This window comes from Dryobates pubescens, chromosome 25 (assembly GCF_014839835.1).
Source record: "Dryobates pubescens isolate bDryPub1 chromosome 25, bDryPub1.pri, whole genome shotgun sequence".
Taxonomy (NCBI): domain Eukaryota; kingdom Metazoa; phylum Chordata; class Aves; order Piciformes; family Picidae; genus Dryobates; species Dryobates pubescens.
In genome coordinates this window covers 14,953,351-15,197,451 of record NC_071636.1, presented here as the reverse complement: position 1 = coordinate 15,197,451, position 244,101 = coordinate 14,953,351, and the positions used below count along the sequence as shown (strand labels likewise).

Here is a 244,101-nt window from a genome sequence, read left to right as displayed (position 1 = left end):
GAACTGTCTTAGTGGGTTTAATTCTCTACTGAAGGCTGTAAAAAAAAAAAAAGAGAAAAAAAAAAAAAAAAAGGTGAGTGATAGAGAAATAACTGAAAATTGCAGGGTTAAGGAGGTAATGTTAGGTAATGTTTTTCAAAGGGTTTTGGTGAAGTAGTCTGATGTCCCAAACCAGTGAAGGGGCAGAAACAAAGAAAACGCCAAACCCAAAGGAAATCCACAAACAAAACCCCAAACAAACGCACACCCCCTAAAGAAAAAAAGACCCACCAACACAAACAAACAAACCAAAACAACAACCAAACAACTAAAAACCCCCAGCAACCTAACGGACTACTTGAAAGGGCTCTAATTTAAACCTGCCCTCAGAGTCGTTAAGGTTTGGAAGGGCCATGGCTGACCTGCCCCTTCCCTCAATAGGGAAACCGGCTCGGCTGACAGTAGCGCACACAACCTCCGATACTGAGAACTGCTCGAAGCTGCGAAGTTACAACTACCCTTCTCTCTTCCAAACAAAAGCGAGAGGATCGATCACAGGCGCCCTGTCCCGCCAGCGCGCCGCCGCCTCAGCCTCTGGCGCTCCGCAACTCGCGTCCGCGTGCTCTCGTTGCCACAGCAACCCGCTCTTTGCGTACGCACCGTTCCGTGAATAAAAGCTACGCAGCCAAGCAGACTGAGTCCGGCTCTGCGTCAACAGCGTAAGTACCGCGTTTAGCGTGGCTGGTGTGAGGGATCAGCGTTAACATCGCAGTTCATGAATTGGAAGCTGGAGCCGCTGCGGGCGCGGGGCGTTGCTGTGGAGCCCCTCGGGCGGGAGAACTGAGGCGCAGCCCCTCGGGCGGGAGAACTGAGGCGCAGCCCCTCGGGCGGGAGCGTGCCGGGGGACGGGGAAACCGCCCCGCGGCTTGCAGGCCGCTTTACCTCTTTTCTCTGCTAAATCAGGGAGGGGAGGCTTTCTTATCACCCTCTGTTTTTAAAGTCATTTCTGTTAAACGAAATTGCAGAAGATTAAAAATTGAACAAAATGGTGGTGGAGTTAATGACAGAGATCTAGCAGGTGAGTGCCTTGAGGTGCAGTGGGTGAAAGGAGTGCAGTAGTTCTAGACTAGGTTTCCCTTCCTGGTCCTCTCTGGACTGTCACTATAAACGGCTAAAACGTGTGGTAAGGGTTTCCTTATCATGATGTAGTTTCATGTAACTGTATTCAAGATGTGGCCATCTTTTTCAGTATGATTCTGCTAAAAGGCACAGTGGTGTTCAGAGGCCAACATTACCACCGCAGTGCTATTGGCACAGCCCTGACTTGTCAATTGTCATCTGGCATCGGGAGAAAACCAACTGTGACCAACCTCTTCTGTAAAAGGTTAGTTCTCTGTGCAAATAGAGAAGTCATGGAGATGTTTTTCATTATGTTTGAGTAACAATTACAATAATCAAAGTTCTTAAACTGGATTTTTCAGGGCCAAAGTATTTCAGATCAGCCAGATTAAAATGCAACACAAGAACAGATTCTGGTTTGTGGATCTTCAGAATCCATAAAAAGAAAAATTGCTACTTTAGAGAATATTTTCTGGAATGGAAAGTTTTTTTTCTGCAACATTTTAGAGCAGATTATTTGAAGCAGAGATTGTTTTCCTGAATTAGATTACACTTTGTTAACTATAAATTTGTGAATTTTCACCCTATTTCAACAGGAAGAGTGCAAACTTTTCTTAATGTAGAAGGGAAAGGAGACCAGAGACTTCTCTTGTCCTGCAGTGTTAACTCTGCTCCTGTCCTTTTGGTATGAGTTGTTTTGTCTTGTCCTACACTGTAGCCTGGAATACTTGTGGTCAGTGGTCATGATGTTACCTTATTTTATGTAGAGCTTCTAAAGGCCTTCCTCAAATACTTGCAGTGCACAGAATCTGCTGGTGATGCTGTTCCTGGAACATTGCTGGAAGGGGGATTGTGATGCCATGCAAACACTTTATTTCCAGTCCTCCTTGGTGACTGAATCCCCTTCACCTCTGTTAAAAGAGTAAATCTGAATCTCAGCACCAGTCAATCTCAGTATTTTTAGCAGCTTTGTATTTCTTAAATTGTTGGTCTTCTGAAGGTGTGACTAATTTGGTGGCTATTTGGGTTATGTTCATGCGTGTGAGAGATTCAAGAAATGTAAGTGAAGATGGCCTCTCAATTTAAAATTGTTTCTGTTTGCCTTGGTCCCTCCCATACTTTGGAGTCACTGGGGTTGTTGAATATTTTTTTAAAATTTTTTGGTAGCTTCATTTGTGAAAGAGCTCTAGAAGATGAGAGTGAGTCAGCATAAGTACACATAACAGAGTTTTCCATGCTTAGGAGGTGTTGAACTAGAACTAGGAGAATATGGAGGAAGCAAGTTAGTGCTTGAAACTGGCAGGGTTTTTCTTGTATTTTCAGAACTATTATTTTAAGATGTTAACACTGCCATAAAGTAGTACCAATCTGCCAAAATGGCAGAAGCACACCAAAAAGGGGTCTGGATCCCTTTAGATTTATACAGTCACAAGTAGCATGATAAATAGAACTGTGCATATGATAATAAATAAATACAATAGTGTCTTTTTGGTGAGTAACCCATCAGCTGCAAATTTGGATTCCTTGAGGGGAAGTGGCTGTTTTCAGTATGGTTGGGATCACTTCAATGTCTGGAGTGATTTAAAAGCTATTTCTCACAAAAGAGAATAAAACATTAAGTAATGCACTGGTGATTTTGTTGAGCATTATTCTTAGTGTGGGGTTATAAAACACAACTGTATTTTTTTTTTCTTATTGTTTGAAATTACTAGTCCACTGTCCACATTAATTAGCCCTTTAACATTCTTAGTCAGCTGTGGGAATGGGAGAGGCTTGTCTCCTGGATGTTAAGAGGTCCAAGCTCATTTCAGCACTATCAAAGTATGACTGCTAGAATGTGAGAGCCTTCTTTTGTCCTGAAATTTGGAAATGTAAATCCTAATGAAATAAATAGCAACATCTTTTAGCATCTTAAATTACAGCCTATCATACTAAATGCTGTCTAAACTAAGGAGGTGATTAACATTACTTAGGCAATACAAAAGAGCTCTGTGATTTCTTATTCCTTGTCTTTAGTGTTCAGTGCCTTAGAAAGCAAGATTGCTAATGACTAGAAAGACATTTATATAATTCAGAATGTCTCATTACTGGCATGCACATTCTGACTCTTAAGCTGAGATGAAATTCTGAAAAAATCCCTTAGGAGTTTCTTTATAATTGCTACTATGCTTAATATTAGCACTGGAACGGTTCCCCACTCCATTCCTCTGCTGGCTTAATCCTGCTCTCTGTATCCACATATACAGACTATATTTGCAGAAAATGGAACAGGACTTCGGGACCATTTGTTTTTTAAGGAGCAGTTCTGATCAAAGGAATCTATATGGTCGCTAAAACCAGTTTGTTCTTTTAAAACTAGGGCCCTATGTGTAGCTGAATTACTCCAACCCTGCCTTCCCAATCTGTAAGAGAAGAGGAGGAAGGGAAGTGTTGCAAGCCTGTTGCTACTGTCACGCAGCAGCAGACTGAGCTGTTTGTGTGGCTGGAATCCTGCCGCATCAGCTGCTGCACGGTGAGTCCTTCCTTAAACTTTGCTACATGATGAATGTTCTTGCTAGAAACATTCTTTTGAATGCCATAAGAAATTGGTATCCTATTAAGGGTCCCCTCCCGCAACAACCCACGAGGTTTCATTGCATAACCAAATTGATATGTCTCAAGTGGGATATCTAAATGCATTTGTGATTTTCATGTGAACATTATTCATTTTCCAAGTCAGACTTTCTACTGATTTTGTTCTTTCTGAGCTGATCTTGGATGAAAGTCTGATCTTGTGCCAAGAAATGTGGCAGCTTAATCTGTTCTCCTTTCTTCTTCTGACCAAATGAAATCTGGTATCCCCTGGCATTTATTAACGTGCTTAGGGCAGAGGCATTTCAATGATGGGCAGGATTTGTAAATTAAACACTGCAAAATCCTTTCAGGGTTAAACGGCAAGCACTTAGGTTGAATTAAGTGAAGAGTTCTCTGCCCTCCCACAGAATTAGTGTTGGGGCCTGGTAGTTTCAGAAAACCACTGTTGGCTACTGCAGCTATCCACACTGAAGTGGTCCCTTTTAACACAAATAAAGAACTGCCAATAGTACTGAAAGGGAAAAAAGATGATGAGTCTGTAAAATCTGTTAGGTGGGTTTTTTTTTAACCATGTTTTCCCTCTTTTGAGGCAATTCCTGAATACTCTGTTTCTCTTTATGTAGAAAACTCTCTTTACATAGAATAATCTGTTTCTCTTTACATATTTCCTGTCTAGTAGAGTTTAATTGAATTTGGAGGATGAAGTCCAGCCTAATGCATCTGGTTCCCCCAGTGAGTAGGTACAGAGTAATCTCCCAGTTTCCCAAGGTAAGCATTCTTTATCCTTCTGGTTACAGTACATAGCACCTGCCACACTGAGCTATCTTTCCCTTGTGCTAATTAGTATTTTAATTTAATGTACATATTTTGTCTTCTGCTAGAATTACCAACTATTTAAGGATTTCTTACAAATATGAATGTGACCTCATGTTCCTATCTAATACTGATATCTTTAATAACAATCTTTATTTCTTCTTTTAACTTTTACAGAAAATTACTGTTGCCACAAAATTGTTCCCTTACAATATCTATCTTATTTCAGCCAAACATTAATAATTACATGCTTAAAGAGTTCCTACACCAAGGGGTAATAAGAACTGTAGCTCATATTAAATATGCAAAGAGTCTAATTAGATCTTTGTGGAGGTTTTGGTTGAAGAATTGGAGGCAGTTGTAATTTTCTGTTTGTAGCACCCTTAGTCATATGGTAGATCAAATGCAGTAGGCACTGTAGAAACACAGGCAGAAGAGATCACTGAGATCCCCAAAGAGTTTTGTACTTCAAGTATAATGGAAGAAGTTAAAGACAGGGAAGGACAATGAATTGCCATTCTGTTTTTTCAGTTGTTCAAAAGATCTTTTTAAGGGAGTTAGCATTTTTGCCATGCTTGATCTCAGCTGTATATTTTGCTTTTAACTTGCTGAAAACTATCAACCAATTTGAAGCAAATAGAAGGTAATGTACATTTTCTTCATTTTTAACTAATAAAAACAGTGCTTCACCTCATAAGAGATCCAAAAGGCTTCATAGAAATAATGACTTGCTGGTGATGTGCTCCCACCCGTGTTTGTCTGATGTGTCCCTTGTGGGCACTGGGATAATTTAAGGTACTTAGTATTGTACAGAATGATGAACAAATGTGAGTGTGGAAATGTAGCTAGTGCTGGGACACTGCCACTCAGCAAGGTAGTTGAGTGAGGGGGCCGTGCAAAGGAGTTTTCAGTGACATGGCTGGCTGGAAGTCTTACTGCACTGTCACCCAAGCAATTGCTTTTCTTATGCCAGACTGTCCCTGTGCCTGACAAACTCTTTGAATTAATCTTCTTAGCTATTTTTTTTCCTTGCTCATTGGACTTCTGCAAAGTAGCCAGTTTATCCCAGTAACTGTTCTCTCCTGCCTTCAGTGGTATACACCTGAGGCCTGTCTGCAGTTCAAAGAGCACTTCCATGCCCAGGTCAGGGCTGCTTGTCAGCAGAGCGCTGGAACAGCAGGGTAAGTTTGTAATAAACCAAATATGCAATGAAGAAAGTATTTTAAATTCTTTATAACCTGGTTCCTTCCTAGACTTTTCCTCTCTCCTTCCTCATCTTCCTTACTCCCATACGTTTCAAAGCAGCTGGCAGCTAAGCTTGTGCGGATGGCATTTTTTTGACCTTTTTGACAGTGACCTGAGGGCACTTCCAACCCCTACTATTCTGTGATCTATGAATAAAGTGCCTCCTCTTCACACAAGTGTCAAAGATACTTTTTCTACTGACATAAGTAGCATTGAGAGTTGTTTACCAACAAATGGCTGCAATTTTGAACTTAGCTCTTAGTTCAAGAGATTAATTGACTGTTTAAAATGTGTTGAATTTTGCACATACAAGTCAGCATGGCAAACAAATTTTAGAGCAGTCAGATGGAATCAGGCAGATCCAGCCTTGCTGTATTCTCTGCTGGTATTCTAAATGAACAGCTAATAAATGCTTTGAGGAAAATAAACATACCGCTGTTCTAAGTTGCTTAGAGCATGTAAGAATTTACCTTTAGTCTTTTAGAAGTATACATGCTAAGAAGTTCTCTTTTAGTGTTTCCTCAAAACTGCGCCGAAATTCTGATAAATATATATCACTGAAAAATCCAAATAAACCACTTTATGCCCTAGTAATAATCTTTTAATTAGTTTGATTTTTCACATCATCTCTCTCTCAGAACTGTTATTAGTACTGATTTAATTCCTGAAGCAAGGTAAGAAAGCTAAAGTGTGTTAGAAATCACCACCATTCAATTAAATGTATGTATGTTTTAGTGATTAATGCTTCTGTGTTCCAGTGTGAAGTGGAGCTTCAATGAAGACAAGTAGCTCACTATTCTTTCAAATGTAGAGTTGTTACTAGCCATGAGATTAGTCATAATACCCATCTTTAAATGCAACTTTGTGTTCATTTCACTAAGGAGTCAAGATAAACAAAACAAAAAAGAAATTGAAGAGGCATCAGTGAGTTTATTGTTTTTTAGAAGCACAGTCACTGTCTAGTTTCACATAGATTTGTCAGAAGTGTCTGGACAATTTTGTTAGTAAGACATGCTTTAGTGGATTGAGGGGTTTTTCCCCCCTCCATAAACAAGTATTTGTTCTTTTTATTTCCAGAGCAAACCAACTCTCCAGTTAATTTGCTCTAGTAACAGAGTGTAGCTGAAAAGCTTTACTTTGGGGCTTTGTAAATAAAATTACTTTCTTGTCACTGCTCTCTAGATATGATTATTGTTAGGTCTTTTTTTTTTTTTGATGGGATTGGGGTAGAAGGAGTAGGCAACTGAGTGTTTTGTAGAGTAATTGCAAAGCTTGACAAGAATAAACATTATCTTCTGTTGCCAATACCCCAAGTAATGGAATATCTCTTTGTCAGTTAGAAAAATAGTCAGAGAAATTCAGTAGCTAATGGCTGCATTTAAGAGTCTATTGATATTTCATCAATGTGTTAAATTGTCTAATCTAGAGAAATTTGGTTGTTTTTCCCCCCAATATGAACACTTCCAAACCATCACTTCACTAACGTTTCGGCTTTTTCCTTAAGGATGTTGATTGTATTCAATATTTTATCACTAACAGTATTGACTAGCACACCAAATGCTGCTGCCTTTTTTTTTTGTTGTTGTTAATATTAGGCTCTTTACCAGTCAAGATTTGGATTTTTTAGAATAGATAACTTCAAATCAGCATCACATAGAACCTTGATATAAACGGAAATAGTATTCAGTAGAAGATTAATGCCTTCCTTTAAAAAGTATTCCTTGACAGAAAAGAGCACCAAATTTCCTAAGCCATTTTTGTAGCATGTGCATGGAACACTTCTATTCACCTCTCTACCTGTGTCTCCTAAAGGATAGAATACATTTCAATTTTATGAATACAGTCTGAGTCACCTTAAGCCCATCTGCTGCATCCTGTGGGAGGACCCAGAGCAAAGAGGATTACTTGCATGAAGCCAGATTCAGATTAATATTATTCCAAAATATATTGGCTCTAACCATGTGGTTTTGTTTTGGTTTTGGTTTTTGGTTTTTTTTTTACCTGAGACAAACTCTGCAAGTGGGTTATTTTATTGTCAGCAATTTCTTGTTTCTGCAGTTAGGACTTGATCTGTGCTATTAAAGTCAATGAGAAATTTGTGGTTAACGTTTATGAAACAGACACAGACACTGTGTGGTCTTATGTGCAAACTGCCAGATGTATATACTGCCAGATGTATATACTTGAAGTCAAAGCAATTTTAATAAAACAGAATTTATGTCCCACTTGGATTATATTTAACAAAAAATATGCAGAGGAAGAACTTTCTGCTCCAGACGGGTTTGAATTTATTTTTTTTTGGTGACCACCTTTTTCTTCCTTACAATTTAAGACTCTTATCCTGCAGTACTGTGGTATTTAGGTCATTTGGAGTCATAGGTACACATGCTCATCACTTGAAATTTAAGGACCTAAACCAGTATTTTTAAAGAGAGAGAATATTGAAATTGCTACTACAAACATGTTGTGTTTTCAAACATTTATAACAGGCTGAAAGTAGCCAAAGTGGTTGTGGTAGGAGACCTGTATGTTGGGAAAACCAGCCTTATCAACAGGTACAGTGTATCTCAACATGTGCTTTGATTGTGCTGTTTATCAAATAAATGTTATAATATCTCCCTGTCTGTTCATGATGGTGGTTGGTGGTGGTTGTTACTGTTTTTCCTTCCATGTTCTTAGGTAGATATGCTAAATTTTTAACCTCACTGATTTATCACTTGGGTCATTATTTATCACCCAGGACACATTGCCTTGTAACTAAGACTGTATCTGTATCTTCCTTGGTAGTCAAAGGAAAGTTCATTGTGATTCTCATCTCATCCCTAGAGCTTCCTAGATGTCTCTGCTTTCTTGTTTGCTATATTGTATTTTCTTTTTTCAATTTATATATGCTTCTGCAATATTGAGCCACTACACAGTTACTTAATTCTTTTCTTCCTAACTTACCTGAGATAGTGTTAGTTTTGTGGCTGGGTGTTACTAGTCTTTAATATTTATTATTTTTTTTTTTAATTGCAGATTTTGTAAAGATAATTTTGACCGGGACTACAAGGCCACCATTGGTGTGGATTTTGAAATGGAACGTTTTGAAATAATGGGAATTCCCTTTAATCTCCAGATGTAAGATGAAACAGCATGGCTAAGCATTGCACAGAGTACAGCCTCAGCAGAGCCTGAATTGCTGTGTGCTAGTGGAATAGAGATTTTAAAGAAAACATAACGTTGCACAAAGAATAATGGAATCTGAAACCCAGATTCTGTACCTGGAGTTGCAGTTTTAGTAACAGTGCAACTATCCTGGATTACTTATCACTAAAAATGTTGCAAGTCTGCCCTGAAAATTCATCTTGGATGTCTCGCACAGTTTCAGTGAAGTTCTGCTTTGTTTTACTCCATTTTCTTGGAAGAGAAGTAGAAGCTTTTGCCACAGACTTTCTCCAGTTCTGCTATTACACTATTCTGTCATTTGAGTTGCACTGAATTGGGCTTGCCTGGGAATTCTATTTCTGCAGCCATTGAAATTAATAGTCCAGTGATTTCAGCATTTCTTAATTAGGGACTAAGTGATTTTCTCCAAATCATAGAAAAACTGGAGTGCTTTTGTTAGAATGTGAACCTAAAATCTTGATTTGATTTTTTTTTTTTTTTAGCTTGGTTAGGAAACTAGTGGGAATCTTGGTCTTCTCTCATCTGCTTTGGTTCTACTGATGTATGCCCTTTGGCATTTTTCATGGTTATCAGTACTGTTCTGTAGGGGGTATTGTTGAATCACAGAATGTTAGGGGCTGCACGAGACCTTGAAAGATCATGTAGTTCAACTCCCCCTGCCAGAGCAGGATCACCTATACCAGATCACACAGGAATGCATCCAGGTGGGAATCATCTATGCTGTAGTGTGACCTAGAGCAGAAATAAGGTACTTTGCACTAAGCATTTTAGTGCATGAATCTTAAAAACATTGTCACTTATGACACATTTTTTTCTGAGATATCCCTGATGTCAATATATATCTAATGGGATTTATTGAAGAATCATTAGAAATCCAGTTCCCACTGATTTCAGTGCCATTGTTTTTTTGACTATTCTGCCAAGCCTTTGAAACTTGAGTCTCTCTAAAATCTTGACTGAAACATCAGTATTTCACCTGCTGAAGCAAGAAGGTTCATGAGCTACCAAATGTCAGGTTGCTTTATCTGCAGGATCTTCAGGGTCTGAGTAGAACATTTTCATGTGATAAGCACTAGTGCCCCCTTTTGCTGGGAGATTTCCATACAAGATGAATATGCAAGTATCCAGGGCTGGCACTATTAGGCTATAACAAAAACCCAAACCTCTGCAGTGCTGGCAGTAGTTAAGAGGACTGCATATCATGTTGACTAATCAAGCAGCACTGTCTTGATTTTCTTCAGTGGTGTCATTAGAACCTGGTTAACTGAGCTCTGTATGGACAGATACCGTATCTAGCAGTTGTAAGATTCTAACGTGAACTAACCTATGATTTAGCTAGCATTAGCACAGAAAATGTTCAGAATTGGATTTCCCTAGACATACATGCAAGTGGCATGGATGAGGCAAAAATGTTTTAAGAAAAGTGTGTTACCATGCAGCATACAAACATTTGAACTATAGGCAAAACAACCAGTATTAAAAAAAGGAAAAAAATAATAATGATAGAACCAGAGTTAAAATGTCTACATTAAATAATAGAGCTTTGCTGTCTTTCTGTCAGTAGTTAATGAATAACATGTTCCAGATGGTAACACTTCTCTAGTATCACATTCTTTTCCAACTTGTACCAGTCTGCTGCTTCATTAGCATGTTTGCTCTGGTTACACAGCGTTTCATTAACCTGAAATTTCTGTTTTCCCTCCATTGCACAGATGGGACACAGCAGGTCAGGAAAAGTTCAAGTGCATTGCATCTGCTTACTACCGAGGAGCAGAGGGTGAGAACAATATTAATTTGATCCTGGCTGTGACAGGAGGTTGTACTTCATACAGAAATGTATATGCATATATGCTCCTTGGAAAGCAACCTGTAGACACAGTGTGGTGGAATGGCTTGTCCATTATTGGAGAGAAGGGACTAAAATTCTCATGAATTAATACTTTGTCACATCTGCAAGCTCTGAATGTTCTGATGATGCAGTGATAAAAATTGGCTTTTATGTCAAGGTGGAAAAGAATTTGGTTTTGGGGTAAGATTATTGCTGAAGTTAGAAGTGGATACTTCTGGCATTCCTTTTGGTAAGAGAATTTCTGCAGGAATTAAAGTGATCCCAAAAAATAGGAGTAACAGCACAATAGGCTGCAGACTACAGGTAAATAAGGCTGATGCCTGATGACTTCGGTCTTAGTGGGTGCTAGAGAAGGAAGAGGAACGAACTAATGGGTAGTTTTCCATCTTTTCTACGTTAAATCTGCTCTTGCAATTTGTGTAAACATTCTCTTTGTTTAATAAGATGAGTTGGAGAGACTTCTGCTGCACTATCTCTAACTTAATATTTTTATGTTTTTTTAATTGCAGTTATAATAACAGTGTTTGATCTGGCTGATATCCAGACTTTGGATCACACCAAGTAGGTTTCTGTATTTTGGCTTAGCCTTTAAATCTTTTACAATGTAAGCTTTTATGGTTTAATTGCCTTGGATAGCCTGTACTTGCTGAGAACTTGCTGGATTGTGAGTGTATTTTCTGTTGAGCTAGGAAATGAAGAATGACAGTCACTTGTTTGGTTTATGTAGGGTGGGGTTTTTTTGAAGAAAATGCAGAGCAGACATGTGAAGTACTTACCCATAGAACAGAACTAACCAGGTTGGAAAAGACCTTCAAGATCATCAAGTCCAACCTATCACCCAACACCATCTAATCAACTAAACCATGGCACCAAGTGCCCCATCCAGTCTCTTCTTAAACACCTCCAGTGATGAGGACTCCACCGCAGCCCTTTCCAATGGCCAATCACTCTTTCTATGAAGAAATTCTTCCTAACATCCAGCCTAAACCTCCCCTAGCACAGCTTGAGACTGTGTCTTCTAGTTCTGTTCTCGTTGCCAACCCCCACCTGGCTACAACCTCCCTTCAGGTGTGGTAGACAGCCATAAGGTCTCCTCTGAGCCTCCTGTTCTCCAGGCTAAGCAATCCCAGCTCCCTCAGCCTCTCCTCGTAGGGCTTGTGCTCCAAACCCCTCACCAGCTTTGTTGCCCTTCTCTGGACATGTTCTAGCAACTCAACATCTTTCCTAAACTGAGGGGCCAGAACTGGACACAGTACTCAAGGTGTGGCCTAACCCTTGACTTCTGTTATACTAAAGGAGAGAAAAGGCACTTCAGCAAGGGCTTGATCCTTCCAAAACTAGATATGCAAAAAGAGGTGAAGTGCATCCCAAAACCATCCCTTTTCCCCTCCATTTGCTGTAAACAGAGTAAGAGGCTGGCATCTGATATAATGGTGAAAATGATGAAATACATCTCATGCATAATGTCTCAAGAGCCTCTCATTTTCTAGGTGCAGTTCCCAGCCTGAAATGACTTCCTTTCTGTTGTGAGATAGGCTGTCAAAAAGAGGAGAGTATATGTAGCTAAACTTACTGCTTCAGATACTTTTAATAGTTTGGTCATAACAGCACAGTAATTGTTAGGAGCAATTGTTCTACTTTCAGTGCAGGCCGCAAAGCCCCCCGGGCTATGATGCACATAGCTCAGAGCATGTGTATTTCTAACATGCTGTTGAGACTACAATGCAGGGACATGTTCCGTTACAACCCATACTCTGCCTTTAGACTATTTCCTTAGACTACTGCTATGGTACTTAGCTCATTTACATAGGACTTTGTAAAATAATATATATATTAGTGTCTTTGCTTGGCTGAAAATAATTGAAGCCTGTGAACCTGATTTCCCACACACGCACACACTCCCTTCCCTCCTTTACTTTTGTTGGATGACTCAAGAGGAACTTGATTGCCAGAGTAACAAAAATATGTAAAAGCTTATGAGACAAGAATCATGCAGCCTTCACAGGGAGCTGTTTTATAATTCTGAATAGATTATTTCATTCTTCATTCCCTTTTGCATCTAATCTGTTGTGTTGTTAAAATCTTTTTCTCTGCTTTTTGTTTTCTTCTCTCGATCAGAACTTTGCCCCTTCCATTATACTGATAAATATCCTTTCTGGGTACTAAAGTAATTATTGAATTTACACTGTGCACTGGGCATGTTTGAACTTTTCCCTAGTGGAAGGCATGTATTCAAAGGAGTTAGAACAGCTCCTGGCCTCTTTCTGTCTAGAAAAAGGGCTTTTGATAGTCTCATGTAAGTTTATCCTTTCACCTTCCTTGTGACCTTGTTATCCATCTTTCTCCTATATTCCTCAGTGCTTCTGACTGATCCTCTCATTTCTGTTTGTATTTCAGACAGTGGCTAGAAGATACATTGAGGGAGAATGAGCCAGATTCCAGTTTCATCTTTCTAGTTGGAACAAAAAAAGATTTGGTGGTAAGCAAATTGAATGCAGATAGGAAAATCAGAGTTCCTCAAGTGATATCCTTTACAAATTGTACATGATGTTACTGGAATAAAGAGCTTGAGGGAAAAATCATAACCAAAAGAAAGATCACAGGTAAATAGAATAGCATGCTTGGAACAAATTAAGATGCTTTCAGGAAAGATGGGCAGTTAGTGAAGTATCTCGATTTCTATTCTTTGCATGACATCTTTCAACCATGTACAAGTACTTGAAAAGGCAGAGGAAAGTTGTGTGCAGCAAAGAATGGAGTACCTGATGATCTTGAGGGGTGTGTTGGTTTGGGATTTAGAGACTGTTCTTTATTCAGAAACAGGGAAGAATTCTTGCTTAATTGAATGTGACATCATTTGAAGAAGAATAGGATATGATGCATGCAGTCTATACCATTCTGAGTCTTGTATTTGTCTCTCTCTAGCTATCAATATTTAATTTCTAGAGATTTTAAACCAAAATTGCTTCTCACTGTTCAGCTTTTGGATACATTTTATTTCCCACCCTCCCCAGCTTCCACAGTACCACTCATATACTTTGTATAGTACCCTTCACTAAAAACAAGTCCCAGAAACTGCATGTTCTAAGGCAAGGCCAGGCAGGCCACTGTGAAAACTGAAAGTGTCACAGTGCAGGTGCTAACAGTGCCTCTATGTTACTGCTAGCCCAGGTATGCTCTGATGTTGTTCCACGTCATTTGCTCAGTCAGATGCTGTGTGTGAAAGGACAGAGCTAGATGCCATCCGCTTTGCCAATGAGATGCATGCAGAATACTGGTCGGTTTCAGCCAGAACAGGTGAGTTACTGCAAAGGATGTAAAAATAGCATATGGTAAGGTGGAAGTTGAAATTCCTTACTCCCCCATTCCCACACTGCTGCTATGCAGTGCCTAAGCATCTTTAACTCATAGGTAGTTACATAAACACACATGTGCACTGCTACTTAACATAAACAGTGAGAAAAGATTATACCACAGACCAGATTCTCTGTTGCTGACTGAAAATAAAGGGACAGTTCAGGGTACAGTATTTCAGAGTAAAAAAATGGGAAATTATTTCTGCAGTGATCAGAATGGAGGACAGATTGTTGGAGAGGCCTATTCTGTCCCACTGTTGAGCACACATCTGCTCATAAATGTGCTTGCTGTCCTTCATCATATGTTGATCATTTCTGTCCTGTTCCCTAGGGGAAAATGTCAAAGAGTTCTTTTCCCGAGTTGCTGCCTTGGCCTTTGAGCAGTCCATGATAAAGGAGCTGGGGAAAACTGCTGGGCATGTGGCCCAAATTGGGACGGGAAACCTCATCAGTACGTTAAGTTTGTGTTTTCCTTGTTTACAGTCTGCAATATTGGGTAGGGTTTTCAAGCCCGTTTCAAACACCTGCAAGCATATTCATGTCACTGCCTGAGTTCTAGCATATCCGAGTGACTAGAACTTCATTCAGCAGTGGCTATTGAATGGTGTAGTTTCCTCTGATTTTATTTTATAATTATTTTTATATTTTTTTCTGCAGAACTTGAAAAGAGTATGATGGGAACCCCAGAAAGCACTGCTCAAGTTAACCGGAGTTGCTGTTAGTTGGCAACTCTTTCTGCAAGCACCATGCTTCTCTGTTGCCCAGCACAGAGCACCTGCAACAATGAAAGCTCCCAAATGAAAAATAGAAAGTTTTATTTCAGGAAATGAAAGAGGGGAAAATGCACTTTGGTTTCTTTTTTTTTTCTTTTTTTTCTTCTTTTTTTTTTTTTTTTTTGTGATGGTTTGTTTGTTTGGATTGTGTTTGTTTGCATTTTGTTTTTTGGTTGGTAGGTTTGGGGTTTTGTTGGTTTGGGGAGGGAGGGCAAGGGGTTTAGTCCTACTGAGACTTTCCCGTAGAAGAACTCAGTATTAATAACTGAGCATCTAAAATGAATCTTGGATCATGTTGCAAATGATGAATTGCTTAGGAAAGCACAAAGGAAACTTAACTTTGTTAGAAAAATAAATGTAAATGTGCAAGTTCTTAAATGTTTCTATCTGATCTGTGTTTTATTCATGCATGTTAATTCATCCTATCAGCAACTTAACTGGCTTAGAAGAAACTTTGATATGGTGGAAAACAGCATTGGAACAGCTGTATTAACTCTAAACACAGGAAGTCTCTGACATGATTTTTATACCAGTTGAAGTCCTGACTGTAATCATAGCAACAGTTGCAGTGCCAACTTGTGGAATGTGCAGCTGAGAAAGGGAAGAAGTGGAATTGGAAGGCAGTCTAAAGGCAGAGAGCAGCTGTAATGATGTTTCCCAAGGAACTACCAATGTTCCTTGTCTTAATAAGCAGAAGCTATGGTATTAGTGAGTTCCTCTTTAAATGGGCTTCTCGAGCAAAACAACTGCTAATGTTCACTTCTCCCTATAAAAGCCTTCCTTTTAAATTTTAATGATGTTTCTGCCTTTTGAGTGACTATTTGACAACTTAGATTATTATTATTTATATTCTGATAGGACATGTGATTCAGATCTTTCAGAATCATGCTGGTTCCCAGTTCAGGCTCATCTTGTGGTACAACAGCCAGATTCCAAGCTTCATAAATACATCTGGCTCCTTTTCTTTCTTTTTTTTTTTTTTTTTTTTTTTAATAGTTGGAGGCTGTTCTTGGGAGTACAATGTATGACACTGGTGAGTGCAGGCCCTATTGCACCCTCTGAGCATTTGAGGGTATTTGACAAGTTGAAGGTGTACCAAGATCTACATTTGGTAGTGGAGATGGTTGATCAGCTTCTTGCATCCTCAGCCATAAGGCTGTTCTCACAGCAAGAAATTGCTGTTTACTGAATTCTGAGGAGAGTTTCCACTTTTCTGGATTCACAGAATGATTTAGACCAGATGGGACTTCACTGGCCACGTCGAAGTACCACAGAGAGCTGGTTTGCACTTCAAAAATACGATTTCATCGCTTCAGCCACAGATTAATCAGTAATAACGTTTATCTCCCTTTAGAAAGATTATGCTTATGTCATACCGTTTGTTTTTTCGTTCTTACAGAGCCTCTGTTTCTCTCGGGTGGGATCATGCTGCAGGAACAGCATGAGACAGCTCAGGAACTGTTAAGCTTGAGCCTACTGGCTCCCCTTTCCCACAAGAGGGAGCGCTATGGTCGCTGTACTACCGGCTCTGTTTCCGCCGGGAAGGGCTTTGCAATCTCTTGCAGACCAGCAGAGGGTATTTGCTGGACAGTCTGTCTGGAATTCAGCCCTCTCATCACAAGGTTCCGAGTCTCAAATCACAGGCATGTGTCTGCCATCATGGCCTTAATGAAATTTGTTTCCTATTAAACAATACTCTGTTGGGTGCATAAAGCATTGGCAAAAATTCAGATATTCCGACTGAAATTTCTGATGTTGCAGTACCTTAATAGATAAAGAGGGTGCAGTTTTTAGTGTCATTATTCACTACAATTGAAGTGTGCATACAGGAATCCGTCCTCTGACTCATCAGACCTCTTATTCTCTCCAGAAATGGTGCAGATGTCACAAAAGTGAACCCCAATAGAAAAGACTCTAGACATAGAATCAATAACATTGGAAGAGACCTCAAGGATCATCAAGTCTGACCTGTCACCCAAGACCTCATGACTACTCAACCATGGCACAAGTGTGAGACTTCAGTAGAAGTGACGTATGAACCCAGAACATATGGCAGTGACATATACCTGTCATTAGAACCATGGCAGCACAGGCTTAAACCTGGCACTAGAAATAGATCATGCGCCAGAATTCTGTTGTTCAAACTGACACTAAGGCAATCGAACAGGACACAGCATCTATGATGAGAAGCCAATTAATTTTATTTCTGTGCAAGAGTGAGGTTACTTGAAAGGTTTATAGAGGTATTATTTATCTAGATTTTATTGTGATTTGAATTATAATCTGTTTTCCATATAGGTCAGATGATGCTTGTATGTGTTAAAAGCTGAGGAAACAAGTGCAGGAAAGAGGTTACAGCCAGGAAACAAAACTCAAGAAGGATGAACAGTGCACAGTTGAATGCATGATTAGCCATGTGTGATGTGTCTGAAAATACCAATCACATTTTTTTGGCCTGTAAAAAGCATAAAGAGAAACTGCAATGGATTAGGAGATACATATTTCAAAGGTAAGAAAGCCACTTCTGTGGACTTGAGCTTTTCATTCTTAGTGGATTTGATTAGCTCTTCTTGGAGCTATATCCTACCCTCTTTACCCATAAGATACAAGAGAAGATGCACCTCACAGCAGACATGAAAAGAGCAGGCTGATCTGGGATGAGAAGCCTCTCTCTCACTTTTTTCCCTATCATCCAAACAGGCACAGCAGAACTTCAGGTGTATTGCCACTTTTCCCGAGGTTGAAATAGTGCACGGGCAGCATAGAGGGGTGTGGTTTCGGAAGGGGTATGGCTCAGTAGCTGTTGTTTAAATCATTTGTCAACCTTCACCCAGAGCCAAGACAGGGGACTGAGCTCTTTGGGCCAGGGTAATATGTGGGAGAGAATATAAGTAAGCCTACTGCCTGAACAAACCAGCCTTTATTGTTAATATCAATGATTTTGGAGTGAAAGTTGCCCATCTTGGAAATCCAGCTTGTCCTTTATTGGCATGGAAGAAAGGATTGAGTCAAGGACAAGCCTGCCACCAAACAGTGCTTACATTAATGGGGGAAACTGTGACCTTTGAAGGTGAACTGCATCAGTGCCTGGGGGGAGAGCGTTGCTGTGAACACACGAGACGGAGCAGAGCCGTGCCGGTGTTTATACATAATATATGAGAGTGTGGATGTATGGACGAGAACAGCAGCTCTCTCTGCGCACAAGGGTAGATGTGTCTGCTATGTTCTTGCCCAGGCTTAGGTATAGTTACGTATGCCTGTGGTGATGTCCGGGCCTGTGGCTGCAGGCGTGAGCGGTCGCCAATGTACCCGAGTTCGCCTTTGTCTCTCCGGCAGCCGCCTCCAAGCGCAGGGCTGGGTCCCGCGGGCACGGCCTCCCGCCGTCGGCCCGGGCTGCCCCTTTAAGAGGCCCCAGCGCCTGGTTCCTTCCCTCTCCTCCCCTTCCGCAGCGCTGCGATTCGGGCCGCCGCCGTCAGAGCCGGGCCGCGCGATGGGCAGCCGCGGGCAGTCGCTGCCGCGCCGAGGGAGCTCCCGCGGGGTCGCGGGGCGCTCGGGCTCCGACGGGTAGCGGCAGAGCTCGACGCGGGACACGCCGCGCCGAGGCTCCGGAGAGCGTGTGCGCCCGGAGGACAGCACAATAGCCAGGAGGAGGAGACAGGGAGAGGGGCAGGGGGAGAGGAGGAGAGAGAAAGAGAAAGCACAACACGGGGGCTGGCGAGGGGAGGACAGAGCGGAGGACTCCCGAGCGTGGCTGCGTTGAGGATTTTGCTCAGGACGGCAGCGACAGGAGGTAGGTGGGTGGGGGGCGATATTTGCCTTCCCTCCCCCGCTCCGAGCCTTCTCCTTTGTCCAGCCACTTTGAAGTGCTCTGAGCTCGCTGGATTGGGAGCATTGTTGTTCGCTAGCAAAAGATAGGTCATGCCGGGGAGAGAGTAGCCAGCGTACGGCGGGGCTCGGGCGGCAAAAGCTGAAGGAGACGGGGACGAGAGACTGCTCTGACGACTGCCGTTTGCTTCCCAGTTTCCCTGCCTGCATGGATCGTGAAAGAGACGCGTTGAGTTGACCCTGCCGGAGCTGTTTCTGCTTCTACATGTGAGATCCGGTTGTTTTAGTCTCTCCACCTATCTCTTTCTCCAGCCTCCTTCCTGTATTCTCCACTTAGCCCTGTATGCAAAATGGTGGACCCTGTGGGGTTTGTGGAGGCTTGGAAAGCACAATTTGCCGACTCTGAGCCTCCTAAGATGGAGCTGAAATCTGTTGGAGACATTGAACAGGAGCTGGAGATGTGCAAAGCATCTATCCGGAGACTGGAGATGGAGGTCAACAAGGAGAGGTTCCGCATGATTTACCTGCAGACTCTTCTGGCAAAGGAGAAGAAAAGCTATGATAGGCAGAGATGGGGTTTTAAACGTGTTTCTCAGTTGCCTGAAGGGGGTGCAGAGCAGCAGATCCAAGACCTGCATCATCACCAGTCTGCTGACCAAGATGAATATGAAAAAAGCAAGTCACACCATGAGGAGGAAAAGTTCAAACCCAGGATACCCTCTCTGCGGAAGCTGTCTACCCAGAGCGATGGGTCAGACCTATCACCTTCAGACAGCCCACACCATGGAGAGGGAGAGCAGGACAGGTGTAAGTACTATGGTGAAGAGAAACTGAAGAGAGTTGTAGAAGATATGGAAAATCGCTGTGATACAGATGGTTCTCCTTCCAAACACAGATCATCTTCCAGTCGCAGGCTAGTGGGGTCTGCCGAGAAGGAGGGTTCATTTGAGCCTCTTACTAAGGAGAGAGGTAATAGTACCAGCGTGGCAGCCCTAAGGTCCAATTTTGAGAGGATTAAAAAGGTTAATTCCCATTCTTCTGGAGATAACAAGGATGTTGTTGAAAAGCCCTTTTACGTCAACATGGAGTATCATCATGAGAAGGGTTTAGTAAAGGTCAATGACAAAGATGTCTCTGATAAAATAAGCTCCCTTGGTAGTCAAGCCATGCAAATGGAACGCAAAAAGTCTTTGCACTCCTTCCCTTCTAACATGGTACCAAGCTTCAGCGAGTTCCAGAGGCCTGCTTACAGGGGAAGGTCCTCAGAGAGCAGCTTTGGCTATGATGGAGAGTATGAGGATGCTGAACTGAACCCCAGGTTTCTGAAAGATAACCTGATTAATGCCAATGGTAGCAACCGCTCACCTTGGCAGCCCATGGACTTTCAACCCTATCAAAGTATCTACGTTGGTGGAATGATGGAAGGAGAAGGGAAAGGACCTGTGCTGCGAAGTCAGGGCACGACTGACCAGGAAAAGCATCTCACATGGCCAAGGAGATCTTACTCCCCCAGAAGTTTTGAAGATATTGGAGGAGGATATACTCCTGACTGTAGCTCTAATGAGAACCTTACCTCTAGTGAGGAAGACTTCTCCTCAGGGCAGTCCAGCCACGTCTCCCCCAGCCCCACCACGTACCGCATGTATCGGGACAAGAGCCGTTCTCCCTCCCAGAACTCACAGCAGTCCTTTGACAGCAGCAGTCCACCAACACCCCAGTCTCAGAAGCGGCACAGGCAGCAGCAGGTCATTGTGTCTGAGGCTACCATTGTGGGTGTAAGAAAAACAGGACAGATCTGGCCAAGTGATGGAGATTTGCCTTCTGGGAGATGTCACCAGGACAGCTGCTTCCATGGGGATACAGGTGTGTACCAGCTTTTTGTTTAGTCTTTAGAATGTATGGAGCAAGAAATAGAATCATGGACATGAATGGGAGAGGTTTCCCAGGTGACCCTGAGTGAATTGCTCTTATGGGGACAACTGTGTAACGTGAGAAGTCTGCATTTACTTTGTAGCTGTCCTGTTTCAGGATGGTCCTGCACAAGTACATGCCAGACTGCATTTTGGGAATACAGATTGGATTCCCAGGATTAATTCAGGCTCCTCTTGAGAGGATCAGTGGAGTCCCACGTTAATCAGTTCTTAAAGTTTCATTGTGAACACTGAGGTAAAAAGGGGCCAAAATTATTCACCATTCAGAATTGTTCCCTCCCTCCTGTTCTTGCACTGAGGAGTAGTTAAACTCTTCCTCAGCACTGATGGTGTGCCAACATGCTACAACCTGAGGGTTTTGCTAGAGCTGTACCAGGAATGATGCTGCTCCCACAATCTTGTTTTTTCCTGTCTGCCTTAACTGGAGTGCTAGTTTCTCGTTCTGCCTCATGTCATCCTTCAGTTAGAGCTGATTAGAGATGATGATTGTGCAATGCTGTTCTTGAAGGTTTCTGTTATCATGAAGAGGAGGAAGAACTTGGAATATCAGGAAGCCCTGAGGGAGAGCTGTTGATTTAATTTCAGCAGTCCAAATTTGTGTTTGGGGAGGAATGGGCAATGTTTGAACCCGTTTTTGTGTAAGCCATCAAGGCATCCAGGTGTGTTTGTGGAATTGCAGTGAATTTGTTGGTGGTGGAAGAGATAAATAGTGAACTGTGTTGGTTCAGAGAATTTATTGAGTGTAGGTGGATGTCTGAATGTGTTTAGCAAGGCACATAATGTAAATTGTATCATGTGCTAACATCAGTAGTCGCCTGTGCAGTAAATGGAAAACCATCAAAACCACAAATAAGAAAAACGCCTTTATGAGTGCTTTGATAGACTTTCATAATTCTAGATCTTTGAGTTGTCTTGTGGGTTTTCTTTGTCTCTTTGAATCTGTCATTTTAATAAAGGGTTAACCTGTTATTTGTCAAAGTGATGAATTCCTGAAGCAGCAGATGAATTGAAAGGCCTGTCAGACATGCTTCACTTTCTCAGGCTGTGTGAGTTCAGTGTATTAATTGTCAGAATAGTAACTTTGCTGGAAGGAGATCCCTGATTTTACTTTCCCTGCTGATTGTATTTTTTTGCCAGCAATACTTTAGCAAGCAACAATGGAGGGAGAATTCTTCCTTTCTACGCCACCCCCCTCCATTCCATCCTTGCATCTCATTGTATTATTGGAAGGCTGTATGGTTGTAATGGGTGTACACTGTAGATGAAACCTCAGCAGCCTGCCCTCACAGTGACTTCTTCCTTACCAGATTGAACATCCAGGCTCATTTTCTATCTGGGCCTACTGCGTTCTTGTTCGGTTTGATGCTTATGTTTGGATCTTATGGGTAGTACTTGCAATACAAGGGAGAGGCTGAATCTTGTGCTGGTTTAAACTGAGCTGCAGCCATCTGTCTCTGCTCTTGTTTACTGATGCTCTTTAGATGACAGGGAAGTCTCTTGGCAGTTGCATTTTTTGCAGAAGGAAACAAAGGGGCAAAAATAACAAAAGTTTGGTAAAGCCTGGGGAGAATTCACCTTTCAGAAACCCGACAGATAATTTTTGTTTTAAATAATTTAGCTGGGATGCAGTGATTAAAAAAAAACCACTGCTGGAAAGTCAGAACAGTTCCAATTCAGGGTTGTGCTGGAAAGCTTTGTGTCTAGTTCCAAAGGATGACCACACAATTGCAGGCAAGGACAGAATGTAACTGATCCACCTTCTGCTTTCCTCAGCATAGGGGGTAACATGGCAAGCTTAGCAGGAACCTTCACCAGATGGCTAATCATTAGTGTCTTGCACATTAGCTGGTGGCAACTTTTCACTTAACCCAAAAGGCTTACGCTTACAGGAGGACCATGCTTCCCCGTGAGTCCCACTGAGCAGCATTGTAGATGGGTTTGTTACTTTCCTGATTAGTATGAATTTTGATGTGAAACCAATTGGCAGACCCTCTATGTTTATAAACCAAACAAAAGGCATGAAGAATCACTGTGTGTTTAGCTGCCTGGCTACCATTCCCAGCTCTCATGCTCTGATGCAGACTGTTCTCCATCAGCACATGGTGTGAAAGCAGTTTACAGATGCAGGCAGCTTTTCCTGCACCTGTGGTTCAGTCACTGGTTCTGCCAGGCATCCCTGAAGTTTTGCTTGAACAGAGTGTCCAAGTTTGAATCCCAGCAGGGTCTGGGCAGGGTTAATGTTAATTGGCATCCAATGGAGTTTGCTCAATAGTATTTGGCTTCTTTGAGCTCTCAGATTTTTGTGTGGCTGCTGGCTTTGCCATCCTAATGCTGGTGTGGTGTGGGCAGGTGCGATGCAAAGTTCTGTGTGGATCTGCTGTCCCAGTGCATCTTCAGCTTGGCCAGTGGACATGTGCTATTTGGTCCCATTTCTTTCCTGAGTTCACAGCTGAGTGATAATTTCCTACTGTTGTACTACAAAAAAGGACTAGAAAGAGGTCACCTAACTCACAAGTGAATGGGATCCAAGCCAAAATGTGAATCTGGAGCTGGGTTATCAAAACCCTTAAATCAACCTGAGGCTTTCAGTGTTTTTCCAAGGAGCAGAATGAGAGCTTCAGGGGTTGAGATTGGGTTATAACTGTACTTTCTATTAAATGTACTTAACAGAGCCTGGCAAAGATATTTATGTTAGGATTAATTATGTATCACAAATTTCCTGTGGTGGAAATAGAACAAAAACACTTCTTACCTCTGCATTAAGCTTGAATATTTTTACTCTGATCATGGAGGAGGAACAAGATTTTTAAAATTGTGTCTGCTGTTAACCATTAGATGCAAAGACAGGCACAAGAGAAGCCACCATTGTGCATTTCTGCTTATGAGAGGGAGGCTTGCACAGTGCAATGACACAGTGGTGAGCCCTTGCATGGCCTCAGTTGGGCCAGGTTTATTACCAGTAAGTTTGTTAACTGAGAAATCCACTGGAGTGGTTGCTTGGCTTTGTAGCTTGCTTCATAAAATCAGTGTGTGCTCTCTCTCAGCTCCATCTGTGAAGTGATTTTTATCTGTCTGCATAAGAGCAGGGAACTTTTTATCTGGAGTCCATATAGATAAAGTTCACCTGCAAAGCTGCTTCCTTTAAATACCGCAATAGTGACTTCTGTTCACTTGAGAACATGTGATAGTGCTCTTAGAAGGGTACCAACACCCTTAGTACTCAATAGAAGGTCAGTTTGGGGATACGTGTAATTTAATTCCACTGGAGTAAAGTTTTACTTATTTTAGCTTCCCCTAAGTGTGGGAGTGCTGACTGTCCCTTTCTGAAGAGCATGGGAGTGTTCTATATATTTTTAGTGAGTTTGATGTAGACTGAGGAAAGAGTGCTGTAATTCATCTGTGTATGTGAACTGAAAGATTCAAAATTGCTGTTATCTCAGCTGAGCAGAATGCCATTTTGAAGTGCATGCTTACTCAGAGCTGTGGATTCTTCAGTTTGTGCAAGCCTGCTTGCCCAGATAGGCAAGCATCTGAATTTCCTGTTCATAAGGTAATCCTGGACACCACTTAACTTTAAAGCCCCAAGGAAACACAAAATGTGTGGAGCCACCGTCCCTAGAAGTGTTTAAAATAAGACTGGATAAGGGACTTAGTGCTGTGGTTTAGTTGATGAGATGGTGTTGGGTGATAAGTTGGCCTTGATGATCTCAAAGGTCTTTTCCAACCTGATTAATTCTGTGATTCTATGGTCATGGAAGGACATTGTTCTGTAGCAGCTTCCACAGAGGTCTGTTCCTGAGTCACTTGTGCATTCTGAGCCCTTGGACAAGTCTTTTTGTTCTGCACTTCTTCCACTTGGACTTTACAAGATGTAGTTTGAAAAGTGCTTTGCAGTGTTTCAGTGGTACAGAGGACTCATGAGAGTACATGCCAGTGGTACTGCAGCTTCGAAACATAACTGCCCTGTCAGCCACTGATGCAGACCTCAAACCCCACTTCCTTCTGACATCTGAAATGTAGGAATACTCATAAGGTGTAGCTCACTTGTCAAGGGCTGCTGGCCATGGCTCCTGCTAGCAGTTTGTGACTTATATTGAGTCAAGAATAAGGTTTAAACAGTCTCTGGCAGGTGTTTAGTTCATTCTGCTATTACTTTTAAAAAGTTTTAATCCTTTGCATGATGATCAGTGGATTTCCCAGGAGCACTGGTGACAAGATACTGTTTAAATATCTCCCCACTCCTTGCTTTCCAGTGATTAAGTGGCTTTTGAGATTATCAGGCTGCCTGTGCTACCACACCCCTCTTAGTCTGGGGGAGTGAAGAGCTCCCTCTCTTTCTCTGCCAGATTTCCCTTTTCCCTCCAGCTCAGTTTGGTGGAATCTATGGAACCTTTTCTTTGTCCTCTGTGACTAGAGCGGATGCTGCAGTCCTGTTTTGTTTGGTTTGTTCCTTCTTCCAGAAGCTTTTACCTCAGCCCTGCTGTAAGTAATGGCATCCAGGCAGATTTTGCATTTGCTTTTCTTAGGTTCACCCTAAATCCCAGAATTTCCCCTGCCCCAACTTTCAGGTTCTCCTGCAATCACAAAGCACCTGTTTTTGAAATGAGAGTTTAAACCAACACATACAGTAATTGGCTGATGCTGGGAAGCCTTGGGGAGTGCTGAGGGCACATGGCCTGTCTGTGTAAAGCTCATTCTTGTGATCCAGCATTGAGATACTAAAGGGGGGGCTGGCTTTCCTATGGAGTAAGCAGACAGAGAGCTATGAATTCTGCAAGTGATGGATTAGGTAGAATACTGCTTGTCATCCCTTCATAGTTACAAACAGTTTAAAAGCAGCCTGTCTGGCAGTAGAGAGGAGCCCACTTTGTGCAGCTGCCATTGCTGTGTGCGGGCCTCGCAGGCAGTGAGCTGTGGCAGGGCAGGTGAAATGTAATACCAGTGCACACTTAAAGTTAGGGAGTGCTGTAGGAACTCAAGATTAGGACCAAGTTGCAATAGAGCCATATGGGTATCCATGCAGCATCTATACTGTGATGACCACAGACTAGAATGTGTTCTGTGTGCCAAAACAATTGGACCCAAGTGATTTCGGCATGGTGATTTCACAGAGCCAGGGGCTAGGGCCCTAAAGCAGTGCAGTGAATGCCACACAAGATGATAATGCCTTTCATTTGAGCAGGAAATGTGTAGGCAAGTGCAACCACAGTATTAAAGCTGTGGTTCAGTGAGCTGCTCCTCTGGTCCTTTCTGCCGCTGTTCAAAGTACTGAATAAGTGCTGGTTTGTGGCCAAAGCAGCTGGACTGGCAGATGTGAATGAAGTGTGCATCCCTGCTGCTTCACAGTTGTCAGCCTCTGTCCAAATAGTTTCAGAAGAAAACCACAAAAAGGTTGTGTACAAAATGTTGGTCCTGCCCTGAGCAGTGGTGGAATGGTGAGTAGGCATCCTGAGTAACAGACGTGGGGTGAGGGGAAATAAGGTCTAACTATAAAATTAGCCAAACTTTAAAGTGTGGGAAGTGCTTATTTAAATGCTGGGCAGCACACTATAGCTAAGGACACTGACTCTTTAAAGATGTGTTGAGGGAGATGGGAGGTGGTTTGTAACCCAGGTTTGGCTTTGCAGACTGTCTGAAAGGTGGGCCAGTAAAGGATGAAGCCTGTGAAGGTTGGGGCCCCAGTAATAGCCTGGAGACAGGTCTCTATCTTCTAGCATGTTTAGCAGTTTATTCTCCAGACCTCCCTCTCTCTCCAGTCTCTTGGGGATAAACAGTTATTGTGCAGGAGCAAGGGGGACCAGTATTTCAGCTTCAAGGAATTTTGGAGGTCGGTCTGTAAAGGTTAATGAGGTGAGGCTTGGCAAGCTGAGGAGAATCACTCCATTTCAATTACCATAAAGAAGCACAATGCTGTTCATGGAAACCAGACTGTTGATTGATGCAGGCACAGCTTATCTGGAGCTTGCTTTCCCTCAGAGAAACCAAGACTAGCAGGGTTTTTGTTTCTTAGTATCTTCTCTTTGATTTGTTCTGCCCAGTCAGATAAGCATGGAAAGAATAATAAGGACCTGATCCTGTTCTTTCCTTGGTGAAATATCACTGACTTGAGTCATTTCTTGCTGGCACATGTAGGAAAAGAAGTGGTGTTCTGGGAAAGGCTGAATGGCAACATTGCTGTGCAGGTAGAGGAGTAGACTGCAAGTGACAACAGAGATGGTGGCATAGGTTAGCTTGGGTGAACTGCCTGTGAGTGAAATGCTTCCAGAACAACAACCTGAGTGTCTTAGTTGCAAAGCAGGTTTTGGGCAGCTCACTGATAACAGTGGATTGCTTTCCTGATCCTATCTTTAAATTACATGTGATGTGAAAGTAGCCATAAACCACAAGGAAGTCCTTCACTGTCGGTCTGTCTCTCAAATCCACAGCTTCTCTAAAGTTGTTTTGAGTTTTGCTGTATGCGTTTTGAACAGGAAAACTAATCTAGCATGGTACATTTCTGTCGCAAAATCTGACTGTGGTCTGCAGGTCTTCCTGTTACTAAAATAACAAAAGCATGTCTCCCTTTTGTCTTCTGCCCAGCTGCCAAAATGGTATCTCAGACCCTTTCTTAACCAGGTTATAGCTGAGGTAGTAATCAGATTATTGCAAATGTAATTGGGATCTCTGCTTCAGAGAAAGCTCTTCCCAAATGTGGCAGCTGGAGCCAAGTTAGTTGCTCATGGCTACAGGAATACATGAGGAGCATGTGTGTGGGAATCCACAGTGATGGGCTTCTAGGAAGAGTCAACTGGTGAAGTTCTGTCTGTTGGGTTATACCACTGAATTGTGCCTCCTGGTGTTGCCCTTTGCCTAGGGTTTATATTCTGTCATTTGTTACTTGTGGTCGTTTCACCAGGTTCTGTTGCTTCTGGTTGTGGGTTTGGTTTGGTGTTTAAGAATACATATTTTGCAGAGGGAGGAATTCTTTTCTGTGGACAGTAAATCCACCTTTCTTCTTTTAAAAATAACATTAAAGAAACCCTCATTCTCTTTTGGAGCTTTCACATAGTTAGGTCTTGCTCTGAAGTGTCCCAAAACCCTGAATTACTTTGCAGATTGACCTGTGACAAGAGGGCAGATGGAGTCAGGGAGCAGTGTAATTCCCCTGTAATCCAGGAGTAAGCAGTTAGAGACCTGCTCAGCCACTTGGATCCCCACAAGACCATGGGACCGGATGGGATCCATCCTAGGGTACTGAGAAAGCAGGCAGATGAGCTGGCCAAGCTGCTCTCCATCATTTTTCAACAGTCCTGGCTCACTGGAGAGGTCCCAGAAGACTGGAAGCTGGCCAATGTGATACCCATCCACAAGAAGGGCCAGAAGGAGAAGCCAGGGAATTACAGGCCTGTCAGCCTGACCTCAGTGCCAGGCAAGATTATGGATCAGGTCACCTTGAGTGCAATCACACAGCACTTACAGGATGGCCAAGGGATCAGGCCCAGCCAGCATGGATTTAGGAAGGGCAGGTCCTGCCTTACCAATCTGATCTCCTTCTATGATCGGGTGACTGCCAGGTGGATGTGGGGAGGCCTGTGGATGTAGTCTACCTGGACTTCAGGAAGGCCTTTGACACTGTCCCCCACAGCAAACTCCTGGCCAAGCTGTCAGCCCCTGGCTTGGACAGCAGCACACTGCGATGGGATAGGAACTGGCTGGAGGGCCGAGTCCAGAGAGTGGTGGTGAATGGTGCCACATCCAGCTGGCAGCCAGTCACTAGTGGTGTGCCCCAAGGATCAGTGTTGGGCCCAATCCTGTTCAATATCTTTATTGATGATCTGGACGAGGGGATTGAGTCCATCATCAGTAGATTTGCAGATGACACCAAGCTAGGGACAGGTGTTGTTCTGTTTGTTAGAGGGCAGGAGAGCTCTGCAGGGGGTCCTTGACAGGCTGGACAGGTGGGCGGAGTCCAAGGGCGTGAGATTGAACACATCCAAGTGCCAGGTTCTGCACTTTGGTTACAACAACCCCATGCAGTGCTACAGGCTGGGGTCAGAGTGGCTGGAGAGCAGCCAGGAAGAAAGGGACCTGGGGGTACTGGTTGACAGTAGGCTGAACATGAGCCAGCAGTGTGCCCAGGTGCCCAAGAAGGCCAATGGCATCCTGGCCTGTATCAGGAACAGTGTGGCCAGCAGGAGCAGGGAAGTCATTGTGCCCCTGTACTCAGCACTGGTTAGGCCACACCTTAAGTCCTGTGTCCAGTTCTGGGCTCCTCAGTTTAGGAAAGATGTTGAGTTGCTGGAACATGTCCAGAGAAGAGCAACAAAGCTGGGGAAGGGGTCTGGAGCACAGCCCAGGAGAGGCTGAGGGAGCTGGGGTTGCTTATCCTGGAGAAGAAGAGGCTCAGAGGAGACCTTATTGCTCTCTACAACTACCTGAAGGGAGGTTGTACCCAGGTGGGGGTTGGTCTCTTCTCCCAGTCAACCAGCAACAGAACAAGAGGACAGAGTCTCAAGCTGCACCAGGGGAGGTTTAGGCTGAATGTTAGGAAGAAGTTCTTCACAGAAAGAGAGATTGGCCATTGAAATGAGCTGCCCAGGGAGGTGGTGGAGTCACCATCCCTGGAGGTGTTTAGGAAGAGACTGGATGGGGTGCTTGGTGCCATGGTTTAGTTGATTAGATGGTGTTGGGTGATAGGTTGGACTCGTTGATCTCAAAGGTCTTTTCCAACCTGGTTAATTCTGTATTCTGTCCTTTCTGTAAGTGTAGCAGGCTGCTGTGGGTCGTGTAGTGTTAGCCAAAATCTAAGACAGCTTTTGCAGTAGTTAATAATGAGCAGCTTGTGGGTTTGGACTCAGCTGCTCTTCTGCGTTTGTGACCAGTCCTTGATGTGTTGAGAAGTGCACTGGGCTGCCTTGGCTCACTCTGTTTGCTTCTGAAGGTCTTTAGAGTAATCTACCCTCAGCACTGAAATGCAGCTACTTCTCTGATGGGATCTGTTCCAGCTATTATGTTATCAAAAATTATGTACTCCCTTGGCTGCAAAGCTAGGTAAGGAGTGCCCATTTTGGACACACAATATGGGTGAGGCTGCAGCAGGCTGCAATTGTTAGGATAGTTAAAAAACCCCACACAATAAAAACCCAACAAAACCCTCAGTCACCTGCAGTGCTGTCTGTGTATTCTTTTAAAATGGGCCAGCAGCTTCCTGGAATAATCTGTTCTGAAGAAAAATACCTTGTTGCCTGGAGTATCAGGCTTGAAACTTGGCTGAACTGCTGTAAAGTAACTGTGCTTGGTGTGTTGACACCAGGGAGGTGTAGTCACACACCAGCACAGGGAACTCTGTCTGCTGCACTCTGCAATTACACAGCAGGGTGTGATTTTGCCCAGGAAGATAGCAATGACCTGTCAGCCTGGCTGTGCTCAGGACTCCCCAGAAGAGATTAGATTGTGCTGCTTGGTATGAGGCAAGACACAGGAAAGCAGGTTTGTGTGGCTGGCACCATCCAACTGCCTCTCTCTTATCCTGATTTTTGTTTTTTTTTTTTTTTTTCTCCAAATTATGGTCAGCAAGGGCATTGCCACATGAAGTTCCAGAAAAAAACATGTCCCTGCCTTTGTCCTTCTTTCCTGCAGACTGTCCCCTTTCTCTGAGTCTTTATATGATGAATGTTGAAGTGGAAGAGCTCTTCCCAACTTGTTTGAACAACCATCACTCTGTTCCTACAAGCACGCTCCTCACAGGCCATCAAGAGCTGCTTCTAGCTGGGACAGCAAGCTAGTACACTTCACACAGGCATTGCAAGGGGCTGACAGGCACTTGAGGAAGTGTGCAGGTGAACCTTTTGTTCAGCCTTTTCTCCACTAGCTTCTTTCCCAAAGAACTTGCCCACAGGAACGAAGTATGCTGGAAATCATGTACCTAGTTTGGATGCTCCGTGGTCTGCTGTTGCCCTCTTTCTTAAAAGACCATTGATTGTAGTGAGACCAAAAGGCAGATGTTGCTAACAGAACTGCATGGGCTTGTATCTGATCAGGTGGAGGGATCTGGTGTGGGAGTTTAGTTCTCAAGTATCTTCAGAAAAGTCAACTGTGCTCTCCTCAATGGGGAGCCTGGGAACCATTTCATAGAATCATAGAATTGTTAGGGTTTGAAGTGACCTCAAGGATCATCTAGTTCCAACCCTCCTGCCATGGGTGGGGACACCTTACACCAGATCAGGTTCCTCAGAGCCACATCCAGCCTGGCCTTAAAAACCTCCAGGGATGAGGTTTCCACCACCTCCCTGGGCAACCTGTGCCAGTGCCTCACCATCCTCATGATGAAGAACTTCTTCCTAACATCCAATCTGAATCTACCCCTTTTTTTTTTTTTTCATTCCCCCTAGTCCTATCACTCCCTGACACCCTAAAAAAAATTCCTCCCCAGCTTTCTTGTAGGCCCCCTTAAGATACTAGAAGGCCACAATTGGGTCTCCTCGGAGCCTTCTCTTCTCCAGACTGAACAGCCCCAACTCCTTCAGTCTGTCTTCATAGGAGAGATGCTCCAGCCCTCTGATCATCCTCGTGGCCCTTCTCTGGACACCTTCCAGCAGTGTGCCCAGGCAGCCAAGAGGGCCAGTGGCATCCTGGCCTGCATCAAGAACAGTGTGGCCAGCAGGAGCAGGGATGTCATTCTGCCTCTGTACACTGCACTGGTTAGGCCGCACCTCGAGTCCTGTGTCCAGTTCTGGGCCCCTCAGTTTAGGAAGGAGGTTGACTTGCTGGAACGAGTCCAGAGAAGGGCAATAAAGTTGATGAGGGGTTTGGAACACAAGTCCTATGAGGAGAGGCTGAGGGAGCTGGGGTTGCTTAGCCTGGAGAGGAGGAGACTCAGGGGTGACCTTATTGCTCTCTACAACTACCTGAAGGGAGGTTGCAGCCAGGTGGGGATTGGTCTCTTCTCCCAGGCAACCAGTACCAGAACAAGAGGACACAGTCTCAGGCTGCGCCAGGGGAGGTTTAGGCTGGATGTTAGGAAGAAGTTCTATACAGAGAGAGTGATTGCCCATTGGAATGGGCTGCCCGGGGAGGTGGTAGAGTCACCGTCATTGGAGGTGTTCAGGAGGAGACTTGATGGGGTGCTTGGTGCCATGGGTTAGTTGTTTAGGTGGGTTGGATTGGTTGATGGGTTGGACGTGATGATCTTAAAGGTCTCTTCCAACCTGGTCTGGTTTATTCTATTCTATTCTATCACCTCCAGATCCTTCCTGTAATTGGGGCTCCAGAACTGGACACAGTACTCCACGTGGGGTCTCACCAGAGTAGAGGGGGAGAATCACCTCCCTCCACCTGCTGGCTATGCTTCTCTTGATGCAGCCCAGGAGGTGGTCGGCTTGCTGGGCTGCAAGTGCACACTGCTGGCTCATGTTGAGCATCTCATCCACCAGCACCCCCAGTGCCTTTTCTTCAGGGCTGCTCTCAAGCCAGTCTCTGCTCAGCCTATATTGATGCCTGGGATTGCCCTGACTCAAATGCAGGACCTTGCACTTGGTCTTGTTGAACCTCATGAGGCTGTCATGGGCCCAGCTCTGCAGCCTGTCCAGGTCCCTCTGGATGGCCTCCCTTCCCTCCAGCGTGCCTGCTGCACCACACAGCTTGGTGTCGTCAGCAAACTTGCTGAGGGTGCACTCAATGCCACTGTCCATGTTGCCAACAAAGATGTTAAACAAAACTGGTCCCAGTACTGATCCCTGAGGGACTCCACTTGGCACTGGTCTCCACTTGGACATGGAGCCATTGACAGCCACCCTTTGGGTGCAGCCATCAAGCCAGTTCTGTATCCTCTGAATGGTCCATCCATCAAACCCATACTGCACCAGCCTGGAGTTCAGGATGGGACCATGTTGAAGGCTTTGCTGAGGTCCAGGTAAATGAGGTCAGTTGCTCAGCCTTCATCTATTAATGTTGTGACCTTGTCATAGAAGGCCACCAGGTTTGTCAGGCAGGATTTGCCCTTGGTGAAGCTGTGCTGATTGTGCCAAATCACCTCTTCATTGCTCTTTTGCCTCAGCAGTGCTTCCAGGAGGATCTGCTCCATGATCTTACTGGGCACAGAGGTGAGACTGTCTGGCCTACAGTTCCCTGGGTCATCCCTCTTTCCCTTCTTGAAAATGGGAGCTATGTTTCCCCTTTTCCAGTCAGTGGGGACTTCCCCGAACTGCCATGACTTACACTTGAGAACCAGTTCCTTTTTTTTCCAGCACAAGAACCTTTGGCAGGCCTGAATGATAATCCCCGTGCTCTTTTCTCATAGCATCAAGAAAATTCTCTGACTTTTCTTTGCTATTTCAGGTGGAGGAGTATTGAGCTCCAGGCCTGGCTGCCTTCTTGAATTGATCTGTACTGAATGCCAGTAACAAGAGGCTGATTGCAGTTTGGAGATTGTTTACATGGTCTGATGCTCTTGTCACTCAGATGAGTTCTGCTTCATGGGAGTGCAGGAGCTCTCATAGATTGTGAATTCAGATCAGGGCATACTGAAGAAAACTCTTTTTCACTCTTCTGTATTCCTAAGAGATGTTTAAACAAATAGCCCAGAGACTGTAGACCTGTCCCTGCAAAATTTAGTGTTTGGAGAGGCCCTTCCTCAGTGTGATTTGCTGAATTTCTTGAAGGCCCTCCTAGACATAGCAGTTCCATAAACCCATCAGGCCTGCTCTTTGCAGCTGAGAAACCACACTGCTTTGTATAGAGATTTGTCTGGAAAGCATTTTTACTTAGTAACTCTTTTAGTGCCACTCTGCCTCTGCAGTCTTAAGAGGCAAAAAGGCAAGAGAAAGCGAGAAAGTGGTGTTTGCACCAAAACATTCAAAAATGCTTTTTACAGTTTGTCCAGTCCTCTGAGGTATGATTGTCAAAAGGAACTCCAGGGAATTTTGATGAAAAATAATTGGCTAGGTAGGTGGAATTTTATTTATTTTGTTTCCTTTTTAGTATGCATGGAGAGAATAATACTTGGATTTTGGAGTATCTGAGGCATCAGAGGTATTCCTGTCAGCTCTGCAGTCACTGACACTAACTTCAGTTCTATTACACCATGGTGTGATCTTAATTGCCTGAATGTGACTGACCTGTCATGTTTGTGTTCAGCAAACATGCCCTAGCCCTGACCTTGACTACCCCAAATTTATTCAGGCTTGAGCACTGACCTATATATAATTTGTTGTGGTCTCACGGTCTGGTCACACTGAAACACACCCTGATGTCAGCTAAGCCCTGCTTTGTTTGGTGTTCAATATGTGAAGGTAATAAAGTGCATACTGCAGATAAAGGCTTAGGCAGAGCCTGTCCTCCACTTCAGCACTTGGTGAAATCTCAATGTTTTCACTTAGAGCAAAGAAGGAGACTTGATTATCTCTTCTGTAAATGCATTCTGCATATGTGTGCACCAGAAAAGTCTGAAGGGGAAGCATTTTTTTAAAACGAAATCTTTTGTTCTGTATGTAAGTGTTTCAGAGTAGGTTCAGTGTCTGTGCAGGTATGCCCTGATGCAAAGGTAAAAGTTCCCTTACCCTTACAAAGTTCCACCTAGACTTTGGTACAAGCTTTGCCTTGCAATGGCATCTACTTTCCTTAACAGCTGGTTAAGAAAACATTCTGATGCTAAAACTTCTTTTTCCTGTTATTGGGTACTTGCCATGTAGGGGTGTTGCATGTTGCAAATAGACTTGTTCAGCGGTACTTGATAGCTGGTGGTTGTGTGGTTGTGCTTTTTGCTTTGTAAGGAAACCAGTCATTTGCAAGTTTTGGTTTTATTCAAGCACATGTAAAGAATGAAATGGGAGCTCTAAAAGAACAGTAGCCTTGGGTGTAGAACAGACTCTTATCTTACACAGTAATTTGCATAAATAAATTTCCAAGTGTTTTAAGAGGAAATATGTAGCTCAGTCTTTAGAGATGCTGAAACTCAACCTTCCAGCAGTGTGCCCAGGTGGCCAAGAGGGCCAATGGCATCTTGGCCTGCATTAGGAATAGTGTGGCCAGCAGGAGCAGGGAAGTCATTGTGCCCCTGTACTCTGCATTGGTTAGGCCACACCTTGAGTACTGTGTCCAGTTCTGGGCCCCTCAGTTTAAGAAGGACATCGAGACACTTGAACGTGTCCAGAGAAGGGCAACAAGGCTGGGGAGAGGCCTTGAGCACAAGCCCTATGAGGAGAGGCTGAGGGAGCTGGGATTGTTTAGCTTGGAGAAGAGGAGGCTCAGGGGTGACCTCATTGCCCTCTACAACTACCTGAAAGGTGGTTGTAGCCAGGAAGGGGTTGGTCTCTTCTCCCAGACAACCAGCACCAGAACAAGGGGACACAGTCTCAAGCTGTGCCAGGGGAGGTTTAGACTTGAGGTGAGGAGAAAGTTCTTCACCGAGAGAGTCATTCGTCATTGTAATGTGCTGCCCAGGGAGGTGGTGGAGTCACCATCCCTGGAGGTGTTCAAGATGAGATTGGACATGGCACTTGGTGCCATGGTCTAGTCATGAAGTCTGTGGTGACAGGTTGGACTCGATGATCCTCGAGGTCTCTTCCAACCTTAGTCATACTGTGTAATTTTGGTGAGCCCCAGAGTCCTAGAATCCAGTTTGGTGCATTTCTCCTGGACCACACTTCTTTTAGCTGGAAAATGGTTTAACATCCTCTCTGTGTACCTCTTTAGAAATTAGTTTATATCTGTATATATGACTTTTATATATAGCATATATATAACTTCTAAAGGAAAATATGGTAAAAAAGGAAACCCAAAACATGTTGAAAACACCTCACTTCTGTTGCTGGAGCCCTGCTCTTTCACAGATTTATTTATTTCTTCTTAATTTTGTGCTCCTATTTAACTCATTTTTTCCTTTCTAAATAATTAAGTTCACAATCTGGGTTGTATTTATCTGCCTGTGGTTGTGATTGGTTTTGTTTCTGGGTTGACCTCTGTTTCTTCCACATTTTACTTCTGTTTTATCCTGGTTGTTAATTTACAGTTTGAAGCAGGAGCTGCCTTCTCTTGCACCCTGTGTTTGTATACGTCTTCCAGTATTTTCATATTCTGCTCCTTGAGGCTAAGTCTTGATTTAAATGGTCCTTGGTGATAATGCTTCATGCTGTGGCATGCTGCCCCGTCAGTAGTGCCAACAGCTGTTCATTTGTAGGCTCATGCAGAGAGCTGGATCAGGGTTTTTTGGGTTTTGTTGTAATTTCCAAGCCAAACCCAAACAAAAATCACAAAAGGCCCCAAGTGCAAACACAAGCCCCCTCTAAGTATCGCGCTATCCACCACTACCCCCCATAAATGTTTGTGTTGGAGCAGCAACTGATTGGTTGGTGTTGGAGGGAGTATAGTGCATGAAAGACAAAGTATGCTTAAACCCCAGTCTGCTGGGACTGGAAAGCTGTTAATTCCAATAACAATGGGAACATGAATGCTGAGAAGTTGTGTTTAACTTCATCATTTTCCATTCTGAGTAGCCAGCTACTTTGGGGCTTCAGGAAGAGTATCCTTTGAGCAGAGAACCTCTTCTCTGGTCAGAGGCTTTGTTTCTGCTGTTGAGAGACAGGGGCGGGGAAAAAAAGCATCCTAAGGGCTTGCTGTTGTTTGAAAGTAGAAATCTAAGTAGAATACTAGGACTGGAAATGGGGGGAAAGATATATTTACATCAGTATTGTTTGCAGGACAGAGCAGATGAGATCCTAGTCCATGTGGCTAGCTCCCCTACATAAATACTCTGTCTTCAATCACCACATCAGTAAATATTTTGATTGTTTGTAACCAGGAGAAAATGGAAAAGAAGGTACAATTATTCTTTTTTTATGACCCAAAAAAGTCTCCTGCTAAAAGTTTTCTGCTAAAAAGATTGATGAGGTTGTGGAAGGAGGACTTAGAGTGACTTGCATTTGGTTTCTCGGAGTGTGTGTGTTCATGGCTTAGGATTCCATAGTCATTTTTATGATGTAATTACTGTAATGAGACATCTACAATGTTACATCTTACCACTATGTAATGTCTGACTGTTTCCCCTGGATGAGCGTCTTTGAGGAAGGGGAGTTTTAGAGGTGGTTCCTAGAGCTTCTTACACTTGTTTGCTTTGAAATACTTGAAAATATGATTGCCCTGGCCTAACAGTGCAGCTCAGGCTTTGGTCAAAGAGTGTGATTTGCTTCAAAAGCTTCATATAGGACAAGGAGGGGGCAAGGGTCACCAGAAGAAAACAGAGGTAGCTTACATCACTGAAACATCTTTACAGTTTGTCCTTTAGGCTCTATTTAGGATGCTAACTTGACTCCCAGATAAGACTTCTATTTATACTTGTGAGTGCTGGCTCTGCACAGATTGGTGAACTCTTGGGACTTAACCCTGCTGAATTCCTGCCTGTATAGCAGCTAGGTGCTACACTTCTGGCTTCCAGCTTCTTTTGCTCTTTCTGTTCCTGTTCAGTCCACAAACACGGGGAAAAAAAATGCTCCACCCTGCTGACTCATTGTATCCAGAGCACTCTCTGTATTCCTGAAAACAGGATTAATATTTGAAGCAGTTTGAACAGCTCAACAGAGATGGGTCTGGTTTTCTTCTTCCAGCTCTCTTTGTAAAATAGCTGGTTTCTTCTCTGAGGCCCATTAAAATACCTGCTCCACCAGGCCTCAGCCCCAACCTCCTTATCTCCTATTCATTTAAAGGGCTTTTGCAACAAATACAACTGTTGTAGAAACCAACTCATGTGTAGAATAATCCTTTTAACAGGTTTATTCTGATACTCCATTGGGTATTTAAGTGGATTTAACTGCATCATTTAGTATGTCCTTGAAGATGGTTCCAAATGAAACCTGCTGCTGTCATATTCTGTCATATCTCTGTATGCATACCAAGTGTGCCTGGGAGATGTCAGGCAGTGCTGTAGGCAGTGGGGAGAGGTTGCTATTTATAGGGGGAAACTAGGAGAAACAAACCACTTCTGCTGTTTACCATCATACTGTCTGCAGCTTGGTCTCTCAGATAATACTCAGTCTCATTGCTCTGCGAGGACTCAGAAGTTGTTTCCCTGTTACATGGGCAGACTCCTTGTGCCTGTCCTTCTCCACCACACACAGTGTATGGTTGTCTAGTGGCTCACCCCAGGGGCAGCTGTGCAGCTGTAGGTATTCCTTTAGCTTGTTTTGCTTTGGGATCAAAGGACTGCATGAAGCAAATGTCAGGTATTAATTCTTGGTTTTAAAAATACACAGTGACACACTTTTTCTCTTTGGTTGGACTGAACAGCAGCCTGCTGCTTCCCATCAGCATGCTGTGCAGCCCAGCTGTACTTTCTCAGCTTCTGAGCTCCTGCAAACAAGTGCATCCTGCAAAGGGCTGTAGTTGGCAGTCAAGAGTGAACAAAATGCCTGGAAAAGAACACCACAACCGTGAGCACAGACCTGTGGAATGCAGCAGGTTCCTGATAAGGCAAAAATTGGGTGGGGAATGTTTTTTGGAGAAGCAGGCCAGTGGAAGGGAATAGTGCTTAAGGTGTTGGGAGTCCTGTCTTCATCAAATCTTGGGTTGTGTTTTAAGCATATTGAAATGCAGTTTTATATTGCATTGCTGTGAAATTTTTGAGTAGTTGCTGTGTGAAACTTTTGAGTAGGGTCAGTTATTTACTTGTAGATGGATAACTTGTCATTCTAACATTACACATGACTGGTTTGGAGGTTGGCTTAAAAAAAGCTGCATACAAGGATCCTCTATCAGTCTGGGGAGTGGGGAGGAAGAAGCTCAGTTTACAAGGAAGGATGCACACAATTGGAACTGGATTTTTCTTTCCAAACCTTCACTTGCAGTATTGTAATGATACAGCTCTTGAGATGTGCAGGTGTTTCAGCTGCCAATAGCTCATTCATCCAGGGAAAATGAGGTGTGGATAATTCCAAATGAAATATCTGAGGTCATCTACAGACAGGTTTGGGATCTCAGTTCAAAGCTTTTGTTCTCAGGTCTAGAGAACAAAACCTGTCTTAACCTCTTAAGACAGTGTCTACTACATGTATCTCACCTGTGAAGTGATGCTATATAAGCCTTATTCTGGCTCATCTCTGTGGTGGTTAGATAAGTATGGTTTCACCTCTGTTGTGTTCACCAGTTCTGCTAGAGCCCTGCAGTGGACAGGGCCTGGAGAGAAAAGCCATTGAAATGCACATAGCCATCTTGTCTTTCCATTAATGTTGGCCTATTTCATAGTTACTCGAATGATAAAGAAACATCCTGGTGACCACAGCCTCTTTTATGTAACCAACCAAACAGCTGTTTTTAATTACTAATGCATGTCAATGGACTGAAGCTATGAAGCAGCTTATGGCTCACTACCAGACTTCTTACTAGAGAGCTCCTCTGTCTTGGTCTTTGTCTCCAAATCTGGGGAGTTGACTTTTATCCACTTGCTGCAGTGCAAGCAACACTGCTTTTGCATGTGATTGCAATACAGCAATTCTGTGGAGGAGACTGTTTCAGGGAAGTCCAGGCTATTATTCCCCTGAGTTTGCTTAAGAAATTAACTCAGCTTCTAGCTGGCAACAATAAAGGTGATGGGAATTAAAGAAATTCCAGTTTTCCTGTGCTTCAGGATTGACTTCTTGACCAACCAGCTTTGCTTATTTACATTTTTCCAAAGGTAAAGCTGTATGTTGGCCTTTTTGGGGGGAGTGGGTTCATGTTTCATTTCTTGGTGGGTGTTTTGTGTGTGTGGTGGTTATTTTTTAACTGCTTGCAAGGCACACTTACAGTAAAGGTCATTTGTGTTTCAGATTAAGTCAGTAACCAGCAAGTTCCTCCACAACAGTACTAGCCCTAAATTTTCAAGCCATCCAGGTAGGTCTCATTAACAGTTAGGTCACTTGAAAATTGGTGAGAGAAGCTGGTGTAACACCCAGCAAAGGAAGGGAGCTGCATTGAGACACTGGTGTGCTAACAAAGCCTGGAAACTGTCAATATTTTCCTTGTAGCAGCTTTGCCCAGTTTTTCACTGGTGGTCTCTTTATGCTCTTTGTACCTGTTGTTTTGGTATGGTTTTTTGTTGTGTTTGTGTTTCTGTGTTTTGGTCATTGGTTTGTTTTTATTATTATTTCCAAAGCTTCTTTACTGGGTGCTCTTTTTGTTTTGACTCTTAAGGAGAACTTTAAGATCTTAAGTTGCTAATGCTCTGAGTCAGCGGCTCTGCAAACCAGTCTTTGTGGTGAGTGTTTGCACTGTATCAAGAAATAAGTTGACAGTGGTCAAAGGCAAAAGAAATACCCAGCCCCTGGAGAATGTATCATCTGAGGGGGCAGTCCCTAAACAGCTTTCTTGGCTTTCTGGTGCAGAACCCTGCAGTTTTAAGCCCTCCTGTATGTGCACTCATCATAGGCTTCCATCATCAGAGTGAACTCTAATGTGCAGGCATCAGTGTGATAGCCTTTCACAGAGGCACAGTTGGTTGGAGATGACTAGAGTCCTGTTTGGAGCTGTAGAATTCCTGCCCTTCCCAATGCAGTGGAAGGAAGAACTTATTTTCTGCATTGGGAAACTGCTTTGATCTTGAGAGTTATTCTCCCTTTTGCCCAGCTGTGCAACCTGAGCTGTCAGGTACTGAGATGAGGACCTCCTGATCCTTTGTTATAATTTTAGTTGCCTTCTTCTTGACTACTGAGCTATGTTAATTCTTGCAGTCCCATAAAGTTAAGATTACTCCTGCCCTGCCCCTGGAAGCAGACACATGTCTTCCTCAGATGTGCCTGTGCTCACCTCAGATGCTGACTTCTCTCTTTGTGGACAGACATTTTGATTGTAGTGCTTTTTCTCTGTGCCCTTTACCACTCTTGTCTCCCCTAGTCTCTTGTCTGTACATCGATCCATGGTTCAGTTTCACGTGATTAGTTTCCTCTTTGGTGGGGATCTTTCTGTCTTAAGCCTAATTAAACCTTAATTGCTATCTGATACCCAGAAAGGCTTCTTACCCAGGTTATGATTTGCTGCTGCGTCAACTCACATGGCTTATTAACCTGGTTTAGCTGTATAATTGAGCCATAGCCTCAGCTGTCTTCAACAAGCAAATCCATTTGTTTCTGAGTCTTTGTGTTCCCGTGCTAACATTTTGCTTTCCAGTCATTCCTTTCCCTCCATCCCCTGGCTGTCAGCTGCTGCTGTTACAAGGCATTGTCACCTTTGGGGCAGCTCTGCGATGTGACTGGGAGGGAGGAGAATAGGAAGGTGGCAACTGTAGCAGCAGCCCCGCAGAGGCTGTGGAGCCTGCCAGCTGCTGGAGGGGGCCCATGGAGTTGGTGTGGATACTTTCAGCTCCACTCCTGCTGAACTGCTTGTTGCATATCCTTCTCAGGTAGCACGTGTTTGAGAGTCTCAGGTGTCTGACAGGAGTTGAGCTGTAGTAAAGAAGGGAGGGCAAATAGCTTGAGATACCTGGAAAGGTGGTAAAAAAGTCAAACTGCCTTTTCAGTCCTCAGAATCAGTTGTTGTGTTACCTTTCACCTTTGATACCCCCAGTGCTTATTGTCCCCAGGAGTCTCTGCACTTCTGTAGGCTGCAGAAGAGTTGCAACTGTACTGAGTAGCAGCACAGTTGTAGCCATTGTAATAACATGTAATAACAACTCAGCTCCTCAGCAAGAGCAACCTTCATCGAGAAGCTTTGAGAGACTTCTGTCAGGGAGTGGATAAGCAAAGGCAAGAGAAAGGCAGAGGTCCTGTGGATTGCATCCTGCTAAATTGTTGCCAGCACTTTGGTGGGTGTTTGGGGTGGGTTTTGCTGGTGGTTTTGTTTGTTTGTTTTTTCCTAGACTGCATTTTCCTGAAAGTTGGCCACTCAGTACTGAGGTGGTGAGGAGACAATGTCTGCAGATCACCAGCATCTGGGTTATACTGTGCTACTTTCCCAAAAGCTGCTGTGGCACCATTTCCAGATACAAGATACAAGCAGGGGGATTCCAGAACAAGTTGTTCACAATCCAGAGTGGAGCAGCCAGAGGGAGGATAAACCAGGCTGAACAAGCTGCCAGTTCCATCCAGCCTGAAATGTGTGACCTGTCAGAGCTGGCAGAACCTGGGTGTATGCTGGAGGATGAGCCATATTTACATCACATCTTGGAGGCTGTGCAGAGAGAGGGGAAGCTAAGCTGGGGAGAGATGACATTTAGTCCCTTGCTTACTGAACTGTAAAGGTTTGCTTTGTGTTGGTCTGCCCCCCTGGCTTCCCTCCTCATTTAACGGCTGTGATGAATGACAAATAGAGGCAGAGCAGTGAAAACAGGAAACATAATCCCTCAAAAATAACTGCTGGGAAAGGGAGGGAAGAGACTGTCAATAAAGGAACTCCTGCTTTCATGGGGCAGCCCCCCACAGGAGCTAGTGGCTTGTCAAGGAGAAGGAGCTGCTGCTGTCTAAGGTTACCAGGAGGGCATCCTGAACTCCTGTTAGTGAAAGGAAAGCCTCCTGTTGATCCAAGAGTTTAGTGCTCAAAATTCTGCTTCCTGGTCTTGCCTCTTACGTTTGCAAGGGCACATGCAGCAAACAGCTGGTAGCCCAGCTGCCAGCACTAAAATCCAGAAGGTGCTGTCAAAGCTGAACTGTTGTTAGTTACCTGACTTGTGCTGCAGAGTAGAACTGTTCTTAGCAGGGTGGGCCAGTGCCCTGGAGGAATGTGGGGTGTCTACCTTTGAGCTTCACTGCATACTTGAGTTTTGGAGGGATGGTGATTATTTAGAGGAACACAGAGAACCAGAGGAAGGTGCAGGAAAATGTCAAAAGGGAACACTCACTCAGATTGTGTTACCACTGAATGTGGCAATTGTTATCTGAGCATGTTACATTGACTCTCTCGTGGTCCCTCCCACAGCTACCAGACTAGTTTTGCCTTATGTTTTAAGGACTGGCCTTGGAGGCCTGTCTCTGGGTGAAATTGTAGTTTTTCCTGCTGTTTAGATTCACTCCCTGCTGCTGCCACCAGACTCCTGACTTGCTGCATCCAGTTCCAGCTGGGTTCTGCTGGGAGCTTTCACCTGTTCAGCTGCTGCTCCCCTTCTGTGGCTTTTTAACTTGCCACTTGTTCTGATCCACCTGTTGCCTGTGGTATGGGAGCCTGCTGCACACCCTAGTATGGTATCTGCTTGCTGGCTGCGTGGCAAGACTGAGCTCCTCCAGCAGTGTGCTGGTGCTGGTGTAGTGCCCCATGGTACTTCTGCTTTGCTCCAGTCACCTGGTTTTTGCCAAGGGCTGGCTGATGGAAGCTGTGGTTAACTGTGGCTAAGATGCTCTGTCAGACAGACTCTTCTCCTCTGCTTATGCCTGAAAGGCTGCAGGCAGGCAAGGGTGTGTTGTGCTTTGCTTTTTCTAAATTCTCCAGCCTTAGGTAGACTTGGAATTTCCCCAGTGTTACAAATTAGCCCTCAGAAGAAGTAACTGCAAGCTGAGAGGAAGGAGAGAACATCAATACATGGGCATTTCTGTGCTTGTTCTACTGCCTCCCTCATTGTCTCGAGCCTTTTTTTTCCATGCTTGCTGATGCTGACCTCTGGGTGTGTTAGGGGGAGAACAGCCTCCTCCCAGCCCCCCCAGTTCTCCCCTGCAGCTGCCAAATGAAAGGGGCACAAAAGATGTCTGTATTCTTGCTTGGTGGGCACAGCTGATGGCTCAGCAGTGCTTTAGAAACTTATGCTCTGTTACAGGTGCAGGGAAGGGGAGGGAGTGGGGGTGAGGGGGATGAACATTCTGGTGCTGTTTTCTTGGGACCTGGGGGAATTCCTGAATTTTTATCTGCTGCAGTGAGAAAGAAAAGGAAGGGTTCCTCCTGCCACATACACACTGTGAAGCCTTTGGATCTTCAGCCCTTTCCTCCCTGTAGCAAGATGAGATTTCCTCTAGCAGCCACACAGATCTGCCTGTGAATGACCTGCAGTTTGCTTTTTGGGTGCAAGTGCCTTTGTCCAGGATGTTTTGCATGTCTGGAGCAAGAGTTGTTTCTTTTGTAAGGGAAGGGTTTGGGCGTCTGGTTTGTTTTTCAATAGCTCTGTGTGTTGTCTCAGTAGTACTATACCACTTGTGAAAATGCATCACCTAGCTCAGAATTAGATGTGTTTTTAAATACATGTTCTGAACAAGAACACTGCAAATTCTTCTACACAAGAGAGTCTGTGGGGTTTTTTGTTTGTTTTTCTGGACAGCAGATGCTTTGGTGGATGCAAGTTCAGCTCTGAATAACAGCCACTTGGAGCAGTTTGGAATCTACTGTGAATTAAAATGTGCAGGAAGACTGTTCCTCCATGTTTGTTTAGATAGGGAAGGCTGAAGGTAGTGAGGCATAGGGAAGACAAAATACTATTTTTGACTCTGATAGCAGAGAAGCCCGTTGTGTAGAGGCTGGGGTAAAGGAGCAGACTTTGCTTCTAGTCCATGTGTTTAGGTGCTGTGAAGTGTGCTGTTTCCAGCTACAAAGGAGAGAGCTGAGGATGGCCTAGAAAGTGTAACAGAATTTTCTGCTTGTATTGTGCTTGTACTGTCCCCTTATTAGGTTAACAGAGCTTGGATTTATAAAGCTGGAGAAAATCACTGCTTGGAGAGACATGCATTGAAAGCTCTGAAGATGAAACAGAAGTGAATTTTTCTTCAGCTGTGTTTGGTTTTGCTGCTAACTTCATGCATTATCAGAAATGACTAATCAACAGCAGCAGAGTGCTGGCTGGCTGTGCTCGCGTGCACAGGCAGGGCTGGAACTTGAGCACATTGAAGGCAGTGCCACTCAAGGTGACAACTAGGATCTCTTATCACAGTCTCTGGGTTTAATTTAGTTTTGTTTGTATCTCCCTGGCAAAACATGAGGAGGTTCTTGCATTGGCTTGTTTCTTTCCTTCAGTTTGGTGGTAACCACACCCAAAGTTCAAGTCCTAGCACACTTTACATTCCCAATTCTTTAACTGCTGAAATACTGGCCAAAAAATGCTAGTGATTTTTTTTTTGATGGGGAGTGTGGGGTTATTTTGGTTTTGTGTTTTGTTTTTTTTTTTGGTGTTTTGTTTTGGTTTTTTGTGGGTGGGGTGTTGTGGTTTGGTTGGTTGGGTTTTGTTTTGTTTTGTTTTTTTAGTTTGAAGTATCTGGGTATGTCTTACAACCTCAGAAATAGAAATGTCCTGGACACCTATGAAACCCTGAAAAAGCAAACTCTTCAAGGCCCTGCCTGTCATATTTGAAGCATTGCCTAGGCAACACTCAGGGATTTAGAAAAGCCTTGCAGCATCAGCTCTGAAATCCTGGTCATGTTTCCTGTGTTGATTTGTGCATGTGCACGTAAGAGAAATACACTCCTCTTTCCGAAGAAGAGGGTGGGCGAGTATGACACCATTTATTTAAGTCTGATTGCAGAATGGTTTAAAGCTGAATTCTTGCAACTCGGTCAGTGTGTCCCCTTATGATGGTGGATAATCAGGGTCCCCTTTTCATGGAGGACTGTGTCCTCTTCCAGCTGCAAAGCTGGATTTAGAAATGAAAATTAATGGAATAGCTTCTGTCTTTGGGTTACTTTTCTCTAGCATTTCTTTGCCAGTCCAATCTTACAGATTAATGAAAGTGAATCTGAAAACTGGTATGAGATGGGGGACTTATTAAATTAATTGACTTTGGGAAGACCTCAGGAACATGATTTGTCTCTGAGCAAGCCAGCAGACTCCCTGTGCCTGGTACAGCCCTGATGCTCCCACAGTGCTGTCCAACTGGGCTGGCAAGCTGTGGTCTCTTCTGCCAGGAGCTGCTCCTTTTGGTGTCCACTCCTCTCTGAAATGCACTTCTGCAGTAGTCAGAACTAAGGCTGTGGAAATGCCTACAGAGTTTCTCATCTGCACATGTCAGAAGCAGCATATAAAGCAGAAAATGGTGCCTCTTCTTTTCCAGTAGCAGTTTGTCATTTGTGAACCTATCAGCAGCCAGGTTCCTCATCTGAACTGGCACCCACCCCTTCTGCTCTGTGCCGCCTCGGGGGGTAACAGCTTTCAGAACACCTCCGTCACCCTCACACTCCATGGATGTCTACTTAACCATACTCAAGGCTTGGCCATTGCCCCTTCAACTTGATGCCCTTACTGTCGCTGTAAGATGATGTAGAGGGAAAGAGGATTTTCATCACTGCAGTGATCCTCAGGCAGCAGGTTCTTCTGGTGGTGACAAACTGCTTCATGCTCTCCAGGAGGCTAATGCCTGAAGAATTTGTTGAATAGCTGTGTTATGACTGCAGCCCTAATAAGCTGTAATTGCAGACAAATGTGTGTACAAGTTGGTGGCTGACACCATTTTTGTGCATGCATAATGTCCTTGTCTGTGTTCTTTGGGATGGCTGTTGCAGTCTGGTCTTGCTGTAGCGTGGCAGTGTTGAGAGGTTCTGTGATGCTCTAAAAGCAGGACAGCTCCACTCCTTTAGCTGTGCTATAAAAGGTGTGGTTGTGATGTTGCAGTTTGCTGTGCACATACTATCAAAGGTGTTATGTGCCTTACCATGTGAATTTTTGTTCTGTAGCAGTGTGCAGCACACATGGTGTGTTTCTCCTCATTTGTGCAGTAGATTGCACTGGAGCTCCTCCAAAGGTCCTGTTTCAGGAGAAGATCCTGGGTCTGATTCATTGACTACCAATGTTTTGGCATCTGGTATTGGCCATTAGCATATGGTGTGAGTTTATCTAGTCAGCAAAAGAGAGCTGACCCTGTAAGACTTTGGGACATCTCCTCTGCCACAACTACCCTTGAGAACGTGGCCATGAAGGTGAAAGGGATCCTTACTCAGGGCAGCATCTGCACAAAGGCTGGTGTTTCCCTTCTCTTCCAGAGGCAGTGTAAGGAGGCAGGGGCTCCTGCAGAGCTCTGTGCAGGCCCCGATTTCCCTAAATGTTAAATTGCATGCCGGATGTTGCCCACTGATGTGTGTGTGTGTGGTGTGGTCCTCCTTCTCTGCCTGTGCTGCACGGAGCATGCTGCTTGTGGAGCCCCTCAGCACACTGTGTAGCTTGTCAAATCACAACCAGTGTTCAATCACTTGCCTCAGGGTTACTCCTTCTCTTCACTGAAGGCGACTTTTCTGCTTATTTTAATTACAAGTCTTTCTTCATTCTAGTTTAAATGAAATGCTGTTGGTTTTTTTTGGGTTTGGGTTTGGGGTTTTTTCCTTCTTTTTTTTTTGTTCTCTCCCCTAAATTGACAATCTTGCAGCACACTGGGGGGGGGGGGGGGGAGGGGAGGGGCACTGATTAAACAAAATATTTGGTTTGCTTACCTAAGTGCTTTATTTTAGAGAAACATTATAATGCATCCAAAATAGGTCAAATGATCTGCAGGCCCTAGCTGTGCCTGCTTGTACATAATGACAGCATCTTGCTTTGTGTCTTTGTGTTTCTAGAGGAGTGGGTTTGTTGTGTTTTCAATTGGATTACTTTCAAATTTATTTTCTTGCCTTTTGAGGAGCACATGCTCCAAAGCTCTACAGTGTTTGACTTCAGTGTCTTCTAATGATGTGTTCTGACATACAGTCCCCTTGGCTTCTGTAAAGAGAGCTTTCTCAAGTGAATTAAACGACTCTCTTTTTTAGTAACAATCTCCTTTCTATTTCTTTGTCCTGGCCTACAAATATCACAAAATTTTCATCAGGGAAAAGACCCAAACAACCAAAAAACCCAACATGGTTTTCTGAGGGAGAGACCAGGCCTGGCAATTTTAAGCCCACAGTAAATATTTCTGTGCATTATGTGTAGGGATCACCCCAGGAGTTCAGGTTAGAAATGTCTGTGAAATGCAAATGATCAGTGCTGACAAGTATCCACACAGGATTTAATTTAGCAGGAGAAAGCAGCTTGGAAGCGATAGCATAGAAAAAATCCACATGAAGTCCGAGGCAGCATTTTGATAAACAGCATACATTCTTCCAGTGTAGAAATGTTGTCTCAGCTGTTTGACTAAGAATTTCCAAGGGTTTGGGAGTACAGACTTGTTCTCCTGCAGCTCATTTCTGAGACCTTGTTTTGTCTGAAGTCTAAAGATGGAACTCCACTTTCACAGCCATGCTGATAGCTGTCCTTGGGGTTGTGCTGGAGGATGCAGCGCCTGAGCACAAATGAGAAGCATAGCTGCTGAAAGGGGTTTAGGAGCTCGGTTAATCTGCGTGTGTTCTTCTCGATGTGGTGGTGTTGGTTTTTTTGGGGTTTGTAAATTCCAGGGGACAAGTTTTTCTCCAGCAAGATCTGCAGGGTGTTGTAGGTACAAGATCTAAAACAAATGCAAATTGTAGCTGTGCATCTGTTCCCCTATAGCCTGAGGTGAAATCAAGACTTCACACCACCTTGCTGCTTGGAGTACAGTTTTTCTGCCTGTGGGCAACAGCATGCTCAGTTAAGGTGCACCAAATAACTTTTTAGACACCCTTAAGTCATACCATTGTATCTGGGGACAAAATAAGAGGCAGGACTTTGGAATTTCCAGGCATTTGCTGAAGTACTAAAACTGTGATGCATTTTTTAATTCTTCCCTCAATTTCTTTGCTCTTGGATACTTAAGTGTTGCTCTGCCTCCCTGCAAAGGATGAGATGGCAAAACTTTCTCATCTGTTAGACTGTGGTCTTCAAATTCCTTTGTGTTAAAGGGAATTATTGTGGCTAAAGGCTGCCTTACAAAGCTGCTTTACTCCCCAAAGAAGGGTTATGCACATCGGCTATTTGCCCCCAGTTCTGCAAGGGAGAACTGATTTTCATTCCTGCAGGACTACAAGATTTGATTACTTCCTGAGTCTAAACTAAGGGACCTTGTTGCTTAAACCTTGTTAGCAAGCTGAGACTTGCTGAGGAAGCATTTGCTTCTTCCACTTCAAAACCTGTTTTGAGGAGTCTTCAGATTATCCTTGCTTGTATTCTGCTGGTAGGGACCAGGTGAAAAATAACGAAGCCTCTGTGCTTATCTGTGGTCAGCACTGACTGAAAGGGAAGGCTTATCTCTCATCCCCATGTGTCCTAGAGGAAGCCAGGCTGAAGCAGTGAATCCCCGTTCTTAACAACAGGAAAAACAAGAATTTGACTTAAAGGGCATGATAGATTGGAGAAAACAAACCAAAGAAGAGACAGCAAATCATTGAGACTGATGTTGTTTACCCAGCATGGCAAGGAAAGTCCCGCAGCCCAAGGAGGTGTTGGGGTATTTCTTCATGTTGGTGCTGGACATCTCGGGGATCACTCTGCCTACATGTGCCCAAGTCAGTAAAATCCAGAGCATGTTTGCTTACATCTCAGACATCATCATCTCTGTTCTAAGCAGTGATTAACACATTCATATTTGTTGATGTAAATCTCCTGCACACATGCTCATTACGTACTGGGGAGGGTGTTCTCTGGAGGTTGTGGCCGTGAGTTCTGGAGGACCATTGGCTTGTTGGATCTGTATTTTTGCCCTGCTGTTAAGGCAAGAATTCACCCAGGTACATTAAGTTTGGGCTGGGGGTGTGGAAGTTGATCTTCTTGCTGCATCAAACCTTGGATGGTGCAGCTGCCAGCTGGCTCCAGCACCAACCACAAGGGCCACCATCAACAGCCAGAACCAACTTTGCTCCCTGGCTGTTGGGAATTATGAAGAGAAAAATGAAACCCAGGTACTGGGGCTAACAGGTTGGATTGGGATGGCTTCTGGTGGACCTTCTGTCTCACTTTGAAAATGGAGGAAATCAAGGCATTATCATCTACTAATCTGGCTCTTCCAGAGTCCAACTGTTCATCTCCTTAGCTGCTATATGTCTTGTGTCTTGATGGCAGTGAAGGAAATAACAAATTTACCACATCTGTATATTTTAGGAAGAGAAAAAGTAATGGAAAAACTTCAGTGTTGGACACAGGGATACAGCCACTGTTCTAAATCCTGGGGCTCACCCCTGCTAAATGACAAGAGCTGGTCTCAGATGGTTAAACACAAAGGGACTTTGTGCCTTGTATTGTTTCAGTAACCACAGTGCCACACTGTCAAACCCTGCAAGTGAGTCTCCTAGACATTTTTTCAGAGATTACTGGGAATCACTGACTTTTTAAAATTCAGTCACACTCTGTACATATTCAAGATCCAGTGAAGTACAAGTTCGTGGTGCCACCTCTCATGACTAGTGAACTGCCCAAGTGACACTGAAAGCAGTGAGAGTTTTGCCAGTTTCTGATTGTGTTCAGAGTGGTCATGTTAGAAGCAACTGAACTGAAGTTACTAGAATATTCCTGGTTTCTAGCATTCCTGGAGGCCTGGAAAGTGCTTTCTGCCTTGGGTTTCCTGCGTGCCAGGATGTCCTTTCTCCAGCTGTCATTCTTAGAGAAGCCACCTTCTCTTTGCCATCCTGTCTGTTTGGGTTGGATTCTATGTTTGTCACCAGCTCTGCTACTCTTCTTTTTCTTCTCAGTTTACATTTTGTTCCTACCCTTTCAGACCTATCTAAATTAAGCTTGAGTCCTCCTGATTTGCAGCTCTAGCTCTCTCAATGCAAAGCCCTTTTCCTGTGAGTTAGTTTTATCCTTTGTGGTGGAATTTTGATACAATTCTTATGTTACCAGGATGATCCATTAACTACTGCCAGGAGAGGCATTAACCCACATGCACATGTAATCTATTACACAGCTGACATTAAATGTGTTTCCCATGTAAGGGGAAAATGTTTCAGTTCCTCTAATACAGTAAAAATCTCTACGGCTGGGAATTGCTGACCCTTTGGATGGAATACTGAGGGAGCATTCAGAATTACTTGGATTGTTTGCTTGTACAGAAAGAAGTTGTTTGAGGGGTTTCTGCTTAAAGCAACTGCTCTTTTAGAGCTTCTATTTCAAGCCTTTTCTTCAGTATTCCATTTCTTCTGGACAGTGCTGCAGGATGTCTGTGCTCCATTTCTTGCAAGTGACAACATCCCAAGAAATCCCACTGCTTTTTCCATCATCTGAGTGAGAGCCTTGCTCTGTAGGATCACTCTCATGGGCTCTGCTGTTGAAAGAATGGAAGTGTTTTGGCATTGGATGAAATTGTGTAAGATGCTTCTTGTGTCCAGCATGAGAATAGAGAGAATGACTAGCACTGGGAACAAGAAAATAGGTTGGACTAGACCTGTTGTTGTGTTGCAAGTAGTTTACTACAGCTTCTTCTTTGATATAGTTAGTGGTTATCCCAGTTCTCAGTTACACATGCTGAAGCTAAATGGGAGCCTGTTACCATTTAAAGAAAATAAGCAGGAGGGCTTCTCCAAAGTGCTTGCCTCCTTCATTTATATTGAAGTCAACAGCCATGGGCAGTGGAGAGGGAGAGATTAAAATACCCAGCAGTCAAATGGGGAGTAGCTCCTACCATGAAGGCTTCTAGTCATGGCTTATTTTCTTCTCCCCCTTCACTTAAATGTATGTTTTATACACAGTGTTTGGACCTATTAGTTGAGCTGGTTTTGGTAGGTTCAAAGGGGGAACATGGTGTTTTGAGGCTAGGCACTAAACCACATAACTAGCTGAGCTGACTGCATGGTGCCTATGGCTTCCTGGCACATGATGCAGCCTTGGCCTCCCCTTGTTTGGAGGCCTCCAGATGTGGAGGGCTGTGTGCATGACCCATGTTTCTGCATTCTGCAGATCAGTCATATATGGACAACATGCCATAGGAAAAGTGGATTCCTAACAGCATTTGAAGGAGGTGAGACACTTTTACTAGATGTGTCTGCCCTCTTCAAACTTTCTTTCCAAGCTGCATAGGGCAGCCTGCTCTGTTCTAGGCCAGGTATGGTGGTATCAGTACAGCTTTAGGATGTGGCATTCTTCTGGTGTTACAAAACTGCTTGGGACAGTGAAATGGCAGTATTCACAGACACAAACCTTTCCAGCCTTCCCTTCTTTACAGACCTTTTGGCCAAGCAAGAGAAGTCTGAGGCCTTTGGAGGATACCAGGCAAGAAGAATCTTTGCATTCTGTTCAGAGAGAAGCAATGGGGAGAGGCAAATCTGACCTGTCTAGAGGGCACATTAGGGAGAAAAGAGCCTTACTGGGAGAGAGGGACATCTTAGTTCTGGACTGCTCATATGCCTGAAAGGTGAGTTGGGTAGGAAATTGTATGTCCACAGGAGGGCTCATTTTGCAATATGACCATTCCAAGTTTTTGCTAAGAGGTGGGTTGTCAACACCCATCTTTTGAATGCAAGAGCTTCCTTAGTGCCTGCCAGTGCACATCTCTCCTTATTCCCCACACTAAGGTAAAACATGATGGTCCATGCTCCTGTGTGCCAGCAGTGTCTGCTGGCTGTTTACCTGTGCCTGTGAAAGGTAACATTGATCAGTAATGTCCTTGTGAGGCTAGTAAATGGCATGCCAAGATGTGATGGGCTCTGGTTAAACACTGATTCCACTTGTGCCATTTGCACTGGCATGAAGGAGGAGGACCTAAGCTCCTGTGTTTAAGGGGTGCTCTGGGTTAAGCAGTTTGGGCACTGCTAGTAGCCACAGAGTTAATGCTGTTGCCTGACCCCCTGTTGCAGTGACTGCTTTTCCCTGCTCCTCAGAGGGACTTCATCCATAGTGTGTGCATGCTGGGCTGTTACGCTTCTGTTACCTACTGTCTATGCTATCCCCTGACACCTTCTCTGGGAGAAGTGCCAGCCTCACAGAAAGAGCCCCCTCTGAGGGTGGCTGATAGCCAGTAATCCCTTCAGAAAACCGTGCTGCTGCGAGGCTGCCATGCTGCAGATCCTGCTGCTGCTGAAGCCTGCATTTCACCCTTGGCTTTCTGCCAAGTCCCACAGGGAGCCAGGTTTCCAAGAAGCAGCTATAGCAAAGGAATAGTGGCTGCTCTTTGCTAGAGATCTGTCAGGCAGTGCTTATCTCTTTCTATGGGAGAGAGGCAGTCATGGAAGCCAGCTCACACGTTAGGCTCAAATGCTAATAACCAAGGCACAAAGCAGCAGCAGTACTTAGTGGTGCTTGATTAAAATAGTCCTTGGTGTGAACATTCCAGGCCCTGAGACTCTGACTGTCTCTTGTCCTGTGACACCTTGTGCCTCTCTGAGGCAGAACAGCTGGTGTACATGACTGCAAGTCAAGATTAAATCTTCAGGCTTTGGAATAGGGACCTGCCAGTTGTAAGGTCCTGTAGTGACTAGCAGAGAACGAGGATAGTGACTAGGCTGAGCAACTAAGAACTTTGGTTTGCACCCAGCTGATGTGTTGTCCAGGCCATCATATCACCACCCTTTGACAAGGCTCAGCTGTGTTGTTTGTTTTTTTCTTTTTCCCTTTCTTATTCCCCTCCCATTTGACATCATCAGATGCTAACCATAGAGCAGATACTGCACCTGACCTTACAGTGGGGTTGGACAGTGTGTGGCTCATCTGCTTCTCTTGAAGAGAGGCACACTAATGAAAGGCAAGGGATAACATCTGCTTGACATAAACCTGAGTACCTTATCTTGACTTCACACAGGGAGTTCTCACCTTGCTCACTGAATTCAGCATTCAGCTTGGTGAAACTTTGTGGTAGGATTCATTAATAGACATGGATTACCAGTGCAGGTGCTTAGGCAACTTCCCATTTTATCTTGGCTGTTCCATTCAGGAGTGATATGCAAAAGGAGTGAGTTATGCTGGGTTTGTTTCTCTTCTCCTCTCATTCCCATCTGTTAGAAACAAACCCATAAACAAAAATGAGGCTACTCCATCAGTTTTCATCTCTAGCAGGCTGCTATTAAAAGACAGCTTGCCCTTTCTGAAATGCTCAGTTGGTACTGATCTCCAGCCCAGTTTTATTTTAGGAAAGAAGCAGCATGCTTCACTTCCTGCAGCTCCTTCTGTGTCTAGCCACTTGCGGTCCACAAGCCCTCTGTTGCTGATGTGAAACTAACAACTTAAACGGTTGTGATTATTAAGAGGAAGAAAGTGCCTGAGGATATTTGTCATCTCCTTTGTGTGAACTGTGTTTCTTCCACTACTGTTTGATGCCATTCTCTCTGGCATCTTTGACACCTGCTGGTTTTATAGTCCACACTTTGTTGATTGAAAGCTTCTTGGCCAAGGATCTAGGCTAAAATTTGCTCAAATAGCTTGAGTGTAGGTCTTCTTTTCGTTAATTACTTGGGCTTATGAAGTACCAATGTGGTCTCCAAAATTCAGCCCTGTGTCCTGTACCAGTAATCACCTTTTATTTCACCTTCACAAGTACCTTCTTCCTTTTCTTTTTTTTTTTTTGATGCTTTTGGTATTAGGAGGAGAAATGAGTGTTTGGGACAGAAAAGTAGCCTCTTGAAGATGGTGGCTGTTTCATGGTAGTGAAGTTCTGAACAAGACTTCCATACAGGCTGTGGGAGGATGAAACTGAGAGCAGCCCTGCAGAAAAGGACTTGGGGGTGCTAGTGGGTGAGAAGCTGGACGTGAGCCAACAGTGTGAGCTTGCAGCCCAGAGGGCCAATGGCAGCCTGGACTGCATCAAAGCCAGGGTGGAGACAGGGGATTCTGCCATTCTGTTCTGCTCTGGTGAGACCTCACATGGAGTGCTGCATCCAGCTCTGGAGCCCTCAACATAGGAAGGACAGGACCTGATGGATTGGGTCCAGAGGAGGGGCACAGAAATGATCAGGTGGCTGAAGCACCTCTGCTATGAGGACAGGCTGAGGGGAGCTGGGGGTGTTCAGCCTGGAGAAGAGAAGACTCCAGGGAGACCTTGGAGCAGCCTTCCAGTACCTGAAGGGGGCTAGAAGAAGGTTACAGAGGGAGTCTTTGCAAAGGCCTGCAGTGACAGGATGAGGGACAGTGGTTTGAAATGAGAGAAGAGCAGATTTAGATTGGATGTTAGGAACAAGTTCTTTGGCACAAGGTTGCTGGAATGCTGGAGCAGGTTGCCCAGGGGGGTAGTTGAGGCCCCATCCCTAGGGATATTCAAGGACGGGCTGAACAAGGCTCTGAGCAGCCTGCTCTTGTGGAGGATGCCCCTGCTGACTGCAGAAGGTTTGGACTAGATGACCTTCAGAAGTTCCTTCCAACCCAAACCACTCTATGATTGGGTTATTTTGTGTCTGTCTTCTGTTCTGGCCCAGCCCTACTCTTGGTGCAGGACCCAGCTTTCTGCTTGGCACATCAGATAGCTAGTCCCAGACAGTTTCATCCCAGGCAGTTTTGTCCCAGTCCTATTTCTGTCTTTCTGCTGTAGTAACATTGTCAGGAATCTTGTCCTATCCCGCTAATTCTTCTCAAACCTATCAAAGTGTGTGAGTCTGCCAGACAGTGCAGTTGTTGTTTAAAATGGTGCTGAAAATCGAAGCGAGGCCTTAATCCAGGAAACCTAGCAGCATCCAGAGGTTTTGTGGAGAGCAGTCAGTGTGCTGCTGAACAGTGTCTGCTCTGTGCAGCTTGCAGGCCAAAACGTCACAACATCTATTTCAGGGCTGTGGCAAATTGCTTGAAGCTTTTTAGGGCTGGACCAAGCATCAACACAAACATGTCTTCCAAGTTTCTGTACAAGTCCTCGTAAAGCAGTATGTAAATTTAGTTCTGCTATACAAGCGCTCCTTTATTTTTCCCCTGGATGTGTTTTTACTTGCTGCTGGTTGTGCATTTGTGCTGTTTAAAGAGGGTTAGGTTTTGCTCTGAAGTTTTCACTCAAAATATTTGACTGCCTACAAACACAAAATGAAAGACAAGAGATTAAAATAAATAAATAAATAAATATGTGGTCTATAAAGGGAATGAAGATGTGAGGCAGCTGAGCTTTGGAGCAGCCAGCAAGCCACAGCTGTGTTGCATGGAGGAGTGCAGCCATGCTCCTGGGTGTGTGCTCTGTTGCTGACACACAGATTGCTGTACATACAATTTACTCTCTTCAGAGTAAGCTTCCGTGCCTGGCACATCTTTGTCCATTCCAAAATGGTCTGGTCGAGTCACAAACCATGTCCTGGCTCTGCTCCCTCTGATAGGGGGAACATAACTGAGGATTTCTGCTGTTGTCAAGTGATTGATCCCCTTCCAGTAAGCAGTTTATCCCATCTAAGACATTTGTCTGCTTCCGGACATGCCTCTGGACTGTGTAAGGCGTTTAGGTTGATGCCATCCCTAAATCAGTTGTGGGAGGGTAGGTGGGGTGAAAGCAGTTTCCAGTGCATCAGCTTGTGTTTCCCTACCTCTGTTAACTTTAACTGACCATGGCCAAAGAATAATTTAGATCTCCATTTGTCCTAAGGCAGCTGGTCAAGATGTGTATTTGTAATGCATCTGGGCACAAAGTTCCATCTCTTGCCCCACACAAAGGGCTTTGGAAAGCCTTGTGTCTGCAGCTTGAAGATTATGGGCTTCATTTTCATATGTGGCCCTCCTTCGAGTTTTCTCTTAGCAGTTTGTGGATTTGTAGATTCTTCTTCCTGTCAAAAGACAACTTCAGTGTCAGTTCGTGCAGAGCATCCAGTAGCCAGGGACTCCACAGTCACTCTTTAGGTGCCAGTTGCAGGCGTTCAGACTTCTTCGACTGAGGGCAGGATGCTTTGAAGCTCCGTGTTTGAGCGCTGCAGTGAGCAACGCAGTAGTTCGGTGCTCTGGACACAGTGAGCATGGTTCCATTCACCACCTGCCTGCTGGATCTGCCGGGGCTGCCCGGGGTGGTGGCCGTGGCGGGCCTGGCAGTGGCTGACCGCCCCTGCGACACAGCCCCTGCTACAGCGACTGCCCCTCACCTTCCCTTTTGATGCTTTGTTCTCTAGCAAAATGCTGCTTATACACGGGGAGGGAGGAGATCCCAGACTATTATCTGCTAAGTGGGTCGTAATTCTGGTGAATAATTGATTTATTTGTTCATGCTTGAAATCAGAAGCAGACCTTAAGTGCCAGTGTCAGAACACTGTGATTATCACTCCGTCTCGAACTGCAGTGCTTCATCTTGGGGAATCGTTGTCTGGCTCTTCAGGGAAAGGGATGCCGCTTGAAATGAAAGGAGAAAGTAACTCTAAACCCACTTGGAGCAAATGTTTGGTTTGCTGCAGTATTGTTTTTACAATTGTCTTGCTTTGAAATGGCTCCTCTGGGGTAAACTTCCTGCTTCTGTTACACTCCAGAGTAGCTGCTCAGACTCTCTACTTGTTTTTATTAAGCAGTGGAATTTGGGAATGGAAGAGTTAACAGCAGCAAGCATCATCACTGGCTGTGTCTGCTCTGTCTGTGAGTGTCCATGCTGCACTGCTTAATCTTTTCAAATCTTGCTCTGCTGTACTGACTGCTCAGTGGGAGGCTGCTGTGGATTCCTTGGGTTCAGTCTGCACTTTGGCATACCAAAATCCTGTTCCCAGGCAGTCTGGAACAACTGATTGCCCTTCTGCTCAGCGCATGTGGAGAGATGTATACATGTGTGTATGTACACACACCAGGGGGATGTACTTTGTATTTCCTGATACTTTGCTTCCAGAATGTTTGCCTAAAAAGCTTCCTTTACCACTTGGGAAAAGGAAGGTCTTGTGCAGGAAGGTGGCAGGTGGGGACACCTGCCCTGAAAATTCATTTGTTTTGTGACTTGCCTAGGAATGAGTCCTCACTGGTGACAATCCTTAGCTACGCTTGGAGTGCAGCAACAGTGCAAAGGCTTCTTTAGGGCCTGCAGCACAGAGCTGTTTTCACAGATAAGCTTTGCTCTATTCTTCTGTTGAGCTGTTACAGCTTCTGAGTGCCCTTGAAGTCTGTCTGTGTGGCAGTCACAGCTGCCTGCACAGGCAGCTGGGCTCTGATCCTGCCTTTGCAATCCACAGCTCTCCTTCAAGTATTAGGGAGCCACAAGACCTCAGTTCTTGGCCTTGGTGCAAAGTTACTGTTTGAAAATACTTTGTGACTATCTTGGCTTGGGGACTAGAATCATTTGCATGGAGGGCTGCTGTCAGAACAGGAGCTCTGTTTTGCATGTGCAAGTCTGGGTACAGAAGAGAGCTGTTGGGGTGCACTCTCATCAGCGTAGGCTCTTGCATCTCCCTTGGGACTGGTGTGGTCCTGTTTTCCTTTGGATGAAATTCGTTGGCATTTTAGTGTTTCCCTTTGGCATGACTTCAAAATCACTTGTTGGCTCATTCATGCTGTGGGATGGCAAGGCTTAATGGAATGATGGTGTAACACATCTGCGTTACCAAAATAAGCTCCCTCTTATCCCATGTTTTAATGAAATCTGAGCAGCAGTGAATCACTCAATGATGCTGAAGTGTAAACCAGCATTAATGGTGTCTGTTGGAGTACACCATGTACTCAGACTGAGAGGTCTTTCCTCTCATCTGCTTTCAGCTTCTTGGAGAGCTCTGACCAGCACCACAGTGCTGCTTGTTCTTGAATCATCTTTTTCTAAATGTATTCTTCACAGCCATGATGATTAGGAGAGGACTTCCACTGCTATAGGCAGATTCTGCAGAAGCAGCATATGGTTTGAGGGGAGAGCTACTGTGGTGTCAGGTGAGAACTTACTAGCTCAGAACAAACCTTGCAGTGTGACCCCAGCTACCTCCATCTTCTCTAGTAATTTCCAGGGACAAGAGATGGGAAATAAGTGGTATTTGTTAATGCTGATATGGAGCTGTGTTCTACCTTCAGCATCTTTCATTAAAAAAAAAAGCTTCTATAACTACTTTGCCACAGTTATGAATGGCACAAAACTGTTGTTTTTTCTTCTCCAGCCAGAAGACAGGAAGACACCGAGCTTGGGCAGCAGCTGTGTGCAGAAGAAGTTGTTAGGGATGTAGGCAGAGCCATCTGCCTAGCAAGGCATTTAGCTTGGGTTGCTAGTTCTAGGCCAAGATGGTAAATCAATAGCTGATTTTTTACAGTGTAACAAGTAAGATGTCAATGGGTAGATTTACAGTGTAAACAGGAAAGCGGTGCTGGCTTTATTAGCTTCCTGCTGTCCCTGCTGCACTAGTGAGAAAACAAAACAATATGGGGGGGAGGAAAAAAAGCCAAAGAAACTCATGCTGAAAGAGGCAGAAGATCTAGAAACAGAGCAGTGTTCTTATCAGACATATTTACTGGGGTTTTCTTGAATAGGCTTTAATACCCACTGTGGCCCGGGGCTGGTCCTCCCTTCCCTTCCCACAAAACTGTCAGCTCAGTGAAACTCTTGTTTGAACAGGCGCTTTCCTCTCTGCGTGGCAGGACTTTTGGTCTGCTCTAGTCAAATACAGGAAATGGAATATATACATTGTGGGGGTTCTGTTAGCAGATCGTGCTGTGGCAATTGGGCCATTTTGTTTCTAGCAATTTTCTAATCTCTCCCACTTCTCTGGAGCTAAACCTGTTTGAAGTGGCTGCAAAACTCCCAGACAACTGTGAAGAACAAAATAGTAAATAGTGTGCTGCTTGTGGTTGGATTTTTCATCCATTCACTTGACAAATGATAGAGCCACCCTAGGTGTGAGAGAAGCAGCCCTCCTGATGCATTTAGTACCTGCAGTTTCCTTCCAGGCTTTGTGGCTGAGGTTGTTTTTAGAAATGAAATGAAGGGTGCGGTTTGAGCAAAGCAGGAGTGCTGACCTGAGCAGTCGCAGTTCCTCCAGCCCACCTCTGTGCTGTTATGCTGATGCATTGTGTGGAAATGATCATTGCAATAGAATAGGGAGCAGCTCTGGTTTATAAAAAAAAACACTCCTGCCAGTTATTTTTGTCTTAGTCAGCTCCTGCTGTGGTTTGCTGTGCTCCCTGCAAGTATGTCTGTTATGGGACAGCGGTGGAGACATGGACAGGAACCTACTAAGAGAGTGGAAACGGCCTGAATCCTGCCTGCTCTCATAATGCAGCCTTTGAGTTGTTGGGAAACAGTCTGGTTTTCTGCGTGCTTCACCTTACAGCTCTGTGTGGTTCACTGCTCTCTACCTGTTTTGTTTTGGTTTACCTTCTCTTTTGTGAAAGCATTTTGTCTATTTCACCTCTGATACAGTCAATGCCAGACTTCTGGTGCCTTTGGTGCAAGGCCATATGTACTCATGAGTCGGTGTTCCTGCCCATGGATTTTGGTAGTTGAAAAGATCTCTAATTCTGGACAACCAGGCCTAAAACTTACTTTCTGACTGCGAGACTTGCAGTGAATGAGAAGACCTAAACTTAGTGCAGGATCCTGCGTAAGGAATGGAAAACTGGAGAAGTGTTCCAGTTTGCTCTGGGGTATACTTTGCCAAGAACATCCCATGGCCTGACTGCCAATGTGAACTGAACATGGAAACCTTTCCAGCCTGCCTGGGAAAACAAGGGGAGAGGAATCTAACGATACTGACCCTGGATGAAAAGAAACTGATTTGGCTGTCTCCAAGGCATGAGTCTGAGAGGTATTGATTCTTTTATGGGGTGCTACATTGTGCTACGTGTAGTGGTAAACACTTGGGAGAAATAGTGAAAAAAGGAAGGGGGGGTGGGGAGGAAGGGAAAAAAGGAGAAAAAGAAAAAGAGCAACAGGAGTTTCTCTGGTCTGGGCACTGCTCTGTGCTGTGTGTTAAGTGTTCTGACATTGATCCTTTCCTGTATGGTGCCTCTATAATTCAGGCCTGACCAGAATTTCTGTCTTTACCTGTTGGCAGCATGTTTGCAGCCAGTCATGCAGGGAACATACTTTAGCCATGTATGCCTGTTTACTCACCAATGTCTAGGGCTCCAGGTGATGGTGATTAAATCTTTGAAGTGCCTTGGAAGGCAGGCAGCAGCCAGCAGGACACCGGCATTGTCAGCCAGCAGAGAGAAATGTTTAGGTCCTGTCTTCTGCAGTAACAAGGGAGAACTTTCTTCCCTGATGTGTTACTTATAGTGTGCTTGTAGCACACCGTACAATTTAGAGCTGATGTGGAGACACCCTGTATTTATTTGAAAGGCCACATCTTCTAAACATGTAACATATTTTCCTCTTAATCACAGCTGTTATCATCAGTTGGAGTCTTCTGTCTAGTTTGTGGTGTGCAATGGTTGTGCCTCCCTCCCAGTATTTCAGTTTGATTGAAACTGATCCAAGTGTCAGATGTCTTAGATGGGAATTTACACCTCTGCTGCTCTTCCCTTGCCGGCCTCTGTGGCATGCACTGTGTCAGAGCCTGGCTGAGTGTTAAGTGTGGATGACAGCTTGGCCTGCACTCCTTAGCATGTAGCACTTCATGGTTTCTAAGCCAGAGTTGTCTGAAGCAAAGATGAGCAGCAGGAAATTTGTGCTGGCTGTCAGAAGGGAAATCTTTGGAATTTGCATGCTGCAGTGCAGTCTTGTCTGGTAAAAGATGGACTCTCCTGGATAATTATGATAGCTTCCTGAGTATTTTTCTCATGCAAATGACTCTCAGTAGCCCTAGTGAGCAGTTCTGTCCTGTGTGAGGCTGTCTTTGCCTTCCTTGAACTAGAGAATGGTCTCAGTAGTCACGGAACTTGACTCTGCATAGGTATTAGATCTGTGTGAATATTAAATCTGTCCCCAGGAGAATGGCAATTGGAGCAAAATGCAACAGCATGTCTCAGGAGCAGGCTGCTACAAATAGATCAGACCTGTCCTCTGGTCTCTGCATGAACCCTTCATGGGGTTTACCCTTATGGGCAGATCAGAAAACTCTGCTCTCCTTTTTTGGATGTTGCATTATCTGGATTTGACACACCTAAAAGATTAAAAGTGGACTGCAGTTAATTCATCTCCTAAAGATTTAAGGGTGCTGTCTGCTACAAGGATAAAGCTCTTCTGTGGTAGAGACAGAAGTTTCTTGGAGGCTGCTTATTGTCTATGGCCTGAGATCCCTTGGGGGAGGGAGGGTACAGGGAGCCACCAGCTGTCTTGCTGCTTCCATATGCAAGGCACATTACTTTTTTCCTCCTTCCATCTCAGGAGTAAGACAGACACGCCAGTTTCTACATGCACACATAGACTGCACTCACGTGGACACAAACTTCAAAGACATGAAACTTGGTACAATTTGTGTATGACAAATGCTTGTTTCTGCAGCCACCTAACATGCTGCAGGAGGATGCCCAGATACAGTGGGAGAGGACAAGATGCAAACCTGAAATGGATACAGTGCATTTAGAAGCCTCTCTTCCTGGGGTGCTGTTCCCCCGTTGTCCTATTCCCTGACGAGTGATTTGCTGCAAGCTGTCAACAGACAGCGTTCTTCCAGAGCCTGTTGTATGGCTGCCTACAAAGCTGCTTGGCATTGTGTGCTGCTGGGTGCTTCCTCTGGGTGGGCTGCATTATGTATTTCCCTAGAATCCTACCTCTGCAGTCCATGATCCCAAGCACCTTGTTCAGCAGTGGTAAGCAAGATCATCTTCTGTGCCCTTTTTTTCTTCTACATGATGGGGCCTTGTCCATCAGGTAGCACTGATAGTTGGATTCTCTGAATGTGCTTAATGGAGAGTTTGAGGCCATAGCAGCTTTCTGTTTTAATGCTCCTCTAATACTAAATAACAAATTTGCAAACTAATGGAATTTTTTAAATTGATGAATGAATTTGGTTTGTATTGGAGTGGGGGCTTCAGGTTTCCCTAAACATCTTTGCATGCAGAGGTACTGTCTTCACACAGAGACAAGTGCAGAGCACCAAGAACATAGTTTGCTTTGAATCTGTTTAGCACACACTTGCAGCCTTTTCTTAATCATTCTGAGAAGAATAAAGCCACAGGGATTTTATATAGTAAAACATGTTTGTTTGTTTGTTTGTTCAGTTGTTCTCCCCCCTTCTGATGCTTAATCTTTATTCTGGGTCAGGCTCCTGCCATCGGCAGACAGCATAATTACTGCTCACGGAGCTCAGCTCTGTGCAAAAGTGTACAAAGTAGGGAGTGCACTGTTTCCTGGGTCTGGAGATGATGATTCAGAAGGTGTCAAGGAAATAAGCAAGATGTTTAGTTTTCCACGGTTTAACTCTTCTGGTGTTTTTTTAGAAAGTGCTGCTGTATTCCCTAGGCAACTGCATTCACAGTCCATCCACACTGAGGTACTTCTGCAAGTGTTCAGCACTGGGCCCAAATCCCTGATCCTTCTCCAAGTAGCAGGGCCAGCACGAGGAGACAAATGCCCTGATTCTGTGTGGTCATGAGCAGGCAAATAGCAGCATGTGAAAACTGGAGCAAAGGGCACTAAGGTGTGTTGGTAACGAAAGGTTACAAAACCCCAGGTGTTGCATTCTGGTACCTGGTCCCCAAACCACCCCTGTGTAAATCCCAGGAGGTGACTGATCTTCAGCCTAAAGGAAACTCCAGCAGTGTTTTCTGCTGTGCTGTCTTTGGTTGCACTGCAGGCTTTCAAGCACATGCACTCCTGAGCTGCTGCGCGTGTATCCCTTCGGTTTGGATTTCTGTGCCATGAACTAGATCAGAGAGATGATCCAGCTTAGAAGGAAATCGTCAAAGATGTTTTCCTTTGAGCTGGCTGAGTTCTTTATCTGGACCAGAGGGTTGCAGAACTAAGGGGATAAGAGGGAAAAGGGCTGTGCAGTGGTCTGTGACTTGGTGGGGGAAGCCTTAAACCCTTGTTGCTACCAGGCAACACATTGACGAATGATGGCATTGGAGCACACAGTCAGAGGGTGCAAGCTGCCTCAGCTCCCTTCTGCTCTGCAGCTGCAGGAATGTTTCTGGAGTGACTGTAGACGTTACAAACTTGTGCTAGCCTTGGTAGCATTCACAATGAAGCCACAGTGATGTGGGGCTTTGGCAGGAGGTGCAGCTCCCCTCCCCTTCCAGGATTCTAGGTGTTTACTTAGGCAGGCAGGCCAAAGCTGCTGTGGCTGCAGTGCTTTTAGCAGGATTAGCTGGAGCACAGCTAGCTTGGAAGCTTCTCTGCATGCTGCTGCTAAGGTTCTCAAGCAACTATGGATATTGTGATGCTGTGAAAGTATGACACATGCATTTGAACCATTGTGTAGCCCTGGACTAGACACAGCTGATCTTTCTTCTTACTTTAGAAGTTATTTTTTTTCCCCCTTCCTGCTTCCAAGTTAGATCTATGACTTGATTTCATATTCCCCAAGAATGAACGTGGCACCCTGCAGGAAGGGTGTAGGCAGCAGGACAAGGGAACAGTGTTCTGGGCTGTCTCTGAGTGCCAGTGCATTTGTGACTGGCTGTAAATTTCTTAGATTCTTCCTTGCCCTCCAGCCAGGTGAAATTTGAGGCAGAGTGGGAGAGGAGCAGTTTAGAAGAATGGAGGAAAAGGAAAATAAAGAAAAGAAATGTTAAATTTGAGAAAACCAAAAGAAAATGGAAAGGGGACAGGGATGAGAAAGGAAGTAAGAGGATGGAAACTGTGACTGAGGAGGGGGATGATGGAGCAGACCCATAAGCTGAGCAAAGCAAGGCCAGGGAGGCCACTGCTGTCGGAACCTAAGGTGAAAGTAAATGTTTGACGATTTTAGCAGAATGTGTGAGTTGATGCTGAGCCTTTGTAGTTCACTGCACCTGAAGCTCTCACTGGTGCAGGAGAAGAGAACATCAAAGGTCCAGTGCTAGAAATAGCTACTCTCAGGTGCTGAGTGGGCTCATTTCTGTAAGACACAGCTGCTGCTCTTCTCTGTGGGATGGACTCTCTTACAGATTACTGAAGGAGAAAGGGGGCCTGCTGGTGAGGGAAGCATGACACATGTGGCATAGTGTCCTCAGTCTCTCTCTGTGATGCTCTCAGTACAGCATGTCTGGGCCCCTCATCCTTGTACACCCATGCTTGTGCCTTAGCTGTCCCTTGCCTGCCCTTGTCTGTTGTTTGTGTGTTTCACCTTCCTCTGGCATTGATGATTTTCTTGCTGATCACTTACTGGCTGCCCCTAAATGAAGAGTAAGGGCCTCTTAATGCTCACCCTACCCAAGACCCTGGCCAAGAAACTGAATGCTTTTGCTGGGGCCCAGCTGCTGTCTCCACTTGGCATCTACAACAGGAGCACCCAGCGCAGCTGGCAGTGTCTGAGCAGGTGAGCTCCTGGCTCTGATCTGTGCTTTAGGCTTTTTGCTCCCAGGTAGAGCCTGAGCAGCCCATGGTGTGCTGGGTTAAGGAGATCTGCCTAACCCAGTTTCCCTAGCAACAGTGCTCTCTAATCGCAGAGACAGGTCTGCCTCACATGGTCTCTGGCTACAGCAGTGCTGTGCTCCTGGTGGGGAAGCATAGTGGAATAAGAGCAAGAAGGTCCTCCTGCCCTGTGGATGATGAACGTTGCCATAGGTGGATTTTGGTGCTGTATGCAACAATAACAGAAAGAAGAGGGATTATAACTGCTTCTAAGCTCTTTAATATGTGAAGGATCCCTAGAGGACACAGAAATGAAGTTTTAAATTCTGTGTGGACCTTTCTACACCCAGATCTCCTGGCAGTCTTTGACCAGGATAGGTTTGTTCTTTGTTGGGATTATTAATTTTTGTGATTCAAAGACAGACTTGTTGCAAAGCTAGGAATGAATCTCCTCTTCTGAGCTCAAATCCTCCACCTGCCTTTTCCTTCAGTTTCAGATAAAGGTTTCCCTGTGTAGTAAGTAGGAAGGAGAAGGTGCTGTGGAAGGTAGAAGTGTGAAGCCTGCTTTTTAGCAGGAGTGAGTGAGGAAAGTGAAAGCTCTGTGATTCACTGCAAGCCTTTCTGCTTATATATTGCAGTCTGTGCTCACTCCCTCATTAACAAAAGTGCAACAAAATATACATTTTAAAAATCAGCATTGGGTTTGAAAGAAATATTCTTGCTTTAGCTTCTGCACAGCAATGTGGTCCTGTTTCTGCATGTGTGCAGGAGAAACTGCTTTGGATAAGTGTGGTTTGAACAAACCTTTGAAGGAGAAAGGCTCACTTTATCAGAGGCATGAAGCCTACAGAAGCTCGGCTCAGTAATGCTGTTCTTCTTTGGGTGATGCCAAGGGATGGTAATGTTAAATTGCCATTAATATCTTGCAGGTTTCTTAGGTTGGAGAGTGCACAAAGGACAGCTGAATGGGAGACAGATGTGTGCACTGCTCCACTGAGTTTATACAGTGTTAGGGGCTTGTCTGGTCTGGTTTTCTTTAGTTTTTAGTATAGCATAAATAGTGCAGAAATGGAAGGAGACCCTCATCCTTCTTCCAGTTTAGCACTCTGGTTTGTAGAGTCAAGCAAGCCTCTTAACCTTCTTGCTGAGCAAGACCATCTTGTGTGTGAGGAGAGGATGTTTACTTTTCAGTGTTACCCCTCCTGTTTGGGTAGTGCAAGGTGCAGGCCATGCTGTCTTCTCTTCCACATTCTTTTAGCGAAAGAGCTTCAGTAAATTCCACCCTGAGATTTATTTGGCTTGTGTGTGTTGTAGACATTATCCAGCTTTGGGATACCTAAAAGTCTCTTTTGTGATTAAGCATCCATATTTCAGCAACTCCCTTTCAAGCCTCTGTTTGCCAAATCAACTTAACAGGGTGACTTCTGAATGCCTGGGGAGCTCTGGGAACCTCAAACATTTCATCCCTTCCAGAGAACATAGACCACCTTGCCATCTGTTTTTTTTTTCCCTCCCCTCCCATCCCTGTGCTCTTGCACAATCTAATGAGTCTTTGAGGAACTCTGAGAGCTGGAGCACAAGGAGGTGATGCCGTAAGTGAGGAGGTGACCTAAAACTCATTGAGCTTGTTTGAAATAATATTGCCAGGGTCCTTCAGCAGCCCAACAGCCTCATAGGGAGCTGTTGTTCAGCTGGGTGGTATTTGGCATGAGCCGAGACAGAGGCTCACTTCTACAGGGAGTTTATTGTTGAATTTTCAGTGTATTGTTTACCTAAATTCCCTAGACCAGCTCTCCCCCCTCAGTGAGCCACACAAAGTTCACATCCTTTGCTGGAATGAGTCATGCTTTAGCCGAGTTTACTGTGAGGGAGGAAAGTGGGCTTGAAAATGTTCCTCCTCCAGCCTGCCTTAGTGATGTGTAACAGGATTATTAGTATGCCTGGCAGCTGCTGCTGATTATCTTCACAGAACCTGGGTATTTGTGAAAACAAGTCAAAAGTGGCTCTACTTGTATTCAAGCGAGAATTTAATGCGTATTTTTAAACTTATAAGACAGAAAAGCTGTCGGTTTTGGTGGGGGTTTTTGGTGGCTTTGTCTTCCATTGATCTTGCCTGCTGCTGGAGAAGTGGCCCTAGCTTGGTTGTTTTTCACATTTGGGAGTAGAGTGGCATTTTGTGAGTTGGAACTGAAAGAGGAGGAGAAACTCTACCATTTTGTTTTCAGTGCCCATGCGTGGCTGTTACTTGGACATTTGTGGGCACTGACAGGTGACAGTGCTTCACAGACCCAGGTAACTCCTATTTAAGGTTGTCCCCAGCTTCTCTCAGGGGCATCATCTGTCCTTGTTCTGGAGAATCCCTGGGGTCTGTTACTCTAACCCACTGCATTCCTGAACCCAGACTGCATTGCTTTCACGGAGCCTGCTAAAGGAGTTCTTCTGCTGGTAATGCTTTTGAAGGAGAACTCAAAGGAAAGAATTGACAAAGGAAAGAATTGACTTTACCTTTTAGGACTTAGAATAAGTGAAGTGAAGGTTGGTGACAACCTGAGATAAATTCAGTTTATGCCTCCACCTGATCTGTATTTACCACAGACTCTGGATTACTGATAAGTGATGATAATAGGTGGGAGGCCTGCAATGCTGTGGCTCACCAGCCTGTCTCCTGTCCAGCTTGACTCTGACCAGGCAGATGTTTCTCCTGTGTTTTCCAGATGCTTCATTCAGTGGCACACCACCTAGCTATGCGTACGATGCCGACCGTGCTGAAGAGCAAAGGCGACATCATGATATGATGCCCTACATCGATGACTCGCCATCCTCCTCACCTCAGCTCAGTTCCAAGAGCCGGGGCAGCCGGGACACTCTGTCTTCAGGGTCTCTGGAATCTACAAAATCAGTGAGTCCTTTCCTGCCTTTTTGGAGCCAGCAAGGCATCCTAGCTTTGCAAGGTGTGGTCTGCTTTAACAGGGACTACCAGCTTTGGTAAACAGCTATTGGCTCTGCTGTCTTGCCAGTCAAAAATGTCTTTGTTTCAATTTGAACGTTTGACTTTCAACCTTTATTTCTCTTTATCCTTTTACTTCCTAGCTTGCAGAGCTCTTCAATCTCAAGTTGCTGTTTCTCTGAATATCTTTGTAATTTCAAATTCCTGGTGTCCCCAGGTCATTCATAAAAATGCTTAGTAGCACAAAGACAACTGTCACTTCCTTCCTACTGTATTGCCAAGACAGTGTGGCCCAACAACCTTGAATTTCCACACTGTCAATGACACTCTGAAATCTGTCAGTTGAGTGTTTAACATACATGCTGGCTTTACATTGTTCTGCTCTTTTGGTTAAGATGTCATGGTAGAAGAAGATGGGTCTTGTACAGATAGCAGTGTACATGAAAATCAGCACCATTGCCTTTATCAGACAGTGTTTATCTTACCTTAAAATGATTTCAAGAGTGTGACAGGCTCCACAACCTATTGCTACTTAGCATTCATTATATGTACCCTTCTATTGCTCTTTATTGGTTGATGCTTTACTCTTTCTAGACTGAACCTTAAATGAAGAAGCCTTCTTGAGACAGCATTCTGGTTCTTTATTTATAAAAATACATTGTCAAGATCTCTTACAGCATGATCAAGTGCATATATTGTTGATGTTTGCTTAATTTTACTTGACTATGAAGTAGGGAGTCTAGATGGCTGCTTATGCTTTAGCTCCTTAATTTTGAGATGGGTTTTTATCTCTCATCCTGAGAGTTCTTGTGATATGCAAGAGGCCTTTGGATGAGGAAATGATCATTAATAAATTCAAAAGCTCCAAGCACGTTTTAATACTGGCTTGAGATTTCCAGGTTATGTTTCTCAGGACTGAGGAAGAGTGCTATGGAACTGCATATGGCTGAGACTTATCTTCAAAGAAGCAGTTGTCGTAGAGCCTGTGGCTGGAGGCCTGCAAGAGGCACTGCCTAACATTTCATCTTGTTCTTTATTTGTTTGAATATTGTCTCATAAGCATTTAACAGTGGCACATTTCCAGGTTAACCTTAATAATGCCAGAAGACTGCCTTTAAAAAAATATTTTTTAACATAAATGAGTGCTTCCTTCTCTCTGACTATAAAAAGATGTTTTATGGCTTCCAGTGGAAGAGGTGCCCTGATACAGATTAGGTTTTGATGGTAAAGCCCAAGGGTTTCAGCTGATCCTTTCTGTAATTATTCCACAATAGAAAATGCTGCTTATGAAGGACAGTCTGTGACATCAATATTTGGGTGCAGTATTCCCCAGACAAGTCAAGTTTTCTGTAACTGTGAGTTGTTGGATGGCTTCTACTGTGGTGGAAAAGACGTAAGTGACAAAATTGTCAACTGTGCAGTGATGGATTGAGCACATAAAGTATGTTGGAGCAGAAACACCAGGATGGATGAGGACTTTCCTAGTTCTGCTAATCAGGTGCAGGGGAAACATGTGTTTGCTTTTATAGTTGTCTCCTTGGCCTTTTGACTTAGGTGCCTGCAATTGCTTCTGAAAATTGTAGATCCTCTTTATGACCAGCCTAGCAATCAAAAACTAACTGCAGGTAACAAGCTGACACTGTCTTGCACAGGATATTGAGGGTGTGAAGGCATTCAGAAGCTTGAAGTGACTATAGTTCTCCAGCCTTGCCTTGTACCTGTGGCCTTGCCTTGAATCTTTCTGATACTATCAGTTACAGTCATGTCCTATTTTCAGAGGGGCTCCTGCCCTGTTCAGTCTGTAGTGAAGGATGTTCCATGGGTTTGGTGTTTTTTCTCTCAAGTTGTGTGTACACCTTCATTACAGGAGAACTCTGAGTACAGGAGTACTCATTTCCTTTTGTCTTGACTGTTGACTCCAAGTACAGTTGGAATGCTACACAGGCCCTAATTATCCTTGCAAGGTTCCTGTGAGATAAGAGGATGGTATGTTCACTACCTACAGGTAATCAAGGCAGACAGAGGGCAGGAAAAGCATTTGCTAATTTTGGGTGCTTTGTGAGCCACATAATGTTCTGCAAAGCCAGGTTCTGACTCCTAATGCAGTTTTCTTTACATCTGAAATGAAATCCCTGTAATTTCACTTGCAGCCAAGAATGAACACTCCAGGCAGACAGGCACCCAGGGAATGGAAAACAATGGAAACAACGATTGATTGATTGATTTAAAATAAATTTATTTCTAAGTAATGTGCTTAGCATCACACAGACATGGCAGCATTCTGGAGTGATGTTCATCTGCCTTAGCCATGAGGCCAGCCTTCCTCTTGGAGCCTGGGTTGTTGCTTTCTGGATATTGAGGGCATTTTGCTTTGATTTATTTTGTGGGCTTGCTCTAAACTTGTAGTTTTCTGCCAAGTGTTTGACTAAGTCCTTCCATCTGCTTATAGCAGCTATAACCCTTGTTGGATAGCATATCAGAGTTCCACCTGGGCTACCCAGCTACTGTACAGACTGGCAAAAGCAGTGTCTCTCTCTAAAAGAATTAAGTGATACCTTCTGCACCTCTGGGTGCAGGGTTTCATGTAGTTTCCTCAGTGTGTAAGTTAAGCAGCTCCCGGCACCTCAAATTCTGTGTTCCAGGAAGTGAGGATTGCAACCGACTTCTGGAAGGCTGATTCTACACCTTGCTGTTTGGAATCTGTTTTCCAATCCCACCTACCACCTGCCGACTAAGAGACCCTGGCTGATCTGCCTCCGAACTCTCCCACTGTGGCCACCTCTTAAGATTCATATTCCACCTTCTGTGTATCCACTACACAAACAGCTGTTGCTCTGAGGAGAGTAACGAGAGGGACCCCAGCAGCAGTTCTGTCACTCAGAGAGCACATAACAAGCATGGGTGTTTGTAGTGTGGATCTCAGTATCTCCTGAGTTGTCATTTTTGTGGTAAGGAGGCTTTAGCAAATGTTTTTGCATTGAGCAATCTGGGTTGTACCCCCTGGTCTGGCTTTTCCAGAATCTCGTGCTGAGCTGCTGACATGTCCTGCCGTGAAGCCAGGCTGCTGCCAAACTTGGGCTATTGCTTTGAAGCAAACCTACAGGGGAAAGAGGGAAAAGGAGAAAGGTTCCACTAATGCTGAAGTTGTTTGTTTAGTTAAGTTGAGAAGTGATGTAATTTTCCTGTAGCTTGTTTTCTGCAGCAGTTGAACTCCCCAGTGCTGGCCACTTCAGAAGGTGTCAGAGTTTGTAATATATGGTGAAAAGTCACTCCCAGAAAATGTGTTTGACTTCCCCCTCAGCTGGGAAGAGAAATAGAGGAGATACCTGGATAGAGTTAGCTTACTACAGCATTCCTGGGACACAGGAGAGCATTGAGACATCTGGGAAGTTAGTGACTGGCCCCCTTCACTAGAGAAGAGTTATTGCCAAAGAGTGTTGGAGTGGGTGGCTTGCAGCCTGGAGGCTAATAAGACAGGATGGGAAATGTCAGTCATCATGCTCCCATTGCTGCTGTTCACGTGGGGAGAGATGACAGTGATGGGAAGAGGAGAAATAAGAAAGGCCTTTCAACATCTCACCAGCAAAGCCAGGCTCAAAGACTTGGATCTGAGGGTGTGGGGCTCTGGAGGTGGGTGCAGGGCAGCCAGTGGGAATGCAAAGCTGGTTGCACCCCACCAGGAAATGAGGGGAGTCACTTTTCTAGAGTTTAGATGAGTTTTTTTCCCAAAATAGATCTCTCCAATTGTTTTATCTATCACACCCAGGGAGTGCGAAAGCTGAGCAGCCAGCTCCTACTTTCTGTTCTGTTGCAGGGGAAATTGGCCTTTACTTGGACAGAATTTCTCTGTCCTTTTCCACTGCACAGCCCATGGGTGGTGCAGCATTGGCAGACGTTGGTGGTCCTCAGACCAGATTCTTTTGTTCTCAGTGTCTGCCAGCTATGTGGAAAGTAGGGCTGTGGCAGAGCAGGTTGTGGATTTTTTTCCTAGCTTGGTCCCAAGGGAGTCCAAAGCTGCTGCCCTCTGAAGCTGCAGCAGTACACGGGATTACTTCTCTGCTTGGTAGTGCATTGCTAGCTTGTCCTTCCATCTCCAGCACTTCCAAATCCTTCTCCCTCTGTTGCCTCAGTATTTGGTTTGGGTTGTTTGACTGTCATTTTCCCCTCACCACCCCCAACAGATGCAACTTTTCCTTTTTGCTCTCCAGATCTTTGCTCCTTAAGGGCTCTGCCTGGCTGTACAGCCCTTCCTGAGGAGAGCTGGCACACCAGTACTGATGTTATAAATAATGCTGGCTCCTCTCCTGCTCCTTCCCCTCCATGCACAGAGCACGATTGGCTTGGTTAGAGAATTTGCCCTGTTTAATACCATCCAAGACAATGAGACACCTCCAGCCTGTTTAGCAGAACTTTCAAAGATATTTACCCTTGGAAAATGGAAATAAGTGGTTTGCCATAGGCTGTCAGCTCCTCTATGCAATTCTGAGCTGTCCTTATGAGAAACCTCTGCTCTGAGCACATTCACTGCACACCATCTGAACACACTGTACCAGAGGAAGGGCTGAGAGTTGAAGTGCCTTTCATACGCCCACTTGGAATCACTGATTCTCCTTTCAGAGCTGTGTTGGCAGCAGCCACTTTGCAAAAACCTTACATGTGTGGTTCCTGGGTTCTTAATCTGTGTTTGTGTAACGTGCAAGAAAACAATTACTGCTGTTAATTGCAACAACAACCAGAGAGCCCCAGTTCTCTGAACAGAGCCAGGAAGGGACGAGTCTGTCTAATCCTTGGAGCTGCTGAATCTCAAGCTTGCAGTAATTGACTCCAAGGTGCATTGCCAGCCTGGTTAGCAAACTGGAGTGCTGGGGCTGATGAGCTGTAAACACTCAGAGCCGCTGTGGCTCGGGGCCAGCGGATGCACTCCCTGGCATCTCCACAGCCTCGCGCCACTCCGGCTGGCCTTGGGTTAGCTCCCAGGACTGCCCTTATGCCTGTGACTCAGTCGTTTGGGGTTTAAGTCTTTGGAATAGCAAGAAGCACCACCCAGTTGAAAAGAGAAAAACCAGAACCTTATAGGCATGGGACACCCGTGAAACTTCCTTTCTGCTGCTTTCCATCATTCTGTTTGTTTGTTTTTCTTACAAAATGTATTTCATGAGGACTGCAAGCAGAACACTGATTTCTTGCTTCCTCACCACTGGCTAGATGTTGGGTCCTCATGGCAGACGGACAGGAATGCTCTGGCTGCTGTCCTGTGATAGTCTTGTAAAACAGATTTATTCTGAAACGTGTGGGCAGAGAGGGATCCAAAAGATAGAAGGGCAATGGAGAAAGGGGAGAAATGGATGCTGGCATTAAGGGGGTATGGACGGAGTCAGAACATGAAATACTGGTCTGACTTATACAAGCAAAAAGTGGGCTAACCAAGCTGGGTAGGAAGCAGGGGATGGACTGCTGACCACCTGGCACTCCCTGCTGAGTGCTTACTTTGCCAATCCAGGCAGCTCCCACATCCTGCTGGAACAGCCCATCTGCACTTTGGGTAATAGGTGTATTTTGCCCTAACTGGTGTGGTCTGGTAGATGTGGTACCAGCTCCTCCCCTTGCCACATCCAGCTCAAAGATTTCTCACTGCTTCCTTTTTCCCAGGGTAGGGGAAAGGAGTCCTCAGCCTTGGCAGATCTCCCTGCACTGGTGGGGAGCTCAATACTTATTCCCAGGATGTTCCCTCTCTAAATGCCCTTCTGCCTGTCAGTGGGGCTGTTGTGGTCACAGTGTTGCTCTTTGTTTCCCTTCTTTGTCAGATATGGGCGAAGCAGAAAATGCCCTTGGCACTGTGTGCATCCCTTCTTGGCGTGCTGTAAGGGGACAGTGGAGGGATGGCCTGGCAGTATCACTGCCTGCTAATTGCTCTGCCCTGTTTGGGGTGAGCAGCTGAGCCTGTTCCCCTGCTGGAAGTGAGGAATGTTGTACTGCTAAAGAATAACTTGCTCCCCTTCTTCCTGACCTTGGCACCAGCTCCCAGTGAATTTCTCAGTCCTGGAGTATGTATTAGAACAAGTGTGACTTTAAAAGCAATCTGAGGCTCTCAGCATTACAGGGGCTGTTTTCCAGATGTTTCTCTTGCTGCAAGAGGTGCTGCTCAGTGCTTCCCTAGATGCCATTGTTAGCAAAGGTTTCCCTCAGCAGGACACTTGTCAGGGCTCTGGCTCTTAGGAGGAGATGCAGAGTGGCAGCACAATGCAGACAGTGGAACTACGGTGTCCTATTGATCCCTGACACAGCAGGAGCAGCAGGAGATCATCTTTACACATATGAGGCAACTCTGTGTAAATCTGAGGTGCAGCATTGGAAACCTTGTCATATTCTGTATGGTCGTTGGATAAACTCCCCTGAGGGTTCTTCAGCAATTGCTGCAGTGTAGCTTGAAGCAACCAGGCCCTGCCCTGGCTGGCTGCATCTGAGGCTAGAGTTCTGCAAGCACTGCACTTGGAAAATGCTCCTGTTCAAAAAGGTTTAGGACAATGCTTTAGGCTTTGCAAAGTGACCTTGTGGTACTGCCCAGGAAGGAAGGCCTCCAGTGTGTCCTGGGAGATGTTTGTCTCTCTGAAAGCACATCTCTTTTAAAGAGAGGAAATTAACATTCAGGCAGAAAATGCTGTCTCTGTCAGCTGATGGTGCCCAGCAAGAACTGGCTTCTAAGTTAAAGCTTTTATTTGTGAAGAGGAAAACTGTTGTGCCACTGTGGTGATGGGGAAGTTTGAATCATTTCAATAACTTGCCATTGTGTGCTGCTCTTTACAGATGTTACAAACATACCCAGCTGGTTTTCAGATCCTCACCTCCTCCAAGAGAACCTGCTAAAGAGCATTATAGCGCTGTGTCAATATTGAGCAGTTACCTCAGCCCCAGCAGTGGGCACTTTGGAGCACTGTTAGTTTTTCTCAATGCTTCTTTGTGAAGCTGCATTTTTATGTTTGAAGTGTGGTAAGAAATCTTTGGAAAGCAGGAAGTGGTGTGGTGTTCTTGCAGCAGGGCTGCTGCATCCCTGCTTCTTTGGATGAAGGCAGTCTTTGTGAAACATCTCGGGGCTGTCTCTCTTGGTTACATCTCTGTATTGTGCCTTACAAGGTGGTGCACAAGGTGGACACCCAGGCTGCTGGTGGTACAAAAACCCTGAGGAACGGTCACAGCCTTGGTGCACATTGCTGTCTGAGCCGCGGCAGGCAGGCGCACACCTGTGTGTGCCGCAGAGATGCGCAGCATCGGTTGCAGCATTCACGTCACCAGGTAGTTTGATGCTGGTGGTGTTCTAAAATCTTCTGAACACAGCTGCTGAATTACAGATTCCTGGCGTCTCTGAGCTACCCTGCAAGGATTTTTAAAAGGCACTGTGGTTGTTACTGAGCCTCTCTGAAGGGGGGAGGTGAAGACAAGCTCTTTTTCCCATGTAGTACCTGAGGGGAGTGTAAATCTTACCCGTTTCCTTGGCACAGTTTCTGTCTGACACTTTAATGCAGCAGGTGACTGTGGTGTTTGACACAGCACTACTTTTTTTCTTATCTTTTTTTTTTTTTTTTTTTTGAAAACACAGTATTTGCAGCGAGATCTCTTAGCCTAGAAAATAACATGTGCAATTTACTGGAAGTGTTCAAAAATCAGGATGTTTACCATAGAATCAATAAGGTTGGAAAAGACCTCAAAGATCATCAAGTCCAACCTGTCATCCAAGACCTCATGACTACTAAACCATGGCATCAAGTGCCACGTCCAATCCCCTCTTGAACCCCTCCAGGGATGGTGACTCCACCACCTCCCTGGGCAGCACATTCCAATGGCTAACAACTCTCTCTGTGAAGAACTTTCTCCTCACCTCAAGCCTAAACTTCCCCTGGTGCAGCTTGAGACTGTGTCCTCTTGTTCTGGTGCTGGTTGCTTGGGAGAAGAGACCAACCTGGCTACAATCTCCCTTCAGGTAGTTGTAGACAGCAATAAGGTCTCCCCTGAGCCATCTCTTCTCCAGGCTAAACAATCCCAGCTCCCTCAGCCTCTCTTTGTAGGGCTTATGCTTGAGGCCTCTCCCCAGCCTCGTTGCCCTTCTCTGGACACATTCAAGAGTCTCAATGTCCTTCTTAAATTGAGGGGCCCAGCACTGGACACAGTACTCAAGGTGTGGCCTAACCAGTGCTGAGTACAGGGGCACAATGATTTCCCTGCTCCTGCTGGCCACACTATTCTTGATGCAGGCCAGGATGCCATTGGCCTTCTTGACTACCAGTGGGCACACTGCTGGCTCATGTTCAGCCAGCTGTCAATCAGTACCCCTAGGTCCCTTTCTGTTTGGCTGCTCTCCAGCCACCCTGACCCCAGTCTGTAGCACTGCATGGGGTTGTTGTGACCAAAGTGCAGCACCTGGCACTTGGACTTGTTGAATGCCATCATGCTGGACTGTCCAGCCTATTGAGGTCCCTCTGCAGAGCCCTTCTACCCTCCAGCAGATCAACATGTGCTCCCAACTTGGTGTCATCTGCAAATTTACTGATGATGGACTCAATCCCCTCATCCAGATCATCAATAAAGACATTGAACAGGATGGGGTGCAGAACTGATCCCTGGGGGACACCACTAGTGACTGGCTTCCAGCTGGATGTGGCACCATTCACCACCACTCTCTGGGCATGGCCCTCCAGCCAGTTCCTAACCCAGCACAGAGTGCTATGGATGAAGCTGAGTCCAGAAATATCTGGGAGCGTGAAGATCAGTTTCCCTCTTTGTGTGGTGCGTGGGCTCAGCGTCACACTCTGAGTGGGACAATCACTGTGAGCTTACCTATAGCCACCTTCTGTCCTTAATAAACCTCACTGAGAGATCTGCAGGACCTGAACTAAATGGGGCTTTGTCGATCAGCTATAGGGCTTTATGTTCAGTCAAGAGAAGGGAGCATGCTGCTGTGTTTCCTGATCTTCCTGCTGCTGAAATCAATAGCTGAAGATTCCCTTGGTGACTGAGTAGGATGGAGCCCCAACCAGCCTACTCAAAGCTGTGGAAAAGTATCCTCTGACTATTCTTGGAGACATTTAACAAAACAGAAAGGTTGTAAGAATTGTGAAAAGCCATTTCTGTGAAGGAGTGAAATAGAAAGAAAGGGAAGTAAGGCTCTCTGAAAGGAGGGTGTCTCATTAGTGATAACTGCCATTATTTGGCCACACTTTGTCAGAGTTTCTGGAAATACTCAGTTCCACTTAATCAGGTTAAATATTTTTCAGGTCATCATTTTGAGAGGAAGCACTCAGCAGGGAGGGGATTCCTGCCTCTCCTAATACTTGATGTCTGACTCCCCTTGATGTGTACACTGGCCCAGGAATTTATTTATTTATTTGTTTGTTTTCCTCTCTAATTGTTTTGGCTGAGAACTCCTTTGTGAAATCACAATAAGAAAATCAGCATGTGCATTCCCAGCAGTGCTGATTATTCCATCTTCTAACTAAAAATAGACATTGTGCAAGATGGCACTGCAAAATAACTTAGTGAGCAGTAGAGAGGGGGAGAAAGAGCAGCTGGAGCAGCAGTGCCAGGCGGTGACCACTGGGTACCACACACCCCTGTGCGGGTGAAGGGCAAAGGGTCCTGTCTATACAGAGAAACAATGCTTTAGAGTAACATCATGGAGAACCCTTGTGGGAGGAGGGAGGGAATTGCACATGACCAAGGGTCCCTAAGATTTGTCTAGGAGGAGAAATTCAGAATTTTTAAGTTCTGTGTTTTGAATTTTGTGAAGAGGCCTGGCCGTGTCATCGAGGCACCAAATGTGGCTGACTTGACTAAAGCTGGTTGCTGGTAAACAAGAATTCATTTAATGCTTTATGTCTGTGTGTTTCTAGAAACAAGATAATGAGCACAAGTGGGGTTTTTGATTATTTGGGGATTTTTTGGTCTGAAAGTAACCCAGAAAGCCCAAGTATGCTCTGTTCAGCTGAATGATATCTTTTACTCTCCATCCTCAGACTTGGTTTTTTTCTCTCTCCCCACCCTCCTGTAGAGTGAGCCAGACCTGGAGAAAGGCCTGGAGATGAGAAAATGGGTCCTGTCAGGAATCCTGGCCAGTGAAGAAACATACCTGAGCCACCTGGAGGCTCTGCTGCTGGTAAGTGCTGGTAGCAGATACCATTTCAAAGACTGGTACTTGTGTTTTCACTTCTGCCTCCATCCAAAGTTTCCCAGAACCTCACACACCACAGGTTATAAGTTGCTGGGTATAAAGATACCTGTTTACTCCTCCAGCAGAGAAAGAGGCTTAAAGAAAGGACTGGATATGGCACACCCAGGGAGTTAGTAGTGTGGCAGCATCCAGTAGCCCTGTCTTTCAGTATCCTGTGCTGCTTATTAGACACATTGCTGTACAGTTGGACAGAGATTAAGGGAAGAGAGTGCAAAGGGATTTTAATTGCACAATTAATGTCCTGGGAAAATCCACCTACCAAAGGTGGCAGATCCCCACCAGAAAACTTATTAGTGTCTAGCTTTCAGGAGCTGTGTGAATGCAAATATCTCTTATTAACAGGATGGAAAACAGTTCTCTGGAGGGATGGGTTGTAGTGTGGCAAGGGTGAATGTACTTGGTTTGCATGAGCCTGATTTCCTCCTTTACTGATTTCAGCCTATGAAGCCTTTGAAAGCAGCTGCCACCACCTCTCAGCCTGTGCTGACTAGTCAGCAGATTGAGACAATATTCTTCAAAGTGCCTGAGCTCTATGAGATCCACAAAGAATTCTATGATGGGCTCTTTCCCCGAGTGCAGCAGTGGAGTCACCAGCAACGTGTAGGGGACCTCTTCCAAAAGCTGGTGAGTCAGTTTGTTACCTCTTGTTTGTCTCACAGCTGCTGGTGGGATCCCCCTGGGATACTGCTGCAGAGGCTGAAGGGATGAAAGCCTACAGTGGGTTAGAGGAGATGAGTGACACTGCCACTGCAGAGAAGGACCTCCAGCAGAAGTGGCTTTAATTAGAGACTGCAGCAAGCCATGCTGCTAATACAGACACAGCTTCACAGAGGTGCTGAATCTCCAGGGCGTTGCAGTGCTGTCAATCCATCTGCTTTAGAGGAAGGTGGGAGAGTGCAGCATTCATCAGCACACTTTTGAACACAACAGCTGAGTGGTGCTACTCATCTCCCTCACACACACTTCCTTCTCTGTGGTGCTTTGCTCTGTCTTGGGCTGATTTTCTGGTTTATGGTCATCACCTTTGGCTCTGCTCTTCTGCCACCATCTGGCCTTGATATTCCCCTTGCTGCTCTGCTGATGCAGTCAACTTGCTGCTGAGAATCCTCCAAGCAGGCTCAACAAAATTCCCTGAGTGCAGGACACAGCAAAGACATACACAGCATATTCCTGAGGCTGAATGAAAATTGCTGAGTTTCTGAGCCAGATGACAAATTGTTTGCATTCTAGGAGATTCCTTTGGCCCCTTTAGCCTCTCCCCTAGCATGTGCAGGGAGCAAAGGATTAAAGGAGCTGTTTTTTCCTTTTTAGAAAAGAATCTCTGCATTCCTGAGGTGCCTTTGATTCTCAGGGTAGGAGTGACATTCCACTGAGGGGTTTATTGGATGAGGAGTGTGCTTTACCAGGGTCACTCGATTGTTAGCAGCTGTGTAGTCCAGCACCAGCCCTATCCCCTGTGGATCAGGGAGAGATGGGCCTGGAAGATGATGTTTTCCATGCATGCCAGCAGCTCAAGATCAAAATATGGGAATCAGCTTTTGACTGTGAGCGTGTTTTAACCAGGAGGGGCCAAGCTGGTGCCTTGGTGAGTAGTTCCTGGTATGCAACTGGAGCAACTGGTTTAAGAAGACAAAACCACCTGCTGCTGGTTGTCGAAGCAAAGCTACAGAAGGCTGCTGAAGCCTTACCAACTGCTATGGAAGTGTAGTGCAGCAGTGAAGATAGCACTGACAGAAGAGGATCTAAATGTACTCTGTACCACTGCTGGCTGTCAAGCCAACCTTGACTCACTGCACAGCTACTCAGACCTTTGCTTAAGACCATTTCTTGCTGATGGTGATCACAGGTGCAGGAGTGAAGTCCTTCCTGCACTCTGTTTTTTACGTTCCCTTGGTTTTCCTGCATTTGTGACAGAATTGTTGATTGTGCTGCATTAGTATTGGATGCAAAGGAGCAAATTGCCCCAGAGCAGGAGGCTTTGGAGCTAGCTCAGCAGTTTCAGTGGCTGGTGCTTTGCTCCAGTATCAGCGGGAATTGTGAGCTCTCTGGATGACATAGAGCTAATAATTGTTGGCAGGCAGTGGGAAGCAGCTAAATGGGAGAGACAGCCAGAACATCAGGCATTGCAAGACATCTCTACTGGTTGTACATCAAACCTTTGGAGCAGGCTCTGTTTACTTGTGGGTCTGTCACGCAATCTGATGATGACCACTGGAGTCTCTGTCACTATTCTGAGATCCCTGGGGACATTAATCTTCTTTAATGTCACACAGAACAAAGCACTGTGGAATGAAGTTAAAGGTAGTTTTAGAATTTCATGTGGTCTGGCACAAAGTATGACCACCAGTGACTGTTAGTGCACCTTGTTCCTGTTGAAACTTAAGGAAAAGAGAACAAAAGGTGGCAGGCATATGGGAGTGAAATATGCTTCTCATTTTGGGGGAGTATTTTGTAGGTATTTTTCATAAGTGGAAAGGAAACACTTCAGAGCTGCTTGTAGAAATGCAGAAATGTTTAGCAAATGTTGTCACTGATAGATTTCAGGAATTAAAAATAAATTAATGAGCCAAAAGCCAGTTCTTTTTACCAAAGTTTGTTTCGGTTTTAGTGTGTTCAGATTAATTGAAAGAGAGAAAATTCACACCAGCTTGAGAGCTGTGTGAGGACATTATTGCTTGGATTGGAAGCTCAGGTTCTTCCTGAAACAAGATGTTTTCACAGTGGCGTGTTTAGAGGAGCGAAATGAAAGACTGTTCAGGAGTAACAGGAAATGAAAGAGCCACACAGGAATGGGAAAACTGTAAAACTCTGCCATGTTAGCTGGCATCATCTGCACCCAAATGTCATGAGCCCTGCAGTGATCAGTAATCCTGACAGCAGCTTCCTCACAGGATGGTGCCCCTCTGGCAAACTCCTGGGACCAGGTCATCCTTGGTGTGAGTGAACACAGTTTGCTTCAGTCCTTACCATGGGATTTTGTATGAGGCTTGAAATAGATTCCTCATTTTTCAGTAAAAACTGCCCTAGGAAACAGCTCACTGTCCTTTAAAGACATCTGTACAGGGAATGCTTTCCTGAGAGGGGCTTTTCCTTGTCCAGCATCTCTTGCACGGAGCTCCATAGAGAACGGGGAACACAATTGGTTGTGAGAGAGCAGGGGAGGAATAGAGCCCTGTCTGTGGGAAAGTTACCTGCTCTGCCTTGCAGATCTCAGGCAGAAGTGTCCAGGGCAGCTGCAGAAATTATAAGATGAGAGGAGGCTCCTTGGTAACAAACTTCTGCTTGATGGAGCCTTTCCCAGCACTCCACCTGTTGGCTCACTGCTGGCCACGCACTTTGCAAGCATGCTTAGGCTGCTGAGATGTTTACAAGCATAGCCTGAGCAGCTCTGCAACACCAACCCAGCTCTGCAATTCAGACAAACTGGGAAGCTACCCAGGGATTCCCCAGGCTGGATCTTACGTTCTCTGGCACAAATGTGGTTGCCATTCTGAAGTCAGCAAACAAGATCAGTGCTAAGAGCAGTGGTGGTAACGGCTTGTCACTGCACTCTGAGGCCTGCTCCATCTTCTTCTGGACCCATTTCATACTCCTCCTGCTGCATAAAATTGCCTTGTTCTGTTGCCTGGTGCTGCAGTCACTGCCTTCCAAGCAGATTGTGCTCTGGATCTCTTTTCTGTATTTTCAGCACTCTGCTGCTGATATTCACCAGTGCAGATAGGGGTTGATATCTGGGTTTGGTTTGGTGGCTCCATCATGCGAATGCCAACAAGTAGCTTCCTGGGGTCACATTTGTGCTGTTGGCCTGAATCATGCCTGCCTGATTCATATTTTGTGGGAAACAGCCAGCAGCTCCAGTTACATCAGTGAGCTAAAATGTTAATAGATACTTATCTGGCAGTTCAGAAGGGAAAAATAGATGACAGCAATGAGGATGTGTCATTCTTGCAGGCTTCCACATCCTTCACAAGTGAGCTAGTTCGGCATAGATGGAACTGGGTGGATGGGGGGCACGGGTGGAGCTTAAGCCAAGCTATCAGGGCCTGCTCACTGTTCCCTGCAATTCTCTGCTGTGAAGAAACATGATCTGATCATTTGATCCCGAGGCTGGCCATCCCAAACTGTCTTCTTCCCCAGCCTTCATTGTGTTTTGTTTTGCTTCCTGCAGGCCAGCCAGCTGGGAGTGTACCGGGCCTTTGTGGATAACTATGAAGTTGCCATGGAGACAGCAGAGAAATGCTGCCAAGCCAACGCTCAGTTTGCTGAGATCTCAGAGGTAATGTCATGTTATTCAGACACACGAGCTGTCTGCATCTGACTAATGCCCTGCCATGGCACTCCTCTCTATTCCTGAAGTATCACTGCAGCCCTGACTTCTGCAGGAGTTGTGAGCTGCTTCTGCTCGTGTTCTGACAGCAGTTCATACTTGAGGCTAGTAGAGATTATCACCCTGGCAGTCGCTCCGTGCTGCCCCACCCTGGCGGTGCTCTGTGCCCCCTTCATGCATTCCCGGAAGGGAAAGCTGTATCTGAGTTTCTCAGCTCATTCTCTTGCTAATGATGATGCTGGCTGGGGTGTAAAAGCCATCCTTAATGGCCTGCATTATGGCAGTAGGGGAAATTGCAGGCTTCACTGGTGTGGAAAGGAGAAGATGGCTCTGTTTGAAAAGGCAAGTGTGTCAGCTGCAATATTATTCACTAGGCTGCTCTGATTTCTCTTCTTTAAGAGGAGTACCTTGAGTCAAAGCTTTGTGAATCCTTGTTTTCAGGGTTCCCAGGCCACCAGTGTTGCCTGCAGTGCCATGGGCTCATTGACTCTTTGTACTCTGGTGATTACATCTTGAAGAACTCAGTTGCCAAGAAAATGTGAACTTCATATGCATGTCTTTAGAAACAAGCAGATAAATAATCTGTGCTGAACAATACCAAGGGTGTTCATTGCTCTGTAACAGCTCTCAAATACCTTTAATATTGCATATTCCTTTGGATTTTTATGATAAAGAACTGTTTCCAAGGAGGAAAAAACATTTTTCCCTTCATGACTTGAACTGTGCTAGGGCTGTCCTCCACTCGCACCCTTGGAGGGGCAGAGAGGCTCTAACATTGCCATGTGATGTTTCAAGGTGATTGACCATCTGCTACGTGGGTTTTCTTTTTCTTTTAGAATCTAAAGGCTAGAAGCACAAAGGAATCTAAAGATCAGACGACGAAAAATTCCTTGGAAAGTGAGTGACCCATGCAGAGGAGACTGTGGTTTGTTAGGATTGTGTGGAGGCTGTTGCCAAACCTCCACTCTCTTGTTTAGCCTTTTTTAATGCTGGAAGGTTGTGGACTCTTCTGGCTCTACCTGGGAAGTCAGTTCCCTTTTGCTGAGGAGCAGAGCTTGTGCATACTAAGCTGCACACATGCATGGGGAAGCCCCCTGTCCAGCTTAAAACTCATCACCCCAACCAAAGCGCTGCTGTGCTTGAGAGAACATCTGCTACCTGCAATCCCAGTAGTTATTGTTATATGGTAGGATCTAGAGAGCCCGGTTCCAATTTCCGTAACCAAAGTTCCATGGTGCTTGTCTCTAGGCACATCAGTAGAAGACAACCTGTGTCATAAGAAGCTTCCATGTTCACTAATATAAAAACCCAATCCCCTTCTTGTTTTGGCTTGTTATCAGTATTTGGAAGCACTCTATGTGTTATGCTGAGCTCTAGAAGAGAGGGATGCACTGCCAGCCTTGCAGGGTCCTCCTTGAAAACTTTAAACAAGCAAGGCCTGAGTCTGAGCTGTGGGAGCAGGCAGTTTGGCAGGGCATGTTTGGAAGCATGCCATGCTGTGTGCCATTGTTCTGTTCCACCTTGTGTGCTCCTTGTCCCTTGGCTGGCAAGGTGTGCTCACAAGTGGGCATCTGTTTGCTGTGGAGCATGTTTGCTTTCTTTGTGTGTGTCCATGTGTGTGCTGCTGGCTGTGCAGCACGTGAGCTTAAGAGAAGGAGATTTGCCAGGAGTTCTTTGGTTGCCAAAGCTGTGCCTACACACTCAGTTGCAAGGGACAGGTTGCTCTGCAGGGGCTGTATTTAGCTGCCTCTTCCTTATCCTCCTGCTGCTCTTTCTCCACAGCTCTGCTGTACAAGCCGGTGGATCGAGTGACTCGCAGCACTCTTGTCCTGCATGTAAGTATCTGAAGGGTACTTTGCAAATTTTAGGCTTCTATCCTGTTTTCTTCACCCTTCAAATCATCCATGGAGCTGCAAGATTGCAAAAATAAACCTGGTATGCTGCATAGGAGCCTCTTAACTTTACACTAAGGGGAGGGAATCCATAGGGAGGACTCTGCCTCCTCTTCAGTGGTGTTACCAAGAAGTGCAGAGATCTCTTCCTGTGGAGATAACAGCCTTGCTCTAATCTGTACAGAGAAGCTGGAGCGCCTTGTCCTACAGCTCTAGTTAGGAGCTCTTAGACCCTTCTGCTTTCCAGTGCTGCTCATGGTTCTGTTCTTTGTGTTCCTGATGTCAGGATTTGCTCAAGCACACTCCAGTGAGCCACCCTGATCACCCACTCCTGCAGGATGCTCTGCGGATCTCTCAGAACTTCCTCTCCAGCATCAATGAAGAGATCACTCCTCGCCGGCAGTCCATGACTGTGAAGAAGGGGGAGGTCAGGCTTCCTGTTCTCCTTATTTTCTCTGTTTCTAAATGCTGGTTGTGCCCTTTTCTGCAGAGCAGACTAGGAATTTGTGCTATTAATTCCTTTGTTGCTAAGAAACAGTTTATGCAGTGTCCTTGCTCTCAAAAGGATGTGGAACAGCTCCCTCTGATTTCTGCTCAGAAAACAGTTTGGAAGCCCAGAGAAAAAGTGTGCTCAGAGTGTTGTCCTTAACAGTGTTGAATCATTTGTAACACACAATTTCTATGCTATGCACTAAATGGATTTGTATTTTACCCACACACTGAAACCAAACAGGAAGCCTGGGAGGAGAAAAAGCTGAGGCAAGATCAGAATTCATAAAAGATTAGGAACAGTTGTTTTCCAGAACCTTCACCCTTGCCTTAAAACTCACATTTTGCATCCTCATTTCTAAAGAAGAATGATGTAAATGGGACTATGAAGCAAAACAAATGGAATGGTTTGGGGAAGTGAAAGGAAGTGCTTGACTCCTATGGGTGTAATAGAACTCTTCTCAGCTCTGCTAGGAGCTGGACTAAACCCAGAAAGATCCAAGATGTCCAGTTCCTTTATCTGCATACCAGGAGGGCATGGAGCTACTCAGTGATGAAGTCCTGCATGCCTCAGTGGGCTCGATTTATCTGCCTCCTAGTTTCATTAGAAAGCAATTCCTTCCTTCCTGATGAGGAAAAGCCAGGACTGACAGAAGTATTAAGAGGGAGAAGGATGTAGGAGATTGGAGAAAAGAGAGGTGCAGCTCAGACAGTGTATGCATAAGAGCAATTGTGGCAGCATGCCAGAGATACTGACTGATCAAAAATGTCCCAAATTACCCTGTGCAAAAACCTCTCTTGCAAAGCCCAGGAGACTGTTAAGATACCAGGAACCTTCCTGAGGTGTTCCCAAATTCTGCCAGCTAAATGTGCTTGCTTTTAGCTGTTAAACTGATTTGCAGCTGACAAAGATTTGCTGGAAGCTGCAGTACTGGGAATTCGATGCACTTTGTCCTGCAAGTCTTGCTCATTGTCTCATTTTGTCAACTGAGGAAGTCTGCAGCTGAGAAAAGGAGGGGCTGAGCAACTGGAGGCTGAGGAAGAGGCTCAGCCATCAGTCAGCAGGGCCTCGGTGATAGTAGCTGGCCTTGTTATGGGGGATGCTGATTGAGGTGCTGCAGAAATCACAGGCTAGGATGCCCCTACACAGGGGAGGGAGCATTTGGTGTTCTCTGGCTGTCTGTCAGCATCTCAATGAGGGATTCAGGCTTTGAAAAGTGTCATGCAGAATCCTAATGAGGTGCCAGAGCCCAGGCAGAGGGGCAGGCTCGGGGGATAATCCTGATGATCTCTTTTTGGAGTGGTGCATTTGTCAGATCTCAGAAAGCAGGAAGGGGAGGCTTGTCAGGATTGGGCTCTCACTGATCCTCCAGTGACTCTGTGTATGATGTGGAGAGGGAAAGAAGAGGGCTCACCCAAGGAAAAGGCTGTGTGTGTGCTGAAGGGGACTGAACCCTTTGTGCTCTCTCTCATTGCACACAGCTTGCACCGAGCCCAGGGAAGAGAAGGACTTGCTTCTAATGCTTCACAGAGTTTGCATTCCACTCTGGAACTCTGGTGGTGAATAATTTTGTTAGCCATTTGACACCAAGATCTCACTTCTTTCAAAGTGGTGATGCTGCAGTTGCCACCACTCTGTCTGGAGAATAGGTATCGTCACTCTGCATAGTAATCCAGAGACACAAGGCTGCTCCCAGCTCCTCTGTGTGGGTTAGCAGTGGCTGCTCAGCTTGGGGTCGTAGCTGGGTTTTGTTTATGCCTGTAAATCTTTCCTTTTCTGCTTATCCTTTCCTCCCACTCATCTTGCTTGTGCTTCCCCCAGGGTGACAGGACAGTGTGGAGTTTGCCTCTCCTAATTGACTGCTCCCAATGCATAATGCATTTTTTATTTTAATGAATCACCAGCTTGCTTTGATGGCTTTTTTTCATTATTTGCCTTCCTCCCATTGAAATTTCCTTGGTGGAAAGGAAGGAGGGAAAACAGCCCTTTCCCCTCATGGACTGCTTAGGTGCTGATCTCGGTTATCTTTTTTTCCAAGTCCTTGCCTTTTATGTGGAATATTCTTTCCCTTTGAGTGTGTCATAGGGAGGAGTCAAATCTCCTCTGCCAGCCTCTCGCTCCAGCTCTTTTTTTCCAGGATTGCTTTGAACTGGGGAAAGCAGCCGGTTGTTAATCTCCCTAGTGACAGGCTGCTGAGCAGAGAAGTACAGGTCAGGAGAGAGTGCAGGCTCCTCAGCACAGCCTTCCTCCCTTCTGCAGGAGGAGATTCTCTGTTCTGGGAGTGTCCCCTCAGTCTGACCTGCCTGCTGTCCCCTTGTATCGTTGCAGGTGTCCTTCCTACGCACCAGCCCCCTGGTTCTGCTTGGCTCAGTGGGCTTTTAGGGTTTTTTTTTTAGCTCTAGCCTTATGCATTTAAATGAAAGTTTTCTGTGATGTGTGGATCTGGTTTAATTTGATTTTTTTTTTTTGTAGTGCAAGGGGTTGGGAACAAAGAGAGTAAAACCCTTCACCAGAGGGACAGGCTTTAGCCAGGAAGGTGTCACTGGTGGGTTAAACCTGCACACACATGGTTTGGCTGTAGTATTCTTTGCTTTGTGGTTTGCTGAGGGCTGCCATATGAAGGAGCCAGGAGATACCAACCCCAGCTAGGCAACTCTGCTCAGGATGTTGTTTTGGGATGGTTCAGACCAGCCTTAGTGGTGGCCATTTCTGCCTTGGCCCTGGCCATTGGATCTCATCCTTTCTGAAGTGTTAATGTCATGTGATGAGCCCAACATGGCATGGAGGGGTGGAGCTGCCTTAAAGCCGTTTTGATCTTTGGGTTGCTCCACTGGCTGTTAAGTGTCTGGCCTCACCAGCACCAGTTCAGACAGGAGGGGCTGACAGGCAGCTCCTTGGGATCAAGCCCATTGGATCAGATGGTGGATCAGATTACGCTACTGTACATCCTTTCACCCTGGAGAGAGGAGGCTGCTTGGCAAGCAACTCTACTGTGCTCCTGAATGGGATTTTAAATTGCAGTCAGGGGACTCGGTGTCATTGCCTTAGGCTCCTGTTTAACTTGGTGGAGACCAAGTGTGATGAGGAGGGAGTAGGACAGAGGACACTTGCAAAGGAGCAGAAATGCAGACTAAAGCCTTTGAAAAGCTGGGAGCTAAGCCTAGGCTCAGGCAACCATGCACAGCTTGAGGCCTGGTGCCTATCGCTGCTGGAGGCCTTGGGCAGATGTTGGCAACAGAGCAATTAAAAATGGTCATGGATGCTTCACTCTGTCTTGCAGCTGGAGTCAGAGAGCTGCTGGTGATGGAAGCTTTGGAAAGAAGTAGGCTGTTGAGATGCTGAGGGAGCAGCCAGCTGAGCTCCCTAGGCAGAGCAGCCCCTTTCTGCAGTGCTGCTCTCCCAGCACGCACACAAGGAATCGTTTTCTTCCCACGCTCTGCAGAAAGCCAAACCACCTCTTCCTCACTGACATGTGCCAATACCCATCTCCTGCCTCTACCCTCCTCCTGCCTCACACATGTGCCAGGCCTTCCTGGGGCTGTCACCCACACATGCTGCAGGCCTCTGCTGTCACCACATTGGCCGAGCTCTTCCCTCAGCACACAAGTGATGAGATGGCCTTTTGTACAGCTGTGCTTCTGGGTGGGTGCATTTTCAAATCCTACTCTTTGGAATCTGTCTCAGACAAGCTGGTCTTCTGCCACACTTCCTGGAGTGAAGCAGTACTTGACAGCAGCAGGATTGATCATATGCAATCAGCACAAAAACACTGTGGGATGAATAGATGAGCATGCAGGTAGTCGTGAGATTGGAAACAGAGGAGGGGGAGATGCTCACTGACTGTGGTAAGAGGAGGAGGAAAGCAGGATGCAATCAAAAGAGGATATCCAAGTACTGAAGAATGCACAGGGAGAGCTCTTTTGTCCAGAGCACTGAGGTGGGTGGAAGAAGCAGGTGAAAGCAGGGCCTAGAAAGAAGACTTGGGACAGTATCAGTACAGCTTTACAAGAGCTAGCCCAGGCCCTGTTTGAGGGATTGGAGGTGATCCTGATTCACTCTGTGGTGATACATTATGAACAGATGCTCCTGGAATGTCTTCTGTAGCTGAGCTCTTGTGCTGGGCAACTGACAGTCTTGGGACTGTCTGTGGAAAAGAGGGTGTCACTTGGTCACTGTTCTGCTCTGATCCCATAGATGTGTTTTCTTGGATGTTTGTTTGCTGTATTTTAGGAAAACTGCAGTACCTAGGGTAACCTTAGCAGGCAGAGTAGCTTTGACACACAATGAAGAGGTGGTTTCCCATACATAGGCTGTTGTATGCCAGGCACAGTAGGATCACCGAGCCAAAAGACCTCTTGTTTAACAGAAGGCCACCAAAGGAATAGCTGTTCCTGGCCCTGGCTGGGAGGAGTTGACCCAAATGAGCTTTGGTTCCCAAATTGCTGGAGGAGGCCTGTGGAGCTGCAATGGCACAAGCATCTGACTAGCACGAGTCCTGTCTGAGGAGGCTGCTGGCTCCCCCAGGGTGGGGTAGGTGGGTTGACTCATGTCAGGAGGTCTGGGAAGGTGCCCTGTGCTCCCTCACTGTGGGGGTTGGCAGGGATCGGGTAAGCCAGTTGGGAAATCCTTTTATTGTCTCCCTCTGACCTGCTGAACCCTCCCAGCAAGATGAATCATTGGCAGAAAGGATGTGACCCTTTGCTGGAAGCGCTCCTGCTCTGCTCTGCTGGTGCTGGGCAGCCTGGGGCATGCCTGTTGTGCCCAGCCCCAGCAGCAGCTCTGCTTACTGGGAGAAGCTGGTAGTTAGGTCTAATACCACCTCCACACTGCTGTGAGGAGAGACTTCCTGACTTGATCCACAAATGTGTTCTCCTGTCCTCTCCTCTTTATCTACCTGATTGCTTTTGTGGCCGTTTACCCCTGCTGCTTGCTTCAGGGAGGCCTCCCCTCCCCTTGAGGGTGCACTTGTCTTCAGAATGCTCTGGTCTAGATGATGGCCCTGTGGCACTAGAGCTGGGAAGTTGTTCCTCATAATCCTCCAGCAGCTCTCTTGTTCCCTCCATTGCCAGTGAAGAAGCATGTTGCTGAGCGTGTTGGCCTGCCTCTGCCACATCTTCCCTGGCTGAGATGATGACTTTCTGCCTGAACTAGCCTGGGGTCATTTTTCAGCTGTGAACTCCCAGCAGTGTGCTGGGCTGGGGTCTTGGCTCAGCTCAACACTGCTGGTGCCTGGCAGAGTGGGTCAGAAAGCCAGCTCAGGACCATGCCATGTCCCTGCCAGGTAGGGAAGGGCCAGTGCTGCATCATGCTGGGTAGCAAAGATGACTGAGCTGTAAAGAACATCCTTACACCTCCAAGCAGTGAGCAGAGGTTGAGCTGGCAATAGGCAGCTCTCCTCATTGCCCTGGAGGAGCTGAGCTGTATTTGCAGCATAATTAATATGCATCAGATTTAGAAACCTGAGAGGAGGGCTTTGGCTTGCTCACAAAACACCCTTCCCTGCTTTGTTATTGTTCCCAAATGAAATTCTTTACAGCTATGGAGAGTGTTTTTGCTGCTGACAACACACCTCCTGTCCTTCAGTTCTTTCTTTTTCCAGCTGTTTCTGGTCCCCTGCCTGGGCTGTGTGGCCAGGCAGGAGCAGGAGGCACACAAATGCACATCATTAGCAGAGGTGTTGCTGCAGGCAGGCGTCCTCTCCAAAACCACTGAGGAGAAGCCAGGAGGATTGTGCCCACCTGAAAATAAACATTAAGATATGCAGAGGCCTTTCCGAGCCTGAATCACTGCTGGATACCAGATCTCCACAGGCTCCTGCCCAGGGATGGTGCAACAGCCTGCTGGGGGAGCAGCCTTGCTTCCCACCACTAGGAGAACGGTGCAGCTTTTGCTGCTGTTGCTCACAGGTTTCTTGGACCTTTGTGTAAGCTGGGCTGCTGACACTGCTCTCTGTGCTCTAGCAGCTAGCTGTGGTGCTTGTGCAGCTGCAGGCAGGAGAACGCAGCCTCCCAGTCTGTATCCACAAGGTTAGGGTGCCAGAGTGTGGAAACAAGGATTATGTCTGCAAGGGCATTTCTCGGTCTTGTGATCCTTACCATGGTGCTACTGGGCTTAGGACTGGTATGGTTTGTTTTCATTCTGCAGAGCCACGATGGGAAGAGTGGCAGGCAGCAGGAGAGGCAGGGTGGGGGTTTGCACTCCCACACTCTCTGCAGTAAATGTGTTCAGGACTCGTTAAGTCACGCAGCAAACGAAACCCATGGGGCATAACCTGAGAAAGTCAAGCCCCAGTTCGTGCTCAGGTTGGCTGCTTTCCTGCTGCATGCTGCTGCAGAGCCCATCCAAGCACTCTCTGGGAAGTGGATGTTTTCCTGTCTGGCTTTCTCAGCCTGGGGATCAGAGATGGAGAGGTTGGAGTGAGGGGCACTGGCGTGTCTGGAACATGGGCTGGGAGCAGGCTGGCAGTGAGCAGCAGTGGGAGGTGTTGGTGAACACTGGGTAGAGTTAGCAGAGCTCTGCCAGCCCCAGACACCCTGCTATATAAGCACGGGTGGTATGTGTTGGGTCACTCTTTGGTGTCACAGGAGCATCCTCTCAGCTGGAATAGCAGGGAAACAGCACTGGTCAGGAAAAAGCACCTTAGCAAACTTGTGTGGAGAAGCTGCTGGCTCCTGCTTGCACTGCCTCTGAAGCCAGGCAGTGCTGACAGTTGTACACATTGGTGGGAAGAAAACTTTCTCAAAGCTGAATGCCCCTGACTTTGAACATCAGTGGGAGCTATCTGTTCCAGGTGTGCACCCAGAGTCCTGCTGCTCCTGACATTAGAGCAGAAGGCTGAGCATAGAACAGGGCTTGAAACTCATGGCTTGGTCACTGGTAACAGCACAGAGCCACCTGCTCAGTGCCACTGCTCCAGCATTTTTGTCTTTTAGCTCTGAAGCCCTCATAAGGAAATTAGGAAAGCAATGCTTTTGCCCACCAACCTCTGACTCCTGTTTAGGGGGTTGTAAAGCTCCACAGGACTAGAATACAGAAATAAATGCAACAGGGTTGGGGTTGTGCAGCTTCTTTCCTTTTCCTAGGTTTGGGACATGTTTGTATGGTACAGAAAAGGAACTCAAGTGGGCATGGGTTGGGGGCATATTCAGGTGGCCCTGTTTAAACAGGCTGGTAAGAGATTGCTGGGAAGTCTGTGAGATACACGTTTGTTCAGGAATTATCCGTTAACAGCACTTGCAATAAGCAGTAGCAGTGACATTGAGTTGTTAATGTTGACAGTTGCTGTTGTGAATGGGAGTGGGGGGTGTCTGTGGGGGTGTTTGCTCCTCTTGCAGCTGGGTGGGAGGCTGCTGCACAAGCTGGTCTGTGCTGCCCTCTGCTGGTGAGTGAGGGGTGAGACGCTGCCAGCCAGTCGGGCCCCGGGGTGCTCGGAAGCTGTGCGGTGCCTCGCAGTAAATTACATTTGGGCTCAGGAACGAGTGATGGAGAGACGCCTGAAGTCTGACCCCGAAGCAGATCATAAAGGAGACACATGGCTATTGCTGTCCCTGGAGAGAGAGAGCAGAGCTTACAGTAGAGGACATTTAATAACCTCCTTCCTTTTTTCTGCGTGAGACCTTTTGTAGGAGACATGCCTAAGGAATGTGTTGTCCCAGCCCCAAACCTGGGGCTCATGCAGTAACTGAAACATTTTCCCTGTGTTTTTTCCCCAGCACCGGCAGCTACTGAAGGACAGTTTCATGGTGGAGCTGGTGGAGGGGGCTCGCAAGCTGCGCCATGTCTTTCTTTTCACTGATCTCTTCCTGTGTGCCAAGCTCAAGAAGCAGATTGGAGGGTGAGCTTTTCCTTCTGGCCTGTGTGCTTTGCAGCTTGTCTGTGGCAGCATCCTGGGTATAGCCAGCAATTTCAGTTGAAAGTGGATGTCCTAAACCTGAGTAACCATAACCCAGTCAGGCAGGGGATAATCAGTGGGGTAGCACTGTCTGTTACTTGAGACCTTGCCCAGGGCTTGATCTCTCAGGAAAGGTTAATTCCTCCTATCCCTGCCCTGAGCCTTCCTAGAAAAATGGGATGTGCTGTAGCTGCTGATGTCCTGGACAGCTGCCATCCAAGTTTCTACTTCCTCATTCTTTTACTGGGTGCCATTATTCACTTTTTTGTTGTTACTGAGGTTGTTCATAGTGGCTTTGCAGCTACAGTCAGAAAACTGGAGAAGGTACAATGAGCAGACTGTATATGAGCCACAGGTGCAGTTATACAGACAGCTCTGCTGACTTTTTTCACAAACAAGGTGGAAACCTTTACCAACCAACCTGCCTCAAACAGGGCTGCTCTTTGTTTGGTAAAAGTTCTGCTCCAGGAGACCCTTCTCATCTTCTTGCCCTTCTCAGACAACAACTAGTCCCTGCCTGTTTTGAAGCACGTGCTTGTGAACAAAGAACCTTCAAAAGAGTGAGACATTCCCAAGAGTGAATGTTTTTGACAGTAGTGGTGAAAAGGGAATAAATCCCACAAAACTTTAAAAAAGTGAGCAGCTTATCCTGCAGAAATCCCTGGAGTTAGGAGCTGTGGTTTCTCTCTTCAGGGATGTTTATCCATGTTAGCTTATCTGCACCACTTGACTCTCCTATCTATGACAGGAGAGATCCAGGTCAGAGGCTTGGCATGGCTATGGGACTGCAGGGGGTTGGAGAAGATCCTTGTGGTTTCTTAGGCTGAAGAACTAGAGAATAAAGCAAGTTACTTGCTGTGTGCTGTCCTGGCTATTGGAAGCTAGAAGCTTTCTAGGTTTTCTTGCTGTTAAGCAGCCCTTTACCAGAGTTTTTCCACATGGCAGTTGCAATGAGGTTGTGCCCCTTTCTGTATTTTATGTGTTATAGTGTGGAAGGACTTGTGGGAAGGAGGAGTAAGTGTTGCCAAACACCAGTAGGAGATTTGGCCCTTGTGTCTTTCAGGAAAAGCCAGCAGTATGACTGTAAATGGTACATCCCACTCACTGACCTTAGCTTCCAAATGGTGGATGAGTCTGAAGCAGTGCCCAATATCCCACTGGTACCTGATGAGGAACTGGATGCCATGAAAATCAAGATATCCCAGATCAAGAGTGACATCCAGCGTGAAAAGGTAAAGGAGGCTGAGCCACTCCGTGCCAAGTACAGACTCAGTGTCTCTGCTGAGGGTGAGGTGTTGAGAGAAGCAGCATTCAGAGGTGCACAGCGTGGGAAGTCATGCTCAAACAGACTGTTCAGCAGAGGCTGTGCTGCAGCTCTGGGATCCAGGCCTACTTACCTGTTCTGCAGCCCAGTGCTGCTCATCCTAGTGTATGGCCTGGATGGGGGTGTCCTTTAAGGGGCAGAATCAAGACCCCAGTTGTACCCAGTAGCTCCTCTACTTGCATACAGTACCTGATCATCCATGTGGAGGGTGGGATTCTTGTGCTGTGTGATGTGCCAGCTTCTGGCTGTTCAGGTATGGTCCTGCAAGTGGTTTTGGTCAGAGGATGTGTACTGCTGAATTTGTACAGGCTCAGTTATGCTCTGGAAACTTCCTGACCACCGGTGTCAAAGCACCACCTGAAGGACTCCAATTGTGCTGACTGGACAGTCTAACATAGACATGGTGTCTCTGGCCCAGGCTTCCCTTTGCTGGCCCAGGCTTCTTAGAGCTGTTAGACTCCAAGAGGTTGGAAGCTTGCTGGGGTGTGGAACAGAATGTGAATAACCCTGCTTGTACCCTGAGAAGGCTTGTCCCTGTGCTTCCAAGTAACGTGCTTCTGCCTCTCAGTTCTGATTGGCTTTCAGAGAGGGCCTCCTGGAAAATGTGAGCTGTTAGGAGGAACACCGTGTGGAAGCCTCTGACTCATAAGGAGCAGGTGTCTGAGATACAGGCTCTGGTGCATCTCTCTCTGGCTGGGAGAGAGCTAAACCCTTGGGTTTAACTGACTTCTTTTGGAAGTGGATTGGTGGGTGGTGAGTGGGAGGCAATTCTGGCAAGAGAGTTCAGGGTAGCTTCTATTGAAGTTCCTTACAGCTTCCTTAGTTAATGATGTTTGTGGAGGACCTGGCAGTGCTGTAGCTACCCAATGGGATGCTGCTGCAGCCTCTGGAACACAAAGTACAGGGTATAGCTGGGACAGTGCCCTGCACTTCTGCACATTCATCTGGGGCAGCTGCAACTGGGAAACAGCCAAGTCTGGGTGTAGGTACTGCAGGTAAAAATCTTCCTGAGCAGCAGGGAGCCCTGTGGATTCTGCTGAGCCATTTGCCACTCACAGGGGGAAGGAAATGTGAATCTTGAAAATGTCTGTGAGTGTAAATGGAGGCAGAAGTTGGAAGATGACCCATGGCCTCTGTCTCTCTCTCCCACCCTTCAGAGGGCCAATAAAGGCAGCAAGGTGATCGAGAGGTTGAAAAAGAAGCTCTCAGAGCAGGAGTCCCTCCTCCTGCTGATGTCTCCCAGCATGGCCTTCAGGGTACACAATCGCAATGGCAAGGTGAGTGGCTCTCTGGTCTCCTGCATGGCACAACACAGAGGTCAGGGGAAGGTGTTTGTATCTGGCTGTTGTACAAGGTCTTCATGCCCTCTACTGTCTGTCCTGAAAGCACTTACCAGCACAACAGATACTTGTCCCTTGCTACACCAAAGGTTATGATGACATCTAAGGCTGTGAGTAATCTTTTTCAGTGCTAGTGTGGCATGCAAATAAGGCTAGAAATTAATCCCCTGCCTCTGCACTTGCCCTGGCAGAGCAATAGGAACAGCTCTGTTCACCTGAGCTGCTGCAGCAGCTACCCTCTGGACTTCCCTTCAAGGTCAAGGCTTGGGGCTCTTTGGGCAGCCTCCTGAGGACTGTAGGCTGCACTTGGCACCAAGGATGCTGGATGGTTGTGAACAATTTCCTGTGGTGCTGTGGGATGCTCAGTGTGCCAGAGGGTACCCCCTGCTCTGGCAGTGCTGTAACCTGTCACTGTGGCCTTTCCATCCTGTTACTGCTCAGTGAAAATCCTCAGGCTACTCACTGTATCCTCAACCTGGCATCAGTGTCTGGGTCCATGCTGGAGGCTTCTGGGTTTCCTGGGGCAGTTGTTGTGAGGAAGCACAGAGCTGCTGTGGCTTCTCATGCTGCCAGGGCTGCAGCCACTGTTAGCAGAGTAGAGCTTTGTGTTGGTACCACTAACACAGTGCTGAGAAGGCATGGTGCCAGAGCTCTGCCAGTGACTGCCAGAGCTGAGGTGCAGGACAACTGGCAGCAGCACCAGGACAGTTCATACAGCAGCTCCCACTGGAGGAAGGCAGGAGGCAGGGAGGCCTGCTCTCAGACCTGGGGCAGACTAATGCCCACCCTGTTTCCTTCTCTTTTCCTGGGCAGAGTTACACATTCCTCATTTCATCCGACTATGAAAGGGCAGAGTGGAGAGAGAACATCCGGGAGCAGCAGAAGAAATGTGAGTGTCCCTCAGCTGGCACTGGGGCAAATACTGCCACCTTAGTAGAGAGCAGGATTCCAGAAGATGGGATCTGGGGCCCAGTTCCTTGAAAAATGAGAGATGTGCACTGAAATCCACAGCTCAACAAGTGTGTCTTCTGTTCCTGCACCCTGAGTCTATCTGAGGGACTTCTGCATGCAGCAGCATACAGAGAATGCATAGGGAGAGAACTCGGTGTGTGGAGAGTTTCCCATTTGCTCTAGAGATTGGAGCTCTTGCATTTCCAGGTAGAGGGAACAGCTGCACTCCTTCACAAGAAAATAAGAGCCCCCTGCTTGTTTCTTGTGAACCATACTGAGACTTCTTACTCCCCCAAAGAGTAACTAAATGTGCTGGGCTGCAGCAGCAATGCAGACCTGAGCACCATGGCCCAGGGAGCAGCTCTCCCATGTATGCCCAGAAGGAGGGAGCATGCATCCAGCCTCTGCTTTGAGTTTTAATTCCTCCCTCTTTGAATCTCCTTGGTAGGCTTTAAAAGCTTCTCCCTCACATCAGTGGAGCTCCAGATGCTGACAAACTCCTGTGTGAAGCTTCAGACAGTCCACAATATTCCCCTCACTATCAATAAGGAAGGTGAGGCCTTGGTTTATGCTTTCACATAGTACAGCTGCTGTGAACAAAAACTTCTGCCTGCTTCTAGAACTGCTCTTACTGTTACTTTTTGCTGCAGCCTTCAAGCTGGTGCTGAGTTACAAACTGAGAGTTCTGTAAAACTAAAGCTGAGACTGTGAGTACCCAGCTTGGGTAGTTTGGTTAAAGAGCAGACAACAAGAGAGCAGCAGGAACAAGAGCAATCTGCCATCCCAGTGCTCCTTGCTGCAGCAGTACAAAGTCCAAATGATACAGCTGCATCTAAACAAGTAAAATGTTCCTGGACACCCCTAGTGTGTATTCAATGGCTCTTGACAGGCAGCCATTATGCCAGGGATTGGAGTGCCTGTGGGGTCCTGGCCTGGGACAGCTTTGAGCTATGCTTGGGAATCCTTTGGAAGAACACGAATTGTCCCAGACTGTGTCAGAGACAATCCTAAGTAACTATTTCATCTGGTAATAGAGACTTAGCCTCTATGTTTTACTTTTTCTCCTTTGAATTTCCTCCATATTGCCTTCTTGGCCCTAGAAATGCCATCATAAAAGCCACACGTTGCCAGAAGGCATCACAGGTAAAGCCAACACAGCCTGGCACAGCCTCCTTTTGCTGAAATGGTTCCTGCCATCCTTCATAGGGACGGTTTGCCCCCTGCTCCTTCACCTGTGTAATATCAATCTCATCACTCTGTCTTTCACTCCTGGCTCCTCTGTGAACATAACAAAATTTCTTGGGTCTTTTGTGCAGATGATGAATCTCCAGGGCTCTGTGGCTTCCTGAATGTCATTGTCCACTCTGCCACAGGATTCAAGCAAAGTTCAAGTGAGTTGCAGTTCTGTAATACACAGGTATTGATGGGAGCTAGATAGTTCAGCTGCTGTGACAGAATGGGAAGCATTCTCTGACATCCAGAATTTCTGGGGTGAACAAAGAGGTGTGAAAATTCAGGAGAGTGATTTAATGGAAGGATCAAAAAAGGTGAAAAAACAGAGTGAAGAGGACACCTGTGGAAAGAAAGATGCTGCTTAGCCATGGCTGAGGATAAGCTAGGAAGGACAGCTGAGCTTAGCCAGCTGTATGGCAGGGGCTCCTGCCCTTCACTAAGCTGTGTGCAGTCCCAGGAGGGAAGGAGTGAAGTGTCTGTTGGCCCTACTGCCTCTGCACCACTGACTTCCCAGGTGCTGCCTGCCACCATTTGCAGCATAAGTCAGAAATAGGAGCAATGTCTGCAGCTCCTTACTAGCCCTTCAAAAGCACTAGGTACAACATAGCCACTTTGTGATGAGGATGACTTCTGATGGCCCCTGACCTCCTTCTTCAGAAGTGCTGGACTGATGCTGCTCTCAGTGGAGCTGATTCTGATGTTGATGGGCGCCAGTAGCTACCTGGGAAGTTCCATTTCTCACTGGTGTACACCACCTGCTTCTTGTGGATTGGGCTGGGAAATACTGGATGGTAGTGTACCCCTGAATCTTGATAGAGGCGAAGGGCTTGTCTGTGCTGAGGTCATTTACACATCTGTGCTGGTGCTTCAGCCCCATAAAGGCAACTCTGCAGGTCCAGATGATGAGATTTGTGCTGGATAGTGGTACTGGTACAATACAAAGATGCTGTAGAAGCAGACATGCCCTGAAAGTGATTCATGCAAATCAGGAGACTGCTAAAAGGTTTCTGTCTCTGTCTCCCCTCCTCAGATTTGTATTGCACATTAGAGGTGGATTCCTTTGGGTATTTTGTGAACAAGGCTAAAACCAGAGTGTACAGAGACACCACGGAGCCCAACTGGAATGAGGTAGGCCGGATTGCTCTCACTGTGACTTCTTCCATCTACCAAGCATCAGTGCAGGAAGGGCAGAAACCCCACCAGTGAGAGAAAGTGCTGCATGCTCAAGCATTTGTGCTGCATCTGCTGCCTCTCAGCAAGCTCTTGTGTGCCAGGTTCAGCTGGCTGTCAGGGCATGCACATGTTCTCTTGGATCAGCTGTAGTGAAAATTTTCAGCACAAACAAGTCTTGTGCAGCATTTCAACACTCAGCCAGAGGCACGTGTGGTTACTTGGTGTAAGGCACAAGTGTTGAAGGAGGTGGCTTTGTTTATTTGTTGTGAGGGAGAAGAATTCGCTGCAGTCATTCTGCCTGTTTATAGCCAACTAAATGCTCTTGGGAAGCAAAATTTCGGTACAAGGAAGGTGAGTGAGTTTGTTGTGCTGAAAATCAGTGAAACCTGAAAGGAGTCAAGCATCTTAGTCTCTGATTTGTACAAAATACAATCTGAGTTTGTTTTGAGACCGGCTCCATTAGGGAGGAGGCTTGGGCCAGTCCTTAAGTGCTCCTTCCAGATGAGTTTTAAGGAGACCATACTGATTATTAAGAGCCCAGTGCCCTGCTGTGATGTGTTCATGGCTCTGCTTTTCCTGATGCCCTGCAGGAGTTTGAGATTGAGCTGGAAGGTTCACAGACCCTGCGGATCCTTTGCTATGAGAAGTGCTACAACAAAACCAAGCTGACCAAAGAGGACGGCGAGAGTAGCGACCGCATCATGGGCAAAGGGCAGATCCAGGTGAGGCTGTGCTTCACTCACTACTGCTGCCCTCGCTGCAAAACACAGCAGGGTCCTGGGCTGCACCAGGGAGGCTTTCTCTTCCTTCTGATTGTCTCAGCATTGGAGATTTTGGTTTTTTCTCCAGCCACTGAGGTACACAGTGTGGTTCAGGGGCAGGAAGTCAGCAGCTTTATTTTTCCCTCTGGTCTCCTGTGCCTGTCCCAGTCTGCTGCTAGATGCTTTGTCATGAAAATTTGTGTTGATCTCTGATTTACCTGTTAACTTCAGTACTTCCTGCACAGCAGGCAGGAACTGCACTGTCACCAAGCCCTGGGCACTGGTGAGGATGCTCCCTTTTTGACAAAAGATGAAGCAGTGAATATGCTGTCCCCACTATAGGTCACCTGGAAGAAATGCTACCTTCTATATGTGCTGAAAGGTGACTGATGTGACAGCAAGGCCTTGGGGGACAGGCTTATTGTCCTGCTAACTGCCATGGCCAGAATATAGTGACCGTGACAGCAGGCTGCCTCTGAGAGGGATTTCCACTGCTGAGCCTCACCACAGGACACTCTGTAATCCAAGAGGGGAGGTGATGATGTGATTGCAGATGGATGCTGCTTTTGGGGAGCTGCTGCAGGATAAAGCACTGAAGCTCCAGGCAGGAGAAATCAGACCATCAGTGGAGGGTGACATGCAGAACAGATGTTCCCTCTCCTCTTCCAGTTTGTTGCACTGTCCACAGCTTCAGAAGGATGTTTAAGTGCTTGCTCTGAGGGCTTTGTGTTGGGCTGGCTGCTGTACAGTAGAGAGGCCCTGCCCAGATAGCCGTTTTCTTTCTGCCACACTGAAAAATGCCACCAGTTCTTCACCCTTTGCATTTGACTCTTCATCACTGCATGGATGACAGCTTTCTCCAACATTTGAGTGGTGGTCACACAGGGCAAGGCCATTTCAGGATCAGCTCTGATTGAGGGCAGCCTGCAGGATCATATCTCACCTCTACTCTAGAAGGGTTCATTGTTTAGTAGGCCTGTTCCTATCTCTCCATCCTTGCAGCCCGAGGCAGCCCTGCCATTTTCAGGGGAAGCTTTTGTCCCCAGACACATGGTGGGTGCTGAAAAGAACATTTGTGTACAAATCAATCAGTGCTAGCACCGGGTGGCTCCTGTCTGTGTCTCTCCAACTAACCAGAAATCTGTATGGCCTTTCCGCTAACAAAAGCTTGTTTGCCGTGGAGCTGAGCAACTACAAAAGAGCAGGTTCTCAGCCCTGAAATGCCCTGCAGATTCATGAGCTCATCATGGAGAAGCCTGAAATCACTGACCCTCTACATTCTTCAAATATTTTACACAGAAGGATTCAGAAAATTCATAACCTCCTTTAAACGTGTTTTCTTCCCCCTGGGTTGGTATTTTTACACAGAGCACTTGTACATAGTGTTAAAAACATTTTATTCTTAAGTTGGAAAGTCACTCATTGGTGGCACTTGAATATTAATTCCATCTTGACTCTTTTAGAGAAACCGAAACAGTGGGAAGTGAAAAAAAAAACCACAATCAAAATCCCAAACATAACCAAATGCAAAGCAAAATAAAACCTAGGATAAAACAAAAACTGGTTTTGATTATAGAATCCTAGAAAGGCTCAGGTTGGAAGGGATCTCACAGCTCATCTCCTCCAACCAGCCCACCATGGGCAGGGATACTTCTCAACTAGACTCAGCTGCTCAACATCTCATCCAGCCTAGCCTTGAACACCGCCAGGGAGGACACATCCACAGCCTACATGAGCAGTCTGTTTCAGAGTCTCACCACCCTTGTACTGAAGAACTTCCTCCTAAGCTCCACACTAACCCTGCTGTCCCTCAGCTTCAAACCATTCCCCCTTGTCCTGTCTCTAGGCACCCTCAGGAAAAGTTCCTCTCCAGCCTTCCTATAGGATCCCTTCAGGTACTGGAAGGCAGCTCTAAGGTCCCCCTGGAGTCTTCTCCTCTTCAGGCTGCACAGCCCCATCTCCCTCAGCATGCCTCATAGCAGAGGTGCTCCAGCCCATGGATCAGACAAAGCCTCTCTTACACACAGACAAGGTCTGCCAGATGAATGATTTTTTAGTTCCTGAATTCCCTTTAGTTAAAACCTCTGGCACCATCAGGAGCTGTGCCTGCATCCTCCTGCTGACTGAAACAGGGCTGGTTTTGTGCTGGCTCAGTGGCAGTGTATTGTGAAGCTATGGATTATTGTAAACCTGCAGCTTCCCACTGCTGGGATTTCTGACTCACCACATTTGCTGAGCTGCAGTGATGGAGACAATGCAGTGAGGAACCAGGGCTGGGTTAGCTGTGAAATGTTTATTAAATCTCTGTTACATAATGGCACTGGAGGAAGGAAGACTGGAAATTAATCCATGTAGTTAGTTGCTTCCAGGAATGGGCAGCGATTTTAATAGCTCCCATTGCTCATATTTTCTTTTCCTATGGAATATTTTGTTTACCTGTTCTTATAGCCAGAAGCAAGAGCTTTGTTGCTTGCCAGCCTGCAAGTTTAACCCTGGAAAATAAGCCCACAAGGTTTTAATTCAGGAGAACCTTCTGTGAGTGCAGACGTGAAGGCTTCCTCAGATCTTTTGGGAATGGCAGCACTGAGTGTGCAGTGCTTAACTGGCTGGCATGTGTGGCTGGGGGCTTCTGTTACAACTTGGGGAGAAGGTGCAATTCCTGGGTACGCTGTGGAACAAATTGCTGTGGGGGAAGAGGTGGACATCATCTTGCAGGAGGAAATGTGAGGCTAAGGTTTGGTTGTTAAGCGTCATGTAACTAAGCTTCAGTTGTAAGCATCATCTCCTCTCGTGTTTTTCTGGGGGTTTTGATTTCCCTTGTTACTTTGCAGTCCCTTTAGCTCTTTGCATTTAGTTCTTCATGTGGCAGGCACATTCTCATGTGAGTGAAGCAGCCTTTTGTTTGGTCCTCACTCTGCACCTAAGCGGGCACATATGTTAGCAGCACTGGCCACTGCCCTGGGAGCAGACTGTGTGAGTAAACTGAGACTGCATCCTGTGATCCATCTTCTCCACTTGCTGCCTCCCTGAAATGCTGCTTCCTTTGGTGTTTTGTTTCTTTTTTTTTTTTCTGTATGATCAGCTCAGGCAAACCATTTCCTGCTCACAGCAGTGCTGGAAAACCAGAGAGGAAGTGACCTTAGATCAGTCCTTGTGTGGTAGCGGCACCACCACTCCTCTGTTGCCATGCAAAACAATCACTCTTATCTGCTTAATTATCTGGGGTGTCTCCTAGCAGTACACATGGTTAGGTCAGACATCCAGGCTGTTTTTCATGTAAACCAGATTGTCACATGCTGTACCTCCCAAGTGTCAACTCAGAAAACCTTTTCCACACTCAAGTTCATTGACCAGTCTGCTCATGCAGAACAGTGTCCCAATCATGCAGACAGGGTGGGAATGGAGAAGGCACCAGGTCACGTCTGAAGGATGAATGTGTCAGTGGGGAGCTCTGAGGAGAATGGGGTTGTGGCTGGACTGGGAGTCTCCAGCAGCAGTGAGACCTTGACAATGTGTCTGTCACATCAGTTACAAATAAAAATTGATGGAGTGGAAAGTTGCCAGGGAGATTTAGGGAAGGCAGGAAGCAATGGGAATAAATAGCATAAAACACACAAACCTGAAGATTGCCCCAGTCCTGGCTTCCAGGCATTTCATTTCCACTGTTGCTGCTTTGGGTTTTTTTTCCCCTTTCTGGATGTTTTGTTTTCTCTTCTGGGTGAAAAAAAAGAAAATCCTCAAGCTGTCTGTGGTGGTTCCCTTAGGCTGAACACAGACACTGCTTTTCCTGGTGCCTGGCTTGCATTTGCTACTGAGCAGCATCCTCAGTTCACCTTTCTCCCAGGTCCTCACCACTCTGTGCTCTGCACACTCAGGCTCTGCTGACTGCTGCACACTGTCTGTCTTAATTCAGTGCTAACCTGCTATGGGAGCCAGAGACTTGCACTCAGAAATCCCTGTGGTGCTGAGCTGCTTTGTTCTGTTGTGCTTCGTGCAACATACAGAGGCATTTACTTTGTTAGTGGGTTTGGGGCTGTAGCTTGTGACTTCAAATGCCAAAGAAGAGGGCACAAGGGGACTGGAGGTGCTGGGGGTGTAAAGACAAACCCGTTTGTTTGCATTTTTAACTGTGCAGCATGCACTTCTGGTGGGGTCTGTGCAGACAAGCCCATGAGATGCAGTCCTTGAGGCTTTCAGTAAGTCTGTCCTGTTTGCATAGGCCATGGAAACAACACAGTTTTTTCACAGATCCAGTGGAGATGGGACAGGTCCTTTTGTCACTTAAACCAAACTGTAATCTAAAGGATGTGCAATAATCAGAAGCACTGTCAGAAGCAGCCCTTTCCCAGTGCCCCCCTACCTGAGCTGCCCAAGTGAGCCCTCTGTGCTCACTTGCTCCAAGCAGTCTCGTTTTGGCACCCTCTCTGCAGACTGCAATTCTGCTCACTCTTCCTTCTGCTGGGTCACTCATCTCCAAATCAGGTCAGAAGACAGCATGACCCCATTTGTCACAGGCCCTCTCTGTGCTGCAGCATCACACTCACTCTTTGTCTTCAGTCTGCTTTGTAACCTGTCTGCTCCAGCTGCCTTTCACTGTGTGGCTCTTGGTGGCCTTAGATCAGTCAGCTGCAGGGCCCAGGGCTGGAAGCTTGCTCAAAGTCCAAGTGACATTCTTGGTTTCCTCCTGACTCTGTTGTTTCTTACTCTGACTTTATCAGGCTGTTAGACCTGATCTTTGTCTCATTCAGTGTTGCTGAGACCTTATTCAAGCTTTGCTCTTTTATTAGCTTCCCTCATTTTGCTTTGTTAGTTAAAAGGCACCTGGGGGGATTTTAGTGTTTTAATTGCTGTTATTACTGCCAGTGATTTATGCAGGGTTGGCTGGGGTCAGGCAGGCTCACTCCCCAGTGCCTGTTCTCCCCAGCTGTCTCCATACAATACAAGCTGTTCTGTGGCAGAGTGGGGAGTGTGAGGGTCCTTCCAGCCCTGCAACAGGAGTGCAGAGCTAAAGGAGGAAGAAGTAGCAGTATGTACGTCCTCAGCATGGAAGAATCTCTGTGAGCCCTCAGCTCCAGCACACTGCTTCTGCTAGTCCTTTGCTGCCCTGTGATATTCAAGCTTGAGACGGAGTAGGACTTGGGCTCAGTGTCTAGCAGCTGTTGACTTGCTTTCAGTTGGTACAGTGGCAGGATTTCCCTGCTCACCACTGAGACATACCCAGTAATAGCTGTTAGCTTTAATCAACTGGACCTGGACCCTGCTGCACTCTTCCTTTAGCTTTCTTGGCAAATATTCAAAACTTTCTTTCCCCTGCAGTCTTAGGCAGTCTCTCCCTGCTATAAATAACACACTTGCAGTGTCTCCATTCTAAAAAGCATAGAGAAGACTGCTGGAAAGCTGGAGAATGGGCTGTGGCTGTGTCCATCATCAGGGCCCTCTGTGCAGCTTCACCAAATGACTGTTCAGGCAGCTGGAGACCAGGCTTTCAGGAATGTTGAGCGTGGCTGCTCTTCACAGGAAACCGGACACTTCAGGACTGGTTTCCTCTTGATTCTGGGAAAGAATGCAGTTTTGAAAGGAACCAAGCTTCAGCACGGAAACTGAGGGAAGAGCAGCCTAGGTCCTGGCCAACTTGAGGGGCCTTGGCCAGCCACGCAGGCTGGGGCGGATCTGCTCCACCAGCCTTATAAGCAAAGCATCTTGGCAAGCAGTGCAGCACTGGGGCTGCTGGAGCACCACAGCTAAGTGTTGCTGCCCGCTACCCTCCTTTTTACAGTCCTACAATGTGGGAGCTGCTGGTTACTGACTGTTCCTTACAAGGGGTCTTCAGGAGTTTCTGCCGGAGCTGCACCTGCAGGCACCGGTCCAGCGCGCCGGGGAAGGCTGCAAGCACCGGCGGCATCCCACTGTGGGCTCACATCCGCAACAAAGTGCACAGGGATAAGGTTGGGCTTCACTCTGATGCTGCTTGGGCTCTCTGCAGCCTCAGCAAATGGGGAGGAATTACTCTTTCTGCTCACTGTCTTTCTTGGGGAGTGGGGAAGGGTGTGGGGAGACTGGTCTCTGTAGCTGTCAGCAGTGTTGGGCTGGTTTGTGGATGATCTGGAAGCAGGAGCATGGTTGCCCCTGAGAATCCCCCAGAACAGCAGCTGCAGCTGCTGGCTTTCAAAATTTCCTTCTGCCTGGCAGAACCTTGCTTTTGCATGGGGTTCTGTGTGGGGAGGAGCTGTGCTGCAGAAATAGCTCCAGTTGCTGACTGTTCTTCTGTTAGCTGAGGACAGTAAACTCAAAGCACAGTCTAGAGCAGGTGCCTCCTGCTCTGGCTGCATCAGTATTCAAGAGCTGAGTGTTCCCCAGCTGTCTTAGGGGGCACCGAACGCTGCTGGGTTTGGCTGATTCTGCTTTGCTGATAGAAGTCCTCTTGCTGACAGCTCTTTTCCTCTCTTCTGCTCTCTAGTTTGAGCCAAGTGCCACTCTTGAGCGGTTCAGATGTTTTAATTCTCCCAGGCAGTATTGCAATTGCTGGGTGATGTTTAGGTACTAGAGTCAGCTTCTCCTCAGCCTCACAACTGAGCACTCAAAGGAGACCAAGCAGCAAAGCTGCAAATAGGAGACCAGGGCTTTGCTTCAGAGCTTAGATCTGTTTAATGGATTCCTGCAAAGGCAAAGCCAGGTGTTCTTCCTGCCTTCCTGCTTAAGCTGAAGTGAAAAGGAATAGGCAGGTTGAAGTAGGAACAACTTCCAATGGTTTCTGGGCCCATTTTCTCCATTTCTCTCTGACAGATCAGGACAGAAAGTTGCTTGCCTCTGTCTCACATTTCTCCTCCTTGATCTTACTGTTAGGGTCATTACATACTTTGAATTCAGTGGAACAGTCTTCCTTGGAAGCTATTAGCTGTGTAGCCAAGAGCTATGAAATTCTCCATCCTGACCTTTTATTTCAGTGCTTTCCCCTCACCCAACCTCACCTGTCTCTATAAAACTGCCCAGGAAGGCAGTGTCCTGTCTTTCAAATCCAAACTGCCCAAGAAGGCAGTGTTCTCTCTTTCAAATCAAGAGGTACAGCAAAAGTCTCTCCTTGTTTTGACTGCTAGCCCTGTGAGGTGGGACAGTTTGGCTCTTTTAAGGTGCCTGTTGTGCTACAGCACTGAGTGCAGCCTCACTTCTGTAAAAGCTGAGGCTGTTGGCTTTCAGACGTTGGTTTTGCTCACCAGGGCTGCCCTTGCTGTTGGGCAGCCCCTGCACACCTGGTGCTGCACTTCTCCAGCAGCTCTGCCCAGGGAACCGCACACTGAGTGTCCCTTTGCTGAAACCTGGGAAACCTTGCAATGTGTGTTCCCATGGAAAAGAAATAACATGTTGGAAGTGGTAGTGCTCTGCTCACTTGCCAAAGCATTCCAACCTAGCTGATTTCTCTGGAGCCTGTTCCTAGCTCATGGACAACTGTCATGTTTTCCAGCTGGACCCTCAGGCGTTGCAGGACAAGGACTGGCAGCGCACAGTCATCTCCATGAATGGGGTAAGCACAGAAAGCGCTGTCCCTCTTCTGTGCTGCAGTTCTTTGCTGTCCATTGCAGCACCGACAGAAGATTGAAGAGTAACAGCTGCTCTCTCCTGCTCAGGTTGAAGTGAAGCTGTCAGTGAAGTTCACCAGCCGGGAGTTCAGCCTCAAGAGGATGCCGTCTCGGAAGCAGACTGGGGTCTTTGGGGTCAAGATTGCTATTGTCACCAAGTGAGCTGCTGGGCCCTCTTCCTCCCTATTGCTGTGTAGCCAACTGGCCAGTGGGGTGCACATGTCCTCACCACACTGAGAGGTCTGTCAGTCCCACTTAGGTGTGGCTGCAGAAAGGAGACGCTGGCCATCCTCTGAGCTTCAGTTTTAGCAGGGGAGTAAATCAGTGTGCAGCCAGGCTTCAAAACCCAGGGTGTTTACTCACACTCCTCGCTCTGCTGAGGGCAGGAAGCACCCCTTGCCCCTTTACTCTGTAGTTAGAGGACTTGGTCACGGATTTCCAGAGCCACTGAACACTGAGGCTTCCTTTCCATAATCAAAAATGTTCCACTTCTGTGGATCCTATTATTTTAACCCCTGATCTTTTGTCATGAGTTGTTTGCCAGAAGAAACCTGTTTGTTCTGTTACGGTTTGGGAAGTATGGGATTTCCTTCCTGTGGAACTGCATGAATTGGAAAGGAACAGTGTTGCGATGTATCCAAGGACTGCTTGGGAATCCTCTGATTACCTGTGCAGAGTGGCACTCTAGGGGCACTGGGACCTGGCCAGCAGCCCAAGGGCTCAGGGCAGCTTCAGCACAGCCAAAGCCAAGCTGAGAGTCAGAAAACCCTCTCCAGTGTTAAAGGGAGTTCTTCAGCTCAGGTTTGAGAGTCTGCTCAGGCTTTCTGTCACCCAGTTTTCCAGATGGGGTGTTCTGAGGCAGGCTAGCTGGGATAACCAGCACTGGGGGCCTGGGCTGTGCTGAGCTCTGCTCTCGGCTTTTCAGGAGAGAGAGGTCCAAGGTGCCCTACATAGTGCGGCAGTGCGTGGAGGAGATCGAGCGGCGGGGCATGGAGGAGGTGGGCATCTACCGCGTCTCGGGGGTCGCAACCGATATCCAGGCTCTGAAAGCTGCCTTTGATGTCAGTAAGTATTTCTGTCTGCCGTCTCCCTCTGCACCCTGAGAACCTGCACGAGCTCCCTGCCAACTGCCACACTAGTTTAATCTCATGGGCCCCAAGAAGCATTAGGAGGCAGAGATACTTGCACAAGGAGAATCATTTTAACCCTGGCTGTGTGTTTGGTGAATGTCCTTCAGCTGCAGACACAACCCCAGACACAGAATGGGCTGGATCCTGATGCCAAACCACACACTTGTTACCCTTCCCAGCAGGCAGGAGGGGGCTGGCTTTGCCTGCCTTGGCACCCCTGGAAATGGCAGGCACCTTCTTCAGCAGCAATCAGAAGTCATGATTTTGTCACTGATGTGAGGCCTCTAAATTAACAAAAGTCCTTGAAATTGAGAGTGCTTTGTGAAAGAAAGCCAGCAAAGCAGTGTTCTAAGGGTGACTAGAGAGGGAGTTTGTGAAACTTGAGATGGGTGATCAGGGCTCCTGGGTTCTCTTCCTAACTGTGTCTAGACTGATGTGTGTGGACTGTCCAAGCAGGTGGTTCTGACCAACCTTTGTAAAGATTCCTTTGATTTGGGGGCAGAAAAGGGCTCCTTACTGCACTGCATGCAAAAGAATGGCATGCATGCCCCAAAAGGCACCAAGATCAGGCAGAGGACACCCCCACATTGCTGAGGTACAAGAAGTGAAATTCTGCCCTTCTTCCAGCCTCCACGTGGTTGTCCAAGGACATCTCAAGCCACACTGAGGCCTATGCTAAGAGCCCAGATTCACTTTTCCTGGACTTTTCTTCACTTGCTTTGTGGAATTTCGTCCTCCTCCTACTTTCACTCCCCCTAAGCTGCCAGCACCAGGTGTTCGAATCCTCAGCAGTGCAAGTGAGGGTGTTTCACATTTTGAAGAGCAAGTTTTATGTTAGATGCTGTTTTACCCTGAGCTTTCTGAAAGTAGTGCTGCCTCTGCTGGCTGGCCCGATGGGGTTAGGGAAAGGGGCTGGCTTTGCTGTTCTTAATGCTAACAAAACTGAAATGTGAGCCTGAATTGCCTGTATGCTTTAACTTGGGGGAGTCAGCCTCAGAGGCTCTCGTTCTAAGCTGTTTGAGGCAGGAAGTTGGAATAAGAACTTGTCACTAACAGAGGGTGGAATATAGTCAAACAAGGCTCGTGCCAGGTCAGACTGAGCTTGCTGGCACAGCAGAACCAACCCTGGGCAGTGTGGGGTCCCCCCGACTTGATTTATAGCTCTGAGCTCTTTGCAAGTTGTTTGTGCAGCAGCTCTCAGTTGTCAGAGGGTAGCTCATTTAGTCTGGAGAAATGTAAACAGGAAAGCTCCCAGCTGCTTGGGCAAAGGCAAAGGATAAACAGAGAGCCAAAGGAAGAAGAATGACCACAAGGCCAGCAGCTCCTTTACGCTGCCTGCCTTCTTCCCTCTTTCAGACAACAAAGATGTGTCGGTTATGATGAGCGAGATGGACGTCAACGCCATCGCCGGCACCCTCAAGCTCTACTTCCGGGAGCTGCCCGAGCCCCTCTTCACAGACGAGCTGTACCCCAACTTTGCTGAGGGCATTGGTGAGTAGCAGCAGAAATGACCTTTGCTGACTGAAACCCTTCTGTAGGAGGCTGCTCCTGGAGCAGTACAAAGCCTTGTTTATGGCGTTGGACAGAAGCCTGGAACAAGCTGTTAGGGAAGTGGAGCTCAGAAACGGGTGTTGGGATGACATCTGCTGTGAGCTTGAGCGGCTTTGCTTTTCTGTACATTGAAAATATGCAGGTTGCTGAAGGGTGGGGTCACAAAGTGACAGCCTTCTTGTAGGGCCAGGCCTGCTATTTGTGCCATGCAGCCTGCCAGGGAAGCCCTCCTGGAGGTGTGGGGTTACTGGTTGAAAGTGTGACAGCACTTGTACTGCTGGAGAGAAAAGGATTCTCTGCACATCTATGAAATAAAGAGATCCTGCAGGGTACTGACATGCTCTGACCTTCCAGCCTGTGATGTATCACAGCCCATTCAGGAGCATCTCTGCTGGTTTGGGAAATGCTGCAGTCAGTCAGATTTTTGTTCCCTGCCTGTGGTGATGCTTTGTTTCTGCCTTGCAGCACTTTCAGATCCTGTTGCAAAGGAGAGCTGCATGTTGAATCTGTTGTTATCGCTTCCAGAACCCAACCTTGTGACATTCCTTTTCCTTTTGGACCATTTAAAAAGGTAAGGAGGATGCTTTAGACAGAGGTTGGATCTGTGAAGTGTTGTGCTGTTGCAAAGCAGAGAATTTCTCCTGGCTTTCTGTTGAGTCACACAGCTGCAGAAGCATTTAGGGCTGTGAGCGCTCATCAGGTAACTGTTGCTTCATCCTGGGTTAGGAACTGGCTGGAGGGCCGAGCCCAGAGAGTGGTGGTGAATGGTGCCACATGCAGCTGGCAGCCAGTCACTAGTGGTGTGCCCCAAGGATCAGTGCTGGGCCCCATGCTCTTTAACATCTTTATTGATGATCTGGACCAGGGCATTGAGTCCATCATCAGTAAATTTGCTGATGACACCAAGCTGGGGGCAGGAGTTGATCTGCTGGAGGGTAGAGAGGCTCTGCAGTGGGACCTTGACAGCCTGGACAGATGGGCAGAATCCAACGGCATGAGATTGAACACATCCAAGTGCCAGGTTCTGCACATTGGCCACAACAACCCCATGAAGTGCTACAGGCTGGGGTCAGAGTGGCTGGAGAGCAGCCAGGCAGAGAGGGACCTGGGGGTGCTGGTCGATGGTAGGCTGAACATGAGCCTGCAGTGCACCCAGGCAGCCAAGAGGGCCAATGGCATCCTGGCCTGCATCAAGAACAGTGTGGCCAGCAGGAGCAGGGAGGTCATTCTGCCCCTGTACACTGCACTGGTTAGGCCGCACCTCGAGTCCTGTGTCCAGTTCTGGGCCCCTCAGTTTAGGAAGGAGGTTGGCTTGCTGGAGCGTGTCCAGAGAAGGGCAACAAAGTTGGTGAGGGGTTTGGAACACAAGCCTTGTGAGGAGAGGCTGAGGGAGCTGGGGTTGCTTAGCCTGGAGAAGAGAAGACTCAGGGGTGACCTTATTGCTCTCTGCAGCTACCTGAAGGGAGGTTGTAGACAGGCAGAGGTTGGTCTCTTCTCCCGGGCAACCAGCACCAGAACAAGAGGACACAGTCTCAAGCTGTGCCAGGGGAGGTTTAGGCTGGAGGTTAGGAAGAAGCTCTACACAGAGAGAGTGATTGCCCATTGGAAAGGGCTGCCCAAGGAGGTTGTGGAGTCACCATCACTGGAGGTGTTCAGGAGGAGACTTGATGGAGTGCTTGGTGCATGGTTTAGTTGATTAGGTGGTGTTGGATGATAGGTTGGATGTGATGATCTTGAAGGTCTCTTCCAACCTGGTTTATTCTATTCTATTCTATCCTCACTCAGTGAGGCTCTATATCCTGAATTCCATTCCCACTCACACTGAAAGGATTAGAACTGGGTCAAAGGGGGTAACAAAAGTCCTGTGGCTTATGTAGCACAAATGCAAATTCCTGCTGCAAGATCACTGCAAAGCTGCACCTGTATCTAGACACAAAGGCCAGGCAAGGGTTTAGTATCAACTGTGCAGCTTTGGCCATGGTTCAGGGCTCGCAAGGCCTCTCAGGAGGTGCCTGCAATCTCACATGATAGATTTGTTAAAACTGGAGCAGTTCTGCTAGCTAGGGTTGTCAGCTCCTTGCTTAGAGTGGGCTTTCTGATCCTGTGTCTGTGGAATATGGCCACAGCTAGGAAGAAGCATTTCCACATGTTTGATATGAGTGCAGGAAGCCTGAAACATGCAGAGTGTGATCATTGACATAGTTTGTACATGCCAGGGACTGTCACTGGGGAGATGAAAGAGGATCTTGAGACTGACCTCCTGGATTCAAATCCAGAAGATGTAGCTTTTACTTGTGTTTCTGCTGCAGACTTTTCTGCCCTTGGGTGAATTTCTTAACCTTTGTGCCTCAGTTTCTCATTTATAAAACTAAGATGAAAGCCTTTCCTTTATTCCTGTCTCTATTCTGCCTGCCCAGATGGTAAGCGGCAGGAAAAAGAAAGCTGTTCCCAGCTTGCTCCCCAAGTTTCAGCCATGGTTGTAGAGTGCCTGGAGACTGTGGCTGTGTCATACCAAGTTCTTTGAAGTTCATTTAGGGCCATGTGGAGAAAGTGGTGGTTTGAATGTATCTAAAACTTGTCCCAGAGGAGTCAATGTGGCTTCTTACTGAAGGACATCTCCAGACCCAGGTGTTTAAAAAGACTTACCTTGTTCCTTGTTTCTTCTCCCAGGGTTGCTGAGAGGGAAAGTGTTAACAAGATGTCTCTGCACAATCTGGCAACTGTCTTTGGACCAACGCTGCTCAGACCTTCAGAGAAGGACAGCAAAATCCCTGCCAACCCCACCCAGCCTATCACAATGACTGACAGCTGGTCACTAGAAGTCATGTCCCAGGTAAAATCCTGAACGTGCTGCTGGAATCCTGGGAAGACAAGTGTGGGAAAGTGCAGTCCTCTAGCAAGGCCTGGTCCAGCCACCCTGTTGTGTTCTCATGGCAGTGGTTCTGAGGAGCACAGACAACTGGCCACCCTTACACAGATGTTTTAGACTCTGCAGAGCTGTGTCTGCAGGCAGTTCAGTTTGCATCTGCAGGACTCCAGCTTCTCGTGAAGACCTGTCAGGACACAGAATTCTATTTGCTTCCTGTCTGGGCACAGCAGGATGGCTTGAGGGCTGCTCCCCTGGGGTTGAAGGACCTCACAGTGATGCTCCTCAGCACTTACATCACCATCAGTGATGCACAGTGAAATTCTGTGCTAAATTCGGATTTCTTTGGTCACCGCTGCCTTTCATACCCTGGAGGCTGGAAAAGGTGTCTCTGAGGCAGTGCAAACTGTCATGTTGCTGCTGTTACAGCATTAAACCAAATCCAGGACTGCAGGGGGTTCCTGTGTGGAGAGAGCCCTGGGCTCTCAGGTAGTCAGGGTGAGAATGAGCCAAGAGAGCATTATTGTTACCTCTTTCTTTCTCTTCCCAGGTTCAAGTTCTTCTGTACTTTCTGCAGCTAGAGACTATCCCTACCCCAGACAGCAAGAGGCAAAGCATTCTCTTTTCCACAGAGGTGTAGGTGCCTGTGGTGCCAACAGGACACAACAAACTGCTCTTGGCATAGATCACAACTGAGAAAAAGACAGCTGCATTTCTGCAAGCATTTCTGGCCTTCTCCTGTCCTGGGGATTGAAGGCCTGCCGCGTTTCTGCTGTGTGCTAACCAGAGACAAGCTGAAGAGCAAGGAGAGAAACCTCCATTCTTGATTGGCAGGACCAGAGCCAAGCTGGAGATGGAACTGTGCAGAGTCTCTGCTAGAAGGAGCAACAGACACTTGAACAAATGCACCACAGAGGGTGGCTGGTACTGTTGGGAGGGGACTGAAGGTATTCCTCATTTTATGGATTTAATTTATCATAAAGAAACTTCCAGATTTCTACTGCACACTTGCTAGGATGCCCCTCTTTGGGGGAGGGGGTAAGGATAGCTCACAACTGTGTCTTTAATAACTGCTGTTTTTAAAGTACTGTTCTAGGCCACAACAATAGCATTGCTTTGCAAGAGGAGAGAAGAAGGGAAGGGTCTGGGATCTTAAGGTTCCCTCCTCAGAAATCCAAGTCTTGATTTCAACAGGAGTCTAAAGAAATTGAACAGTTTTGCACACGACTAGAACTGTTGATTTCTTTAAGGGTTTTATTGGTTTGGGGTTTTGTTGCCATTTGGGTTTTTTTTGGCCCTACCCACCCCTTCCTTTGCAAACATTTATCCAGCTGTAGGGAAGGAGATGCCCTGCTCTTGCCTATGCTGCACTTCTGAGGGGTTTTTGGGGAGCCAGACCCAGTGGTGCTCCACTATAAACAGCACAGCAAACGAGAGAGGCAGGGGGCGCTGGAGACAGTGGTGCTGTTTGCAGCTTTACTGTTTGCATAAGCCAGGCAGGATTGCTGAATTCCTTAGACCCCCCCCCAAACTTGATGCAAATGAACTGTTAGTTCCCAGCACTCCAAAGCTGTTATCAATGCCAAAATAACCGAGGCATTTGTGAACAGAAACTACCGATCAATGGTGTTCGGTTTGGCTGGCTGCTTCCTCCAGACTTTGATCAGAAGATCCTTTCTCTGATACTTGAATTTTTGGAGGCTTTGTTCATTGCTTCCACAAGAATTTTTCTGGTAGGCACAAACTCCTGGGTAACCTTTGTCAGAATGTACTTCATGGACAATCTGACTAGAAGAGTGTATCATACACCTGTAGGAATTCCAACCTGTTGGGAAGCAGAGCAGTGAGGACATCTCTGCACAACCACAGGCAGCAGCACACAGTTCCAGCCAAACACCAGAGTGGTGTTTCCCTGCCCAGGTCAGTGAAAGCCACGGTTGGTGACCCAGGCCTACAGGGCTGCAGGACTTGTCTAGGGAGTCAAAAGCATCATCTCATTGCTGGTACCCAGAGCAGTCTTCTGGCTGTGAAGCAGTGTGCCAAACATCAGGGGTGGGAGCAATTCCACTGTTATTAACTACTCCAGCCCCTGCCCCCACTTGTCTCCTGTGCAGTTGTGCAGCTGCCATTTAGTAGCACCCATCCATCCATCACCATCCTGGTGACAGGACAAGTTCAGCCTGAAGACAACGGAAGGAATCATCGTGAGGAGGGGAGGGAGGGATAGACTTTGAAAAATGGGTAGAGTCTGGTTGTCATTTGAGGGGAAATACAGCAAGGAAAGCAAGCCCTGCTATGCTGAATTTCACATTGCTGATGGGTGATCTGCAACATCTCAATTGAAAAAAAACCAACAACAAAGGAGTCTTTAAACAAATGGGAAGAAAAAAATGGAAGGGATATGGTTTTGTAGTCACTGTAATTCTGACTGCTGCATAATGTTAGAAATGACTGTACTGTGAAGTTGCAAATTCAAGAAAACAAAAGCAATCTCCATTTCAATTTTGTGAGTATATCAATATTTTGCATGCTTTGTAAGGATACTTATAGGAATTTAATACTGCTTAGTGTCCCTCCCTCCTTAGGTCTGGGAGCAAACCTCTTTGTAATGTAATGTACAACTAGAAATTCCTTCTCTCTTCTCTGTATTTCACTACATTCCAACTTCTGAACACGTGAAAGAGAAAAAGTGTTTATAGTAGGAGGTGCTTTTATAGGGGAGGGAGGGAATGAAGGCAAGGAAACTTGAAAGCTGAAGATTTTGATATTGTTGCTTTGTTTCTTACTCTTTTGCCTTTCTGGAGGTAAAAAGTAGTCACAATCTTGAAAACCATTGATTTCAGAGAAGTCCTGGGGAGCAGCACCCACACTCCCTGGGTTTATTTCTGTGTTTGCTCTCCTGTTCAGCCAGTGGCTCTGTAGCAGTCCTGCTGCTGCAGGCTGCATGCTGGCCCCTCCATGCCCTTTAGTGTAGCTGAGGCAGGGGCACCACCGACAGCTTTGCATGGAAGAAAACCACCTAACCAAACTGTGCCAGGTGGTTGGGGACAGCTTTTTCCTTTTGGTGTTTGGAATCCGTGGCCGCTCTTTGCAGCGTTGGAACTGGAAAGCAATACCATGATGACTGTGCCAATTTACTTTTGCCCAAGTGTTTTATTTTTATTTATATAGGAGTTGGTTTTACTCTGAAATAACTGATCTCGAGCGTGTGACCACCAGAGACTCGCTCTGGCCTCGGTTACTGTGACAGGTTGTTGCTTTTAGGCTCTCCTTAGGATGCTCAGTTCTAGTGTAACATTATCTAACATGCAGGCATGTGGATCAGGGAAAAAAGAAAAAAAAATTAATTTAACTTAACCCATTAATTATTTCTGTTAAGTATGAAGATGTTTTCCCCAAAGCTGGTGATTTTGGGCTGGAAAAGATAGCGCTGTTGCTGCTGCTGCTGAACTCCTGGGCTCGTTTGAAATGTGAGGATTGATTTCTGCAGTTCCCCTTAGTCTTGAAATTAAGGGGTTTCAAGTAGTCTTATGTTTGCAGAAAGGGTTTCCAAAAGGCTTTTGTGTTCTTTTCCCAGGGATATTGGTTGGTCTGTCTGTTGTTTTGGGATGGGGTTTGTTTGTTTGTTTGTTTGTTTGTGGTGTTTTTGTTTGTTTAATAAGCCTTATCAGACTTAAACAAAAAGGGAATTGCAAACCATGGCTTGAGAGGTATCCTGATTTCTACTCTCATATGTTCCCTTGTGAATTGTGTCAGAAAACTGAACTCTTCCATTTTCTCTATCAAAAAGGTACAGTAGTAACAAGATAAGAGCAAACTAGCCAAAACTTGCCCTTCACTTGTGTGCCCTGGGATCTTCTGATTTTTCAGTCTGTAGTGTGCTGGAAAGTTCTCTAGAAAGGAAGCTCTCAGTTGCAGGAATCTGACCTGGGCAGTCTGTGTATCTCCACTTGAAGCAGCAGTTTCCTGCCATTTAGAAACTATTTGGAAATTCTCATAGATGATTTTTAACACTGAGTAGGTTGTTAAGTAAAATGTAAAAATTAAGTAAAGCAAACTATGGGAAAGGTTTCAAAGTTGGGCAAGAAATAAGTTCATCAGCTTCAGCTTTGTGTTTGTGTGCGCTGTGTGTGGGAGTGTCTGAAACCTGTCCGTTCCGATGCTGCTGTTCTTTATTCTTGCACACTTCTAACGAGCTGAGGCAGTAGCTGAGCTGGTCCAGGCTGTATTTCAATGCTGCTCTTTTTCCATGTGTCAGCTCAGGGCAGAACACTGCGGCGTGGGGAGGACCTTTGCAGCCTGCCGCCGTTCTGGCCCGCAGTACCTGTCGCAAGCAGTCCGCACGGAGCGCACCTGCACCGCCCGTGCTGGCCACGAGGGGGCGGGAGCAGAGTGTCCCGGCCCAGGCACCCCAGCTGCTTGGGAGGCTGGTTGGTTGGGGTGGTGTTCTGAGCTCATTTAAACATGTACTGCTCTTGGAGTTGTTCGAACAGATGTACTGCTCTTTAAAGCTTACCGGGATCTCCAGGTTTGCTCCTCAACCTTTAACACTGTCACAAAGTGTTCTCTGCTCTTAGCCTGCCCTTCTTGCAAGTTTGTATCAAAGGGAAATTAGCTTTAAAAATCTGATAACTCACTGCTTGGTTCTTCTGATGCAGTGCTTGGTCACCTGCTGGGGTAACATTATCAGCTGTGGTATTCTTCTTAGAGAAATGTTGGTAAGAACTGGGGAATGTTTTTAGACAAACCTCTACCCTTGCTCTTGCTACCTGTATTCCAGACCACGGGGGCTCAATAGCAGAGGGCCAGTACATTCATGGCTGCAGGGGCTTTGCTTCTGTTCCTTGAAGAAGAAAAATCCAAAAGGGCAGTTCCTAAGCAGATAACATCAAATTAGTCAGATTCTTGGTGTAATTAGGATGCAATTGGCTTATGCCCTCTTAAATTTGCAGTCCAGGTTGTTTTTCTTTGTTAACTTGGTTACGTTGTCATAGTCCCCTTGCTGGGGAAGTAACCCTGCTGCCATTCACTTCCCTTATACTGGGGGGGGTGCAGCTGAGCCACTGGAGCCTTAGCTTAGTGTTAGCAGCTCTCCATTCTGGGCTAGGAGGAAGTGAGTGTTCCTAGGTATTCCTTCAGCTTCCTGCATGGGCAGAATCACGCACAGGTGTTGCCCTTAGCCCAACAAAAGCTCTAAAGGAAGCACCTCCAGTTAATGATTATTCCTTAAGGAGGCTTTAGGCAATAACACACAGAGAGGCATAATTGGGAATCACTCAGATCACATGGGCTGGAACTGAGAAGTCCTCACTTCACATCACAGAGGCTGGCCTATGCCCAGGATAGCTGAGCAAGCCTTGCTCCCCAGGAAATAAACATCGATAGAGGAGCACCAGGAGCTGAAATGCTGTAGCCTCCCTGTTCTGATGTGCTACAGCCCCTCTTGCTACTGACAATGGACAGTTCAGTGCTGAGAAAGCAAAGCTTAGCTCCTGTTCTCTACCTGCTTTTTTCACCCTGTGGCAATAGCTAAAGGGGAGCAGTGAAATCTGTGTGTTCCCACAAGTGAAACTCCACTGCAAAGGCAAAAGCTAACAGAAGCAGGTCAGGCTGTTGTTTAACCCTCTGTTTCTGGGCTGCAGAGATAAAATTCCCCAGTGTGCTACAGTGATGATAGGGCCAGAGCAAACAGCTTACCCTCATTCTCCCCCTTCCATGACCAACTCCTTGGATTTAGGCCTTAGAAGTCAAGCAATTACATAAATGCTGTTGCCAAGAATCAGAAAACTATTAAATGAGCTGTTTTGCCTCCAGTGCTGATTCTCTTTGTCACCATCTCACGGTGGGATTGCTGGAGACAAGCAGGTGGGCCATGACAATGTCTTCCATGGAGTTTATTTGCCACACTCAAGTTTCACCTTGCAGTGAGAAAGACCCTTTCTTTTCCAACAGAAACCACATCACATCATTCTACACTCAGGCGCACAACTCCCACATAGAGAGGTTCCCTGTAGAAGAGGTAACCCTGGAGATAACTAAAATCCTTCCAGTCCTCTGGTGCAGCATGGGCCAGTCACTGCCAGAGCTCTGGGCTGGTGATTACCCAGGCCCCAACCCAGCAGAACTGCCTGCTCTACTGCTCTGTCTTAGTTGCAGTTGTGTTCAAATCCTCTTCTCAAAATGGTTCATCAGAGTGGAGAAAACTCTTCTGTTTTCCACTGGAGCTTTTGTTGGTGTAGCTGCTGCAGTCCTTTTCCCTGGTGGTAGGGGGCTGTGAGAAGCCCTGGCACTCTACAGATGAGCCATTTCTCTGATCTACAGGATGATTTGTACCACAAGGCCACGTTGCATCCCTTTGGATGCATGAGAGGGCAGGCTGTGTACAAACCAGCTTACTGCCTGAGGGGAAATACAGCAGCTTTCTGTTGATGACTCAAAACAAGGATGACAACGGGTAGAGCCCACCAGTGAGCAGATGGCCTTGGTCCTGAGATGCTCACAGCTCTCCAGGACAGTTTGAGACCCACAAGGCAGTTACAGGAAGAGATTCATTCTGTTCCTTCTCACTGTGCCTGAGTGCTCAAATGCCAATTTACACGGAGTAGCTCAAATTTCCTCCATTTTAGTCCCATTTTGGGAGAAACTGGGAGCACACAAACATGTTATACAAATAGTCAGCTGAAATCCGTATCTAAAAACTATTTCAAATGCAGTAGGTGGCAATGTACAAGTTGCTGTAGCAAAAGGACATTTATTCACAACAAGCCTTTTCTAATCCCTTCTTTACTACTTCTCAGCCTGAGAAGTCTTGGTTTGAGCATCACAGTTACATGTGAACACTTACAGAAGCCTCTCAGTAAGGTATTAGGAGTCCTGAATAAAACTTGCCCACGCAGGGCCAGGTGTTTGAGGGACATCAGTGCTAACCAAGGCAGCAAAAAGAAGACAAAAAAGGGTTGTGCTGGATGACTGGGAAGAACAACAAGAGAGTGAGTTTAAAAATGATCTCACATCAGGACACTGAAATGTCCTTCCTGTGTCTGTCCAGCAAAAAAGCCAATAAAATCAAGCTGTGTAGTTTGTTCTTATCTCTAGGATTTCACCAGTGTTTATAATCTGTGAAGAACTGCAAGGAAAGGAGTTAAGACTATTTATTTAAGTATAAATACAATTAAATTATATGATTAGTGCTAAATTATCAGGTGTAGAAGACAAACAATTTGTTATTGTTTGGATAATTTTGGGTTTCATCAGAGTTAATCTTGCTGGCACTGTTTTAATGCTACCACGTCAGGAGTCAGTTTGTGACATTTTACACTGCTGTTGCTTAGTGCTTCAGTACCTCAGAGTGCTCTGCTTTGGGGACAGAAAACCTAATCCTATGAGTTTACTACTGAAAGGTGTTGAAACTGTACTGCTAAACATCTCTCAGTGTGGGCCGAAAAAGGGGGAAAAAAGGAAAGGGAAGGGGGGAGCTGTCATTCTGGGTATTTTATTTTTAATTTCTGAGAAAAGTGGTATGAAAAAGGGATCAAAAAAACTGTATTTGGGGAGGGAGGGAATGGCATTTGTAGCCTTTCTTTGTACACAATGTTAAATAAAATCTCCTGTATCTACGTTTGATTCTTTTGGTCTTATTTAAGTGAAAACTAGGCACCTATTACAGTGACTGTGTGAACTGCATTCAGCTGAGTTTGCTGGAGGTATGGAACTTAACCCTGCAAAATAAGTACTCCTTAAAAACTAGAGATTAGTTCAGGGGGATGGCTGAATTAAACTAACCTAACTATAATGTGTGGAAGTAGTTCACGTGTAAGGCAGAGAAGTAGCTGAGCAAAACAGACCAGCTCTGTACTAATCCTTTTGTAGGAGTACTTCAGTGTGGAAACTGAATCAGTTACTGATTTGGTGCTTTATTTAACAAAAAATTATTAATGTAATTAAAGTCCAGATTTAACACCATATCTAAACCTCTCTACAATAAAAAGTTACTTTCCTGAAAGCTCTCCAGCTGACTGTCATGCTGCGTGGATCACCAAGATGGTGTCTCAAAGGCAACATCCAGCACAGAGATAAAGAGTGCTGACTGCATTGTGTTCAAAACTACACCAAAATGAGATGCAGGTCAAGAAAGCAGTGCCCTGCTTTACCCCTAAATGGGGAAAAGAAGCTCAGTGAATGTTATTCCTGTTACAGCCAGGGCTGTGTCTGTGGAACATAAAATAGTTTCAAGCCCATTTCCAGCTAGCTCCAGTGTGGCATCCTGCAGCAAGGCTCTCCCTCGGTTCCAAAGCCTGCCTGTAGTGCAACCACACTGAATGGTGTGAGGATGACACCAAGGGAGCCTGGAAGCTGTCATGTCCCGCAGCAGCTGCTGTCTCCTACCAGGAGCTCGGCTCACAGCCCTACTCCTACTGCCTTATCTCTGCTGTCTACCAGGCTGGTACTTCTCAGCTGCTTTCCCCCACCTGCACACCAGGGTGGGCAGCACTGTCACTGTCTTGAGATGAATGGCAGAGTGCAGGCTGGTGCAGATTGAGACAGTGTGCAGTTCTGCTACCCTGCCTTCCTGCAATGAGACAGAATGAATGAAACTTGAGGCTGAAGCAGGATGAGAAAGAACAGATGAGTGCATAACAACCATGGGTGTTCCATGCAAATTGCTACACCTAAGCAGGTGTCTCTTCATGTTCCAGGCAGCCCTCCCTCTGCTTCCTGAGACTTGGAGCAGGCTCCTCTGAGGCAGCTGCTCCCCCAAAGCCCTGTAGGACACAGTGCTCAGTCTGAGACAGGATCAGCTGTACCTACTTGACTCTGAGGCACTTGTCTGCTCTTTGTTAGAAGCTTCCAATTATGGAGATTCTGTAATCCTCTTGGGCAATCTAATCCCAAACATAACCACAAGAAGAAAGTTTTCCTCACCAACAGCTGAACCACTCTTAAACACACAACAGGACCTAATGCTGCCGTCTTATGCAGCTTTTTCCATTGACCTTTCACGTAACTGACTTAGGATGCCAGCCATATGCACCACAGCTACCAGATTGGTCATTAATTTACTGAGCTGAAGCAGCCACCTTCTGTTTCCTGCTGGAAAAGAGAAAGCAGAGACCCTGTGTGGGCTCCTGTGAGAAATACATTGTGCAAAACAAATGCAAGCATTTTTCACACCCCTAATACAGAAGGGCTGCTGCTGATGGTCCAAATCCAAAACTAGAACATAGAACAACATTTTGTTGAACACCCCATGGATCAGAAAACCTGGTGGAATGGCATTGGGCACGTTGTTAGAAAACTAACACCTGAAATACTCCTTCAGTACAAAGGAGCCTTTCAGTGTCACACAGTTGCACCCTGTGTGTGCAGCAGCCTTCCAGGGGAATCCCCAGAAGTTGGGAAGGGACAGAGTGACTGAGATGGGCTGGAAAGGACATCAGGAGAAAGTCACTGACTTTGTAAGACACATAAACAGGACATTTTTTCCCACCGTGTAAATCAAACTATGTTGTAACATCTGGAAGCATACATCCCTTCAGCTTTAAAGGGAATTCTGATGAAATACAGACTCATTTACTTTGCTTTACAGTATTAGAAATTATATTTTCCCCAAGATGACTGTCAGTCTTACTTGACCTCAATAACCTGCAGCCCTGAGCAGCAATGTACCTTAAGGAAGAGCCTTAAAGTGAGGTGTTTCTTTTGCTAGAACGACAGAACTGCTGCTGGGACACAGACTTTAACCCATGGTCTGAGCTCAACAGAAATCTTGATGGGGACATTTTCACAGGGATATATCAAATTGGCACATTTTCATAGCACTTTCTAGCCCACACCTGTAAAGAGCGACTCTGCTTTATCTCCCGTTAAAGCACCAACACTCATTTGGGTTTATTAACAGCAGCTGCTTGCCATTCACTGCTGCAGACATATCCTGTGTAACAACACTGAGCTACAAGCCTCAGCTTAGAGCAGTCTTTTAAAAGGAGCTAGAAGTCTGAAAGCTGATGGTCACACAGCTCTTGTAACCTAGAACAAAGCTATTCTCTATGACAGTTAAACACTTGCTTCTCACTCAGATGAAAACCCAAATGAAAATGAATGAAAACTCCCTTTTTTACTAGGAATCACATGGAAAAGACGACAGGACATAGAGAACAATTTTTCACAGTAACACTAAGCCATTGAAACGATCTCCCCAGGGAAGTGGTGAAGTCCCTGACGTTGGACACTATTAGCTGGACAGAGGCTGGGCCACCTTATCTAGGCTGTGTTTTCACCAAGGAAGGCTAGACCCGATGATTCATAGATTGATAGAATGGTTTAGGTGGGGAGGGGCCTTAAAGATCACCTGTTCTGTAAGGTACCGATTTGCGACTCTCCACTCGCGGCTCGGCCGGGCTCTGCTGCCCGCCTGCGGCACACCCCACACCGGCGCGGCGCTGCCCGCCTGCGGCACACCCCACACCGGCGCGGCGCTGCCCGCCTGCGGCACACCCCACACCGGCGCGGCGCTGCCCGCCTGCGGCACACCCCACACCGGCGCGGCGCTGCCCGCCTGCGGCACACCCCACACCGGCGCGGCGCTGCCCGCCTGCGGCACACCCCACACCGGCGCGGCGCTGCCCGCCTGCAGCACACCCCACACCGGCGTGGCGCTGCCCGCCTGCAGCACACCCCACACCAGCGCTGCCCGCCTGCGGCACACCCCACACCGGCGCGGCGCTGCCCGCCTGCAGCACACCCCACACCAGCGCTGCCCGCCTGCAGCACACCCCACACCGGCGTGGCGCTGCCCGCCTGCAGCACACCCCACACCAGCGCTGCCCGCCTGCAGCACACCCCACACCGGCGTGGCGCTGCCCGCCTGCGGCACACCCCACACCGGCGCTGCCCGCCTGCAGTACACCCCACACCAGCGCTGCCCGCCTGCAGCACACCCCACACCGGCGCTGCCCGCCTGCAGTACACCCCACACCGGCGCTGCCCGCGGCGTTAGCTGCACTCCGAGCTTTGCTACATTCGCAGGCTCCCCGCCCACAAGGTTCCTCTGAAGCATAAAGTTGCAAATTTATTTCAGAATTAAACTTGAGCGTTGTTTTTACCACAGCGGCAGTCAGGCCTTGGGCAACCGCCCGGCCGCCCCACAGGCCCGCCTCGAACGAGAAGCACCTCGGCCCCTCAGCGCCGGGCCGCCGCCGCAGCGAGGGAGTGACAGAGCCCCCGCACAGCCTCGCCGCCGGGTTCCCGGGCGCCGGGGGAGCCCCAGCCGGTTACCGTCCCCTCGCCGCGGGGCAGCTCCCCAGGGGCGGCCGCCGCCGCCACCTCCCGCCCTCCGGCGCAGATCGGCGCGAGAAGCCTCGCCCGGTCACGCCCCCTGCGGGAAGGGCGGGCGGGGCGCGCTGGGCCGAGAGGGGGCGCTAGAGCGCATGCGCTGCCGCTGGGCGCACTCCCCCCTTTCCCCTCCCCCTAGTTAGGCGCGCGCCGGGCCCGTGGGGCGGCTGCGCCTGTGCAGTGCGGAGGTACCGCCCGCGAGGGGCGGGGCCCAGGCGGAGGCGGGCGGAGGGGTCGCTGCCGTCCTCGCGCGCCCCTCGCGCGCCCCTCGCGCCCCCTCCCCTTCTCGCCGTGGCGCTCGCGGCCCGGCCCGGCCTGACCCGGTGCGGTCCCCCGAGACTCGGGCCGCGCCGCGAAGAAGCGGCAACGAGGCGGCTGCCTGGTAAGCGCCGAGCGCCGGCGAGCCCAGCTCAGCCCCGACCCCCGGCCGGCCGCCCTCCCGCCCAGGGGTCGGCCGCGCAGGCCCCGACCGGGCCTATGTCCTGGGTTCCTACCGCCCGCCCATTGCTTCTGCCGGCTGTAGCGCCTCACCGCCGTGGGGAGCCGCTTCCCGCGTCGCCCGGCCCGAGGCTTGGTCTCCTCACCACCGCCGCCGACCCCTGCGCCCGAGGGGCCGCCGGCCGCGCTGTCACCTCTCCGCGCCGCCTGCCCTCCCAGACGCTTGCGGCAGTGACAGTCGCCCTGAGCCCGCCGCAGCCCTCTCCGCGCGCCTCCGGGGCCGCCCCGCGGCCGCATTCTCCTGGCCCTCTCGATCCGCGCGCTGCGTCGTCCCTGTCACCCATTTTGTGACTGTCCTTTCGAGGCGCTGCCGGCGACAGCTGCCCCGGGGTGCCCCGGGGGAGGCCGGCTCTCTCGTCTGCTTGGGAGGCTGTGAGGTAACGGAAGGCTTCGCGGCTCTCGGCTAGCGGGCCAGGTTCTGGTTTGCCTGGGTTTCCATCCCACTGCGGGACCGTTTGTTCCGTGCTGCTGGCTTGTTTCTGTGGAAGAGGACCGTGGTGGTGCCTGTGGGAGCTCTCTGAGGGGAAAGGTAGAGTGCCCGCACTTCATCACCTTTGGAGCTAGGTTGCGGTGTGGCGGGGAGAACCTTTCTCTGCATTCTGGTCTCACAGTTATGTGGAGTGCTTTTCTGCGTTTTTGTACCAGAGAGATCGCAAGTTCCAGCTTTGTGCTTGCTACCTACGTTCCTGTGCCTCAAAGTGTTCCTTTTGCAAGCCTTACGTGATCTGGTAGTGCCAGGGATGGAGGCAAATAGATTCTTGTGGCTGAGCCAACATCGGAGTCACCAGCCTGTTCTGAGAGTCCTTTATACTCTGTGTCCTCAGAGAGAAAAAACAAAGCACTGCTGATGCACAGCAAGCTGCACACTTCTCTACACAGCAGCATCTCACTGTGGCTTCACGAAGCATTTGTCTGGAGTAGCATAGGATCTGGAAAACATAGCTCCCCTGACGCAGAAAATGTGTCTTCTAAATGGTTCCAGTGGGTGAAGTGTGCTGAAGGGCCATAGGTTCTGTCAGAGGACACAGTCTGTGCAAGCTCTACTCACCCAAAAGGCAAACATAAACCTTCTGTTGCTGTTTCCGGTGTAATTAATGGTATGGACTTTGGCTGCTGATACGTGGGCAAGCTAAAGCCAGTGGCTGCTTTAACACTCTGTGGATCCTAATACAGATTTTCAGTACCTCCAAAGTGCAGTTTCTCCTCCCTACTCTTAGCTCAGTTCCTGCTTGTTGGTTAATTGCTCACAAAAGTTGAGAGCAAGTCATTGTAAACGGTCTGATACTGAAGTTGAGAAACTGAGTCAGGGATGGTGTCTTGGGTCTTGTGACACTGCCACTTAATTTGTGGTTAATGGAAAAAGCAGATTCTAGGCTGGTGGACTCTGCAAAATCAGGAAAAAGGAAACTTGGTTTTTCATGTGGTTTTGTATGTCTGAAGCCCTGTGTCTGTTTGGTTGGGTTTTCTTGAATATAGTGTGTAACTGTGGGGAGCAAAACAACTCAAATCTTTAAATCTTGTTGACTGCCTGTACCATTACTATCAAACACAGTGCTGTCTAAGTGAACATTGCAGGCCACATTTCCCAGGTCTTTTATCTGCTCAAGTCGAAGAGCCCTTTGTTGACATGAGTTTTGGTGTGGTCATTGATAAAGATCTGTGTTCTCTCTTTGGTAGCATAGAGGGCTGTTTTATTAAAATCTGATGATGGGGGAACATTACAGCAGGCAGACCTTTGTGCAGGGATTTCTAGTTCCCATGGGCTGTACCTCTTACTGTGCTTTGCAGCTTAGCAGCCCTGCGGTGTTTTCTCTGTGTTCTAAGGCGGTGTCATCCCTGTGGCCTTCCAGACATTCTGTCAAAGACTTAAGGAGATACTTGAGTGAGGGTTTCCCTTACTCTGAAGAGTGTGTCCATGGTAGCAACGCAAACCTTGGGTCATAGGATGAGTTCTGGCATGTGATTTTTCATGCTCATAACCTGTCACCATGGTCACTAGTATGGCTTATCTTGGCCATCTGGCATTTTCCTAAGCCATGTGTGGGCATCACTTAAAGGTGTCAAGTGCCAGGAGTTCTTCAAGCAGGCATGGGGGACATGGCTACCCTTTCTGTATGGGGAAAGGAGGAAGTGATTTTGGCTATATAGTCACAAATCAAACAGTGCAGGTTTGGCTCCAGCCTGGAGAAGAGTGTCTGGCTTGGGTTAGTTACTATGGTAGGGTGCAGCTTTGAATGTTGGAAGTTCCTATCTTAAGTGCATGCTGGAATAGTTATTGTTATGCTGCGAAGATTTTGTTGTACACAGGAGGTGAGGTGATGTACAGTTAGCCTTTTAGCTATGAATAAATATACTCTTGCAAGTAATGTGGTGAAGGGAAATAAGTTTGTACCAGTTTTGCTTTCCTGTTAATATGGAAGAGGAGAACACCTCAGCAGGAGGAGGCGTGCAATAGAAGCTCACAGACATGCTTCACAAGTTCTTTGTTTGTTACCTTGATCTGGTGATGCTGGAGCCTGTCTTGCCAACCAGGATCCAGTTCTAGAGGTGCATGAATGTGACTCTTCATGTCACTGAATCTCTGCTGCTCGGTGGGAAAACAGTGCAAGAAATGTAATGCCTGTACTTCCTGCCTTCACAAATCACCCATTTGATCTTGTTTTTAGCCTTTATCCTGAAAAAGGGAGAAATTGTGGCTCTTAGAAGCTGAGTGTATACTTCATTGGAGCCTTGAGTGACTAGTCATGAGGAACATATTACTTGTTTCTTTTGAGCTTAGTCCAACTGAAATGATCACAGAAGCTACCATTCAGAGCATTTAGCTGTTTAATGCAGCCTGCAAGTAATCATAGGACACTGTTGTTTAACATATGAATAATTCATCCTTAGAGTTTTCATACACACAGGCATGACCTTTGGGAAAGAGGAGTTCATTACTGTCAAGGCACTGTAACTTCTGATCTTCATCTCTGTAAGGAAATGTCTCAAGATACCTTCCTTTGGCAAAGACCTGACACTGTTGCAAGTAAGTGGCAGAGCTAGTAGTTTCCCAGACTGCAGAAAAGACAAATACAAGACAAATTGTGAAGTTAGGTGAAGAGAGGCTTTTGAAAGGGGATCAATCTTCAAGGTCTTCATTAAGAATTTAGAATTTGCCTTTTTTTTTAATGTATTACAGGATCATAAAGCCACTTAAGCAAACTTTCAAGAGAGAAAATAGTTCACTTTTACTTACTTCAAGACTTGGTTTGACATTTATGAAAGATGAGTCTTGTGTGCTCCTCAGTTAATTCTGTTTTCCAGGACTGTTTGCCAGAACCAAGCCAAGCTAGCGACTGCTTGTAAGTAACTGGTATACATGCAGTGTTACGCAGGGAAATACACCGGGCAGCCAACAGCTAATGTGTTTCAATAGCATTAGAGAAGAATAAAGGTAGTACTGAAGTAATTGAGTGATGTATTTGATGACATCAGCCTGAAAGCAGAGATTTTCCTCTGATGCTAGAAACATTTCCTTGACTTTGGTCATGGAGCCAATACAGGATACGTGTTCTGCACAGGTACGTGCAGTGAATAATGATTTCCTGTGGGATGTACATTTGAGGGGGTGGATGGAAAGCTTGACCAAGAGGTTGGCATTCTTAACTCCCCATGAAACTTTCTGTGTTCTCCTTACTACATTTCTATATACCTTCTTAATTAAAGGCATACAGTGGCTTTGGCAGATAGAGCCTTCCTGAAACTTCGGCTACAGAATTTCCTTGCTGTGTGAGGGTTAGTGCTGGAGAGGCTCCTTCAACATATTTCATTGTTCAATGCTGAAGTGTTGGCAGTTTGCTATTGAGAAGCCTTAACTGACACAGACAAGCTCTATTAGAGCTTGACTTTCTCTGGTTAGCTACATGATTTTAAAATTTTGTTTTCCTTTTCACTGAGTTGCCAACTTGTGCTGAGCTTCAAGTTTCTTTTGTTCAGCAAGGTAAATGACGGAGGTTTGATGATGGGTATGCATTTGAAGTAGTATCTCTTTTGCAGTGAAAAATCTTCCTTTTCAAGCAGCAGTCTTGTCTGTTTCCATTTGCTTTCCCCTAAGAAGTAACAGCGTTGCAAATAATTAATGGCAAATACATCCTTCAAAGTCCCTGAAGGAATTATGGGCTTTTCTGGAGGAAAAGAACTAGAACTGTTCTTTAGGACATGGTTTCTACTGCAGGTCTGACAGAGGAGCTCTGCTTACTTTAAGTTCTAGTTTTGCTTGTATGTATTTCTGTGACAAAAAAGGTCTGTCTTTCCTAGCAATGACAGAATCATGCAAAGCTACTTTTTATCTTGCTCACTTACATCTGATGGACAAATCACAGAATGTCAGGGGTTGGAAGGGGCCTTGAAAGATCTAACCCCTCTGCCTGAGCAGGGCAGACCTCGGGCAGGTCACGCAGGAACACATCCATGTGTGTTTGGAATGTCTCCAGAGAAGGAGACTCCACAACCTCTCTGGGCAGCCATTTAGGGGTGCTGTCATGCTCTTCTCCAAAGGTCACTCGTCTTTTTCATCTTCCAGGTGCAGTCAGTACAGTCAGGTACACACTAAGGCTTATGGAAAGGAGGGAGAAGGTCCTTGGCTTGTGCTGCCATGCTGCTGCCCAGTGCTTCCTTCTTGTGGGCTAAAAATACAGGGGCTTGGTCCCCTATCTTTGGACCACTGCCTTTCCATAAATCTGTGGTGACTACTGAATTCCTTTCTTCCTTCTGTTTCCTCCTTAGAAAGTTATCAGTATTTCCAGCCCTAAAAGCTTATCAATAATGGCAAAAATTGATTTGTTGTATTTATGCACCAGTTGTCACAAAGGAACAAAAGCTGCTGTTTGTCCCTTGTGCCCCTAAGCTCTGCATTGTGCTTTCAGGGGTTGGTCTTCTCTGTGTCTTTGTACTTGTTTCTTTTGCTCTTTTAGCTCTATGTGTCTGATTGACAACACTTTGATGGTAAGCAGTGTAAATTCTGTGAAAGCTCACTCAGGAGAAATACTAAAAACACTCTAAGGATTATAGTTCCAAGTGTGCACATGGGGTTTCACTCTACTTGCCTTTCACACTCAGAAAATGAAAATGATACAGAGATGTTTTTTAAGACCTTCTTGACAGACTTCTGAAATGTTTCTGGTTTAAGTAAAAAATAAAATAGTATTTCTCTACAGAAGAAAATTGCACTGTCTATCACTTATGGACATTAGCATTGTGAGTAAAGAATATTTGCAGGCAAAAATCCCATAAATACTTCACTATAGCCTTTTTTGGTAGAAAGACTACATTTCTCTGGAGAGAATGGGAAAACTATTTATGGCCTTCAGTCAAACATCAAAGGCTCTCCACTAAACCTGGAGGTCTAGGAGTTTTTCAAGGAAGTACAATGAAAGTATTTCACCCTGGAAAGTGCTAAAGCATTGGGCTAGGTGTTCCGTGGTGGTATCACCGTGTCAGCTGTCACATCACTTGGGGATGCCACAGTGCTCCTGGGCTTTTTGTGCTTTCTGAGACTCCATGATGTGCAGAGTCCTGCATTGCTCCAACACTGAAACTGTCCAAGGAAACAAGGACACCATAAGCAGATTTGTGATTCCCTGTTTTCCAGTATTATTTTCTGGAAAGCTTGCAACAAAAATGTGGAAGAGAAACAGTACCTGATATTTTTTCCTGGGTGGGGGAGGATAAAAATAATAGCTGTAGATGGGAGTCTCTCCGTCCTGTCCCAAGGTCTTTTCTCCTGTGTGACTCAAATGTATTTGTGTCCTTGGGCTCTCACACTGGAGGAGGTAAATGCTGCTCCTCTAGCAATACCAGGATATTTAGGAAAGATTTGCATGCAGTTCTGTCTCTTCTCTGTCTGCCAGGCCTGAAGGATTTTAAACTAAGTGATGAGTGAGATGCTGACAGATCTTGGAGGTGAAGGAAGCTGTGAGTTAGAGCACAGAGTTCCAACGCACAGATAGCCAATCTTCAGCCCTGCTGCAGTGGTTGATTGCTAAAAGATTACACAGGTTGTCTCTTACCATGTGGCTTGGAAAATGGTGGTGGTTGGGTGGCAGTACGATGTGCCTTGAAATCAGGGCTGCTGCCCAATAGCCTGAGACTGAATTAAATCTGGGGCTACGCTGTCTCAGAGATGAGCCTTCCCTCTTGTTCCCAGTCCCACTGCTTCCTTTGCATAGTATCTAGCAATTACAAGGTGAGTCAGAGCAGGCTTGATCTGACTGAAAGACCAACTCATCAAAAACACAGCTATGATCCTATGATCTCCAGAATTGAAAGAAGGGAAAGGACTGAGGAAGGGGTGGGACTGCTGCTTTTGGTGACAGGGTACAATTATTTTCATGACTAGCTTAATCTCCAGCAGGCACTTGCCTTCCCCAGCCTTAGCAAGGCTGGCTCGTGGATAGGCTGTTCCCATCCAGGCCATTCCCTTGGTCCAGCTGCGACCAGAAGAGTCCTTCTGGTGCTGGGAATCCAGAGCTGTAAGCGCCTGAGGGCTGGGAAGGTCCTGAGGGGATGTATCTCTGTAAACTTCTCCAATTCTCTTATTTTTTTTTTTTGTACAATGCCTTCAGGAATGTTGCCAGACCAGGTTGGTGGTGATGTCCCTAGTCACCTCCCAGTTCCAGAAGTCCAGGCAGTAGTAAGCCTTAAGTTGAGAATAGGTTAGTCAGCAGCTGGGGGGTACTTTGGGGTACTTTGGGGTTTGCATGAACTGAAGCTCTGACACGTGGCTGGCTTCATAGTTGAAGCTGGCTAGTCCTTTGGCTGGGAAATTTATTGGGTTAAGATTATATTTTTCTTTAATTATTTTTTGTTTGCCTAGAAAAGCTGCAGTGCCAAAGTAAGAGTTGGTTGTGTGCTATTGGAGCCTAAGGGGCTTCCAGTGGAGCCCGATATTTCTGCTGCTTAAGCCTTTACAATCTGAGATAATTACTGTGTAGGGAACAGCTATATATTGCATCATCTGTCAGTAACAACTGCAGCTGTGAAATGTAACAAAAGGAGTGAAAATGGAGCCAAACCCAGTTTTTGGTGTCTCTCCATGTTTATCATACTAATATACTCCAGATTGTATCCCTTCTTATGTTGCCTTTATCATGTTTTGCTGCCTGGGGTTTCTCTCAGCTCTCTCTGGAAGGGCCAGCCAGGCTGCCTTCAGGTGTGAGGATAATTTTCATTAGGTGTATGCTGGACACCAGTGAAAGGAAAGCTGTGCAGCAGCCATGTGGATGAGGTTCACATCCTTAGTGTGACCACAGCCATGTGGATGAGGTTCACATCCTTAGTGTGACCAGCTGTGGTGAAGGGTCTGCACTTAGGACACTTACGATATTCTTTTAATCAGCTCTAGGATGGATACCAGTAAGGTGTAGCTTTACCTGGTCTTTGTTCTGGTCTCCAAAACTGCAGTTAAACCCCACCAAAGCTTCTGAAAGTGCAGTCAGTGTAGAAGTTAGTGCTGAGATTGAGTTATGGAGCCTGCTCCCCATCGCTGTGGAACAGATTCCTCAGGCCAGGAAGAATCAGCCGGGTTCAGTTGATGAACGGTTGTTTTTCCTTCCCTCAGCAGTGTTTTGAAATAGCGATTGTTTAGAGTAGGAGCTTGAAAACAAGACTGCATTATTTAATTTTGTTATGAAAAGGCTTTTAGAGCAGAGTTGGTAAGTTAAGGAGTTCTGTAAATGTTCCTGTCACTTGTCTGGAATGTTAAGTATTGCAACGGCTACACATTGCTCACAGCAGCTACAGCTCTGAAGTTTTCTCCAAAGAAGGAGCAGACAAATTTAGGTGTATAACAGCCAGTTCATGGCCAAAGCTCTGGTTTTTCTGCCCCTCTATTTAAAAGAGAAGCAGCAGTTGCAAATGTGGCTTGAAAACTGTGGATGGGTAACGTAACTTAAAGGTAGAGTTCCTGTATGTGTAGTTCCACCATTTCTAATGGAGAACTGTAAAAGCCCTTTGACATTTTTAAGATAGAAAGTAATAGTCTTTCCTCTCTAAATAACTACCTGCAGCACTTGCTTCAAAATCGCAGCACTCACAGGTCACTCACATCTGTGTATTTTCCTCACTGCATGAAAGACACTGCCCTGACTGGAGCAGGGATCCACCCCACCTGGTGCTCTGAATTCAGCTCTGGCTGTGAGCAGATGCCTCAGGAAGAAGAATGGAAACCAAAGTCTTCTCTCATACCCTGACTCCCTTCCCACCCTGTAATTATGTTTGGCTCAGAGGGGTTTCTAAGCCCTTTGTGTGCAGCTGTTGAGCATCCATTAGGGAATTCTCTACCTTGTGCAGGTCCAGTCTCCCCTTCCACTTGTGCTTTGTGCAGCCAAAGCATTCTTCCAATCTGCATTAAAAATACAGCTAATTTTTCTTTTTTTGGACCTGACTCTAACTTGATATCCCTGGTTGTAGTACTGGAGGAGATGATTAACAGCCAGTTCCAGTCTGTGTTCTCAATGCCTTTCAGGATTTGATAGGCTTTTGTCACATTCCCTGTGAGATGTCTCATGGGAGCTATTATATACCTTTGATCATATTTTTGCCCCTTGCTGGATCTTTTGGGTTTGTAAGAAATCAGGTTTTTGAGGTTGAAAGACCGAAGCTGCACATGCCAATTAAAGTCTGGGGAGATGGGCAAAAAAAAAAATAAATTGATTAGTTAAGTGTGATGTTTGTGTTTTATAGTTGGTTCTATATTCCTTTCTTTACTAGTTCCTGGAATTGCTTTGCTTTTTCGCTTTATTCCAAACACTGTGCTGATAGTTTAATGAAGCCCTAAATCAAAACACTGAAGTCTTGCTGAAAACACTGATCAGTTGAGAGTACATACATACATTATATATATGAAGCTGAGGTTGCTTTTCCCCAAGAGATAAATTGCTTTTTGTTTACCTGCATTTAATTTTATTTGCTCTTTTTATTGCCCCTTTGGTCTCATACGGGTGTTCCGTGATTCCATAGTTTCCTGTTATCCTTGGTAACTTAAATAACCCTCTAGCATCAGCAGACTTCAATGCCACTAAATCTGATATCTTGATGCTGAGCAATAACACAAATGCACTGCTTGCTTGGGGCTGCCAGTGATTAGTGGATTGTATTTTTGGAATTACAAAGCAAGAGAGGGAGTTTTTAGAGTGCTTGAGCAGCTTGCAGGCTGAAAGCTTGAGCTGTGGACATGATAAATGTAGAGAAGTCTGTCTCTTAGTGTGGGGCTTATTTCGTATCCCAGGTGTTAAGTTGGTAACTGTGTTGTGCTTGCCTGCAGAGGCTTGGGGAAGTTTGAATCTGTGTTTTACAAGGGGCTGGAGAGCCTGGATTTCATAATCTTTTCTTCACAGTTCTGCCTTTTGGGATCATGTAAATGACCCAAAAATGTCATTCTCCAATTATTTGGGCAAAAGTTGTCAGCCTAAATATGTCAAAGCCAAAGAACTTGTACAAATAGAGAGTGAAAGTGTACTGACTCTGTCCTTAGATGTGAATGTTTCCCTTTTCCTCTGTATCTTGGGTACCTGATGTTTCAACAGTGCTCAGTATCCTCAAATCGAAGGGAGGAGTTGTTCCTATTTTTCTGGAAATCTGAAAAGATAATTCCAAGATTACTTACAATTATCTTAATAATTCACAAAATTTTAATAGCTGAAGCTGCTTAATACCTCTTGATATTTTTGTATTTTAAACCAAAGGCAAAGACTTAACACCTTTGCTGCTTAACCCTTTTTCACCTTACAGGCTCAGGAAACCTTTTTGTGCTCTTCTAATTGAGCCTTGCTTTAGTGACAGCAACGCTAGCATAAACAGGCATATGAAATAAGGAGTGAGACTGGAATAATCACAGTAATAAATCATACTCACACCCCTTCAGTTTGCAGGTTTCTAAAGAGTGTATAAGAGTGAGCCTGAAAGCATTTGGTGTTGGCTGGGTGGATGTATCATATCAGTTTACAGCAAAGAGCAGAGCCATGCTATTGGGTGAAACACTTTTAAATTATTATTTATGGAGCTGTATTTGCAGTTGGTATAAAATGCAGGACTGGTTTCACATGCCTCCACCAGAGCAAGGAGAGCCTGCTCCTGAGCACCATTCCCTTTGGTTTCCTGTGCTATGTGTGCTGTGGAAAGAGAGACGGCTGGGAAGGGGTACAGGTTAGAGCAAAGTGTTACATTTTACTTTAGGAATGCTGTCTTTCTATCTGATATTTTGGGCTTGTTTTGGCTTTTTTCCATCCTGATTAATTGTATAGTTGATACTGTAGTGTGAACATTAATCAGAGGTTTTCCAGTAATGTCTTGTGTCTGTTGATAGATGAGTATATTGAGCTAGGACCTCCACGGCTGTCTCATGGAGTTAAATTGTTTAGTGTTAAACTTCAACTTTTCCCTTTATGCTGCTGCCCTTTTTCTTCTTTTTTTTTTTCCTCTCCCCTTCTTTTTTTTTCTTGGAGGTGGGAGGAGGTGTGTGTAAAGGGAAAGGAAGTCTTCAGTAATTCCATCTTTCTCCCTAGGGTGAAATGTAAACTACAGTTTTAGATGCAGTATTTGGTTTTTACAACAATAGTGAAAGAATATTTTAGCTTTCATTTGAATTACTAGTCCTCTGTGTTAACATTCTGAAAGCTTCATTTGGCTAATGCATGTTTTATTCCTCATTTTAAAGCATTTTGTTGGGCAGAGACAAATGTGGGTTTGGTTCCTAGTAGTGTGTCTTGCTAAAGAATGTGGTGTTCTTTGGAGGCATACATAAAGGTAGGCTTTATCTGCCTTTCAGAAACTGGGAGAAATTGGGCTTTTTTATTTCCCACTTACAATATTGATGTCTTCTGTTTTAAGTGCTGAAATCCCATCCTCTTCTTCCTTCCTGGAGAAGGCAGGAGGAAAGAAATTGGCACCGAGAGGTCATAAATTCACTTTAGGAGCCTGAGTGAGCAGATGCTTTTAGAACCTGTAATGCCAATTAACATTTTGTCCTTTTTTTTGTAAGATGAATTGAACTCATTTGTATCTTTTGCTCAGTTTTTAAACTGCAGTTACATAATCTTTCAGTAAAATGTAACTACTAGATCTTAGTTTCTCTAGAAGGAAAACAGGAAGAGTGGTACATAACCTATCCCTGTCTTCTAAGTATCTTTGAAGTGCCTGGAAAAGTGCTTCTGCCTTTCAGAAATCACCAACAGTGTTTTTCCATGTCAGACTTCTGGATATTTTAAAACAATGCTGGATTATTCTTACTCTGTTTAGTTTAACTTACTTGCATCACTGTGCTGTTCCTGAGGCAAACACTGGTGTATGTTTTCAGGAAAATTTCTAAACCATGCATTTTTTACAAATCCATCGTGGATGAGCAATGTTTGACTTTACCCAGCCTTTTGTCACGGATGACCTCTGTGATGTAAATACATCACAGGGTTGGAGTATCGGTGGTTTGTGCTGTAAAAGCTGTGTTAGCTCCTGTTTATTATTGAGATTGTATGTGGGTGGGTTATGTTGCTGTGTTTACTTACTTGAATAAGAGGATCCCAAACCTTTCACTGTGCATGGGAAGATGGTGTGTGCAGAGAGTACCTGCCAAGTTGTAAGGTCTGCAGGCTTGACGAGTATGCTTTGTAGAGTTGATAAATGTCTCCTGCAAGTGGCTGTGGCTGGTTGTCTGCAGGCCAGCTGGAGCTACTACTATATGGAGATTGACAGACAGGGCTGTCAAGTTCTGCCCTGGCATGACACTCATGCCATTACCAGTAGCCTAACCTTTACTAGGGCACTGCTTTACTAGTTCTATGAGCTGTTAGAGAACCCATGGCTTAGATAAACTGGGTTTGTTGCTGAAGTGTAGTTTTTCTTTTGAGGCATTTTTTAGTGCAGTCAGCTTCAGAGCAAACTGCACTGAAATTTGTTTGGATAGCTCTCAAGCACACTATGGACAGCTTTCATGTAGTCTGTAGAACATCAAAATTATTATTCACTAGGAGTGATACCAATTTTACCCAACAACTCTATCCTCTTTCCAGTTTTCAGGTGAATAAGATCAAAAGCACAAGAAAGTGTTCAACTGATAAACATGAAAAAGGCAAGAAATAAAAATGTGACAGCGTGGTCTTACCTGTAAACATCAGCATCTGCTTCTGGAATCTAGTAGGCAGTTGTTGCACTTCAAATTGTGTGTGTACAGCAAACATATCATCATGGGGCTTTTCTGGTCTGGGTTTTGGTTTTCTGAGGAGTGTCTCGTTTCCAATTATCTCTCAGTTATTTCATCTCTGAAGGCGTTCTGATTGCCAGTAGCCGTGTGGCAGGACCGGTGCATTTTTGACATTCTGATGATGAAACTGCAACAGCAAAACAAAGTTTTCTGTCTGTTCACGCCAGCTTTCAGAGCTAAACAGAATCTGGAAGCTATAAACAAATACTTGCAGTGCCTTAAAATGAAACTTCCTGTTGCTTCTTTTAACAGCACTTAAGGGTCTGAGGAGGCAAAGCTCCTGGAGTTTAACTGATATTGAGATATATTTGTGTGCAACCCAGGTGGTGATGGGGAGGAAGGAGTGTGTGTAAAGGTACAATATTAATTGTGTTAATTGAAAGGAATTAGTAATGCTGATCACTCTGGGTTTGTCACAGGTCTCATACACCAAATGACCAGTCTGCTTCTTGTGCCTTTGAAATACTTCACGTTTTAAGAGATGGAAGCAACTAGATGTGTTTCGTGTTTCTAATCAGCCACAGGATATTTGGCTCAGATAAACCTGATCACTTACTTCCACCCAAAATCTGAGAGTCTGAAAGGGGAGTGGAAGTTTCCTCCTCTTAATGTTCTATCCTGTGTCTTCTGACTTGGAAGGAAGCAGCTGCCGGTTATCTCACTCTTGCAAAAGAGGAAAGAAGATCCTGATGTGTCTGGTCTTCCTGATAGTCCATGCTTCTGGCTGTTGGATAGTCTACCCTTTCTTAGGCTGTCTTCCAGAATTAGCTGTGCTCGTCCTGACTGCAGTGTTTGGGGCTGCTGCAGCTGCTCCTGGTTTGAGGAAAGACAGCTTGGTTTTCAGGGGTTTTGTTTCTTTGCTCAGGGCTGCAATGCCAGAACTGACACTTGGTCTGCTGTTTGAGAGAACTTGAAGGCAAGGTAAAGATGCTGCAGTGTCCTGTCTGCAGGCTGTGGAGAGTGGTGGGTTACTTCTGGTTTCTTCTTGGAGATAATCCTCATATCACTGGTATTAAAGTTTGTAAAATCTCATGTGCTTATTAATGTGATGTTTAATAATAGTTTCAGGGAACCTGAATTTTCCAACTTATTTTAATTTTTCTAAAATACTTTTTTTCCCAGTAGCTGCTGTTCCTTTCTCAGTACTTCAGTTACCAAGCTGGCGGTAATGGTTACTCAGATCCAGTGTTGTTGGTAGTCAGGCTGTTGCCTGAATACTCCCACGGTGTTTTCCTTCCCACAGTCAGAAATGAAGAGCATTGCTGCCCTAATAAGCCTTTCTTCTGCTAGCTAACGAGTGAACCCAGCAGCATGGGTCACTTAGAATATGTCCTCGGTTCAGTGCCGTTTGTGGAAGGAGAACTGAAAAAAAACTGCAGTAATTTGGAGTGGAGCTGTAAGGAGCACTTAGTTCTTGGTAGTAATTCCTTTTATAAAAGCAAACCCCATTGGTCAGTCACATGCATTCTCTTTGGCTTTAATTTGTCTTCTTTACTGCTGTTCTGGGCTTAAACAGAGTATTAGATGAAAAGACATTGCTTTTCGTTTTGTATTTAAAAGTGCTTTCTTTCTGCTTACAGATTTGTTTGTAAATGCATCATAAACAGACAGCCCAGAATGAAGAAAGCAAGCAGGAGTGTTGGCTCAGTGCCCAAAGTGCCTGGAGTAAATAAAACTCAAACAACTGAAAAAGCCAAACCAGAAAACGGCTCCTCAGTGTCTGCAGTAACAAAACTCTCCAAAACCGGGACATCGGCATCTCTTTTGAAGGTAATAAGCAATAGAATGTTCTGTTTCTTTGTACTTTTTACAATACAGCTTTAGAAAGAGTCAATTTTTAAGTCATGCCTGTAATGCAACTTAGGCTAGAGGTTTGTTGTGTGGGTAACTGGAGGGAATTTGTCTAGTTACACAGCACTAGGCAAAGTGACAGGACCTGTGTGGCATTTGTGCTCTGTTTTTCATATTGCAGTGTGTGTTGTGATGGAAGGCAATAGACATTACAGACCTTGGCTGCTCTGCAAGAGGTGCAGAGTTGAAGTTGCTTTTTGATGAATGTTATTAGTAGTGTCATGTGTTATGCTTGAATGGTGTGTCAGTGGCTAATGGGATTTGATAAGAGTTATTTACTAATTCTGGAAGAAAAAAGAACTAATGAGGTATCTAACATGAGAAACTTGCTGCTATCAGTGATCCGTGTCAGGTCAGTGCAGCTGCATTCTTCTAGCTGTTTTGGCCATTGGTTTGTGTGAAGCACTGCTTGAGCTGAAATTTCACAAGTTGATTCTTGCTCCTAGAGCACGTTCAAAGGTAGAGGTTTTCTCTCATATTAGCAAAGCTGGGCAGTAGATTCAGGAGCATATGGTTTTCAACAGCGAGAAAAGTAAGGCATAGTCAGGTGTGCTGGTGTGGAGTTTTCACCTGGGAGAGAACATGTCTGAGTTGGGTGGATGGTGCAAGCCTGCATGGTCTGCCTGCCCCTCCTGGTATGGCCACATGGCTGGACCCACCTCCTTTTGCCTTTCTGCAGCTCAGTGTGCAGAGCTGTGGCATTGCTGCTGCTGCTGCCCGGGAGCAAGTGAGCAGAACAAGTAAAAGGGCTGGCGTCTGCAGCTGGGACCTGAACGCTGTTACCTGCGGGGAGCCAGACAGGCTAGTTAATTTAACTACTGGCAAACAAAGACCTAAAATTACAGAAGTGGTAAGGGTTGAGGTCTCTCTGTAATAGTCATGCAGAATTACTGAAGTCAGAAGATGTGTTCTCCTTCTCTCTTTTCTTCTTGCCTTTCTTTTATGGAAGAATGGTTCATACTTCTGCTGGTGGTCTTGCAAGCTAGATTTCAGCTAGATTTTTCTCCAGGTGCCCAACATACCTTGCAGTTCTCTCAGCTTTAGTCTTTTGATGCTTGCGGCACTACTTATTTTGTACTTCTAGAAGCCTCTCAAAGAATATGGAAACAAAAGTCCTTTATAGTTTACTTATCAAGTTTCTTATGTCATGCCTCTCAGTCAGATAAAAGAGGAGGCTGATCTAACGTTGAAGAAATTTGACCTGGTATGCTTTCACAATTTCACTCACATTAGTAACACTTCTGGCTGTGTTTGGGTGTAGGATTAGAACTTCTGACAGCTGTGTATTTGAAATTCTTTTTCTCTTAATTACTAAGATTTATCTCGGCTCTGTGTTGCAGCCAGGCTTACTCATACAGTTGGATGTCTCTTACTTGTCGAGCTGCTGTTTTGCCAACTATGTGACTTGATAATGGTGAATCTTATCTTCTTTGAGTGCTCCATTCTTGTACAACAAAGTTAGTTGCTTTTTGACTTATTTGTACTGGCAAATCACATTTATAATTACTGGCTTGAAAGAAGTATGGTTAACAAGTCGTATTATTTTTATAGTAATCTTATACAGTTTTAGATTTGATCTTGTTGCTGCAGCATTTGCCACATTGTTTTCCTCACAGCTGGTTGTAAGCTCTTTCTTAGAGCTGATGTGTTGGTGTGTGTCTATTGTAAATTTCATTTAATGTTCCTTGAAAAAGAAAAAAGCCAACATGAAATAATTTTAAGTGCAACAGCTTGCTAATTGATTTGGTCCTCAGGTGTGCATATAGCTAAAGAAAACTTTGAGTTTATATGAGTGAAAAGCCACTGTTAAGGAGCAGAAGTACACACAGTGCTATACCAATCTTAATTCAGTCAGTAATAGTGTTGCAAAATTGAAAATTACTTGGTAATTATAGTGCAGAGGTTTTTTCCTGTCTCAAAGACCTAAATGTAGGCTGGTGTTCAGGTTTCAGTGGGCTTCTTTCGCTACCCATTGTTCCACAGATTTGTCCTTTTTTTGTGGAGTTTTCAAAGTTTATAGACAATGAGTGCAGGAAGAGGCTGGGGGGACCCACCCTTCTGTCCAGCTGAGCACTGTTGCAGAGGTCGGTTTGTCTGTGTGCCTCAGAATGCCTTTTGATTGGCTACTTTATAGGTTTTCGGCTCCCACCTTGCCCAGGACTTTGGTAAATGTTCAGCACCCCCCCACCCCACCCCCGTCCTTACAGCAGAATGTTAACTGCCAGCCACTTGTAGTTTTTAATCTGTCCAAAATACTCTGCAAATAATAGTGTGTTCTTGTTTTTAAGATTGTTGTTTCTGCCTTCTTTAGCAAAGGAGCTTGTGATCATGCTAACACTCACAGCTGTAATTAGACAGCAGCTGTGCTTCATACAGATGAATTGCACAACCCAGTGAAACCCTGAAAAGCCAGGACTTGGACACAAATATTTGAATATTAAAAATTAGAATGTGTTTTCAATATTCATGTGTCTGAGCTTCAGTATTCTCTTTGCAGTATGCAGTAACCTAATTACAGATTGTTGTGAAGTTTGGTGTTTGAAGCACTCAAATGTAGCAACAGCAAGCATCAAAGGTAGGAATAATTGTAGATAGATATATATATATGGATTTGAATGAGGTGCAGCAAATAGGATGTAGATATTAAGAAACAACAATGAAATGAGCTGTGGAGGTGATCAGCCAAGTTTCATTGCAATGAAAGATGTGAGGGAGAATGGAATGTGAACTATATAATTCCAAAGGTTTTTGTGCAGAAAATCAAAATAGGTCTAGTTGAGCATTTCCTATCATGATATTTTCTGGTTTTTCCTATTGTAATGTAGAGGCTTTAATGCTGAGCAGGATTGCAGTGTTCTGAGTAAATGAGAGCAAGCCCTTTGTTGAGGAAAAAGCTGTTTAATAAGCAGATGACATCGATTTTGCTTCCATTAAAAATAAGCCTCCAAAATACTTTGATTTTCAAGTCAAGAATGGTTGCCATTGTGGAGCATAAAGAAAAGAGAGCTGCTGGTTTGTAATTTTTCCAAAGCTGTGCTAAATAGTTTTCTTTGCCAAGAGTGTAGTGTTACAGTTTGAGAAACTGTTTACTAATTGGCTGCAGAGGAGGCAGTGCCTTCCAACCTAGGCTAGGAGTAGTTGATGGGGAAGTGGGGGGAGAATGGCTGTCTTACAGCCCTTTGTTCAGCAAGGGCTGGGGATGACTAATGTCAGAAAATGTCTAGTTTACTTAGCTGCTTTTTTTTTTCTTTCAAGCTGAATCACATCTTGACCTATTTGGCTTGATAACGTGTACTTGTACTATGTGTCTAAAAGCTTAGTCTAATTTCCTCATTCTTTCAACAGGATAAAAATGCTGACAGCTAATAGGCCTTTTGAACTAGCATGTTTGCAGACTGATTGGCACTCAGTAGCAAAACAGAAAATTACTCTTCCATATCTTTCTGTAATACTTTGTTTTAGATGGTGGTTGCAACACAGGGCTATTGCCCTTCCCCTCTACTCCCCATGCCCACAAAATTAGTTCAGATTAGATATGAAATTTGATTAGAGGTTGATGGAACATTGTCATGCAGTAATAGTTGGTGCTCAGCTTTTCTGCCCACACTGGCAGTGTGGGCTTTGTTGATTTTGTAGCCCCTCAATGTTTTCATTTTTCCATTGATACTTACATTGCATCTGCTGGTTTGCATGGCCCTGACATACCAGATCAGGGAACGGAGCTGGCTCCTGGGAGCCCTTTGAAAAGGCTTCAGTTTGTACAGCAAAGTGCATTAGCACATGGAGAGAAGAGCAGGATAGAGCAATGGTGGATTCTTCATAGAAGAGCCAACCTAGATGCACATCAAACTAAAGCCTCAGAGTAATATGCTTTCTTCCAGCCTGTTATAACCCTTTTCAGAAGACTATAGCATTTCGTACATGATGGAATAAAAACATTTGTGTCCTAGAGGATTTCACCCTGACAAATACCTGTTTGGATCCGATCTATATTTCTAACAACTGCATGCAGAACAAATACATTCTTTTCCCAAGCTCCCTTCTGTTTTGCAGCTGCTTTTTGTAAATGGCACAAATCCCATCCATGCCCTTCCCACAGTGCTGGCATCAGTCTTTCTAACTGTTCTAGAAGTCTCACTGGCAAAGAGTTTAGTATGGAAACTGTTTAGTATGGAGTGAGATGCAGCTTGCCCTTTTTTTTTGTTTGTTTTAATTAAGTGTACCTTCAATCTGAATGTACAGACTCATAATGTCTGCCATGTATTTTTTTTTACCATGATTATGTGTGGGAGCTAGTAGTTATAAACCTGTAGAATTTGAAAGCCATGATGTAAAGCAACTGGTTAATTCCTGAGCACTACCATCTAGCTGGGATGCTGGTTAAGACTTCAAATGTGTTAGCCAGCTGAATAAGAGTTACTGAAGGAATGCTGCTAACACAGCTGTTTTCTTTTAATTTTTCTTGCCCTTATAATGGGGAAAATGTTTAGCATATTTTATTGTTTTGCCATTTCAAAACTGCATTTGAAAGAGTTGCAGAGACTGCCAATTAATATGCCAGAGCTGAGTGTTTTTGGACTTTGCTTTATTCTGAAAGATGTATTCTCCAGTTGGGAATCTGGTTCTTGAAACTCCTGTGCTTACTGCCTTTTCACATTCCAGGCAGCTTTTGTGGCTAACAGTAGTTTCAGGAACAATCACACGTGGTCAGACAAAAAGTCCATCACACAAATAGGCCATCCCTGAGAGTGCCTAGGGAAGAGCATGGAAACAAGGCAGAGATACACAGTGAAGGTGACCTTTCACCCCTAGTCTGTACTTATTTGTAGCTTAGTGTTTTGAGCTAGAAAGGTTATTTTATCAATGTTTTTGTTTTTGTTAGGCTGATCATTTTGCCGTGAGCTTGCCCACCAGAAAGCACTTGATTATGTTTTCTTGAAGGATGCTCTATAACTTCCTCATATTTGGTGGTTTAATTATCTAAGAACTTCCTTCCTTTTTAGGCTTAAGCAAGCTTTCAGTCAAAATTGAGATGTTACTCGGTCTTGTGTTCCTGTGCTTTCCCTCTGTATTCATTTATGTTCTCCTTGGTATTGAAACATGAATTACTTTGTCTGGGAGGTTGAAGACTCAGACTCAGTTTCTATGGTCAGTCATATGTGAGGAGCTGAAGTTCAGTTTCAGATAACCCATGCTGCACAGTGGAGCATGTTTAGACTTTTCAGCATTCTTGCAGAGACACATGACCAGTCAAATATGTACTTTTTAAACTGGTGGAATCCTTAACAGAAGCAAAGTTGGCTATGCAGCCTTCTCAGCCAGCTGTCGTAAAGCTGCTTCTCCCCTTTCTTTCAGACTAAGAGTAACGATGACCTCTTAGCAGGGATGGCTGGTGGTAGTGGAGTGACAATGACCAACGGTGTCAAGGTAAAGAAGAACACTTGTGTAGCAACAGCATCTTCAACTTCAGGGACAACCATGAACAGTCTGGAAAATAAACCCAAAACCATTGCAGGTAAATGGATATATTGATCCTTAAAGATGGAAGTTGGGTGGCTTTTTATTTTCCTATAATGTGTGGGGATCCAGGCTGTCTGTTGAAATGGTCACTAAGGCCACAGTCAAAGCAAATGCCTCCTGGTGCTGTTCTCCTAGTTCTTAATAATTGCCTTTGGAAGGTGTTCCTTTGAATGTTGGGTTGGTTTTTTTTGGTAGTTATATAACTGCTATATAAATCTATAATTAGTATAAAATATATAAAAAGATATGTATGAATCTCTGGAGTAGTTTTGTCTAAAATAATTTAATTTGCCTAAAAAAAAAAAACCAACCTGGTGCCACAAGCACTAAATCTTTAAGATGTGATCACTTTTTTCAGTCAGCATTTTGCATATTCTGTAGTGGTTTCTAGAGCTTTCAGGAACTGTTCAGAAAAGTGCAATTTTGTGGTGTGATCAGTGTAGATGGAAATATGTCTTGCCTTCCAAAGCTTTGTTTTGGATTCAGTAATGCTTGCAAAGCTGTAAAGCATCTGGAAACAAAGCAGTAATAATTGAACCTCATCTTTATGGAGTGAGATGAAGATACAGAAAACCTTAACCTTCGCTTTGGAGTATCATAATAAGCAATTCAGCACTTTAAAGCTTGCATTCAGCTGAGAGAGAATGTTTTCATTTTACTGAAGAGAGGCAGATTTGGCCTTGTGGAAATAGCACTGCTGCAGTTTTGGTCCAATCAATGAGAAACTGTTGAAGACAGGGAAAAAGAAACCTGCAAATGTTAAACTTTAAGGTTGGATACGTCAGAGATACGTCCAAATAGTGGTAAAACACAGCAATTGGTAAAGCCTGGATCAATTGAGATCAAACTGCACTGATTCAGAATGCAGGTTGTGTAAATGTTTGCTCTAAATGTATTTTATGACATGTCTCAGTGTGACTCAGAGAACTCAGCCACTGCATGGCTGCTGTACAATAGCCAGCCTGCTGTTGCAGATGCTTCATTTGTAATTAATGTTCCTAACTTTCCAAACCCATCCAGGTCCAGGTTCCACAGCTAAACGCAGCGCTTCCTCTGGCACTAAAGAATTCAGCTCCTCCAGGGAGAGAATGCGTGACCGTTCTCGCCTGAGCCAGAGCAAAAAGCTGCCTCTGAGCGGGCAGGGCAGCACCGAGGCCGTGCTGGCCAAGCGCTCCCGCAGCCGCACCAACCCCGAGGTGGACGTTCGCATGAGCAAGTCCAAGTCAGACAACCAAATCAGCGACAAAGCTGCGCTGGAAGCCAAGGTCAACGATCTCCTGACGCTGGCAAAAACTAAAGATGTGGAAATCTTGCACCTGAGGAATGAGCTAAGGGACATGCGTGCTCAGCTGGGCCTTAATGAAGATCAACTTGAAGGCGATGAAAAATCTGAAGAAAAAGAGGCCATTGCTGTCCATCAGCCAACCGATGTGGAGTCTACCTTGCTACAGTTACAAGAACAAAACACTGCCATCCGGGAAGAGCTCAACCAGCTGAAGAATGAGAATCGAATGTTAAAAGACAGGCTGAATGCATTAGGCTTTTCCTTGGAGCAAAGGCTGGACAACTCTGAAAAACTCTTTGGCTACCAGTCTTTGAGTCCAGAGATTGCAGCTGGCAACCACAGTGATGGTGGTGGTACACTGACATCTTCAGTGGAAGGTTCTGCTCCAGGATCAATGGAAGACTTGTTAAGTCAGGATGAGAACACCTTGATGGACAACCAACACAGTAATTCCATGGATAATTTGGACAGTGAGTGCAGTGAGGTTTATCAGCCACTGACATCAAGTGATGATGCCTTAGATGCTCCATCATCTTCAGAGTCTGAAGGAGTACCAAGTATAGAAAGATCTAGGAAGGGGAGCAGTGGCAATGCAAGTGAGGTGTCTGTGGCTTGTCTAACGGAACGGATACATCAGATGGAAGAGAATCAGCACAGCACAGCTGAAGAGCTCCAAGCCACGCTCCAGGAGCTTGCGGATTTGCAGCAAATAACACAAGAGCTGAACAGTGAGAATGAAAGACTTGGAGAGGAGAAAGTAATTCTTATGGAATCTTTGTGTCAGCAAAGTGACAAGTTAGAGCACTTCAGCCGTCAGATTGAGTATTTTCGGTCCCTTTTAGATGAACACCACATCTCTTACGTGATCGATGAAGATATGAAAAGCGGTCGCTACATGGAATTAGAACAGCGCTACATGGACCTGGCAGAGAACGCTCGGTTTGAGCGAGAGCAGCTGCTAGGTGTTCAGCAGCACTTGAGCAACACTTTGAAGATGGCAGAACAAGACAACAAGGAGGCCCAAGAAATGATAGGGGCATTAAAGGAACGAAATCACCACATGGAGCGGATTATTGAATCAGAGCAGAAGAGCAAAACAGCCATAGCGTCCACCTTGGAGGAGTACAAAGCCACAGTGGCCAGTGACCAGATTGAGATGAACAGGCTGAAAGCTCAGTTGGAGCATGAGAAGCAGAAAGTGGCTGAGCTGTATTCCATTCACAACTCTGGAGATAAATCAGACATCCAGGATCTGCTGGAGAGCGTCAGGCTGGATAAAGAAAAAGCAGAGACCCTGGCCAGCGGCCTGCAGGAGGAGCTGGCACACACTCGCAATGATGCCAATCGGCTGCAGGATGCCATTGCTAAGGTAGTGTTCAAAACAACCTTGTGCTCTAACAGCCCACACGCATCCCAGGACTTGCTGTTTGTTGGTCACTGCAGTTCTTTTAGAAGTAAAGGATTAATTATGCCCTTAATTGTATTGCAGTAGTGTGAGGATTGGTTACTTGCTCTTCACCTTTGTTATGAAAATGAGAGGCCTTTAAAAAATTTCTATGGACACATTCAGCCCTGGGGAAACTCCCATCTTATTTATTAAAAACACTGGTATTGAAACTCTGCCACTTATTTCAAGACCCAAACTTCAACAGGATTTAAAATACTCTTTGAATTCTGTGTTTGAATTGCTTCTGCAAGAGTTTCAAGGAGTTAGTGCCAAACTGGTGGAAGAGGGATGTCTCTGAGGAAGTCCTGGGAGTCAGTTTGAAGTGATAACCCAGCTGGTGCTGAGAGAATACATTCAAGTTTAAACTTGTTCAAGCTAGTTCAGTTAAATTAGAATAAACTAATAATAAAGAATGCAAGAAAAGGTTGTCTTTTCAATCAAGAAATAACCAATTTTAAGGGAGAAAGATTTGGCCTAATTTAGTTTACTGAATACATGTTGTAGTTGTAAATGAAAACCAGAGCCAAACATTTTGATAAACTTTTAAACAATAATTATTAAATGTGGTAAATACACTTTTTTTTTAACTACTGATCCATCTAGGAATGGCTTGTGTGTTGACAAAGCATAAATTTCTAGTTGTAGAACAGCTATTTTGACTCAAATGGTAGTAATAAATGCATCTAGTAAAAGCATTCACCAGAATCTAATACCAGAATGATAAAATGTACTTAACTTTAGGTATTCATTACTTAACTTTAGGTATTCATTTAAAGGTGCATCTTCCTGATGAGAAAATGTATGCCAGATTTAATGTCTGCAATATATACTAGTTGCAAACCAATGTGCTAGTCATGGTCACCTGCCAGTTAGAATCCACCTTAATTTAAGGGGGGGAGGGAGAGAGGGGAGGAAAGTTAATAATTAAGGTTGTGTAGGTGCTATTCAAATAAAAAACACTGAAACAGGTTATTTAAAGCAGGGTGTTTGGTCTATTAAAATGGGTGCCTGACTGTATTGACCCACCCCAAGCCATGACCTGATTTGTCTTGTTTTTCTGCCACCCTGTTTTTACTGTGGGGTTAATGTCACTCTGCCTCTGATCCTAGCCTGGTTTCAGGAGGCAGGCTAAAATAGCCTCCCTGGTCCTGACAGGCAGAAGACTGCTACCTCTTCCTTTCCATGTTTGTTTTTGTTTAATTCAGTTCAACAGCTTTTCAGACTCTTCTGGGAACTGCTTCAACTCACTAACACATCTCACACACAAATGTGAATCCTGCTACTTGGTTAAGGAAACAAATCATCTCACAGGTCCACCAAGCACTAAAATTGATGCACAGCAGAGGGCAAGCTTATATTCTTTGGCAAGAGTAAAAAGAGGGGATTGGATGTGGCCCCTGGTGCCATGGTTTAATAGTCATGAGGTCTTGGGTGACAGGTTGGACTTGATGATCTTTGAGGTCTCTTCCAACCTTCTTGATTCTATGATTCTATGAAAGGGGTAAAGAGCTTTCTCCCCCACCTTCTCCCTTTTCCATTGCAGTGAGATGTTCAATTTGATCAGCTGCTCATGAAATCACAGCCTTGTTACTGTGGTGGTGGTGTGGCTTCACTTGAATGCAGGGTACTGCTGGGGAGCACTCCTATAATACTCAGTTTGGGAATAAAAGAGTTTAACTTCAGCTCAGGAAAGTAGTTGCACTAAACCAATACATTTTTAAGAGCTTACTCTTTATGTCCCATACTTTTTTTATGGCTGCAGAAATATATTGTAAGTATGGTAGTTAACAAACTGGAAGTGTGTTTAAAATCCAACCAGTTTAGTCATGATAGGATCTCTTTCAGGTTGAAGATGAGTACCGAGTGTTCCAAGAAGAAGCCAAGAAACAAATTGAGGATCTCAATGTGACTCTGGAAAAACTTCGGACAGAACTAGATGAAAAAGAGACCGAGAGAAGTGACATGAAAGAAACTATTTTTGAGCTGGAGGATGAAGTAGAGCAGCATCGTGCTGTGAAGCTTCATGACAACCTCATCATATCTGATTTGGAGAGTAAGTGTTACGAGTGGCTCTTGAGAGAAATGGTAATTTAAGAACAGCTGAAGTAGGGCACTGTAGTAGCGAAACTATTTTCACTTGTCTCTCAGATCTTTGTTTTCAAGTCAGATGAGGGTTTGCAGAGCCCTCATATACTAAGGGGAAAAAAAATGAAGTTAGCTTTGCTTTTCCAGTCTTAGTAGCTGTTGGTGTGGGAATGAAAAGCTGTGAATTGAGAATAAATATTGCATCTAATAATGCTGTTTTTCAAAGCAGAAGAACATGAAATTACAGACTTAATAACAGTGTGCTCCTTGTGTATTTAGGAGACTGGATGATTAATTTACTGGTTTGGTGGTGGTTTTTTAAGAATGGTCTCTCTTTTGGGTACCCAAATAGTAGGAGTTACCAGGCACCTTGAGAATGTTTGTAATTCATGATTCCTCCCACTTGAAGAAAGGTCTTTTTAGTGGGGAAACTGGTGAATGGAGGCCCTGACTGTTACAAATGTTAGAGCTGCCTTGGCACTAAGAGTAAGTTCTTTCTGGGTAGATTTGCTTAAGTCATGAAACTGTTCTGTGAGCTAAAAATGAATCTGACAGACTTAGGGCAAACTAAAACTTTATCTGTTGGCTCTTGCCACTGTGTAAGAAATGGTTTGGGCTTTTAATGACATCTATGTTTACTGTATCCTTGCCTACCTCTCTGTGTCTTAGTTCCCTCTCTGATCTCCAAGACCTGCTCAGACATTCCAACCACAGGCTGTAATTCTGCAATTACTCATCATCTAAATAACTTAGGCAACTGCACCCTGGCAAGCTGGATCTCCACAGTGCTACTTCCAGAATTCAAATGTTTACTATTCTTCCATAGTATATAAAACCTGAACAAGGCAGCAGAAAAAACAAAGCATGATCCCTTTTATCAGTAAGGGAAATATTCATATAAGGGCTTTTAAATTGGTCTGCTATCAAGAATAGGGAGTGTCTTAAGTAAGCTCAGTGTCTTCAGACATGTAGCAGTCAGCTTGGTTTTCCTAAGCAACTCTTTATCTTGAAAGGCAATCACTGTGTGTATTTACTAAATTACTTCAGCCGTTTGTTCTGCAATTTTTTTTGGCTCACTCTGTTCCCAAACCAAAGCACATTGTCAGTGGCCCTGACTGTTCCTGAAGTAATTTTGTAGCCAAGTCTTAAAAAGGCTGAACGCTTTTCTATTTTCATTGGGTTTTTTCCCCCACTAACCAAAGTACATAAAGGCAGAAACCAGCACTGTAGTCAAGGAAGTAAACATTTAGGTATCTGCCTACTTGATTGCAAGACAGCTCTAATTTTCAGATACTTCTGCTTTGGGCGCACAAACCAGCTGCCAGATGTTTCACTTAAACTGGTAAAAATTCAGGCAGAGAAACCTCTGCCTGGGCAGAAATTTTCAACAAAAATTGCGCCAATCTTTGTGGCTCGTGGCTCTTGAACTAGTTTGGGAAGTCCAGCTGTGCTGGCTGCTGCCTAGTGTGCTCCTTGGGGAAGACCAGCGGTGTCTCTAGGCAGGAAGGAGAGTGACATCTAGTGGCGGCGCCTGAGCATGGCACCTGGAGAGCAGTTTGAACTTCATCTCTGACCGCTTCCAAACCCTGTTCATTATGGGCTCGGAATTAAACCTGTGGTGGCCTCTAATTAGAGACAGCAAAGAACAGCAGCTCAGAAAATCTGGGAGTTGGTGGTAGTACAGACAAGATCTAAGAGACAGAATTGTAATAAATTGTATCGAGGTGACAGGAAAGCACATTGAAGGAATAAGGTATCTTCTGCTGAGCAGAATTCTGCTCAGGTCTGGTGTTCCATCAGCCAAATGTATAATGCCTGTGCTTTTCCATGTGGAGACTTTAGTATAGCTTTAGATATTGTAAAGTAGTAGTTGGAAGAATGATGGTCTTCATCCTAAATGGCCAGGTGTAATAAAGATCCATAAAGATTTTCTTTAATGAGCTTTTCTTTTAGATTTTAAGACATGGGGAAGTCTCTCCCGCTCCTTGAGAACTGGCCTAAGAGCAAAGTTACTGAGTGGATGAAAATGATGGCAAGACAGCTGATAATAAGGGATGGAAAATGCTCATGGGAAGGGTTTACAAAAGACTACAGTTAAGAGAATGGTGCTTCCTGGATGGGGAGGAGAATGTTCATTCAAATTAATGGCTGGTCAACAGCCATGTGAAATGTTCTATCACTGGTACTTGGGGCATGCTTCCTTGTGGACTTTCCAAGCACATAGCAGATACCAAATGAAGCATTTGTCACAGTACTCTGCATATTGAACTGTCACATTTTAGTTGTTTGTCTGCCAGTTGTTTAGCTGCCTGTCTTGCCTTGGATAGTGGTGTGGGGTTGCATTGGTTAACTGCATGTGCTGTGTTCCTGATGCCCATCCAGACACAATAGGGCAGCTGAACTTGAGTACTGGTGGGATGAGGAGCCTGAAGCATAGAGCTGCTGTATTGTATCTAAAAAGCCTGAGTTCTAATAGCATGGTGGACACATCTGTGGTGCATCCTCAGCAGTGCATGAGGGGGCACAGCCTGCAGTGGTTCTGAGTCTGCAGGGGCTGTCTGCTGGCAGGGCAGGCTGGCAGTAGGTGGCGCAGTGCCTCTGGGTTTCAATTCCCTAGTCTGGTAGCCAAGCTGTCACATTAGTCATCTTTAATGACTAAGGGGAGGGAAAAAAAGAAACCTATTATTCTTCCAAGCAATTAATAAGAGTTGGTGGGGATTTTTTTTCTGTTTCTCAGAAAACTTTGTCTCTTGATTTGCAGAAAATTAGTATTTGTAGGCTAGCTTAGCAGTTGTCAGCCTGAAAAACACTTAGTGCATGTTCACTTAGCACAAGGTAGAGCTGCTCTTAGGCTGTGACTATTTAAGTCAGTACATTTTTTGGACAAGTGTAGGTGAGCAAGAAGGTGAATAAATAGTTCTTTTATGGAGCTGACAGTTGTTAATTCTTCCATATCTCATTTTGAAAAGGATTATGACAGCAGCTGATTTATTACATTACCATATTTAGACCTTTTCTACCACAGTGTTGGAAAAGTCAATTGGATGTTAATTTGCTAATTGTTAGCAATTTTAGAGGGAGGCTAATGTTGGACCTTTACAAAAATCATCTTTCTTGCCATACAGACCTGGTGTCTGCAGCAGAGCGCAAGCAGCTTGCTGATTTGCCATTTTTGATTATCCTGTTAGTTCATCAGAATGGTCTCCTTGCTCTTCACTTCCCTACACTTCCTAAACCATTCTATTATTCCCCTTTTACCTCAGTCCTCTTTCTTGTCTATGCTCCCTAAAAGGAGGCGACTCAGTAGTGGTAGAAGCATTTGTTCTGCCATACTGAAAGCTGCAACACATATGGGTGGGAAGGATTTGGGATGTTAGAGATTCATAGTGGTGGTGAGGATGCAAAGAGGAAGGAAACCACAAGGCAGCTATGCAGAGAACTGCCTGTGTACCTGTTTTGGCTACTTGAATTTTCAGGCTGTATCTGGTGACACAGTGCAAAGAGTGGATGGAGTTCAGGCTGTAAGAGGTGAAGTCACTGATCTTAGTCTTAATTTCTCACTGTGTTTCAAATTCAGTTGCAATTTGGTAGTTTTCTTCAGTTCTTTTTTTCTGATCTGCTGGATTGACAAGGGAGAAGACTGTTTCCAACAACTGCTGTGAATTGCTCTGTAATGTTTATAGTAACTGCAGAATATTCAGACCATTGTGTTTTACTTCAAAGCATAAATATACTAAAACTTAATGGTGCATTTCATATCTCGCAAAAAGCTCAAAACAATGGCATTACACAAGCTTTAACTCTGCTTTGTGGCTATTTTTAGATGAGCTGCAGCTTGCTTTCAGTAGTAGAACAAATTTTGGTTTTAAAAATGCATTTTCTTTGAACTAGCATTAAAAGAGAAAAGGGTCACCCACTAGATTCTGTTTCCAATTGCCATGGGAAGCTCTTTAGGGCGTGCTGGCTGGCTGTCACTGTTGGAAGTTCTCTCATGTGCAGTGGTTTGGGGTTTTTTTTTTTGGCTTGTGTCTAAAGGGAAAATAGGATGGGGAAGGGGAATGGCTTTTACAACTTTGACCTAAAGCTGGCATCTCAGTGCTGACCTGATCTCAAACCAGTTATATATACAGAGACAAGCTAAGAACTGAAGGGCTTTGCTTAAATACCGTGGCAGCATCAGATGTGAGTGGCACGCTCCAGTAGGCTTATCTTCAAAGCTTAGAGATCACTTGGGTACATTTTAAATGTGCAGTCTTGTAAGGAGGAGATAGATACAGAAATACCTGTCTAATTTTAGGGTTTCAGCTTTTCCAAGCCTGAAAGGTTATCATGTTTTCAGGCCGACAGAGGTTTGTCATTCCGGGCAAGAAATTACCTGTGGCATTAAAAGTCTCTGTGCTTGGGATGTGTTGAGGCAAAATTCAAGAAATTCAAACCCAGATTTTGCTTTCCATGGCTGAAAATTTCAAAGTGTTCTCGTGAGCATAGCCAAGGCTCCTGAATGTACACATCAGCAGAAATCAGCTTAAATCCGTTCTTAGCCTTTGTTTCATCTGATTTAAACGTCTTGAAGTGCTTGCTGGTTTCCATTGAGTGTGCTGTAGCCTCAATTTTTATTGTTAACAAAAGCCCTTTGACAGAAGCCCAGCAGTACTGAAGGTACAGGCTCCCTTGTGAGCACACTGGTAGCTCGTGGCAGAGAAGTAACTTTAAAGAAACCCTGGTTTACTGGGTTCCCTGAGGGATTCCCTGAGAGCTGATACCCAAATGAAAACACTGGAAGTTTTCCATGTAGGACAAAGCTGCAAAACTTCACTGTATCAACCTGTTTGTATGAACCTAGACAGCAGTCAAACATTTATTCTGCAGTTCCATAGATTTTTGCTACAATTTTGTGTTTTCAACAGCCTGAATTTATTAGGCACATTCAATCTTCTGGTAGAAAGAGCATTTCAAATGTATAGGAAACTACTTGTTTCCAGCAGTCTTGGAATAATGAACCTAATAAAGAAATGCATTCAGTCAGCTGGCCCATGGTTTATACAGGTTGGAAATGGCTACCTGAAGCTAAAGAAGAAAATCATCCTGGAATCCAGTGAAGTGACACACTGATTAGAAATGTATGAAGTGACACACTGATTAGAAATGTATGCTGAGGTGTTCTACAGGAGTTGCTTAGTTATAGGAATGAAGTAATCAATCACATTGTCTTTGTGCGTTGAATAAAGTCACAAATGAATGATAATTGCAGTCGCTGGCCTGTCAGACACCCTGTGAGGGCTTGGTGCTGATCAAGCTGCAGACCCTTTTGTAAAGCTGACAGATTTAAGGGCCCATCTCTCATACATGATCTCTAGGCTGCTTATCCCTTTCCAGTAACCATAGCATGTTTCATCTTCAGGTGTTTCATCTTGATAGACAAGAAGGTAAGATTCTTCAGGCCATGAGTAGCATTTTCTCCCTGTTGAAGGCATGGCTGTGAGTTACGTCAGCAGCTTTGTGGCAAGGAGTAAGCTGAATCAAAAGGCTTCATGTAGCCACAGCTTACATTTGAAGAGAGAAACCTGCCCAACATCCATGTTTTTAGGACCCTTATGTGTTAAATTACTGTGGTAGTGAGAAAGTTCAATTCTCCACACACACACAAACCACAGCTAAAACTGTCACAATTACCTACCTTGTTTATTTGCTCCTTGTTACTGCTCTGTCATTTTAATACGTTGAAGGGTAGAGTCTGGGATTTATGTAGGAATTGAATTTGCTTCTGCTGTTCCACTCACCAGTGATAGAGAAGTATGCACCCACTGACATTTGCTGTCACATTCTTTCTTCTCATACTGTTGTTCTCCAGATGGCTTTGGTTATAAAAATGTATCCCTTGAGTAAGATTTTAAAACATTTGCAGGTTGCTTATAAAGTAAACAGGTCCCTGAATAAGATCTTACAGATAATTTTACTCTCTTTTCAGATACAGTTAAAAAACTTCAGGACCAAAAGCATGACATGGAAAGAGAGATAAAGAATCTTCACAGGAGGCTCCGGGTAGGTTAAAACCTAAAACCTCAATAAATGGTAAACTTGGAATGTCATAAGACCTGCATGGGATATAGTGTAAAAGTGATGGGGTGGGATGTAGTACCATTAATATAATTATTTCTGGACGGGGGGACATGATATGGGAATATATTTACCAACCTACAGACACTAAAGAATCTGTGGTATCTCAAAGATACGGCATTGCACTTGGGAGAAGATGGTCCTGCATCTTCCGAGCCACAGGGGACTTGATTGATTGATTGATCGATTGATTCTGTTCCACTTTGACCATTTCCTTTGTTTGTAGAAAAGAAATTTATGCCCTTGGAAGCCTAGTTGTCTCCAGCAAAACTTCTTCAGTTCAGCTTGCAAGTTAGGTTATGCCTTATGCCAGAGATGAGGGCCTTATCACTGCTCTAAATTGTTTCCTGCAGCAGCACTGGGAAGCTATGAACAATAAGGATCACTTCTATTTTTAACTTCCAAATTCTTGCTGTTGCTTTAAGTGTAAAGTTTAATTTCCTTACAGGAGGAGTCAGCAGAATGGCGCCAGTTCCAAGCTGACCTGCAGACTGCAGTGGTTATAGCAAATGATATCAAGTCTGAGGCCCAGGAGGAGATAGGAGACCTGAAGCGTCGATTGCACGAAGCTCAGGAGAAAAACGAGAAGCTCACCAAAGAGCTGGAGGAAATCAAGTCACGCAAGTATGCAAAAGACAACAGGGATGTTGTCTGTCTTGTAGTTGGGGAACAGCTGTGGAGATTCACTATTTTAACTATTTTTGAGAGCCCAGAAGCTGCTAATCCTTTCACTGGGAGGATCTATATTGCAGCAAGCTGCTGAACACAAACTTTAAAGGCTCAAAGTAGATGCAGTTACAAGAGCAACATCTGTGTCTGCATTCTCTATATTTCATCCATTCCCAAGTTCAGTTTGGTGCTTTTGACACACCAGGTTGAAGTGGAGGGTTACCAGCTGGATATGATTTCATAGAATCATAAAATGGTTTGGGTTGGAAGTGACCTCAAAAGGTTATCCAGTCCAACGCCACTTACAGTCAGTAGGGGCATTCTCCATTACATCAGGGTGCTCAGAGCCTTGTCAAGCCTGACAAGAGGATGCCAGATCCCTCTGATGGGTTGGTTTTTTTTGGTGACGACTGTTCCTGTCCCTGTCTCAGGGAGGTCACAGTGTGGTTACACATGTCTGTCCCTTTCTCCAACTCCCCATTGTTCCCTACCCTATCCACTTCTTCTCTTAGTTCTACCACCAGGCTGAGCAAACAGTCCCCCTGCTCCCATTTCACAGAGCCATTGACCCTAATTCCAGCTCCTTGCAGAGAGGCTGTGGCACTGCCTGCAGCCAGAGCCCTGGCCAGCTGCATTTTCTTAGGGCAGCTCAGTCTGAGCCCATGCATCGCTTGCAGCCAGTGCAGAGGAGGATATGCCCTTTCTGTGAGTGGGCACCATGGTTGAGCCTTCTTCAGCACTGCTGAGCTTGCTGGCTTACCTCTGGGCTGGAAGAGATATTTCTGTGAGTGGTGAGTGTAAGGTGATCACCAAACTAAGTCATTTGAATGATTCTTGCTAATACATTTCAGCCATAACTGTAATTGCTCCATTACTGCTTGCAAGTGAACCTCTGAGATTACAGTTGCATTGTTGAAGGTAGAATTGGGTTGCTAATTCCAGTTAGTATATTCATTACTATTTACACACAAACATCTCTGAGATTCAAGTCACTGCAGACAAAGAATAAAGAGGGAATTGCATCAAATTCCTTGGAAATGGTATAGCTGCTGCCTTGAAGGGAAGATGGTAGGGAAGTCTACTGCAGTGTCTGAAGCAAAAATCAGTCAATGTTTCATTATTGCAGACTGCAGAAAACAGATTGCTTTAAACAGTCTTGTCTTGTGAGTGACACAATACAGTAGCCACTATAAATACTCTGTACTGAAAGTCCAATTAGTGTTTTTTGAAGTGATTCATATGTTGCCTAAAAGTGGATGCCAGAACCTCCTTAGCATTAACTTGAATTGTTTTCTGTTTATGCAAGTGAAAAAAAAAATTCTCCCCTCTGAGCTTCTTATTTACTTGTGAAATATTTAAGGCTCTTTCTTTCCCCCATGTGTGTGTGAGATAGGAGCAGAAATTAAGCCCTAAATCAAGTATTGATTGGCTAGAATTTTCACCTGGTGCTTATCTTTTCAGCTGACAAGCAGTAAGAATTTGCAGTGATAATTTATTCCTAAATTACAGGGGAAAGAAAACCATATTAATTTAATGAGAATTTGGATCATAGATTTTAATTTGACTTCAAATTTGTGTTGATTTTTTTCTAAGACTTTGCATGCTAAAATGGTTTTTAAGTTCCTTAAACGGGCTGCATATTGATTTCAGGCAGGAAGAGGAGCGTGGTCGAGTGTACAATTACATGAACGCTGTAGAGAGAGATCTGGCAGCTCTGAGGCAGGGAATGGGCCTGAGTCGCAGATCCTCCACCTCCTCGGAGCCAACTCCCACTGTAAAAACACTCATCAAGTCATTTGACAGTGCCTCCCAAGGTAATGGTTTTCAGCTGGTGTGGTACCTGCACCAGGTTACAATTTTGCATGTGTTGACAGACACATCTAATGGCTTAGCTAATTCAAAGGCAGGTTGTTTTATTGTGCTGTCATGACCTGTAAGTGGTGGTTGAAACAAACCAACCAAGGTGCACAACAGATTGTTCACTGTGGTTAAGCATCCTCCTCTTCTTTTTTTATTCCTTTTTTCATTTTTCTCCTATCTTTATTTTTCTTGACTGTTGCATTGCCAGTGACTCATATGCTAAATGCATATGAGCAGTGGCTCCTGTGTTTCAGAAATACATAAACACATATTGCACACATAATCATATCTGGGAGCACAGCTGATTGCAGCCTGGCTCTTAAAATGTGGTCTTAATGAAACAAATTAAGCATTCTGAAAGCCATCTACGTTTCTTTCTTCTAATAATTTACATTCTTAAAGTCTAAAGTGCTGATGAATGCTTAAAATAAGGTCCAAGCAGTCTCATCTATTAAAAGATATAGGCAGTGTCTTCTAAAATTAAGAAGACCTCCCTGTTGAGACGCTGGATTTTACTGTAACTCTTATTGTGAAAACAGCTGCTGTTGTCCTCCTCTCCAGTTCAGCGGAGTAAGAAATCCAAGTAATTATCCTGGAATGACAAACACTTGAGCTAAGCTTTGACTGCATATGAGACTTTGTATGGATTAAGATATTTACTTCAGCAGACCTTTTGGCTTTGAATTTCATTTACAGTAATAGCATCACTGTAAGTCCCTGGTGTAAAAGGCTTGACTAGAAGTAGACTTAAAGTACTGTGCTGTGTATGGCAAATTTTCTGATGCAGAAGAATCTCCATATTGGCAATTCCATAAATGTATTTCCACACTTGTTTTCTTTGTTCAAGACACTTACAAAGCTTTGTTTGCCTAGTCTTAATTAAAGATTTTTTTTTTTTTAAATCTCTTACAGTGCTTACTGCCAGAGTGAGTTTGGTAAAATGATAACTCACTTCTCCCTTTGGTTCAGTCCTTTATTTCAAGATTCTATCTGCCTTCTTCCTCAGCCTTAGAGTCTAATCATGGTGTTAATCAATCAAATGACTGGTTCACCAACTCAGTGTTTATCTGGTTTCATATGTTTCTAAACATGTTATTTGTTTAACCCCAGAATTTTGAGGACTACCATAATGTGTAGTGCTGTGGACTTCAGTTGGAAGTGAGAAAGGAGGAGGTGGTGATCCATGTTACCTGTCCTGTCTTACTGGCAGACCCAGGAGCCTGCTATCATCTTATTAATTACCTGGAGATCAGAGAACTAGTAATGCCATCCTTTATGTCAGCCAGGGTAATAGTATCCTGCACCTTAGCCTTGTCCACCCCCACAAAACTTCTGTTTTTGCCATGGATGATATGTTCAAGACAGTGTAATTAGAGAGGAGTAAATGTGTAGGCATACTTGTGAGTGATTTGCAGTCAGTTACTCATTGAAATTCTGGAAGCTGTGATCTGGTAGAACCAGTAATGTAAAGGACAGGGTGAGAGCTCACTGTAGCAGCCAGCCTTCTGTGTCAGTGCAGGACAGTGCAGTACTCACCATGGCTTCTTTTCTCTTTCTTTTAGTTCCAAGCCCTGCCGCTGCCACGATTCCTCGCACTCCTCTGAGCCCAAGTCCCATGAAAACTCCCCCAGCTGCTGCTGTGTCCCCTATGCAGGTGGGTGTCTTAGGACTGCACTTAGCATGTGAAGCTACAGGTGGTAGTACACAAAACTGGCTGACTTTGGGGGGCCATAATGATAAAATGCTGCCCCTGGTAGGCAACTACCAAAACGTTCAGTCTAACAAAGGAGTCTTTCACTGAGGACTGCGTTGGCATCATTTGGAAATTCTTGAATGTTCTAAATCCTTACTATTCCTGTGCTGCTGAGAAGCATGAGAGGAAAACTTTATCTGCATTCCTTAGTTCTGGAGTTGCTGTTTGTCAGTTTAGTCCTGCCTGGCATGGAAACAGCAGTAATCTAGTGCCTTTTGGGCACTAGGCTGGGGTCTGTGCAGAGTCTGTCAGCAGTCACCACTACAAATGTATCCCATGTTGCCTGGGCTTCTGATAGCAGACCTGGCCAGAGAGGAATGGAGTTATTGTGGATTGGTGATCTTTGGTCCTTTTGCACTGACTGAGAGCTTGGCCAGTTGGTGATTGTGCTATGTGCTCTGTCCTGTGTCCTCTGAAGCTTTGTGGGTTTGCTCAGCTGCTGCTGGAGCCTCAGTGCACTAAGATTGTGGCAGCAGCGCTCCGGTACTCAGCTGTGTAGAGCACTGCTGCTTCTGTTACCTCACTGGCTGCATGAAGTGAGATTTTGCCAACGAGTTTAAAGACAAAGCAGATGGGATCAAATTCACAAAGAAAAGTCTTGTTTACTCCTTTACCATCACTAATTCTCCTGCTGCCTTCAAGAAGTCACTAACCAAAGTACCACAGCTTGGTTCTTGTTGGAGGTCAGTGTGATGTTTTAGTGCTAAATCCTCTCTGTGTCTGTTGAAGAATCTCAGTCCATATTGGCTTTAACTGTGCCAGAACAACACTTGGAACAGAGTGGCTGTTCTCCCATGCTCAGACTAGTGCAGCTTTTATTTATTTGGGAGTGGATTTCATAAAACAAATAGCCTCAAATGTTTTGAGAGGGCTTCTGTTAACTCATGGGCTCAGTTGCTCCTGACAGCAGTTTTCTAAAGTTAGATGTGACAAGTTCTCTGACAGATGCTTTGTTCCTGTTGATCTGTCTTTATATTTCTGTTTATTTTTGTGCTCTTGTAGGAAGAGGCACATTTAATCTCATGCTCTAAAAGGTTAGACCAGAGCTTTAGTAGACAGGAGACTTTTTGAATGAAGCCCTTAGGCATATTTCACTTTATTTACCTGTAAATTAACCATGAACCAAAGAAGTATCTTCAAATACTGCAAACCTGCTCTTGAGCTGCTGTTCTCAATCTGGAATTCTACTTCTGAGATAGAACCAGGTCATTAACAGCTGGATACCCATTAGTGGGAAGCATTGCCTGAGGAGTAAAGGGTGTGTCAAATGAAAATGGTTTCTATTGTCTGTTTGAGGATAGGTGGTTTTCTTGAAAGTATTTGTCATTATCCAAAAGACAGCTGGGTTCTGTGACCTCAGTTTTGTAAAGTGCATTTGAAGAATATTTTCTGCTCAAGAGAGAAGAGGGTTTGGGTTCAAAACCAGTTTCCATCATCATTTCTGTTTCCTTATTTTCATGTTACTGCCTCATTTTCTGCTGTGTTGGTTTATGGAATTTTTGTGTATTTTTTTTGTATTGCTATTGGAGAGCAGGATTTTAGTAAGTCCCACCTTGTAGAAGTCATCCATGGTTTCAGATCTTGAGTGAAGGTGGAAGGATATCTCTGGGTGTGTTGCAGTGCTCATTATCATTAATGTCAGTTGCTTTTAAACGCTGCAAATACTGCAAAACAATTTGAGAAGAGAGGTACAGGGAGGGAGAATGTAAAGTCAACCCTGCTGGGTTAGCCCAAAGCTTAGCTGAGCTGCTGTGCCACCGAAAGTGACCAGAGCAGATGCCTAGGGAGGAGTGTAAGGAAAATGAAGCCTTTCTGTTGCTTTCACTGAGAACTTTATTTTCCTCCCCTGTAGAGAATGCCAAGTGGAGCTAGATAAACATTAGTTGATTCATTTGCCTCTCATTCGCAATGTGTTAGTCACCACGCTACTACTGGTAGTTGTAACAGTAAGCTATGCAATAAGGAACTAGGCGCAGTGAAAGTAAGCCCTGTCTGCAGTGTCAACAGCAGCAGAAAGACAAACAGTTCACTTTGTAACAAGGAGACAAGGACAGTGCACAGCAGGTTACCAGCTGAGCAAGGCAGCCACTTTCTGGGAATATCCGTGAAGGATGTTTGTTCTTCAGTGATAGGCGGAAGCCGAGAGAACGACAAAGGTGCTTAGTTAGCCAGCACTGGGGCTGCTCCCTGCTACCTGGGTTTCCTGGCTGAAGCAGTCTACTACCCTGTAATGACAGACCAAAAGCTAACCAGAATGAAATCTCTTTCTTCTAACCTCTTTATTTAACTACTGTGACAGTTCCTTTGGGGATCAGTAGAGGAGTGGCACAAAACGGCTCTCACTTCAGTACAGGCCTTGTTCTTTACTTCAGAAACAAGTAAAATGCTTTCCTAAGTGGCTGAACTTTAATGCAAGCTTGAAATGCCAGCTCTTACAGGAAGCAGTTGTAGAGACTTTCGAGCATGACTCAACTGCAGTCACTTTTATCTGCACATTTAAAGGAATAGTCTTTGTAGTATGTGCAGTAGTTTTGATAGGCAAGGGGATGAAATTCTTCATCTTGTGTTAGCAGTTGTGTTCTCCATCTGATTTCCAGCACAAAAGCACAGCTCTAGCTTGAGTCTAAATGATCAGTAAGTGGCCCTGTAATCCTGCTTGTGCTGTGGGATGCTGCAAACTCTATACTGCTTGCTTTTTTCAATCTGAGTTTTGATTTGTCTGGCAAGCCTACGTGATTTGGCATGGGGAACATCTGACCTCTGTTATCATATGAAGATAAGGCTCATTTAACCTTCTTACCTCATCCTGGGCCAGACACAGAGCTGAGTTTTCAGGATAAATACATTACTGAAGTGATTATGATTAAATATTGGAATCTATTAGAAAGGATAGGGTGAACAAAGTGTGCTACAATTTGCAATAAGTCCTTGGAAATTATTAATTGCAAAATATAGTAATTGAGGGTGGTTTTCCACAAGTCTTCAGCAACAGAAGATGAGTTTTGGTAACCATGAGGGTAATGGTTGCATTGTCCTGGCCACTTCTGTGATACTAACATGCTTATTGCAGCGCTGTCCAGTGGCTGCTGAACTGTTGTATGCAAGCCTTGACACTCTGTGATCATGGACTCAGATTTCAAGCTGCCAGAAGCCATGCATTGCTAGGCATTTCAAATAAAACTGGAAATGAAAAAGCTGGTTTAAAGCTGAACAAAAATTAAAGTGCCCTGAAAGAGAAAATATTTTTATATTTGTAAAGTTTTTTCCATTTGTATTTTATTACATATTGTGACAAACACCAAAACGTTGCCTTACAGTTGTTCTGTGGAGCATTTTGGTTAACTAGATGGTAACAAAAGCTCCTGACATTCTGAATAAAAGATTAGCTTTTTCAGGAGGTTTATCTTAGCAGAGGGTAGTTGGTGGCACTGCAGGCAGTACAGCATTATCCTGGTTTTCCAGGAAAAGGCACAAAGCTGTAGAGGCACATGTTGATGACACACATCCAGCACTGCAATCTCAGCTCCCTGAAGGAGGCTGTCTTAGCTTCAGCAGATCACGCTGAACCAGAACAGGTTTGTACAAACAAAACACGGAGGAAGGTGAAAATGAATACAAAAATGACAAGAGACTTCCCAGCCTTAATTTGCAGCATTGATCTGAGGAGCAGGTTTCAGTTTGAAGACGTGAATGTTGCACTATCCATGCCATTCAGCTGGCAGATCAGCAGGTACGGTGGGCACAGCCTCTTCCACAAAGTACTTTTAAAGCTTCTCTTGGTTTTTTTAAGGTCTTTCAAGTCAGGAATAATGTTGTATCAGAGTTTCTAAAACTGCTTCTGCAATTCCATTTGGATGTTTTTTTACCTTTCTCTTTAACACAAGTATTTTTCCATTGCAGCGGCATTCTATAAGTGGACCAATCTCAGCTTCAAAACCCCTTGCCACACTGACAGACAAAAGGCCAAGCTATGCTGAAATCCCTGTTCAAGGTATTGAGTCAAGGTCATTCAAACTTCTCCCAGTCATGCTATTAATACTCTAAAAAATAATTTGTTCCATTAATTTATGTCATATTTATATTTAACACTGATTTATATAATATCCTAAGCATTAGGAAATGTTTTTAATCATCAAAACCTTTTGATAGACTATCTCAGACTCAGGGTTTTCTTACTTGTTTCTTCTCACATGGTGATACGTCATGAAGATGCTTCTTTGAATTTTCAGCAACCCCCTGGTTCTGTGCCACTAACTTGGCATTGTTCTGACTGGTTTTCATGTGTGCACAAACTGAGGTCACTTGCCAAATCAAGATAAGATGATTTCAGGGACGTGTCTTGCAGCTGTCTGCCACCTATTAAAAATCCACACCTCAAGGGGGGGTTCTGTATTGTGTCAGGCTGCAGGGCTATCCCCTCCCCGACAAAGTAAAGCAAGGCTGATGGTTGGCATTGCATTTCATGTGAATAAAAACATTCCCAACTTGTTAAGTATTGAATCTTCAGGAGCCAGATGAAAAATGGAATAGAATGAAATTGAGTGTTGCTTTATCTGTTTCCCAATATTTCCCTGTTCTGGGAGCTTTGTTTTGTCTCTCAAAGCCCTGCTCACAATGTGCTCTTCCTGTGAGAATGAATGGCTATCATGTGGTGGGTGTAGCTCTCTGATTTATGCCTGCTTTAGGGTTTTTTTTTGGTAGATGTTTCTCAAGATAATCCCCATATGACTCCAGGCTGAATATTTCCTCTCGGTTTGGCATTCCCGAGGTCCGATGCTTTCTGAAGGCGTGTTGGTTTTTTTCCTTTCTGCAGCAGTTCATAATAGCCTATGTGTGCCAGATTTCCTTCTTGCTTTTGTTGGATGCACAGTGAGGTTATTTGTACAGAATGAGGTTATTTGTACAATGCAGCTGGAACTTTAATTTTAGAAACCTGGATATTTTTAGGAATATTGAAGTGCCTTTCCAAGAAGATAGTTTAGGATTCTTTAATTGTTGCGGAGGTCATGGGGAGACATAAACACAACATGAGGTGTGTGCTTCAGGTGGGTTTTGTTTTCAGTGTAGTCAGTTAAAGTAGGAGCAGGGCTGCATTTCAGTGGAGAGTGTCCCAGACAGAATTCCTGCTTCCAATCATAGAGATTTTAAAGCACCTCTGCAGCATTGTCACGTTTTCAACTAACTAATGAGGGTTTGCTTTTTAAAATCCTTATTCTTCTCTTTCTTTTCTCTTCCTCCTCTTCTTTTCTCTTCCTCCTCTTCTTTTCTCTTCCTCCTCTTCTTTTCTCTTCCTCCTCTTCTTTTCTCTTCCTCCTCTTCTTTTCTCTTCCTCCTCTTCTTTTCTCTTCCTCCTCTTCTTTTCTCTTCCTCCTCTTCTTTTCTCTTCCTCCTCTTCTTTTCTCTTCCTCCTCTTCTTTTCTCTTCCTCCTCTTCTTTTCTCTTCCTCCTCTTCTTTTCTCTTCCTCCTCTTCTTTTCTCTTCCTCCTCTTCTTTTCTCTTCCTCCTCTTCTTTTCTCTTCCTCCTCTTCTTTTCTCTTCCTCCTCTTCTTTTCTCTTCCTCCTCTTCTTTTCTCTTCCTCCTCTTCTTTTCTCTTCCTCCTCTTCTTTTCTCTTCCTCCTCTTCTTTTCTCTTCCTCCTCTTCTTTTCTCTTCCTCCTCTTCTTTTCTCTTCCTCCTCTTCTTTTCTCTTCCTCCTCTTCTTTTCTCTTCCTCCTCTTCTTTTCTCTTCCTCCTCTTCTTTTCTCTTCCTCCTCTTCTTTTCTCTTCCTCCTCTTCTTTTCTCTTCCTCCTCTTCTTTTCTCTTCCTCCTCTTCTTTTCTCTTCCTCCTCTTCTTTTCTCTTCCTCCTCTTCTTTTCTCTTCCTCCTCTTCTTTTCTCTTCCTCCTCTTCTTTTCTCTTCCTCCTCTTCTTTTCTCTTCCTCCTCTTCTTTTCTCTTCCTCCTCTTCTTTTCTCTTCCTCCTCTTCTTTTCTCTTCCTCCTCTTCTTTTCTCTTCCTCCTCTTCTTTTCTCTTCCTCCTCTTCTTTTCTCTTCCTCTTCCTTTTTTTTTTTTTAATATCCCAAGTAGTATTTCTAAGTGCTTCTACATAGGAGTATGTGAAAGCTTGGGTACAGTCTAAAGGTTTTACTTGAAGGGCTATTTCTTCCCTAATAGGAAATAGTTTTGACTTGATGGTAGAGAAAATGGATTTTGTGCAGCTTGGTTTTGCTCTTGGCAGCAAACAGAGCTAATCTGTCTATACAGCATGTGAGAAGGAACCTTTTTGGATTTCACTGCGTGGATGAGGAAGAAAACGTGTTTTGATTTAAAAAACAGAAAACTCCAGCAACAGACCAAAGGAAGAAAAATATCATGGGGGACAAGGTGATCTGCTTGTCCAATCCACACTGAATGGCATTTGGTGTATTTTTGGCCATGTGCTGATTAAGGATTCCTTGCTCAGCCTTTTGGTTTAACAATTCTGTTTTTTATAGACCAGGGCAAGTGGATTATAAAGAGTTCTTATAGAAAGAGGATTAGGGAGGTCATGATGTATTGATAGTGAACTTCACTGATAATGAGCAAATTGAAGCAATTTCCTTCATGCAGATAGAAACAGCCAGACTCAGGCACCGCTAAATGATATTCATGACTCATACCTAAATGTTTTACATTGAAGTGGAATCTTTGTTAATGATGTTTTCTCTTGCTTTGCTTTGCCCAGAACATTTGTTGAGAACATCCTCTACCAGCAGGCCAGCGTCGCTGCCAAGGGTGCCCACTATGGAAACTGCCAAATCTATTTCTGGTAATATCACAGTTTTTAGCTTATTAGTATTAGGAATTCTCATTTCAGTGCTGTACTTGGAGATCTGCTTTATTTTTTCAAGAGAGAACTTTGGTTTTCAGACCATCAGGTTGTTGTTACAAAACCTCTCTTTGGATATTTGGAATACCTTTTTTTTCTGTTGGAGATTTGGGAAAGAAACTGAAGTCCAATGGTAAAATAATATTATGGTTTATTGTGCCAAGTGGAACTGAAGAGACTTTTTGTAACTGCTGCTCTAGTGTTGTCACTGGACAGACAGACCTGCACGAACCCAGTGGATGGATACGAGTTATGCATGGAACAGCTGACTTCTATGTCATCTTTCCTTGTATCCAAAATATATGTGAGGAAAGAAACTGTTCCTGGCTATTACTTTTTACTGCTTGGATGCAGGATTTATCTTTTTTTGTTTTAATCCTCCTCCAACTGAGCAATTCCATTTTTGTTTGTGGATAGAGTTACTGTCAATAGTTTCAAATAAGAGGATTGTTCTCTTGAGGTAACAACTGCATCGTTATCCATTATCTAATACACATATATGGGTTTGCATATTACCTAGCAAAACTTCTACCCATTCTGTAGGACACTGTGAGTAGTAATTACTCACAGTGGTTGCTGCATGTTTGATGCTAACCTTGGGTCTTTGAAAAATAGATTTGCTAACTAGAAGTTGATGCAGAGTGTTGGGAGTGTTAGTTTACATAGAATACATATAGAATACATAGAATAAACCAGGTTGGAAGAGACCTTCAAGATCATCACGTCCAACCCATCAACCAATCCAACACCACCTAAACAACTAACCCATGGCACCAAGCACCCCATCAAGTCTCCTCCTGAGCACCTCCAATGATGGTGACTCCACCACCTCCCTGGGCAGCCCATTCCAATGGGCAATCACTCTCTGTATAGAACTTCTTCCTAACATCCAACCTAAACCTCCCCTGGTGCAGCCTGAGACTGTGTCCTCTTGTTCTGGTACTGGCTGCCTGGGAGAAGAGACCAACATCCACCTGTCTACAACCTCCCTTCAGGTAGTTGTAGAGAGCAATAAGGTTACCCCTGAGTCTCCTCTTCTCCAGGCTAAGCAACCCCAGCTCCCTCAGCCTCTCCTCATAGGGCTTGTGTTCCAAACCCCTCACCAACTTTGTTGCCCTTCTCTGGACTCGTTCCAGCAAGCCAACCTCCTTCCTAAACTGAGGGGCCCAGAACTGGACACAGTACTCGAGGTATGGCCTAACCAGTGCAGTGTACAGGGGCAGAATGACCTCCCTGCTCCTGCTGGCCACACTGTTCTTGATGCAGGCCAGGATGCCATTGGCCCTCTTGGCTGCCTGGGTGCACTGCAGGCTCATGTTCAGCCTACCATTGACCAGCACCCCCAGGTCCCTCTCTACCTGGCTTCTTTCCAGCCACTCTGACCCCAGCCTGTAGCACTTCATGGGGTTGTTGTGGCCAATGTGCAGAACCTGGCACTTGGATGTGTTCAATCTCATGCCCTTGGACTCTGCCCATCTGCCCAGCCTGTCGAGGTCCCTCTGCAGAGCCTCTCTACCCTCCAGCAGATCAACTCCTGCCCCCAGCTTGGTGTCATCTGCAAATTTACTGATGATGGACTCAATGCCCTGGTCCAGATCATCAATAAAGATGTTAAAGAGCATGGGGCCCAGCACTGATCCTTGGGGCACACCACTGGTGCCTGGCTGCCAGCTGGATGTGGCACCATTCACCACCACTCTCTGGGCTCGGCCCTCCAGCCAGTTCCTAACCCATCGCAGTGTGCTCCCATCCAAGCCATGGGCTGACAGCTTGGCCAGGAGTTTGCTATGGGGGACGGTGTCAAAGGCCTTGCTGAGGTCCAGGTAGACTACATCCACAGGCCTCCCCACATCCACCAGGCAGTCACCTGATCATAGAAGGAGATCAGGTTGGTCAGGCAGGACCTGCCCTTCCTAAATCCATACTGTCAAGCTGACATCTCGGTATCAGCAGGACTTCTAAAAAACCCAATTTTTTTTAAGATTTCTCATTCAAAAGAAAAAAGTTTAGCCAAGAAATCTCTGTGGAATGTGGCTGAATGGTCTTAGGTCTGTCTCTGATGTACTAATGTCCAGAACATCACAGACATGCCAGTTCTTGATGAAAATTAAGTGGAAACAAAGCAGCAGTCATCTCTAAACTGTCCTGGTTTGGGGCTTCTTTTTTCTCAGTTGCTTGAAGCTTAGCAACACAACTACTTAGACTAGAGCAAGTGATTTGGTGCTAAAATTCCTTCTCATTCATTAAATCCTTCAAATGCAAGGGATGATACTACATGAAGATATATTTGTTTGCTTTGAGGTACAGGCTGAATTTAAGATTGGTAGTATAGCCTAAATCTTGGACACTTCCTTAGGGAAAAGTCTTGAGGAAAAGCAAAGTGTTGAAGCCTAATGTTGGATATAGGTCTCTTGGTGCATGGTTAATTGTCAGAGAGCAAGTCTGAGTTGGAAAGTTTTCCATTTGTGCTATTGCAAATGACAAATACGTGGGTGTTTTGCCGCTCAGTCTCTCGAAGAAGCAGTGAAGAAATCAAGAGGGATATCAGTGCCCCAGATGGAGCATCTCCAGCGTCTCTCATGGCAATGGGCACCACCTCACCACAGCTGTCACTCTCCTCCTCTCCAACAGCATCAGTCACCCCTACCACCAGGAGCCGAATAAGGTGAAAAGCTTTTTTGTGGTGCACTGAAATGTGTTCATTCCATAGCTGCCGGTCTGTCTGTATCTGCTATATGGTACTGGCACTAAGGCTGCAGACTCTGCTGCCACCCACACTAATAACAATCTTCAGTAATCTTGGAGAGCTTCAGAAAGTGGTTTTTGCAGCTCAGTGTGTGTCTTTAAAAGCCAAGCCAGCAGATAGGCTTTTTAAAGCTTAGGATTTTAACAGCAAAGCTGAGCTCCACTAGCAAACCAAGCGAAGCCGTCACTGAGTAATGCCATCTCAGGTCAAATGCCATGAATCTGAACTCATGAAGTAGCTATTGGCATGTTGAACAGATCTTTCAGAGTGACTTGGACCTGGGGAGACCATACAATAAATCTTCACTTTTGTAATCACAGTTGGAGATAAAAAGGCACCAGGACTAGGTCTTGATTCCAGCCACTGCCGTGTCTTCTAAACAGCTATGAGTGAACGGGGCAGGGTTATTTGTCCTGTAAGGCAAGTCTATGTAACAAATGGCCAGGCAACCCCCTTTCATTAGTAGGATGAAAAGAGGAGTCTGTGATAAATTTGAGCATTTTCCCATCACTCAAAGGACTTCAAAGTATTTAAGCCTCATGTTATGTAAGTGAAGTTTGTGCTGAGCCCTGCTTCACCAACTGGGAGAATGGCAGACAAAGGTTATATTGCTTTCTCAAGACCGTTTAACACAGAGCTTCCTGACAAAGCTTTTGTCCAGCAGAAATATTAAACCCTGAACGTTCTGAGGCATTTGCAACATGTCATAATTACATTAGAAATGGTGAAGTTATTTAGCTGTGGGAGCTGTTGAAAAAGATTTCTCTGCAATCAGCTGAGCATGCCTCAGTGCTGCTCTCCTTTCACTGGACACAAATTAAATTGAGTTAGGGCCTGTGGGTACTTCACCAGCATTAATTAATCGTGTGTGTGTGTGCTAGCACCTAAAGGTAGACTGAGTGCATCCGGACACTTCAAAAAACCAGACCACCTGTATGTGAACTTTGACCTGGTAATGTATGAAACTGCATTGCTGGCAGTCTGCAGCCTGTAGTGTAGCACTGCATGGTAAATTGTGCAGTGACAATTCTGCCATCATTACTCTGCCATCTGGCCATTAGCTGCAGTGCTGAGCACTACCAGAGGAGCTGACAATGGAGTCTGCAGCAGTGGGCGTGTGGTGATGAGCAGGCTCTCTGGAACTGTCCTCAGAACGTCGCTGATGGGCATCATTTGTGCTCAGGGTTCTCTTTGTTCCCCTACCTTCTTCTGGAAGTTGGTGTAGAATAAAGAGTTATTGCTGTAGTTCACTAAAGCAAACACTTGTGGTTTACCATTCCCTGTGCTTCATTGGCCCTTTGATTTGGAATGGAGCTGACCTCACACACTGACTCACAGGATTTATTTGTCAGGCCATTCCTCATTGTCTCCATACAACATACACTAATTTATTTTCTTCAGCAGTGTTTTCAAAGCTGTGAGAACCTGATCTAAACCATGTGCACAGCCTGAGAACAGGCTGTGCAACTCCCTCATGACTGAGCAGTATGGTGAGCATAAAGAGAAGGTAGCTTGGATGCGAGTTCTCCTATATGGTCCCAAATCTCAGTTCCAAAGCTCTTTCAGTACTTCATAACCTTCCCATTGTTATCTGGTTCAGCCACTGATGTAAAAAATGCCCCAGCTTGGCTTGTTAAAACAGGGACTGATGGAAGAGCTGAAGTACAGAATTTCTTGAAGCATCATTCTTGCTGTGTGGTGCCTGTGAGGTTCAGATACTTTATTTCCTATTTAAAATACACCATCAGCATCTCCCTGAATCTGTCTGAGATTAGCAGTGAGGTTGGAAGGCTCCTGCTGCTGTCTTCCATGCTGAAAGGCACTTTCTGTTTCCTGTTGATTGTTCTGCTGTGGATATTTTCATGGCTGTTTAATGTTATCTCTTTCTAAGCAACTCTGAGATCTTGCCATCTGTATTTCAGTGAAGGCAGCCAAGCAAACTGCAATGCATCTACCTAAGATTAGTGCCTTAGAAGCCTTCCTGCACATGTTCTCTTTGATGTGTTGAGTGACAGATGGGGGTACGTGGAACAGTCTTTGGTGTTCCTGTTGGTAGCCTGCATGCACAAAGAAATCCACATTCCCTGCATGCTTTCTTTCCCTAGCAGGACCTGGAGGATTGCTACCTGTAAATCTGCAGCAGAGAATGCCCTGCACATACTCTGTATTTGCACATTCCATCCCTCTTTCAAGTCACTTAATGACTTTTAAAGAACAAAGAGTTGAAGATTTGATATAATCTGTGTGTCCTTCTGGAAATCTCCCAAAGGAGTAACTCGGGATATCGTCCTGGTGGATATTGGGAGAATCTTATTACACCTGCAGAGAACTCTTTTTAGAGGGGCCAGATAAGGAGATTTTTGCAGTGTGGACTCACTGGCAAATATTTGAAATTTTAGAATGGAAAGCATTAAAAATAGGACAACTGCAGGCAGACTTCACACCCAGTAACTCAGCTCCATCATGATGTCATACCCTGTCCTTCTACCAAAGAGTGCTCACTATAGTAGCTACAGAAATACTGAATCATTCTAATGAGGCTGATAGAGAAGCCTTAACCTCTACAACTCTTTTCTTTTTCTTTTTTTTTTTTAATCTAAGCATTCATTTCTGAAACCAGCTAGAGAGATGCTGATGATGTAAGACTTGTGAACTCACATAGCATTGTTCTTTTTTCCCCCAACCTTTCCTTCAAATAAACAAACCAACCACCACCACAACATAAAACAACAACTTACCTCAGATGTTTTGACAGACTGGAAGTGAGGTTACTTGATAGCTTTTACTGTGCCATGTGGCACAATAAAATGGCAGACCAGCTCATTTAGATCTCCTTCCTCTTTCTTGAGAACTCCAGATCCCAGGCAAATGTTCTGTGAAGACCACACTGCTCATATGCAAACTTGTTGTTTCAAGGTGACATTTGTAATCAGCCATGAGATGCCAAAGAGATAGCATCAGTTTATTATCTTTCCAAATACAAAATAAAGTCACTGGAGTTAGCTTAATGGTTTAAGCTGGAACTTAGCATGTTGTGAGTTTCATTTTCTGAACCCTTAGAAAAAAAATATCATTGAGGTTGAAAGACATAGGGGAAAAGGCTTCTTGAGGGAAAAGAAGATGATTAGCTAACAAAAGAATTGCTTCACAATAACTCTTACATCTCTGCAGGTATTTCTGTGTTCTGCTTTTCAAGCAATAGTGCTGTACCCTTCTGCTTCCACTGGGACAATAATTTGTCCTTTTTCTTTAAGCTTTTACAAGATAAATTTCTATTGCAAAAGATAATGTTACAAGCTCTGAGTTGCACTTCTTCCTTATTCCTAGGGAAGAGAGGAAAGATCCCCTGTCTGCTCTAGCCAGAGAATATGGAGGATCCAAGAGAAACGCCTTGCTGAAGTGGTGCCAGAAAAAAACAGAGGGGTATCAGGTAACTGTAGAGCTGTTCAACACTGCATGCTTCTAGTTGCAGCATGTACAGCCTGCCAGTGGCATAAAGCAGCCTGCTCCACAGTTGACTGCCTAGATTGCAAGGGCACTGGTATGTACTGTACTCTGTCCCGGGAACACGTGCTGCCAGTTCTAACTAACCACCATTAATAGCTCTTTACTCACTTTGCTCCATGCTGAGAATAGCTTTGCTCTTAAGGGGGCCGCTGACCTCCTCTTGAAGCACCTTAAAACAGCCTGCTGCAGATGGCACTCTTGAAAGGGTTGACTGTGACTTTAGCAGCCTAATGTGCCAGTGAGTGTTTCCCAAATGCAGGTCAGATTTCAGAGGTATTTCTTTGACAGTTTGTGTAGGGGTTTTGGACCTTTCAGGAGGCCTCCATTCAGTCTCCAGGTATGGACAGTTTGTGTTGTGAATTGCATTGCATTGCATTTGGAGCTTGGCATTCTCCTGCAGTTCCAGACTATTTTTTTTTTTCAGTTAGCCCAGATGTTATCAGAAGCCAAGAGAACTAACAAGATAACTATCCAGGGTGCTCCTGATTATTTTTTGCAAAAGAATAGTGGCTTCAGCAAACTAAACCAGGATGTTAATAGTCTGCCCATGATGTGTTTGTTTGGTTAACTTGTATTGAAAGTGTTTGGAGTTCCCAACACAATCCTCACTTTAAGAACTTTACTCTTTCCATGACTTGAGGCTCACAATGCAGGAGGAAGTGGAGAGCTGCATAACAGGATGGTCACCCATCCATAGGAAAAGTCGTCTCCAGGACAATGGACAGGCTGTGACAGCAGCCCTCCCCCTCTTCCTGTGGCTAAGCTGTGCTATTTCTGAGGATAAGCTGCTTTGTGGAAAGGGCCTTTCTCCTTCCCCACGTGCTGATAAAGGCAGGATGTTACATTTCCTTATAAATCCTCTAAAACTGAAGGCAAAAATATTTTCCCATATTGTCTTGAAATGAAAGATGAATTTGACAACTTCCTTATCTGTTTAGGAAAAGTCATGGAAGGTATTCCCAACTTTTCATTCTATGGTTGTGTGCACATGCAAGAGGATGCTTTTGGGCTTTAGAGATTGCTGCTTATAATTACTTGAGTTTTATAAAGAGTAGTAAAGAATAGGGTTTGAGACTTACTGTACTTGGTTCCCTGCTTGTGTTGCTACTGAGAAACCAGAGCATATAGCATCTGTAGAACCAATACAGGTCTGCTTTTGAATGAGGAGGTTATATTAAGTTAGGCTTTGGAGAAGAATGTCTTTTGCTTTAGGCACCCTCATTTTTCATTTCTTTGGACATACAGAATTTGATTATTCTTACCATCCCCTGAAATTCAGTTCCAGCTGAACACTCTGGTGATGCTGTTCTAAAGTTTTAAACATACCTAGCATAATACTCATTGTAAATAGTGCTTCTCCAGCTCTCTGGCATCTCAACAACATTATCAATACCAGATAAGGACTTTTATTTTTTTTAATTGAATCTTTACTTAGTTTTGTTTGTTTTAAAACTATGTGGATTCAAACCTGACGAGTGTTAGAACAAGGAACACGATTATCTATTGCACTGGATGTTGGGAACACTTGGATCTCTGGTTTGTACATGGACTAATAAATAGCAACCACAAAACCAGCCAGATGCAAATCCTGATTTCAGAGATTTTGCTTAAACTGTTCTAAGTTACACATGAGCTGCCAGAGCCTTAAAATGTCAAAAAGGAGGTATGATGTAATTGGCTTGCCCTTATGAATGATCAGTAGCACACCAGTGAATGTTGTCCTCTTTGCTGGGCAGCTGTAGTTCTCAAGCTGCTTTCTATTCCATGTGTTGAAAATGAGGAAGAAAAACAACCAAAACAAACCCCACATCGAGGTTTGTGCTGCTTGACAGAAAGAAGGTCTCCTTGAGTCAAGTACCACTTAATCACTTGATACAACTGGTATTTTCTTGTCTGCTCGAGTGAAATGGAAGGAAGACAACTTCCCTCCTGTCCCTTCTAGGAAATTACTTCCAAGCTTTTGATTAGAAAATACATCTGGTTTAGAAGCTTGGTGTTTTGTGGATGCTGAATAATTCCAAGGTGATAGTGTGATGAAGCTGTCATTTCAGGCCCTTATAGTGGAAAGGTTTTATTCAGGGCCCTTCGCACACACACAGACGTTTCCACCAAACTCAGCTTTCCACTTCTGACAAACATAGTTCCACGTGGCAAGGTTTTGAAAGGTGTCAGAAGACCTTCTCTTGTGTGAATGCATTATGAGACAAGCTCATACCTAACCCTGAGAAAAACTATAATGAATTACTGTATTGAGCAGGTTTCTTGATTTGTTCAAGCAAATTCAGAAGGGAATAAAGGAACAGATTTGTTGAAATGTGGTAGTTGTTAAACAATGTTTAACTGTGTTCCAATTTTGGATGTTTTTTAAAGAGTACCTAAAAACCAACCCAACCAACCAAAAAAAACCCCACAAAAAAGCCAATAAAAGTAAGAGAAATTGTTACTGGTGTAAAGTTCTGCATGGCTTTTTCCTTACTGTGTTCCTGCTTTTAATATCCATGCTATTGTGTTGTTTGCAAGCAGAATTTCTCCTTGAAGCCTAGGTTTGGAGAATGGTGATCTGCAGAAGGTCACTGCAGAGCTAACAGCAGGCAGGTTCTGTATTAACTTTCATCTAGAGCCTGTTCAGTCTAGACAGCATTGCGCTCGCTAAGGTGGTTGAATTCAACTCGGAGCTGAATTCAGGGTTGAGCAGACCCAAGCCATGAAAGAGGAGAGTTGCTGTCTGAAGATAAGAGTGGTATTTTTATGCATTTAGATAAAGGAGGAGCAAATCACCCTCAGTTTTCAGACAAACAGGCACAACATATTTGAACTGTGATGGTGTGTTAGCTTTGCTCATGATCTGGTTCTGAGTGCAGTGCCAAGTGCTGCATTTTCCAGAGAGAATAGAATCCTCCTGGCTCCTCTGAAATATGTTCAGTGTCATAAAACCGTCATAAATTCCAGGTAGCTTCAAAGCATCAAGTAATCCTGTCCAGCTGTTGTGGAGCACTCAGCCTATATGGAGTACAGCTACTTTCATTTTGAGTACACAGCTAAGAGCAGTCCCAACAAGGCTGTGAGCCTGCCGGTGTCATCTGGGGAGGGCAGCCCATAAACAGGATACAGCCAGCCTTACCCCTGCTTATCTCCAGCAGTATTGCCATTTCTTGTCAGCATTCTGAGAGACAGTTCACTTCCAGAATTCTGACACCAAGAAAGCCATGGCCACAAGATAGCAGCAACAACAGACTGCTGAGTGTTTTTAGCCTTTTTTCAAGCTTTCCAATTACAGAAAGACTGGAAGACCTCCCTAGTCTAGTGTTGTGGTACCTGGCCTCTAATTCATGCAATGCTACTTTTCCTGCAAAGAACACTGAAGTTTTGCCAGCTATACAGATCAAAGCTACCTGTCTCACAACAAAATGAAACCCTATTATCTACATGACAGCAATAAGCAATAAACCCAGCAACTGGGTGTGAATTGATCACAGGCTCACAGGATGTTAGGGGTTGGGAGGGACCTCTGGAGATTGAGTCCAATCCCCCTGCCAGAGCAGGACTGCAGAATCTAGTACAGGTCACACAGAAGTGCATCCAGATGGGTCTTGAAAGTCTCCACAGGAGACCCCACAACCTCTGTGGGGAGCCTGTTCCAGTGCTCTGACCCTCACAGTGAAGAATTTCCTCCTCTTCTCCAGTCTAAACAGTCCCAGGGCTCTCAGCCTCTATACCTGTCCCTGATGCTAAGCGCAGCTCAGAGTCGAGCAGTGCTTTTGTTGGTATTCAATAGGTGTAGAGTAACAAAGCTAAAGGATGATTTGAGTTGCTTGTTTTAAAACCTGTTCTTGTGTATGTGGCTTTGTCAACACCCAGCTAGATCAATTTCCACCTAAATTATTATATTGATTTTAAAAAAGCAGGACAAGAGGGGGAGGCTATGTGCCTCCGTAAGCCTGTGTTCGAGTGCTGTCTCCAGGCTGTGCATGCTTTCCCTGCTGCTCTGATTCATCAGAGCACTGGGGCTGCCAGAACACTTCTCTCCTTGTTTTGAGCTGTGATGCTTTAGCCAAAAGCTGTTGAGTTAAGGAAGGACTTACTTCCTTTTTCTGTTTGGATTGGATTCTGATACAAGAGACTTGTCAGCTTGTGCAACTTAATTACCACAGAATTGAGAATAAATTATGAAGCTGTCTTAATCTCTCTAAGTGCTTTAGATGTTAATGTCCAAAGCTATTATTGGGGGGGTTTGGAAATGACTGCTTCTTTTATGGTTCTTCTTTGTGCCACACTGAAGAGAGAAACATTAACAGTCAATATTTAAGAGTTTGGATGGTTGATATTTGCCATTTACTGCCTTTGCAGAAACTGGGGTGGAAGAGACAGTTGTTGGGACTGCTGTTAAGTCTGCTGCAGAAGGACCTTTCTGTTCTCATCTGCTGTCAGAAATACACTGAGAGCCTCAGTTTTATTCCATGGTGTGAGAATTGGTGAGCCCTGGTTCAGTGGAGCATGTCCAGCAGTTGTTTTGTAGTTTACCTTCCTAGGGTTTTTTTAAGGGTTACTCTTTGTGTGTGTGTGTGTACACATAAAGCTTGGAAAAGCTTTTGAGCAATGATTGTCTGTCATGGTAAGAAGCCTGCCAAGCTCTGTACACTTAAACCTCTAATCTTGTTTTGATAGTTTAATGTATTATAGTACAGAATCATATTAATGCTTTTGCTTTCTCAGCCCACTTATTTCATTAAGTAATCCATCAGAGATGCAGACACATGGTTTTATTTTCTCTGCATCCTAACTTGTTTGTGAGCTAAACTCAGGATGTGGGAACCTCTCCCTGTGCAGAGCAAGGGATGGAGAAATAGCTGCTTTGCAGGATGTTCCTCTGCACATACTGTAATGCATATGGTTCAGGGAGATGGAGACAGCTGTGGATTTGTCCACTGAAGAGAGAGGCAAACCAGTTTTGTTCTTGGTTTGTAGCTATAGGTTAGAAACCATGTTTTCTGGAGTCAGGGCGGTTTGGGTCTTTGTGGAGCTTTTTAGCTGTGGAATTTTCTGAGGAGGCGAGGGAGGAAGAAAGTTGAGTCACTGTGTTACAAGAGTTGATATCTGGTTGAAAACAATCTAAAATTGTGAATTCTAGAAAAGTCATAGGTTGGGAGAGCCCTTTGCTGTTCCCGGTGAGGGAGATTGTGGCAGTTCTCTGGGCAACCTATTCCAGTGCTGCATTGCTTCATAGTGAAGATTTTTGTTTCCTAGAAATGAATCGTCTGCTGCATCTTGTTCTGTCACTGTGTCCCTTGTGAAGGGAGTCCCTCAATCTGCTTCCCTTTAGACGCTGGATGACCTCTCCTGAATCTTCTTTAGGCTGAATAAAGCAAATTCCTCAACCTTCTGTCAAGTTCCCTAATCATTTCATCGTTTGGGGAACTGGCTGCTGGACCCTTTTTTATCTTTCGGTGACTTCTGAACTTGGAGGACCGAAGCTCTCTACAGCATTTCAAGTGTAGACTGACAGGTGCCCAGTAGAGTGCAAGAATCCTGTCCTTCGATCTGCTGTCTGTACTTAGTGATGCAGCTCAGGACACAGTTGGCCTCCTTCACTGTGAGGATCTCCTTCTGATCCGTGTTCAAATCCAGGTTCTTACTGGTTAACCGCTATTGTATTTCAGCCTAAGCTGATGGATCATATTGTTCCTGTTACAGTTCACCCTTGTTTCAGGAAGAGTCTTCTGAGTTTTTTCTAGTATGTGAGCATAGGGAAGAACTCATTTTGTGGTGCCTGCTTCTGCTGTGCAGTTTAATAAGAGTTTGAGTCATGCTTGAAATGCTTTTTGGTTGTGGATCCACCAGGGTGTTCCCCTGCCATCTGTTTTTCTCCTCTTTGTGATGGCTGTCAAAGGGGCTAAAGGACTGATCCGTTGGGTTGTAAAATGATATAGTCTTAAGCTCTGTCTCTAGAAAAGGCTTACAAATTTTTAACTCTGTTTTTCATTCCTGCTCAGAAAGCGTCTCCCACAGACCTGTCTGTAACAGCAGCCTGTTGCTTAACTCCTTTAGATAGATGTAGCTTCATTTAAAACCAAAAGTCTCTCCCCAGCACTGGAGGTGACTTCAATCCCATCCCAAGTATTAAACATTAATAGACAAGGACTAAGAAACCTCCTCCTAGTTCACCTACCTCTGGAAAGGCTTATTTCTCATTTGACAATCTATCCCAAACTGTGTCCTTCAATTGCTTTAGTACTTTGTAGTCTGCAATGGCTTGAAGAAAAACTCCAGATGAGATTCCAGCAGAATTATCTTAATAGAGCCAATTGCTTAATAAAAGCAGTAACAAAGAAGAAATTCTGTCAGAGACTTTAGGCTGCTGCTCTGTTTACCGTCAGTTCTTTGGAAAATAAGAGCTTAATGCAAGATTGATTTCATTAAACTGACCAAGCTTTTTCAAGAAACCACAAGTAGTTAAAAGCATTTGGGAAATAAAATAGTGCTGTATTTAAATGTGCCACTTCTGTGCTCAGAGCCTTACAGAAAAAATTAAATTTTCAGCTTAAATGACAGTCTGTCCAGTTGATGGATTTGTTTTTTAGTGGCTGACCAATATTAGACTTTTTTAGGCTGAGAGGTAATAATAATTCATAATGCTCACAGCAATTGGAAACAGAAACCAGTCGCTTTTAATTGTTTCCTTCCGTTGTGTTTAATTCAGTTTCTCTGGCTGCATGGAGGTTCTGGGATGATGATGGGTTTGTTTGCTGCCTGCTGGCTAAAGAATAAAAACTGGACCCTACAGGAAGATTTAGAAAAATAGAGTCTTCTGAGTTCTTTCTGAGAGCCAACCAAACTTGCAGGGGGCCTTGGTTAAGTGCCCCTCTTGGCCAATGTTTATGTGCAAAATTCAGCATTCTGTGCATGCTGCTAATATTTAAAGGGCTTGGTGTACAACTATAATGTTTACAGGAAGATGACTTTCACTTACCATTTTCAGCACAACTTTCTCCTTGCTCACTTGTTGGGGTGAGGGAGTATCCTCACAGAGCTATGAAAAGTGTCTCTGAATTTTGGAGGTGAGCACTCATGGGGTTTTTTCCCCTCCCTCTGAGGGAGATTTCGTTTGGGCTTCAGTGATGCTCCAAGTCTGAAATGTTCAAATAATTACTGTTGTGCTTTCTCTGGAATGTGTGGAGTAACCTGGGAGATCAAAAAAGACCTGGTTAGGTCTGTGAGACAAAGTGCTGTCGAACTTTCTTTCGTTTGTGCAATGGTTGGTGACTGGCTTGAATGGTCCCCTGGGCTGTGGTAGAGCTTGTTCTGCAGTAACACGACTCAGCAGGTACTTGTTGGAGCTACATCCAGCATTCAGTCACTAGACTGGCAGCTCCTGTGTTAGAAGCTGTTACTCAGCACTTCTCCACATTGACTGAGGAATGTCCTAGCTCTGCTGGTAGTCCTGAGACTTGGCAATCTGCTCATGCTTTTCAGTCCTTGCCCTGGGAAAGTCTATTTTGACAGTTTGGCTCCATGCATGTGTGTCTGAGCTGATGTGTGTTTAAGTTTAACTGGATGGTGACAATGCCAGCTGACATCCTTCTCCTCCCCTGCCCACATCACTTATTCTCCCTCCTTCCCCAGGATGACAATTTCAGCCAAGGGGTGAGAACCAGGACTGAGTTTTTCTCCCTCAGTAGATTGTGTAGCAGAGGAAAGATGGCTGTTCACATTTCAATACCTAGCTTGCCATCAAGGAGTGGGACAAGGAAAAGCAGCACTCCCTGCCTGCATCCATCTTACTGGCATGGATGTGATACCCCTCAGCGGGGGAAGGACCTCTCAAAAAGTGACTTTGTAATCAGACACAAGTAGGAAATTCTTAGCTTTAACAGTGATGTTTTCCCCCTTTCTTTCCTTAAAGCCTTGTACTGTCTTGCATTTGTTTGCCTAACTTAAGTAAGATCGAAAAAATTCTAACTGAGCATTAATGTCAGCCCAATTTCCTGTCTCTTTTGAGGGAAAGGGGAGAGAGCAAGCTTCATTTTTTCCTGCCCTTTTTTTTTTTTTTTTAAGTTGCTTTTCAATTTTCCCACCCCTGTGGCTTGAGGAAGCTGTGTGAAGAGCACGTTCCCACAGACTGGGGGTCTCCAACAATGACGTTTCCGTTTGCAGGCAGGCAGCGGGCGGCAGGCGAGGCTCCCACCGCTGCCCTGGCACTGTGAGCCCAAGCACGTAGCCCTGCAGCACCAGGGCTTGGACCTGTGTTTGGTGGGCTTTGTATGAAAGTGCTAAAGCTGAGCAGGAAATGGAGATTTCCCTCACATTCTTCAAGAAATTGCCTTTAGTTGTGGTTTTTCTTTCTCTGTCAGAGGGGTTTGCAGTTGTTTTTCATTAGTAATCCAAATCACTGCCTTGACAAGCAGTCCAGCTGCCCTGGTTCCCAGTACCAGTGATTCTGGGTGGAGTGTTCAGCATCAGGACAATTTTCATGCCTCGTCAGAGCAAGAAGATGGCTGCTAAATAGCTGTCAGGTGAAAGGTGTGATGGTGTTTCTGTAGTTCTGTGGCTGGAGGTGATAGTTCTGCTGCATCAACATTTTAAAAGCTGTGTAGGGGAGCTGGTTACCTTCTGCTTGAGCCCAGTTAAGTGAGTTGGATGTTAAAGCATATTTATGTTTCTGCATGAAGATTTAAAAGGTAAACTGTAGTTACTGGTCATTTCTTAATTAGAGTTTAAACTGACTGCTCTCCACTTGGCTTCTTTGCCGTTGTCTGACTGCCAGCAGCCAAGTATACAGTAACTTCGAAGGTCACTCAGGCATCTTGATCCTAACTCTTCTGGCCTGGGCTGACTCTTGCTGCAGTAATGTATACAGTCTCAGGAGATTCTTTCAACGGTGCCACTGAGTTTCCTACTGGAACTCAAAGATCAACATTGCAAACCTGCAGTTTCCAGTTTCAGTTTCAGTCCCAAGGATAACAATTCCCTGCCACTATCAGTGTTAAATCTCTTGGAACATCTTTATTTCCAAATTCACTTCCAGTTTTGGTGGTGGTTTTGTTTGCCCAAGTTTCTGCGTAGAAGTGGTTTGTTTAGAAGAGCAAATATTTGTCCTGATCAGAAATCTTGTCTGCCAGTGAAGGCAGAAAACGTGCAGTTGTAGGGTCATGGAGATACTGTACCAGCCCTTCATCTGGTTCAGTGATTTTAGGCATTTATCTCTAACTCATTTGCTTTTCTGTCTTGGTGTGTACAGTTGGACCAAACCTCTAGCACATCATTTTGCACCTTTAAACACACCAATTCCACCCTTTTTGGGGGGCAGAGGGAGTTTAATAGGGCCTGGAATTAAACAAGAAGATAATTGACTTTCTTATCATTACATCTTTTTGTTGGTATCCACTGGAGTGTGCTTGGCTTTCTTACCACAGAAAAACAACAAACCGAAAACACAAAACCCACCAGAGCCCCACAAACCCTGGCAGATTGGTAGAGCTAATTCTTGATGATTTTAATGCTGTGGTTTGTTGTGTTTGTTTTGTTTTCCTTCAAGAACATCGACATAACAAACTTCAGCAGCAGCTGGAATGATGGCTTGGCCTTCTGTGCAGTGCTCCATACTTACCTCCCAGCTCACATTCCCTACCAAGAGCTAAACAGTCAGGACAAGGTAAGACATTAAAAATCCCATTCCTGGGACTGCAAGATTAAATCATTAGTGTAAGCTAATAGGGAAGAATGTACAAATTTGAGTTCTAAAAGAACCAGTGTTGCTGGAAATCACAGTTGTAACACATCAGGCTGCCTTGCTGCTATTTGCATTACAAGCTTTTTATATTCTGAGCTCACTGGGTTAACTGGAACTCGGGAACAAATGTAAGGGGGCAAAAAATAACAGAATTTAATACATTTAAGTCTGAGGCATTCGGGAAATGTTTTCAGTTGGGGTTTTGGAAGCAAGGAGTGTTAAAAGCAAGCCTTGTAATCCATTAGATTTGTGTTTTGACGTGTTTTATTCATCTCTTTCAAACTCATAAGGATATTGTTTCATCCTACTTTCTCACACTGATAAGTGACTGTGGTATTCCTCTCAAGTGATAGCAATCAAAGAAAGGTAAACTAGATGCTGTCAGTACCGCAGAGTAGTCTGTGTGTATTCTGCTGTGCTACTGTTAGTAGGTACTGGTGTGTTGCCTGCAGCTGTAGTATTGATTATGATGCATCCTAAAGAAGACATTAAAAATCAAGTGTTTCATTAAGACACAAAGAGATTTTCTCAAATTTCTGCTTTTAAAAGAATAAATAATCTGTTCCTTAGCATTTGGTAGCTCAGTTGTCCTTCAGTGGCAATGATTTTTGAATGAGGAGTTAGTTAAAGATGTTCCTAACTTTTGGACACGCTTCTTCCTATGGCTCTTTGAATTGCTGTAGTCAAAGCTGGGCTCCTTTTGAAGCTCAAGCAGCAACATTGCTGTGAATATTCTTAGCACTGCTTTATTATAGCTGAAGGAGCATTTCCTTGGTTTCTAACATGTCTTCTGTCTCATGCAGAGAAGAAATTTCACCTTGGCTTTTCAGGCAGCTGAAAGTGTTGGCATCAAATCTACTCTGGTAAGTTTTAAGTGCATGTTGAGTGAGATTAGAACCCATTTCTAAAAATCTAATTATTCTGGTTTGTACTCTTGAAGTATTTTGATGCTTTATGCTTAAAAATAGCAGCAGCTAAAGGTTATTGCTCCTCTATCATACTTGACTGAAAAAGATACTCCCTGCTTCAGTGTCTTTTAGTAAACCCACTGTCACCATGTTTTCATCATGAAACAGTGACTGAGATACAAACCTGCAGTCCAGCAGCTGCAGCAGAGGAAGCAGAGTGATAGCAGATAAACTCTGAAGACATAAAAGGAAGATTCACCAAACTTGTCACAGAATGCTTTGGGTTGGAAAGGACCTTTAAAGGCCTTCTAGTCCAAGCCCTGTGCACTGACAGGGACAGCATCAGAAGATTTCTTTGAGAATAATGGGGTAGTGTCTTCAAGAATTCATCAGTTCTTTCCTTCCTGACCTCCTCTCAAATGATTTGGTTCTGGAGGCGTTCTGGAGTCAAGCTGTGGAATTTGGTTTTTTCTTAGTGTAGCATGAGGGTCAGGATTTCCCTCTTAAGTTCAGACTTCAACTTTGTCATCATTCTAATAATTATAAGGGTTGATTTTCAATTATTGTTTGTAATAATCTTTCTTATACATATTTTAGCTTAAAAGAATTAGTTTTCCATGGTATAGCATTAGCTAGGAAAGGGAAATTTATGAAGGTATGGCACTGGGGGGTATCCCAAACCCCTATGAATAATTACCAGGGTCAAGCATGATACTGAAGTGATATTTTTGTAACCTGAATTCTAACAAAGCTGCCACCGTTAGCAACTGATAATACAGCAAAGTCAGACAACTTTAAAAATAACACTTTCCTTGATCCTTATCAGTGCTTTTACCACCCTCCCCACCTCCCCCAGTATTGTATTTGCTGACAATGGTAGTGCAGCTTTTGGGCTTTGTTAGTGATTTGCAGCGTGGAAATTTCTTACCAAGTGCTGATGTAAGAGGTAGATTGTGGAAAACAACTGCAGTCATTTTCACAGAGTTCAGCCTTGCTCTGAACTGTTGCTGTCTGTCTGGTCTTTCTGCTATGGACTTACTTACAGGTACTCTAAAAGGCAAATTGAATGGAAGTAAGTCTTCTAAGTGCAAGTTGTATCCATCTGAGAGATTTATTATCTGTTTACACACCTCCATTTGCAGTGTGTATGTGTATTTTCTTTTCTCTTTGCCCATATTACATGGGTGAAGGGTGAATGAGGGTGTGAAAACTACTCTCTGTAAATAGTATTGGGAATGTAAGGGGTAGTTGCTTGTTCCCTGAGTAGGAAAGTGCTCAGCTGCTTTCATGTGGAAAATTAAAAAAAGAATAATGACTTTTTTAAGTTCTGGAGGTTCCTGGACCCAGAGCTGACAAAATAGACCCTTAGAGTAAACAAAATTGATGCTGTCCTTTGTGCATGTGCTGGTAAGGGCAGCTCAGGCTGTGTGTTTGCCAGTCTGGTGCACTGGCACCATGACATACTGTGAACTGGCCTGCCAGACACAAACTGATGGGTTTGTGTCTTGGATACAGCCAGGTAAAGAATACCCAGCTTCTCTCTTCCTTCACTCTTCACTTAGAAGTCCCTGTAACACAACCTAAAGTTGAGTAGTCTGCTGTAAAACAGGATGCAGTTATTTATTTATTGATCTTTGACTCTTAGCCTGTTAGCAATTTTGAACTTTAGCTTCAATCGATATCTGGGCCTGGATTCTCTGACTCACGGTTCCTGGATAGATTGTATTGACTTGTGAGGCTGGTGTGGGGCTATGTGAACACCAGAGTCCTTACTGCTGTTGTAGTTGTATCAAGTGGGGGACAGCTCCAGCATGGCCAGCAGCAGACATTCCAGTCTTGAGTCAACCAAAGAACTGTCCACAGGAGCACTGTTCATAGCTGTTTGCATTTGCTAATACAGAAATCCATGGGAGAAAGCAGAGCTTTCTGCATCCGTGCTTTATGCTGTGGCTGCTTTACAGACTGACCATGCCCAGGAGTCTGTAGCAGCACTGCTGCATTGCTCAGGAGGTTCTCACCCCTGATCTTGACCAGTCTCTGTTCTGTGGCAGGACATCAACGAGATGGTGCGAACTGAGCGTCCCGACTGGCAGAATGTCATGCTGTATGTTACAGCAATTTACAAATACTTTGAGACCTGAAACCCCCAAGACTCAGCAGATCCGTGGGATAGAACCAGCATCAGCTACCAGATGGAAATCTTCCTGAAATGCTAATCCCCATTTCACTGAAAACTGGCAACATTTGAATCCCCTCAAACTTCAGTGACACTATCTTGGATTGCCTCGGATTGCTTCAGCTACTAAGCCTGGAAAGCATTGTGTAAAGCAAGAACTCATTGCCACAGTGCTTGGAATAACCCAAGTTATTAAGCTATTCAGATTAATTAAGTAGCCTAAAGAGCCTGGACTACTTCTGTGCTGCCTTGCCAGCCAGACTTCCTGAAGCTTTCTTTCCTAGGAGATGAATGGATCCTCTATGGGACACTGAATGTACAGCTGAGCTATGAGAAGGAAAAGGAGAACATGGCATCGCATCACCGAACTTTCTGTAGCATCTTGATACCACAGTCTGAGCATTCTACCCCAAAGCCTGTGACACCCTGATATAGTCAAGTTCTTCATGGTAATTTAGTTACTGCCTTCACAGCTATTTTCCCTCTCAAATGTGCACAATATTCTAGGAAAATAAGCTTTTGTTCCGTAGCGACAGAGGGAGTGGAAAAGCACTCTCCATACCTCGGAAAATTTGGCACAGAAGAAATCGTTCTAGAGCTTCATTTTAAGCCTACCTCTGTCACACTGATGTGGCTTCCAACTTTATCTTACAGATAGCAGAGACTAGCGCACGCAGCTCCTGGTTTCCAGGGTGTGCTGTACTTCAAGGAATCTGTCCAAACTCCCTGTGCTTCCATTGCAACAGAAACTAATTGGTAATCAGCCCCTCTATGGCTGCTTCTTTCCCCTTTTCCTCCTTTGCCTGTACAGCACACAGCTACTCCAGGCTTCACAGCAATACAAGCATACAGCATGGATTTCTGTGGGAGAATTTTGGAACTGGGATAGGATTTCCTCTGCAGAGAAGGTATTTTCACAAAGATGGAACAGAGAAGTAGTTTGCTTCAAAATCCATCTTTGCCGTGTGTTCTGTGTGGTTTTCATTGCTCTTGCACATCCTCGTCCCACTGGCAGAAGGTGAGGCAGGAATTCTGGAGGAACTGTTGTCATGTGTGTACACCTGGGAGTCCTGAGTATTGTGTGGAAGTGACTCAGTGTCAAAGGACAGAACAGAACTTTAGCCTGCTCAGCTTCTCCTGGCGTGAATTCATGTAACAGCTCTCAGCAAGAGTTAAGTAAGTGCCTTAGTGATCATTGGAGTGATACAGTGATACATGCTGGCACTGCAGAGCCCTGTGCAGGGTGCTCGTGGCTCAGAGGGACCTCGCATAGCCATTTGTCATATGCTGTTTGCTGTAATCTTGTTTGTCAGATCAAGGGAAGACTTTGCTCTGTCATTGCTTCTGCCTCTTATTGTTCTGCATACTTATCACAGCTCAACATCTCTCATTAATATTAAGCAGAAGCCTACTTTAGAAGCGAGTTTTGTAGCAACTGCTATTTATAAGCACATGCTCTTCCAACACACTAACCCTCTTACAAAGAAAATGAATCTGCCATTCCTATGGTGCTCTAACGACTGTTAAGGACAGTTTGAATGTCATAGATGTTAACCCAGTGAATGCAATTCTGCTTGGCATCTGTGAAACTTCACTGTGGTATAAAAGCACAGAATTCATTCCAAATTATTGCCAAATCCAACCCCTGTCATCTGAAGAACAGAGCCCATGTGAAGAGTAATAATTCAGCATGTCCCTGCAGCTCGCATTGTGTATAAATGCACTCTTACACTGATATGTGCCTGTGAGAATTACAGAGATCTGCAAGTAACTGCTTCATGCTGGGGCCCTTTGGAGAAGTTTTCAGAGCAGTGGGGTCACACATTCTTTAGGATTCTGAAAGTGGTTAGATACTCTCAGAGCATTAGTTGGTACATTTCAAGAGCCCATGTAATGTAAAGACAATTACTGCAAGAGAGGGTTCAGGTTGAAAACCCTTCACTGACAGATTTTAGTAAAAGTCTGAAATACAATTTCCTCTCCTGTGTATTTCTTACTTCATTTCTTCAAGTGAGTTCCAGCAAGAGCAGGCTTACTGCAAATACACATCACTGCTGCCTCACATTCCAGCTGCAGGCTTTGTCAGTTTGTGTTCCAAACCCTTCTATTCCCACTCTGAACAGATGTCCTCATCTGTGATGTCTTACTCTTTGCCTTAGATGTTCAGAAAATATTTTTCTAGCATTTCTTGGTCTAAATTGACTTCGTGCCCTCTTCTGGTAAGGTAATTTGAGCTAATGAGCAACTTCAGTTACTTGGGCAGTTGTGTTAGCCCTTAACTGAAATAACACCAACAGTCTAACCATTTGGGAATGGGGGAGTCACAGCTTTCAGAGCCTGCCTGTTAAAAAGATGAACTGCAAAACTTCAGAGAGATAAAGTTATCATAAAAGTGATCTTGTTTGGAACTGCAGAGCTCTGTAAACGTCTTCTTGGTGTGACCTGTCTGATAAACCTCGGCTGAATTCCTGTCTGTAAAGGAATATTGGGCTTCATGAAGAGGATTCTTTTATAATGATGTATCTGAGCCTTTACATATAAGGTGCTGCACAGGTGGCTGAGTGGAAGATGATGTAACCCAAACATAACTCTTTGCTGCACTCTACAACATGTTGTTTCTGAAGGTTCAAACCACATTCATTTTTTTCAAGAGGCAGAATAGTTGTAGCCCTTCTGGACATGGATGACAATACTGTGTTTGGTTCCTACCCATAGTTTGTCCTGAAATACTCTGGATTTTGTACAGCTGAAGTGCAGAATTATGCTCATTTATTTTCTTTTTCATCCAGAAAATACTTCTGAATGTACTAAAAAAAAAAAAAAAAGGAGAAATATTTTATCATCCATTTCTATTATTGCATTTTAATATGTGCCTTGCAAATCCCTGTGCTGTAGTCTATCAGGGCTACTCATTGCCTGCTGTAGAGGAGGTGGGTACCAGAATGGAGCTGTTGAACATCTGGATGCAGATACAGCTGTGTCATCTTCTGCATCCTCTTCACTGAAACATGGCCTTCGTTCAGCTAAGTTTGCTCTGTTGTATTTCCTGCTTTCAATTTCTGTGTTGTTGTACATTTTGGGCTTGTCAGAGCCAAGATATCAAGCATCTGGGAGATGTAGCAAGTATGCTGCTCATAATTAATGCTGAATAACAGAACTGCCCCAGGCTTATACAGCTCTGGTTTCTGTTAAGGTCTCCAGAGCAGTGTCTTTTTTTAGTTTAGGTATTTGTGCTTGCTAGTTTTGGGGATGCAACACACTTGAACTCAGTTTGACAAGGCTACTGCCCTAGCCTGCCTAAATGAATTCATTCTGTGCTAATGGAATTGTTTCCTCGCACCAAACTTCCCCTTAACCCTCTACCGGATGACTGAGTTCCAACTGACATTAGCTTTTGCCTGCGATATTCCTTACCCTTAGGCTGCTGTGTGCCACAGGGTTGCACGTAGAGTTCCTGGCAGTTCCAGCAGGGCTTGTTGGATGCAAATCAGTGGAGTCAACTCACGTCAGGGCCTCCCATCGGCCTGAAGCAGCTGAGCTGGTTCCATTTGAATCCCCTATTTTCAGGGGGTTTCACTGTAGCCGAAATCCCTTACTCGGAGCTGAAACGTGGCACGTTTGTTCTCCGCTGGGAAGCATGCTTCTGTTTAATATTTTTGAGATTGTATTTATGGAAATGGAAAGGAAACTGTCATGAAGCTAGTTTTGTTGCACTTTTCTAAGGCTTTTGTATTTTGCATAGAGTTCCAGAATATGAACAACCGTCTGGGGAGGTCAAGGCTTTAAACCTGCTCTGCCCCAGCACAGCAATGTATTCCATACATCTTCATTCTAGTGACATAAGGATTGTTTTAATTGCATGTAACTAGTTTATTTATATGGTAGTTAGGAAGCCCAGTGGACATTTCCTGCTGCAGAGGAGCCATTGGCAGTCCTGGTTCCACAGTTGAAGACCTGACCTGTCATGCCCACGGGCTGCGTTTGCAATAATGGACTAGTCCTGGTTTGTTTCTGAACTCTGGTTCAATAAATGGGGAGCAAGAGGCTCTTCTTTTTATGTTGTTCCATTGCTGAAATTTCTCTGGAGGCTTTTCCTGGTTCCAAATGATTGCTTATGTTCAGTTAGGATGGTTACTTGGGAGTGACTTCAGTGAAGAGGACACAAGTACACGTAAGACACTCAAGTAATTAATCCTTGTGACTCTCAACATTTCAGAACCGTTTGGGTTTATGTTAGTGTGAGGCAATTTTACTCTGTTGAAGTAGCACTTTTATACATATCTGAAGGGGTTTTTTGAGCAGATTTTTTTTCTGTATGTTATCTAATGGGAAGAAAATATAAACACTACTAAGCAAAGCATTAGACTAGTCAGCTTCCAGACTGTTAGTTCACTTTAGGTCAGTAATGATCAAGAGTTGTTCAATGCAGCTGAAATAAATCAGTGATCCCATTTAACACTGGGCAGCTCTCCAGATCAAAGTTAGAAGGGCATTAATTGGTACCCTCCAGCTCTTGGATGAGGGTACCTTCAGTTCAGGTGTGAGGCAGAACTGACAGAACAGTGTGATGAGTTTTGGACTCCACTGAAGAGCAGACTTGTGCGGATGTCTCACTCTAGCTTCAGAGCACTATATTGGCTGAGGACTTGCCTTGTTTGAGATGACACTGTAGCCAGTAATAGAATCTAAAGAGATAATTTAAAGCTCATTTTCCATGGCATTTAGAGATGATGTAAAACCCAGTGATGCTTAAAAGCTTTTCCCATCCATCCAGCTTCTCTAATTCATGTTGGGTTTATGGTCCCTTGAAACGCAACTGTTGGACTGAGCTGATGGCACCTGGGTGGGCTTAGTAATTCTTGTTCTAGACAACAAGCACTTTCCTCTTCCAGAAGCCTTTCAGGTGGTTTGCACGCTGGCCTGTGTGGACACTTGACCTGGACAGAGAGTGTGTATTTGTACACACATCCACCTGTGCCTCCAGATGTGCTCGTCTGCAGGTTCTCAATGGCATCAGACATTTCCAGAAGTGCTTCTGTCCCCAGTGCTTGGTGTATATATAGAAAAAGTAAGGAGGAAAAAAATATTTTGCTTCTGATTAGAGCTAAGAAATACAGGTTTGAGAAAATTGTGTAAGTCTGTTCAAATTGTGTTTCACCCTGTTTCTGATTTGAAAGGCAAAAAGCTGTTAATCATTGGAACTTAAAAGGTCAGTAAGCATATTTTAAGCTAAACCTTTTGGAGGACCAATATGCTTTTAGTTTGCAAGGACCACTAAAGATCTGGGCATTTACTTTCTCCATAATGTATTCTGTATGAGTATTTAGTATGTATGCCTTCAATTTGCCAATGTTGCCATGTTTTCTTCTTAATTATTCATGAAATAAAGATTGCAAATAGCAAAATGTGTGTTTGTGTTTTCTTGAATGAAGGCGCTGCACAAACAGAAGGTTAGGGGCTGGAAAGAACCACCAGACATCATCCAGTCCAACCCCCCTGCCAGAGCAGGACCACCTGGAGCAGGTCCCACAGGAACACATCCAGGTGGTTGTTGAATGTCTCCAGAGAAGGAGACTCCACAACCTCTCTGGGCAGCCTGCTCCAGGGCTCTGCCACCCTCACTGAGAAAAAGTTTTTTCTTCTGTTCCCGTGGAACCTCCTCTGCTCCAGCCAGCACTTTCAGGTTGAAGCTGTCACAAGGGCGGCATGGGGTTGAATAGCAGCAGCAGATTCAACTCGACCTGTGACAGAATTAAAGAGAAGTAGATAAGGGACTGATGCTACCAACCCTAATCCAAGGTAAGGCTTTCACCAGCCTTCCCCTCTGTCATTGCCCTCTGTATCCCCATGGTTTAGCTGCACTGTGTTCGCAGAGCTGAGTTCTGTCTGTGAGAAGCCCTGTGTGATAAATGCGATGTTGACTGCTCTTAGATATTTTTTTTGCCCTTCAGGATTTTCAGTTCTTTGGAACTTCCTTAATCTCATTATGAAAATAGAGTTGAACACAGCAGTAGTGTCTTATCACAATATTTTTGACTGCTAAGCATTTGCATTGATTATGTAGTGCAAGGAAATATTTGTGCTTCTCTCCAGTGCTGCACAGAGCTCATTCCCTTGTTTATGCTTCCTTTTCTTAAACCATTTTAGGCTTTTTTCTCTAAGCCAGAAGCCTCAAAGTTAAGCTCTTAAAAATGAAAGAAACTCGAGCAGGAGACATAACAGTCTGGAGACAGCTTCACTGAGCTGTTGACAATATCATATTTTTCAAAAATAAATATCCCCAGAGCCCCAAAATGCCACTGTGCTGAGTTAACGCTGCCTGGCCCCGGGGGGCCGCGCTCAGAGTCCATCCGCTGCAGTGCCGCAAGGCCTGCAGTGCACATAGCTGCAACACTGCAGGGTTGGGTCCTGAGGGGTGCTGAGCACCAGGAGGTTTTGCAGTACAGGAGCTGTTAGTTTTTTAATCCTGAACAAAATCTTTCCCCCAAAAAAAGCTGGTTTAACAAAAGAGTCCAGCTGGACCGTCAGCCCAGCAGGGCAGAAAGGTGACAGGATGCCACAGAGCTGCAGGTGTTTGCACACATTGGAACAGGCGGCTCAAACACTGCCTTCGCTTTATAAACCCATGAAGTTACATCATTTTGCACCAACATTCCCAGCAGGGAGTGGTGGGGAGCAGGGTCAGTAGCTACTTTTGTCTCAGATTAGTGTTGTGACAGAGCTTGGTTGTGCACAATGTGTATTTTCTTGAAGGTCTCTTCCAACCTGGTCTGGTCTGTTCTATTCTATTCTGTTCTATTCTATTCTCTCATTGCTCCTTAGAATAGAATGAGAACAGTGCAAGTGAAGAAGCAGCCAGTGACTTCTGCTGGGCCTTGCAACTCCAACAGTTCAGTTATTGTAGAAAGGTAACTTCTTTATATTATTATTATACCAAATAAATAGCTGTTGCTCTGCAGCTCCCACATGATGATTCATGCTACCAGTTTTCCTTCTATTAATAGTCTACAGAAAATGCTTAAATTTAGATTGAACTCCATCTCCTTGTCTGTCATGCTGAATAGCAGTTAGAGAAATGAAGCCACAGTCTGCTTGGGCAGTGCCTTCCGTGGGGACTGGTCCAACTCTTGACATGCAGTTGCTGAAAATCCTTCTTTTGTTCCTGAGCTGAGTGCAAATGGCAGAATTAAACAGTCTCGGGGATATGATTTGCACTTCCCTGTGGGAATGAATCTTCCCTTAACTTTTTAGCTTGTTTTCCTTAAACCTGGATAAAAGCTGAACTCTTTCTAGGCTGGAATGGAGCACTTTGTGGGAAGGCTTTGGGTTTTGACATTTGTCCTTCATTGAGTCATTAGCCATGGGCATTTCCAGCAAAGTGTGCTGCTGGAAATGTCAGGAAAAAAGCAGGTTTGGCTCTTTGCTATTTTGTTGTTGTTGATTACAAAATTGATGAATGTTGAATGCTGAACAATGTGAGAGAAATAATTGTATATATGGGGGGTTATATATATATGTGTATATATATGTGTGTGTATATATATGTCTGTTATGTTGGAGGAGTTGCCAGTGTTCCTGGAGGACCTCAAGCAACCCTTCTTTTTGACCTACCCTAGTGCCTTTCACTGCTTTTGAGGAGATCTGGGCAGTATTTGTGGGAATGAGATGGTGGACAAGTCAGAACAGATCATTTGAAGTGTCCTGTGTAACAGCATTGCATTTGTGTACTAATGCAGTACTCGGTTTGATGCTTCTTTGCAAAATTCCCTCTGTTTAGAAAGCAAAGTTTCATGATGGAGAAGAGCTCCAGAACTGGGAAACAATCTCTTAAAGACAGAAATATTTTTTTCTATTAAAAACCCCCAGACAACAAAACCCACATTAATGCTTTCAGATTTTGCTCTGGACAAACTGATGGTCGTTTTCAGTCCCTCACACAGGAGCCTCAGGACATAAATATGATTTTCCTCCAACTTGGTGCTGATTTGGGTTTTTATTCACAGTGGCATCACTGAGGTGTCCAAGCAGACTGTTGCCAACGCTGTCTCAGCAGAGAGAAGGGTGAGTTCCATGACTGATGAAACTCAATTGTGATTTACCTTGCTGTCATCTTTTTGAAGGAGGCATTTCAGCCTTTATTCTACACAGTCTTTGTAGTGTTTACTACTTGAGCTAAGCCTGAGAAGTGCAGATGGTCTCCTATCACTACTTTCCAGCTGCCCAAAATTCATGAGTTTGGCTTGTTCAGCTCAGAGGTAGTGCCCAGGCTGTTACTGCAGCTCTGCTTTTCAGGAGTGAAAAAGCCCTCTTGGCTGCATACAGGGGAATCAGAGAACTTCGTTTCTTTCTTTGCAGTCCTGGATAGCTTTCAGCTCACAGCCTGAGCCAGCAGCCAGCTAAGTGTGTGGCAGTACCATCTCCATGGCTGCTGAGGCTGCTGGAAGCTGGCTTGTTTTCTGATAGTTCAGCCCACTTTTTCATGTGATCCCTTCTCCAAGTGTGTCTGGTAATCGTGGTAATGCTGGGTTTCCTCTGTGAGTAACTAAGAAGGGAAAGAAAGTTAGCACTGTCCGGTACTGCTGCCCCTCCATATGTCATAAACACAACACAGACCCACAACAGCTGCTTGTGCTCCTTACTGCCCATTTGCTGTCATCCTTGGCCACTGGTCAAGGAGGGGTATAAGTAGAACTGTCTACAGACAAGGACAATCCGTAGTGAATATGCACGAGGAGAAATGTCATCTGAAGACAATCTGGGTACTTGACAGGGACAGAAGCATAGAAATCACAGCAAACCAATGAATTCCATCATTCAGAAGCAAGGCAGCAGCTCAAGACCATGCTGCAGTGATGGAAACAAGTGTGTCCGGCTGCTAACCAGGCCCCATGCCAGCAGCTGCTCATTACCAACACATTGACTTGGGCAGGGGTGAGAAATGGGCAGCAGAAAGGCAGAGAGGATCTGGCTCGCCTGCTCTGGGAGGTGTTAATACTGATCCTGGACATCTTGAAACACTGCAGAATTCCCAGCTGCACATAGAAAACCAGTAGGTGGCAATGGGGACAATTCCAGATTGGAGTGGCTGGTGAGGGAAGGGATCAGTGGTTTGGTGGTTTGGGTAGTAGTGTGAGAATGCTTTTATGGGGGCGGGGGGAAAGTAATTTCTAGGAAACATGAGAAGCCTGTCAGGGTGCCATTATCAGCCAGCCCTGTGAAACCACTTGGGCATTTGCTTTGCATCTTTTGTGCCTTGCTGATCTTAAAAACAAAATCAACATAGTCCACATCAAATAATCTTAAAACTAATTAGCTCCAAAAATCAAAAGGGTTCTAACTGGGAAAAGAAATATCCACTGAAGGATTTCTGGGGTCCCTCAAAATTACGTTGATCAACCTCTGTGACTCGGAAAACTTGGGAGATGATGTGTGGAGGGTGGGAGCCAGCCTGATAGCTTAATGAGGAAGCTAACTGCAAGGACTTTGTTTTTAATCTATTCAGAACCAAAAATCATATTTAGAAACTGCATCCCTGCTCCTTGCAAGTATTTTGAGTCCCAGCTTTCATTGATTTCACTGTGAGAGAGTCTATCTGGGTCGAAGATGACGGACAACCTCTACAGTATAGGAGACACTGCCCTGAGAGGAGCAGCGCTGAACAGATGCTGCAACTCCCCTAGTTCAGACGCAGCTGTAAACCACAATATTTCATGGAATATTGACTGGGAGTGGGAGAACAGTGCCTGTGGTGCAGGGCAGAAGTGAGGCCATCACACGAGTGGTGCCTGATCCTACTGCCAGCATTTTTTATAAAGCTGTGCCAGGCCTGCCGTGGGCAGCAGCACTTCTAAATATATCAATATTGCAGCATGTGTGCAGGAGGCTTCTCCATGTCTCACAGGCTCCCATTGCTGCTTTTTCTCTGCACTTGGCTAGTTCAAGAGCCGTGGCCCTTCAAGTCGCTGCATGTTGGTGTGTGGTAGATGCCTCCAGCCTTTTCTGTAACTTCCTGGGGAAAATGACTTTTTCTTTTCTCCCGGCAGGATTCCCATTGTGTCAGGAGCAGCATGCTGGGCTCTGCTGGGCCCTGTAGGCAAGGCAGCCATGTGCCAGCCTGCCGCCCTCTCCGGGTAAGGGTGGAGTGGAGGGCAGCACAAGTGTCCAGTGCTGCTGCTGGTGCTTAGATGCTCACAGGTTTTAAGGTTGGTGCTGCAGTGGCTGGTGCCAGTTCTGCTGCTTCTTCCCTGCGTTCTTGATACACTGAAAAAGCTCACAGCATCATTCATGTTCTTGCTGCCAGAGAGGGCTGGCAGAGCCAGCTGCCTGTGGGGCACAGGGATATGCATTTGCTCCCATGTGTATGAGCAAAGCAGTTCTGGGGCTGGGAATCCTGGAATAGTAACTTGTGTTGTGTGGCAAAAGCATCCAAGCTGTGGCAGTCCCCTGTGTGGAGGTCCGTGTTGGCTGTTGTTCGCTGTAGGCTGGGATCTGCTGTGGAGTTGGTGGGAAGTGTGGAGTCCCACTGGTGGTTTTTCCTGTTTGTAATGTCCAGCCAATAGGAACATGCAGATAAATGACTTGCCAAGATGTAAAGTTGAAAAATAGAAATTGAAAAACTTTAGATGATGTCCACAAAGAGCAGTGGGTTCACATTCTTGCAAGGTTCTCTCCCCACTGCAAAATTGCTGTGGGATGAGTCATGGTTGTTCCCCAAGTCTGCTCCTGCAGAGGAACAGGAGATGGCTGGGGACTGGCACAGCCCCAGGGAGCAGGCCACCGCGGGCCTGGCTCCAGCAGGAAGGGCAAGGGTGCACTGGTGGGTTCCTCAAAGACCTACTCAGTGGGAAATGTGGAACTGCTGTAAACTCTTCACTGAGAACTCTAAAGCACTTCCAGAGTAGTAAGGCACTGGGTTTCCTTTCCATGAGCAGTGGTGACAGCTAAGTAGAGAAGGTGGTGAACGTGTCCCTGCTCGAGCAGGGCATCTCTGCACTGTGCCATTTGGTGCAGCCCTAGGCTGGTGGCTTTTCCACCCTGGAAAGGAGTAGGTGCTTAGAACAATGTCTGGAGAAAGCCTTCCTCTCCCATTGTATGCAGATCACGGGCAGTAAAAGCCCATTTCTGTCACTCGCAGATCCCTCCAAGTGAGTGCCAGTCTTTCTTTCAGCTGCTCTGCGAGATGCTGTTCCGGTGTGCCCTTGCCAGTGCGGAGCCCGCCGGCGCCCGCTTGCCGTCGGCCGCCAGTTAAAGCCGCGGGGCTGCCGGACGCCCAGCTCCAGGTACCGGCGCCGCCCTCGTTTTCCCTTGGGCAGCTGCTCCTGCTGCCGCTGGGACCCGTCGTGTCTCTGCCGTCTCCGTCCCGTCGAGGCAGGGGCTGCAGCCGGGGGGCTGCGCGCCGCCCCGCCGCGGGCCGGCCCCGCCGCCGCTCCCGCCCCGCGCCTTCCGCGCCGCCCTGCAGGGGGAGCCGCAGCCGCCGGCTCCGCGCTGCTGGGTGCCGCGTCCTGCGGCGGAGGGCGCCGCGGGGCGGGAGCGGCGGCGGGGCAGCGCCCGCCGGGCCGTCACCGGCACCGCCACTCGCCAGCCGGGCGCGGCGCAGGAGGCGCGGGCGGAGCGGCGGAGCGCCCCGAGGGCAGGTGGGTGATGCCGGCGTCGCCGTGTTCGGGCTCCGCGGTGAGGGACGATGGGTGCCCGGTGTGCGGCTCGGGGCGGAGCGGGACCTCCTGGCCGGGGAGAGCTGTGGTCTCGCCTCGCTGCCTCCGCCTGCCTGGGCTGGTGCGGGCGGCCCCAGCGCCCCGCCGGCTCATCCCGAGCCGGGCAGTCGCCGGTCCCGGGGAGCAGCTGCGGGCATCTCAACTTCCCTCGCGTCCTGCGCCGTGTTCGCGGCGGCCCCGGTCCCTCTCCCGCCTCTCCCGCGAGTTTTGAAAGTGGCCGCCCGCTGCTCTCTCGGTACCGCCTAACCTCCTGCCGCAAGACGAGGGCGATTTTCCGCCGTGGTGCCGGTGCTCTGCTCACCGTGCTGACTCCCGATTGTCAGGCTCTGACACACCCCCAGCTCCGAGACGTTTGGATGTTTGCTCCACGGATCTTCCCTCAAACATCAAGTGCTGGACTTTGTGCCCCTGGACGCAGCCTTCCCCCAAGCCTTTCAGCTGCTGTTTGTGCTTTCCGATAAAGGAGCGATTCCCCGGAGCAGCCCGCTTCCTGCAAACTTCGCACAGGAGCTTTCCCTGCACTGTGCAGTCGTGATGTGGGAAAGAGGGCAGGGACTGAATAGGTGCCACTAAACCTGTGCTCGGTCTTATCCCGTTCCTCGCCTCAAAAAGCCTCAGTCCTGCCTCGTAGGTGCCAAGTGGCCAGCACAGTTTTTTCAGCGCTGTCCCTTCCCTTCTGATGTGCCTTGGTAGCCAGCTGCGAGTGCAGCTGCCAGTCACAGAGAGGCTCAGTACCTCTGTGCTGGGGGGTAAGAGGGCAGGTGAGTGGGGAACAGGCGGCAAGGTGCTGTTTTTCTCTAGAGCTGTTGGGAGGATGGGTGAGGAGGGTTCCTGCCCTGCTGGACAGGGCTGCTGGACCCTGCCGGGGTGACCTGCCCTCATGGGGGTGCAAGCAGCCCATCCTGGAAGAGTGTGTTAGGCAGCAGGTGTGTGGTGCCCTCACACGCGATGCTCCTGGCAGGGGATTTTTCTGTGTGGTTTTGTGCGTTATTGAAGTTTCCCGGAAGCTTTAATGCTCTTTTGTGCCCTGGCTGCAGTATGAGCTTGGGGTAAGTTTTGAGTGCAGAGGTACTGCAGGCTTAGCTGTGGCTTGGAAATAGTAAAGGTGATCGAGCACCCTCTTCAAAACTGCCTTGGACAGAGGGCCCACAGAGGTGAGAAGGGTTAACTTAAAGAGAACAACATGACTCACTTAGTCAATAGCAGTTAATACAATTGCCCTAACTACTTAAAATTATTTTTCTAAGCAGATGGTCAATTGTTAGATAACTGCAGCTTTGCATGTATTTGTTTTCCAGGTTTCTTATCAGGCTCCTAAGTCTCAGACCTGTGTAACTCACCAAGTGTAGTCATTGATAAATTCATTCTTCTGCAGGAGAGAAACTAACAGAGAGAAAGCAAGCGCGGCCAGCTCCTGCTGTTAGAGAGACACCCCAGAGCATATCGCCCGAGTGAAGTACAAAGAGATGAGATAAAGTGACCAACAGGGATGTGAGGAATAGTCCAATTGAATTAGATCTGTGCGAGAAAGAGCTGCTTCCCAATCTCAATAAAAAAGTCGATAGAAATGTAATCGCACATCACCAAAATCCTATGGAAATTAAATCCGCTGAAATGTGGCAAATGGATTCAATTCTGAATCAACCAGGAACTCTCTGGGCCCCTGAATTTGTACAGAAAACACATGGGTACAAACTGCAAACATCAATGTGTATATAGAAAATAAAACCGACCTATTTCAGGGTCCAGTGAGAGCGGGGGGGAAAAGGCAAGCAGGTCTCCTCAGCAATGCTGTCAGATGGTGGTGGTGTAGTTTGCACGTGGCTGTAAGCTGTCTCTCCTTCCATAGGTATCATAAAAAGCAGCATCAGCATCAACCTGTGCCGGGTCAGGGGATGCCAGCCCAGCAACGGTCTTTTGAGCCCCTGTCTTTCTGTCAGTGGGTACAAAAGGCACTGCAGATCTGAGCTGAGAAGCCTCCTGCCAGCTCTCCCATGTTTGCCTTTCTGTTTGTGCTGGTACTGTAATAGGATGTTTCCATAAGGGCTGCTGGCACTACTGTGTGTGGATGTAATCAACTTTGGAAAGCCATTCATCTCTTTTGTTTAATCTTCAGTAATGGATTTTGTGCAGAGCCATGTGGTTAAGCCCTCTTAAGAACTACTGGGAAAGGCTCAGTCCAGCAGGAGGATTGGAGGGGCTGGTTTGAATCTTCACTCTTCCTTTCAGTTGTGTTTCTCTGAAGGGGCTGGGCTGGCCAGCCAAGTAAACCCCCTTCATTCTTGAGCCTGGCAGCTTATCCATCTGGTGTGGAGGGAAAACCTCCCCCTTTACCACTTCCTTTCTGCCTGGCTGACTGACAACTGTATGATTTCTCGTCTGTGCAGGATGGCTAAGGCTTGACAGATTTTCCACCTAAACACTTCTTCTCACTGTGCTTCAACTCCTCGCTTCAGTTTGGCATTTCCACCCACAGTTTTACACATGAGATGGGACAAGACGTGGTGTGGCTAAGCTCCCTCTAAGAGCTCTCTGCAGCTGTGAGTGAGGGGTTTCCCACCCAAAGGCTGCTATCAGCAGCTCTCTTGCTGACCTGCAAAGTTTGTCCTTGTCTTCAGTTTGAACAGATTTGAGCTTGGACAGATTTCAGCTTTTCTTGTTCATTCTCTCCATCTGATCTGGATGGTGAATAACTCTCTAGGTGCTTCTTAACTGAGATACTCCCCTTCATCAGGGTATGCTATTTAGGACCAGAAATCTTGGTTTCCTCATGGATCACCTTCAGGTTTTGCATAAGTGAAGAGCCTTGATGAAGCTACCTAGACACAAGGGCACCTCTGCTCCTTTTAAAAAGATAGAGAAAGTTACCAAAGTAATGAGCTTTGTAACTGACTATTGAGGGCTGGTCTGTTAGGGGTAAAGAACCAGCAGCATTCTGCCTTGGGAGAGCAAGAGGACCTGGTGGTTTAACCTCTGAAGGCTCCAGTCTCCTCTGTAGGAAGAGATGATGCCTGACAAAGGCTGCTTCTGTGTCAGGAATAATTAGTGGTTGTATTGCGCTTTTTTTTGTCTGCAGTAGATCTCTGTGGAGCAGAAGGGACAGATGGCAAATGCGACTCTCAGTTACGGCAAATATCCTCAGGAGGTGCTTCCAGGTCATCTAATCCATGCCTCTGCCCAAAAGCAGGATCAGCTATGCTCTTGCCATTTCTGATAGTTCTTTCTCCATCCTGCTCCTAAAGACCTGCAGCGCAGTCTCCTTACTTCCCTGCCATGCAGGGAACACCTTCATATCCAGCTTAAACCTCCTTTGCTGTAGCTCTTTCTTCATCTTGACCACAGTGGGCAACCCGCCTGAGGATCAACAAAGAGCATTTAGAGTGCTCCAGCAAATGCAGGTATTTGGTGAAGGTGAGGCAACAAAGGTGTGATCTCTGTCACTCCTCATCCTGCATTCAGTAAGGAGCAGATCTGGTGAAACCTGGCTGCCTTGAGCCCACGGTGGCTGGAGATGCGCAGCAGCGTGGGAAGGATGGGGTAGGTGGGCTCCAGGTGTTGATGCAATTGCAAAGTTAGGATTAGGTTGCTTGTATAAACATACTGCAGTGAAGTTGTGAGAAGAGATGAAGAGCCACTAACTGCTTTGGGGAGTTCAGAGAAGATCTGACTGCAGCAAGATGGCTTCTGTGAAGCTGGTGTGCTCAGGATGAGCACTGTGTCCCAGTGCAAGCTCTGTCCCTTCCTGTTCAGGATGCCTGGGGCATGGTCTGGGAGCTATAAACAGACTTGTAGTGCTATGTGAGACATCCTGATGGGGCTGGCAGAGGACTGGGTAGGACCTGAGGGAGATGCCTGTCTCTCTGAAGTGACAGCAGAGGCTCAGGTGATAGCTCAGAGCGCTTTAGCCCTCGCTATTCACTTGTATGCAAGGAGATAACTGAAACCTTATCAGTTTAGTTTATGGCTTCTTCTGGAGAAAGGATGCTTTTCATCATTGCTCTCGGTGGTTGATAATTAAGGCAAAAAATGCCCAGCCAGATAAACTACCTTGTATCTTATGTAAAGAATGTGCAAATACCATAGGAGGAGATAGACAAGAGCAGGAGTACTGGAGCTTCCCTGCCCACCAAGCAGCTGTAAATCTAGTGCCAGGAAGGCCACACTTGGAATTTGCTGTGTGTCCTGGGGCTCCTGCTGATGCTTTTCTGATTTTGTTTTTAGATTTCAGGCCCAGATAAAATAAGTAACAATTTGTTACAAGAACAGATGCAGCAGTGGAAGGCAGGGCTTGGAAAGGAATGACAGCTACTAGACAAATTGTATTTATCTTAGGTGGTAAGTCAGGGGTTGAATGCAGTGGGTTTATCACTGACTAGTCACCAGATAACATCCAGGTGCTACACAGGGATGTGGAAAGACCTGAAACAGGAATAAAGAATCCTTCACATTGTGTTTTTAGGGAACATTTGCAAACAATGCACCTGAGACAATGGAGAACTGGGAGTCGAACTTCTTGCAGGGACAGTTTGAGCCAGGGGGAGAGGGAGGGAAAGGCATACAGAAGTTGAGGGAATCTTCCTGTCCCTCTCTGATACAAGGAGAGGAAAGGGGGCTTTTCCTGAGGCTTTGGAGACGTGAGGAATGACATGCTGAGCTCCTGTCTGTGTTGATTAGCATTTGTGATTGTACTCAGAGCCAGGGTGGAAGGCACTTGGGCATTCTCAGGAGGCCTCTAAGACTTGCAGATTGGGGCTGTTTTATCTGCCAGCCATCTGAGAAACAGTGTTCTCTGTCTCCCTGTCCTCTGTGTTTATCCCAGGAGCTCACAGCTCCTTGTTCAGCAGCTTTCCAAGGAGGGTGGGAGAGGGATTGTTCACTGGAGGAGTCACTGGAAGCCAGCCCGAGCCAGTGTCAGCTGGGGGTCATGCATAAGTATCTCCTGGGCAGGGTCCCCCGTGCTCGGAGTGGGTAAAGCTGTGGAGAGGAGGATTTCTGACTCCTCTTTTAATGCCTCCCTCTGGGAGTGGTGAGGTTTGCAGGTTTCCCTGTTGGAAGTTCCTTTCCTCATTTGATATTCAGACCTCAGAGTCTCTCCTGATTTTGCTTTTCTTGGAGCTATTTTGTGGGGGGTTTAGTCTATTGAGGCATCCTCTCACTTCCTCTCTCCCTTTTTTTGGTCCTTTTTCCTCTTGGTGGGGGAGCATGTACGTTTCTGCTCTTTGCCTGTCCTGTGATATTGGCCTGTTTCTCCCTCTTGTACTGGGAACGTCCTTTCCAAACCAACCTATCATTTTGGTTAGTGAGGTTTCCCCAGCACAGGGTTGGCAGAGCCTGGGATGAATCAGTTGTTGAGGTTAAGGAGTTAAGGGAAGGAAGCTGTTAAATACCATACTTAGTGGTGACAATGACTTGGGTTTCAGGATGAGATCCATACACTTGGGCACAGGCTGGGATTTTCCATAGAAACATTTCCCAGGGGTATGTAGCTGCTTAATGCAATCTTCAGAAGAGAGGCAGGTTATTGAAACTGATGTGAATAATTACAGTTTCCACAGACGTCCAATCCACAGATCAGTGCCCAGGTTCAATGGCACGATGGGAAATAACCTCAGACTGGCTTGGGCTGGCAGCAGCACCATGACAGCTCCTGTGCAGGTGCAGGGTTGCATGCTGAAGTCTAAAAACTTTCTCAAATGTTCTACAGCCTGGACTTTTGACCCCCCAAAAAAATGGCCTGGGATAATGCCTACCCAGTCAGGGATCCCTTAAAATACTCTGATTCCAAAAAGGCTTCCCTCTCAGAGATCAGGCTTCTGCAGCTGAGCCTGTTAAAACCAAGGCACTGAACTTTGTAAAATCCCTAAAAGCCATGGATCTTTTGGGTGGTGTCATCCTGTGTCTTGCTAAGTGCTGATCCAAAGGCTTGGCCATTTGGATTCATTTAAGGTTACACCAGGGGTGGACATGGAGGATTCTGGTGGGTTCAGTGTAGTTACGGGGTTCTTCTAGTCTGGTACAGCCATATGGAATCAGCTCCTGAAGGATATAGCAAGGTAAGGAGCTGCCTTCATGGGCTGCAGACAGTTTTTGTTGTCTTTCCTGCTCCCTTTCTGAAGGGCAATCTTCATTTCCTCCATGTAGCCAGAGTACAGCCTGGCTGTTTGATTATAGCAAGCAGGAGGTGGGCACAGTCAACTTGGAAGAAATGACCCTGAAGACTTGGGAATGTCTGTTCTGGGTAGCTCCCTGGGCTCCTTCTCTGCTTGACCCACATCTTTTGTGTTTGGAATCAAATGCCACAGTCCCTAAGGAATTTGCCTTGGGAGTCTGTTTCAGTCTGTCCTTGCTCAGCAAGGTGTGAGGATTGTGGCTGTCATGCACTTGAGAAACAACTGGAACTGAAACAGGTGGAACTTTGAGTGATTGCTTCTATTTGAAGTCTTCCTAGGAGCAGAGGGCCACTTCCCAAGCATGGCAGAGGTGCCTCCCTTGCAGGGAGGTTCTTGCGAGCTCTCCTTGCCTTTCTGCCTGCTTTAGACAAGCACACCAGCCCATAAACAGCTAGCAAGTCCAGTAACATGTTTTCTGAAGTGATCTATGAATGGCTTTGTGCCATGGTTTTATGCAGAAGGAGAGAATTTGACGGCTAGAAGTGCCCTAGGCTGCAGCAGTTGCATGCTGCATCCAGCCCAGCTCAGTGCCTGGCAGCAGGAAGCGTGCAGAGGCAGCAGGCTGGTGCGGGGCGGATGTGCTGCACCACAGCTTGGGCACTTAGGAAATGAAGGAGGGACTCTGTCAGAGCCCTCAGAGCACCACCCAAACACTGACACCTCGGCATCAGTGAGCAGTGACACTGCAGAATTCTTCATAAATTGGATTATAATCAAGGACTGGAAAGAAGAGCCTCTGAGCCCCTCTGGCAAGGTGTAGTGTGTGTGGCTGGCTCAAAGGGTGAGAAGGCAAGAGGTGCAGTGCAAGTCATGGCAAAGGGAAGAGGGAGGCACAAAGCAAGGGCATGTGGCTTCAAGACATCGGAGCATCGACAACAACTCATCCACAGAAGGTGGCAGAGTCCTAAGAATGTCTTAAATAGCTTTGAGACTGAGACAGAAACAGGAGGGGGATGCTGAGGTGTCAGAGGGAATAAGCATTAGTGGGTCAGGAGAAGTACCTCTGAGAAATGGAAAAGGGGAAGATGCTGGAAACCCAGGAGGAAGAAAATGTTGCTGTGGCCTTTGCCTGGTCTTGGGATGAACAGCCAGCACCTGTCCAAATGCTTTTCCACTGGCAGAAAATGAGCAAACTAAGGTGAAATGAGCTGGGCAAACCAGGCACACGGCCTGGGGCTGCAAGGGCCAGGTCAGCTGGGATTGCAAGGCACAGGGAGCAGGGGGGAATCGTTGTGACTGAGCTACAAGTGACCAGCCCATAGAGAGCAAACAGCAGCCAGTGAGGTGGCTGTGCAGGCACAGAGCGTGCAGGAGCTCTGCAGGTGTTGGGACAGGCTCTGTGGAGCTCGGGCAGAGAGCTGTCACTGTGTCACTGCTTAAACTGATAAGAGGAGGGAGCAGGTTGGAGAGGAAGGGGTGTGATGAGCTGTGCTAGCAACCCAATGGAGGCTTGACTGCTTTTCATACTGTGGGTGGGTATGAGTCAAAGCCACTTGGGTGGTAGTGGGAGCTTCATGGTGAGTCCTCAGTAAGAACCCTTGCTCAGAGGGGTCAGCATATGAGCCACAGATGAGTGAGGGCTTTTCTTTGGCTCAGAGGAAGGTAGAATTTGTTCATCTCTGTTCAGGTTATACAGTGCCTTTATCAGAGTAGGGAAGCACAGCTGGGGAATCACTTGAAGTGACTTTGCTTCCACTAGCAGTGCTTACACAAACACTACTTGGAACTTGCAGAAGGAAAGGGAGCAGGGACCACAAGGTGTGATGGAGAGCAAACCTGAAGTCAGAGGAGGCAAATAGGGTTTGGGAACAAGTGGATAAAATGCAGGATAATGACCAGATGTGCCCAGTTCTCAGCTACCTGTCTGCAAACTGTCCAGAAACAAGGGGTAAAGTCCCATCTGGAGAGAAGCCTGCACCATTAGTTTTAAACCTCCCCCCAGAGTAGATGCATTAGCAACATGATCAATATCCTCAGAGCAGATTCCTCCCTTGCCAACATTCCTCAGTGGGTCACCACTTCTAGAGATCCTCTTTCCTCATTTCTCTTATTTGGTTCTCAAAGGAAATGTGTCTGAACACAGCTGGCTTTGGTAGGGCTTGAGGGAGGCAAAGTTTGCTTCTGAGTTCTTCCCTCATGCAGGAAAGGAAAGCTGGCTGCTCAGGGTCTCTGTGGATGACACTAGCAGTAGTAACTTGTTTCTGGCCATGCTACATGGTTTTAATTATTATTTTTTTTTCATGTTTGATTTATGGAGGCTTATCCAAATGGTCTATTTTTTACCTACAGTGGCATTTCCAAAAATAAATCCACATCATCCTGGATACAAATGGTTTGCTCAAAAATCAAGCACGTTTCTGTGCCTTCTGGCAATATATCATGATGTCTGCTGCCCAGGGAGACTTCAGTGAGCACAGGGAAACCTTTTTCCCTTTGTTTGTTTGTTTGATCAGGCTTATTTAACTTCTGGTCATTCAGCCTTACTTAGTTTTGCCCTCCCTGGCTTTTTGTGACCATTAGAATGGGAATAATTACTGTGAGGGTTTGGTGTGTTGTGTTGTTTGGTGGTTGGTTTTTTTTTTGCTTTTAAACATTTATAACATCCACTTAGGGGGGGTGGGGTAGAAAAGAGTGGTCAAATGCATTCTGTCCCTGGCTGCTCTTCCACTGCTGCAAGAAAAATGAATCCCTTCCTGCCACATGGAGGGCAGGAGGCAAAGCTGAGGTGCTGGCTTTGGATTAGGCAGCCCTTTTGTGTTACCACCTTTGCTTGTCAAGTGGGGTTTCATAGAATTGTTAGGGTTGGAGGGACCTCAAGGATCATCCAATTCCAACCCCTCTGCCATGGGCAGGGACACCTCACACCAGATCAGGTTCCTCAGAGCTACATCCAGCCTGGCCTTAAAAACCTCCAGGGATGAGGCTTCTACCACCTCCCTGGGCAACCTGTGCCAGTCTCTCACCACCCTCATAGGGAAGAATTTTTTACCCATTTCTAGTTTTGCTCCGTTCCCCCCAGTCCTATCCCTACCTGACACCCTAAAAAGTCCCTCCCCAGCTTTCTTGTAGTCCTCTTTCAGGAAGGCCACCATAGGGTCTCCTTGGAGCTTTCTCTTCTCACTCTTTAGGCGGTTTTGGTTTGGGATTTTGATATGGGGTATAAACAGGAGAGGAAGGACAGGCTTGAGGGGGTGTGATTTTTCTAGTGCTTTTTGTGCCACTGCTGCAGCAGAATGGTGGTTGTAGTAATCCCCTGGTAGGTAAAGAGTTTACACCCAAATTCTGTGGGCCTGCTCTTGCTGTGAAGCCTTGGGCAGCAGCAGAGACAGGCACATGAAGCAGGAATGTTGTCCCTCTTCCCCATTCCTGGACTGACAAAGCTCAGGGGCAGCACAGACCCTTGAAGAGCCGTTCCTTTTGCCTTTCATAAGTACACGGAGTGAAAGGTACAGGGTGCTGCCTTCCTGTAGGAGGACCTTAGACCAAGTTTAGCAAAGCTGAAGTCCTCATCTTATTATTTCTGGATAGTCTGCCAGGCCAATCCAGGAAGCTCCTTACCCTGCTGTAGGGTTTACACTGGAGGAAGACTTCTCTCCCCACCTGAAGACAAGCTCTGTGCTTCCACAGGTCCTTGGCCCTGCATTTTTTTGCAGTCAGAGCTCAAATGGTGCCGTGGATAAAGTCTGAAAAAGACAGACTGCTGTATGGAGCCTCTTGATAGAACAACAATTTCCAGGCATCACCCTGTTTTGCACTTGTGTGAGAGGCCACACAGGCAAAAGTGCAGGACATTGGGCATCTGTAACTCCAGAAGGGGCTGAGGGAAATTGCAAGAGCTTCAGGTACCTGAAAGCCAAGAGCATGGTGTGCTGATAATTTTGCCTGCTTTGTTTCACTTGTATCCTTTGTTAACAAAGAGTGGTCTAGAGGGAAATAGTCTATTATTAATATTTAATTTCCTCCTATTACTGTAAGCAGATGACCTAAAAGATCATTTAGTCAGCAGCCAATAATAAAGCAAATAGGAGAACCAGAGAAGTATGTCTTGGTTAGATGGGTGATGCCTCCTTCTTCCTCCTTCCTGCCCCACCCAGCAACATCTCCTCACCCTCAGCAGGAATGGGGATGCTCTCTGACAGCCCCAAGCACACTGGCTTTGTGTGAGCAGTCAGGGGCATGGGAAGCTGCTCTAACGTGAAGTATTGATAAAATGTTGACCTACAGAATCACAGAAAGGAAACCATTGAGCAATGCAGGAAAGTGCTGCTGCTGGTGCTCCCCCCCTCCAAGGACAGCTGTTCTCATTGTGGTTTGCAGCCCCAGCTGTCTGCTGCCTCTGAGCGCATTTGCTCATTTATTGTGACTTGGTCCTCTCAAGAAATGGGGAGAGACAAGATTTCTTAGACTTAACAGATAGGGAAATTCTCTTTGACCTGAAGGGATTCCAAAGAGAAGATAAATACTGGCAAGCATCTTCACCTCCAGGCTTTGGAAGTAGGAAACAAATTATTTAGCAGCACTAATTTTTCTGCTTAGGGGATTGGAGGGTTTCTCCTCAGGGAGTTAGGCAATCTGTATGTGGCTGGTACCTGGGAAGGGTCCTGTTGTCAAAAGGAGATGCTAGATTGTCGCCTGTGGAATGAGCCTTAATGAAGACCCCCATGGGCTCGTGAGCTGCCTGCTGCCTTGCTTAGCCTGTCCTGAAGCAGACAAGGAGACAACAGACAAGGACAAACCAATCTTCTCTGGAGCCTAGGGAAGCTGTAGCCTGTCCACTACATGCCCCTACACTATTTGGGTGCCCTGAGGGCTTCTGAGCCCCTGGGGATTCAGCTAATATCTGAGAGTAGCTGTCAAACTGAAATGTCACAGAGATTATCATGGATGTTAGTCTGGCACATGGAGCAGGGTTATCTCTGTACCAATGTGGCAGAGCTTGGGCCTCCAAACCTAAACTCAGCCCAAAGGGCCAGGAGCAGAAAATGAGCTTGTTTGAGGTAGCTGACTTGAACCAAGCAGTGACCATGGGCTTACCTTGATGCTTTTGGCACTCAGGAGAGAGAAGGGGCAACACCGTAGTCCAAAGCCAACTGGAGATGCCAAACAAAAGCTTGCTTAGGCTCCGCTGGTGCATTGCTTCATGGGAACGTGCTGTTCAGATGTTTCATTGAATTTTCAAGGAGCAGTTTTTCATTGGGGCTGAAATATGAGAGAGAACAGAATGTTCTAAGTCACTAAAAATGAACAGAGCAACAGCTTTACAGATTTGTGAGTGGCAAAAAGGAAAAAAAAAGGTTTATTTAATAATGGGGAAAAGGCCAGAACATAGCCCAGGGTATCAAGAAAGAATTAATGCAATTAACAAAACAAAAGAGGGGCTTAAGCAGCAATACTAATTGTAGCTGTCCAGCAGGTTGTGTCATGCAGGTTATTTTTCTGAAGTTTCAAGAGGCTTGCAATATTGATCCCTTGAGGGCCTGAGATGTTAAATACACCCTTCCTCGATGAGCAAAGCAGGTTGGTAATTAATTCTGTCTTGTCAGCCCTGGTTGCTGAGCCTTTGGGTCTTGCATGAAGTAGGTGATGCTGTAATAAATGTTGTAGTGCTTCTGGCTGCATGTCTGCTTCTCTAGGCAGTCTGTATTTTGGTTTGTCCTTGGGCAGTAAATTCCTAGCCCTCTGAGCAGGAAGACTGAGCCTGGTTTTGTTTTAAAGCAAGTTGCATATGCTTCTACAATTACAGACTACTTGTCACCTTGGGTGAATGCTGCAGCAGGCTGACACTGCAAGAGATGAATAAGGGGAGCTGGGTGAGTCCAGGCTGCACAGGGGAACCTCTGGGGTTGTGGCACCTTCTATAAGTAACAGGTGAGGCCTCTGATGTTGCATGGCTAATGACTGTTTCTCTTGATGGCCACTGCAGGAGCACTGGTGCTGAAGCAAACACAAAAGGTTGTGTCATGCTGGGACACCTGCTCAGCTCTGCTCATTTCTTGCTGAGATCTGCTGGCTCTGCAGAGCTCTCTGAGTGTTTTCCGGCCCATCTGAGAGCAGGGGGTGGAAGGACACCTTGTCCTTTTCTGCACATAACATCTCACAGATTGCTCCAGGATAAATGGCTTGGGCTGAGCAATCAGGCTGCTGTTTGCAAAGGAGAATGGGAAACAAGGGACCAAACAGATTCAGAGGTAACACGTTTAACATCAGAGCCTGAAACAAGCAGTTGTGGTAGGTGGTTACAAGCTCTGCTGTGTCAGAAGTCAGTGTGTGATGTGGTCATTAAACCTCAGATTCCAGCCTCCTGCTTTTCCAGGACACATGCAGAGCTGTGGGCAATTCCAGCTTTCTTTGGGTGCTGAACAATGAGCGTGGGGGGACCTCTGCAGCACAGGTTTGTTGCTTCCCTCCATGTTCCATGAGTTTGAGGTGAGCCATTGAAGAATCAGGTTAAACAAACTGCAGCTGGGATGAATATGGATTTATAATCCTACTAAATGGGGAAGAATATCCCAGGAATTCTTACTTTGGTCCTCTTCACTGAGGTGTGTGTGGGATGAGTAAGGTGCAAGAGCAGCACAGCAGGACTCTCAGCACCAGGATTAGCATGACCAGGCTGGCTCCTTTCAGAAAGCACTTTCTTCAGTCCTGACCTCATCTTAGAGCAGCTGGTGGAGGCATTTTGCGGTGGTTTTCTTTTCCATAGCACTGTTCTTGTACCAGGCCTGTCACAGTCATTTGTTCAGTTGCTCTAAACCTGTCCTGATGCTGGAGCTGGATCGTGAGCTTAAGCTGCATGGACACTGGTGAGCATGTTAGGAAGTGGGGACCTGTGTGCTCCCCCTCCCATGGCCAGGGGATTACCTCATCACCATCTCTGCTGCCCTGACACTAAGGGACACAGAGCCTGCACCCCTGCAATCCCTCAGGCACAGCCCGGTATCTGCCAGCCACACACTGGTGTTCCTCTCGTGGGCTTGTTTTTCTCACTGCTTCCCTTTGGCTGTTGTTTTTCCTTCTCCTGCCACCTTTTTCCTGTCTTTTCCCCCCTTTCTTGCTCACACACCTGCACAGGGTTGTTGGGTGGGGTTTTTTATTTGTTGGGGTTTTTTGTCTTGCCCTTTCTGTTTTCTTTCCCTCTGGATATTCTTTATTTCTTCCATCCATTCTGATCCAATTGCCTGGAAGTCAGGCTGCTGGGGAAGTTCTCAGTCTCACTGCTTTGAGATGAACCTATTGGGATCTGTAATGGACAGTGAGAGGCTGGCAGGGTAATGTGGGAGCAGATCACTGACATCCCTGAAATTCAAGACAGCAGAAGCAAGCTTCAGGTCAGTGGCAAACCAGGGTTTTTGGGAAGACAGGCAATACAGAGACTTCTTGGGGGGTGGGGGTGTTCTTTAGAAAAGATTAAATGGATGGATGATTTTTATCTTCCTCTTAATAGCTACATCACAAAGTAATCTCTTCTGCTGATTTCTTCCACACAAACCAAACAAAATCCATAAACAAGATTGCTGGAGGTGGAGAAAAAGCAAGGGTTTGAAGCACATCCAAACCACTAAGAATCATTCACTTTCCTTTCAAATGCAGCATTAGCAATAGAGCTCTAAATCAATGAAAGGGCTAAAATTAGATTATATGCCTGAGATCAGATGTGAATCACAACTTAATCATATTTTCTTTTATTATCACTGCCTTTACCCTTTTATTTTATCCTAAGAAATTAGGTTTCTGACTTGGAAAGAGAGTGAACTGTGAAGGCATGAAACCCTGCCGGCTTAGACCACACCAGATCACTTGGGGATGGGGGCCCAAAACATCTTCTGGTTGGAAGATTCAGGCTGCACCTGAAACTGAGCTGGAGCCATTTATCAGTTAGTGCTGTGCCTCCATCCTCCAGTCCTCTGATGCTTCAAGTAGCCCTTATCCTAAATTAATGAGAAACATCACTGCTAAGGCTTACTAAATCAGGTTTAAAATCCACTCTGCAAGTGACAGGGTGGGACAGCAAACAATTCATCTCTGTGGCATGAAGCTCAGGGAGCTGTGTTCTCACCTGCTGTATTTTCAGCTGGAGCTGGGGTGAAGTGCACCAATGCCTGAGAGCAGAGGTAGGAGGTGACCACCAGGTTCAGTGCGAATGAGGCATGTCAGCATGCAGCTGATGTGCAGCAGTTTGTAGGCAATGGCAGCTGTAGGGATTATTTCCCTGCAGGTAGCACCAACTTCAGTCTGGATTTGTGTGCACACCACTGCAGGAACCTGAACCATAGAATCAACAAAGTTGGAAAAGACCTCAGGGATCATCAAGTTCAACCTATTACCTAGTATCTAACACCTCATGACTAACTAAATCATGGCTTCGAGTGCCACCTCCAATCCTTTATTGAACACCTTCAGGGACGGTAACTCCACCACCTCCCTGGGCAGAATTGTTAGGATTGGAAGGGACCTCAAGCATCATCCAATTCCAACCCCTCTGCCATGGGCAGGGACACCTCACACTAGATCAGGTTCCTCAGAGCTACATCCAGCCTGGCCTTAAAAGCCTCCAGGGATGAGGCTTCCACCACCTCCCAGAGCAAGCTGTTCCAGAGTCTCACCACCCTCATGGTCAAGAATTTCTTCCTAACATGCAATCTGAATCTACCCATTTCCAGTTTTGCTCCATTCCCCCCAGTCCTATCCCTACCTGACACCCTAAAAAGTCCCTCTCTAGCTTTCCTGTAGCCCCCTTCAGATATTGGAAGGCCACAATAAGGTCTCCTCAGAACCTTCCCTTCTCCAGACTGAATAGCCCAAACTCAGTCTGTCTCCATAGCAGAGGAGCTCCAGCCCTCTGATCATCCTCGTGGCCCTTCTCTGGACACTTTCCAGCATTTGCATATTCTTCTTGTAATAAGGATATGTACACTTGAGAAGTGACCTTGGCATTGTGCCTGCAATGGGAGAGGTGCCTCTTGGTGGCTGTGTCTCTGGCTGGTTGTAGCTGAAGAATGATGCTGACCTGAATCTGTGGACGGTGCAGGTGTAACAAGTACATGGCTGCCAGTGGGACAAAGATTGAAAAGCCAATGGTACTGCAGGAGAGGGACTTGCAGAGACCCTTGCAGAGTGTGTGCAAACCCAGCAGAGGTGTCCTCAAAGATGTCCTTGTCTGACACACCTTGAACCATCCTCCCTGCTGCTGAGCACATTCCAGTGTCTGTGCACTTGGAGGGGATGCAGGATATGGCATGACAGTGGTGACCACACATGCCAGAACATAACCCCCTTGTGAGTGAAGGTTCCTGTCATCACTGAGTAGCATGCTGGTGCACCATGCTGTGGTAGTGAAGCAGGGGAGGGTGGGCAGCAGGTGCTGGCTTGGGTCTGGTGCCTGTGATCAGGAGGAGACAGGTGTGTGTGAAAAGGCTTCTCCACCTCTCTTCTGTGCAGCCACAGCACTTGCCAAGACATCATTAATGGGGTTCTCATGTTTCAGGGCAGACTATTGAGCAGCTGCTGAAGTGCCAGCTCAGTTGGGAGCCTTGAAAACAAACCATCCCTTGTTTCTAATCAGTTCTGTGACAAACTGCCTTCCCCAACCTTGGCTCTGGCCCTGAGGCTTTCAAGATGGGCAAAATGTGAGATTTTTTTCAATGATGTATTCTTCTGGATCTGTTTAATACCCCTTTATCAATTTAATGTGCCACATTAATGAGATTTTGCTTTTTCCATCTCCTCCATAGAGCTGATTACTTAGCCTGTGTGGTTCATGTTTGTTGTTTGTTTTTTAAAAGGAAGCTGCAAGTGAAGAAGTTGAACGTTTGCTTCAGCTGAAGAGACTGTTTCCCAAGTCTGAGCAGGAAAAGGTGAAAAAGAGAACTGGAGGATGTTGCTGGTAGGTATGAGCGTGACAGGAAGCCACGACTAGCAGTGTGATTGTCAACAGGAAACCAGAACTCCCAGCTGCGGTGATGCTGCCCTACAATACGCTTTCTGCGGCCTGCGGCCTGCTGGACTCTCTGGCCTGGAGAGCAGTGTCTGTCATCGAAGATACTCTCCTGGTCCTTCACCTGCTGGAGTCTGAATTATTCTGCATCTGGTTAATCTGCTCTACTGGAGTTGGCAAGCTGTAATATTTTTTTCCCTTGACACCCTCTACTGTAAAGATCTTGAACAGCCATGGGGAGAAAAGAGTCCATGTGAGCAACCTTCAGCAGCTGGCAGCTGAGTCCTCTTCAGACTCCAGGCAGCTTAGAGGTGTCTTGGCCGTTTGGTGCTCTGCAGATATGAACGCTGAGCTTTTCTGGCACGTTCTCACGTTGGCCTGGTCACTCTCACCATGCTAGTACATGGGAAAGAAGACTTCCTTTCAGACATAGCTTACATCATCCTGGAACTGGTCATTGCGGTGCTGGCCATCCTGGGCAACATCCTGGTCTGCTGGGCGGTCTACCTGAACAGCAACTTGCAGAACGTCACTAACTATTTTGTAGTGTCCCTGGCTGCTGCTGACATTGCTGTGGGTGTGCTGGCAATCCCCTTTGCCATCACCATCAGTACTGGCTTCTGTGCCTTCTTCTATGGCTGCCTTTTCATTGCCTGTTTTGTCCTGGTCTTGACTCAGAGTTCGATCTTCAGCCTTCTCGCCATTGCCATTGACAGGATCATCGCCATCCGCATACCCCTCAGGTGAGCACAGCTCAGGCTGGGAGTGGGCATCAGCAGAGTCAACAGATCTGGAGATGAATTGGGAAAGGAAAAGTTAAATGAGGAGCAACACTTTTCTCCCTTGTTATTGGAGAGAAAACTTACTTCAAAGTCTTGGAGGCTGCTTTGGCTGATGGATTTTCTGGTGGCTTCTTTCTGCAGTTCTTCTCTGTCCTGCCATGGTTTGTGCCCATGGCACTGAGTGGCACTACCTGCCACCTGCCAGGCCGTACTTCAACCTACTCTAGGTGATCCTGCCCTGGCAGGGGGGTTGGACTAGCTGATCTTTTGAGCTCCTTTTCAACCCCTAATGCCCTGTGATTCTGTGACAACCTCAGTAACCTGATGTTATTGCTCTGCCACTCTCCATCATTATTGCTAAATCCTGGCAGAGAGGAGAGGTGCCTGAGGGCTGGAGGAGAGCCAGTGTCACTCCAATCTTCAAAAAGGGCAAGAAAGATGTTCCTGGGAACTATTGACCAATCAGCCTCATCTCCATCCCTGGAAAAATGATGGAGTGGCTCCTTCTAGAGGGCATCTCAAGGCACTTGGAAGAGAAGAGGCTTATTAGTAGTAGTCAGCATGGATTCACCAAGGGGAAATCCTGCTTGACTAACCTGATAGCATTTTGTGAAGCCATAACTCAATGCATAGATTCAGGGAGACCAGTGGATGTGGTCTACCTTGACCTTAGCAAGGCCTTTGACACTGTCTCCCATGACATCCTAGTGAGCAAGCTCAGGAAGTGTGGGATGGAAGAGCAGACAGTGAGGTGGTTAGGAACTGGTTACAAGTGTTCAAGAGTGGACCAGAGTTCAAAGAGTGGTGATCAATGATGCCAAGTCCAGTTGGAGAGCTGTAACTAGTGGAGGCCCCCAGGGATCAGTGCTGGGACCAGTGCTGTGCAACATCTTCATCAATGACATTGATGAGGGAACAGTGTCTGCTCAGCAGGTTTGCTGATGACACCAGAGTGGGAGGCTTGGCTGATAACAGCTGAAGGCTGTGCGGCCATCCAACGAGACTTGGACAGACTGGAGAGCTGGGCAGATAGCAACCAAATGAGCTTCAGCACGGACAAGTGCAGAGTCCTGCATCTAGGGAGGGATAATAAACTGCACCAGTACAGGCTGGGAGGTGATCTGCTGGAGAGCAGCCCTGTGGAGAGAGACCTGGGAGTCCTTGTGGATAGCAAGTTATCCATGGAGAAGCAATGTGCACTGGTGGCCAAGAAGGCCAATGGGATCCTGGGGTGTGTTAAGAAGAGTGTGTCCAGCAGATGGAGGGAGGTTCTCCTCCCTCTCTACTCTGCCCTGGTGACACCTCGAGTACTGTGTTCAGTTTTGGGCTCCCCAGTTTAAGAGGGACAGGGATCTGCTGGAGAGGGTCCAGTGGAGGGCAATGAGGATGATTAGGGGTCTGGAGCACATGCCTTATGAGGAGAGGCTGAGAGGTCTGGGGCTTTTTAGTCTGAAGAAAAGAACACTTAGAGGGGATTTAATAAATGTTTATAAATATCTGAGGGCTGGGTGTCAGGAGGGAGGGGACAGGCTCTTCTCACTTGCTCCCTGTGATAGGACAAGAAGCAATGGATGTAAGCTGCAGCACAGGAGGTTCCACCTCAACACAAGAGGGAACTTCTTTACTGTAAGGGTCACAGACCACTGCAACAGGCTCCCCAGAGAGGTTGTGGAGTCTCCTTCTCTGGAAACTTTCAAGGCCTGTCTGGATGCATTCCTCTGTGACCTGAGCTAGATTGTATGGTCCTGCTCTGGTAGGGGGGTTGGACTTGATTATCTCTTCCAACCCCTGACATCCCGTGAACCTGAGATCTGAGTGCAGCCAGGAGCACCAGAAGGCTCACTGTGGGGAAGTGGAGCTAATGCGATGTATGATAGGGGTGAAGTTACCTTGTCTGCTTCCCTATGGGGAGAATGGAGGACTTTGCCTGCAGCTGGAGCAGCAGGGCTGTGGTTGGGGATTTTCTCTTGGGGTCCATTAGATGTGAAGGGAAGGGAAGAGAAGCAGCAGGTGATGAAGAAATGAGCCTTGGGAAGATTTGGAGTAGCTTAGGCACTGCCCCTGCAAGCAAAGTGCATTTTAGGTCATGTCAGAGGCTTGTCCCTACCCAGACCTGCAGGTAGTTACTCTGTGGTCTCCTCTCTGGAGTTTAAGGGGTGTTTCAATACTAGAGTTTGGAAGCTGGATATGACCTGCTGCTGCTTCATCTGCAACCAAGAAGGCTGAGGGGGGACAAGAGAAAGTTGTGCCCCATACAGAGGGACTGCTGCTGGATTCGGTTCTCCAGAAGCACTTTATGACTGGGATGTGTCTGACTGTGGGCACGCCGCAGCACTGCCTGTGGTGGGCTGACTTTGAGAGCTGTGTGACAATGCTTCCAAGTCATTCAGTGATCTCAAAAGACGCAGAAGAAGCCCCAGGAGAGGCTGGTGCAGGCAGAGTGTAGGAGTCTCCTTCCTTCCCGTCTTGTCCTTGGGAGGATGCAGCATGCTCTCAGAAACAGAGACTTGCTTCCTACCCTAACAGCAAATGCTGTGCAAGAATGGAATGAGTTCCTGAGTGGTGTGCTCTCAGCCATCCTCACTTCTGCTCTGCTGAAATCACTGCTGTTGGCCTGCACAACGGAGTTATGTCTTTTGTGCATGCTTTAGTCATCCAGCACTTACATCCATTGACACAAACCTCACATTCAAAAGCAGAAAGCATTCTTCTCCCTCGAGCTGTGGACATCACCCTTCCATGTGCAGGGTAGTCCTTCTGCAAGCCTGTGCTGCTAGAACATTACCATTAACTGCTGGGTTCCAAACCTACAGCAGTACCTATTACAGCTGACAACATGGAGTTGCAAGTAGTAACTATTCCATGCCATGGTGGAGAAAACTGTTGGTGTAAATTACCCCTAAATTGGACCATCTCCATTTTTCTGCGGTTCTACACAAAGATGGTTCCAGTTTAGAAACCAAAATGATGATAAATGGTACCAAGACACCTCTGCAGAGCAGCCCTTGGGAGCTTGCCTCTGAAGGGCTTCTGAGCAGAGCTCATGTCTTGAACTCAGCCCTCGTGAGCTAACTTTGAAGACTTCTGTTGATGTTTTAAGCACTCTCATTGCTGGAGGAGGACTTGCCAGGAAAAGGATTTTAAAATTCTGGATTTCTGCCCATTTTTTGGGGTATCACTATAACTATATTGTCTTGAGAACTGAATTTCCTGGAACAGGCAGTGTGAGGTCTGTTAGAGCAACAGGATTGCAGCAGTGCTGGATGTGGCACTGCTTTTGCTCTTTTGTTTTTGAAGAAACAAAGCACACCCTCTGGCACCCTGGCAGCAGTGCAGCTGATGGGACACAGAAACCCACCAGCAGATCTGTGGGTTCCTCCACCTCTTTGTCCTCTGCTGGTTTGTGGGAGTCAAGAGCTTGTCAGTTGTGTTTCCTCTTAGGAATGTATGGATGGATGAGCATTGGATTGACTGCCTCAGACATGCTGAGAGGGTAAAGCTGAGGAGCTGGGGAGGAAAATGGGATCCCATTCAGCCTGTTCACATCCTCTTTTTTTTGGTGGTGGTTGGTTGGTTGGTTTTGTTTTAATGCTTGGGAAAGCCTCTCCTCCTCAGAGGACTAGAAGGGGCCACCAGGCATCCCTAACAATCACTAGATGAGGCATTTAAAACTCCCTAAGTCAGAGTTCCCTCACTTCTAGCAAAAGCAAAATGGGCCAACCCCCTTCTTTCATTTTTTTAATTCTTCTACTTAACTGTTTCATGCCTGATCTGTCCACATGACTCAATGGATCTGTACATGGGTGTGTATGCCCACCCAAAACCTCTGTCAACATGGAGGAGGCAGAAAAGTGGCACCTCTGATACTGCACAGAACTGGAGCTAGCTTTGGAATGATTGCTTTTTCCTGCAGATAAAAGACTGCCCCCAAAAAATGCAGTGAGGAAAGCTATCTATAGGTAAAAGGACCAAAATACATTAAAACTGATCTGTAAATCTCTGGTGGGTTCAGATTTGTAAACCTCTGATGGGGGGTTAGACTAGATGATTCCCTCGAGGTCCCTTCCAGCCCCTAACATTCTGTGATGGGTTCCACCTTGCAGGTGATTATCAAATCCTACCCAACGTTTTAAACTTCCCACAAGCTCTCAAACCCTTTGCTGAGTTCTGCCAGCTTTTAGACAAGTTGTAACTCTCTGCAGGTGGCAATGAAGCGCTCCTGAGGAAGAATCTGAGCCATTGTTCAGGCTAGGGTAAAATGTAGCCTGTGCCTCTAGCATGGCACAGGTACCTGCAAACCTGTGCTTGATGATAGAAAACCCCTGGGTGTTCTAAACAAAACTGGCTGCCAGTCCAAGCATCTAAAAACATGGCCAAGAACAATTGCTGCTTTCCAGGCTCTCTGGTGCCAGCAAATGCTTCATGGGCACAGTGCCCAGCCACGTGTTCTCATGCAGGAGTTTGTGGTGAAGGAGGAAAGGTAGCTCTGGAAAGAGAGGAGAAAGTTGCTTCCTGCAGCCAAATGGAAAAGTCTCCTCAGGTTCCTGCTTGCTCCGTGTGCTGGGTTCAGGTATCCACCTGTGGCACAAATACTTCTGCAGGTCACACAGTGTCAGCTGCAGTGGTATGCTGGAGTGCAGAGCTTCTCTGATGGAAGCTTGTGCAGGAATCATTGTCATAGTGACACACAGCTTGGGCCAAGCACTCGGGGGAATCACATCCTCAGCCAGGTTATTCCAGGCATCCCAGCTGAGCTGCACACTGACTGAGAGCAACTCTGCTCCTGCAGTCAGTTTGCCAGCCGAATGGATGGAACAGCACCAGGACAGGAGAAATGGTTTTGGGGGAGACACCCACATTTTCATATGTTTGCAGAAGTGGGCTTTGTTTTCTTGAGGAGTTGGGTAGCCCTATATCCACACACCTAACTCCACCATCACTGATGTTCTTTGTGACTGGAATTTCACCAGCAGAAGTGGCTGTTTGTGTAGCCAGGCCAGTATTTTCCAGGAGGCACAGGAACTGCTTGTGCAGTCAATCCAGTGTTGTAGAACATGTCACCAGTTCCTTTCAGCAGGCTGTATCTCCTGCATAGGTGCCAGCATTTCCCAGTGTATGTGATGCTTCCTGAAAGCCCTGAATGATAGAGATAGGAGCTTTGGCCTGGCTGCTGTGAGCCTAGAAGGATGCTCACACAGGTACATGAACTCTTCAGTACTGGCCTGGTGACACCTCTGAGGAATGAGCCCAGAGAAGTCCATCTGGACAATAACCTGAGGCAGAGCTGTCTCTTGTGGATCCTAGAAATTAAACTTCCTGAAGCACATGAACACTTCTCAGTGGGTACCTGGCCCCAAGGTGCCACAGGCCATGTCAGGAGACGTTGTGAGCTTGCTCTCCTAAGCCCTGGAGGTGCTGAGCAAGGCCTTGTGGAAATGCTCTCAGTGGTGGGTTGGTAATGGCCACACCATGGCTGCGAGGTGAGCAGCTGCTTGGCTTCAGTGCTGCTCCTACGTCCTGCAGAGCCTCTTGCATGGAAATCTCCCGAGGGCAAGAGGGAGGGAGGGAGGGAGAATTGAGGGGGGTTTGCCTGGAGCAGTAATTAATGTATTTTTAGTGGAGGTGACATCTCTAGTTGTAGGATAACAGCTGCACAATTTCAAAATTCCTCTGACAAGATGTAGCTAGTTCCAGGGCTGCAAGGTTTTGAGGGTTGGGTTGGGTTTTTTCCAGGCTTCCAGTGCCTTCAACCAATCTCTTGGTCCCTGGGTGTACTTTTCAAAGCCCAGATACTGTCTTGCTGCGTTGATGGGTTGTGAAACTGAAGAGCTCCCTGCTACCCGCCATGTTGTGTCCATAGCATCCTCTAAGTACTGGATCCTGCTAGAGAAACCTTTTTGTTGCACAGAATCAGCCAAATCCCTCCCTCAGCTCTGGAAGGAGGCTTTCAGTGTATTTTGGATACTGGAAAGTGAGTGGCACACACCCTCTCTCTTTTTGATTTTGACATGCAGCTGAGAAAGGGAGATTCAAGGTGGATATTGTGTGGAGCCAGGTTTTTCCAAGGCCCATCAGCAGGGATTTCAAGCATGTGCAGGATCTCCGTTCTGTACCATGCCCAGCAAAAGCAGTTTCCCTCCTCTCCTGTCTTGAACATGCATTGGGATAGGAACATGAACCTGTGGGAATAACCATCCCATTGAGGGATGGAAAGATTTCTATGGCTTGGATTGTTGGCTTTTTTAATGTTTGTTTGCTGAGAGAATCCTGGGGACAGAAGGAGAAGGAGCACTGGGTCAACACTGGGAGCCCAGCACTACCGTTGTCCAAGCGCAGACATGTGGGGTCAAGCACAGTGTGGGACCCAGGCTGGACAATGTGGGAATCCAGCCATCTATTTTCCATGCTAAGCATTAGCAGGGGAAGGAAATTGCATTGAAATGCAGTGAAACTACTGCCCTGATTTACATTTCCAGAGAGAAGAACTGGTGGAGTCGGCTCAGGACTCGCAGGAACCTGTGAAGCCTTGGGAACTGGCTGTTGTCTGAAGCAAGCCAAGGCCCCTGGCTGCACTGGCAGCATCTCACAATGCTGCTTCTTGTCTCTTTCAGGAGAACTTGGAAAATTTGCTGCTAAAAGCACTGGCTTCAGCCAGGCATTATCAATACCTCCCTCACTGCAGCTGCTTTGGTGTGTGCAGTGCAGCCCCCAGCACACCTGCCGTCAGCACTGTCCTCAGCTTCACTCCTTTCTGAGAGAGATATGGGGTCAGCCTAGCTGGGCTGCTGAGGAGAACTGCTGCCTTGGCTTAGTCATTTAGGGAAAGTTGGTGGAGCTGACCTTCCTCAAAGTGATGCTCTGGAGCAGAGTGAGGTGCTGTGCAAGGTAATACAGCCTGGCTTACTGTCTGATTCAGCAGAGCTGCCCTGGAGTGCATCTGAACATGGGACTGATGGCCCCGTGCCTCTGAGTTCTCCTGTGCTATCTGGCTTGCAGATCTGCTGCAGGACAGACCTGGCAATTCCCTGCTACAAGGCTGCTCCTTTGCCAGGGAGGAGGAACCACCCCAGCCTTCAGAGAGCCACAGTGGTCTTCATGCTCAAGGGTCACACAGTGCTGTTGGTTATCCAGACTGCAAGATCTGTGTGGATGCCCAAGTGGGCTGGTGGAGTAAAGGAACACAGATGAAAACTGTGTTGATTTCCTTGCTTTTTTGTCACCTATTCACTGCCTAAAGGAAAGAGGAGGGATGTAGGTGGCATAGAGTGTCCCCATGGGGCCTGAGCTGTGCTGTTCTGCACAGAAGTCCAAAGGCCCAGCTAAGAAGCAAGTGATAAGAGGGCTGGAGCACCTCTCCTATGAGGACAGACTAAAAGAGTTGGGGCTGTTCAGTCTGGAGAAAAGAAGGCTCTGAGGTGACCTTGTTGTGGTCTTCGAGTATCTGAAGACATACAAGAAGGCTGGGGAGGGACTTCTTAGGATATCAGGTAGTGATAGGACTAGGGGGAATGGAATGAAGCTGGAGGTGGGAAGATTCAGACTGGATGTGAAGAAGAGGTTCTTCACCATGAGAGTGGTGAAAACCTGGAATGGGTTGTCCAGGGAGGTGGTTGAGGCCCCATCCCTGGAGGTGTTTAAGCCCAGGCTGGATGAGGCTCTGGCCAGCCTGATCTAGTGTGAGGTGTCCCTGCCCATGGCAGATGATCCTTGTGGTCCCTTCCAACCCTGACTGATTCTATGAGTCTAAGTGCTGCCTTTCTTGCTGTCTTCTGGGACAGTGGGCTGCTGGGAAGTCACTTGGGTGGCAGGGGCTAGCTAAAGGATGCTGATGTAACTCCCATTTTCTCTGCTCTGCAGGTACAATGGCTTGGTGACTGGCTCTAGAGCCAAAGGCATCATTGCCATCTGCTGGGTATTGTCTTTCATCATTGGCTTGACACCAATGCTCGGGTGGCACAAGCGTGCCCAGGTCGAAGAGCTGGGTTCCAACAGGTCCTCTCCCATCAACTGCAGCAACAGCATGGTGGTATGTCTCTTTGAGGCTGTGGTCACCATGGAGTACATGGTCTACTACAACTTCTTTGCCTGCGTGCTCTTGCCCCTCCTCCTCATGTTTGGTATCTACTTGAAGATCTTCATGGCAGCCCGGCGTCAGCTGAAGCAGATGGAGAACAAGATGGTCCACGGTGAACGTTCCCGTTCCACCTTGCAGAAGGAGGTCCACGCAGCCAAGTCTTTAGCCATCATTGTTGGGTTGTTTGCAGTCTGCTGGCTTCCACTACATATAATTAACTGCTTTACCCTTTTTTGCCCAAACTGTGCCCACGCTCCCCTCTGGCTGATGTACCTGGCCATCATCCTGTCTCACGCCAACTCGGTCGTGAATCCTCTAATTTATGCCTACCGGATCAGGGAGTTCCGCTACACCTTCCGCAAAATCATCAGCCAGCACATCCTGGGCCGCAAGGAGCCCTTCAAGGCAGGAGCAGCCAGCTCCAGGACTTCCACTCATGGTGGGGACCTGGAGAATGCCAGCATACGGATCAGTGAGTACGCACTGGAGCTGTACACCAATGGAGAGATCCACAGGGATCCAGAAAAGCAGGACTTAAACAAATGCAAAGCTGCCTTGGAATGGCACCAGAATGGAAATACTCTGGATGTGGAGACAAATGGGCATCTCCCACACTCCTGCAAAAATGGGATTCTCTCAGATGCCTGCAGGACCAGGGAGCTTCACAGCGAAGAGCTCATTGATGCCCAACTGTCTTACTCAGAGCTGGAGAGAGCAGCCTTCGCAGCAGCTGATGTGTCTTGATGAGACTCTCCAAGTCTTCCTGGTAGAATCCTTGTTTGATTTCATTGGTGACCTCTGCTGTGTCAGAAAAGGAGGCTGGGGGGTGGGGGGAGAAGTGTGAATCCAGATCACTGTGGAGAAGTGGGTCCCTACCCAGGACTGTTGGGATGATCCTAAATCCAAGTCTGGAGAAAAGCCAAGAGACCACTGAAAGGACTAAGGAAGGAGGGACATGTTACCCACCAGGGACCTGTCACCAAGAGCAGTGCGAAGGTCAAAGGTGGCATTCCAAGTTCAGCACTGGTTGACCTGCTGATGCAGGCGTATCACCACACTGCGCTGTGCCCATGTGTGGGGCTCGCTGCCTACCCGCAAGAACAAAAGCATGGCTGGAAGAATTCCCTGAGCTGCATGGAGCAGCAGGGAAGGGGCCTCTCAGTACTTCGGCCCTGCAACAAACAGGGGGATGATAGCAACATCTATTGGTCAGGATGGATGCCAGCAGCTGCTTGGAGAGGGAAGGAATTTACCTTTGGATACCTTCAACCCTGGCATTTTGTCTTTCAGTTCATGGTTTTAAAGCTTATCCTGCAGTGAGTTGCTGGAATGAGTTTTGTGTCTGGATGAGTTCATGTTAAGTTATAAAAGATGGGCAAGAGCTCAGATCCACTCTCTGAGAGCTCACTGCTCCAGGTGCACAGGGCAAATGTAACCTAAAGGTGTCCACTTTGTCCTATGGATTTGCCTCAGCAAAAGGGCCGTTAGCAGGACTTGGTGCCAGGCTTTGGTTTGTTTCACCTGGGCGTTCATGCCCCAAGGTGCTGTGAAGGGCTGTGTGAGCTATCCGTATGCTTGTGGGCACTGCCTGCTCTTTCTCCCTGTCTCTGTGCTTGTTCTCCTGTGCTCCTAGAATGCAAATTCATTCCATGGCCCCACATCTGTGTGAGAGGAGCTGATTATCTGTATTTTGGTCATACTGATTCTCACTCAAAAGGCTCTGGGATTTTCTTCTTTCTTAGTGTGGGGAGGAGCACCCCCACACCTAACCCTTGATGTGGAACTGCAGTGAGCTTTCTTCAAGCTCCTTTTCTCTGGTGATTGCAGGGTTTTTCCTGATGTGCTTTACTGTGGAGCCTGATGTGTCCCTGCAGTGCAGAGACCAGGGGAGCTGGGTCTGTCTGGTTAGCAGATGCTCTGAGAAGCTGAGAGGTGGCAATGACAGCAGTTAGCTTAGAAACTGCAGCAGGCTGTGTCAGAGAACAGGCAAATCTGTGCTGCAGCCACTAATATTTGTTGTAGAGGTGTTTCACAGCAGCTTGGTAATTTTCTGTGTCACTTATGAAGCCTGATGGCTCGAGGACTGCAGAATGGCAAATAAGCCATGTCCAATACCACCAGCCTTCTGGAGAGACAAGCAGTAATTGTCCTACTGGAAAAATAAAGGTCTCCTAATTCTAGGGATCTGAAGCTTATTCCCTAGTTGAAAGCATCAAAAATATCACACACACACCCCCAACCTACTTCCTCCTCATGTCTCTCCAGTAGCATTTTCCCCAAGCCAAACAATCTCATCTGCAGAAATAGAAGAGGAACTGGATTTTGATATTTGAGGCAGAGCAGGTTGGGTTTGAGTGTTCTTAGTCCATGTTTACTTTAAATATTGAGAACTGTCGAAATGAAAAGTCACTTTTATTTGAGGAGAACCTTCTTTTCTCCAGTCTCTCTACATGAAAGGAGGTGAGTAGTTTATAGTGCTGAACATGTTCAGCAGCTGCTCCAGGCTAGCAGAAAGCTTACTGTGAGGTGGATAAAAAGATGTGGTTGCAACCACAGTCCCTGACGGAAAGCCAGGCAAGCCTGCAGAACAATGGACTGCACAGTTTAATGGGATTGCTGCCTCCTTGGCACAGCTCTTCCACCTGGGCTAACGTCAGAGCAGTGGATTAGCACTGCAGCACCATGAACAAGCACTAAGCCCTTTCCCTGTGGCTGACGTTGTGGGCAGTTCCTCTGCAGGCTGACCTAGGATCTGGTTGCTCCTGATGGAATATTTCTCTTGCTTATTTGTGAGGTGGCTCCTCTGACCTCCTGCAACAGTGGCAGTGAAACTCAGTCAGGAACATGGGGGTCTGATCTCTTTGGGCCACAGTTGGGAGCTGCATGTTTCTAAGAATAACACTGGATGACATCCGGTGTCCATGTCAATAACAATCAGGTCCTCAAAGAAGCAGAGCAGAGGAGGAAGTGTGGGAAAATACCAACATCGCTTGTGCTGGAACACAGGCGGCTGCAGAAGCAGCTTCTGGTGAGCCTCAGCTGCCATTCTGAAGGGATGGTTTATGCCATGTTGCATCAGACTTCCAGCAGCTGATGTGCCTGGGTTGCTTTCTGTTGTTTCCTGAGCTGCTTCACACTCCATTACAGCAGCTTCTTGCTTGGTTGCTGAGAATCAAGTTGATCTGTGTTGATGTGACAAAGTTAGGATTGTTCCTCTGGAAAACTTTCCTGCAGGTCATAGTGTGAGCTTGCTGAGTTCCCAGGTGTCTTGGGATCAGCTTCAGATGTTGCTGTTTGAGATGCCCCCAAGTGTGTCCCATCTCTTGCAATGCTAGTGATCCAGATTTGAAATGAAAAGGGTGTGTGAAGGGTCCAGGGGAATATGTGCAGGAAGAAGTGCCGTGGGAGTAAAGAGGCAGCAGGGCTTAGATAGAACTGGAAGTCTGTAGCCACAGAAAGGAAGGGATGGCAACTGTGTACTACATGCTGTGTTGCCTTCTGGCAAACATGTGTCTTGAGATGGGCCTTCAGAAGATGTTTCCAAAGCAGTTCTGTGGGGCAGCATAAGCCTCTTGAACAGAATTTTAGACTACTTACTTCTTGTTTCCTAAGGGTCATGATTTCAAGGCTTTTGTTGGTTCCAAAAAGGAAAAAGAAGCTCTAGGGTCCTATCAATGAAGTGTGCTCCCTCCTTCTCCTGGCAGCACTCTCCAGCCTTGAGAAAAGTGTCTCTCTTCCAAACTGCACTGGGCAAGGATCATTAGAAAAGTGAAAACTGAATCATTGTTTCCTAATCTTTCCACTGATATTCCCATTCTCATTCTACCTGGAGAATGTTTAGCTGTTGAAATATAATAATAGCTCTTCTGGATAAACAAAGATGGCACCAAGAAAAAGGGAAGAATAAGGTGATGACCAGGAGAAGCTGGAAAAGACCTCCTTGGGAATCTAAGGTGCAGTGGGTCCAGAGAGTAAGAGCTGAGTTAGGAAGAGGCTAATTTCGTTCAACTGGAACATCTTACTAAAAATGACCCTAGACCCATGGAGAGATGTGGTGCCTCCTTTGGCAGAAGGGCATTCTGTGAAGTTCACCATTCCCTGGAGACTCTTAGGCTCCAGGGTTTATTTGCTTTATAGGGTTTTGGAGAAAGTTGAGTTTGATCAGTTGCCAGGAGTAATTTTATCAAGAGTTCTTTTTGTGGCTGTCTCCTCAATAGGGCACTGCTTTTGGTGTGTGTAAATAAACTTGCTCACAGCTTGGTCCTACAGACTTCATCTGCAGCTCAACAGAGAAGCAGTTTGGCCTGGTGGGACAGCTGGAGTTACTGTAGACAGAAAGGGTTAGCCACTGATCCCACTTGGTGCTAGGAAGCTGATTGTGCAGATGGACTTGGGAGTTACATGGAGTAGTTTGAATCCTTGATGGTTCCTTGAAAAGGGGCTCCAGGGGATGCTGCTGGATATAGAAAAGTCTCAAAGGTGTGGGAGCAGGCTGGATGGTTGCAGTAGATGGGAAATCTTGGGCATGAAGGAAGATTTGCAGAGAAGGTGTTTGTGAGGATTTCAGGAGAGCAGGAATGTGCTGAGAGGTGCTGGAGATGGCACAGATGGTGCTGGCATGAGACCCAAGTATGATTTGCTGAGGAAGGACTCTAGGAAGGATGTACTCTTGCAGCTCTCCTGGAGTGTCTGCAGAGGGTCAGCTTTGGCTGATGTTCACAGAAGATCAATTTCATATGGTATATACATGACTGAGATAGAGATGGTGCTTGGGAATTATCCTTTTCAGATATGTTTTCTCATTTCAGGAGTATTTCCAGGTCTGAAAACGAGCCTGTCTGCTTCCTGAATATGAACCCTACCTAAAACTAAACCAGTCCAGCCATGCTGCATGGGCAGGATGAGCGTGCTGTAACAGCACTGCAAAGCATTAAAACTCTACAACACTTGCTCCTGCTGTTTGCTAAGTTTAGCTGCCTAGTAATTCTCTCCCAATTTGTTTTGGGCATCAAACTGCACTGAGTCATACCAGAGAGATCCTGCTTTCGAGCCCTGAGTTGTTGGCCTTCTTTACAATAAAACACACCAAGGGTAACTAAAATCACACCAGAGCCTGATTGTATGACAGATGACTATCCCTGACAGACAGAGAACCCCCAGACTGGGGCAGTGTTGTGTATAATTCTCTGCCTTATTTGTCTGCTGGGACTGTTCACACAAGGCTGTGGTCAAACCAAGACTGGAACCTGTTGTTCTGAGAACATCTTTTGCTTCCCCCACTCCATCCCAGGAGGTGGTGTTCCTGCACCCTGGCCTGTGGAGCGGTTGTCTCTGTGGTCTGCAAACCAAGGCAGTAGGAACACCCTGCTGCACATGCTGGCACTAGAAAACAATTACTCTTTTAATTTAAATGTTTTATGAATATAATTGTTGCTTTCCCTCTGTTTGTCACTTATCAGTGGGAAGGCAGGGGAGGGAAGGGGGTGGGAGAACCTGTGCATGCAGATGTATTTAAAGTGCATTGACCAAAGGTTTTCTTGAATCTGTGAAGTTTTCCTATCTGTGAAGTCATCAGACTGCTGGGCAGTGAGGAGCTGCTGGTGCTGCTGAGTCTGTCTTGGTTACATTTCTTAATAAGCATTAAAATAATAAAATATATTTGTAAAAGGGAGTGTGAGTGCCTTTGTCCCAGGAAGATGGGGCTGGCTTGGCCCTGCTCTGTGCATTACTTCATTAGCTCTCTCCACAGACTGATCCTTCCCGAGAACTCTCCCTGGCACCGTTCTTTTGCAGGAGCTGCTAGCATGGATAAGGTGACAGACCCAGCAGGACTAGAAGACCCCCTCACATCTCTGACATCTGAGGACCTGTCATCTTGGCGCTAAACGTTTAGAGCTGTGTACTGAACAGGACACGGAGCACTGCATCTGCCCAAGCCACTGCATGTTACACAGCACCAGCTGAAGGAGCTGGAACCGGACCATGGAACCGCTCTGCCAGCTGTGACTGGAGCATCCCAGCCTGCCAGCTCATCTTCCACATGGCCCTGCTGCTGCACCTCTGACCTCCTTGCCAAGACCATTACAATTTCAGACCTTTGTCCTGTTCTGCCAATGCTGCTCAGGCTGAGCTACCCTCACCCCAATGTCAGCTAAATTAGTCTGGAAATGGAGGCAGTGAATCCAGATGCTGCTGTGACATCTCAGGCCAATTCTGAGCAATGCTGACAGGATGAAGCAGCAGTATTTCCCATCTTTTTCCATCTGGCAGCTACCAAATGTGTGTGTGAGTAGGTTAGTGAAAGTCTGTACAATCCAGGAGCATTTGGAAGTGATACAAGCTCACCAGATAGCCATCAGCCACTGGCCATTCCCTCTTTTGGTTCACTTTGCAACTGGGCCAGAGGCCTCACTGGAGGCCACACTTTGTGGAGAGGTGCTGGCACACTGGTGCCCTGCAGCCAGCTCTGCTGGACTTGTTCAACCAACTGTGTAATTGAAAAGCTTTTTGATCCCCCCTCTCTCCCCTCCCTTTCACAAACAATGTGCATTTTGTTCTGCAGCATCAAAGACCAGGAGCTTGGAGGAACAATGGGCATCTGCAGGAGCCCAGGGGGAACAATGGCCCTACCTGGGCTGGGGAAGAAAGCACCTGAAAGAACAGAGAGAGCTCCCAGTTTAACAACACAATTGGCCCAGTCTGGAGATCTCTGCTCAGAAATCCACAGCTTGGCTCAGTCACCCAGAGAAACTAGACTGTGCAGGGCTTTTGCTGTTGACTCAGAGCTGTCTTGAGGACAGGGTAATACAGAGTGCAGCACTGGGGAGCAGATGACATTTTTGAATGATGTGGTAGGATGCAGCTGTGGAAAATGCTGTTTTCCCTAATAATGGCTGGAGAATTTTTTTGGCCAAGAGCTTTATACAGTATTTAAAGCAGCAGGATCTTCCTTGCCACTTCTGCCCCCAAACAGGAAGCCTTTGCTGCTAAGACTAATAGGTAGGAGTGCCTGCTGTGCTCTTGACTATCATGTGTTCCAAGGAGACATTTCAAGGAGCTAAAATCTCAGCACCTTCTCTGAGGCACTGTGGACCTCACAATTTACTCTCGCAGGAAAGATTCCCACTATCTTGCATTTGACTGAAGTGACCAAGTGAGGAGTGAGATTCCCCATGTGTTCATTCAGGGGAGGGGGAAAGACTTCTGCCAGCTCACAGTGATCTTCTGTGATCCCACAAATAAGGTCCTCAGATTAGATGATATAACTCACTGCACTGAATAGCAAGTGGAGTTGTATTTCTTTCTGACTTCCCAGTCTCCTCTTCAGTGCTGTTTTGAGAAGAAAGGGGAACACTGTTGAATACTGGAGATGTTTCCTCAGGAATGACCCAGTGGAGGGGACTATTTGAGGGGTTTTGTCAGTAAAATGAGCCACTCTTACAAGCACGATCATTTCTTTGCTGTGGCTGAGATCTTGCAGGGTGACAGGGAAGTATTACCCAGATCTCAGAAAATCAGAAATTAATTTCAAGAACTGAAGTCCTTGCAACACATCAAAGAAAATTATCTAAGTCAAGTCTGGGATGGAGAGTAGCATGGTGAGCTTTCAGTAAGTGAAAGGCGAGGTCTGGGAAAAGAGCTCTCAGTCTGCAAGTTCAGGCTCAGCTGTGTAAAGGTGAAGTTCTTTGGAGTGCAGATCCACACTGTGTGGTCTGAGTCTGTTGCACTGAACTCAAACCTGGGACTGTGGTTTTTGGGAGTATACAGCTGCAATTCAGAGAGGTGACTGCAACTTCTACAGAGCCCAGGGCAGTCTTTCAACCTGCTACCTTGGACACTTGACAGTTTTGGAGCTGCAATTGCTCAGGTTTTGGTTGTCAAGGATTTGCCCAGAGCTCTAGGCAGCTCTGATTTTTTTTTCTTCCTTACCTAATGCAAGGAGATGAGGTAACAGCTCATAGTGATGGGGAAAAAAAATCCATGTGTATGGAGTGTCTTGCTGCCTCAGCTGATGACAAGGTCATGGGGATATCTTTTGGGCTGGTATTAGTCCAGGATATTACTTCTAAATGGGAATAAGCATATCTCAGTTGGATACTTCAGGTTGTTGGAGAACTTACAGATGCATCATTTGGCATCCTCTGGCTGTGAAAGCTTGTGCCTGTCCTTTGAGGTTCTCAGGGATGCAAGGCTCTTGTGCAGTGTGGTGATTGCATCCAGGGGCAAAAAATAATCCTAATAAATGACAATGAGCAGCCTAGATCAGTTTCTGTGAAGAATGCAAAACAAGCTTGGGCCATCTCAGGGTAAGCTGCACTCACGATGCCTCTTGAACCCATGTCCTGTTATTGTTGGTGTGGAACGTGAGGGTCTGGGCCAATGAAAATAAGGAAGGTGGCTTGACAGACAGAGATTTTATCTTTTGGATTCGTCATGACCTTTCTAGTGTATAATAAATAAAGTTGACTCAGGAATTGGCAAATGCCCTGTAACATGCAGTCCTGGTGTGGGGACTCGGCAGAATGTTCTGCTTAGCCATGCACTCTGTTAGCTTTGTTTGCCAAGTTCCTATTTTGGAGGTGTGCTGAAGGGCTGACCAGTGGCAGATGCTGAAGCCTTCTTCAGGGCAGGTGCACTGGATCTGCTGTCTCTGACCATGCTGATCCAGGCTGGGTGAAGGTCGTGTTGAATCTGTGCCGATACAAATTTTTACCACGGGGCTATAAAAAGCAAGGCAATGCCTTGCATTGGAAGGCTGGTGGTTGCAGTGGTTTGAGTCTTGGGGCAAAGAGGACTCCCAGTCTTTCCCATCACTGTGTAACCTGTCAGGCATTTCAGTCAGCATTGAACAGAATTGCTTCCTGTACTGATGTCTTTGAACAGCTCTGCCATACACACTGGATCCTGTGACATTAAACAATTCCATCAGCCAGAGGATGTGGCCAGGTTTGGAGGTGACAGGAATGGGAGCTCTGAGACTTGCCTGCTGCCAAACACATCCCTGCCATGCCATGTCTTCTGTTAATCATGACTGTGAGAAGCCACAGCCAGGTTCTGAGCTTGCCCTGGTGGCAAGGGGCTGTGATATTCTGGGCTCCTTTGCAGGCAGCTGGGAATCACCTGCTGCTAAACTGAAGGTTCTACATGGTGGTAACACATCAGGCTGTGAAGTTATTCTGCAGAGCTAAAAGACGCTATGGGGAGAAGAGGACTAATGTTTGTGTTCCCAGTCCCCAGAAAGGATACAGGGTTAGAGCTAGAGTTAATTCACAGAGATTGTAGCTGATTCAAAGGCAGAGTCTCAAGAAGAGAGCACCCAGCACTGGCACCAGGGTGCTGGGCTACATGAGCACTCAGCACCTGAAGGTAAAGGGCAGCAGGCTCCCTGGTTTCTGAGGTGCCTGCCATCTGGGAGCACTCCAGTATTCCAAGTGTTTCCTGCCTTTCTTTATATGCATGCCAAAAGCAGGGAGAGAATAGGGTGGAGACAACAAAATCTCAGACCCTCCTCAGGATCCTCCTCTAATTCCAGAAGGATCAAAATGCTAAAGGTTGCATTAGAAAAACAGAAATAGTCTTTTCTCCCACCACTGTTAACTCAATGCTGTAACTAAAGCTGGGAGTCAGCTGTGTGCTCTACAGCTGCATCCTCTTGGAATCCATGAGAAACAGCATTTTGATTTCCTTCCAGAGGAAATATACAGCAGTATCCCTGACTTGCACTGAAGCCTCGCAGTCTGCAGAGCTAACCCATGCCACATTCATCTGCAGCCCACTTAAATTCAAGATCCCCTGGTCCTTAAGGATTGAGCCAAGGCTTGGGAATCAAAGCTTTTTATCAGAAACCCTTACAGCTTGCTTTCCCTGAGCATTTGCTTCCCATGCAAGCTCTCTCCCATCCTAAGTTCTGCATTTCAGATGATCCCTCCTTTCCTGCCATATGCCAGACCTGGGAAGCACAGGAAGTCTATCTGAGATGTAGAGGCTCTATGTCCCTGTCTGTGGTTCAGCACTGCCTGGATTTTCATGGGAGCTGCAGCAACAAGGCTGCTGTGTGGAGGGGCACTATGAGGCTGGAGGGAGGGCTGTGCTCTCTGGATGCTGACTGCAGGCTCTGATTCCCGTGCAGGAGCTTTCCATCAGCATTCCATTTGGCAGCATGGTGTGGGACACACGATATCCTTCCAGGGGGAGTTTAATGCTTTCTTCCCATCAAAAGTATGCTGCTGGGCCCTGGGGTCAGGATGTCAGTGACACGTGGATGACACAATGCTTGAAGCCTGCATGTCAGCCAGGTCTTGGAAAAGGCTGTGCTCTGCCTGCTGCACAGATCCTGCACTCTCTCTGGAGGGGGGTTCATGTCTACGGAGCCATGGTTTTTGGCATTTTCCAGGTGGCTGTGTTCTCTGTGCTGGATGAATCCCAGCACTGCAAAACTCCTGTTCCTCTTCTCCTTCCTAAAGAGATGCATCTGCTGATGTCAGCTCCCAGGTAAGACATGCACAGGAACCTGCTGTCTCTCAGCATCTGTGGCCTTTGGCCCCTCCTGGTAGTCATGCATCCTAAGGAAACTGGAAGTGACCTAAGACTATTTATCTGCTAATCTTTGGTCAGTTGCAGATGGAGAAGCAATGGCAGCTTTCCAGCAGGTGAGACCCTCCAGCCAGCTAGCCAGACAAGAAAAATAAGCACAGGAAACAGCATCCATGCAAAAAGAAAGAGAGGAGAGCCTGGGAGACCTTTCCGCTGCGTGTGTGTTGGGGTGGGGGGAAAGCATAAATTTGGAGCTCTCTCTAACAGGAGCAAGCAGATGGTGAACTTTAACCCAAAGGAAGGACTTACTGGCTGGGCAGAGGAAGGGAGAGAAAAGGAGGTTTCTGCTTTGTCCATGCAGAGTAGGAGCTGCTCTCTAGGGTACAGGGTCTGTGGAATGAAGATCTTGGGCCCAGATGTGGGGTGAATTGGTGCTTTGCTTATGGCAGTGCCTCCGGTTAGCTCTACTCTACCTGCCTGGTTTTCTCCAAAGCAGTTCTGAGGGTCTCTGTCTTGACAGAAACTCTGCTTTGTCTCTCCTGTGAAACCCATTCCCTGAACTCTTGGCTTCTGCTTTGGTTCCCACCAGATCCTATAGGCTTTTCGGAACCTCCCTGTTGCTCTGAGGTTGTCCCTGATGGTACAGCTGGGTAGTACTGTGGCAAGCATCTGCTGGCTCCATCCCTCAGCAAGATGGAGAAGCCACCTGTGGTGCCCAAAATAGCCTCTGCCTGGGCAATCCAACCCAAATGGTACCAATAGTGGTGGGGGATTCCCACGCCTCATAAAGAGGCTTTTGTTGGGAGGATCTAAGATGCGCTTCAGGCCTTGCCAGCTGTGGAGAGAAGCAGATGCATCTGCAGTATAAAAATAGATTGAAGCAGACTTGCTCTGCCTCTTTTCTTCACCAGCTCAAAGTACAGTCCCAGAGGTGCCTGGTCAGCTGAAGCAGAGCAGAGAACTGGGTGCTTTGCAGCTGCCAGTCTGCCTGGAACCCATTAGCTGTTTTCACAGTCAAGAATTTATTTCTCTGCAGTCCCATTTGCCTTACAGCTGCCCTGTGGACAATCTGGCTTTGCTCACAGCTGTTGGCAGTGTGTCATATCCTGCGTCCCTGGGGCAGTGGGAGAACAGGACACTTCCATGGGACACCATGTTCCTAAACTCAGCTATACCTTGACTGGAGAAGCAGAGGTGGCTGTGGCCTCTGGAGGAGCTCTCTGAGCAGTACCTAAAGAAACGTCCTGAAGTTATGCACCCGTGTGCCATGGGTGGTTTCAACCAGTTGATTGTCAGGCTTTGCAATCAAGACCTCTGTGTACTGCTCGTGGAAATCTCACCTTTTCCCAACCCCAGCTGCCGGAGGAACATTTTGGAGTGCTATGATTTTTGTTGTTGCTCCAAATAACTTGGCAACCTCCAAAGGCATCCGAGGCTCATTACATCTCTCATGTAGATGAAAATGGGATATTCCCTACGGATACCTCCTGGCCTCACTGTACATTTCCATTTAGGCTTAGATTGTTCAGCTCTACAGTACGATGGTCTTAGTGCACAGAGGAAATTGCAAGGCTCTGTCAGTGGAGGATGTGGTCCCTCTGCACTGTGCCTGCAGAGCACTGCCAAGGCCATCAGTCCCGAGATGTGTTCAGATAAAGCCCCCTTGTCAGATGGCATCCCCATTCCATCCCCTCTTGCTAACTGAATAAGGATCACGTAGATGTTTCCTGAATGGGCTTTCGTAAGGCAATAATTGGATACACTCAGGGCATATTCCAGTGATTAATGTTTCTGAGGTAAGGTAATGGAAGGCAAATTTGCATGGGTGGGTGGGGGGAGCAGGGCAGGGACTGCTGGCAGAGATCATGGGAGAATAGAAGAAAACCCTTTTGTTCCTCTAAGTTCCAAGGGTGCTGTGTCTGTCCCCCCAGCTTCTATCTGGGCTGTGTTTTGCTGTGGCTGCACTCCTGTTCTACTCCTCACATTTTGGGGCTATCTTTTCCATATCATCTTATGCATCTGTTTGCTTTTTTTGGTTTCTCCAAAACATGGCCTTTCCAAAGTCCCAGATTTGGGCACCTGACTTAGTGTAATAATTCAGTAGCATTTCTCCCATAAGTGCAGTGTGTGTAGCTGTACCTCCGTTGCTCCTGACGACCACTGAGGGTCATTTTTACTTTTATTTTTGGTTGTTAAATGCAGACAGAAGCTTGGGCTGGAGGACGGGGAGCACTGAGAGCTCCCTCTGCTGTCCATGGACTTTCAGGTTCCCAAATAATTCAGCCCCTATTCCGATTAAAGGCTGTGCCAAGGTGGAGATGGCGCTGGGAGCTGTTCAACCTAGAGATGACTGTAGAGGGCCCACAGCAAATACAGTTAGTGCTGCTGATTCCCAAGGCCCAGTGTATCTCCCTGTGAGGAGCTCTGCTGGCTTCTGGGGTACTGTGGGAAAACCCTGTGAATGATCATCAGTTCAGGTTCGGATCCAGTGTAATAAACCACTGAGAAGGGTTACCCCTTGCAGTTCTGGTGTCCAGCAGAGGATGAAGATGGTGCTATGAAGTCAGTTGGGAATGGGGTAACCATAAAGGATTTTCAAAAGCATTAAGCAGCTAAAGAGCAAACTTGCCTCTAAATTACTCTGAATGTTTGGCTTATTAAGGTTATTAGCCCAGGTCCTTATTTATCCTAGTGCAGCCTGGAAAGGTTCTGGCTAGTTGCACTGGACAGTGCCTTGCCAGAGCACTTGCTGCATGCTGGGTAGCAGCTATTGTCTTTTCCTCGGGCAGGCCAGCATGGCCTCTCACTTCACGTGTAAGAGGCCACCTTTTCCTTTCAAAGGATCTTCTCCTTTGCTTGCTTTCTGGATGGTTTTCCCCAGCTTTGTCTCTGCACAGACCACATTCTGGAGCTGTGCTCAGGAAGGCATTCCTGTGTTTCTCAGCTGCAACATAATTGATCCTTTGTTATGGTATTTCAGTAAGTTCCCCTGCAAGGTGAGTAACTCTGGTCAGGAGCAACAAGACTTTCTGGCTCTGGCTGTTCACTGGCCTGACAACTTATAAAAGTGCTATTTTTCTTTACCTCAGTTAAACTGCTAACAGGTCCCAGCATGCACAGGATGTGGAGGCTCAGTAAACCCAAAGGGCTCATTGTTACACAAGGTAAGTCATCCTAAGTGGCTGGGCATTAGATGGCTTCCAATACTTCCCTCTGTTGTTTGTCAGAGATCAGACAGTGAGGTGATGAGGCAGAACAGTCCATAGCATTAATGGAAAACACTGTGTTGAATTCTCTAGAAGGCCCCAAACAGCCATCTCAGTGCTTCCTGTGCCTGGTTGGTGCTGAACCTTCAAAGAGACTTTTTCTGTGGGTTAAATTGAGCTCTCTGCATTTAAGAAGGGAAATCTTACATGGTTTTGGCTGTTAAGTCTGGCCCTTACTTTGGTAGCAGCTGTACACATTGAACAAGGTAATGAAGAGTAGCATTTAAAAAAAAATAGCTATAGAAGCAAGACAAAGAATTAACAGAAACAACAAGCACCAATTTGATCATGTGCCTGAGGTCACCCAGACCATATGGAAGCTGTGAATGTTAAGTAGGCAGCTGAGGGATGAAACTTAAGTGATCTTAGAAGTTTGGCTTGAGTGTATGAAAGTAAGTGAGAACATACTTCTGGGTCAGGCACACGTGGATGAGGGAAGCTGAACCACTGCCAAATCAGAGGCAGGAGGAAGGAGTGGGATACAGAGGTCTGAACTGGGAAGGGGTTATTGGCTAGAACATGAATATTTAATCTAATGCATAAGAAGAGGGAAAAGTGAAGAAAGGCCACAGGCATAGTAATTATTTGCAAAATGCACTGTGTCATCTGTCCCTCTGCTCAGTTTTAGCCATTGTGTGGAGCAGGCAGCAGTATGTGTGCATGCTGCTTCTATCCATGAGAGCTGGGCTAAATTGCATACTATGTGCAGGCAACTCTTACACTGCTCCCAGCCTCTGTCCAGTAATCTGTGGCTCCAGGATAACATTTGGAAGCTATGGGCAGGCAGAGGGTATTTTTATGCTGCTGCTTCTCTCACCTTTTCATTCTCTTAGTCTACTAAATCATGGTGTCATAAGTAAGCATTCTTCTAGGACTGGTAATTCAAGATCCTGGGACTCCACACCACCAGAGAATGGTTCTTTGTACCTGCAAGCAGTGAGGAATCCTTCCACTAAGATTCTGCTTCTAGCCTTGGGGAAAACTTCTGCATGGAGAGCTACAGTTTTGTGTACACAAAGCTTCCCAGGTAGGTTCTGAATGGTTTCTAAAGAATGGAAAATTACACTGTTAGAAGGAAGTTTTGAAGGCCTATCATAGTTAACACAAATGCAGCACATAAAGTGATCAAAGAAATGACCAGCAAATGTGAGAGTGCACTGAATGCAAGTGAATCTCTTCAGTGTCACTGAGCACTGTGAGTGGCCAGCCTGACCAGTCAGAGATTTCAGTTGGTAAGGAGGCTCTAGGCTAGCAGTTTAAGGGACACTGCTGTCCCAACTCTTTGACCCTGCATGCCCCAGTTATCCATCATGTTGCCCTGCCACACTCACTCATTCCCTGTGCTCCTCTTCCTCACACCTCTGGGTGGTCCCTATCTTGCAGATGATCCATCCAGGGACCATGTCTTAGGTTTCTTTCCTCTTCACATGAGGCTAGGAATATTTGTTTCTTCACCAGTTCTTTCTGAGATCCTGCAAAAAATGTGGAGTATGAGGTTAAATGGAGATCTCCAGGCATGCAAATGAAAGGGGCTATGTATAGTCTCCAAACCCATTTTCTTCCAGTGTGTAAAAAGAGAGGTCCCTTGTTCAGGGTCTCTGGCCAGAGCCAGTTCTGGTATTGTTGCAGCGAATTTGTGAATTATTCCTCTAGGAGATTCTACACAGCTTTGATGTAGGCTTATTTGTTTATGTGTGGGCTGCCTCCATTCCTAGCAGTGGTGCTTTCTCTCTCTCCTGTGCCCCCACTCCCCTGCTTCTACCCCTACCAACTATAAACTGCATCTTCTAAACAATCTTTGTTGACACAAGCCTTAGCTGGAGTTGCTGCAGGGGTTGGGAAGGCTCCTCAAGCAAGGAATGTTCAGTCCTTGGGGTCATGGAAACCAGCCAGGAATTTCTGCTCTCCCATTCCCAAGGGCTTGAGGAGCCTGCAGAGGAAAACCAAAGGTGACCATTTCCTCAGCTGAAATGTCATTGACCTGAATTGGATATGTTTCCCAAGACTTTTTAAGCTCAAGAAAGCAGTTTTGGACATATGACTGTTATCTCAGTGGAGGAGAAATGATCATTTTGAATTCTAGACAATATGGGAAACAGTCATTTGAAAGAAGAAAGCACCAGGCCCTGTCTCTTTCCAAGCCTTCAGAGCTTTTACTAGAGCTTTTACTCTGTTCATTTGACCCACGTGTGTGACTTGTTCAGTGCCAGAGCTGGATGTTGAACAGCCAGGTATAATTTCTTGCATGTATTGAACACAAAATATCAAGGCAGGCAAAAAACTATATGCCATATGATCAGTGAGTGTGTTACTCTGGAAGAGAAGGGAGGTGACAGTGGGACCAAAGCTGTCTCTTTTCTGTAGGGCTGATATCTTAACAGCTCTCATGGGAGGAAGGACATATTCAACCTAATAGGATAATGGAATAATAAGTTGAATATATCAGCTCTGACACAGACCAGCTGGTGGCTGTAGACACAAATAACCTAAGGAAAACAAATTTGAAATGCTTCAGGAAATGGCTATATGCATGCAGTGCAGGGAAGGGGGGCAGCAGGGTGCCTTGTGTGTAAAAGACAAAAGATAAAAGCCCCTCTCTTTGGCTGTGGGAGCAGTGTCTCACTCATTCCTGGAAAAGACTACATTCCATCCTTAATGATAGTTGGGACTATAAATTTAGCAGTCTTCTCTGCACCCACAGGACTCTGCACTGTGAGGCTGGACTAGAGGCCCAGTATGGAGTCCAGATGACAAATAGCAAAATCCTCAAAACCAAACAAAACCCCTCCTACAGTTACTGCTACAAATTTCCTGACAAATTACTGGTAGAGGAACTATTGCTCAGCAGGAAAATTACCTCCACCAGCACATCCTCCCCGATCTCTTCACTGACTTCTTTCTGTTGCCTTTATGTTTCAAATCCATCTTTTCATCTTTGTCAAACAGTTTAGATTCCAGTCTCCACAGACTGTTGTCCAGTAATGAAATGGTTATCAGGGATTTTTTATTCTTTTTTTCTCTTCATAAAGCAGTCTTCATGTTTTGGAGCCTGGGTGGAAGGCAATTACTCGTTCGAACTTTGATTTCAGGCTTTCTGTGTTGTTCAGCACATGCAATTTCAGCTGCTCCATTCTATTCACATGTGAATTATTTCCTTTGAACTTGTTAAAAACAGAGATGGATTTTTCTTTCTGAGAGGTCACATCCTGAGCTGGGACACATCAAGCAAACCATGGCCAGTTGGTGGATGAATGCATAACCATAAAGGTAACAAGATTCCTCCAGTGCCTCTCTCATGTCAAGGGTTATGTATTGTGTCTTCAAGCAACACACAACTCTGCACTGTGCTTAGAACCCATTTGGCCAGAGCTCGGTGTTTTGTGTGACCACCACAATAGATGACTCCAGTTCCGTTCTGCTGTGGCTAGGAACAACATGAAATGAAGGTATCAGCAAGTGAACTGCTAGGGAGCCTGTGGAAGATGATAAAGACCTTGCAGAGGCACATCAGTGCTACCCTTCTGCCCTTGGTCACGGCAGATGTGTGTTGCCCTGCTGCACACACACTCTCTCCAGCAGCTTTAGCTCGAGTTACCAGCTAGCAAGCAGCAGGATAGCAGAATGTGTGACACTTTGTAAACGCAGCTCCCTCCTCTGCCAGCAGCATGAGGGCAGCAAGTGTCACTGTCCTCTGCAAGAATGGCTTTGGTGAGAGGTACACTAATGAGACACACTCCACTGAGGAGTTATTTCTGGCCCAGACAGAGCTGGAAGGAAGTCAGCATTACACACAGACACTCTTTGGCCTGGGAAGGTCTGAGAACCCTTTAAATACTTGGCTCAGAAAGGGCTCTTTTCCTTTTATCTGGGAGATTTTTGTGTTCCTGTTAAGTTAATTAAACTTCTGTTTTGTCTTCCTCATGCCCTTTTGCCAGCATCTAGCCTTTTCATGAAGACACCAGTTCAATAACCAGCATTATAATGTCAAGCATAGGTTACTGCTGTTTGTTCACCAAGGGCAGCTGCAACCATCTGCCCAATTTCATGTGTTGCTGTGAGCCAGAGATACAGCCTGCCCTACACAGATGTGCTGCTGAGGCTTCAGTATTCCTTCCAAGGGCTGCCCATGAGGGATGGCACACTTTCTCATCTTCCCACTTCTCTGGAAAGAGGGCTTGTTTGCACTGGATTGCAGTGGAATCTGCAGCACAGGTGAACCATCGCTTCTGGTCATCACCTTGACACCCTCGCTTTGGCAGAAGCGTGTGTTACTCATAGAGAAATTCTGAAGTGGAGCAAATGGGTTTGAAGAAAAGTCTCCAGGCTGGGTGTCCATGGAAGACCCTGTGGATACCCCCCCCGAATGCCTGAAATCTTGAGGGGCTGTGTTCCTGAGTATGCACCAACTCAGTGGACAAATTCATCTGAAGGCTTGAAGCCCCTTTCCTGTTTGTGAGCACAAAGTTGTTCTCCCACATCATGTTGCAGATCTCACATACATGGCTTTTTTCTTCTCTGCCACCCCAGTCACACTACAGCCCTAGTTCTGGTCTATGGAAAACATGAGTTGAATAGCTATGGTGAGAGACTAAAGGGGAAGAATTTTACCATGGAGAATGTTCTCTTTGGGCCAGTCCATGACATCTACTGCAGGTTCTTTTCTGACAATGCCTCTGTGTAGAGACCTAACAGGCATTCCATAATAATCCTGGTGGTGGGATGGGTCTCATCTTCTGTGACAGACAAGCTCTGTTGCAATTTCTTGGTTCATAGCTTGAGTGCCTTCCCAGCAATGCAAGATGCTGACTGTCAGTGGATGTTGTTATTCCTTTTGTGCTGCCAAGTGTGAAACAAAAGATTAATGCAGCCCTTTATTGACTGCTGTGTGCAGGCTTTGACCTGCCTGAGGAGTATTCAGTGCCTATCCTCAAAGTTACCCACTGGACATTCAGTTCAGTGGCCTGGCTGCAGAAACAAACCTCTTCAACCTCCTCTTTGAGTTGCTTTGAGTAACACCAAACGCAACCCACACAACTGTGAGCCAGAGTAGCACACTGAATCATGTAATACAAAGTGGCCAAGCTGCTAACCAAAGCTGCTTGGCCTCATCTAGAAAATAATAGGGTCTGAGCCATCTAATAAGCTTGCTTCAAACAATTACAGCTTTTTAAATTCATTTTTCAGTGGCTTTTTTTTTTCCCTTTCCCCCTCCTTACAGGAAATGTAAGGCTCCTGTATCCTGCATTTGGTTTTTAACTTGGATGGCTCTGAGGTAGCTTTTGGAGGTTACTTTAGAGTCACATCCTTGATAGAGGGCTAAATGACTGAAAATTGCCCTTTTCCCAGCTTCAAGTAAACTCACATTCCTTTCCGTAACTCCTCATTATGAACTCTACCAAAGCTCTTCCTAAGTGCATGGAATTCACATAGAGCTTCCACCCAGAGGGGAATAAATCCAGGTTTTAGGAGATCATCTGATAAATTCAAGACTATCTTTCTCAAACCCAGATTATTCAATCCCAAATTAGACATCTGCTGTTTCCATTCTTTAATGATATTCCTGTCAGGAACCTGGCACTACAGAAACATCATGTCCCAAACCCTGCTTCATCTCCAGCAATTACACTTTGAAATAGCTGACTTCTGCAAGGATGGAAACGAAAGATCTCTCTCCTACTATGAGGGGAAGGGCATCTTCCTCTTCTCAGCTTATACCTAAAAATCATTCATTTTGGTGTAGCCTAATACCATCTTTGATGAAGGATGAGAACATTCTATTTATGGTAGATGCTTCAAGACCGGGCTTCCTGAGCCCGTGGAAAACAAAGGTGCCAGATTTTATTCTTTTGTTCTTTTAATAAATTGCTCATGAGAGTCATCCCCTCCCCTCCTTTCCTGCTGCTTTACTTGCATTCTCATATGCTCAGTGGTTTTTTTTTCTCTTCTGTCTTTGTTCCAGTTTATCAGCAATTTACACACAGTTGTTTCCCAGACCCCCTTATTTCAACAGCAAAAATAACAGTGACCTTTTGAGGCCAGGAGCAATTGCAGCAGCAGTAATTTAGCAGAAAGTTACAGTAATGAACAAGAATGCTGCTCTTAAATGTGACATCATTCAATGTGCTTGATGAGTCTTTAGTACTTTAATGCACTTCCTGTGCACCATCAGATAGCCATATTCCAAGGAAGAATGAAGTTTTTAATTGGCAGAAGTGGTCAATTTGTGAAGCTCTTCTGGTTTCAAGATATGTTTTCAGGTGTGATTTAGTCAAAGCTAGCCAGGAGAATATTGTCAGCTAGAAAGATAACAGCGTGAATAACAGAAGGACTCTTCCAAACGTACCTGAACTCTCTGAAAACTGAGAGCTGGGCTTTTCCTGAGGGAGGAAGGGGAAGGTGTCTGAAAACCTACATTTCATTCCCCAGACCAGGCTTGGGTCTGGGGAGGGACTGTTTCGGTCCCAGGCACGCCTGAGAGTGGACGAAACACATTGTCAACAATAAACTTCCTCAGTTTCCAGCCTCTTCCCCTCACCCAGCCTTCAGAACAGCAGGAAGCCAAGAGTAGGTGACACAAAGCCAGCTACACAAGGTTTAGAATTTGGACCTCCTGCTCTATAGGTGATTGTACCTGTGGCTTTTGCAGAGTCCATGGCAAAGGCAGGGAATCTAAATGCAGATCAGAATTTTCCATCCATATCAAAATCCTCAACATCGCTTTGGCTTAACGTTATGGGTACAGACCCATTTCTGAAGCTGGTAAGAATACCTAGAAAGATTTAAGCAGAATTAGGAACACAGCTCTTTGTAGCCAGTGTAAAGGTAAAAACAACCCCAAAACCTCAAACCCCAAGAACCCCAGGAGGTCATGGTACAAAGGAGTGACTTCAAACCACAGAATGTTGGGTTTCCTGCATCACAGCTCCGTTAAAGCTCGTTTGTCTCTGTGTATAAAGCAAAGCAGGACAGAAAGGAAGTTTACCAGCTGTCTTCCTTCTTTTAGCTGTGTGTTAAGTAGCACGAACTAGTGCTTTTTCTTCTGCCTATACTTTAGACCTGTTTCTTCCCTTCCAACCTTTATTATGCTAATTACCCTTCACTGCCTGTCTCTTACAGTTGAAATGTTTTGAGTCAGGTGTACTCCAAGAGAATTGTTTTATAAGCCCCTGTGAAGCAAGGGAATCTGTATTTGGAGAGAAACAATCACAGAATCACACAATGGTAGGGGTTGGAAGGGACCTCCAGAGACCACCCAGTCCAACCCCCCTGCCAGAGCAGGGTCACCCAGGGTGAGTCACACAGGAACACATGCAGGTGAGTTTGGAAAGTCTCTAGAGAAGGAGACTCCATAACGTCTTTGGGCAGCCTGCTCCAGTGCTCTGCCACCCTCACAGCAAGGAAGTGTCTCCCCGTGCTGAGCTGCAAGCTCTTTCGTTCTAGCTTGTACCCGTTGCCCCTTGTCCTATCACTGGGGAACACCAAAAAGAGCCTGACACCTTCATCTAGAGACTCACCCCTCAGATATTTATAGAGGTTGATAAGATCTATTCTGCAGTACAATTCAGTACTGTATTTTGTAGCCACTGGAAAAGGACAGTGTAGAAGGTCATTTTAAAGAGTGTTGCAGAATCTAGAAAGCAAGTTGAGTCAGAGCATAAATATATTATGTGGCCTTGCAGGACACATCTGGGTCCACATCCACCTAAATCCCTAGATGGGTGTTAGTAAGAAGAGTGTGACCCTGTGGGTCATGTGAGATAGTTATTGCATTAAGAACACAAGTTACTAACTTAGCTACTCCGCAGAACTCTGTGTGACCTGTTTAAGGGGTAGCAGGGGAGAAGAAAGCATCTGGAAACATGATTTGTATGATAGTAGCAGAGTTTGTGAGCAGCTGGGTGTTTCAGAGAGCGTAGGTACATGCTACTAACTCAGGGAGGAAAGCCTGTCAACCCACTCTGATACGTGATGCTGTTCAGCCTCTGCGCCTATCCTGGGTTACAGTGGAAAGACTTTGTTTGTTTGTTTAAATATTTTCTTGGGTCTTTCCCAATTTTAGCCTGAACTCTAAATACTTGGCTCTTAAAACCATTCTCCAGGCTGCTTCTGACTAATGCCAGGGTGCTATTGTAGGGTTTTACAGGAACTCTTGGGACCGCTCTTGCAGCAGAGTGTGGGGCTTGGTATTATCAGACCCCAGGATTAGCTCTAAGATGGCAGCTGTGCAGCACAGGGCTTCAGCACAGAAGCACACAAGACCTCTTTCTGTGCAGATTACTGTGTGGTCCTGACTTCTATATCTGACTTTCTGGACCACCCTGACTGAGGGCAGTAGAGATGAAAAGCATGCACACTTCAGAACTGTTTTGTAGGAGTTTTCCCTTCTTTTAAAGAGCTTTTGTTCCTTAAAATACTAATTTTCCTCTAAGCCAATTACTACAGCCTGAGTTCATATTGAAAGGTTCAGCTCTTGCCAAAAATTTAGTCCAGGTGATGCAAAACTTGGAAGAATTTTAAATACAGAAGTCTGGAGAAGTCAAAACCAGAACCAGGATCTGGATTCAAGCATCATACTTAACAGATAATTGCAATGACTACAGTGGAACATTCAGACTTAAAGCCAAGCTCTCTAATATGCTTTGTCTGGGACATGGAAGGCATCTTCCTTTATTAGGTTACTTTCCTGCTCAGCATTTCGTGCTTTGAAGGCTTATTGTGTTGGCTGGAGTTATACGTTTAGGTACACGCAGTCCCTATGGAATAGCCCCATCTCCTTTCATCCTTATTAGTAATTCTGGGCTTGTCATTTCCTATTCAGGCAGCCTGGCCCTCCCTGCCTTGTTGCAGGA

At 45.7% G+C, this 244,101-nt stretch overlaps 4 protein-coding genes across 5 annotated transcripts; all 4 read left to right on the top strand.

Moving 5' to 3' along the window:
• Window positions 1-904: 904 nt before the first annotated feature.
• On the top strand, window positions 905-14,935 carry RAB36 (RAB36, member RAS oncogene family). The gene is made up of 13 exons (XM_009910971.2): window positions 905-1,057; window positions 1,229-1,363; window positions 3,458-3,610; window positions 4,352-4,440; window positions 5,578-5,666; window positions 8,220-8,285; window positions 8,749-8,850; window positions 10,611-10,675; window positions 11,257-11,308; window positions 13,145-13,226; window positions 13,954-14,044; window positions 14,435-14,554; window positions 14,761-14,935. The coding sequence occupies exons 4-13, from the start codon at window positions 4,372-4,374 to the stop codon at window positions 14,823-14,825; spliced, it is 801 nt and encodes a 266-aa protein (XP_009909273.2). The 5' UTR covers window positions 905-1,057; window positions 1,229-1,363; window positions 3,458-3,610; window positions 4,352-4,371; the 3' UTR covers window positions 14,826-14,935.
• Window positions 14,936-18,569: 3,634 nt separating this feature from the next.
• BCR (BCR activator of RhoGEF and GTPase) lies at window positions 18,570-113,699 on the top strand. Its single transcript, XM_009910974.2, has 23 exons — window positions 18,570-20,564; window positions 67,269-67,453; window positions 77,541-77,645; window positions 78,159-78,344; window positions 81,889-81,996; window positions 82,884-82,944; window positions 83,830-83,882; window positions 84,226-84,366; window positions 92,142-92,263; window positions 93,384-93,552; window positions 94,802-94,921; window positions 95,798-95,873; window positions 96,384-96,488; window positions 97,252-97,326; window positions 98,199-98,296; window positions 98,932-99,063; window positions 106,562-106,621; window positions 106,725-106,834; window positions 107,602-107,741; window positions 109,163-109,297; window positions 109,823-109,928; window positions 112,028-112,190; window positions 112,774-113,699. The coding sequence occupies exons 1-23, from the start codon at window positions 19,052-19,054 to the stop codon at window positions 112,861-112,863; spliced, it is 4,053 nt and encodes a 1,350-aa protein (XP_009909276.1). The 5' UTR covers window positions 18,570-19,051; the 3' UTR covers window positions 112,864-113,699.
• Window positions 113,700-123,727: 10,028 nt separating this feature from the next.
• Window positions 123,728-187,548, top strand: SPECC1L (sperm antigen with calponin homology and coiled-coil domains 1 like). Of its 2 annotated transcripts, none has more exons than XM_054172797.1 (16): window positions 123,728-123,936; window positions 137,865-138,054; window positions 143,491-143,650; window positions 144,682-146,309; window positions 148,233-148,440; window positions 154,441-154,514; window positions 155,038-155,213; window positions 156,909-157,072; window positions 158,681-158,772; window positions 162,772-162,862; window positions 165,575-165,658; window positions 168,227-168,383; window positions 171,792-171,894; window positions 181,504-181,620; window positions 182,502-182,561; window positions 184,658-187,548. In XM_054172797.1, the coding sequence occupies exons 2-16, from the start codon at window positions 137,902-137,904 to the stop codon at window positions 184,745-184,747; spliced, it is 3,357 nt and encodes a 1,118-aa protein (XP_054028772.1). In that variant the 5' UTR covers window positions 123,728-123,936; window positions 137,865-137,901; the 3' UTR covers window positions 184,748-187,548. The 2 variants fall into 2 exon arrangements, with proteins under 2 accessions (XP_054028772.1, XP_054028771.1); XM_054172796.1 differs by having other exon boundaries at window positions 144,676-146,309.
• Window positions 187,549-196,305: 8,757 nt separating this feature from the next.
• ADORA2A (adenosine A2a receptor) lies at window positions 196,306-223,550 on the top strand. The gene is made up of 3 exons (XM_054173014.1): window positions 196,306-196,415; window positions 212,446-213,340; window positions 221,237-223,550. Exons 2-3 carry the CDS (start codon window positions 212,991-212,993, stop codon window positions 222,195-222,197), a joined length of 1,311 nt encoding a protein of 436 aa, XP_054028989.1. The 5' UTR covers window positions 196,306-196,415; window positions 212,446-212,990; the 3' UTR covers window positions 222,198-223,550.
• The last annotated feature ends 20,551 nt before the right edge of the window (window positions 223,551-244,101 follow it).

Excerpts from the sequence above, each read along its gene's own strand:
- RAB36 (XM_009910971.2), top strand. The coding sequence starts at position 4,372 with ATGAAGTCCAGCCTAATGCATCTGGTTCCCCCAGTGAGTAGGTACAGA. Across the intron at positions 13,227-13,953 it reads GAACAAAAAAAGATTTGGTG|TCAGATGCTGTGTGTGAAAG; the intron begins GTAAGCAAATTG and ends TCATTTGCTCAG. Across the intron at positions 14,555-14,760 it reads TGGGACGGGAAACCTCATCA|AACTTGAAAAGAGTATGATG; the intron begins GTACGTTAAGTT and ends TTTTTTCTGCAG.
- BCR (XM_009910974.2), top strand. The coding sequence starts at position 19,052 with ATGGTGGACCCTGTGGGGTTTGTGGAGGCTTGGAAAGCACAATTTGCC. Across the intron at positions 78,345-81,888 it reads GGGACCTCTTCCAAAAGCTG|GCCAGCCAGCTGGGAGTGTA; the intron begins GTGAGTCAGTTT and ends TGCTTCCTGCAG. Across the intron at positions 98,297-98,931 it reads CGGAGCCCAACTGGAATGAG|GAGTTTGAGATTGAGCTGGA; the intron begins GTAGGCCGGATT and ends GATGCCCTGCAG.
- SPECC1L (XM_054172796.1), top strand. The coding sequence starts at position 137,902 with ATGAAGAAAGCAAGCAGGAGTGTTGGCTCAGTGCCCAAAGTGCCTGGA. Across the intron at positions 138,055-143,490 it reads CATCGGCATCTCTTTTGAAG|ACTAAGAGTAACGATGACCT; the intron begins GTAATAAGCAAT and ends CCTTTCTTTCAG. Across the intron at positions 143,651-144,675 it reads TAAACCCAAAACCATTGCAG|GTCCAGGTTCCACAGCTAAA; the intron begins GTAAATGGATAT and ends AAACCCATCCAG.
- ADORA2A (XM_054173014.1), top strand. The coding sequence starts at position 212,991 with ATGCTAGTACATGGGAAAGAAGACTTCCTTTCAGACATAGCTTACATC. Across the intron at positions 213,341-221,236 it reads GCCATCCGCATACCCCTCAG|GTACAATGGCTTGGTGACTG; the intron begins GTGAGCACAGCT and ends TCTGCTCTGCAG.